Source organism: Cetorhinus maximus, chromosome 20 (assembly GCF_964194155.1).
Source record: "Cetorhinus maximus chromosome 20, sCetMax3.hap1.1, whole genome shotgun sequence".
NCBI classification, from domain to species: Eukaryota; Metazoa; Chordata; class Chondrichthyes; order Lamniformes; family Cetorhinidae; genus Cetorhinus; species Cetorhinus maximus.
Window position 1 is genome coordinate 5,289,239 of NC_135898.1, and position 288,358 is coordinate 5,577,596.

Here is a 288,358-nt window from a genome sequence, read left to right on the forward strand (position 1 = left end):
GACAAGACTTTGACTCCACAAGGACTGTCTAACAGCTATGTCCTTTAGGACTTGGCCAACTTGGTCAGTAGCGGGACTACCGAGCCACTCTTGGTGATGGACATTGAAGGAACAACTCCTGTGCTCGCTGACAATGCAACATCTTTATTTTAAAATTCTCATCCTTGTTTTCAAATATCTCTGTGGCCTTTTCCCTCCCTGTCTCTGTAATCTCCTCCAAAGGCTCCTTTGACAACATCTTTTAACCTCTGGCTGCTACCACCTAAAATGACAAGGGCAGCAAACACAAGGGAACACCATCACCTGCAAGTTCCCCTCCAAGCTACTCGCCATCCTGACTTGGAAATATATCACCTTTACTTCACTGTCACTGGGTCAAAATCCTGGAACTCCCTCCCTAACAGCACTGTGGGTGTACCTACACCACATAGACTGCAGCGGTTCAAGAAGGCAGCTCACCACCACCTTCTCAAGGGCAACTAGGGATGGCCAATAAATGCTGACCTAGCCAGCGATGCCCACATCCCATGAAAGAATGAAAAAAAGTGCTCTACCATTGCAGGCTATGTCTTCAGCTGCCTGGCCCTAAATTTGGAATTTCCTCCTTAAACCTCTCCACCTGCTGACCTCCCTCACCTCCTTTAACTCTGAAACCTAACCTCTGTTCAATCCGGTGCCCTAATACCTCCTTATATATCTGTCCTTAATTTTGCTTTCTGATTTTTTTTTTGCAAAAATATACTTTATTCAGAAAATATCTTCAAGAGCTTTACAAAACAGTTCAAAATGGTCAGTACAGAAAGTGCAATGACGTTCAAATTTTCCACATAGATAACATTGCGCTCTGAGGTGCTTCAATAAAATTGTGATATATGTAATATTCGCTGTATACATTCAATGTCGGTCATACAGCCCGAGGGGTTGTACAGTTTCCTGCCCCTCTGTGCACTATAGCTGAAAGGCCTTAGGCAGCGACCTTCCCCCATTGAGACACTGGGGCAGTGCCTCAAGCTTTACTGCGTACCTCAGCACATAGGCCTGAACCTTGGAATGTGCTGGTCTGCAACACATTTTTTTTGTTTGCAAAAATATACTTTATTCATAAAATAGCTTAAAAAAAACATTACAAAACATTTCAAAATGGTCGTTACAGAAAGTGCAATGATGTTCAAATTTTTGAGACCAGTTCTGTGCTGAGAAAAGTTGTGAACTTGAAGCTGTCACCCAGTTTCAAGCCAGAGAATACTTTGTTTTCAGAAAACAATCTGTTTCTGAACTTCCTTTGGATTTCCACAGCGGTGTGGAAGAGAGTGAGAAGTTGTCTGGTGTACTTTATAAAGCAGCAGCAGTTTTTGCCTTGGGTAATGTGACTGATTATTATGGTTAAAAATCTATGAGTTGCCAAGTAGTGTATTTTGACCAAGTGGTTTTTTTTTGGGGGGGGAATGTTTTGTAAGACTGTTTAACTGTAATTTTAATCTTGTGCGCTTGAGTTTATTTTCCCCTGTTAATAAATCTTCTAATTTTAAAATCCTATAAGTGTTGCTGGGGTTCTATGCTTCTAGGATCAGTGGTTTTCCCCTTGTTTTCAAAATACAAAGAAAAAGTTATAATCAGCAAGACAAGTGTATGCATTGCAACAGTTATACATTCCTTTCTGGGCTAACAGGACATCAAATATCAACCGGATTAGACAAAGTCAACATGGATTTATGAAAGGGAAATCACATTTGACAAACCTCCTGGAATTCTTTGAGGACATAACTAGCAGAATAGTTAAGGGAGAATCAGTGGATGTGGTGTATTTGGATTTTCAGAAAGCTTTGATAAAGTCCCACATAAGAGGTTAGTGTGTAAAATTAAAGCACATGGGATTGGGGGTTAATATATTGGCATGGATTGAGAATTGGTCAGCAGACAGGAAACAGAGTAAGAATAAATGGGTCCTTTTCGGAGTGGTATGTGATGATGAGTGGGGTACCGCAGGGATCAGTGCTTGGGCCCCAGCAATTCACAATATATATCAATGATTTGGATGGGAGAACCAAATGTAATATTTCCACTTTGCTGACGACACAAAACTAGGTGAGAATGTGAGCGGTGAGGAGGGTGTTAAGAGGCTTCAAGGTGATTTAGACAAGTTGTGTGAGTGGGGAAATACATGGCAGATGCAGTATAACATGGATAAGTGTGAAGTTATCCAATTTGGTAGGAAAATCAGAATGATAGAGTATTATTTAAATGGTGATAGATTGGGAAATGTTGATGTACAAAGGGACCTGGGTGTCCTTGTACACCAATCACTGAAACAGGCAGGTGCAGCAAGCAGTTAAGAAGGCAAATGGTATGTTGGCCTTCATTGCGAGAGGACTTGAGTGCAGGTGCAAGGATGTCTTACTGCAGCTGTACAGGGCCTTGGTGAGACCACACCTGGAGTATTGTCTGCAGTTTTGGTCTCCTTACCTAAGAAAGGATATACTTGCCATAGAGGGAGTGCAGCGGAGGTTCACCAGACTGATTCCTGGAATGGCAGGATTGTCGTATGAGGAGAGATTGGGCCGACTAGGTCTGCATTCACTGGAGTTTAGAAGAATGAGAGGGGATCTCATTGAAACATATAAAATTCTGACAGGGATGGACAGACTGGATGCAGGGATGATGTTCCCTCTGGCTGGGAGGTCAATAACAAGGGGTCACAGTCTCAGGCTAAACCATTTAGGACTGAGATGAGGAGAAACTTCTTCACTCAGAGGATGGTGAACCTGTGGAATTCTCCACCACAGAAAGCTGTGGAGGCCAAGTCACTGAATATATTTGAGAAGGAAATGGACTGTAAAGGTGTCAAGGGATATGGGGAGAGTGCGGGAGTACGGTGTTAAATTAGACATGATCATATTGAATGGTGGGAGCAGGCTGGAAGAGCTGAATGACCTACTCCTGCTCCCACGGTCTACGTTTCTACAAGTTGCCCTCTCGGATTCAACTTGCTCAGCAAATGACACCGGCCCCAGTCATAACACAGGAGATGAACCTGAATCCCTGAAGAGTCCAGGGGAATCCATGTAGGATTGGCTGAACCCAGAGGCTGCCTCTTGACAGCATCTTCCAGAGAGAGAGAGAAATAAGTTATTACCCATTAGGGAAATCACTTTTTCCTTCACACCTTTTTGCTTATTTATATTCCTGGTTGTTTGTTTTGTTAAATCTGATTGAAATTTCTTCAAGGGGGAATAATGTTTGAGAACCCTGAGCTCCTGGGAACTGGGAACTTGTAGCTGTAGCTGTAGCAGCAGCAGCACAGCCTCCCTCCCTCTCTCTCTCTCCCAGCCTGAGCTGTGTGATTTCCCCTCAGGACAGTGATTCATGGAGTAAAACTGAAGCCAGCGCCTGAGAACTCGGCCTGTTTGGCTCTTTTTTTTTTAAGCAGTTTCTGTTCCGCCCCCTTCCGTAAGGGGAGCAGCCATCTTCACTCTGGCGGAAATAAAAACAGTTTATTTCCCCCCCGCAGCAGTTGGAAAGCTTTCCTCCTTCGGCTTTTGCAGGTAGGGGGTTTATTGCAGGCGCGGCTCCTCTATCTGCTGCTGAGGAACAGCGGGCGGTGTGTGTGTGTCGCTGCTGCTGCTGACAACAGAGCTTGTCTCTCCGGCAGGTACACTGGGTACAGTGGGTACACTGGGTAGACTGGGTAGGCTGGGTACGCTGGGTGGGTGTGTGAGCGCTGAGTGTTTTACGTGGGGAAAATTGGGCGCTAACATTCCTCTTTCCACAGCTTCTTGGGGTTGGAGTTATTTTTGAACGGACGGGGAGACGCTTTGCTTTTTTTGTAACTCTGTTTCCCAACAGGTAGCGATTTGTTTGTGGGAGTTTGAAGGCAGAGGCGCGGAGTTTTGTTCAAATACTACAGGGGTCCTCTGCCCCTGTGAAAGGGACACCGACACTTTTTTAGGCAAGTTTCCCCTCCCTCCCCCATTCACCTGTGCCCCTCTCCACCCTCCCCCATTCACCTGTGCCCCTCTCCACCCTCCCCCATTCACCTGTGCCCCTCTCCACCCTCCCCCATTCACCTGTGCCCCTCTCCACCCTCCCCCATTCACCTGTGCCCCTCTCCACCCTCCCCCATTCACCTGTGCCCCTCTCCACCCTCCCCCATTCACCTGTGCCCCTCTCCACCTCCCTCCCCATTCACCTGTGCCCCTCTCTCTCTGGGAGTTTTGTGATCTGCCTTGCAGAGTGCTTTCCCCCCAATGAATGAATGATTATTTTTGCCAGTTGCCATTTCTCAATGCAGCAGCCAACAGTGCACCTGCCGCCCAGGTATAGGGCTGTCCATCCCTGGTTTGTCATGTACCTACCTACCTGCCTGGTCAGTCCTACTTCTGCAATCTCCCCAGGGGTGGGGGGATTTTAACATTGGAGCATTTTCAAGCTGGGTCCAGTTTGCAGTGAAATGAAATGTGTTGCCAGTCCCGAATCCCAACGGGGCATGGATCTGACATGTCTACTTCTCCCCCAGCCCCTTTCCCACTCTCCTTTAGGCTCTGCCATCCCTGCTCTGTGCTTTCAATGTTTACTGTTTCATTTCGACATTGCGCTTTATGAAGCCATGACTTTGTGTTGAATGAATTTGGATTTTGATCTGGGTATGGAAAGAAAGGAAGAACTTGCATTGCTATAGCACCGTTCACAACCTCTGAGCAGGCGGAGACACCTTCCAGCCAATGATGCACTTGTTGAAGTGTGGTCACTATTGCAATGTTGGAAAGGCAGAGTCAGTTTGTGCACAGCAATCTCCCCCAAAGAGCATTGTGATCAGGTGGAGGCCGGGTCATTTACTGTATTTAAGACCGAGATAGATAGGTTCTTGATTGGTAAGGGGATCAAAGATTACGGGGAGAAGGCGGGAGAATAGGGCTGAGAAACTTTATCAGCCATGATTGAATGGCGGAGCAGACTCGATGGGCTGAATGGCCTAATTTCTGCTCCTATATCTTATGGTCTTATGACTGGACTTTGCTGATGTTGGTTGAGGGATAAATATCAGCCCGGGTGATGTTTATTAAATACAGCCCCTCACTCCCATTGACACTTCAAGAGCTGTGGTATCTAAGCTGCCTCTGCTGCCCCCTGCTCAGGTGTGGCTCCTGGACAGCTGCGGCTTCATGGAAGCCAACTTTCCAGGCAGAGCGGTTGTGAGCTGGCTCTTGCTGACTGCTGCCATGATGTGAAGCTTGCTGTGGTGTGCCTGTCAGCTCCTGCTGATCGTTGTGGACTCTGCAACATGCAGAATGCAACTGCTGTTCCTGATCCCTCGTTCCAGCCCTTGTTCACTCTCTTGACCTGAACTTGTCTTTCAGCCCACTTTGCACCTGTGACTTTTCATTCTGCATCTGTATTCTCTCTCTCTGCATCACTTTGCTCCTTTTTCATATAATTGTGCAAGACAGCTGGAGGCCATTTAGCCCACCTGAGTTTGCACTGCGTCTTTGGAAGAGCTTTCCATTTCGTCCCACTCCCCTGCAACTTTTCCCTTGTCAGTATGGTACTGAGGCAGTGTTTGCGTTGTATTGCAGTCTGTGCATTGCCAATCTGCTCCATACGTTTCTAGTTCTTGTGTAATGAGGTTTACAGTTTCCTCAATCTTTACACCCTGTTTGCAGAGTTGCACCATTGCACTGGAACATAGCGGTGGGCTTGAGCGAGGGCTTTGTTGCACTCATGGATGTGATAGCCTCTTAGTTTCCATCTCACCAGTCACACAAAACTTTGACAGTTCCAGGGTCTAGGATGCCTAGCCCCGAGTGATCCTCAGCTCCCTGCTGAGAAACGTCCAAGTGAATCAGGTAATGGGGGAAAAAAGATTTTTTTTAAATGTGGAAATCCTGGTTGAAAGTAACAAATCCTGGAATCGCACAATCCTTCAGTCAGCACTTGGAAAGAAAACCGACAAAATATTTTTGGGATGGATTGTTCCATTAGCTGGAAACCAAGTGTGTCGATCTGGGGTTACATGTCCCAAAATTCATCAACTTATCTTTCTCACCTCGCTGACCTTGCGCATGTTGCCACGTTTTGCTGTTTGGAAATTTCTTGCATTCTGTCTGTCTGTCTGTCTGTTTTTTTCATTGTTTGATTGGACTTGCGAGTTGTATACCAGCTCACTAAGGAAGATATCTTCGATCTGAAGGTCTCATATGCACTTCAGTCAATTGGACTGGGAGATGCTGAGGCGACATCAGAAAGAACCTTGTCTTCTTTGGACAGAAGTGTCTTCCAAAGCTAATTGTCTGTTCTGCAGACGAGCATCTACAATTTTGGGACTGTGCAGCACCAGTTGATCTTTGAGACAATGCATTGCCTTGAAACAAAATCTGTGTCCTTTGCAGCTGACTGTTGTCAGGCTCGAGGATTCAATTGGTGCCAATTACATTCCTCAGTCAGATCATGGGGTGTGCAGAAAAGAAAAGGACAAAAGCTTCTGTGTGATACTGAGTTCATCACCTTAAAGAGCCTCCATAGAGGCCAAACGCCATCTGAATGTTGCCTCGTCTCTGTGTCATTGCAATCATTGATCACTCTATAAATGAATGACTGCTCTCTTCATGTTGAGGCTGCACATTGTGGGGAAGGAATTTACACAGGGTTTCAGCAGGATGTGCACCTGTTTGCATTGCTAGGCTGCAGTTGTAGGTTCTCCCCTTGGAGAGAGAATTGTGCCTGGGTGTGGGTATGTGTGTGTACCTGTCTCCCGGCAGTTGGTAATGTAACTGTTTACTGAGTGCAAAAAGTGTTGAGGGGGGTGCTTTTTACCCCCTAGTATTTTTAATTCTAAGTTGCCTGGGCAACAGTCAGCTCAGCCCCAAGCTTTATAATTCCCTCCCTAACTTGCTCTCCCTCTCTCCTCATTCAGGACGCTCCTTAAAACCACAGTTTTGACTAAGCTTTTGGTCACCTGTCCAAAACCTGTGAGCATAGTTCAGTTTCAAGTTTCATTTAGTAGAGCACCTGTGAAGCACATTGAGAACTGTTAGTGCTTAAAAGGTGCTATATAAAATCTAAGCTTTTTTTTAACACATTGTTTGGAGATGATTTTTTAGAAGATCAAAGCCATGTTTTGGGTCCCTGCTCCAGACTCCATTCTCCAGTCACCAGTTCTGTACATCTCACTGCCAACTGTCTTCAGGCTGAACCAAGCTGTTCACAACCTTGCTGTCATATTTCATCCTGAGATGAACGTCTGACCATATACTTGTGTCATCATCCCGACTTCCTATTTGCACCTCCTGTACCATCGCCTGATTCCACCCTGTCTCGGTTCATCTGCTGCTGAAACCCTCGCTTGTCCCTTTGACCGTTCCAACCCTTTCCCTGGTGGGTCTCCCACATATTGAAACATACAAGATGCTGAGCGGGCTTGACGGGGTAGATACTCAAAGATTGGCCAGGGGAAGATCTAAAACTAGTGGGCACAGTTTGAGAATAAGGAGTCCCCAAGTTAAGATGCAGATGAGGAGGAATTTCTTCTCTCAGAGGGTTACAAATCTTTGGAATTCTCTTTCCCCAGAGAGCAGTGGAGGCTCTCTCATGGGTATTTTGGCCATGGAAGACATGTTCATGACATATACAACGGGATAATAAACAGCCCAGATGTGTGTGTGTGCGAAGGTATACTTAAAAGGGCTGATGACCAAAAGCTTAGTCAAAGAGGTAGAATCATAGACACATTATTGATCTAACAGGCAAGAAAGTGGATTTAAGGCACAGATTAGCCATGGCCTTATTGAGTGGTGGGGCAGAATGGCCTTGTATTTCTCCATTTTGGCCTGTTCTCATATTGAGGTCATCCAAACTCTCCTCATGCCCTAATGCGCACCAAATCTTGTGCTCGCTGACCTATATTTGTTCCCAGTCAAGCAATACCTTGATTTTTAAAAAATTCTCATCCTCTTTTTCAAATCCCTCTGTGGTCTCGCCTATCCCTACCTCGGTCATCTCCTGCAGCCCCACAACCCTCAGGTTTCTGAACCCTTTCAATTCTCCTCTTGTACATTCCTGATTTTAATCACCCCATCATTGGTGGCTGTGCCTTCAGCTGCCTGAATCCCGAGCTCTGGAATTTCCTCCCTAAGCCTCTCTGCCTCTCTACCTCACTTTCCTCTGTTAAGACACTTCCTAAATTCTGCCTCTTTGACCAAGCTCTTTTTCAGCATACATTTACAAACACAATGTTAGTTTGTTTTTTTTTCCCCCTTTTGGGGGAGGTAGTGAAAGGATTCCTGGACTCATGATCAGCCCATTGTATTGTTGTGACCGTTCTTTCAGTGCCTGTACAGTCCCGACATGGGACTTGAACTCATCTGTCCTAATATTTCCTTATGTGGCTCCGTCTCAAACTGTGATTTGGGATGTTTTATTCCATTCCATTCAAGGCACTAAAATAATTGAAAGTTATTCTTGTTGTTCAAGTTTGGAGGAAATCCAAGAGCTCTCCCTCCCCAGCCGGCCTCAAACACAATCAGCTCACTGATTCTACGCACAACATCACGCTGAAAAGAGTGCCTGACTCTATCCAAGATCCTTTTTTGCTTCAGATTTGAGTCTGGCTTGACTCTGGATTTATGTTGCGAGTTTGACAGGAACTGCCTGATGCTAAGGCGAAACCTGGAGTCTAACTGTATCAGTGATTTAGCAGGGATAGACAGCAGCGACGAGAGAGGTGAACTGAATTGCAGTAGGCAAACCCTTGACTTCTGTTATCCAAACAATTGAAGCCGTGACAATCTGTTCAGGAATGTATTCTCGCGCTTGAGATTGCTACACAAGACGCTCTTGTGGCTTTGTCTGTGTTCAATTATCTCAAACCCATCATTAAGTGTACCAAGCATCCAGCTATGCTTTAATTCCCCCTCCCCCAACCCCCCAACTCTCATTCTGCCCTTTAGCTTTTCCACCCTGAATGTCTCTGATCCTTGCTCAGGGACAGTTTCACAGGGGTCCTTCACTCTGCCTAACAATAACAAAAACTTACCTTTTTATATAGCACCTTTTCATGTATTGACACGTCCCAAGCTATTTCACAGGAGCATTATTAAACAGTATTACATCAATACACATCAGGTCAGGTGGCCAAAAGCTTAGGCAAGGGGTTTACCTTTTAACAAGCTTTTTAAAAATTCTTGGTAGAGGATGTGTCTGGCTGGGCCAGTGTTTATTGCCCATCCCTAATTGCCCTTGAGAAGGTGGTGGTGAGCTGCCTTCTTGAGCCGCTGCAGTCCATATGGTGTAGGTACACCCACAGTGCTGTTAGGGAGGGATTCCAGGATTTTGACCCAGCGACAGTGAAGGAATGGCAATATATTTCCAAGTCAGCGTGGTGAGTGGCTTGGAGGGGAACTTCCAGGCCATGGTGTTCCCATGTGTCTGCTCCCCTTTTCCTTCTAGATGGTAGCAGTGTCTTAAAGGGAGGAAAGCGAGATCGAGAGGTTTAGGGAGGGAATTGCAGAACTTGGGTCCTTGATAATTGAAGGCACAGCCACCACTGGGGAAGCACAAAATGCACAAAAGGCCAGAATTGGAGGAGTGCAGATATCCCAGAGAATTGTTGGATTGAAAAGGTCCTGAGACTGACAGAGTGGACACAGGTGAGCAGACACAGGACTTGATCCCCAGTTGTCTGGAAATGAAGATGTGTATGTTCCCCTCAGAAAGGGTGGTGATTTGGAGCCTGATTTTTAACTTGCTCAAAAGCCATTTCCTTGGGCAGCGTATCATGCAGTACTGTACAAGAAGAGGGGGGCAGTTCAACTGTAGCAGGCATCACCAGACTCGCTCACTTGTGCTTGGTCTGTCTCTCTGCGTTTCAACTAACTCAGAGGCCTGGATTAATGATTCATAGGTGAGTTCAAAATTCAGCATAGGAATTTTAAAAAAGCTAGCCTCAGTAATGGTGACTGTAAAACTGTTGTAAAAACCCATCTGGTTGACTAATGTCCGTTAAGGATGGAGACATGCTGTCCTTATCTGGTCTGGTCTACACGTGACCCTAGAACACTCTAAGCGATAATGAAGCATTGGAAATTCAAGGCAATACATAGCCCAGAACAAAAAGAAGTTTAGGTTATTTTCATGGAGAAGGTCAGGTCGAGGTGAGTGTAGAGTGACACCGATTCAATACAGTGAATCGGGAAGTTGTGGTTCAGTGATGTGAATTGGGAAAAAAGATCTGACTGAGTTCCTTGTGGTGTCACACAAATGTTCAGTTTTGGTTGAAGTATGAAACAGGACCTGTATTGGTCTCATGGACCTTTGGTTCATTTTTATTTCCCTCTTATTTTTAACAAGACCAGTCTTGTACTCCGCAGTATGCAACACCCCCGCAAGCTGAGATTTATTCAGTGAAAAAAAAGTTGTTGCATTTATATATCGCCTTGCCCATCCTTAGGACCTGGCAAAGCTCTTTCCAGTCAATGCAGTACTTCTCGAAATCCCGTCACTGTCGGGAAACGTGGCAGCCAATTTAATGAGTTCTTTCAGGTGAGTCAACAACATGGCGAGGCATTGGTGGATGGGTGGGGAGGGAGGGAGAGAAACCGAGGTCTAACCACATTGGACCCTGTCCTGACCACACACACGCACACGCATACATTTGAGCAGCAATCACATGGTAATGACCAGGAGTAGCAACACTGGTCATTTTTGTTCCTGGGGTCAAGAAGAAATGAACTGAGAGAAACTGTTGGACCACAGATGCTATCAAGTGGGGATTAGCTTACTCGTGTAGCTGGTAGCTGGAGTTTTGCTGGTGATTGTGGCCTGCACCTCTTAACGTTCTGAGCTAGCCAACTCGGTCTTAACTGAAGTCCAGTGTCGCTGTCAAGTGACCACTAAGAGGAAAGACTGGCGTGGATGGGATGGGCTGAATGGCCTCCTTACGTGCTTTGTATTTGGGTGAATTCTTCTGGTGTGTAACAGGTTGAGATTGCTGACAACTATGTGGCAAGCTTGATCTGGTGTTGGGTGCAGGTACATTCCCAACCTGCTTTACTGAGCTCTGTTGTCTTACTGAGATCCATGTTGTGTGGGAATGGTTTGGCTCATTCTTGTTGTGGACTCTAATGTACTTAGACGGCACATACCAAGCTTTTTTATTTTTAAGATTTGACCCCTGACTTTGCTTTGACCTTTGTGCCTCTCGGAGTGGCTGCAGGCGGACGAGAGGTGAGGGAACTCATGAGCTCACTGTTGACTTGTACACTGAACCAGGAGAGATGACTGCCTCTCCCTTTTGGCAGCACTGTTTTAAGGTGCTTCAGCTCCTCTGGTACGGGTCTTGCGCAGGTGAAGGGACTGCCAAGGTAAAATTTGCTTGTTTAAGACTGGTCTGGATCTTCCAAGATGTCGCTGTTGTCCGGACTGCAGCAGAACTTTGGCAATAACATCCCCAGGCCTGGACTCAGGATCACCACCTGCATTGGGACCGCAGAGGACAAAATGGCAGCCGCCCACAGTACAGTAGATTTTGGGCATTCTCTAAATCCAGCCCATCGGCCAGCTCTAGCTCAGGGGGGGACACTCTCTCACTCCTCCTCTGAAGGTTGTGGGATTAAGTCTGCCTCCAACCACTCGAACAAAGTCCAGGCTGATGCTCCCAGTGCTCGCACTGTCAGAGGTGCTGTCTTTTAGATAGATGCTTAAGAAAGGTCTCTTCTCACCCCTCAAGTGGATGTTAAAAGGTCCCATCAAAATAAGATCTGGGGAGTTTTCCTGGTTGCCTCATCGATAGTTACCCCTCCACCAACCTTTATTTTCAAAAAATAAATGATCTGCTTTGGTCATACATCTCATCGTTGTTTTGTGGGAGCTTGCTCTGCAAACATTAGTGTCGCCTTTCTCTCCTGGTAACAGTGACCGTGCTTGTCTTTAATTTGGGTGTGAGGTGGGATGTTGCGCAGGGTGCTTTATGAATATAAATTCTTCCTTTCTGTGACCAGCTGTTAAGTTTTCAAAATTGCTTCACTTGTTGATGGGAGATTTAAAGGATGTCACCTGCTGGTCTCTGCTGACTTTGGAAATGTGGGAGAGTTTTGAAGTTATTGCCAAGGATGCCGACTTCCGGTGACAGTACAGGATATAATCATCCCCCAGCACCAAAGACTATGACAACCTCAATGCTGCACAGAAAGAGCACAATTTGATCCCATCGCTGTCTTTCAGAGACGTGAAACCAAGGCCCTAGATGAGTGTCAAAGGTCCCATGGCAGGTTCTCTGCGGTGTCCCAGTCAACATTTTATTCTGCAGCTCACATCAGTAATAACAGATGATCTGGTCACGACCACATTGCTGTTTAGTGGGAGCTTGCTGTGTGTAAAATGGGTGCTGTGCTTCCTCCTTTACTATACTCCATTGGCTGTAAAAGTGTTTGAAGAATTTCACTGAGGGTGGGATTCCCATGTGGGGGTTTGGGTGGGGGTGATGGTGGGGGATGCTGCAGGGGCATCACCATGGATACAAGCTTTGCAGCAACTGCAAGAACCATGCTTTTAGCATGGCAATGTTGGGTGTTGTACAAGAAACCTGTCCCTGAAGCACATTTTATTTTTTTAAAGAAGAATTGTTCTGGGCAGGGTGTGATTCTGCCATGTATTGCCCATTCCTAATTTCCCTGAGAACCTGAGGTAGAATCTCCAAGTATGGACTGGCTGAACAGTGGAGTGATACAGATAGCCCAGGATTGAAGGGAAGCTTCAGTAGGTGTTTGTTGTGTGTGGTGGCCGAGTTGGTACTATTGATAGATTGACCCACAGACCCTCCTTAGGTGGAAACTTTACGTTTATTTACAAGGTACTCAGCAGCAACTACACGTGTGCTTTCAACTCCAACTCCAACTCTATCTCTACACAACTAACTACTGAGGCAGCCTGCGCTACTCTCCTATTGGGCATGAAAGATCATGTGATCTTCCTTACCAAGCATTATCCTTAAAGGTATATTATACACTAAATAAAACCATAATTACTAGTGTTCAACATGAAGGGTTTGGCTGAGCAAATGAGAAACGGTTTCCCCTGGTCAGAGGGTAACTAACCTGTTGACCCAGATTTAAGATGATTGGCATATGAACCTGTAGTTTCCTACTGTTTTTAGGGGTTAAGTGATTGGACTGATGAATGAGCCTCAAACGTGGTCACTCTTGGGGGTGGAGCTTTCTAGTCTTGGACCTAGTTCAAGCCTGTAGATTCTAAAAGAGCTCTCTGTAATAAAGTTATCTGTTTCAAGCAAGAAACCCGTCTGGTACATCAAGTTCATTACAGAACCAGAGAAGGAGAAATGTTCTTGAGCAGCAAGTTGCACTGATCTGCCCAGTACTAATGTCATTATATGACCACCCCCAGAGTAATGCATGTGAGATATTGCAGGCCAACCAACCCTTAAATTGTGCTGTTTCTGTTGGGCCTCAATTGGTTGAGGTGACTGACACACATTGAAATATTTTCTGGGGGTGATTTGGGTGGGTATTGGTAGCCTGCTGTCCTGGTAGAGCCAGTCACTGGCTAGGGTAACCATGATAAAGGATAAGCATTGCACAAGGCAGGACAGTGAGATCTGGAATGCTCGTGGGGAAACCACAGGTGGGTACAGCAACTTGTGGTTAAAAATATTTATGTCGTGCACTTCATAACCAGGGATGTCTTGATTCCCCTGGTTGACGAGGGAGTCGGATTATGGGTGGGGGCAGGCAGGCAAGTGGAGTTGAGGCCATGATCAGATGAGTTAATATCTTATTGAATGGCAGAGCAGGCTCGAGGGGCTGAATGGCCCACTCCTGCTCCCATATCTTATGTTCCTAAAGCACAATAAAGCCCATGAAGTGCTTCTGAAGTGCAGAAAAGGAGGAAGTGCAGCACCCATTTGACGCACAGCAAGCTCCCACGAAGACCAATGTGGTAGTGACCGGATTTTTTTTTTTGTGACGTAGTTTACAGAATAAATATTGATCGGGACACCACGGAGAATTGCCGTGGGATCTTTTACAGCGACCTGGGAAAGTGGACGGAGCCTTGGTTTAGCATCTCATCCGAAAAAGTGTGACAAAGTCAATTTGTGCTCTTGCTGTGCATCATTTATGAGGTTGTCATGGTCTTTGAGAGCGTGATAATAATCCTGTATTATCACCTGAAATCAGCCTCAGCAATAACTTCACACTCTTCCACATTTATGAAGTCAGCCGTTGTTCCTATTAATATTCTCGGGCTCTGTGTAATAAACTTGACCAGCTTTTGTTGTTATATCTCTCTTATTTTTTTCTCCCCACCCCCAATCCAGGTAGATATTCACCGAGGACAAGATTCTAGTCGTTCAGTTACCATGGCAGCCGTAAGTACTCTGATGCTTGACCCCTCCAACTCTCCAGGTCCCCTGCCTGCTTCTGAATTGGAGATGAGATTTAATGGAATTGACTGAGATCAATAGGAATGTCAAAAGTTTCATTGACTTGATTCCTTCCCAGTTAAACTGTAATCACTTGTTGGACACATTTTGTAAAATGTTTTGAGTAAAAAGATCCATTGTTCAAACATAGTTACCAGTTGGTGAGCAGCTCCTGTGATACAGTTCCTGTTGACTTTACTGATGAAGCCCACTTGTGAATGTTTCAGATCAATGTCCTAGATGACGTACACTGAGTGGAGTACTGAAGCTTGTATGTGGCAAATTAAAGTTTAACCACTCTTTTGGAGCGGATTATTGTAGTGATAAACCCTTTAAGGATTTCACGTTTTTTTTTAAAAATCTTCGCTATTTCAGTGAGATCGCCTCTCGCTCTTCTAAACTCCAGGGAGAATAGGCCCAATTTACTCAGCTTCTCCTCATGGGACAACCCCCTCATCCCAGGGACCAATTGAGTGAACCTTCACTACTGTGTCCAATGCAAGTATATCCTTCGTTAAATACGTAGGCCAAAGCTGCACACTACTGTGTGTGTGTGGTCTCACTAAACCCTTGTACAATCGTAGTAAGACATATTTACTCTTGTACTCCAATCCCCTTGCAATAAGGATCAACGTACCATTTGCCTTTTTAATTGCTTGTTGGACCTGCACACTAACTACCTGTGTTCCTTGTACCAGTACAATCAAGTCTCGAGGTGTCAGCTGTGGCTCAGTTCATAGCACCCTCGCCTTTGAATCAGAAGGTTGTGGGTTCGTGTCCCACTCCCGGAAACCAAGAACTGTGAATGTACTCGAAAGAGTTACATGCGATCTGTTGATAACTCGAAAGAGTTACAATCAAGTCTCTCTGAACAGCAACATTTACAAGTTTCACAGCCTTTTAAAAAATAAATCTACTCTGCACATCATAGTCCATCTTGTCGCCCAATCAACTAACCTGTCTATATCCCTCGGCAGCCTCTTTGTGCCTTTCTCATAGCATACATTCCCAACCAGCTTTGTATCATCTGGAAACTTGGATACATTGACTCATATGAAGAGACTGAGTATTCATAAAGATTGCAAATAGCTGTGGCCCCTGCACTGATCCTTGTAGCCCTTGAGAAGTCACTGCCTGCCTGCTTGAAAATGCCCATTTATCCCTACTCTTTGTTTCCTGTCTGTTGACCAACCCTCCATCCATGTGAATATATCAACTGCCTTGCGTATTAACTTTTTTGTGAGGCACTTTCTCATGCCTTTTGGAAATTCAAGTATACCACATCTACTGGTTCCCCTTTACCTGCTTGTTACATCTTCAAAAAGCTCTCATAAGTTAGCCAGACATGACTTCCCTTTCATAAAACTACGTTAACTTAGTCCGATCATACTATGATTTTTCTAAATGCATTAAGAAGATTTACTTAGCAATAGATTCCAGCATTTTCTTGATGACTGATGTCAGGTGTTGAGTATTTCTGACTCCGCACAGATGGCAAAAAAGACCAGTAATTTCTGAAGCAAGCCAGCTAACTTCAGACCAATGTGCATTGCTAATGTGCATCACTTTCCCCCCCCCGTGCAGAGTAAATTCGGTGTGGTGTTAGATCTGATGTACAAAATACTTTGCCAGGGGGAGGGTTTTGTGTACAATGTGGAAGCTGTGCCTCAGTCATTGTTCCCAGCAAAATTTCTAGGGACTAGAAATTTTCTATTGGTTGGCTTTATGTGCCTGTTGTTGTGAATCTGGTCTGGATTGAAGTGGAGGATGACTCACTCGACATAGGGATGCAATTTGAGTGTCATTTTGTGATTCCAGTCACATCTGACTGCCCAAGCTTTTCCCAGTGTTGTCCTGTTCACTGTTCCCACCTGCACGGAGTGTGGCACCGGCTTTGTGAAGGCTGCTCATGTGGCTCCTTTTCCTCTTGCATGGCCTGCTATTTGACCCTGTGGGGCGTTCCAAAATCTGACTGACCATGCGTGCAATTCCGGGAGTGAGGCAGTCGCTGAGGGGCAGGGGAAGGTGGGTGTTGAAGGAGCGGGAACCCCCTGGCCCATTTTTTCACTTTGCCAGACCAGCTGTTCCTGTGCTCTGCCCTGGCTGTTCGCTGTACGCCTGGATCGTGCTGCGGACTATATTCTCAGCGGCTTGGCAGCGACGTCCTCGCCAGATGAAGGGGAGTTTGACGTGGGAAAGGGAGGTGAGGATTGAGAGTCCTACCAGCATTGTATCTGATACTGAAGAGAAGTGTGTGTGGAGAGGGATAGGACTGAGGTGGTGTGTTTTGTAGTTAATGACTTTATTTTTCTGTATGAGAACAGCAGTTTGATGCATGTCCATTCAGGAGGCTGATATATGATTCTTGTTAGATGATTAAGTCACACACAGTTTGTACCTGCCTCTGTATTAGAGATGAGAAGGTTGCACCCCAGCGTGTTTAATGCTTGTGTACTCTCCAAGTGCAAAGCAGTGTTAATTTCGTTGCTTTTTTTTTCTTCTTTCCGTACGCGAATAAATTATCAGCGAAATGAGAAGGTGAATGTTCCTGGCAGTGAAGCCAGCGTGTCTCGGAGCAGGATGCTGCTATCATGCCTGCAGTCGGAAAGCTTGCTTTGATGAGTGAGGCACTCTGCTGAGCTGGTCCCGATGATATGGATGGAGTTAGCTTCGATTGGCTCTTGTTCAACCTTTCCACTGAGCAAATAGGCTGACCCCTGAAGGAATAGACTCATTGGAGTTTGCAGCACGGGAGGAGGCCGTTTGGCCCATCATGTCAGTGCTGGATCTTTGCTAGAGAAAGAGGCATGACTTGCATTTATGTAGCCTCGGGGCATCCAAAAACACTTTATTTTTTTTTTGCAATCAATGAAGTAAATTTTGAAGTGTAGACATTGTTTTTGTGTAAGGAACATGACAGCCAATTTACACACAGCACAATATGATGACAACCAGGTAATCTGTCCTAGTTGTTTGGTATCAAATTTTGTGAATGCTTCTCCAATTTGGGATGTTTGACTACATGAGGGGTACTCTATAAATATAAGTCATGTAGGAGCGCACACATTAGGAGCAGGAGTAGGCTACTTGACCCTTAGAGCCTGCTCCGCCATTCAATAAGATCATAACTGATCTGATTGTGGCCTCAACTCCACATTCCTGCCGACCACCCCTCCCACCATAACCTTTAGCGTTGTTATTTCAGTTCCCCTGAACAAATTGTCTTTGAGCGAGTTGGTGTCTCACTGAGCTAGCTGCAGTGCTCCTGTGACTGAGAGCCCACGCACACCAAGTATTTGATAATGCTTGCATGGTCTGACAGAGAATCTGGTTCAGCTGATGGGCAGCTGCAATTTGCAGCCTTTCACTGAGGCTTGTTTGCATGAGGTTTGAACAAAAGCAGGGAGGCGGGTAGCAGGATTACACAGCACTAAAGACTGTCAACTGAGGCTAAGGCCAGTGACTGGAGGAACTTGATTACACTGAAGTATCGTGGGAGAAATTATATTCTTCTTCTTCACAATGAAGGGCGATGCAGTTATCAATCAGTGGAGTAATGAGGCTTTCCTTCATTTGTCCTCCCTAGGATATGATGAACCAAGCTGAAGTGCTTTATAAAATTTCATAGGGCATTACAGGTGATGGAAATGTCAGCCTTGTAGTAAACAAGGAATCGATGTGGATATAATTAGGAGCCTGTTCATGGTGGAACTCTGCGATCTGAGCAATGGCACTCAGCATTGATATCACCAAGTACAGGGAAGGTTCACTCTACTCATCCCTGGGATGAAGGGCTTATTTCATGAAGAAAGGTTGGACAGGTTGGGCTGATACCTGTTGGAGTTTAGAAGAATGAGGCGTGATTTTATTGAAACATATCAGATCCCGAGGGGACTTGACAGGGTAGACACTGGGGCGATGTTCCCACTTGCTGGGGAGGCTCGAACTAGAGGACACAGTTTAAGAATAAGGCACCCCCCCATTTAAGACCGAGTTGAGGAGAAATTGTTTCTCCTGAGGGTGGTTAGTTTAGGAATTCTCTTCCCCAGAGAGCAGTGGAGGCTGGGTCTTTGACTTTATTCAAGGCTGAGTTAGACAGATTTTTGGCTGACGAGGGAGTCAAGAGTTATGGGGGGGAAGGGGGTAGTCAGCAAAGTGGATTTGAGGCCACAATCAGATCAGCCATGATATTGAATGGCAGAGCATATTCGAGGGGCTGAATGGCCTACTCCTGCTCCTAAGTCCTATATGTTCCTGTTACCAGGCTAACATAAATTTCAAGTGCTTCACGCAGCCTCACCCACTCTTTGATTTGTTATGGGAGCCAGCCTGGCAGCCAGATGATCGAGCCACCCCGTCTATTTTTGGGAACGTTGGTTTAGAGGAATGTCAGTCAGGATACCGAGGGGAACTCCCTACTCTTCAGATATTGCTGTGAGAACGGTTGGCATTTCCCTGGGACAGTCAGGGTGGGATCTTGGCTTCATATCTTGTCCAGAAAGCTAGTTGGCCTTGAACACTGCACAGCTTGAATGCAGTGTGGACTGGGGACCTCCCGAAGTCACCAGCACTGCCAACCAAGCTCCCGTTACAAATCTTCAAGTCTCGACTTGACTCTGGGATGGGACGAAGGGTGCAGATTTTTTTTCAATTAACTGGGCAGACCAGAGAACTGGGGTTTGGTCTCTTTTTTTTTAAGAGCAAAGAAAGTTAAGGGGAGGCTTAATGGAAGTGTTCAAAATTAGAATGGGGTCGCAGCAGACAGGGAGAAACCATTCGCACTAGCAGGAGGGTCAATAACCAGAGGACATGGATTTAGAATTATCCCTAAAAAAGGTCAAAGGGGGAATGAGTTGTTTATAGCCAGTGATTTGTTGTGATCTGGAGTGCACTGCCTGAAAGGGCAGTGGAAGCAGATTCAACCATTCTTTTTATTCATTCACGTGATGTGGGCTTCGCTGGTTAGACCAGCATTTATTGCCCATCCCTAGGTGCCTTTGAGAAGGTGGCGATGAGCTGCCGCCTTGAATCGCTGCAGTCCATGTGGTGTAGGTACACCCACAGCGCTGTTTGATAAAAAGGCAGTTGGACCAAGTACTTAAGATCAATTTGCAGAGGCAGAGCATGAGTGGCACTAATTGGAGAGCTCTTCCCATTGTTTTTATTCACAGATTAATTTAGAAATCACACCTCCTGCGGAAATGTCTTGTTTGTGGCCTGGGGGAGATGTTCTTTGTTGCATTATCACTGGTAATTGACCTGTTCCTACACTGGTCCTGATGGGTTAACACGTCCTTCAGTGAAATTGTATCTGCGTCATTTCTTAACTTATCGGCAACAAAGCCAGTGATGTCTTTGTTTCTTGAACAGCCTGAATGCTAACTGTCAAACCATTTTTTTTGAAAAAAAATAAAAATAGCTGGAAAAACTCAGCAGGTCTGACAGCATCTGCGGCGAGGAACACAGTTAACGTTTCGAGTCCGTATGACTCTTCAACAGAACTAAGGAAAAATAGAAGAGAGGTGAAATGTAAGCTGGTTTAAGGTGGGGGGGGTGGGACAAGTAGAGCTAGATTTTTTTTGAGTTCATTTGTGTGAGAAATAAGTTTCTCAAGGCAATACTGCATTTCCATAGCGCCTTTCACAATCCTTAGACATCCCAAAGCACATTACCGGCAATGAAGTACTTGTGAAGGGCAGCCATTGTTGTAACGAAGGAAATGCAGCACCTAATTGGGCACAGCAAGATCCCACAAACAGCAATTTGATAATGGCCGGATAATCTGTTGTTGCAGTAAAGGTTTTTCCAAACTTGGTTGTTTGAGCTGATGATCTATTTTTAAAAGATTGGCCCACAAGCACTTGTTGGAAGTCTGAGCTTTATTGTTGACATTGAACAAGCCCAAGTTTGAAATGTAACCATTAGCAAGGTGTGAACAAGAGTAGCACAGAGACCCAAGTACGTTAAGGAGTGGTCACAGTTTGCTTAGAACAAAGAAGTGTTTTTAAACGTTGATGGGAATATTTTTCTTTTCACAGCTTGGACAACGTGGCACCATCCAAGAATTCTCTGGATTCAACCCCCAGGAAGATGCTGCCAAACTGAGAAAGGCGATGAAAGGGCTAGGTACGTGGGACACGTCCTTTTCATGTTTTTAAATGAGTGTGCACGTGAGTGTGTGTTTCTGAAGCTCCGCAGCTGCCTTTGTATCAAATACGACTTCACTGTCCATTCACTGGATTGTTCGACACCAATAGCTGATGACACCACCACTCTCGTCACCGCTTAGTCCTAAATGCTTGTCCAACAGGTATGTCGGACCAGGACGAGGTCATTCAGCGCCCCCCAAAAAAATGGTTTCACCATTCAAATAGATGATGGTTGATGCCTGTCAACTCCATTGACTCACGTCTGTTCCAAAACGCTTAATACTCTTACCCGACACCAGGCCCATCAATTTCAATTTTGAGCTTTTTAATTGTTCCCCCAGCCTCGACAGCTTTCCGGGAGAGAGAGTTGTAGATTTCCACATCCCTTCCTGTGGAAAAAGTGCTTCCTGACATCATCGCTGAATGACCTGGTTGGAATTTTATGGTCTTCTCTTTGTTCTGGGCACCATCCCCACAGCCCTTCAATCAGAGGAAATAGGGTAGCTTCTCTCTGCCAAATCCTCTGACCATCTTAAACACTTCAATTATACCCCTTTAATATTCTATTCTCGAGGGAATCCAAGCCTAGTTTATGGAGCCAGTCATTGTGAAGATCAGCCCTGATGATATTCTGTTGAATCCTGAAGTAACTGAGCAAGGTTGTTGGACAATCTGAGAGAAATCCAGTGGCGATCTTGGGACAGAGGGAGTAAGTGTGACCTTGCCAATGTCACATGTATATCAGGATCAAAAGGAGGCTGGAAGAGGGCTAACTTTAATTTTAAAAAAAATGGCAACATTAGAGAAGGCAGAATATGGCTGGAACTGTCTGAAGTTTGACTGACCAAAGTTTTTCATGTCTGGCTGTTCTCACTTTGATAATGACCTGGAACAAGGCACAATGTTACTCACTGGCTCACTTCTATAAACATAGAAACATAGACAATGGGAGCAAGAGTAGGTCATTTGGCCCTTCGAGCCTGCTCCGCCATTCATTATGATCATGGCTGATCCTCTATCTCAACGCCATACTCCCGCACTCTCCCCAAACCCCTTGGCGCCATTAGAGTCTAGAAATCTATCCTTCTTAAATATATTCAGTGGTTTGGCCTCCACAGCTTCTGTGGTAGAGAATTCCACAGGTTCACCACTCTCTGCACGAAGGTAACCTTGTGCCTGTAAATAAGATGCCCTGAATTCTAACCCACAAATTTGCCTTTTCTGTTTAAGAACGGTGAGTATTAAATAAGAGGACAGATGCCCCTACATGGCCAGTTTACAGTTTGAAATTGGAATTGAGTTTTGAATAGTAGCTGTGTAATTTCTGTGGATTTGACCTGAAGCCGTGGGAAGTTGTCTCCGACAAATCCAAGTGCTTAATGTCTGGTTGTCTGTTCCGCTGTCCTATCTTCACCGGTCTCCCGAGACACTGCCTTCGTGAGACAGGCAGCGTTGGTGTTGGAGTTGACGTTTGTCAGAGACGTGTTCTGGTAAATGGCGACGAGAGTTCAGGGAGGAGTGGAGGGCAAAGCAAGCTCCTGGCCCCAATGCTGAGGTTTGGGAGTGATAGATAAACTGGGTCCTTCCTGCCAGTCATGCTCAGGGCTCAAATACCTCAAACTGAACTGAATCGAAAAACAACAGCTTTTCGCAGACATGAGCTTCAAGTACCAAGGCTGTAATACAGGAGAATGGCCATTACCATTCAATGAAGTGCCTCTTCCAGGATGTGATTTTTGTTTTTTTCCTTCCCCCTCCCCCTCCCTCCCCTCACCACATGCTTGACTTCCCACTGAAGGTGTTCCTCTGCAGAAGGCACCAGCAACGAGAGCTCTCCAATCCCTCGCTCCAGTGACTGTTGTTGCCTGGGTGCACAGACGGAGTGACAGCAGGTAATGTCCTGGAAAATGCAGAAACTCCAAAATCCTGTCCCTTCTCACCCCCCCACATACAATGACAACGCGATTCCAGCAAATAGCTGAGAAGTGGGAACTCTGGCTGATCTGGTTTTTTTTTTCCCCCCTATCCTGGCTGACCAAGGCCTGATGTGGATAAGTTGGCGGAGCACGGGGAAGCTAGGTAAACGTGTGGGAGGAAGGAATGCAAGGACGTGCTGAGAGGGGTGGGCGGAAGCCTGTGTGGAGCAGAAACACAGGGTATGGACTAAATGGGCCGAATGGCCTATGCCTGTGCTGTAGAGTGACCATGAAACCAAGACTCTGCCATGAGCTGACATCAGGAAGCTTGCAGACTACCTCTAATCTTCCAAACCCAAACACAGGATTTAATTTTATGCTTTTTAGACCAGAAAATTGCAAGTTCCTTTTGAATTCTTTTCTTGTCGTGTAGGAACTGACGAGGATGCAATCATTGAAGTGCTGGCTCGAAGAACGATAGCCCAGAGGCAGCAGATCAAACTGGACTACAAGACTGCTTTTGGAAGGGTATGGGGTTTTCACTGCAGCTTTCAGAAGTTACTGAGAAACGTATTAATAGCTAATGCTAATTTCAAAGCTCCTCATCCACTGCAGGCCTCCAGCTAATAGCGGTTGTCGGGAATATCTTCTGCTGCGTTTATTGAATTTCAGTCTTGCCGTTCAGGATGGCAACCTGTAACTAGTGGAGTGCCACAGGGATCAGTGCTGGGGCCACAATTATTCACAATATATGTTAATGACTTAGATGAGGGAAGTGAATGTACTATCACCAAGTTTGCGGATGACACAAAAATAGATGTGTAGGCAAGTGGTGAGGGTGACAGAGTCTGCAGAGGGATATAGACAGGGTTAAGTGAGTGTGCAAAAACTTGGCATATAATGTGAGGAAAATGTGACGATATGCACTTTGGCAGGAAGAATAGAGGAGCTGAATATTATTTAAATGGAGAAAGACTGCAGAAAGCTGCAGCACAGGGATTTGGGGGTCTTCATGCATGAATCCCATAAAACTAACATACAAGTTCAGGTAATCGGTAAGGCAAATGGAATGTTGGCCTTTATTTCAAAGGGAATGGAGTATAAAGGGAAGGCTTGCTAAGACTATACAAGGCACCAGTTAGACCACACCTAGAATACTGTGAACAGTTTCGATCCACTTATCTAAGGAAAGATATACTGGCATTGGAGGCAGTACAGAGAAGGTTCACTAGGTTGACCCCAGGTATGGAGGGATTTTCTTACGAGGAGAGGCTGAGTAGGTTGGGCCTGTACTCATTGGAGTTTAGAAGAATGAAAGGCGTCCTTATTGAAACATATAAGATTCTTATGGGGGCTTGACAGGGTAGATGCTGAGAGGTTGTTTCCCCTTGTGGGAGAATCTGGGACCAGAGGGCATAATCTCAGAGTAAGGGGTCACCCATTTAAGACAGAGATGAGGAGGAATTTCTTCTCTTGAGTGTAGTTAATCTGTGGAATTCTTTACTGTACAGGCTAGGTCGTTAAGTATTTTCAAGGCTGAGATAGACAGATTTTTAATCAGTAAGGGAATCAAGGGTTATGGGGGGAAAAGGCAGGAAAGTGAAGTTGAGGATTATCAGATCAGCCATGATCTCATTGAATGGCGGAACAGACTCGATGGGCCGAATGGCCTACTTCCCCTACGTCTTATGGTCTTATGTTGTGACTGATAGGCAGCGTAAGAGGGTACCTTGATTGATACACTTGCTTCCACTGCAAGGTGTTAATTAAAACCTTTTCTCATTGTTGCCAGGAGATCCTTAATACAAAAGAAAATCAGATAGAACTGGTAGAGTGAAGATAAACTAAACTTCACGGGCCATTTGTGCTGTTCCTGTCCTCCGGCCCAGGAGTTTGTGTTGCAGCCTAATTTTTTTTTCTTTTGGCCCTCCCTCCTCCTCCTGACGATAGTGAATCTCGATTGCTGTTTTGTGTTTTCTCTCCCTCTCTGCCAGCAGTCGAATTTCCACAAACTGTTCAATCCTGGGAGAGACCAGAGCTGAGCTCAGTTCCCAGCAACTGCTCAGCTCTTGGAGAAAAGTGGCTATGATCGCCAAATGCGGTATAACTGGTAGAGGAAGCTCTTGTGTTTGTCCTGGTCTTGGCTTCCTGTTGCCTCAACTAAATGAGGTTTCAGGGAATCTCAAAGAGACTGAACTGAAACTTCAACCTGAAAACATTGCTGTAATAAGAAGTCTAATTTGGAAAAACTAAGTAGGCTAGTTTCTGGGTTCCAAATTGCAGCTGCACTCCCGGACCAAGGGAATGTGAGTCTTTGCAAAGTGCACCCAGGTAACTGGGTCATCTGAGCTACAGGGGTAGTAATGTGTTGTCAGAAATAGTGGGATCGCTCTGTGCAGTAGATAGTACAGAAGCATTTTCAACCTGCGAATTTGGACCTCTCCGGGCCCATGAGGGAATCTGGTTTCCATAATTCTTGAATGTTCGTACCTTTCCATTGGTGCACACAAGTCAACATCGAAGGCTCTGTTCCCGTTTGAGTGGTTAAAAATGGGGCTCTGGAGAGTCTGACGATATTTGCACAGAGAGTCACTGACAAAAGTTCAAAAAGCAATGTGTTAGAGAGATGATTGTCTGCCTTTCGGAGAAAACGACACGGTGAAATTAGTGGGGCCTCAGCTGACCCGAGATAGCTTAATGTTGTCACTGTTCATTGTGTGACTGACAACAAGTGTTCTTTGTACATTCAGGGTCACACCAATATCACGAACTTCCCAGTCTTGTTCTAACTATCAGATTGATGGAGCGATTAAAATAATTGGGAACAAATTGTTTTAGTTCAATGTGTAGTCCTTTCACTGATGGCCATCTCTTTTAATATCTCACCCTGTTTTTCACCTTTTCATCTTTCGACCAGGACCTGATCAGTGACTTGAAGTCTGAAATATCTGGCAACTTTGAACAGGTCGTCATTGGGCTGATGATGAATCCTGTCAAGTATGATGTGCATGAACTGAAAAAAGCCATCAAGGTATGTGAACCGTTGTGGTCTGTCAATATTTGAACATCTTGGGAGGCAAGTTGATGGAGGGATGGGTGACTGCAGACAAAGGATTTACTGTAGCAGTGACTTGTCATTCGTCCTGTTGGCAAGCTGATGTGTCCTTGTCCAGGGAATACAACTTAACAATCCGACATTATAAGGCTCCATAGTATGTTAATATTCAACTATCTGAAATGAATTAGGCGCACAGGTTCTGAAGGTGGATTCATGTCTGCCTCCTTGGATATATTTAACCCAAGTTGATGGCCCAGTACAATATTGAGGTGATGGGATATCAGGCCAAGGTTTTTATCGCCATGTACCTGCTGCATTAGGTGGGCAAAACCTAGGCGACCATTCAAAGGAGCAACCAATCCTTCCTTGAGCAATTCATAGGTTGCTCATCTCATTGAAGTTTGTGGGATCTTGCTGTGTGCAAAACATTTTCCAAATAAGAATAGCCATTTCACCTTGAATTAATTCATTGTACTTCCAGGTCTTTCAGAGTTGACTAAAATGTTATTTTAGATTTTTGACAAGTCAGATAGAGAAACTACTTTTTTGCTAGCTGCAGAGTCCAGAGTTTGGGGCTATAGGGCGGGATTTTACAGCCTTGCCGTAAAGTGCGGCGAGTGGTTCAGCAGGACTGCAGAATCCCGCCAGCAGGAGGGGCTGTAAAATTTGGCCCACAAGCCTTTAAAAATTAAAGTCAGCCAGACCTTTTTGCAAGTGAAACTAGCCAAGAGCTTCACACAAAGCGGAGGTACAGATTTGGAACTGTCTCTTCCACACATTGATGCTGGCTCAATTGTTCAGTCTAAAACTGAGACTGATGGGCAAGTGCATTACGGGACATGGGGCAAAGGTGGGTGTGTGCAGTTTGGTCACTGATCAGCCGTGATTTTTGTTGAATGACAGAACGTGCTGAAGGGGCAGGATGTCCACCTCCTGTTCCTTATGTTGGGTGTGCTTTGGTTTCAGGGCTACTGCAAGCTGCCCAAGTTCATCCTAAGCAATCTATTGTTGTCAAATGAATTTCCAAGGCCAAAATTGTTCCAATAATTGACAAGTGGCGATATTATTACTGTGATACCACGTGTGATTTTTTTTTTCCCCCCATGAAAGCTGAAAAAAGATTAATCCTGAAGGTACAAAGACGTAAAATTGCAGCAAATGCACACTTGCTAAAGGTCGTCGTACATAATGAATTTCTTTGTACCTCATCAGTACTTCTCTCCATCCCTGCACACTGAGTCAAGCTGGTAACTTGACACTGACTTGGTCCCACTCCAGATTTTGTCCCATTTGGACTGTACTCGCACAAAAGGAAATTCAAATATTGACAGTGTTGGTTGGGCTGCTGTCCCTGATGCTGCTCTGATTCAATTCTCACTGCTGTTTGTACACAATTTATCTTGTGTCATTAGGAAGCCATCTGGGTCTGAAATAAGGAATCATTGCGTAGATATGTGGATAGCTGCTGTTTTCAAACCAGAGCCCTTGACTCTTCAGTTATTTCAATTTTCCAAGTCTTACTAGGTGAATCCTTCCTGGATTCATTTCATCTCCTGGTGTTCCACTTCACTAAGGGGCGAGTGATTCATTAATGCAGAAGCGAACTGGGTCATTGCCTATCGCTACAATGGGCTATTTCGCCATCTTAAGTGCATGTGACGGAAACTACTTAACTGTACAGAAGTGAAATCCAGTTTCGCGTTGGGATATAGAGAACAATGGCATTACCAGTCGATGGATCAAAATCGTGGAATTCCCTCCCTCCCAGCACTGAGTGTGCCTACACCACATGGACTGCCGCGGTTCAAGAAGGCAGCTCACCCCTGCCTCCCCGAGGGCAACTAGGGATGGCGAACAAGTGGTTGAACACTGGCCTGAGCAGTGATGCCCACATGCCATGCAAGAATTTTTTTAAAAGTTAAGAACTGGGCAACTTGAGCCACAGTGGTTATGATCAGAAAAGAGATATGAAATGTCCAAAACTTGCCCCTCTCCAGCTCCCTTTACTGCTGGCCTGTTACACTTCATGCAATTTCCAAGAAGTAGCTACTGAAATGCTCCCAGTTAAGTCCTTGAGCAACCTATGTTCCTGCTCTGATCCACTTAGAAACTAGATAATGTTGTAATCCGTTGGTTGGCAGCAAGACAGCCTTCAAAGCTAAATTTGGACTGAATATTTCACTGCAAACCTAGTGGGGTTTTTTTTTAACCATTATTTAATCTTTCTTTCTGCCAGTCCATCAATTTGCTGTTTTGAGGTTGGAATTATTTCAGTCATCTAACTCTGGAGGCAAGTGGTGACTGGAACATGTGGCATCCCGGCTGCGTTCGTGTGCTTTCCAGTGAGATCCATGCTCCCTTACACGTTACAACCTCCAGATTAGAACCTCAATACCACCACTTCCTCAACCATGGCTGGTTCTGTCTCTTGCCTTCAGTTGTTCAGTTCCTGAATCAAACAGTTTGTTGGTTTGCTGCTGAAACATATATTTTGGAAAGAGACACCTCCGTAAATCTCTGCCTTTAATCTTGTTTCAGTTGTCTCTCTCTGTCCCGTGATGAAATCGAGCCCTGCTGTGTTATAACTCCAAACGTGCTGGCAAGTTTTCTCAAGCTACGTGTACCATCCAAGTGTGCGCAGGCCGTTTCACTGTGGTAGTTTTTTTTAAAATGCCTACATTGCTGAACTAAACCCCGCCTTGACGTGATGTGCAAGCTCCACAGTGGTGCCAGTGAGTACGAACCAGAGATGGCTGTCTTCTCTCAGGTTGTGGCTTCAAGCCTCACTGCACAGACTTGAACAAAATCTAGGCTCGCGCTTGCGTGGGAGTGCTACACTGTCAGAGGGAGTTCCGGGATTTTGATCCAGCGACTGGCAATGCCAATGTTCTCTATATCCCAACGCGAAACTGGATTTCACTTCTGTACAGTTAAGTAGTTTCCGTCACATGCACTTAGATGGCGAAATAGCCCATTGTAGGGATAGGCAATGACCCAGTTCGCTTCTGCATTAATGAACTCACCCACTGACACACTCACTGACACACATACTGACTCATTCACCCACTGACACACTTAACATCAGATGTTAAACAAAGGCCTCATCTTCCCTGTCAAGTGGATGACGCTATTTTGAAGTGCAGAGGGAATTCTCCCCAGTGTTGCGGTCAATATTTATTCCTCAACCAACATCACTAAAACCCATGTTTATTCTGGATGTTTGTGGGACTTGCTTTACAATGACAGTAAAATCTCTCTTACCCTCTAATTTCCTTTCTCGTATATGCACATCAAGCCAGCTGCTGTTTTTCAAGGTGTCAATTTGACCCTGAATTGCTCCAGTTTTTTGGGAGTTTGTTTCACGCGGTCACTGACCTGTGGACAGTTTCTTGAATGTTGTTTGCTTCTACATATCCCTTCATTATCTTTACTGGAAAGAAAAAGCCTGAAATACAGGACTTGTCAAGTCGTTGTTTCTTTGAGTCACTGTTGACTTATGTAAATGTCAACATTGGTGCCTATCTCCCTCCACACCTGCCTGGCACGAGACCCTCTAGTTAAACATTGCTGGCGTGTAAATGATGCACCGTACATTGACCTCCAGTTCAGTGACATATTCAAAAACAGTCAAATCAATATTTGAACATTTTTGTTTAACAAACATCTTTGTCATTCCTGCTAGTGTCCTGCAAGGTTATCTCCAACAGGGACAACTATTGATCAAACAGATCTCTGGGTGAGATCTCAGACTATAGGCCCATTCTTTCTTCCTGTTGGAATGGCTTCAAAAACCCGACTGTGGCGCAAGAAATGGCACATGATGATAACTCATTTTTCAACTGCCACTTCACTTCTCTTTCTTCAACAGCACAGGCTACTTAGAAAGCAATAACACGGGCGAGATACCACAGAAGTGAAACTTTTTTGACCTAATGAGTCAGTGTTGGCATTTATCATCCATATTCACAGTTAGACCTAACCATATTTCCTCATCCTGTCCGTGTCCTCTTACCTGCTTATCTCACCTAATCGTGGACGTTGCTGCAGTTTCTGCCTCCACTAACCCTGCAACCCACCTCGCCGCTCTTCCTGAACCCAGTCCTGGTCGACAGTCCTCCCTCTACTTGACCAAAAGAGAAATTGATGCATTGCATTGATCCTCTACATCACTGTTGTTCGAATGTTGTTGAATGTTCGCAAACGGCTGCCGCACTTGTCTAGGTGATGGTCACCTGTGTTCCAAGAGTGATTCATTGCACAGAGTGATTTCAAACATTACACAACGTATCTCGAATAATTTCCAGCCTAAATCTTGAGGCACCTGAGAGTCTCAGCATTTCAACGGAACATTTATTTTTTTGAAGTGCTTTATTTCTGCAGCCATGTAGAAATGCAGTGGGATGGAGAAACTTTGGGCTGGGTTAATCATTTTCATTCACTGCTGAGCTGGTTGTTATGCTTGTTAGGAATCTTTTTTTTCAAGCAGGCTCACAGTTAATTCATCGCAAATGCAATGTGTTGCTCTGAAGTCTGAAAGGATGGTATAACTAACTGTGTTTGGCCCTAGGGTGCTGGGACTGATGAAGGTTGTTTAATTGAAATTTTGGCTTCACGGGACAATGAAGAAATCCAGCAAATTGTTGCTACTTACCAGAAAGGTACTTTTCTCCATTTACCTCCCCTCCCCACAGATAAGTGCTGCCCTGATTGCAGAATTAACTCCCTTTCTGTTCAGTTAACTGGTATCTGAAGCCTTAGTGGTACAGGCTTCCTGTGATGGAGCTTCAGCACGGCTAACTTATCACCAACAACTCCATATTTATATAGACCATTCAATGCAATAAGAAGTGTCACATAGGAATGTAACCAGACCACAATTGACATTGAGCTAAAGACTTTATACAGTAGGACAGGTGATCAAAAGCTTGGTTAAAGAGATGTTTTGAAGGAGAACCATAAAGGAGGAGAGAGAGAGAGAGAAAAAGGCAGAGAGGTTCATGGAGGGAATTGCAGAGCTTGGGGTCCAGATTGGCTGCCTTGTTTTCAACACTGGTGAGTGAAGAAAGTGGAGTAAGGAGGAGAGGGCAGGTTGGAGGAGCACAGGGGCAGCAAAGGGTTGGAGGGTGACGAGGTTACAGATTTGGAGAGGGGCAAGACGATGGAAGGATTTGAACACTAGTTTGCCTATTTTTAAACTGAGGTGGTGGAATATTGGCTTTGTGTTTTTATTTGGCCATGTTTCTCAGAGACGTCAAGTACAGAAAACTGGTTGTAGTCTGTGAGGAGAGGGACTGAAAGGTTGGTGGCATGTTTCCTTCTTTACTCTCTCCGCCTAGCTCACGATGGGAGTTTTTCTTTTCCTTCTAGAGTTTGGCAAGAGTCTCGAAGATGACATCAGTGGAGACACTTCCCATATGTTCCAGAGAGTCCTGGTGTCCCTGGCAACGGTAAGGAATGGACCAACAGAACTTATCCCGCCCACCCCCACCCCAGGCAATGAGCTCTGAGTAGAGATCGGGCAACCTTTCTCTGTCTCTGACCTGCAGCTTCTGCCAACACAACTTCTCTACTGGAAGAGGGAGAGCTCCTTCTATCCTCACTACCTGGTTCAAATTGACATTCAGCAAATGTTGATAGTGATATGGCAAACGGTGCCAGTGTTTTCAGTAGGAGTGAAACCAATGCAGTGCATGGTTGATACTTGAACGCTGAGGGGAGTTTGATGGAGAGGTTAATCACACCACCTTGTTGAGCCATTAAACAGCCCCTTCACTGCTCGGTTTCACCTTCCACTGGTCTACCTGGCTGTCTTGGTTCTGTGTGAGGTAGGTCCAAAATGGTCTGTTTTACTAGTTTGGAAGCTGAGTCCCTTTGTCTGACTCAAGAGTTTTTACTTCAGCTTTTCAGATTGTTAGCGTATAATATACGATGTTTCGTGAAAATAATGTTAACCCAACTCTCTTGGCTGGAAACCTATGGGATGGGGTGGAAGGCCAGTATCTGTCTGATATTGCTGCCTACTACTGCCAATGGGAGGTCTTGTGGCTCAGTGGGTAGTGTCCCTGCCTCTGAGCCAGAAGCTCCAGGTTCAAGTCCCACTCCAGGACTTGATGGCCAAGGAAGGTGTGTTCATAATGGGGCCAAGCAGATGGATTATCAACCTGTAAATCCTTCCAATACACCTATGGCAGGTGTTAGAGTGAGAAGAGTCTCCTGGTCAATGATGCTCGATGGGGAGTGGTGCCCCTCAGGCTGTAGTCTCCCGCGACAGGCCCATGGTCCTGTCTGTGGAAAACTTAGCTGTAGGAACGGGACGAAGCACATGTTTTGTATGCCTCACGCATCGAGCCTCAATCTAAATCTACTGCCAATGGAGAGTGAAACCATGGGGAGTCCAAGACCAGCATTGCATCCGATCGCTTCAGTGTCCTGATGCACAAGTCTGATTTTAAAAACAGCCCCCCACCCCACCCCAACCCCCCACTTTTCCTTTCAAAGGGGATCATGAAGCTATGTTTTTCCAGTTTAACGCAGTAACTGATACTTTGAACAGTTGTGGATCAGTCAGGATACTTCTGGTACTGCCTGAAACACTAAGTAACAGGAATTGGACTCTGCACTCCAGCTCATTGTTCTGCAAGATATAAATACACCTCACAGCTGCATTAATGGTCAAGTCAAGGGGCCACTGCATGATCTTGTGATGAGTGCTAACCCTAACCCAGTAAACTTGGCTGTAACCTGAGTCTGGTTTTCCTGTGTGGTTAGAAGCTGTCCCTTTGGCTTCTGCTGTCACTGAGCTGAACAGCGAACATAGAGAATCACTTCCTTTCCACTGCTGGGTCCTTCCTCCTGATCATGAACCGTGTGCACTCAATATGGAAAATGTTTGCTTCTTTACAGGGAAACCGAGATGAAGGAAATTGGGTGGATGATGAGCAGGCCGAAAAGGATGCCAAGGTTGGTAGTGCTATGAGACAGCAAGGGTTTAATGCATTTGAATGGTTCAATCTTGGGCCAGTAATGAGAGTAAACCACTCCCGGTCTCCAACCCAACTCAGCTGTCCAGGGGTTTTCCTGCTGATTTTCCCCAGATCTGCAGGTGCATTCGAGTGATTCCTTGTTGTTTATCAATGTATTTATTTCTCAGTGAATTCTGCAGGGTTTGAATATTCATCAGAGTCAAACTCTCAGTTCTGCTCACACCAGATCCACTTGGCTCATTACTTTGACCCTTGTTATGTTGAGGTCAACAGAAGCATCTTTTTCTGACTATTCCCTTTATCTTTTTTTCTCTTTCCCCTCATTTCCCGCTCACTTTCACTTCCTGCCCACGCTCTGTCTCTCTCTCTCTAACCCAGTTTTGCAAGCTTTTTGTCCAAACTGTTTTGCTGAGTATAGAAGCTGGCTCATTCCAGGTTGACCACACACACTGCTGGCACCTCCCCTATTAGTCCAGTCACCTATAGACTGTCCCAGAGCCTCTTGTCTTCTGCACGTTTTCCGATGCAGCTTTTCACTCCAGTATGATCCTTCTCAGCTCCACTTGAATCATCCCACATAGTGCTTCAGACATTGACGCTCCTCTCCTGCTCCTTGGGGTCCGAGAAACAGCTGCTCAGTGTATATTTAGCAACGAAACAAGATTGAGGAGACCAATGGGGACGTGTAAAATTGATGAAGCTGGGTATTGGAGAAATGTGCTGGGGGTTGGCGGGCACCAGTTTAATCAAAGGGATTAGTGCTGCCAATCTTTGTACAGCCCTTGCTGCTTGTAAGCTTTTTAGAGACGTGCAAATGAGGGCTAAATGGGCAAACTGTATCCTTCCTTTAATGTACTGAGTGAGCACATACCGCTTCGGTATCCTTAGTTCAGTCGGGGTTTATCTAGTGGTTAATAACGGCTCAGAGTCCCGAAAAATAAACCTTCCTGTATCACTCTCTCGAGACAATGGCAATGTTCATCTGCCTCTCGCATCTTAAACTTGTGTTTCCTCTCCTCTCCCAACCTTTCTTTTTTAAAAAAAAACTGCAAAGAGGGTTTCTTTCCGGTAACAGCAGATAAGACTTGGGCTAGGACTTTACAACCCCACAGAAGCAAGTCTCTTCCCCCCCACCCCAACACCCCAAACCTACTCTCCCCACCACCAGCGGATGCAGTGAGCCATTTAAATGTCCATTCAGTTCAGCGAGGTTGTAAAATCCTGGCTACCTTTTACAATCTGCTGGCAGATTTGAGCTGATTATAGACGATTACAGCAGCTTCATGTCTGAGAATCATTTGGCTTAAGGAATCCCTGACGCTGACTATATTTGGGTCTTTAATATTGTGCTGGCTGAACATGCGTTTTACTGTTTCACTCCACAACCTTCACGTTTCTTTTTCCAAGGCATCTCTCTGGCCCTGAATCAGTACAGTGTGTCCTAACCTACAGGCTTGTATTGAGCTCCAAGTAGCCTGGGAGTATTGACAGCACAAGAGTTCCTTCACAGACTCCATTTGTTCATGTTACTTTATTTCACTGCACAGGATTCCTTCCTTAGTGCGACCCTCACACCCTCGGCCCCCAAAAGTCACAGCCGTGTGAGAAGAATACTGAACCAGTCCATGGCTGATGATTTTGTGAAGTGTTGGCAACATGGGCAAAACCAGCAGCTGAAAGTTCAGGGTTACAAAGGGGCTAGGAGCGCACACATTGTCTTTTTTTTTTTGCATGCACTCATATCACCAAGCATCCTTATTGTTTTATTGAATGATTTACAGCCATACAAGGGCCTTGTGTGTGATTTCTCTGCACCATGAGATAAAGGAAGCACTCCTTTCTTTGACACACAGACAATGCTTCTCACACCATAGGAACTTGCCCCTGGGCTCTTAAATCCTTATTGGAATTAGAATGTATTAAAAAAAAAACACCCTCTAGCCAGTTTGAGACCTGTTCAGTTTTCTGAATAAGGGGATGATGTCTCTGTATGATCGTTCTGGAGCTTGTTTCCCAATGTGTGCTTAACCGTCTTGCTTCTGAAGCCTAGTTTAAGTGACCAGATTCTGTCGTGTTCTTGCAAGGGTGTGGGGGGTGACATAGGTGCAGGAATGCCATTTCCCAGATGTGTCTCACTGCAACTTGTTCTGTCTTCCTTGTTCTATTGTAAACCAGGCACTGTACGAAGCTGGTGAGAAACAGTGGGGGACGGATGAAGTTGCATTCTTGACCATTCTCTGTACCAGGAACCCAACCCACTTGAGAAAAGGTGAGGCTTTCTGGTTTTTTTTTTTCAAGCAAACCACTTTCACTCTTCCTGAGATGTTCTGGGTCTTCTGTCAACAGCAAATTGCTTAAATGTTGAAAAATTGTTTGCCTATCTCTCAAAAAACAACACCTGCTCCCCTTGGAGAAGTTTGTGGGATTCCCCTTCCACTGCAGTATGTTGAACAGGGGCTGCCGCTCCGTGTAGTAGTGAGGGCGCTGCAATGTCTGTGGAAAAAGGTGTCAAACAAACGAGACCCTCATTTAAAGTGGGATGGGGGGAGTTCTCCTCGGTATCCTGGCCAACGTCACCAAAATAGATGATCTGATTGTTCATCCAATTGCTTGGTGTGGGATCCTGCTGTGCGCAAATTAGCTACCGCGTTTCCTATGTTGCAACAGTGACTGCATTTCAAATTTTCGTTAATGGGCTGTGACGTGCTTTGTGATGTCCTGAGGATGTGACGGGTGCTGTGGAAGTCCAATTCTTTTATCTTTACCTTTTTTACTGAGTGCCATTGTATTGCAGGCCAGTTACCTCTCAACTGGAAACACTGAGGAGATTTCCAGGATGACAGACTGGCCTCTCTCTCTCGCTCGCTCATTTCCAGTTGTTGATGTGTCCAAGCAGCTGGTTGCCTTTCAGGAACATGGTGTTGGCTTACAACCAATCGAGGCTTTCATGTTCTCTCAGCTGTCATTCACCCTCTTGTTACTTCCTGATAACTGAAGTTGACAGCCCGGCTGCACTTGTATTTTTTTTAAATGATAGGGAAATGCTAATCCACTGAGCCCTTTGAGAAACTGGCTATCTTGAGATATCTGTCTGCTTTCCAAGTGGGAAAAATTCCACCTGCGTTTGACAGAAACTGAAGACAAATGTAAAACCTGTGATACTGCCGTCTCCCTGATCCCATATAAACTTTCACCACCCCCCCCCCCCCACCATCACCCACCTCCTTCATGGCTGCTCTCTGTTCTGATCCAATGTGTGAATTTAGAAGGTTTTGCTTGGGCAAAGTTACACTTGATTTGACTTTTTTAAATTTCCTGCTTTCAGTGAAGGTGGTTTTAATTAAATGCATTTACCAATGTGTGGATTTATATATTGTACATACGCACACATATATTGTACATGAGTGTGTATATGCTGTAGATGTGTGCATGTTATACAAATATAGTGTGTATGTGTGCTTATATCCATCGGGAATAAGCATTTATATATGTAAAAGGAGAGGCTGCTTCTATTTGTTTTGTATCTTTGACAACCTCCAGCATGACCCACAACACTTGACAACCGCTGATGTATTTTGCTTGGAAGTGTAGTCATTGGTGGAGTGTTGGGAAACAGCAGTTCATTTGCATACAGCAAACTCCCACAAACAAGAATGTCATAATGATGGGGAAAATCTGTGTTTTGGCAATTTTTTGAGGGTTCATGTTGGCCAGGACACCAGGGAGAACTCGCTCTCCGTCGCTCTCCGTCGGAGGCTGATGGTATCATAACATTCGCTCTGAAAGCTGGCACCTCGGACAGTGCAGCACTCCATCAGTCCTCACCCTCTGACAGCGCTGCACTCGCTCAGTACCGCACTGGGAGTGGCAGCCTACATTTTTGTGCTCCAATCTCTTAAAGCCACAACCATCTCACCTGGAGGTGAGAGTGCTACACACTGAGGCACCCCAAAATTTTTGTCTCCAAAATGCAGTTGCTCACACTATCACTTGCACTTCAGCTGTATTGTTACTCCCACCTCTGACTCGATTGGCGGGGGGGAGAAAACATGTCACTGAAGATCTGTCCAGATCTGCCGATATATCACAGCTCTGCATGTGCACAGCTTTCCCCCTCTGATTGGAATGCCGTACAGTTCAAAACGGATACAGGAGAGATCCAAAGCTGAGCCCCGTTCCCAGAGGAAGCACTGAGCAGCCACCGGCAGAGTTCTTCTGCTAGTTGGAAGGAAAGGCTTTCTGCCAACTTGCGATCACTTAGAAATGTGGCAAGACTCTGTATCTGATGCCTTGAGGCGGCCAGAGCTTAGCCTGTAAATCATTTTTAACGTAATGATGTGTAATTGTACCAAATAAAATGCGCAGGCATTTCCTCAGGGTAGAAATGAGTCTCTTCCACAGTACAATTCAAGGTAAGTGATTGGATAATATTTGATGAAGCATAAGGTCTTCATTACTCAACAGTGCAGTCATTCAGGCTGGTGAGAAATTATACCCTCATAGATGGTAAAAAATAATTTTATCTCCCAGAGGTTGGAAGCCTCAGTCATGCAGTTGAAATCCTTTGCCTTGCGTTTCTTAAGGGTATCTGTGCAGACAGGGAAATTTACCTCTTCATACTAGTTTGATTTCAGCTGCACTTTCATGGCCAGGACACGGCACAGTTGTCTCCGTGACTGCATTCATCAAATGCTTCTGCTGCAGAGGCTTGGGGTGAAACTGCTTCCTGAGGTGGGAATGTGGAGGGGAATAAGTTCGGGACTGTCAGCGGAAGGACAATGGCCTGTTTCTATGCTGTAAATCAATTCGATCAGTGAGAATGTTTGAGCTCCACTTAAGCCTCCTTCCCACCCGACATGAGGTCCGTGATTTCTGCTGAAGGTTCTAGACTCGCTGCAGATATTTGGAAAAAGGCTGACTTCACCACAAGTCTGGTACAAGTTCAGCCGTTATCGAACATTAAATTCATGTCCCCCATCAACATTTTCCTTGGATTCCTCTTGCTCATGTACGATGGGGACTTCCACAATGAACTACTAAAGACAAATGTGGTTTTTGGAACATGTGAAGGTTTGTTACAGAATGAAATGGCAATAGCAGAAGGAATTTCTGAGAGAGAGTGCGTAAATAGTTAGGAGATAATGTGCAGAGAGGACAGGAATTGGGGGATAGCCCTCCTCCCTGATGGGCTGAATGACAGCCTCCTGTGCCATAGCATTCTATATTGTTGTTAGATAAACACAGACGATTATCAGTCGGAAATTTGTCTTTATCCAGCATTCTCACAAACGCTTTCCAAATGGAAAAGATGAGAAGTGTTCAAGAGCAAGATGCACTGCTGATCCGGTTTCCTTTAATTCCCCCCTTCTCTTCACAAAGCCCCAACATGGCATGTGGCGTATGTGACTGCTCTTCGTACCTCAACTGGCGCTGGTTGAGTCCAGATGTTAGAGAGACTTGGCATCATCCCGCTGGCTCACTTAATTTGTGCTGCTGTAGTGGCCCCTTGATCCTGGTTTTCCGATCATTCATTCATCCTGACTGCGATAATGCAGAGTTGGCGGCAGGAAGCCTAAAGGCCGTGTAAGAATTCTTTGGCAAGGCTATGAGAAAAGAGCTGGAGCTGGGGTGGGAGTGATTGGATTTCTGTTGTAAAGAACAGGCCCATTGGGTGGAATGGCCTTCTGTCTTGCATAATTCTGATTCTGCAACAACTTGCATTGACTGGCAGTTGCACTCAGTCAATCTCATTGCCAAATGTGCTATCTTTCTGAACAGTATTTGAGGACTACAAGATGATTTCCAAAAAAGACATTGAGAGCAGCGTTAAGGGAGAGATGTCTGGCAGTCTGGAAAATGCTTTACTGGCAGTTGGTGAGTTGCCTGATTTGCTTTTCTCCTCTTCCCAACTGATATTGCACTAATGCTATTGAATAATCATTTCTGAATCTCTCTCCCAGTCAAGAACATGAAGAACCAGCCTGCCTACTTTGCAGAGAGACTGTACAAGTCGATGAAGGTAAATGGACTCCAAGCTTACAGCTCACTCTGGTCATCCCTCCTGTTCAGCCTTTTGGTTAATTTATTGATGGGATGTGGGCTTCGCTGGCTGGACATTATTGCCCATTCCTAGTCGCCCGTGAGAAGGTTGTGGTAAGCTATTGCCTTGAACCGCTGCAGTCCATGTGGTGTAGGTGCACCCGCAGTGCTGTTGGGGAGGGAGTTCCAGGATTTTGGCCCAGCGACAGTGAAGGGACGGCGATATATTTCCCAGTCAGGATGGTGAGGGGCATGAATGTTTGTTTGTGGATGGGGTGCCCATCAAGTGGGCCGCTTTGTCCTGGATGGTATCAAGCTTCTTGAGTGTTGTTGTTGTTTTGCAACGTGTTCAAGTGATCACTGAACAGATGGTCTGATAACACAAGGCCCTTGCGGCTGGTGTGCGATTGTGCCCTTTCTTAAGACCTCGGTCTAGTTCCTAAGGGCAGAAGCACTTTGTGAAGTTGGAACTGCATTGGTACGAGCTGCAGAGTAGTTTATTGTACAATTTGCAGGAAATAGCTGCGTTTGAACAGAATGCAAATTGCTTGAAGATGTAGCAAACATATTTGAAAGAGAGATGCTGGTGCAGCAACTGATTTTTTATTTTTATTTTATGTCTATTCAGTGATCTGAGAAATTTATGCACTGAAGTGTTCTCCTTGGGTCCGGGGTTCTGTACAATGTGACGTGAATGTAACAGCTGACCTGGTCCACGGCAATTACAAGCTCAGCTCTGACATAGCTGGTGGTGTCGAGAGTTTTTCACTGCTGCTTGCAAAATATCTGCTGATTTCCCTTGCTCAGAAACTGTTTTACCCAGCCTCACCTGAACTGACTACTCAACCCTGGATCCATTTGCTGCACGTTGATGATCATCATCTTGTTGAAACTACTGCAGGGACTCTCCAGATGATTCATGTCTTTGTGTCCAGGCCCCTGTGCTGTGAGGTTGAGGAGTGGCTGCATTCAAATGTAGATTTTTAAAATGCCGCTTCGCATGAAATGACTCCAGTTTGAAAGAAGTTTATAACTCGGTCTTACTCGCTAGATGCAGGTCATTGGACAGTGAGTACGAGAGTGTTAATGTCCATTTCCTGTGTTGCACTGGGTGCTTCCTCACATTTAACTCAGTGGATAGCTCTCTTCAGGGTCGGAAGGTCATGTGTTCAGAACCCACTTCAGAGACTTGAGCACATAATCTCACCTGATAACCTCCGTGCAGTACCTGTTCTCGGATGTGTTCTTCTGTCTTGGGCTCTTCTGGCATGGGACTTGGGTTCCTAGACAGACTGCAGGCATATTCTGCTATCTGCTTAACACTTGTTTATGAGTACCACATCTGAATAGATTAGGCATGTTTCTCTTGGGCATGGTGTTCTAACCTCTCTCTCACGAGAGAGAGAGAGAGAGAGAGTCTAACACACCACTGACTGGTGTACCACATCTGAATAGGTTAGGCATGTTTCTCTCGGGCATGGTGTTCTAACCTCTCTCTCACGAGAGAGAGAGAGAGAGAGTGAGTCTAACACACCACTGACCAGTGTCAGTGATACATCATCATCCACGTCATATATTAGCATATCCATTCTGTTAACCCATTATGCTACAGCACTGAGGGAGTGCAGCACTGTCGGTGGTGCCATCTTTCATGATGAGCTACAGGATACTGAGCTTTATAATGATGGGGTTATTTATCAACAAAGTGTGATTAGAAAAAAGGTTTGCATTTTTATGGCACCTGTCACAATCTCGGGACTTCGTGAAGCATATTCACTATTGAACTGACAGAAATCCCAGAAACAGCAATGAGATAAGGACCAGATAAGGTATTTGAAAGGCTCACTGAAGGACAGATATTGGCCAAGATACTAAGGAGAACTCGCCTGCTCTTCTTTGAGAGAGTATGCTAGGATCTTTCACATCCGCCAGAGAAGGTGGACAGGGCCTTGGTTGAATATCTCATGTGAAAGTCAACGCCTCTGATAGTGCAGCACTCCCTCAGTCCTGCAGTGGAAATGTCAGCCTCGTTAATGGGCTGGAAATTATTGGGTGGGGTTTGAACACCTAGACGAGACAGCTGAGCCGTGGCTGATAGCTGCGGACCTCCATGTGGCTGAGATCCCAAGAGGATTGCTCGAGGATTTTGATGAGCTTTCCCCCAGTCGCCTGAGATTGACTCACTTAGTGCTCTCTTGATTTTTAGGGTGCTGGCACAGATGACAACACCTTGATCAGGGTCATGATCTCGCGCTGTGAAGTGGATATGCTGGACATTAAACAGGAGTTTCAGAGGATGTATGGGAAGTCATTGTATTCCTTTATCAAGGTAAGAGTGTGATCGCGAGTGCAGAGTGTTGCCGTGAGGATAGGTTATTACCTATTGCTGATTTATTTGCAATTGTACTCCAGATCTCGTGGATGAATCATGTGTCAACTTGCATCTACGTGTGGAACAGGGACAACTTTAAAAAAAACTGAGCACATTAACACACTGTTCAAGTAATAGCGGGTTCATTGAATCTGCCCATTTTCACCCTTAGCATAGTCAAAGGTCTTGCTTTTTTAAAAGGACTATATTGCTCCCCTAAGAACATAATGGGAGCAGGAGTAGGCCATTCAGCCCCTCAAGCCTGCTCCACCATTGAATACGATCATAGCTGATCCTGGCCTTCAATTCCATTTTTCTATCCACTTCCCTTAATTCCCTGAGAGACCAAAAATCTGTCCATCCTTACCTTAAATATGCTCAGTGATGGAGCATTCACAGCCCTCTTGTGCTGGAGAGTTCCAAAGATTCACAACCCTTTTTGAGTCAACAAATTCTCCTCCTCTCAGCCTGAAATGATTGGCCCCCTATCCTACGACTCTGCCCCCTGTGTTTCCACTGGCCGGGCAATCTAAAACAATCTTTTTGCCCATCCTGTCAAAGCCCCTTCAGAACCTTGTATGTTTCAATGAGATCACCTCTCATTCTTGTAAACCCCAGAGAATATGGACCCAGTTTACTCCAGCCTCTCATCAGAGACCAACCACCCCCCACATCCCAGGGACCAATCTAGTGAACCTTCGCTGTCCCACCTCCAATGCAAGTGTGTACTCATTAAAACAACGAGAGCAAAACTGAACACCATATTGCCGATGAACTGAAACATGACTTCAAACACACGATATCTTGTCACGTGCACTTTTGAAGAGAGGCCTCTTGGGTTTTTGGTTTAGAATAATGCGGAATGAAATGGTATCGGATTATGCAATTTCAACAAAGAAGTGGAAATCTCCAAGTTCATTAGAAAAGTATCTGTACCAAAAAAAACGGTGCAGCCATTGAGTTACTGAACTCCTTCCTTCCTTGACTTTTTTTGTATAAAAACACACCTCGCCCATCTCTTAATACTAAACCGAGACTAACAGTTACAACTTGTGCAGCACCTTTTCTGAGGGCGAGGCTTTGCAGGTCTGGGAGTAATTTGTGTGTGGTTTTTTTTTTATTTTGGGGTGGGGTGGTGGTGGTGGGTAGAAAGGGAGAGTAGGATTCCAGGTTTGAATTCGAGCAGCAAAACCAGCCAGATTGTTGTTGATCTTTCACGGCAGTGAGTTGACAGGGCTGTGTGCGCGCTGCTGCAGAGCGAGACAGAGAAATTTGCAGCACAGTGGGTCTGATCGCAACTTCTCCCCAAGCATGTCATGGCTATGTGATTGACAGGCTGGCTCTCCCGGGCTTCCAATTCCCAGGGGGAAACTGCAAGAACCTGTGGTGTGGCCACTGGCACTGCCTCCCTATTGGGTTTGCAGAGAGCAATCAGTCAATGTCCCTTCAGACGGGAACCAGAGGTATTACTCCTGCGAAAGATTTGGAGATGAGTGCTTGAAGGAACGAGGCACCTGGACTGTGTTTGAAACTGTGTGTGGGGAAGAGAATCATGATGGCTCATCATTACAAATCGGCCAGACGCACACGTGAAGCAGGAATAGTTTCATGCAGAGTCCTTTCCAAAGTGAAATTTGCAAGTAATTGAATGATAAAGCTGTTGCTGTCTTCAGTTCATTTTTACTTAGAGTTCTGTCAGAGTTCTGCAGTTTTTACCATCAACCTGTTTGGAGCTTTTGTTATGTCTGCTGACCATTTGGGGATATTTGCACCATTTGGGGATATTTGCACCATTTGGGGATATTTGCACCATTTGTTGGTTAGTATTTGTTACGCTCCTTCTGCCAGGTTGCTTTGCTCTCGAACATGGTTGCACTCCTATCTACCGTTGGGTGAGTGGGAATCAGTGCTGATTGCGATGTACACCGAAGCTGCTGTAATAGCGGGTGCACCAATGAGACTGAAGCCTGTACAGTATAACACCCAGCACCACTTGGACCTCACGGGGTTTAACAGGACTCACTGTCTGCTCACCTCCTGGGGGATCAGTCACTATCGTCTGTGATCACTGACCTAAATTTGGCTCCTGTTCTGGCAACGCCTCACGAAAAATTCTTCTCAAATTCCTCGTCTCCGCTTCCCCTCTCCCACCCCTGCCAACCACCACCCAGAGACTCTAACTTTGGCCAGCCTGACAACACTTGGAAATCTCAGCACTCCAGCAGAGACAGGGATGAAGTTGAATTTGTTCATCACCTCTCCCTCAGTTGAAGGATGACATCTACTCTGGTTCACAGTATCTGCCATTACTCTTCAAGTGACTGAGCAGGCTCTTGGATTGTTTTTTTATTTGGCTTCCCCCTCCCCATTTATTGGAAGCAAGCTTCTTTTTAACCAAATATCATCCCTCTGAGATGTGGTTCCGAAAGGGACCATTCCCCTCCCCCAATACAAAATATAAGCCTTTTCCCCTCACAAGTACTTGGGCGATCACAACCCCGAGAGTGGTGAGAATGTGCAACTTAGCACCACAGGGAGATGATAATATAGATGCATTTCGGGGAAAGCCAAATAAACGTAAGGGTGAGGAGAATGGAAGGATATGTGTCAGGTGGAGCGAGGCTCGTGTGGACCATAAATGCTGGCATCAACTGGATGGGCTGAATGGCCTGCTGGTGCTGTAAACCACAACATTTTGTGATTTACATTAATTGTATTATATGCTTTGTTACTCTGTTGGTGGCTAAGGCAGTTGATGTTTTTCAGCCACACCGATGAGTAATATCTCCGCTTCCATTCTTCGGTCCTGTGCCCCATTGGCAGCTGCAGGGCCTGCTCCAACTGCGCTGGGGGTGGGAAACAGGCCAGGCTTCCCCAATCCTGCTCGGTCCCAGAGGCCCGGCTGTCGGGAGAAAAGCGGGCGAGGGCGATGCCCCACGCGGGCGACCATCAGGCCGAGGGTTTAACACCGAAGGGGAACCCCACTGGTCTTGCATTGTCATTCAATCTCGGCCTTGTGGTCTGGCTCCAACATAAGGGATGGTTAGTTGGGAACAAAGCAGGAGGGTGATTGGCAGCAGATGAACCTATGGCCCAGGAAGGGGAAGTAAAAGAAGCTAAAAGATGAACAGTATAAGCGGAGAGGAATCAGTTAATACTTCACCAGCTTTTTGGTGGATGGCTGCAGTTGGGATTGTTAGCACAGTTGTGGTGACATGGTTGTAAATGGTGATGCTGTTTTTGGTTTGACTTGCTGTGATGTTTGATGACTTGAACAGATATCATTTCCAAGATGGAATGAGAATTTTTATTTAATTTTGTTTGGCTTCAAGGGGGATTGTTCTGGAGATTACAAGAAGATTCTGCTCCAGCTGTGCGGTGGCGAATAATGAAAACAGCAGCCTGGTGTCATTTCCAAGTGGGGGGAAAAAAACTGGAATCGTGTCAAATATTTACAACTGGATGTGCCCCTCTATTGTTGCTTGGTATTAACCATTCACAGCCTTACGGTTATGATTCTTGTTTCAGTTACCTTGAAGAACACTCGTTTGTTTGTGATCAATGTCTGTCTCTTTGTACTTCAGCTATTTTTTCTTTCTTTCAAAGAGAGGCAGGAGCAAGATGCTTGAATCAGCTGCAGATCCTTGGGGTAGTGCTCGACCCTCACAGTCGAGAACGCTGATAGGTTCTTGCTCTACAAAGCTGGTGCCGATTCGAAATTTGATACCAGGGACATCATGTCACTTGCGTTTTAAATGGTCTTCAATTGAGAGAGTGGACCCCAGGAGCCAGCATTTCAATTAATTCATGCACTCTGCAACATTAAGAATAAGAGCGAGAGGTTTAACGAAAAAGACATTGGTGATTTGAAATTGACCAGTCCGTTCTCACTGGTGGTGGGTCAGGGGTGAGTTAATCCTAGTCCCAGGGTCTGAGCATATACTGCTACTGCTTTGATGCTACCAATTTGATGTCACGTTCAATGTTTCTTTTCCCCCCCCACCCCCAGCCCTGCTTTTTATACCCATAATGATTTGGATATTTGAGTTTAGTCCTGATGCTGTTTAATGATTGCAGTCCTGTGCCCCCAGTTAACGGTCACAATTGTGGTTCGTTTGTGCTTTGACTGTCTGCGTGGGGTCTGTGTTTATTCTGCAGCACTAACACTCGGCGGACTAAGGGTCTCCCATTTTCCCAGGATCATGTATTTCTGCTTAACCAGTCTGAAGTTGGAAATTCCTTCAACTGTTAACATCGAGCTGAAGATTATTGAAGCAGGGGATGTAAACAGATCATTGTGTGAATGTGCGATTGAATAATGGAAGCATACAGTGCATGTGTAACAAGATTGTGGTTTGTTCTGAGCAGATGGTTAGGAGACAAATCACTGGTATTGTCTTGAATGAGTAGCTATGCTTGTATAATTCATCAGGGGCGTGCTCCACCTGTAAATATTTAAACTTTGCATGGTAGATTGGGTTCCACTTTGAAGATGGAGCCTGTTGCCAGCCTTTGCAGTAAGCTACCTGTTGTGATTCGGAGCTCTGTTCAATTTAAGTGACACATTCCATTAAAAATAACTAGTGTGCGAAGGCCCAGATGCTGTGTAATCCAATTTCAATATAAACATTTCTATTAATGCAACAGTCAAGGCTTTTGTTTTCAATCATTTTAAGTGAAATGTACTTGTGTTTGAGTGTGAGACGGTCTCGCCAGCTGCTGAGACCAGATGTGCAGTGTCGGGGAATGATTTTGACTGATGGGAGCTTGCAAGAAGCAAAAGAGCAGCTCCTCTCCACTCCCACCTCTGCGATGAGGGTCAATTCCACCCAGGCCAGTCTCCGAGTATGTTGTTCACTGTTAGGAACAAACTATATTATCACCCAGTGTTAAGCTATTGAGGGGACCAAGGCCAGCCAAACACAAGTAGACAGTGGAATTAAAAATGACTCCTTGGACACAATAGACCACTTGACCCAACCATGTACACTTGATGTTTTGTCTTCACACACAGTATTCGAACCCCATGTGCCTCTGCTTTTGCCATAATCCCTTTAATTTATTCTTATCCTCTGATTTAAGATAAACTTTAATATTTATTAACAGTATACACAGGGCAGACAACAGGCAGTAATGGAGTGGGCAGTAACACTAGCCTCTTCTCACCCCCCTTGCATCTCATTTACCCTTCTATTCCTTTCTCCCTCATGTGTTTATCCAGCTTCCCCTTAAAGGTATCCATACTATCCACCGCGACCACTCCCTGTGATAGTGACGTCCACATTCTCACCACTCTCTGGATAAAGAAGTTTCTCCTGAATTCCCAATTGGATTTATTGGTGGTTGAATTATATTGATTTGGCCCCTTGTTCTGTCTCATGGGTTTTTAGTCTGGCCTGTTAAGTGGAAACATCTCTATGTCAACCTCAGCAAACCCTTCAATTATCTGTAAGACCACTTGGTCTCCTCTGAACAGACTACAGCTTTTTCCTTGAGCTTTGCTGAAAGTTGCATTGAAATGGCCTTTGCAGAATGCACTTCTAATGATTGCAGCCTCCCAAATATTCTATCTAAAAGGGAGGTTCTCTTACTGTCTGTCCAAAAGGACCTTAATCCTTGATTAAACGACCTGAGTAACAATGGCAGCAGCTTGTGTAAGCTACATTCCTCTTGTGCTTGGAGCAACTGTGTTTCATGAAGTTGAAGTTCATAATGGCCCTTTGGGAATGTCTCGTCTGTTCGTTGACCTGGTAAGATGCCATTGCAACACACAGGCATTGTTTCAAATATTACTGTGCCTGACTGCAGCAGAGTGGTGGGTCAGCTGTATAATTAAACCTCCATGACCAGCTATCTCTCTCCCTCCAGTCCTCCAAACTGAGTGGGTATCACCTCCTACCATGTGCTTCTGGTACTCTGAGTGCTTTGTCTGCCTGGGCATAATGTTGAAGGACAGCAGGGGAGTTCTCCCTTACTCCTGGCCCAATATTTACCCATCAACCAACATCACTGAACAAATGCACGACTTGGTCACAAGATCACATTGCTGCTTGTGAGATCTTGCTGTGCACAAATTGACAGCTGCGTTTACAACACTGACTACACTTCCAAAAGTACTTCGGCAGCAAGATGTTACGGGATATCCAGAGGTCATAAAAAAAAATTGTCTAAATTTCAGTGACAGTGGAGAAAGAAGTGGGAAGTCATGCTGGGTCTAGTCCAGCCAGCATGGACAGAGAAATGGTTAATAACAGGAAGCAGAGAGTAGGAATAAATAGGTCTTGGGTTGGCAAGGTGTAACGAGCGGTGTTACACAGGTGGTGTTGGGCCCCAACCATTTACAATTTAACCAAATACATTCGTCCTTTATCCAAATCATTGTATGGTTGCTAAATTTGCTGATGACACAAAGATAGGTCGTCAACTAAGTTATGAAGAGGACAAAAGGAGTTTGCAAAGGGATGTTGTGAGTTTAGTGGGAAAATGTGAACTTGCCCACTTTGGCAGGAATAATAAAAAAAAGCAGTATAATTACTTAAATGGAGAGAGATTGCAGAACTCTGTGGCACAGAGGGATCTGGGTGTACTGGCACATGAATCAGGAAAAGTTAGCATGCAGGTACGGCAAATGATTAGGAAGGCAATCCTGGCCTTTATTGCAAGGGTAATGGAAGTTTAAAAGTAGGGATATTTTACTACAGCTGTACAGGGTGTAGGTGAGGCCACATCTAGAGCACTGTGTACAATTTTTACTTGAAGGATGTAATTGCATTGCAAGCAGTTCAGAGAAAGTTCACTTGATTGATTCCTGGGATGAAAGTTTGATCTTATGAGGAAAGTTTGGACAGGTTGGGTACCCATAACTGTTAAGAGGTGATTATATTGAAATCTATAAGATCCTGCGTGGGCTTGAAAGGGTGGATGCTGAGAATATATTTCCCCCTCATGGGAGAGACGAGAACTAGGACACAGTTTAAAAATAAGGGGTCTCCTGTTTAAGACTGAGATGAGGAGAAATCTTTTCTCTCAGAGGGTCGTGAATCTGTGGTATTCTCTTGTCGAGAGAGCAGTGGAGGTTGGATAGATTGTCTCCCTCGTCAGTCAGGAATCTAAGGATACAGGTGATGGGCAGGAACGTAGAGTTGAGGCCACATCAGATCAGCTATGAGGGGCTGAATGGCCTACTCCTGCTCCTATGTTCGTATTAGCTATACGTGCTTGCACTGTTGAGAGTGCAGCTGGTCCACCTGGCCTCAGGGTCTGTTCATAGGCGATGCAAAGCTGGGGCAGATATTTGGCAGAGTGAATTTCTGGTCGCTTTACCCAGCTTTCTCTCCCAGAGTCAAGCAGAGGAAAATCGGCTCCAGTTCGTACAGGGATGCTCGCTTGTCATTCTCGCTTGTCCCAGAGGGGGTGCTGCAATCTCAGCTTGTTCCAGATATCAGTTGGAAAACAATTGTTCTGCTGAACTGTGAACAAAGATTTAAAACAAGGTTGTTTGCATATTAATTTTATTAAAACAATATTTCAATGTGTCTTTTAACCTACTTCCTGGGTCATAGTTAATCATTAAAAAAATTTGCATTGAATAAATTTTCTTCAGCTCTAGTTTATCCCTGTGTGCTTCTAAAGACAAGCAGAGAAATCTGCAAACAGAATATTTAACTTTTTAATATCCCTGCTGTTGGTTGCCAAATTCCTACACACGCCCAACCCATGTTAACTACCCTGCATACCTCTTCAATTATTTAACGCCATTACGAACTGCAGCCATGACCACCTCCATGATCTCTCTGCTGCTGCACTTGTGCCCTCTTTCACGTCTGTAATGTCGATCATTCCATCGTTAGCGGCTGTGCCTGGAGCTGTAGAAGATGTAAGCACTGGAATTCCCACCCTGAACCTCTCTGTCCTCCAAGAGCCGCTTTAAACCCGGCCTGGGACCTGACTGAATAACTCATGTGACTCAACGTCAAATGTTGCTTGATAAAACTCCTGTGACCTGCCCTGGGATGTTTAACTATGTCCGAGATCCTATATAAATACAACTAGTCTCTCTGTCGAAAGGAACTTCAGCTCCGACCCAGCAGACAGTGGAAATGTCAGCTGCAGAAATATACTTTTTTCTGTATTCATCTGTGAGGTGTGGGCGAGTCTGCATTTATTGCCCAGTCCTAATTGCCCTCGGATTTATTATCTGTGCTTTGGCATCTGGTGCTGTCCTGTTGTGCAGTGAACTGGTGGAGTGAAAGGAGCCCCCGCCACTGCGAGGGTGCATTATCGCAAACCAGCTGTTCTACAAGGAAAGGCAGCACACACACACACACACACACAGACACATCCATGTTGACATTTTCAAGAACATAAACTGAAACAAGGACAAATAATATCAAAATAAAATAATAGCAAAATACAGTGATTTCAGAGGGCATTTAAAAGTCTATCACATTGCAGTGGGTCTGGGGTCACATGTAGGCCAGACCAGGTAAGGAGGGCAGATTTCCTTCCCTAAGGGACATTAGTGAACCAGATGGGTTTTTGCAACAATCAGCAATGGTTTCATGGTCATCATTCGACCTTTTGCTTCCAGGTTTTTATTGAATTCCATGGTGGGATTCGAACCTGGGTTTTTCCAGCATTTTCTGTTCATATTTCAGACCTCCAGCACCCACAGCATTTTGTGTTTATTTTGATATTGTTTGTCCTTGTTTCAGTTTATGTCCATGAAAATGTCAACATGCATTTGTGTGTGTGGGGGTGTGCTGGCTTTCCTTGGAGAAGAGCTGGTTTGCAATGATGCATCCTCACACTGGTGAGGACTCCCTCCAGCCCACCACACAATAGGATGGCATCAGATGTCAAAGCACAGATGATATATCTGCAAAGTGCATTCTAAATCATTTACAGGAAATGAATGAAACATTTATATTTCAAATGCTGTAATGAAAAATGCATCACTGATGCTGCTCTACAATATTAGATGACCCAGATTGTCTGAACTGATTTGCAGGAGTTTCTGATCTTTCAGATGTTTTAGCAAGGTGATGGAAGGTTATTGCAATGCACCATTCTAGATTGCATGAAAGTGATTGTTTTTTTTGGAAAATTATACTTTTACCTAAAATATCTGAGAGAACATTACAAAACATTTCTAAATGGCCATCACAAAAAGTGCAATCAGATTTAACTTTTACACATGGATCAGGAGGTGCTTCAATATAATCAATGAATATTACAGTCATTACAATATGGTCATTACAGACAGTGCAATGGGATTGGAGTTATTGACATACATCATGTTGCACTCTGAGGTGCTTCAATACAGTTATGGTACATTTAGTGTTCACCACATACAATCTTTATGAGTCGTACAGCCCGAGGGGGTCTATACCTTTCCCAGCCCCTCGGTGCACTATGCCAGAAAGGTCTTAGACAGCGACCTTTCCCCATTGGGCCTTTGCGCCCCTGCCCCAAGCTTTAGTCTGTCCCTCAGCACATAGCCCTGGACCTTGGAATGTGCCAGTCTGCAACACTCGGTCAGGAACAACTCTTTGCGCTGGAAGACCAACAAGTTTCGGGCAGACCAAAGAGCGTCTTTCACCGAGTTGATGATCCTCCAGCTGCAGTTGATGTTTGTCTCGGTGTGTGTCCCTGGGAACAGCCCGTAGAGCACAGAGTCCTGTGTCACAGAATTGCTCGGGATGAACCTCGACAGAAACCACTGCATCTCTCTCCAGACCTTCTTTGCAAAGGCACAATCCACAAGGAGGTGAACAACGGTCTCGTCCCCACCACAGCTACCTCGAGGGCAACGTGCAGAGGGGGGGTGAGACTCCTGGCGTGTTAGAAGGATCTGACGGGGAGGGCCTTTCTCACCGTTAAAGAGATTGTTTTGAAACAATGAAAATAAGGCTGCTGAGGCTGCAGCTATTAACTGCTACAACAATAACAGGAATGCCATGTTTTCGCAGTTCCTCACTGTTGTCTTTACTGCACAAGATATTGAACTCTGTTTTGTAGGTAAATTTGCAGCATACCAGGCAACACAGAACTCTCTGCAGTGTTTTAGGAATATAGGAACTAGGAGTAGACCATTCAACCCCTCGAGACTGTTCCTCTATTCAATTAGATCATGGTTGATCCATTTCTTGACTCCATCTACCTGCCTTGGTTTTCAATAATCCTGACTCCCCTCAGCTGACTAACAACCATCAATCTCAAGTTGTGAACTTTTCAACTGACCCACAGCCTGACCAGCTTTTTGGGAGACACTTCCAGCTTGCGTGAAGAAGTGCTTTCTGACATCCCCCCTTAATTGTTCTGAACACCTCGATTAGATCGCCCGTCACCCTTCTCCACTCAAAGGGGAACGCAAGCTCCATCTGTGAAACCTGTCCTCTGAATTTAAGCCGTTTATTTCTGCTATAGCTTTGATCATGCTGTCTCTAGCTTCTGCTTTAACAGTTTGTTGCTGATTGAACCTATTACCAACCGATCTGCGATTGGAATCACCATTTCCCGACATCCACCCTCTATTTCTTTACCCCGATTTTGCAAATGTTGTTTGCCTTTCAGTTTAAGACGGGCTCTGCTCAAAACCCGGTCTGATCTTTTCTGTCGAGACTTGAAGACGGATAAAATATAAAGACTCTGACACTCCTGTTCGGTATCTTTTTCAGCACGTCTCTTTGTTTTTTGCTCTGATCCTATTTGTATATTTGCCTATCTCCTTTTTTCAGCTCTGATGAAAGATGTCCACTCCGTGAACATGAAATTATTTACCCAGGGCCACTTCTGTTATTCGTCGAATCAGATTGATCCCATGGCTGTTTAAAAACTCAATCGCAGTTGACTGAACAAAGTGTAACTTGTTATGGGGTTTCTCACAGCGAGGCGAAAGCAGGAACAGGGACGTTCTCACCGATTTCAAAGATTGCTGGCTCCAGTGGGGTGTATTGGGGTGGGTCACGATGTTGGAGCCCTGAATGACAGACCACAACTCCAGCATTCCCACAGGACCTCTAGAAAATAACACTGAGCTGTCACTGAACACATAGACACTGCTTTCAGAGCTGATTGGCATTGACCAGCCTGGCTGCCTTTCTATGCTCCCGCCCCATGTGTCGCCCACATTTGGTTCAGGTGATATAGACACTGGAGGAGTTGTGAATGGCAATGGTAGAATCACTGGTGCGAGCTGTGGTTCACTGCCTCGCACACTCACTGCCTGAGAAGGTTGTTGGTTCAAATTGGACTCCAGCACTTGGACATGAAAATCTAGGCTGACATTCTCTCCAGTAGTGAGGGAGTTAAACTGAGGCCCTATCTGCTTTGTCAGGAGGGTGTAAAAGATCCCACAACCACCACTGAAGCTGTTGAACTGGGCCCTGATAGAATGGTTACAGCGCAGAGGGGGAGCATTCTCTCTGCTCGAGTAACTCAGCTGGTCCCGCTCTCCTGCTGTTTTCCCCCATATTCTGGCAAATCCTTTCCCTTCAGATACTTATCCAATTTGCTGCTGAAGGTCTCGATTGAACCTGCCTCCACCACACTCTCAGGCACTGCATAACACATCCCAACCACACGATGTGCAAAGAACATAAGGAATAGGAGCAGGAGTAGGCCATTCGGCCCCTCAAGCCTGCCCCGCCATTCAGTAAGATCATGGCTGATCTGCCCCAGGCCTCAGCTCCTCATAGCCCTCAACTCCCTGATATTTTAAAAATCTAACTCCCCGATATTTTAAAAGTCTATCTACCTCTTTAAATACTTTCAGTGATCTAGCCTCCACAACTCTCTGTGGTAGAGAATTCCAGACATTCACTACCCTCTGAGGGAAGAAATTCCTCTGCATCTCAGTTTTAAATGAGTGTCCTCTTATTCTGTAACCTAGTCCCCTAATTCGAGATTCCTCAATAGTGGAAACATCTCAACATCTACCCTGACCAGCCCCCTCAGAATCTTGTACGTTTCAATAAGATCACCCCTCATTCATCTAAACTCTAATGAATAAAGGCCTAACCTGTTTAGCTGTTCTTGATAAGTCAACCCCTTCATCCCAGGAATGAGCCTAGCCAATGCCTTTTGAACTGCATCCAATGCCAGTAAATCCTTTCTTAAATACGGGGACCAAAACTGTACACAGTACTCCAGGTGCGGCCTCACCAACACCCTGTATAGTTGTAACAAGACTTCCCTATTTTTAAACTACAACCCCCTGGCAATACAGGCCAAAATTCCATTTGCCTTCTTAATTACTTGCTGCGCCTGCATGCTAACTTTTTGTGTTTCATGCACAAGAACACCCAGATCCCTCTGTGCTGCACTTTTTTGGAGCCTCTCTCCATTTGAATAATAGTCTGCCTTTTGATTCTTCCTACCAAAGTGCATGACCTCACACTTTCCTACATTAAACTCCAACCGCAAAGTTTTTGCCCTCTCATTCAACCTATCAATTACCCCTGGAAAACTCAGCAGGTCTGGCAGCATCTGCGGAGAGGAACACAGTTAACATTTCGAGTCCGTATGACTCTTCAACAGAACTAAGGAAAAGTAGAAAAGAGGTGAAATATAAGCTGGTTTAAGGGACGGTGGGACAAGTAGAGCTGGATAGAGGGCCAGTGATAGGTGGAGATAAGAAAAAGATGTCATAGACAAAAGGACAAAGAGGTGTTGAAGGTGGTGATATTATCTAAGGAATGTGCTAATTAAGGGTAGAAAGCAGGACAAGCAAGGTACAGATAGCCCTAGTGGGGGTGGGGTGGGGTGAAGGAATCGAAAAAGGCTAAAAGGTAGAGATAAAACAATGGATGGAAATACATTTAAAAATAATGGAAATAGGTGGGAAAAGAAAAATCTATATAAATTATTGGGGAAAAAAAGGGGGGGATCGGAAAGGGGGTGGGGATGGAGGAGAGAGTTCATGATCTGAAATTGTTGAACTCAATATTCAGTCCGGAAGACTGTAAAGTGCCTAGTCGGAAGATGAGGTGCTGTTCCTCCAGTTTGCGTTGAGCTTCACTGGAACAATGCAGCAAGCCAAGGACGGACACGTGGGCATGAGAGCAGGGTGGAGTGTTGAAATGGCAAGCGACAGGGAGGTCTGGGTAATGCTTGCAGACAGACCAAAGGTGTTCTGCAAAGCGGTCACCCAGTCTGCGTTTGGTCTCTCCAATGTAGGGGAAACCGCATTGGGAGCAACGAATGCAGTAGACGAAGTTGAGGGAAGTTCAAGTGCTGCTTCACTTGAAAGGAATGTTTGGGCCCTTGGACGGTGAGGAGAGGGGAAGTAAAGGGGCAAGTGTTGCACCTTCTGCGGTTGCGTGGGAAGGTGCCGTGGGAAGGGGTTGAAGCGTAGGGGGTGATGGAGGAGTGGACCGGGAGGGAACGATCCCTGCGGAATGCCGCCGGGGTGAAGGGAAGATGTGTTTGGTGGTGGCATCATGCTGGAGTTGGCGGAGGATGATCCTTTGAATGCAGAGGCTGGTGGGGTGATAAGTGAGGACAAGGGGGACCCTATCATGGTTCTGGGAGGGAGAGGAAGGTGTGAGGGCGGGTGCGCGGGAGATGGGCCGGACACGGTTGAGGGCCCTGTCAACCACCGTGGGTGGAAAACCTCAGTTAAGGAAGAAGGAAGACATGTCAGAGGAACTGTTTTTGAAAGTGGCATCATCAGAACAGATGCGACGGAGGCGAAGGAACTGAGAGAATGGGATGGAGTCCTTACAGAAAGCGGGGTGTGAGGAGCTGTAGTCGAGGTAGCTGTGGGAGTCGGTAGGCTTGTAATGCATATTGGTGGACAGTCTATCACCAGAAATTGAGACAGAGAGGTCAAGGAAGGGAAGGGAAGTGTCAGAGATGGAACATGTGAAAATGATGGAGGGGTGGAAATTGGAGGCAAAATTAATACATTTTTCCAGGTCCAGACGAGGGCATGAAGCAGCATCGAAGAAATCATCGATGTACTGGAGAAAGAGTTGTAGAAGAGGGCCGGAGTAGGACTGGAACAAGGAATGTTCCACATACCCCATAAAGAGACAGGCATAACTAGGGCCCATGCGGGTACCCACAGCCACACCTTTTATTTGGAGGAAGTGAGAGGAGTTTAAGGAGAAATTGTTCAAGTGTGAGAACAAGTTCAGCCAGATGGAGGAGAGTAGTGTTGGATGGGGATTGTTCGGGCCTCTGTTCGAGGAAGAAGTGGAGAGCCATGGCGGTTGGGGCCAGGGAACTGGAAATTGTTGATATGATGTAGATATGTTGCTGCACCTGCATGCTAACCTTTTATGTTTCATGCACAAGAACACCCAGATCCCTGTGCTGCACTTTTTTGGAGTCTCTCTCCATTTAAATAATAGTCTGCCTTTTTATTCTTCCTACCAAAGTGCATCATATCAGCAATTTCCAGTTCCCTGGCCCCAACCGCCTCCTCTTCACCATGGACGTCCAATCCCTCTACACCTCCATCCCCCACCAGGATGGTCTGATGGCTCTCCGCTTCTTCCTCGAACAGAGGCCCGAACAATCCCCATCCACCACTACTCTCCTCCGTCTAGCTGAACTTGTTCTCACACTGAACAATTTCTCCTTAAACTCCTCTCACTTCCTCCAAATAAAAGGTGTGGCTATGGGTACCCGCATGGGTCGCAGTTATGCCTGTCTCTTAATGGGGTATGTAGAACATTCCTTGTTCCAGTCCTACTCCGGCCCCCTCCCACAACTCTTTCTCCGGTACATCAATGACTGCTTCGGTGCTGCTTCATGCTCTCGTCTGGACCTGCAAAAATGTATTAATTTTGCTTCCAATTTCCACCCCTCCATCATTTTCACATGGTCCATCTCTGACACTTCCCTTCCCCTCCTTGACCTCTCTGTCTCAATTTCTGGTGATAGACTGTCCACCAATATTCATTACAACCCCACCGACTCCCACAGCTACCTCGACTACAGCTCCTCACACCCCGCTTCCTGTAAGGACTCCATCCCATTCTCTCAGTTCCTTCGCCTCCGTCGCATCTGTTCTGATGATGCCACTTTCAAAAACAGTTCCTCTGACATGTCCTCCTTCTTCTTTAACTGAGGTTTTCCACACACGGCGGTTGATAGGGCCCTCAACCATGTCCGGCCCATCTCCCGCGCATCCGCCCTCACGCCTTCTCCTCCCTCCCAGAAACATGATAGGGTCCCCCTTGTCCTCACTTATCACCCCACCAGTCTCCGCATTCAAAGGATCATCCTCCGCCATTTCCGCCAACTCCAGCATGATGCCACCACCAAACACATCTTCCCTTCACCCCCCCGGCAGCATTCCGCAGAGATCGTTCCCTCCGGGACACCCTGGTCCACTCCTCCATCACCCCCTACACCTCAACCCCCTCCCACAGCACCTTCCCATGCAACCACAGAAGGTGCAACATCTGCCCCTTTAATTCCCCTCTCCTCACCATCCAAGGGCCCAAACACTCCTTTCAAGTGAAGCAGCATTTCACTTGCACTTCCCTCAATTTAGTCTACTGCATTCGTTGCTCCCAATGCGGTTTCCTCTACATTGGAGAGACCAAACGCAGACTGGGTGACCACTTTGCAGAACACCTGCGGTCTGTCCGCAAGAAAGACCCAAACCTCCCTGTCGCTTGCCATTTCAACACTCCACCCTGCTCTCATGCCCACATGTCCGTCCTTGCCCGCTACATTGTTCCAGTGAAGCTCAATGCAAACTGGAGGAACAGCACCTCATCTTCCGACTAGGCACTTTACAGTCTTCCGGACTGAATATTGAGTTCAACAATTTTAGATCATGAACTCTCTCCTCCATCCCCACCCCCTTTCTGATCCCCCCCTTTTTCCCCAATAATTTATATAGATTTTTCTTTTCCCACCTATTTCCATTATTTTTAAATGTATTTCCATCCATTGTTTTATCCCTACCTTTTAGCCTATTTCGATCCCTTCCCCCCACCCCACCCCCACTAGGGCTATCTGTACCTTGCTTGTCCTGCTTTCTACCCTTAATTAGCACATTCCTTAGATAATATCACCACCTTCAACACCTCTTTGTCCTTTTGTCTGTGACATCTTTTGACAATCTCCACCTATCACTGGCCCTTTATCCAGCTCTACACCCCCCCTTAAGCCAGCCTATATTTCACCTCTTTTCTATTTTTACTTAGTTCTGTTGAAGAGTCATACAGACTCAAAACATTAACTGTGCTCTTCTCCGCAGATGTTGCCAGACCTGCTGAGTTTTTCCAGGTATTTTTATTTTGGATTTCCAGCATCCGTAGTTTTTTGCTTTTATCAATTGCCCCTTGCAGATTCCTTCTGTCCTCATCACAACATGCCCTCCCACCTATTTTGTATCGTCAGCAAATTTGGATACATTACACTCTGCCCCCTCCTCCAAGTCATTAATATAGACAGTAAATAATTGAGGCCCAAGGACTGTTCCTGCTGGCACTCCACTAGTTACACCTTTCTAACCTGAAAAAGACCCATTAATCGCAACTCTCTGCCTTCTGCGTGTTAACCAATCCTCAATCCATGCTAATACATTACCCCCAATACCGTGAGCTCCAATACTGTGAGCTCCTATCTTGTGCAATAACCTTTTATGTGGCCCCTTATCGAATGCCTTCTGGAAATGGAGTTTCACATCTTGCCTCTGGTGCCTTTGCCAGCCACCTTCAACTGGTTAAACCTAGTTCTCGCTCCTTCCAGCAACGGGAACAATTTCTCCCTATCTACTCTGCCCAGATGCCTCGTGATTTTGAACATCCCCCATCAAATCGCCTGTCGACTTTCTCTTCTGGCAGGAGAAACAGCCCCAGCTTCTCCAAGCTATTGCTTGAACAAACATGACACAAAAAAAAAGAATTGGTCATTATAAACGTTGCTGTTTGTGGGATCTTGCTGTGCGTGGTTCGAGTGTGTGAAGGGGGTAGAGGGGAGAGGCGGAGCAGCTGACTCAGAATTACGGAACAGTTACAGCTGGGAAGGGAGAGGCCTTTCGACCCGTCGTGTCCGGGCCAGCTCCGTGACGTTAAGCTGGCCACTCCCCACACCTGGCCTTCTCCCTGTAACCCACTCCCAGAAAGAAAAGGCTTGTCCGACCTGGTCTTATATTGCTTAAAATGGAACTCCAGTATGACTGATTCTTTTTTAACTGGGATTTGAACATTGTGAACTGTTTTTTCATCTCCCCACCCCACATCTCCCCTCCCCAACCATCTCCCCTCCCCTTCCCTCCCCACCCCTCTCCACACACCTCCCCACATCAGACCCTGTCAAGGCGGGAATTTGGGTTGCACAACCGGAATTCAGCTGGGCGCCTCCTCGCTTTAATTGGGGGTGGGGTTCTGATTGGTGGGGAAGGCGGAGGCCCCGCCCTCCCTCCCTCCAGGCGAGCGGCGCTGACAAGATGGCGGGCGGCCGGAGCGGGAGGCGGTAGCGGTGAAAGGGAAATGGGCGCTCTGGGCAGCAGGCTGGTGGGCGGCCCGGGGCCCAGGGAGTGCGAGTGCGAGCGGAGGAAGCGCAAGCGGCAGCGGCGGGACTACGACGACGACGAGGAGGAGGAGGAGGAGAGGCTGGAGAGCGAGGCCCGGGAGGCGGGCGGGCCGCGGAGGTCAGCCAATCAGCGGAGAGGAGGGGGGCACGTGACCCGGGGTAGGCACGCATGCGCGCTGGGGGAGGTCACGTGGCTCCAGGGTGTTGCACATTGTCAATGAGGTTGGGACATTGCTCTGGGCTGAACCTTGAGGCTGCACCACATCCACAAACCCCTGACTCCCCTTCTCCAATAAATACCCTACAGTTTGGAGGAGGCAGTGGTGTCGGAGTGAAACCACTGGGCCAGTAACCCAGGGGACTCAGGCTCTTGCTCTGTAGGACAGGGGTTCAGATCCCACCATGGCCGCTCTAGACCGGGACCCCCCGTTACTGTCCAGCGACATGACCACCACATCACCAGCTCCCCTCCCTTCATCCGCCAGTCCTGGTGGAGTGGAACGGCCTGACTGGCTGGGCTGGGTTATAGCCACTGGACTCATAACCCAGAGACCCAGCGTGATGCTCTGGGGACTTGGCTTAGAATCGCACCACAGCAGATGGTGAAAATTGAACCTGATTGGAAAATTGTCAATAACTCCCCCCCCCCCCCCCCCCCCCCCGCCACTTTAGGGAAGGAAATCAGCAATGGCTCTTAAATGGCCTCGTAAGCCACTCAGAACGCTTGGGTAAGAACTATAGCGTCGAGGAGTGCTTGGAAAGAACTTGACCGACACTCATGTTGCAAAAGCCAACGTATTTCAGAGGAGGCTGAGCAGCGATTTATAAATGATGGACCGCCGGCTAATATGGCCATTTGAGACCTCGGCAGCTACTGTCATAGTTGCCCTTTTGGCAGTCAGCCCCGGGCCCCAGAGTCACAAGACACGGCCAACGGTGTTGAACTGGCGCATTTTCAGTGGTGATGCTGGAAGCCTGAGCGACAATGGCTGCCTTACAGTTGGAGGATCCTTCAGGAAGAGGACTGGTGTTTTCTTTTAAACACGCGTGAGGAAGGTACCGGAAATCCACCTCATGGTATTCTTTTCCCTGGCTACCGCTGCTCATTGAAATTGAAAATGGGATGTTCTTAGAAAGAACTGAAGAGGAAATAGCAAGGTTTGGAGGAATGGGCAGGCGGAGCTGCCCTTTGGGGTCAAAGAATGAGAAGGGTGATGAAGGAACCATTTTTCACCCAGAGGATGGTCATGACCTGGACGTCACCATCTGAAACATTGCTTGAGGCAGAAACTCTCACCACATTTAAAAAGGACTTGGAAGAGCCACAACATGCAAGCTGTGGGATTATGATGGGTAACTCGTGGTAAACCAGTGCAGACACAACAGGCTGAATGGCCTCTTTCTGTGTTGGATACTTTCTATGACAGCTCTTTTAAGGAGAAGGTGTGATGGGCTGAATGGCCTCCTCCTTTGCTGTGAGATTCCACAAAAGGATAGATGTGGGGACACTGTTTCCACTTGTGAGTCAGCCCAAAACAGGGCAGCATAAATACCAATGAGATGGATCAGACTACATCACGAATAGATCCACTGTCAAACTTTTTGGGGAATTGCTTCAAGCAGAGACATGGAATCCACTACCAAACAGATGAGTTTAAGTCAAGAGGGTTTATGCATTTACTTAGAATTTACAGTTAAGAGATGAATTAGGAGCAGGATTAGGCCACTTGGCCTTTCAAGCCTGCTCGGCCATTCGATAAGATGATGCTGATCTGATTGTTGCCTCCCGCCCACCCCGATAACCTATCACCCCCTTGCTTACCAAGAATCTATCTACCTCTACCTTGAACATTCAACAACTCTGCTTCCACTGCTTTTTGAGGAAGAGAGTTCCAAAGGCTCACTGCCCTCTGAGTGAAAGAAATTCTCTTCATCTCTGTCTTAAATGAGCGACCCCTTGTTTTTAAACAATGACCCCCCCAGTTCTAGATTCTCCCACAAGAGGAAACATCCTCTCCACATCCACCCTGTCAAGACCCCTCAGGATCTTTTTTATATTCATTCACGGGATGTGGGCTTCGCTGGCTGGGCCAGCATTTATTACCCATCCCTCGTTGCGCTTGAGATGCTGGTGGTGAGCTGCCTTCTTGGACTGCTGTAGTCCGTGTGGTGTTTTGTACACCCATGGTGCTGTTAGGGAGGGAGTTCCAGGATTTTGACCCAGTGACAGTGAAGGAACAGCGATATATTTCTAAGTCAGTGTAGTGAGTGACTTGGAGGGGAACTTCTAGGTGGTGGTGTTCCCATCTATCTGCTTCCCTTGTCCTTCTAGATGGTAGTGGTCGTGGGTTTGGAAGGTGCTGTCTAATGAGCCTTGGTGAATTCCTGCAGTGCATCTTGTAGATGGTACACACTGCTGCTACTGTGTGTCGGTGGTGGAGGGAGTGAATGTATGTTGACCTGGTGCCAATCAAGTGGGCTGCTTTGCCTTTTATGGTGTTGAGCTTCTTGAGTGTTGTGGGAGCTGCACTCATCCAGGCAATTGGAGAGTATTCAATCACACGCCTGATTTGAGCCTTGTAGATAGTGGACAAGCTTTGGGGGGTCAGGAGGTGAGTTACTCGTTGCAGGATTCCTAGCCTCTGACCTGCTCTTGTAGCCACAGTATTTATATGGCTGGTGCAGTTCAGTTTCTGGTCAATGGTAACCCCCAGGATGTTGATAGTGGGGGATTCAGTGATGGTAATGCCATTGAATGTCATGGGGTGATGGTTAGATTTTCTCTTGTTGGAGATGGTCATTGCCTGGCACTTGTGTGGCACGAATGTTACTTATCAGCCTAAGCCTGGATATTGTTCAGGTCTTGCTGCACTTAGACATGGACTTCAGTATCTGAGTTTGAAATCTATTCCATTTAGCATGGTGGTAGTGCCACACAACACGATGGATGGTATTATCATTGTGAAGATGGAAATTCGTCTCCTCAACGACTGTGTGGTGGTCACTCCTACCGATACTGTCATGGACAGATGCATATGCGGCAGGCAGGTTGGTGAGGATGAGGTCAAGTATGTTTTTCCCTCTTGTTGGTTCCCTCACCACCTGCTGCAGACCCAGTCTAGTAGCTATGTCCTTTAGGACTCGGCCAGCTCGGTCAGTAGTGGTGCTACCGAGCCACACTTGGTGATGGGCATTTAAGTCCCCCACCCAGAATTCATTCTGCGCCCTTGTCACCCTCAGTGCTTCCACCAAGTGGTGTTCGACATGGAGGAATGTATCAATCAAGTTGCTTCTTATTCTTCTGAGCTCCAGTGGATATAAGCCTAGCCTGTTCAACCTTTCCTCATAAGACAACTAGACCATTCCAGGCATTAGTTTAGTAAATCTTCTCTGAACTGCTTTCAACGCATTTACTTCCTTCCTTAAATAAGGAGACCAACACTGCACACAGTACTCCAGATGTGGTCTCACCAATGTCCTGTATAACTGAAGCATAACCTCCTACTTTTGTATTCAATTCCCCTCACAATAAATGATAACATTCTGTTAGCTTTCCTAATTACTTGCTGTGCCTGCAGTGATGTCTTGGAGCTGAGATGACTGACCTCCAACAACCACAACCATCTTCCTTTGTACTAGGTATGACTCCAACCAGCAGAGAGTTTCCCCCCTGATTCCCATTGACTCCAGTTTTGCTAGGGCTTCTTGATGCCACACTCAGTCAAGTGCTGCCTTGATGTCAAGGGCAGTCACTCTCACCTCAGGAGTTCAGCTCTTTTGTCCATGTTTGAACCAAGGCTGTAAATGAGGTCAGGAGCTGAGTGATCCTGGTGGAACCCAAACTGGGCATCAGTGAGCAGGTTGTTATTGAGCAAGTGCCGCTTGATAGCACTGTTGATGACCCCTACCAACACTTTACTGATGATGGAGAGTAGACTGATGGAGCGATAATTGGCTGGGTTGGATTTGTCCTGCTTTTTATGTACAGGACATACCTGGGCAATTTTCTACACAGCCGGGTAGATGCCAGTGTTGTCGCATCCAAATCTTATGTCCTTATGAGATTGCATTAGAATGGCTGCTTTAGACTTTTCAAAGTGCAAATATCAACATATTCCTGGGGCTGCCTGAAGAAGCCCCGTAAATATAGTGGGAGAAGCCTAGCTAAGTACTGTCACTGACCAAAGAACCTCTACAAAGTAATAACCACTCAGGATTCCACCTTCCAAATGAAAGTGGAAGCTACCGACCTACCACTGTGACTGCAGGAGTACAGCAACTGAAACTTCACACTGTGAATCAACAAATGCTGAAAAGAAATGGATCGAGACTTCTCCTGGGAGTGTCCCCTTGCTTCACACTTGAGGAAACCCCTCTATTGTATACACCTACATTAAAACACTTACCTCCTCCTCAAATAGCTCACATACTTTGTCAGTTTGGAAGAGTTGTGACAACAGACCCGAGTATTGGCTCATTACAAAATCGTGGAATGCAGCGGTTCGAGAAGGCAGCTCACCACCACCTTCTCAAGACTGCCACGCACCAGGAGCCACCTAAATTGTATCTTTGGCTGTGCTGTCAGCCAGTATTTGAGTAAGAATCACTGGGTGTGGAAAACCTCAAAAAGGAATTTTTAAAAACTGACAGCTACTTGTTCATTGAGTGAATCCGTTCTGGAAATAATTCCACTTTGGCCCTCAGTACAGACATGGGAAAGACAGATTTTATGAACGAGCTGTATCAGGAATTGGTGGCGCACTGCTTTACCAACTTCCTAACGTGCAGCCTTTGCAGGACCAATCATTCAGCAACCACCATGCAGCAGTGTGCCTGCACGTGCAGAAGCTCACCCTCTCGCCAGAGATTTGCTCGTACCTCCTTGCAGGCATGCTGTGGCTCCGTTCGATGGGATGGGGCTTGTAGAACGGTGCAGAGGAAAACTGCCCTAACAGAGACCTCCTGCAGCAACACCCAGCAGCAAGCAGAGTGACTGTAGGATTCATTTCTTTTCAACCTGACTGGCCACTTCAGAATCTTCATGTTCCCTTTGACCATGTCATTGGTTGTTGCCGATGGGTCGAGGTGTCTTTTGCTGAAGCCTGGTAAATTTTTGTTCCCTGCTCCATCTGACCCTCCCCTTTTTGTAGTCCCCATCCCTTCCATTCAGTTTTCAGCCAGTTGCGATGTGATTCCTAGAACCAGTCAAGTTTGTATCTTGAATTCAGAAGCAATACGCCAGTAAGGTTTGGACATGAAAATACAGTTCTATTAACACGTGGGCTTCTGGCAGGTCTTAAAGCATCGCAAACTAGAATCAAATGATTTCACACTGCTTCCCTACCCCCCCTCCCCGCCTTGGTGAGTTCAAGTCCCAGGATGGGACGTTGGGAAATGGAACACTGCTGGAATGCTGTGAAAATGTCAAGTGTCCTGTGGGGAAGGGAATTTGAAACCCCTGTCCGGTCTGTGTTGCAAGAAGTGGTTCGCCCTCATGGCAACAAGGGCTAGCCAGAGTGATAAATACTGTCTTGTGAGTTCCACATCTCAAGAAGAACTTTTTGGAGAAGCTTCTCCTCTTAGCTTTGTTCACAGTTAAAACAATGGCAGAAATGCTCTTGCCTGTGAGGCACAGCCAAGGCTCCCAGACGAGGAATGACCACTTGTATGTGACTCCAGCGGAGTCTGGGATTCGGGGGTGGGGTGGGGGGTGAGGGGGGTGGGGGGGGGGGGGGCGGGTAGGGGGTGAGAGGGGGGCATGCATGGCGCATAATCTGAAGCCAGACCTTACAGGCATCAAATTTGGAAACACTTGCACACACGAAGTATGATAGAAGTTTGGACCTCACTTACACACACACACACACACACATAAGTTGGTAATAGATCAGTTGCCAATTTTAAATCTCAGATTGATAGATTTTTGTTAACCAAAGCTCATCAGGAATATGTGGCAAAGGCAAGTAAACAGAGTTCGGTCACAGATTGGCAGTGATCTCATTGAATGGCTCATGGGCTAAATGGCTTCCTACTGCCATTGATGTTTCTCCTGGTGCCTCTGACCTTCAGGAGAAATTCACGAAGGGGTGGCAGTGAGATCTTACATGATTGCACGTTCTGATTGAAGAAAGTACAGATCAGACCATGTGCAAACAGTGCTGTTAAGCCAGGCACTCTGTGGTCTAAGCCTTTTTCAGCAAGTTTATATTTTCACAAGAGCACTGGAGGCAAATAAAGTTCTAAATTTAAAGCAAAGCAAAGATCTGGCAATGTTTGACACAGCAGCAGGTCACGCTTCGGGGAATTCCTCTGTTCCTCTTGGAGCTTCACTCTCCTGGTTTTTGATGGTAAGTAGATGACAGGCAGAGCTGCTCCGTGCAAATTACAACCTTCAAGCTAGGGGTTTAGAAGAATTTACTTGAAGCCAGCGGATTTACTGCAGGATTAATGACTTATACATTTAGTTTTGTTCTTCAGTTCAGAGCTAGCTCCAGCTTGGCAAGCCAACCCATTAAAAGCTGCACAAAGCACTTAAACTGTCTGATGGGCTAATACAATGTTTTTGTTTCTGTTTTTTTTTGCCATTAACACCAGGCTCCACTCTTCATTTTACAGGAAAAAGCTGAAAAGCACTTCCAAGTACATTTATCAGACTCTCTTCCTCGCTGGAGAAAATAGTGATATCACAATCTGTGCACTGGGACAGGAATGGTACCTCCATAAAATCTACCTGTGTCAGGTAGGAGATGAAACTCTCACTGTCTGGGTTGTGATAAGATCAGCCATGATCCGATTAAATGGCGGAACAGGTTTGAGGGGCCGAATGGCCTACTCCTGCTCCTAGTTCTTAACTGAGTTGAAGTGCATTAAGTATTGATGCGAACACTTGAGCCGAAACTGTGACAAAGCCTCCTGTTTGAGCTGAACCTTTACTAGTTGCTGCTAAAGTGAGAGAATTGGATGTATGTGTGAAGCTCTGTGTCAGTTTCTGTTCTGATCAAGAATTGAGTGAGTGTCGTTTTTGAGCTACCTGACTTATCACTCTTAGCAAATTCATTCCTCGATGTCAAGTAAGTACTTTTTCAATCCCAGATCCATTTCTCAAACATACTGCCACTGTTAATAGCACCAACTGGTGTGAGAGAACAGCAACGAGAGAGCAGTTTAAGAGAAAGAGCAAGGAGAGAGATAGCAGAAACATGGAGAGCAGGGAGAGAACAGGAAGGAGGAACAGTAGCAACAGAAAATTGTGAGAGAGAAGAGGAAGGAGAAACTATGATGGAGAGAACGGAGCAGAGAGAGAAACAAAAAGAAGACAACAGTGAGAGAGAGGGAGACCCAGCAACAAGAGGAAGATTGCAGCGATAGAGCAATGAAGGACAGCAGCAACAGGAAGATTCACAAAGGAAACGGTGAGCATGGTGAGAAAGGCTGTGACAGAGGGGGATTAGTGGGAGAAATAAGAGAACGCAGGGTGAGAGAGAAACAGCAACAACTGCACAGTAAGGGGTGCACAGAAGTAACTCAGAGGCCAGTAGCCTGAAAAGGAGGGACCAGCCATCCAGCAGCACTGCCATAGAGCCCTCGTTCAGGGGTTTGGAAGAGGGCTTGCAGGTTGCATGTAATTATTTATTATTGGTTCATTTGCTTTCAGAGACTTGACATGAAAAAAAAATACAATCACTCACCTCATAACTTAGTACTCTGACACGTACCCAGTGAAGGCACCTGATTCCACTTTGAAGTTATGTAACCTTTACAGTTATTACGTGACAGGCCTGAAGAACAACAATGGAGCATTCGAGAATGTATCTAACTTAAAATACACATCTTATAAGTTTTAAGAGGTTTTAGCTTTCTCTTTTATAACACACACTAATTTAAAGGTGTTGCAATCCACAGAGAGACCAATAACTTGAAATATTCAAACTTCCAGTGACTACTGAAAGGATCACATGACAAGATTTCACGTTTTAAGACTTTTACTATAACAAACAAAGCAGCATTGACCAAACATTTAAAGCGACTAAAAATTGACCTCCGCTGTTATATTTTACCCTGTACCCTGAAGTAGACACTTTATTCTTCAGGAATCAGTCCAACGCTATTCTCGGATCCTTCTTCCTTTTCCAGCTGGATAACTTCTACTCCCAGAACTTTAATGGTGTGGCACGAATTGGAGATCCTTCCCTCTAGTTAAAGTTAGGCGAATCTTCCAGCCTCGTTTAAGCCCTCACGAAGGTGGCCTTTTCAGTCTGACACAAGCTCTGACCTGCATTCCTGCATGGTGCCCAATAGAGACTTGCTGCCTCTATTTCTCTGCTCTCTCTTCCTCTTGGATGCTTGCAGACTGACCCTGACTGTGAAGTTCAGTGATATTTTTCGGAAAACATGTAACCCGATCCGACAGTGGCTTCCTATGGGCTCTTCTCTCTCAGAGCCCAGGCCCATTGTGATGTGAATCACAGGGGCCTTATATCCTGGTAGAAACGCTAATTAGCTAACCTCGAGACTCACCACTCCATTCAACCTTGGAATTGAATAGTCGGTTTAAAGTATAACTGATTTCAAAACCCGACATCACTAACATGTCAAAAATAAAAATACCTGGAAAAACTCAGCGGGTCTGACAGCATCTGCGGAGAGGAACACAGTTAACGTTTCGAGTCCGTATGACTCTTCAACAGAACTAGGGAAAAATAGAAAAGAGGTGAAATATAAGCTGGTTTAAGGGGGGGTGGGACAAGTAGAGCTGGATAGAGGGCCAGTGATAGGTGGAGATAACCAAAAGATGTCAGAGACAAAAGGACAAAGAGGTGTTGAAGGTGGTGATATTATCTAAGGAATGTGTTAAGGGTAGAAAGGACAAACAAGGTACAGATAGCCCTAGTGGGGGTGGGGTGAAGGAATCGAAAAAGGCTAAAAGAGAGAGGTAAACAATGGATGGAAATACAATTAAAAATAATGGAAATAGGTGGGAAAAGAAAAATCTATATAAATTATTGGAAAAAAGGGGGGATTGGAAAGGGGGTGGGGATGGAGGAGAGAGTTCATGATCTAAAATTGTTGAACTCGATATTCAGTCCGGAAGGCTGTAAAGTGACACTTCCCTTCCCTTCCTTGACCTCTCTGTCTCAATTTCTGGTGATAGACTGTCCACCAATATTCATTACAAGCCTACCGACTCCCACAGCTACCTCGACTACAGCTCCTCACGCCCCGCTTCCTGTAAGGACTCCATCCCATTCCCTCAGCTTCCTCGCCTCCATCGCATCTGTTCTGATGATGCCACTTTCAAAAACAGTTCCACTGACATGTCCTCCTTCTTCCTTAACCGAGGTTTGCCACCCACAGTGGTTGACAGGGCCCTCAACCATGTCCGGTCTATCTCCCGCGCATCCGCCCTCACACCTTCTCCTCCCTCCCAGAAACATGATAGGGTCCCCCTTGTCCTAACTTATCACCCCACCAGCCTCTGCATTCAAAGGATCATCCTCTGCCATTTCCGCCAACTCCAGCATGATGCCACCACCAAACACATCTTCCCTTCACCCCCCCGGCGGCATTCCGTAGGGATCGTTCCCTCCGGGACACCCTGGTCCACTCCTCCATCACCCCCTACACCTCAACCCCCTCCCACGGCACCTTCCCATCCAACCGCAGAAGGTGCAACACCTGCCCCTTCACTTCCTCTCTCCTCACCGTCCAAGGACCCAAACACTCCTTGCAAGTGAAGCAGCATTTCACTTGCACTTCCCTCAATTTAGTCAACTGCATTCACTGCTCCCAATGCGGTTTCCTGTACATTGGAGAGACCAAACGCAGACTGGGTGACCGCTTTGCAGAACACCTTCGGTCTGTCTGCAAGCATGACCCAGACCTCCCTGTCGCTTGCCATTTCAACACTCCACCCTGCTCTCATGCCCTCATGTCCGTCCTTGGCCTGCTGCAATGTTCCAGTGAAGCTCAACGCAAACTGGAGGAACAGCACCTCATCTTCCAACTAGGCACTTTACAGCCTTCCGGACTGAATATTGAGTTCAACAATTTTAGATCATGAACTCTCTCCTCCATCCCCACCCCCTTTCCGATCCCCCCTTTTTTCCAATAATTTATATATAGATTTTTCTTTTCCCACCTATTTCCATTATTTTTAAATGTATTTCCATCCATTGTTTTATCTCTACCTTTTAGCCTATTTCGATCCCTTCCCCCCACCCCACCCCCACTAGGGCTATCTGTACCTTGCTCGTCCTGCTTTCTACCCTTAATTTCCCCTTTAGCACATTCCTTAGATAATATCACCACCTTCAACACCTCTTTGTCCTTTTGTCTATGACATCTTTTGGTTATCTCCACCTATCACTGGCCCTCTATCCAGCTCCACCTGTCCCACCCCCCTTTAAACCAGTTTATATTTCACCTCTTTTCTATTTTCCCTTAGTTCTGTTGAAGAGTCATATGGACTCGAAACGATAACTGTGTTCCTCTCCGCAGATGCTGCCAGACCTGCTGAGTTTTTCCAGGTATTTTTATCTTTGTTTTGGATTTCCAGCATCCGCAGTTTTTTGCTTTTATCCCTAACATGTTCCTCTCCCCCCCCCTCAAGGTTTAACAACCAAGTCACCCAGTCTTTTTGTCGGGCAGAATTCAGAGCTGGTCACATGACCCCCTTCATTCCTCCATTTCACTCTAAATTAAAGAGACAGTCCTGAAACACAATCTTATAAACCTTGTATTTGTGAACAAAGCTCATTGGAAATTGAGCTTGGACAGTTTCTACCTGGTTCCTTGAAGGCACGGCCAATAGCACGAAGTTGGAATTCTATGACCATAAGACGTAGGAGCAGAAGTAGGCCATTCGGCCCATCAAGTCTGCTCCGCCATTCAGTGAGATCATGGCTGACCTGATAATCCTCAACTCCACTTTCCTGCCTTCTCCCCATAACCCTTGTTTCCCTTACTGATTAAAAATCTGCCTATCTCCGTCTTGAATATACTTAATGACCCAGCCCTCTGCAGCCCTCTGCGGTAAAGAATTCCACAGATTCACTTCCCTCTGAGAGGAGAAATTCCTCCTCATCTCTATTTTAAATGGGCGACCCCTTACTCTGAGATTTTGCCCCCTGGTCCTAGACTCTCCCACAAGATGAAACAACCTCTCATCAACCACCCTGTCAAGCCCTTTAAGAATCTTATATGTTTCAATAAGGTCGCCTCTCATTCTTCTAAACTCCAATGAGCATAGGCCCAACCTACTTAACCTCTCTTCATAAGAAAATTCTTCCATACCCGGGATCAACCTTGTGAACCTTCTCTGGACTGCCTCCAATGCCAATATATCCTTCCTTAGATAAGGGGATCAAAACTCTTCACAGTATTCTAGGTGTGGTCTAACTGGTGCCTTGTATAGTTTTAGCAAGGCTTCCCTATTTTTATACTCCATTCCCTTTGAAATAAAGGCCAACATTACATTTGCCTTCCCAAATGGAATGTTGGCTGTTATTTCAAAGGGAATGGAATACATGGAAAAGCTTCAGAACAGTTACCCTGGGCAGACAGAAGGCGTGTACACAGTGCGTTCAGTGAGGTTAAGGCTGCGGTACATTGTTGCTGGATCCAAACATACTCAACTTGGGCTGGGAATGTGTATGTCTGAAGGGGAAAGTTAGTTAATTCCCCAGCACAAGTACCTTTCAATTGACTGAACGCAGAGGCCACAAGTTCCTTTGGACCGTTCTACTGCTGTAACCTTGGGTAGGAGATTCGTGGAGAACTCCCGAGAAACCATGTTAATGACTGTTTGTAGCTGTTTCTTCAGCATAGGGTCTGAGTTAGATCGCATCTGGAGTACTGTGGTCAGATTTGGCCTCTTTACTTAAGAAAGGACACAATTACATTCGAAGCAGTTCAGAGAAGGTTCTCTCGCCTGATTCCTGGGATGAAGGTGTTACCTTATGAGGAAAGGTTGGACAAGCTGGGCCTGTATCCATTGGAGTTTTGAAGAATGAGAGGTGATCTTACTGAAACATATAAGGTCCTGAGGGGACTTCACTTGGAGGCTGTTTCCCCTTGTAGGAGAGCCTAAGACGTCTCCCATTTCAGAGCGAGATGACAAGAATTTTTTTCCGAGGTTTGTTAGTCTGTGGAGTAGAGAGCAGTGGAGGCTGGGTCATTGAATACATTCAAGGCTGAGTTAGACAAATTTTTGATTGTCAAGGGAGTCGAGGGTGATAAGCGGCAGACAGGAAATCAGATCAGCCAGGGCTTGACTGAATGGTGGAGCAGGCTCGAGGCGCTGAATGACCTACTCGTGCCCCTAATCCTTGTGTTCTCCACATAAGCCACAGAGGTTTAATTCCCAAACTGTCGCTGGTCCCTCTTTTGTCTTGAGGTGATTCATATTTGCTATTCAATCAGAGAGATTGTTTTGCTCCTATGTCAGACATGATGGTATCAATGCTTCTTCGCCCAGTGCTGCCTCACCCAGCTGATCAGTCCAGCTTTCCCTGTCTTTAATCAGACTCTCCTCCAAACCTTTCTAAATCGATCTATTTTGGATCAGCGTGAACTTTTGTCACCGGTCGGATTGAACAGTGAATCATCGCTGTCAGTGAGCTGCTGACTGGTCTTTCCGACAAAGTTTCTAGCCTGCCTGTAATTTCTGAAGGTTGCTTTCAGTGCGGGAGAGAAAAACCACTGCCTTGTAAATTCACATGAAGTTCAAGCCTCAGTAAAGGGGTATGCCTTGAAAAAAGGAATTAGGATGAGTGTGTGTTACTATTTTAAGAATTGCTGTTGTTTCAAATCCTGCAGTATTTCACGGAATTAGATTTCTAATTATAAGGACTGAGCATTTTCAGAGAAAAGGGAACAATTAAATGGAGACCATCCCTGCGAAGGAGCTAATTACTGGAAGAGTGCTGTATAATTTTGCACACCAGTTAAATTCCTGGGTAACTGAGCTGAGTATTTTTTCAAGTGAAAGGGATGTCCTTTCAGTGTACTGTGTATGTTTTTAAAGATATACAAACCCATTTGCTGGTGATTTGCCTTCAACACCCTTGCCTGTAAAGCAATCCGTCGTATGGTACTTGGCCAATGACTTGTTGTAAATCTAGGTTCACTGCATCCTGCCACTTGTCCTCCATTCACCTGGCATGTTGGAGAAAGCCAATGAGATCGGTCCCACCTCTTCGAAACACAGATCAGCTGCTCGGTATCAGATTCTTCTCATTTATGTTGATTCCTTTGGTCTTCTGATTGTTGAGATTCGGCGTGCAAGCCTTTACCTGTCAGATTTGACTTTCTTCATGAACCTGGAGTTGCCAGATTGTTCCCAGCAGTAATGGTAATCCTGTAGCCATCAGGAAATCACCTTGGTGTTTTGTAGGTGAGTGCAGGAGTAGAAATCTGTTGACTGTCTATTGTACATCCTGACCATTGATTGAATATTACTTCAGTGTATGACAGGCAGTCAATACAAAATCTCTTTGCACTGTGGCAAATGTTCCGCTGTGCACCACCCTCCCCCTGATCCCCACATGAATTCTTTCCCCCCCCCCTCAATTCCTCAGATGAATCCACCCCTGATTCCCATATGAATCTTCCCCCATCCACCCCCCATGCGATGCTGTATCCTGGACCGTTGCAAATTTAAAAGCCCCAGTGCTGACAATTTCCACTTTGGAGTGACAAAGAAGATGACGCCTCCACCACTCATAGTGTTGCATCATGCAGGAGCACTAAAAAAAATAGTTCACTGATTTCCACAGCTTCCTTAACCATACTGCCTCACACCCTGTTTCTTGGAAGGACTCCATTCCATTTTTCCCAGTTTCTCCATCTCCGTCTCATCTGTTCAAATGATACAACCTTCCACGCTAGTGCTTCCTTTTTCCTCAACTGAAGATTCCCCTCATCGTGGTTGTAGAATGGAATATGATCATAGAATGGTTACAGCGTTCTACTTTCCACATACCTGCTCACACCCCTTCCCCTTCCTCCCAGAACAACATCAGGTTTCCCCTTGTCTTCACTTTCCACCCCACGAGCCTCAGTATTGAACAGATTATCCTCCGCCATTCCTGCCAACTCCACCGCCAAACACATATTCCCCTGCCCTCCACTGTCAGCATCCCGAAGGAACGGTTCACCCCGTAACACCCTGGCCCACACCTCAGTCATGCCCAACACCTCCACCCTATGCCAGACTTCCTCTTTTCTTGCCTCCCCTCTCTCCTGTCTCTGTATTTGTACAGCACAACACCGCAACATCTCTGTTTTTTTACCCGCCCTGATAAAAGGTTATCGACCTGAAACGTTAGCTCTCTTTGTATCTCCGCAGATGCTGCCTGACCTGCTGAGTATTTGCAGCATATTCTGTTTTTTTATTTCGGTCACAGTGTGATTGAATTTTGACTGCTTAAGGGCTGCTAAAGCTTTGCATGAACCGGAAAAGCTGTCTAAGCTGTGGATGTTTTGTTTGTTTTCTGTTTTGCAGTCTGGCTACTTTTCAAGTATGTTCAGTGGATCATGGAAGGAATCAAACATGAGCTATATCGCACTGGAGATCCCGGATCAGAACATCGACACTGAGGGTATGTTTACATTGCCATTCTCATTGTGATTTAACAAGGGGTGGGAAGGTTGTTGTGTCACGCTTGCCATGTCAGGTTTTTTGAGCTTGCTGTCAGAGTTTAGAAAGCGTGTGGAACAGGAAGACAGGATGCACAAGGGCCAGCATCGTCACAGTGAAGCAGCTCCTCAAACATGGAGCAGAAAGCAGGGATGAAGCTACGGTGAGGAAGGAGAATAAGGATGGAGCTCTTCCTGAGCACACCTGGTTAGGCTGCACACATCCACTTCAGAGTGCAGCCGTTGGAAGGATGCAGCAGGGGAAACAGCCTAGGTGCAGGTCATGCTCTTAACTGAAGGTGATGCACGGCCTGGGATGGGTGGAAAGATTTTATTTTCAATGCATCAACAGTGAAGTGCAGCAATTAGGAAATGCATCTTTTTCTCCATGTGACGTGTCGAATTTTCAATTGTTTGCGAATTTCATTGCGTCTGTGACCTGCGTCCTGGCCAGGATGGGCAGAAAGCTGGATCTGTTGACCTCTCCCATTGCCAGTGCTGACTTGGCACATGATCAGAATGACTTCCGAGCTGCAGGCTACTCCTTACACACCGAGCTGTGCTTACCCTGTGAGGACTGACTAACCTGAGTCCAAAAAACTGAGAGGCTTGTTTATAAAGTGTCTTTCACAACCATCAGACAGCTCAAAGCTTCACAGTCAACCAGGTACTTGTGCAGTGTACTTACTGTTGTAACGTAGGAAATGCAGCAGCTAGTTTGTGCACAGTAAGATCCCACAAAAAGCATTATGATAATTACCAGATAATCTCTTTTGGTGATGTTGGTTGAGGGATAAATATTGGCCAGGACACAAGGGGAAAGCTCCCATACTTATCCTGAAAATAGTGCCATGGGATCTTTTACTGAGGCGGGGCAGACAGACCCCCGGTTTAAAGGCTCGTCCAGAAGATGGCACCTCTGGCAGTGCAGCACCCTGTCCTCTCTGCTCTTGAGAAATTCAGTCCAGATTTTTGCTCTCAACTCCCTGGTGTGCAACTTGAACACACAACCTTCTGACTCTGAGGCTCAGGTGCAACTCACAGAACTTCAAAGAGATGAAGTTGGCACTTTCTAATATTTGACTTCTTGAAGTTGAGCGCTTCAAGGCATTGTGAATAATTGAAGGGGGCTGTCTGGCCAACTGGTGTTTTTCAAAGGCGCAGATATTGTGAAGCTGAAAGAGTGCGAGCTTTAAATGATACTTGTTGCTGTTCCCTCTCGCCATTGCATTTGCAAAATTGTACTCGGAATACGAACAGAATGCATTCCCTGGAGCCCGTTGATGGTGCAGGGTGTACAAGCACAAATACGCAGGCAATGCAGTCATTTTAATGGAACTATTTATGGAGCCACTTGATCGGATCTAACTGTAATGAAACCTGTGGGGATGATTCATAAAAGGAATAAAAGCTTTATTTTGGTGCCTGCGCTTCAGAGATTATCTTTCAAAATTACTTTATTTTTTTCCCCTTTAATTTCCATCCTTTTCGGTAAATATTGATTCATTCCCACGCGTCAGGCTGTAGCAGATGTGTGGAGCCCCAGCAGCTCCATCTGCCAAGGCTTTAACCTGCTGGCTTCTGGTTCTGACTCCAAATGATGTTTCTTGAGTCAGTTGTAGATCAGTAATATTAAGCTGGCATCAATAGCGGCTGTTTCCTATGTCTGACTGATCTCTCTGCTGCAGGGTGCACACCAGCTTGTCATCGTAAATCGTGAAAGTACACAAGCCTTCATTAACTCTGCATGCTCCCTGCCAGGAGAGCAGATCATTGTGAGCCCATAAACCCAGCCACTGGGGCATCACCACGCCCATCGCCGCCCCCACCACTCCCGCATCGTCATCTGACAGGAGGGAAAACAAATAGTAAACGGAGCATCTATATTGAGTCGAACACTCAGTGGTGACACTGGCTCCGTTTTAGTGGCGAGACCAGCACCAAGCTGTTGGATTAGCTTGGTTTCCGCACTTCGTGAAGATTTCTCTATCCTGCTTGCCTTCGAGGTTCACGAACTTGCGTTTATATGGCGTCTTTCAAGCCCTTGGGGGCATCCCAAAACATTTCGCAACCATTTAAGCCTTTTTGAAAATCAGTGGCTGTTTTATTATGCGGAGAATCATGGGCAGTCAGTCTGCGCACAGCAAGAACCCACAAGCAACAATGAGATACACTGGCCAGTTAAAACTATTTTGGTGCTATTGGTTGAGGTATAAATGTTGGCCAGGACTCCTATTTCAACTTGGCGGGAGGGGGAGGGGGGGGCATCCTGCTTTTTTTCCGAAGCACCATGTCTGAAATGCTTGAGAAACAATTTCAAACCAAAAGAGATAAATCCCCATCAGTCTTGGAGTGATGTTAGAAATGAATCCAGCCTTAGCAGTGACAGTGGGTGAAGGCCTAGGTCAGCTTCTATTTTATCACAGCCTGTCATTTGAAATTGGGTTGATAAAATGAAGACACTCACAACAAAATCATATTGAACTAGTAACTCTTTCGAGTTATCAACAGTCACAGATTGTAACTCTTTCGAGTACATTCACAGTTCTTGGTTTCCAGGAGTGGGACATGAACCCACAACCTTCTGATTCAAAGGCGAGGGTGCTATGAACTGAGCTGCTCTGAGGTTGCATGTTCCCTGATTGCATTGCTATGAGGTCTTTGTTCAACTTAACTGACCTTGTTTGATATCGTGTAATCATTGGAATGTTAATTATATTGTTAAGATTCACAGGCATTTTTAAGAAAGGAAATAATTGCTTTAGAAGCAGTTCAGAGAAGCTTCACTCAACTGATTTTTGGAATGTGAGGGTTATTTTACGAGGAAAGGTTGGACAGGCTGGGCCTGTATCCATGGAGTTTAGATGAATGAGAGGTGATCTTATTGAAACATATAAAATTCTGAGGGGACTTGACAGGATGGATGCTGAAAAGATGTTTCCCCCCCCACTTCTTGGGAGAGACCAACCACCAAGGGGACACAGTTTAAAAATCAGAGGCCTCCCATTTAAGACAAGAGATGAGAATTTTTTTTCTCTCAGGGGGTCGTGAGTCTGTGGAACTCTTTCTCCCCGAGGTGACTCCAATATTTTTAAGGCAGAGGTAGATAGATTCTTGACCAACAAGGAAATCGAAGGGTCTCGAGGGCAGGCGCAAGATAGTGGCATTGAGGCCACAATCAGATCAGCCATGATCTTATTGAATGGTGGAACAGGCTCCCGATTCGTCTGTGGTATGCATTTGAGGTGAGGAGCATTGTTTAATTAAGTACCCAGAGCACTTATAAGGAGGGAATGCTTGGGCACTGGATGAGTAGGTAGGAAGCACACTAAGTTTATGCTGCGTTCTGTGACTAAACCTATTATCAAGAAAAGTATTAATGCCTCATTTTATACTTCACCATCAGGCTTGCAGTCGATATGACACCATGACCAATGGAATTTTGCTTGTTTGTTACCTGCTCCTGTGCCATTTGCTGCCAGACCTTTTTTTTTTCACCCTGACCCTTGTTGAAATTAATTGCCCCATTCTCCTTTAAACAGTCATGTGTACAAGCTGTGCTCAGGGCTGTCCTGTGATGCACGTTGCTGTGACCATGCCCACCTCTGATTTCTAAATAACCTCTCAGTCTGTTTACCCACTGCTCACGTTTCCACGATTGAGTGGTTGCCAAAGCATTTAAGCTGCCAGAGTGTAAATTGTAATTTAAGAAGAATGCCTGGAATTTAGTAAGCTAAGAGTGTTCGAGCTTTGTTGTTTTAATTGGTTGTTTAGATGTGTAGCACGGGACTTGGGGGATTTCAGCTCGTTCAGGAACAGGAGAAAGCCCTTTTGGCTCTTGAATATTGGTCCAATATTCAGTTAGATCAGAGCTGATCTGCAGCTCATCTCTGTTTATGCTCATCTTAGCTCACATCCCTCGACAGCCACACACAACATAAACCTGTCAGTCTCGCAGCGGAGAATTTTAATTGCCCCAGTATCTGCAATCAATTTTGGAGAATGTTACCCATTTGCAGTACCCTTTTCACAGAAAAACCTGCTTCTTACTTTCACTCTGAAGCCGTTCTAACTTTAACATGGTGCCCCCCCTGGGTTCTGGATTTCCCCCACCAGAGGAAGTAATGGGGTCGATTAGCTCAGTTGGCTACAGTATGCTGCAGAATGACAGCAGCAGCATGGGTTCAATCCCTCTACTGGCTGTGGTAGTTACTGGATGACCACCTCCCCACCATATCCCATGCTTGATACAAAGTGGTGCATCTCAAGCTGGATGACCACTTCTCTCGCTCTCGTGCTCTCTCTCTCATGCTCTCTCTCTATCTATCTCTCTGATAATCCATTGTGGATTGTGACTTGCCACCAGCTGAAAATAGATTTTCTGTATCTCCCCTCGCAAATCCCTTTCTAATTTTAAATGCCTCCTTCAGACCACCCCTCGCCCCGAGGGAATAAAAAAAACCAAGTTCACGCAACTTGTCGTCATTATTTGACGCCTTCAAGTCCCAATACCACTCCGACGAAGGTGCACTGAATCTACGCCATTGGATTGCCGAATGAGGTTCAAGAGCTCAAAACATGAACCTGGACTCTGACCAAGACTCTCCAGCTGACTTCTGTGTTTAGAGTTTTATTTTGGAAAAGGCCTCCTGCTGTCGTGTCTCTCTCTCTGAAGGATAGAGGTGGTATTTTTAACCCAGCTTTGCCACATGAGAAAAAGCGTGGAGAGTGGGTGTTCCACTGATTTTTACAACCCGCCTGATTTAATTTACATTGAAGCCGGTGGTGAACTATATTGCGTGGGTGTTAAACAGCAGTTTTCCCCCACATCTCGCGGGTATGTCACTCAGAGTTAGGTTACAACGATTTTCCCTCACAATGACGGAAGTATGTGTGTGTAGGGGCAAGATGGCGGCACACTGGTAAGGTTGCTGGGCTAGTAATCCAGAGGCTTAGGCTAATTCTCTGGGGACGTGGGTTCAAATCCCGCCAAGGCAGATGATGGAATTTAAAATACTTTTAAAAATCTGGAATATTTAGTTAAACTAGTCTAGTCTAAACTATCATCAATTGATGTAAAAACCCATCTGGTTCGCTAATCCCCTTTAAGGTAGGAAATCGGTCATCCTAACCTGGTCTGGCCTACGTGTGACTCCAGACCCACAGCAATGTGGTTGACTCTTAACTGCCCTCTGAAATGGCCGAGCAAGCCACTCAGTTCGAGGGCAATTAGGGATGGGCAACAAATGCTGGCCATGCCAGTGACACCCACCATCCCATGAAAGAATAAAGAAAAAGATGTGTGAATTATTGAGGTTAATCACGACCAAAAGGTACATTCTGCTGACTTGCTTATTTTAACTGATCAGAGTCACAAGAACGTAATTATGCAGAGTTTTTGCAACGTCAGGTATAAAAACCAATGAAGATTTAAATTTAGTAAGAACACTTCATGCTAAAGGCAGTGTGTTCCACAGTTCTGCATACCAATAGCCCACTGGGTTTTGATTTTTATTTCTGTAGGGTAAATCATTACAATCCATACAAATGAATATGCCAAGAGAATTAAAAAATATGAGCAGGGCTTGCTTTAAAAGGGAACATAACATTTATATTTTATTCATCCCATAACTTTGTCTCCTGTAAATTATTGTATTTAATAATAAAATGCAAGTTCAGTTTACTCCCTGAAGTAATATTTCACAAATGGCAGTGAGCTCTCTGGCTGAAAATGTTTTCTCTGCTTCATCATTGGAATAGAACTGGTGGACTTGGGAGTGATTTCTGCCAACAGGAGAACATAAGAATATAGAGCAGGGGTAGACCATCTGACGTCGGAATCGTCCCTCACTGAGGCAATAAACGAAAAACAGCCTTTTGAAATTCCTGGGCTTACACCTCTAGTTGAACCAAACAGAATTATTAAAGTGTGTCATGAACCCGAATGCACTGTGACAGTCAATGGGACTCTACGTCAGGTCTCTCACCTCACGTAGGATGCATAGGATTAGATCATTCTGGAGTCCACCTGGTCAGGCTCAGTGTCTGGAGAGTATCACATCCTACAACATCTCCCAACCCACCAACTCACTTCCAGAGAGAAAACTATCTCAGGCAGAATGGTCGTCATATAAACCAAGAGGGTGTGGAGCAGCGCGTAACAGCTGTGAGCTCTACTCACGAGCACATGGTAAAATATTGCTGTGTTATGGATTCACGATGATGATCCCACAAGCAAAAAGGTATACCGAATCAGGAAAGACTGAATATGCTGAGGTCCAGGCACAGCCGGCAATGGTGGAGCAATTAAAACAGGGGACGCTTAAGAAGCCAGAATTAGAGGAAAGCAGAGATTTCCCAGGTGGGTGCGGTGGAGTTTGTAGAGACTGGAGGAGGTTACAGAGATAGGGTTGTAGAGACTGGAGGAGGTTACAGAGATAGGGAGGGTTGTAGAGGCTGGAGGAGGTTACAGAGATAGGGAGGGTTGTAGGGACTTTAGGAGGTTACAGAGATAGGGAGGGTTGTAGAGGCTGGAGGAGGTTACAGAGATAGGGAGGGATGTAGGGTCAGGAGGAGGTTACAGAGATATGGAGGAGGTTAGATGAGGATTGTAAGGACTGGAGGAGGTTACAGAGATAGGGTTGTAGGGGCTGGAGGAGGTTACAGAGATAGGGAGGATTGTAGGGGCTGGAGGAGGTTACAGAGATAGGGAGGGTTGTAGGGACTTTAGGAGGTTACAGAGATAGGGAGGGTTGTAGAGGCTGGAGGAGGTTACAGAGATAGGGAGGGATGTAGGGTCAGGAGGAGGTTACAGAGATATGGAGGAGGTTAGATGAGGATTGTAAGGACTGGAGGAGGTTACAGAGATAGGGTTGTAGGGGCTGGAGGAGGTTACAGAGATAGGGAGGATTGTAGGGGCTGGAGGAGGTTACAGATATAGGGAGGGGTGGAGGAGGTTACAGAGATAGGATTGTAAGGACTGGAGAAGGTTACAGAGATAGGGAGGATTGTAGGGGCTGAAGGAGGTTACAGAGATAGGGAGGATTGTAGGTGCTGGAGGAGGTTACAGAGATAGGGAGGGTTGTCGGTGTTGGAGGAGGTTACAGAGATAGAGAGGGTTGGAGGGGCTGTAGGAGGTTACAGAGATCAGGAGGTTTGTAGGGGTCTGAGGGGATTACAGAGTTATGGAAGATTGAAACCATGGAGGGATTTGTTGCAAGTAGGTGAATTTAAAAATTGACGGATGGGGAGCCAGTGTATCTCAGTGAGCACGACAGCTTAGGTGTGACTAGATCTGCTGAGATAGGCTCCAGGGTGAGCTGAAGTTTACGGAAACGAGAGAAGGAGCCCTGACGGACCATGTCGTGTACTTGCTGAGCTGCCCATCTCTCCGCCATGGGAGAGTGCAGTAGGAGCTCGACAATGGGAGAGAGGCATGAACACACACCGGTGACCAGATCCGAGCGCAGTGATGGCCGAAACAGAATATCCTCTGACTTGGTAAGAACGTCGCAGCAGATCAGCTCCTAGTTTGCAAGCAGTTGAGCTGTGCCAGGGCAGCAAGGATGGAGAAGAGTGCTGAGTTCTGGTTAACTCCAGTGTTGACTATCAATCTTAGGGTAAAAGTCCTCTGGGCACTATACCAATGGTGCATCTTGCACCCTTTATACTCCCATCCATTCTTCACAGCAACCAGTGTCTCGAATGGGCCGTGACAGCTGAATTAGGGGCTGGAGGAGGTTACAGAGATAGGGAATTACCATCAGTATTGTATTGAACTCCATTTCCCTCCAAGGCATATGCAGCAACCTATTGCACGTTTCGGCTCTTCCAGAGAAATGAGGTTTTCACAGCGTCGTTCCAGGCTGGATCCTGCTCCAGATCCCCGAAGATGAAAGGAATGGTGTTCGTACTGCTTAAAAAAAAAGATACCATTTCACACCCCAGGGCAGGTTTTCTCACTGTCTGGGAGACAACATATGATCCATCTTACTGTAGACACAGCAACACATTCATGCAATTTTAAGCACTGCTGTTAAGATCAGACAAGCTTTAAAATTCTGCACAAGGTTTCTGTAAGTCTACCAGTGATTATCCCTGCAAGATAATCATGCTCCTTTGAACTGAGAGGAGTTCCCTTAGCAGCAGTATTAATTTTTCTTTTTCAAATTCACAATTTACAATGTTACAGACAGGAGGGGATTTAATTTCAAACAGCCCTGATTTCTCCTCCCACTGTCCGTAAGCAGGAAGGTGTTTTCGATTTTTGATTTCCCCTTTTAAATGTAGTGGCATATTTTCCCCAACCCTCCAGTTTTGGAGTGGTACAATCCTCTGTTAATAACCCCACGGCAAACTCGAGATAGGGTAAAATCAGAAAGTTAGTTTATTTTATGCACGTTCAAAACATCGGAAGAGGCGTCGCCACATTCCCTCACCCACTTTTTTTGCATCCGTGCAATAAATGAGGGATAAGGGAAAGAAAGAGGTAGAGGAGCAAGATCACAGAGAAAGTAAGAATTATTGTTTCGCATGAGCCCTGAGCCCAGAATCACAAGTCCAGTGGTATCCCTTCAGAGGTTAGCAGGCTGAAGCTGATGCAGGGTGATCCACTCTTCCAGTAGCGCTGACTCCCCACAGTGGGAGAAACATGTAGAGATATATTAGTCTTGTCGTAGGCACTCGGACAGAAGTTCAGAGGTTCCGGTAGATGAGGGCCAGGTAATTTAAACACAGACAGAGCTCTGGTTCTGCTGCTGTTCTGTTGATGGAAGATGGCAGATTGCCTTTGTTTAGCTCCACATGGCAATATTACAGGTTCTAGCAGCTTGGGGTGGGGTGGGGTGGTCATGTGATAAAACTCCCACTTCTTCACCATGGCTTGATGTATATTCCTCGTCTGGATTGTTGAGATGCTTAATGTTTTATCCATTAATAAGTTTAACATATTTCATGGCCCCTTTGCCCTTGCAGACGTATGTCTCCATTAGCCAGAGCTCTGTCTTAGAAATGTGAAGGGGTCTTGGTGCATTTCCTTGGAATTTGATTTCTGCAGTCACAGGGGGCATTAACACTTCTTCAGAGATAACAAGGTGCCTGCTGTTTTCCGAAGTCTAGAAATTCCTTTTGTGTGAGTCACAGCTAACCAGACCTCAGTCAGTGTAAAGCCTTTGTTCAATTTTTAAAAATAATTATTTTCTAAAGTAGCCAGGATGATATATAGATATGCATTATGTATCCCTTCTAGGCATGACAATAATCTTAATAACCCAAATTTTTTCAGTGTCAGATTTCTCCCCAGTGCGCGAGGATCTCATTACTCAACGTTCTCAACCCCTCCCCTTCACACCGCACAAGAAATTATACAGTTCTTGTATCTTTTCCCTTTCTTCTTCTTTTGGAAACCGCTAAAAACTAATTGAAACTAGTACAAAAGCAAAATACTGCAGGTGCTCACCATCATCTTAGCAAGGACAATTAGGGATGAGCAACAAATGCTGGCTTTGCCAGCGACACTCACCACCCATGGAAGAATTTTTTAAAAAATGCTGGAAATCTGAAATAAAAACGGAAAATGCTGGGAACACGCAGCAGGTCACACAGTATTTGTGGAGAGAGAAACACTCTGTTCACATTTTTTGTTCCTCTACCTGTCCCATTACCAATGCCTTTAACCTTGTACTCTGGAACCTTTTGTCATTTAGCCTCTCCTCTTCTCCATGCTATCACAGACCTTCCCTTTTGTTCAACCTCCTACCTCCACACTTTTCGCTTGCTCAAAACCTGACATCTATCACTTTCTCTGTTACGATGAAAGGTCATCGACCTGAAACATTAACTCCCGTTTCTCTCCACAGGTACTGCATGACCTGCTGAGCATTTCCAGCATTTTCTGTTGTTGTTATTATATTTAGAACTAATTGAACATGTGTAGGAAAAGATGATGTGATCGGAATCAACACACAAAGTGCATCCAAGTGAATTCCTCATGACCGGAATATCCTGTAACACTTCAAGAGTTCTTTGTTGGTGCTAAAGCGCTTTGGAACTTCCTGAGGTTGTGAAAGGCGTGATAGAAATATAACCTGAGAACATGAACTGGATAAAGTTGAAATCAGGTGCTTATGACAGGGATGTCCAAACTGTAAGATAAAAGCAAAATACTGCGGATGCTGGAAATCTGAAACAAAAACAAAAATTGTGGGAAAAACTCAGCAGGTCTGACCGCGTCTGTGGAGAGAAAGACAGAGTTAACGTTTCGAGTCCTTATGAGTCCTCATCAGAACTAAAGAGAAGTAAAAATGTGGTGAAATATATACTGTTTAAGGGGGGGTGGGACAGGTGAAGCTGGATAGAGGGCCAGTGATAGGCGGAGGCAAAGGAGAGATTGTGAAATATGTCATAAACAAAAGGTCGAAGGGGGGTTGATGTTGGTGATACTGGCTAAAGGAGGTGCTAATGGAGACATTAAGAGTAGAAAGCAGAATAGGCAAGTGCCAGATGGCCCTAGTGGGGGTGGGGTGGGGGGAGGGGACGGTGGTGGGGGAAAAAGATCGAAATAGACTAAAAAGTGGGGATAAAACAATAAATGGAAGTAAATTTTAAAAATAATTTTTAAAAAATAGGTGGGGAAAAAAGATATACATATATAAAAATTAAAAAATAAATATTTGAAAAAGGGGTGAGGATGGAGGAGAGAGTTAATGATCTGAAGTTGTTGAACTCAATATTCAGTCCAGAAGGCTGTAAAGTGCCTAGTCGGAAGATGAGGTGCTGTTCCTCCAGTTTGTGTTGAGCTTCACTGGAACAATGCAGCAAGCCAAGGACGGACATGTGGGCATGAGAGCAGGGTGGAGTGTTGAAATGGCAAGCGACAGGGAGGTTTGGGTCATGCTTGCAGACAGACCGAAGATGTTCCGTAAAGCGGTCACCCAGTCTGCGTTTGGTCTTTCCAATGTAGAGGAGACTGCATTGGGAGCAGCGCATGTATTGGACTAAATTGAGGGAAGTACAAGTGAAATGCTGCTTCACTTGAAAGGAGTGTTTGGGCCCTTGGATGGTGAGGAGAGGGGAAGTAAAGGGGCAGGTGTTGCACCTTCTGCGGTTGCATGGGAAGGTGCCGTGGGAGGGGGTTGAGGAGTAGAGGGTGATGGAGGAGTGGACCAGGGTGTCCCGGAGGGAACGATCCCTGCGGAATGCCGCCAGGGGGATGAAGAGAAGATGTGTTTGGTGGTGGCATCATGCTGGAGTTGGCGGAAATGGCGGAGGATGATCCTTTGAATGCAGAGGCTGGTGGGGTGAAAAGTGAGGACAAGGGGGACCCTACCATGTTTCTGGGAGGGAGAGGAAGGTGCGAGGGCGGATGCGCGGGAGATGGGTCAGATACGGCTGAGGGCCCTGTCAACCACCTCGGTGTAACCAAACTGTAGCCGTGGGCCACACCCAGCCTGCAAGTTCTGGCAACATGGCCCCACTTGAGTTGGTGTCTCTTCACTGGTTAAATGTTGTGGATCTGGGGGGTTTCAGAGTGTGTTTGCCTCAATAAATCACAACACACAGATCCATTCACACCTGCAGCTTGGGGAACATTGATTTCACCTGCATCTGTGGCCCTCATGGATTGCAGGCCACCAAGTCACAGAGAGTGGGTTCGCTTGGATTAACAACTTGCGTCTGCTGCCAGTTTGAAGGAATTGCGATTGGTTATTGTTGACTTGCCTTTTCTTTCACTTGGCCTAATACCTTCACCAGGTCCACCTTCTGCTCCTCATCATTCCACCCCCATTCAGGACGCGACCATACGTCTTTGTTTCAAATTTTGGCCTTTTCGCAGCACCTCCTTTATTGGGTGTTCAGAGAGCAGTGAGAAATTTGACAGCTGGACAAATGTTCTTTGTTCACTCACGAGGGAACACGAGCATTTGCTCCAAACCACACTCCAATACTCCTGTTGATCGTCACAGAGTGACCGTCACAGCGTGACCGTCACAACGTGACCGTCACAGAGTGACCGTACAGAGTGGCCGTCACAGAGTGGCCGTCGCAGAGTGGCCGTCACAGAGTGACCAATACAGAGTGATCGTCACAGAGTGATCGTCACAGAGGGATCGTACAGAGTGACCGTCACAGAGTGATCGTACAGAGTGACCGTCACAGAGTGATCGTCACAGAGTGACCGTCACAGCGTGACCGTACAGAGTGATCGTCACAGAGTGATCGTCACAGAGTGGCCGTCGCAGAGTGGCCGTCGCAGAGTGGCCGTCGCAGAGTGGCCGTCGCAGAGTGGCCGTCACAGAGTGACTAATACAGAGTGATCGTCACAGAGTGATCGTCACAGAGTGATCGTACAGAGTGACCGTCACAGAGTGATCGTACAGAGTTACCGTCACATTGACCGTCACAGAGTGATCGTACAGAGTGTAAAAGTCGGCAGCTTGGTGTGAGTGGGAATTGGGTCCGGAGGGGGGAAAGGGAGTGCTGCTGCTTTTTACCTCCAATGTTTGTACTGGTTCATGTTACAGGTAAATATTTAATATGCCTTTCACTTAAAACTAAAGCTTAAAATCAAAACTTAAAACGATAAGACTAAAGACTGTAAACTAATTAACGAAATGAGTAAAATGAGCTTAGATGGGAATGGCAGGACAGTTGGTGTTCTGTAACTGCTGAATGAGGCAGCTTGTGGAGAACATTGTGATCCCAGGCAACCACATCTGCGGCAGCTGTCTACATTTTGAACAACTTCAGTTCAGAGCTGTGGAGCTGAAGTCTGAGAAGCAGACACTGTGATGACATCAGGGAGGGAGAGAGTTATGGGGACGCTTTGATCCAGGAATCAGTCACACATCTTAGGTTAGGTAGCTGTACAGGTCTGATTATGAGCGGTAAGGACAAGGCTGAGAGTCAGGCAGGTAAGAGAGCCCCAGGTGCAGTGCTGGAGGAGCATCAGCTTTTGCCCTTACCCAACTGTTAGGTGGTTCTTGCTAGCTGTGTGCATGAGGGCATAGCCTGCAGGATGGATGAGAAAACTGATGGTGGTAAGGGAGGCCACTAGAGCGGGAAGTGAAAGGAACGTGGTCTTTGCAGACAGAAAGAACATGTACATACATTGCGCCTGTTTCAGCTAAACAAAATGAGGGGCAGCCATTCGCTGGTTCATTCCTCAGGATGATGCCTTGACCAATCAGAGTCAAGCTGCATGGTTTAACTTTCAAACAGTGCTTGGCAGTTAACTGTCAGTCACAATCAACTGGTGTATTCTCCATGACAATCAGCACACTCTTTTCATATAGTATAAAGTGTTGTTTCCTTTATATTTGGGATTCTTGTGAATTGTCCTGATGGGTGAAAAGCTTCAACAAAAAATGCCTCATTTTTCAGCAGTACCCAAGAATGTGGTCATGTTAGTGGACAGTCAGGGGGAGTATACAGCCATGAAGGTTGTGTTGCCGTTCCGGTGCTAGGGTTAAAGACATCTCCTTGTGGCCAGAGAAGAACTTGAGTCGGAATTTTTAGCTCCGCGTGCGGGTGTGAGCCCGAGTCGATCGGATGCGAAATCGCAAGCGATATTTGCGGGCTTGCGCAAAAGTCGGAAGCGTGCCTGCCAACAATTAAGAGGCTGGTTAAGGTAGTTAATGGTGCAATTGTCTCCGATTTTTCGTGGTCCATCCAACCTTACAGTTGGCGGACGGGTGAATCGGCCAGGGGGACATTGCATTTTTCATGAAACCTCACCCAAGGGCGGGATGAGGTTTCTGTCATTGAATTGAAAGAAAAATAAAAACCTACGGACAGCAGTTTTATCATGTGTATGTTCAGGTGACTGATTGTGACACTTGCACATTTTTTTCCCTGATTTTAAAGACTTTATTTCATGCTTTTCATGCCTGCAGCTCCCTGAGGCAGCTCCCTGCCTTCAGGGAGCTTTCTGTCAGCCTGCACCCGCGCTGACGTTAGCGTCTGCCCTCTTCCCGCTCCCACTCAGGTAGCGCTGAGCTTCTCACTGCGCGTTTCATGCTGGCTGGCCATTAATTGGCTGAAATCGTGGTCGGCGGTCCATTCCCTAGCCGATCCCAGGCCCTCCGATCGCGCCTGCCCGCCAACCTAAAAATTCTGCACTTAGAGTGGGAAGGGAAGGGCCCAGTTGTCATAATCCACATCGGCACAGATTTAAATTAGACACTTATAGCCACCAAATTCAAAAAGCTAATAATCTGCAGATTACTACCTGAGCCTTGCATGACCTCTGTTAGGCTGAACAGATCCAAGAGTTGAACACAGATTGGTGTGGCAGACAGGGGCTTTAATTCATGGAGCACTGGCATCAAGACTGGGGAAAGATGTAGCTGTTCCACTGTGACAGCCCTCTCTTAAATAGGGCTGGAATCACTGCGCTAGTGAATAGCGCACCTTGGGCCACAGAAAAGACTTCAAACAAAAAATGATTGGGGGGGTGCAGACGGTTGGGAATCAAGTAAAGGGGAAATTTCTAGAGATAAAAGTCAAGGCCACAGAGCAGTGCAGCGTTTTGGGGAATTTAGATTAAATAGAACGACTCTAGATGAATAAATGAGGAACATTGAAAGAAATATTTCATGATTGTCAATAAATCTGCAAACCATTGAGAAGTAAAAGCTCCACTGGAAACGTGATCAATGCATGTCTAATTGAAGAGGTTAAGGATAGCATTAGGTTAAACAAAGAGGTAAATAATATTACCAAGGAAAGTTGATGAGTATATTCAAGACTGAGATCGATAGGTTTTAAGACTCCAAGGGAATCGAGGGATATGGGGATTGGGTTGGAAAGTGGAGTTGATGTCAAAGATCAGCCAAGATCTTATCAAATAGTGGCACAGACTTGAGGGGCCGAATGGCCTACTCCTGTTTCTTCTATGTGAAAGCTGACCAAATTGGGAGATGTTGTGTTGGTAACCACTGGAAAATATGCCTCCTGGCCCTATATTGTCACAGCTCAATACCTGGAGTGAGTGGGTTGTCTCATGAGGAAAGGTTGGATAGGCTAGGCTTGTATACGCTGGAGTTTAGAAGAGTAAGAGGCGATTTAATTGAAACATTAAAGATCCTGAGGGCCTTGACAGGGCGGACATAGAAAGGATTCCTCTTAAGGAGAATCTTGATCTATGGGTCACTGTTTAAAAATAAGGAGTTGTGCACTTAAGACAGAGATGAGAATTTTTTTTTATCTCAGAGGGTCGTGAGTCTTTGGAATTCTCTTCCTCAAAAGGTGGTGGAAGCAGAGCCTTTGAGTATTTTTAAGGCAGAGTTAGGTAGATTCTTGATAGTCAAGGGGGTGAAAGGTTAATGGGGGTAGGCGGGAACGTGGAATTGAGGTTACAGTCAGATCAGCCATCATCTTATTGTCTGGCAGAGCAAGTTCGAGGGGCCGAGTGGCCTACTCCTGCTCCTAATTCATATGTTTGTATGCTCGATAACTTCCCCACTGAGAGCAATCCGGCCACCATGAGTAAAATCCCGAAGGCCTTTGAGAGGTGATCAAGCTGCAGGGATTTAGTGATTTGAGAGGATCTGACTACTTTCTAATGAGTACGTTTGTGGCATTCGAGCTCTTATTCCGCTCTTCTCTCTGGCAGCACTGCAAGTGGCGTTTGGCTCGTTGTATCGAGACGATGTCTTAATCCATCCCAGTCGGGTGGTGACAATTCTGGCAGCAGCCTGCATGCTTCAACTGGTAAGCCTCGAAACAGAACAGGAAACACTTGGTGATAAGCTATCACTCGAACCCCTTCCCCATAACACACCCCATCATGTGTGCTTGGAAAGAGCTGTCAAAATTCCTGCAACTTGCAGTTGGTCTTCAGCAGAAAATGACTCGCATTTTCCTCACTTGATTGATAAGCCCTTGCCTTACTGTTTGAAAGGATAGACTGTTGCAATTGTCTCGCCTCCCTATCTCTCTGTAACCTCCTCCATCCCCGCAACCCCCTGAGATCTCTGTACTCCTGATTCTAACCTCTTGAGCATCACCGTTTTAACCGCTCTGCCGTTGCTGGCCATGCCTTCAGTTGCCTGGGCCTCGAGCTCTGAAATTTCCTCCCGAAACCTCTCTTCCTCTTTACCTCGCTTTCCTCCTTTAATCATCATCATCATGATGTGTGCCTTGCCTGAAGGCAGGCCCTTGGCTCCGATGAGTCTTTCCATGCGTCTCTCTATCCTGTGCCAGTCTTTTCATTTCCCAGTAGCTTCCTTCAGCTTTTGAGACATCCAACATTGATATTCTCTTCCTCCCTCCTGTTCCTTGAAATCTTCCCTCCATAACATCTCTTACAAGTCTGTTTCTCCTTAAGCTATGCCCTACCCAGACTCTCCGTTCCTCATTACGTTCAGCACGTTCATTCACTCTCCTCAGCACTTCACCATTCATTACGTTTTCTGTCCAGCTGAACCTTTCCATTCTCCTCCGGACCCATGTTTCAAAGCTATTTCGCAAGTTGGCCTGCTCTTTCTGTAAGGTCCAAGTCTCACCTCCATGGAACACTCCAAATCAATCTCTTTACAAGTTGCTTCTTGAGTTGTTTCTTCAGCTTTCCGGTTAGCAACAGTCTCTTGTTACCAAACGTAGCCTTTCCCATTGCTCTCCTTGTTCTTGTTTTGTTGTTGTATCTTCCATCTGCAGATGTGATGTTTCCTAAAGTACCTGAATTCTACCTGTTCTAGTTCTCTTCCTTCGATGAATAGATGAATATTTCTAGGTTATTTTGAGATATGCATCACTTTGGGTTTTCCAATGCTCACTCCCATTCCAAAGAAATATTCATACCGGCCGGATTGCTACGTGACTGGGGAAGCTATTGAGCATACGAACACATGAATTAGGAGCAGGAGCAGGCCACTCGGTCCCTCGAACCTGCTCTGCCATGCTAATCTGATTGTAACCTCACCTCCACATTCCTGCCTACTGCAATTGTAACAAGCACAGAAGGAGGGTCACAGGAACGAGGAGAAAGACGCGAAACAGCAGGCATGAACTTCGGAATGAAAGTGAACATTGGCAAAACCAAAGTGACGCATATCTCAAAATCTCCCTTGGAGAGACTCCTTAAAGCCTACCTCTTTTAACAAAGCTTTTGGTCATCTGACCTAATATCTCCTTATGTGGCTCCATGTCCTAATTAGTTTCAAAATGCTCATGTGAAGCACTTTCACATATTCTATTACTTTGAAGGTGCTATATAAATACAAGTTATTGTTGCTCCATTAGGAAGGATTGATGGTAACTATACATTTAAATGTAGTTAGTTTAGTCCTCAGATCTGGTTAATGTTTTGAGCGCTGGTCTTGCGGGTTAGTGGGCTGTGTTGCTGAAGCTTGCACGCAAAGAACAGAAAACGCTGGGAATATTCAGCAGGTCAGGCTGCACTGGGGGAGAGTGAAAAGGAGACGAGGTTTCAGGTCACTGCCCCTTTGATGAGAGCTCTCCACATGTACACTGACATTCTGCATACTGGAGTGTTACATTTTGCGAGTTTGCTTTGGGCTTTTCCTGATGTTGATGGCACAATCTCAGCAGTCCCACTGGGGGGATACGCTGCAAGCAGAGGTTAGACACATTCCGAGTGCCACAGCTAGCCCGATTGAGTCTTCCTCACTGGTGGCCCATGTGGGCAATCCTGACCAGGTACAGAGTCACTCCGGCAAAAGTTTGGGATCACGTTTCATACTGAACACAGCAAAACGTCCCAAGCTGCTAAACCAGAGCCCTATCGAGCAAAATATTTCTGATACTCAGACACATAAGGAGAGATTAGGAAAAGTGAACAAAAGTGTGGTCACAGAGGTAGGTTTTCAAGAGCATCTTGAAGGAGGAGAGAGAGAGAGAGGGGTAGGGAGGGAATTCCAGAGCTTGGGGCTGAGGCAGGTGAAAGCCAGGCAGCCAATGGTGGAGCGATTAAAATCAGGGATGCACAAAGAGACCAGAATTGGAGGAGCGCAGGAATTTTGGAAAATTGTGAGACTGCAGGAGGTTACAGTGAAAGGGAGAGGGGAGGCCGCGGAGGGATTTAAAAACACCAATGGGATTTTCGCACTGAGGTGCTGTCTGACCAGGAGCTGGTGTAGGTTAGTGAGTGAGGTGCTGTCGGACCAGGAGCTGGTGTAGGTTAGTGAGTGAGGTGCTGTCTGACCAGGAGCTGGTGTAGGTTAGTGAGTGAGGTGCTGTCGGACCAGGAGCTGGTGTAGGTTAGTGAGTGAGGTGCTGTCGGACCAGGAGCTGGTGTAGGTAAGTGAGTGAGGTGCTGTCAGACCAGGAGCTGGTGTAGGTAAGTGAGTGAGGTGCTGTCAGACCAGGAGCTGGTGTAGGTTAGTGAGTGAGGTGCTGTCGGACCAGGAGCTGGTGTAGGTTAGTGAGTGAGGTGCTGTCAGACCAGGAGCTGGTGTAGGTTAGTGAGTGAGGTGCTGTCGGACCAGGAGCTGGTGTAGGTTAGTGAGTGAGGTGCTGTCGGACCAGGAGCTGGTGTAGGTAAGCGAGTGCACCCACTGCTGCCGGTGCTGAGCCCAGGTTGCGTCCGTGAGCTTTGGAAGTCCCTTGCCTTTTTCTTCTCCTGTTTGGTAGGAAAGCTTTTATATTTCACTTTTTCCTGATACCACCCTTTGGCCCCCACCTCGCTCGAGGATGCAGTTGGTTGCTAGGTTGCCCCCCCCCCACAGGCCCCCAGTGCATCACCAGTAAGAACTGATTTTATGTGAGAATCTAAGCAGGTATGTGCAGTCAGTGGCATATTCAGCCAGTATAACAGAATAGTTTGACAGTGTGAAGATCAAGTTCAGGTCAGAGGTCCACCTGGAATTTTTTTTTGTTGATCAACGGCAGGTAACGGTTAAGACCAGAACAAGAGATTCTTCAAGTAACGGCTGGACATGCCGCTGAAGAAGGTCAAACACAACATTCACTGCTCCCTATCCAAATTCACCTTTATCAGGAAAGATTGAACAGGTGGAGGTTTTCTTCTCTGGAGAAGACAATGGAGATCTTTAAATTTATGAAGTATTGCGATGGGATAGATGTTTCCCAAAGTGGGAAATATCATCAATGTAAGATAATCGCTAATAAATCCAATCGGGAATTCAGGAGACATTTCTTTGCCCAGAGAGTGGTGAGGTGGATAGCATAGATGCATTTCAGGAGAAGTTTGCAAAGTATATGTGGGAGGAAGGAAGAGAGGCTAATGATGGCAGGGTTAGCTGAGTTAAGATGAGAAGAGGCTCATGTGGAGCATACATACCTTGATAGACCAGTTGAGCTGAATGGCATGTGGCAGGAGGTTGCATCCCAAGGGGATGGTCCCCACAGTTGGGGATGGGGTGGGGGGGGTGAGTGGAAGCTCAGTGATTGGAGTTCTTTGTGAGGGTGAAGGGGATTGACCGCAATTGACTGGAGGGAGAGAGGCCTGTGATGGCAGCACAGCAACGAGAGATCCCGCAGCTGCCAGGGCTAGATTTCCAATCACAGAGGGCAGGGTGGAGAGGGGAGGGGAGGGGAGCATTCCTGCTCCTCTTGGCGCACAAGGAGCGTTGCAAGAGGCACTTAGCATGTGGAGCTGGTCTACAATTTCACAGCGGGAGCCCGATTCAGGAATTGGAAGTGTCCTGCCTTTCCAAAGCAGGAGGTTAGGACATCCCTGAAACTGGTAACAGGTATATACGCAGCAGATTCAGACCACGCTTCCTGTTTTAATGATTGACCCTACATTCTGCCCATGGTCGTGGGGCATGTGTGCCTGCATGTGTTTCCCAGCAGGAGGAACCACACGAGCCGCTGTGAAGGGGAATCCCTGCTGAGTTCAGAACTTCCCACAGGCCCTGAATGAAGTCAGCTGGCACCCGAGTGGGTTCCTCTCGGTATCAGCATCGTCGGTGCTGATGCTTGGCTTGGGTAGCTGCCCTTTCGTCTGCGTGATGCAGCACTGGGCACAGCGCATTCGCAGATCGATTTCAAATTTTCAGCAAGAAAAATGAGTTTGCCTGAGCTGCATTAACCAGTGTCAGCTTGATTCACTGTGAGTCAGTGTAACAGGGAAAGAAAAATTGTAGAGGAGTGTTTTGTGTGGGTGGATGTGCAGCGTGTTATAAATTTACAGCTGCTCTTGGAGCATCAGTTTGATTTTCTGGAAGTCATGACAAATCGGGGCGAGCACAGCATCACAAGTGCAGGCATTCGTGAGTAGCGTGTGACCTGGCATGAATTCCTGATGACTTTTCGGTGTGCTTGGAGGCTAATGCAGACATACCTGTTCCAGGCGAGGACTCTCCTCTGCCAGGTCAGGGTGGCAATGAGGTGTTGCAGGGGCAAAGAAGAGAGTCAGCAGTGGCCTCCACGTGCTTCACATCACAAATTGCATCCAATCATAAGCTACGCGAAAGACAGACAAAGAACGATAGCACACAAGGGAATCCATTCAGCCCATTGTACCTATGCTGGCTCTTTGGAAGAGCTATCAAATTAGTCCCAATCTTGTGCTCTTCCCCCTAAATCCCTGCACATTTTTCCCCATCAGCGATTGATCCAATTTCCTTTGAAAAGTTATGAGTGAGCCTGATTCCACTGCCCTTTCCGGTGACAGAAGACAAATTCGCAACATCACGGAAGGCAAGGTTTTTAAGTTATGTAAAGGTTGCATCAGTGCTAAAAGCTTTGAAAGCAAATTTGTGTATGCATTCTGGCGAGGAGAATCCTTTCAGTTCGGGCCCTCCAGTCATGTTCTGCCTGCAGGCACCCAAGAGTACCTTTCCTCACCACCCCTTTCTCCTGTTTGATTCCTGAAGGACGCTTTGATCCAGCAATGCGGAGAGATCATGAAGGAGACAATCAGTTCCAAATCTGTCTGCAACTTCTATACAGCAGCTGGAAGTTATGGACTGGACTCAGTCAAGCAAAAGTAAGTTCTGGAATAGATTCTGATTTTTGTCCTGCTCTTTGCTCACACTGCTTCCATTCTTTTATTCACTATTGCCCCACTGTCCCTGTTGCACAGAGCATTGGCAACCTGACTAATTGTCCTTTCCTTGTTATTGCCTGCCAAGACAGAAATATTAAGCTGCGGCAGTTGAAAGTCTAATGTTTATTGAAAATTGCTTATTGATTTTCTTTTTAATTCCAGGTGTCTTGAGTGGCTTTTAAACAACCTGATGACGCATCAGAGCGTGGAGCTGCTGAAAGATCTGAGGTAATTCATCATCGCTTCAACTGTTCAAACTTTATTTTGCTTGCTCTTTCGCCTCTTGGGACATGTGAGTGAAATGTTGTTTGTTAGGGGAGAATTCAACATGTAAAGTGGTGACGTAATTATTCAAATGCGTTCACAAAGATCAGACCATTGAGGGAAGTTATTTATTCAGCTCACTGTTCCAAAGAAACCTGCAGTATCGCACAGTCTGCTGAATGACTCCAGAGTTTTAGCTGCCATTATTTTTAACCCTTTAGCCATTCCAGGTAACAATCACCCATTGAGCGAAAACACTGTTCCTAGCATCACTCCCGAGCTTGCTCTGTGCCAACTCAGAGAAAGCAAAAAAAGGACTCACCTCTGTGTGTAGCATCTTTCACAGCCTCAGGAAGTCCCAAGCCCTTTAAGCCAACAAAGTACTTTTTGAAGTGTTGTCGCTGCTGTGATGGTGGAAACGCAACAGTTACACTTGAGGAAGGAGGTCAAGGCTGGAGAAGGCTTAGAGAAGATTGACTAGCATGGTCCCAGGGTATGAGGGATCTCAGTCAATGTGGAGGGACTGGAGAAGCTGGGGTTGTTCTCCTTAGAGCGGAGAAGGTTAAGGGGAGATTTAATAGAGAGGTTCAAAGCCATGAAGGTTTTTGATAGAGTAGATGGGAGAGGCTGTTTCCACTGTCAGCAGGGTTGGTAACTATTAGATAGGAGTTTAAGGTAAAGGGCCATAAATCCAAAGGGAGAGATGAGTTGAATTTCCTTTACTCTGAGAGGAGTTGTGATTTGGAATGTGCTTCTTTAAAGGGGCGGTGGATTCAAGAGGAACTTTTTCAAAAACGGATAAACCCGTTGATGGAGAATAATTTGGGGAAAGAGCAGTTAGAACCATAGAACCATAGAACACTACAGCACAGAAAACAGGCCATTCGGCCCTTCTAGTCTGTGTCGAAATATTATTCCGCTAAGCCCATTGACCTGCACCTAGTCCATAACCCTCCAGACCTCTCCCATCCATGTATCTATCTAGTTTATTCTTAAAACTTAAGAATGAGCCCGCATTTACCACGTCAGATGGTAGCTCGTTCCACACTCTCACCACTCTCTGAGTGAAGAAGTTCCCCCTAATGTTCCCCCTAAACCTTTCCCCTTTCACCCTAAAGCCATGTCCTCTCGTGTTTATTTCCCCTAATCTAAGTGGAAAGAGCCTACTCGCATTTACTCTGTCTATACCCCTCACAATTTTGTAAACTTCTATCAAATCTCTCCTCATTCTTCTACGCTCCAAGGAATAAAGTCCTAACCTGTTTAATCTTTCCCTGTAACTCAACTCTTTAAGACCCGGCAACATACTAGTAAATCTTCTCTGCACTCTCTCAATCTTACTGATATCCTTCCTGTAGTTAGGTGACCAGAACTGCACGCAATACTCCAAAGTTGGCCTCACCAATGTCTTATACAACCTCATCATAACATCCCAACTCCTATACTCAATACTTTGATTTATGAAGGCCAGTATGCCAAAAGCTTTCTTTACAACCCTGTCTACCTGTGACGCCACTTTCAGGGAATTATGTATCTGAACTCCCAGATCCCTTTGTTCCTCCGCACTCCTCAATGCCCTACCATTTACTGTGTATGTCCTACCTTGGTTTGACCTTCCAAAATGTAACACCTCACACTTTTCCGCATTAAATTCCATCTGCCATTTTCTGGCCTATTTTTCCAGTTGGTCCAGATCCCTCTGCAAGCTTTGAAAGCCTTCCTCGCTGTCCACAACGCCTCCAATCTTAGTGTCTTCAGCACAGTTGATGCTGCTGTTGGTGTGTCGTTCAGCTCAGACACTGATATCTTTTTTTTCTTTCACCTGTCCAGCATAGGTCTGATGGAGAAGTTGATCAGCTCTCCAGACTTGTTTGTGATGCAGGTGGAGATGGACGTGTACACTGCACTAAAAAAGGTACAACAAGTTGCATTTATATAGCACCTTTACTTTGGTGAAGGTGCCTCAAGGCGCATTCAACAGGAGCGTGATCAAAAGTAACGTGACACCAGGCCACATCGCAAGATATTAGGGCAGACGACCAAAAAGCTCGGTCAGGTAGGTTTGAAGAAGGTGTTAAAGAAGGAGAGATAAGTTGCGAGATTTAAGGAGGAGATTCCAGAGCTCAGGGCCCAGGCAGCCGAAGGTACGGCCGCCCGTGCTGGACGAATAGGGACATAGGAGCAGGAGGAGGCCATTCAGCACATTGAGACCGCTCCACCATTCAATAAGATCACGGCTGATCGCCAAATCAACATCACTTTCCCGCACTATCCCCATATCCCTTGATGTCATCAGTATCCAGAAATCTATCAGTGTTCCTCAAGCTTTTCTGTGTGCGAGACCCTTTCCCACACCAAATGTTGATACACTGCAGAAATATTAATTCTGGAAACTTATCGGAAAATATTAACAGGCTGCCAATGCTCCAGCTTGGTCTCATCTACACCAGGATAGGGCATTGAATAAGCAAAGGTGGATACTTGTCATGTTTCACCTGTTTATTCTCTTGTCTTTCATTTCATTGACACTTCCAGGTTTCAAACCAGTGCAACACTGTGAGAACCAACTTCTACTTTGCTGTCTACTGCTTTCAAGTTGCATTAGCTGAAGCGTAAACCATTTTAAACGTTCAGTACTCCACAGTGCATCTTTTACCATTGTAATTACAGAGTCTGGCTGGCAGAGTGAGGGTACAGTCAGTGTGTGGAGAGAACCTGCTGGATCAGTTCCCCTGTGTCCCAGACAGCGTTTGAGTTGAATGCTTTCCTTTTGCAGTGGATGTTCCTTCAACTAGTGCCCTCCTGGAACGGCCCTTTGAAGCAGTTGTTAACTGATGCAGATGCCTGGTTCTCCAAACGTAGGAAAGGTGAGTGCTGTCTCCTCTCTGCTGGGCTTGCTTCTCTAGATGTGCGGCTGATGGCGATTGCGAGGTGAGTACACAGTGACATGACGGAGCGCTCGCGAGGGTCGCCTGCTGGACTTCAAGGTTGAGGCATGTTGGGTGGGGGAGGGGGGCAAAGGCTGCTGGCGTGCTCATGCACCTTGCTGGTGCAATGTAAAATTGCGCACTGACCCCCAGAATGGATTTGTTTCTCGTGTCTCACCCCCAGATTGTCTTCAGTCTGTCGGTGGTTATCCTCATGTCTCTTTCATCCTGAACCAGCGCACTGTCGAGTTTCTGGGGGCCTGCAGGAAGCCTGTGAATCTGCCATTGCCTCAGGGCAGCTCCTTGAGGGTTTAGCAACTCTGAACACACCATCTGCTTTTACTGTGCGGGATACACTTGTGTAAACCTGACTTCCTGATGGCTGAAACAATTACTTGTCCATTGTGTAATGAATAATGTGTAAAAGCTGTCAGAGTCAGTACATTGCAGTCAATTCACTTTGCCCGTTTTCATACGCATCTAAATTTGTAATATCTGTGCACCTTAGTCCTCCATTCATTAGACTGTTTCCCATTACGTCTCAACTCACTAGGTTTGATTAACAATCTTCTTCACTTTACCTCACCTCCCAGTAAAGGAACAGAGGGATGTACCAGAATCTTCCCAAGGGCAGATGTTAAGGAAGGTTCACCTCGGTCAGAAAAAAACAATGAATTTTGTCTTTTCTGAAATAGCGTCACACGGCACCATGAAACAACAACTATTTGATCAGTGGCAGACTCTCCTTGGGCTGAATGGTCTGTGCCCGCTGGCGTCGGGCGTGCTCGGCGGAGTGCTTGGGACAATGTGGCGAGAAGGCCAGGAATCAGTTTCACGATATTATGAAACCAGTTTGCGATCGTCTGCTCAGCCCGTTGATGGTGGGTCACGTTCCCCACCATCAGACGTCGGGAACTTCATTGTAATACGTCAGCATGTTATTATAAGACTAGCCCGCCGGAGTCATTACTCCCCCCGCCTCATTGCTAGATCGACTGCCCACATCACGACGGCGTGTTTCACAACAGTATATAAAAGGCGTGCACTTGGCGGGCTGCACTTAGAGGCGAACTCGGAGGTGAGTACACAGTGATGTTGCGGAGCGCTCGCGAGGGACGCCTGTTGGACTTCAAGGTTGAGATGCGTTGGGTGGGGGAGGGGGCAAGGGCTGCCCTGCGGTTGAAGATAGGACACATGCACGTGGGGAGTGGGTGGGCAAGGGAAGTGGCCACACATTAGGGACACCTTGTATAATAACCTGAGACAGTTCAGGTGCAGCCACATTGATTGGAGTTAGGTCTCTAGATTATCTGCCCACTCAAGCAATGCAGAGACATCAAGGTGCCACCAAGTATTCCAGAACTTTTCACCCCTCGGGCACAGGCTACAGATTAACGAGCATTTTATTGGACTGCAGAACAGTTGGGACGACTGAGCACGTTGTACAATCTCCTTGCTAAAGCTGACTATGGAGCAGTCTCTGGTGGAGGCGCTCACAGCACCTGGCAATGTCAGCCCCTTGGTTCCAGCTAACAGTGCAGCTTTGCAGTGTGGGTTAGGAGAAGCCTGAGCTGGGAGCACAGCATGCAGCCCAATGGGCAAAGCTGCCGCTAATGGGTTGGGTGGAGTGGGGCGGAGGAAGGTAGGGTTTTGGCAGCCATGCAGCGCACTAATCTCTGGCCATCCGAGTGGTGGCCAGCACTCTCCGGGATGTGTTAAGGGGCCTTCAGACTTAACCAAGAGAGTTTCTTAGTATACCCATGCTAACCCACATATCTCTCTTTCATCCTGCAGGAGGAGTACATCAGGATCATGGAGCCTGGTGAACTAGCTGTATGCCTCATGACATTAAGAGAGTGAAGACGACAGAGAAGAGAGTGACTGGGGCATCCGGCTGCGCAGAGGGAGGAGCAGCACCCTCTGGAAGAAGTGGCGTCCGGGGCTCTCCCACACGCTGAAGAGCCACAGCGAGCTGTTGCTGGTTGGTGCCTAGCTAGACCCAGGGTATATAGATACCGCCTTTCATTCCTGCAGGTGACCAAGAACCAGTGTCGCTGAAGACTGCGCATGTCTAGGGAACTGGCTGGTCACATCTGCCAGCTACTGCAGGATTTGGTGCCACATGGACATGGAGGACATACACTGCCAGTGGCTGTGAAATTGACAGCGGCACTCAATTTCTACGCCCGTGGCTCCTTTCAGGGCTCCACAGGCGACCTCTGTGGGATATCACAAGCCTCCACCCACAAATGCACCCATGAGGTCATGGATGCCATCTTCGTGAGGGCACACAACTTTGTGCATTTTTCCCAGGACCAGGAGAGCCAGGATGCAAGAGCGATTAGATTTGCCCAGATCTTGGGTTTCTCACAGGTTCAGGGTGCCATCGACTGCACTCACATGGCACTCAGATCTCCGTCGCAATATGTGGTCAACTATGTCAACTGTTATGGCACAACCAGTGGTAAATATTGAGTTGTTCAAATCCCAAAGAGAAAGTTGAAACAACTGGCACAACTTGTTTTGCAATTTGTATAAATTTCAAGATGCCTGCCTTGAATTCAGTAGTAAAAAGACCACCAAGCCTTATAGGTTTTTACAAAACTAGATTGAACAATTATTAATAAGAGAAATGATTTTAATCACATACATAGATCTACAAATTACTACTATGATAACTCCTAAATCCCCAACTTAATCTGATCCCTAGTTACACTTTCATTAAGGCAACAGTAAGACACATGGATTTTAAAAGAGTCAGGCAGGGTGACACACAATACCCTGAACCAGTCTAATTCAAAGTGAGTTTTCTTAACTTCAGTCCTTTGAAAACAGCAGCTTGAAGCATAGATGCTGAAGGCTTTTCACACTTGTTAGACCTTAAAAACGCCCATCCTTACAGTCTTCTCTCCTTTATACATATTTTCCCCTTTGGATGCAAATTCCCATTGTTTCACTATGTCTTTTGGACTTATCTTTCTGATAAAAATCTCTCATAGCACTAAGTTTTACCAGTAATCTTTGGGAAAAATAAACACACTGTTTCTAAACTTCATCTGGCTAGGTAACACATTTCACCCCTCCTTTGAAAACAATCAAGTCTGGTTTATTTCAAATTGCAAATGTCCTTTTACACCTTAAATTCTAAACTTCCCCCATGTTTACATCAAAGCCTTCAGAGCAGCTGCCTTTAATCCAAGTAAGTCTCACACAGATACAGACGCACACAGACTTATACAGACACACACACACACGCACGCATACATACATACATACAGACACAGATACCACTATTTTACAATAAATTCTGACATCATTATGACAATTATTATATCTTCCTGACATAACCGCAAGGGATTCCATTTGCTGAATGTGCAGCTGGTGTGAGACCACCACAAATGCATCCTGCAGGTCTGTGCATGGTTTCCAGGGAGTGTGCACAACTCTTACATTCTCAGACAGTCACAGATCCCTGACGTCTTCCAGGGTCCACAGAGGCTGCAGGGATGGCTCCTCAGGGACAAGGGCTACCCACAGAGGCCGTGGCTGCTGACACCTGTGCGATGGCCTCAGGCTGCAGCAGAGCGACGCCATAATGAGGCTCATGCTGCAACTCACAACTTGGTGGAGCAAACCATCGGGATGCTGAAGATGAGTTTCCAGTGCCTGGGCCGGTCTGGTGGAGCCCTGCAGTATCGTTCACACAGGGTGTCACACATCGTCGTCGCCTACTGTGCCCTTTACAACCTGGCGCTGCAACGGGGAGAGGAGCTGGCTGAGGAGGAGCTGCATGTCTCCTCAGATGAAGAGGACGTTAAGGGGGATGAGGAGATCCTCGTAAGCGACAGTGACTGGGATGTGGCCCTCGCACTGGCCAGACGAGGCAGGCATGCTCAGGAGGCCCTCATAGCTGGTAGATTTGACATGCAGCGAGAAGACACCATAAGATCCTCACATTGCACCTATATACGCTTGACTCCAGTCTGGCGTACGGCAGCGCACATACCCTCAGTGCTCAGGCTCCTGTCATGGCGATGCATTGGAGGCCCTAATAGTGGCTTGATTGCAGGAGGATGATGACGGCATGCAGTGAGGACACTCCATGGATCTTCACATAGCCTCTGAGCATGCCTGACTCCTGTCTGGCCGAGGGCAGCTCACTTACACTCTATGATCAAGGCCATATTGTAGAGACGCAACCATGAAACCTTAAAAGCATCTGATCCTTTGTCTGCCTTCAGCACCTGACCCCTTCAGGAGCACAGATGCTGAAGAGATGGGGGGTCCAGCCCCACCTTAAAGGTGCTGAGAGCCACACAGAGAGAATGACGGAACTCTGTGATGCCTGCTCATGATATTCTGGCAGCAATGACCAGCACCTTCATGGTGCAGGCATCAGGAATGTGTCCAGGGACTGTGAGGCTGGACCATCACTCTGGTCTGAAGGTTACACACTGAACAGGGAAGGGGCCCTGGACTGAGACACCTGCCCTTGTGCAAAAAGGTTTCACATCTGAGTGAGAAGAACACTGCTCATCAGAACAAGGAGCCATAGGCAGGAAGACATTCTTGGGAGTTTGTTGACAATAGTGAACAGTATGTACAAGTGATTAACACCCGTGCCCAGGCTGTGCAACTAGATCTTCTTAACCTTCCTAATGCTGTCACTATGTCTTGGTGCTCCCCAGCCATCCACAGCGGAGTGAAGGCAGCCTGCTGATTGCTGCACCCTGTCTGTGATGACTTTGGTGGGCGTCCTCTGGACGGCCGAGACTTGGAGGGTCCCGGGCTGCTTTTGGGGTCCTGCTGTGTGGCAGTGGCACCCTCCTCGGCCTGTGGAGCTGGAGCTGCCGAGGTCACGGGAAGAGGGGATTCGGATGGGAGCCGGACAATCCCGGAGTCACCCGGATGGATGGCCCTGGGGGTTGCACCCGCTGATCATTTATAAAAATTGTAAACAGTTGAGGTCCCAGCACTGATCCCTGTGGCACACCACTCGTTACATCTTGCCAACCTGAAAAAGACCCATTTATGCTTCCTGTTAGCCAGCCCATCTTCTATCCATGACAGAACAGAACAGCAAAACCATATCACTGGCTCCCTCCACGTACATTATCTGATCAAGACAAAGGCAGAGACAGGCAGAGTGCTAGTCAAAGAGCGGAAAATAGCAGAAATCTGATCGAATAAAAATCGCAGATAAAGTAACAGCCTCTGAACAGATAGTGATTCAATAAAATCTGTGACACTGTGCCACTAAATGATTTCACCTCGTTTTATTTTACCGCAGCCTCTGCTGCTTTTCTGTATGTAATAAATCATTTTGTAGCTGAAAAGGCTGTTTTATCTCTTCTGACCATCCCTCCAGTTGATAAGCTAGCTTTCTACAAAGGTGAACTACCACACATAGATTGCATTCATATTTACCCTGGAATTTTTTATGTTCATGTGTTCTCATGACATGGAACAGCTTCATGAATTCATCTGAAAACGCTTTTGTCTTTAACATTGCACAGAGGAATCTCTCTCTTTAGGTTCTTGGAAGAAGCAGTGGCGATATGAGGAGTGGTTAGGGTCTGGAATGTGCTGCCCGAGAGTGTGGGTGGGGGCAGGTTCAGTCAAGGCATTCAAGAGGGAATTGGATTATTATCTGAAGAAGCAGGATGTGCAGGGTTACGGGGAGACGGCGGAGGAGTGGCACTATGTGAATTGGTCCTACACGGAGCTGTCACAGACAAGATGGGCCAAATGGCCTCCTCCTGTGCTGTAACCATCCTGCGGTCTGTGTGATGCTCTAACAGCTCCAGATTAGAAAGGCATTGGTTTAATCGGGATGGACAAACTTGATGATACATTTGTTTGTTCTTTCAAACAGAGAGCTGCAACTGCAGTAGTTTCCTGGACACAGAGCAAGGACAGAAGTTTGCCAGTGTCTTTCGTCACATTCGCCTACAGTACGTCATCAATGACCTGATATCTGCTAAAATTATTGAGCGGGACATGATTATTCCTTCAGGTGAGTGAGTTCTTCATTCCTCAGGATGATATAGCACCTTCACTCAGAATCCCTTTAGTGGCTGTATTCAGTGACACCGGGAGTGCCAGGCGAATTCTCCTCTCAGTCACGCCTGGAATCCACACTGCAGTACATGTCTGGGATTGATTTTACACACACACTTTAGATTATGCAACTATCCTCCACTTACTGTATTTTGCTGAAGAAATAATCCTGGCTTTTATTGGGAGATTTTACTGTAGTTTCAATCAAGAGTCTGTTTACTGTAGTTCAGAGTGACCCTTTAAATTGACGCTTCTGATAAATAGGCCCTGTTGTTGTAAATCCCGCCCTCCTTCCAACAAACTCAGTGATATCAACACTCACGCTGTAAATTATTACTCATTAAGACTCAGTTGTTTAGCCTTACAGGCCAGGAGTGTCCTGCATCCTGATCCCCAGCATGTGCTCCGTCAGGGCAGTCATATTTGGTGGCAGCACTCTTGTGCTTGGAAATGGGGAATTGTCTCCAAATCCCTACATCCCATGGGTTTCCAGAGAACCCTGTTGGAATTGTATGACCGTTGGGCTGCAGTCAATAGCCAGCCTTTATGTCGGAAGGATGGAAATTCGTCCAGCCTCAGGGGGCTGATGGATCGCAATGGAGCTTGTTACGATCCTTGGCTAGACCCCAGGACGTGGGGGGAGATCTGTTTAGGGACCAGTTTTGTTTCAAGCAGATCAAGGTTGAGATTCAAGACACCTGTTTTCGGAATAAAGCCACAAGAATCCACTGGTTTTGGACAAACAAAAGCAAAATTTAATGTACAAGGTCAGAAAGATGAAACAATTTACAATATGTAACTTATGCTCTCATCCAGGCTAACTATGAGGTACATGTGAATTAACAGACCAACTGTGGCCAAATACTCCACAGCATACGAAATGTCAGATGCAGTCAAGACAGAGCCCACCCAGACATCAGGGACACTGACTCACCAAATCTCATTAAACTCTGTCTCCTTCGCAAGGGATTCCAATTCTGTACCTTCCAAAGAGCTTGCCTCAGAACTCCCTCAAAGCTGCTCCGACTTGGACTCCCTCAACGGCTGACGACTTCCCAGGGTTTTAGCCTCATCTCCCGAGACGACGTTCCCCTGGATTCTCGAGTCGGCGCTCCAGCCTTTAATTATTGGTGTAATTTTAGCTCTCCACGGCTTCTCCCACACCCTCTCTACCTGGAGCTTGCCGGCTCAGCTCCTCAGAGCTAACAACAGCACTCCAGCTGTGTGGAGCTAGCCGCCACCTTTTTCGACTGCCCCTGACTAACTTACCAACACACTCTCCCCAGGAGCCAATGTAACAGCATTGGAATGTGCTGTACCTGAAATGTCAGAATCTCACCCAGGTCAATGGATTTCATAACAAACTACAGCCCATGGAGATAATTGTTGACGTGTGCCAGACCATTTTTTAGTGTAACTTCACACACAGTTTTTTTCTGGGCACCCCCCCACTTTGGGGAGTAGTGTGGAAGGATTCCCAGGATAATTATCAGCCTGTTGAACCACATCATGAACGCTCCTTCCGTGGTAAACACGTCCTGATGTGGGACTTGAACCCGGAGCTAGCCCAGGGGTAGGGTTGCTAGCACTGTGCCACAAGACTTCCCACGTGCCAGAGTATGAGGGGTATCCAACACGTACCGGCCAAGAATATTTCACTGTGGTGAAAGATCCCTGGGACAGGGAGAACCACTGGCCCCTCAACCTCCCACTGATTGATTCAGAGTCCGTGTAGGAGGAAAGCCTCATGGTACCTATTGGAGAAAGAAATGCATGTTGCCACTGAGTCAGGGGCAATGAAAGTGATTCTCTTGGGCAGTGATCGTTTTCCTTCACTATGGATTGGCATAACAGCTTAGAGAGTCCAGCGTTACTCAGCATTCTATTGGGTGACTCATGAATAGCAGACAGGATTTTTAACATTTCAGCTTGGGAGGATCACCTGGTCCAGGGATTTCTGGCCCTGGTTTGTTGATCTGACCATCTTTAGATGGTCAGCATGCTAACTGTACATGAGAAACTTTCAGCGAAATTTGCCTCTCTCTAATGAAGGCATTTATCTATTTAAAATGCGCAAGGGGACATCTTTTATTACCTATAAAATCATCGAGTGGTTACAGCACAGACGGAGGCCATTCAGCCCATTCAGCTCTCCAAAGGAGCAATTTACTGAGTGCCAATCCCTCACCTTCTCCCTGTGACTCTGCACATTCTTCCTTTTCAGATAATGATACACTTCCCTCTTGAATGCCTCGATTGAACTTGCCTCCACCACACTCTCAGGCACTTGCATTCCAGATCCTAACCACGGTGAAAAAATTTTTCCTGATGCCGTCATTGCTTCTTTTTCCACGTACCTTAAATCTGTGCCCTCTGGTTCTTGATCCTTTCACCAGTGGGAACAATTTCTCTCAGTCCTGTCCTGCCCACTCCTACTCTGTCCAGACCCCTCATGATTTTGAATACCTTCATCAAATCTCCTCTCAACTTTCTCTACACCAAAGAAAACAGTTCCAACTTCTCCAATCTATCTGTGTAACTGAAGTATCCAGCATAAATTGTTGTTTGTGGAAGAGGCCCAAATTTCTCCATGCTGCTTGATTTCAGCCCTCTAGTGATTTATTTTACCTGTTAGATTCTCAGTCGTACCTTGTGTGCATTTTTTAGTTAAGCCCTGAACAGCAACATATTGTCACGTCAAATCGCATTTACTTAGCGCCTTTACATTAAAAAAAAGACCCTGAGAGCTATTAGATAAAAAAACTGAACGCTGAGCCCCAGAGAGAACTATGAGTGGGAGGGTAACCAAGAGGCAGCTTTTAAGGAATGTCTTAAATGAAGAGGGTGAGTTGAGGGAACAAGAGAAGGAGTTCTACAGCTTGGAGCTCGGCACTGAATGGTAAGGCTTCCAATCATTGGGCTATGGAAAGACGGAGGCTCAAGGAGGCTGTAGGGTTAGGGAGAGGTGAGGCCATGGAGAGGTTTCAAGATGAATAAAGAACTTCACCTTTCTCTCACACCTTTATGAACTCAGGGTGTCCTCCAGAGCTTCACAGACCATGTCTTTGACTGGTATCTAAATGATATTTCGCAGTTCAGTAAACTAAACGTGTGTTAACTTGCTTGGCAGGCTGTGACTAAGGGTTTTTTTGAATGCTGTTTCTTGTAGCATGTGAGCTCCTTGTTAGTAGATGTTCACAAACACTATTGCAAAAACACTTGAGGTGCGTTGGGGAGGTACCAATTGCAGCTGGGTTTGGTTTAGCTGATGGAATTACACACAGACGCAGCAGAAAATTAAACTTGGAAGATATCTTTGAGCATTTTGAACAATTCAGTCTTGCTGCTGTGTGCAGACTGCACGCTAAATTTCAAACTTTTTTTTAAAAAGTCATGACTTTGCAATTAAAACTTTCATTGAGATTATTTTAAGGTTAAATTGCTAGGTAATTTTATGTGGTGTTCAACTATTAGAGAGTATGGTGCGAGCAAACTTCGCTGATGAGCTGTTAAGTCATGCCACATGTTGGCTGCCTTTGGCAGCATTGCTTCAGCACAAGTCAGCAGTAGTCAGAGCAGTGGCACCACGGCTGTCTCTGTTGTTCAGCAGTGGGGGGTCAAAGCACAGAAGAGCAATTGTCATAGGGGACTCTATAGTCAGGGGCTCAGATAGGCGCTTCTATGGTCGTGAAAGAGACACCAGGATGGTATGTTCCCTCCCTGGTGCCAGGGTCCAGGATGGCTCTGATCGGGTACGGGACATTCTGAAGGGGGAGGGAGAACAGCCAGAGGTCGTGGTACACATTGGCACTAACGACATAGGCAGGAAGAGTGACGAGGTCCTGCAGCGGGAGTTCAGGGAGTTAGGCAGAAAGTTAAAAAACAGGACCTCTAGGGTTGTAATCTCAGGATTACTCCCTGTGCCACGTGCCAGTGAGGCTAGAAATAGGAAGATAGTGCAGCTGAACACGTGGCTGGACAGATGGTGTAGGAGGGAGGCTTTCCGATATCTGGATCAGTGGGATCTCTTCCGGGGCAGGTGGGACCTGTACAAGAAGGACGGGTTGCATCTAAACTGGAGGGGCATCAATATCCTGGCTGCGAGGTTTGCTAGTGTCATTCGGGAGGGTTTAAACTAGTATGGCAGGGGGGTGGGAACCAGAGCAATAGGTCAGCAGGTGAAATAAATGACTGGGAAGCAGTGAATATGGCCAGTAGGACTAAGAGGAAGGGCAGGCAGGGAGAAATTACTGAACACAGTGAGACTGGGGGTCTGAAATGCATTTGTTTCAATGCGAGAAGTATAACAGGCAAGGCAGATGAGTTTAGAGCTTGGATTAGGACTTGGGACTATGATGTTATTGCTATTACAGAGACTTGGTTGAAGGATGGACAGGATTGGCAGATACGTTCCAGGATTTAGATGTTTCAGGCAGGATAGAGAGGGATATAGAAGAGGTGGGGGAGTTACACTGCTGGTTAAGGGGGATATCACAGCTGTATGACAGAAGGACACCTCGGTGGTCTCATGCAGCGAGGCAATATGGGTAGAGCTCCGGAATAGGAAGGGTGCAGTCACAATGTTGGCGATTTACTCTAGGCCGCCCAATTGCCGGCAGGAGATTGAGGAACAGTTATGTAGTCAGATTTTGGAAAGACGTAAGAGCAATAGAGTTGTTGTGGTGGGTGATTTTAACTTTCCCTTTGTAAGGTGCATCCAGGAGGGCTTCCTGAGACAATATGTAGATAGTCCAGCTAGGGAAGGGGCAATACTGGACCTGGTATTAGGGAATGAACCCGGCCAGGTGGTCAAAGTTTCAGTAGGGGAGCATTTCAGGAAAAGTGACCATAATTCAGTAAGTTTCAAGGTACTGGTGGATAAGGATAACAGGAGTCCTCGGGTTAAGGTGCTTATTTGGGGGATGGCTAATTATAACAATATTAGGCAGGAACTGAGGAATCTAGACTGGAGGCGAATGTTTGAGGGCAAATCAACAACTGACATGTGGGGGGCTTTCAAACGTCAGTTGATAAGAATTCAGGACCGGCATGTTCCTGCTAGGATGAAGGATAAGCATGGCAAGTTTCAGGAACCTTGGATAACGAAGGATATTGCGAGATTAGTTAAAGAGAAAAGGGAAGCATTCGTAAGGGCTAGAAGGCTGGGAACAGATGAAGCCCGTGGAGAATATAAAGAAAGTAGGAAGAGACTTAAGCCAGGAGTCAGGAGGGCTAAAAGGGGTCATGAAAAGTCACTGGCAACCAGGATTAAGGAAAATCCCAAGGCCTTTTATACATATGTAAAAAGCAAGAGGGTAGCCAGGGAAAGGGTAGGCCCACTCAGGGACAGAGGTGGGAATCTGTGTGTGGAGCCGGAAGAAATGGGAGAGATACTAAATGAATACTTCTCATCAGTATTCACCAAAGAGAAGGACTTAGCGGTCGATTTGTCTAGGGAAGCGTGTGTAGATAGTCTGGATCATGTTGAGATCAAAAAAGAGGTGTTAGGCGTCTTGAAGAATATTATGGTGGATAAGTCCCCTGGGCCAGATGGGATCTACCCCAGAGTACTGAGGGAAGCAAGGGAGGAGATTGCTGGGGCCTTGACAGAAATCTTTGCATCCTCACTGGCTACGGGTGAGGTCCCAGAGGACTGGAGAATGGCCAATGTTGTTCCATTGTTTAAGAAGGGTAGCAGGGATAATCCAGGAAATTACAGGCCGGTGAGCCTTACGTCAGTGGTAGGGAAATTATTGGAGAAGATTCATCGTGACAAGATTTACTACCATTTGGAAGCAAATGGGCCTATTAGTGAGAGGCAGCATGGTTTTGTGAAGGGGAGGTCGTGTCTCACTAACTTGATCGAGTTTTTCGAGGAAGTGACAAAGATGATCGACGATGGAGGGGCAGTGGCTGTTATATACATGGATTTCAGTAAGGCCTTTGACAAGGTCCCTCATGGCAGACTGGTATAGAAGGTAAAGTCGCACGGGATCAGAGGTGAGCTGGCAGGATGGATACAGAATTGGCTTGGTCATAGAAGACAGAGGGTAGCAGTGGAAGGGTGCTTTACTGAATGGAGAGCTGTGACTAATGGAGTTCCACAGGGATCAGTGCTGGGACCTTTGCTGTTTGTAGTATACATAAATGATTTGGAGGAAAATGTAACTGGGTTAATTAGTAAGTTTGCAGCCGACACTAAGGTTGGAAGAGTTGCAGATAGTGAAGAGGATTGTCAAAGGATACAACGGGATATAGATCGGTTGGAGACTTGGGCGGAGAAATGGCAGATGGAGTTTAATCTGGACAAATGCGAGGTAATGCATTTTGGAAGGTCTAATACAGGCAGGAATTATACAGTAAATGGCAGAACCCTTAAGTGCATTGACGGGCAGAGGGATCTGGGTGTACAGGTCCACAGGTCACTGAAAGTGGCAACGCAGGTGGATAAGGTAGTCAGGAAGGCATATGGCATGCTTGCCTTCATTGGCAGGGGTATTGAGTATAAAAGCTAGGAAGTCATGCTGCAGCTGTATAGAACCTTGGTTAGGCCACACTTGGAATATTGCGTGCAATTCTGGTCGCCACATTACCAGAAGGATATGGAGGCGTTGGAGAGGGTGCAGAGGAGGTTTACCAGGATGCTGCCTGGTCTGGAGGTTATTAGCTATGAGGAGAGGTTGGAGAAACTCGGATTGTTCTCACTAGAGCGACGGAGATTGAGGGGCGACTTGATAGAAGTTTACAAAATTATAAGTGGCATGGACAGAGTAGATAGTCAGAAGCTTTTTCCCAGGATGGAAGAGTCAATTACTAGGGGACATAGATTTAAGGTGAGAGGAGAAAACCATAGAGGAGATGTGCAGGGCAAGTTTTTTACGCAGAGGGTAGTGAGTGTCTGGAATTCGCTGCCAGAGGAGGTGGTGGAAGCAGGTACGATAGTGGTGTTTAAGAGGCAGCTTGACAAATACATGAATAGGATGGGAATAGAGGGATACGGACCCCGGAAGTGCAAAATGTTTTAGTTGACGGGCAATATGATCGGCGCAGGCTTGGAGGGCCGAAGGGCCTGTTCCTGTGCTGTACTTTTCTTTGTTCTTTGAGTCGAATTGCGAGTCTGCTGAAGCTGTGTGGTGGACTTATGTGTGATATTGCTTGCTCCACAATCTCGCCCATCTTTCTGTGTGATTGTGGATCTAATGGTGACCTCTGTTTCTCAGGCTGGCTTTCTGCAGTGTACAAGCAACAGTGGTTTGCCATGCTTAGAACTGAACAGGACAATGATTTGGGGTAGGTGATCTCACTTCATTTCTTTCTATTTTTTTGAAAGCACAACCTCCTTAATAAGGCGAGAATGGTGTGGATTGTCACTGGCTTTAACAGGGCAATAACCAGTATTCATGGGGTCACTAGCCCTCACTGGTTAAACCCTTCCGTCCTCCCCCCACCCCTCTGGGAGCCTGTCAGGATCAGGAGCTTGGTCTGTTTGAAGTTTGGAAATGATCATCCTTCAATGTAAACAGAACCAGAATGGCCACAGGAGTTTGGAACTGATCAGCGCCACAGGCAGTGGTGCTGAAGAGAGCCACCCAAGGTCAGTCTGGAGGAGCTGTAATAACCTGAGGCTTCCGTAAGAATAATATGGGAACCGCAATCGCGGCACCCCAACCCCTCCCTCACAACATCCCCAACCTTGTCGTTCTCGGAGCCAGGACAGCCTGCTTGTGCTACCTGACTGATAGCTCACTCAAACACCCAGCCTTCAGCAAGAAGCCTGGAGACTGGAAGTGTCAGGAAGGGATTGGACTGCACAGAGCAGTGACAACCAAAAGACATGTAGATGGCAGACACGCACCAATAAAAAGATACGCATCACCTGTACATCTACACCTGCATAGTCTATACACACACACGCACACACACACACACCCCCACACACATATCACACACACCCCCACACACACACACCCCCACACACTTATCACACACACACCCACACACACACCCCCCCACACACATATCACACACACCCACACACACACACACCCACACACACACACACACACCCACACACACACAACCCCACCACACACACACAACCCCACACACGCACCCCCACACACACACACCGCACGCACACACACCCACATACACACACACCCACACACACACAACCCCACCACACACACACAACCCCCCACACACACACCCACACACACACACACCCGCACACACCCCCACACACACACCACACACACATCCCCACCACACACACACACCCACACACACACACCCACACACACACACCACACACACATCCCCACCACACACACACACCCACACACACCCCCACACACACACCACACACACACAACCCCACCACACACACACAATCCCACACACCACACACCCACACCCACACACACCCCCACACACACACCACACACACACAACCCCACCACACACACACCCACACACACCCCTGCACACACACCACACACACACAACCCCACCACACACACACCCACACACACCCCTGCACACACACCACACACACACAACCCCACCACACACACACAACCCCACACACACGCACCACACACACACAACCCCACACACACACACCACACACACACACCCACACACACCCACACCCACACACACACCCCCACACACACACCACACGCACACACACCCACACACACACCCAAACACAACCCCACCACACACACACACCCCCACCACACACACACACACACACCCACACAACCCCACCACACACACCCACCCACACACACACACCACACACACACACCCCCACACACACCCACACACACACACCCACACACACACACACACACATACGCACACACACCCACCCCCACACACACACACACACACACACACCCCACCACACACACACACCCACACCACACACACATATCACACACACCCCCACACACACCACATGCACACACACCCCACCACACGCACACCCCATACGCGCACACACACATAACCCCCACACACACCCCACACACACACACCCCCCCACACACACCACACACACACACCACACACACACACCACACACACACACCACACACACACACACACACACACCCACACACAAACACACCCCCACCACACACACACACACACCCACACACACACACACACACATACACACACACCACACACACACCCCCACACACATACACACAAACACACCCCCACCACACACACACACCACACACACACACACCATACACACACACCACACACACACACCACACACACACACACCACACACACACACCCACACACACACCATACACACAGACCACACACGCACACCCCCACCACACACACATACCCCCACCACACACACACCCCACATACACCCCTGCACACACACACCCCCATACGCACACCTCCCCACACACAAACACCCCTCACACACACACCCCCACACACCCTGCCCATACACAAATGGAACATTCCTTGCAAACACACACAGCCAAACCACACAGGGTCCCTGGAGAACGGAAACATGACGGAATTTTTCCCTTAAGGCCAATGTGATTTGTAACAACCCTTGATGAGCTGCTTTCATCAGCAGTGACCTTGAGTGATTCAGATGCCACACCTTGTGGAAGTGCTGAACTTTCAGGAAAGGAAGAAGCCCAAACCAGTCATAGGTTTGTTCACAAAACCCAGTTGAACATTCGTGCAGACAGGTAGAAACTGGTTTTTATATCTGTGTCCTAACCTTTCTCCAGTTAGTATCAGCTGCAATCAGGAGAGCTTAACAAGACTTGCATTTCTATAGCACCTTTCACAACCTTCGGATGCCCCAAAGCCCTTTACAGCCAATGAATTAATTTTGGAGTGTAGCCACTGTTTTAGGAAATGCTACAGCCAGTCTGTGCATAGGAAGATCTCACAAACAATACTAAGATAATGACCAGGCAAGATGTTTTTGCAATGTTGATGGTGGGACAAATATTGACAAGGATGCTGAGGAAAATTCCTCTGCTCTTCTTCAAAATGGTGCCACGATATCTTTTACAAGGCAGTCTGGGGCCTCAGTTTAACTGAAAGACAGCATTGCCGACAGTGCAGTGCTCCCTCAGTACTGACCCTCCGACAGTGCAGCACTCCCTCAGTACTGACCCTCCGACAGTGCAGTGCTCCCTCAGTACTGACCCTCTGACAGTGCAGTGCTCCCTCAGTACTGACCCTCTGACAGTGCAGTACTCCCTCAGTACTGACCCTCCGACAGTGCAGTGCTCCCTCAGTACTGACCCTCCGACAGTGCAGTGCTCCCTCAGTACTGACCCTCCAACAGTGCGGGGCTCCCTCAGTACTGACCCTCCAAGAGTGCGGGGCTCCCTCAGTACTGACCCTCCAACAGTGCAGGGCTCCCTCAGTACTGACCCTCCAACTGTGCAGGGCTCCCTCAGTACTGACCCTCCGACAGTGCAGTGCTCCCTCAGTACTGACCCTCCGACAGTGCAGTGCTCCCTCAGTACTGACCCTCCGACAGTGCAGTGCTCCCTCAGTACTGACCCTCCGACAGTGCAGTGCTCCCTCAGTACTGACCCTCCGACAGTGCAGTGCTCCCTCAGTACTGACCCTCCAACAGTGCGGGGCTCCCTCAGTACTGACCCTCCAAGAGTGCGGGGCTCCCTCAGTACTGACCCTCCAACAGTGCAGGGCTCCCTCAGTACTGACCCTCCAACAGTGCAGGGCTCCCTCAGTACTGACCCTCCAACAGTGCAGGGCTCCCGCAGTACGGACCCTCCAACAGTGCAGGGCTCCCTCAGTACTGACCCTCCGACAGTGCAAAGCCTTCTCAGTACTGCACAGGAGTGTCAGTACTGAGGGAGTGCTTCAGCGTCTCGAATAATGTTTAGTACATTGAACTAGCTTTAAATGGATTGTAATTCGATCTTTCCAGGCCAAAGGAAATCAACAAGGAAGAGTTTGAGCTACACAGCATGCGATGTGGAAGAAAACTGGCAAAAGATGGCGATGTAAGTACCGTGAGAGAAGGAGGAGATAGCTAATCAGACTTTCAGACAAGCAGAGTACATCCTCTGCTGTTACCAACAATTTATTAAGTATATTTATTAAGAAATAGGCTGTTCTGCCTAGCAGTGGAAGCTACACTCCAGCCTCCTCTTTCTGTTCCTCATCTCCCCTCATCGACATATCCTTCTATTCCTTTCTCCCTCATGCATTTATCCAGCTTCCCTTTAAGCACATCAAAACTATGCATCTCAGCCAAAAGCAAAATACTGTGGACGCTGGAAATCTGAAACAAAAACAGAAAGTGCTGGAGGAAACTCATCAGGTCTGACAGCATCTGTGTTTCGAGTCCGTATGAATCTTCTTCAGAGCTCAGAAGGGTCACATGGACTCGAAGCGTTAACTCTGTTTCTCTCTCCACAGATGTTGTCAGACCTACTGAATTTCTGCAGCATTTTCTGTTTTTATTCATCTTAGCCACTCGCTGTGACAGTGAGTTCCACATTCCCACCATTCTCTGAGTGAAGAAGTTTCCTCTGATTTCTCATTTCGAAATATTGGTGACGATCTTAAATTGATGGGCCCTAGTTTTGTTCAAGACTGAAATCTTTTGCATTGACAGCAGGAATGGTCTGCAGAGAGTTCCTTTTTCTCTGCACTGTTAAAATATGAAAAGCTGCGTTCCTATCATGAAAGAATCCCACAGCCTTGAGCTCACCAAATTCCTCCTGTGGCAAAGCCTGGTACAGGTTTCAGTGCCTCGGAACCAGCAAGCTCGGGGAGCCAGGCCGTGCTGGATTTCACATCCTGCTGGGATTTGGGGTCGGGTGGTTCAGGTCAAGCCGGGTCGGGTGGGGCCAAGAGACGTTCGTGAAAGTGGCAAAGGCAGTGCCACACTGCACCAAGGGAGATAACGTCCCAGCGCCACACTGCACCAAGGGAGATAACGTCCCAGCGCCACACTGCACCAAAGGAGATAACCCAGTCCCAGCGCCACACTGCACCAAAGGAGATAACCAATCCCAGTGCCACACTGCACCAAAGGAGATAACTAGCCCCAGTGCCACACTGCACCAAAGGAGATAACGAGTCCCAGTGCCACACTGCACCAAAGGAGATGACCAGTCCCAGTGCCACACTGCACCAAAGGAGATAACGAGTCCCAGTGCCACACTGCACCAAAGGAGATAACGAGTCCCAGTGCCACACTGCACCAAAGGAGATCACCAGTCCCAGTGCCACACTGCATCAAAGGAGATAACCAGTCCCAGTGCCACACTGCACCAAAGGAGATAACCCAGTCCCAGCGCCACACTGCACCAAAGAAGATAACGAGCCCCAGTGCCACACTGCACCAAAGGAGATCACCAGTCCCAGTGCCACACTGCACCAAAGGAGATAACCAGTCCCAGTGCCACACTGCACCAAAGGAAATCACCAGTCCCAGTGCCACACTGCACCAAAGGAGATAACCAGTCCCAGTGCCACACTGCACCAAAGGAAATCACCAGTCCCAGCGCCACACTGCACCAAAGGAGATAACGAGTTCCAGTGCCACACTGCACCAAAGGAGATAACGAGTCCCAGTGCCACACTGCACCAAAGGAGATCACCAGTCCCAGTGCCACACTGCATCAAAGGAGATAACCAGTCCCAGTGCCACACTGCACCAAAGGAGATAACCCAGTCCCAGCGCCACACTGCACCAAAGAAGATAACGAGCCCCAGTGCCACACTGCACCAAAGGAGATCACCAGTCCCAGTGCCACACTGCACCAAAGGAGATAACCAGTCCCAGTGCCACACTGCACCAAAGGAAATCACCAGTCCCAGTGCCACACTGCACCAAAGGAGATAACCAGTCCCAGTGCCACACTGCACCAAAGGAGATAACGAGCCCCAGTGCCACACTGCACCAAAGGAGATAACCAGTCCCAGCGCCACACTGCACCAAAGGAAATCACCAGTCCCAGCGCCACACTGCACCAAAGGAGATCACCAGTCCCAGCGCCACACTGCACCAAAGGAAATCACCAGTCCCAGCGCCACACTGCACCAAAGCTGCGCAGCGCCGAATTAGCCAAGTCAGTTTTTATTTTTTTACTTTACTCAAAATTGACGCATGGCACATTCTAAAAATGTCCAATTTTCAGGCAACTCAGGGTTTTGTATGGCCGGATTTGGGCCACTGTACTGTACTGCGTCTGATAGATTGGTCAGGTTCTTTTTAAATGATCTGATTAACCCAACATGAGAAGCTGATTAAGTAGATCCATACTTGAGCTTAACCCATCTGATGTAAGAAAGATAACATTTACCCAAATAATTTTCACAGCTGATGAATTAATAAGTGACAGCCAGCACAGGTTTATTTAAAGCAAATTACGTTTGACTGAGTTCATCGTGCTCTTTGATGAAGCAACACCGAGGGCTGATAGGGGTAGTGCGGCTGATGTTGTGCATGTGGACTTGAAGATGTTCGATAAAGTACTACATCCTAGATGTGTTAGCAAAATTAAAACCTAAGGGAATTGAAACCAGTGGGCAGTGACTGCACGGAGATGTTTTTAGCTGAAGGACAGAAAGCAGTGGTAGTGATGAATGGGTGTTTTTTTTTTTAGACTGTTGGCAAGTGTTCAGTGGTGTTTCCCAGGGATCGATGTGGGGACCACCTGCTCTTTTTGGTTTACGTTAAAAACTTGGGCTGAGATACATTGGACATAATTTCAAAGTTTCCTAATGACACAAATCGTAGAGAGGAAATTTACTCGAATTCACTCGGTCAGCAAGCGTGACCACCACCTTCCTGTTGCTCGCCATTTCGGTTCACCCTTTTGCTCTCACGTTCACATGTCCATCCTTGGCCTGCTGCACTGTTCCAGTGAAGCCAACGCAATCTGGAGGAACAGCACCTCATCTTCCGATTAGGCATTTCACAGCCTTCTGGACTAAACGTTGACTTCCCAACTTCAGACCATGAACTCTCTCCTCCATGTTTGGTCTTTTTTCCCCAGTCTGTATCTTGTTCTCTTGTTTTGAGACAGCGCTGACTCTTTTTCCTGTTTGAACAGATGCTGCTATTTTGCTTTCAGACAGTTCTGACCTTTATTCTGCTATTAACACCTACTCTGGACCAAAGCTTTAGACTTGAATACTACAATTACCATTCCCCTTGTCTTGTGTTCCATGACATCTTCGTCATTTAATCTCTCCTGCCCCCTAACCTATCCCTGACCTTCAATTTTATTCCACCTGCTTCTTCCCCCCCGCCCCCCCCACTTTATCAACAAAATAAAACCCATCACATTTCTACCTCTCACTAGTTCCAAGGAAAAGTCATGTTGGACTCGAAACGTTAACTCTGTTTCCCTCTCCACAAACGCTGCCAGACCTGCTGAGTTTTTCCAGCATTTTCTAGTTTTATTTCAGAGTTCCAGCATCTGCAGTGTTTTGCTTTTATTTACCAGAATGGTACCCGGGATGAAAGACATCAGCTACACGCAGCGACTAGAGAAACTGAGGTTGTTCCCCTTGGAGCAAAGAGGGTTAGGGAAGCTTTGACAGAAGTGCTCAATATCATGAAGGGTTTTGATCGAGTAAATAAGGAGTACCTGTTTCCAGTAGCAGAAGGGTTGGTAGTCACAGGTCACCGATTTAAGATGATTGGCAGCAGAACCAACCAGGTATGACACAAGGAGACATTTTTTTTCTCTGCAGCAAGTTGTCTTGACCTGGAATGCATTGCCTGTAAGTGCGCTGAAAGCTGATTCAGTGGAAGCTTTCAAAAGGAAATTGGATAAATACTTAAAAGTGTTACAGACAAGGGAGAGATATCATGCAGGTCTCCCCTTTGCCTTCACCCTTCCACTGACCTAAGACAGCACGTTTAAACAAAATAAAGTGCTTTAACTCCTGAATGCTCAATCTTTGGGAACAGAACGTTGACAGGTTTTTGTAAGTTTTTCAAAAAGATAAATGTTTATTGATCAACACCCAAATATATTCAACTGCACCCACACTTGGACAGATATACACGCACTCACTCACTAATTCAGACAGATAGACACACACGCACGCACACACTCAGACAGATACAGACACACACTCAGACAGATACACACACACACACCCACACTCGGACAGATATACACGCACTCACTCACACAGACAGATAGACACACACGCACACACACACTCAGACAGATACAAACACACACTCAGACAGATACAGACACACACTCAGACAGATACAGACACACACTCGGACAGATATACACGCACTCACTCACTCAGACAGATAGGCACACACGCACGCACACACTCAGACAGATACAGACGCACACTCAGACAGATACAGACACACACTCAGACAGATACACACACACACACTCAGACAGATATACACCCGCACAATCAGACAGATATACACACACATGCATACTCAGACAGATATACACCCACACACTCAGACAGATATACAGACACACCTCGGCTGGACATACACATGCACACTCAAACAGATATACACACACACTCAGACAGGTTATACACACACACTCTCAGACAGATATATATACACACATACACAGACAGATATACGCACACACGCACACATTCAGACAGATACAGACACACACTCTGACAGATATATACACCCACACACTCAGACAGATATGCACACACATAAACAGATATACGCACACCACACTCAGATATATACACACACTCACAGATATATATACACACAATCTCAGATAGATGTACACACACACACTCAGGCAGATACCTACACACTCAGACAGATACACACGCACTCTCAGACAGATATATATATATATGCACACACAGACAGATATACGCACATCCACACTCAGATATGCACACACACACACACTCAGACAGATACAGGCACACACTCAGACAGATACACACACTCAGACAGATATGCACCCGCACAGTCAGACAGATATACATGCACACACACATACTCAGATATATACACAGACTCAAACAGATATACACACACTCAGAAAGATATACACACACATGCATACTCAGACAGATATACACCCACACACTCAGACAGATACACACACACACCTCAGCCGGACATACACACGCACACTCAAACAGATATGCACACACACTCAGACAGATTACACACACACACTCTCAGACAGATATATATACACACACACAGACAGATATACGCACACACGCACACATTCAGACAGATACAGACACACGCTCTGACAGATATACACACACACACACACACTCAGACAGATATACACCCGCACACTCAGACAGATATATACACCCACACACTCAGACAGATATGCATATGCGCGCACACAAACAGATATACGCACACCACACTCAGATATATACACACACTCACAGATATATATACACACACTCTCAGACAGATGTACACACACACACTCAGACAGATACCTACGCACTCAGACAGATACACACACACACTCAGACAGATATATATATATGCACACACAGACAGATATACGCACATCCACACTCAGATATGCACACACACACTCAGACAGATACACACACACACCTCAGACAGATATATACACGCACACTCAAACAGATATACACACACACTCAGACAGATTACACACGCACACTCTCAGACAGATATATATATATATACATACACAGACAGATATACGCATATCCACACTCAGATATGCACAAACACACTCAGACAGATACACACACAATCAGACAGATACACACACACCTCAGACAGACATATACACGCACACTCAAACAGATATACACACACACTCAGACAGATTACACACACACACTCTCAGACAGACATATATATATATATATGTACACAGACAGATATACACACATCCACACTCAGATATGCGCACACACAGTCAGACAGATGCACACACACCTCAGACAGACATATACACGCACACTTAAACAGATATACACACACACTCTCAGACAGACATATATACATATATGTACACAGATAGATATACACACATCCACACTCAGATATGCACACACCTCAGCCAGAAATACACACACACACTCAGACAGATATATATACACACACACACAGACAGATATACACACATTCACACTCAGACAGATATGCACACACACACAGTCAGACAAATATATATATATATATATATACATGCACACTCAAACATACACATGCACACTCAGACAGATATACACACACACACAGTCAGACAAATATATATATATATATACATGCACACTCAAACATACACATGCACACTCAGACAGATATACACACACTCAGACAGATATACACACACACATTCAGACAGATACACACACATCTGCACTCAGATATATACACGCACACTCAGACAGATATGTATACACACGTACATCTAGATATACACACACCCACACTGAGACAGATATATATACACACACACACACAAGAAGACATTGCGATTCTGCAAGTAGCGTGCATTTAGGTTTTATGATTTCAAGAGTTCTTTGTTACATTTTTAAGCCTGTAAATTAGATAGATTATTGATTGACAATGGAGTCAAAGGTTATAGGGGGCAGACAGGAAAGTAGAGTTGAAAGTAGAGGCCACAATTAGATTAGCCATGATCTTATCAAATCGCAGAGCAGGCTCAAGGGGCTGATTGGCCTACCCCTGCTCTTATTTTGTATGTTAGTATGTTTTGTTCTTTTTGCCTCATTGGTGTAGATGTTTTTTTCCTGCCTGACAAGACTATACTTATTAAAACCCTTACCAGAAACCTAGCCTCTGTCATGTGATCGGACCTCCTCTTCCCTTTGTCCCTATAGGTAGTTTCTGATGGTTAGCCCATTGTCGGACAGTAGAGTCTGGATGTCACTCATTCACATATCAGCTCAATAAGATAGAGCTTTTCACACCCATTAGCTGGATTTCTAGTTTGGAGTCAAAGAGGCTGCGGCAGGATTGTGAACCCAGACTTTTTCAAGAGTTGTAGAAACGCATTATCACAGGAAGGGTCGTTTAAATGACTTTTCCAAGACTTGTCCAGCCATGAAAATTAGCTCAGTGTTCATTCAGTTCCATGTGCATTGGCAAGTAACAAAGTCACCTGACCCCTCAACCCCATTTTGTGTTACGCCAAAGTGTCCATTTTGGGTTGAGACTTCATAAGCTCATATTTATGTGCATGCGTGTGGCACTGGTGGCGAGTGTTAGCAAGTGGTTCACCTGATCGCTGTAACAGCAGAGGATGGTTTGACAGCTGAAGGGGTGAGCTTCATGACCTGAAGAGTGCGATTGTAGCGAGGTACACCATGGATTCAGGAAATGGAGGGAGCAGTGCACCGAGATTCTTTATCAGCTGCTGATGCTTTTATTTTATCTTTAAGCCTTACCAAAACTGGAAAGTGAATTCGCTCTCCAGCTGAAATTTTCCAGCCCCGATCCCAATTGGAAAGTGGAGTTTGAATGCTCAGCCTGCATGTCACTCATTCACGCGTTTAACCTGTGTGCTGATTTTTAACGCAGTAACAAGTTCAGAAAGAGCTGTTTTATCACACACACCACAGCCCCCTTGGTCAGTGACGGCCTTAACCTTTGGATCTCATCATCATATCAAAGGGGGAATGTTGTCCCAAGCTGACAGCTCTTGGTTTTAGTTACTTCATATCCACTTTCACATGTCCCGGGCATTATTTGTATCAATGGGGTCTTCTGTATTGCTACTTTTGAAGTCTCCTTGGCTATAGATGCCTCAGAATGTTAATTTCTTACAGTAATGAGAACTCGTCTAACCAGAGAGCCTTGAGCACCACTGACAGGACGTTGATTTCCTGAGACACTAAGCCATGTTTTGTGATGGGTATTTGTGGAGGGAGGATCTCTCTCGAGTCAGCATCAGCGAAAGGGTATCCTTCTATCTGACCGAGCCCCCCATAATCTTCGGTTCCCTGTTATAAAGATTCTGGACATTCCTGATGCGTTTTAACCAGTTTATGTAGCGTATCACTTGAACTGTTGGAAGGTTGTGGCCTTTTTCATTTCTCTGTGGTTTTAGATTCCAATATAATTGAGTGTGCCCTCAGAGGGGTGAACCTTCAGCGGTGACGGGAATGGGTTGGGTATTTCGTATTCCCTAGTGAGCGATTTACCACAATATCAGGTTAATTATCAAACCGGGACTCCCCTAACTCGTACTCTGAAAATAAAGATTGAGCTTCCTAATTGAAAGACACCCTACTTGAGGAAACTGTGGTCTCGCCACAAGTGTGACCGAGTGTTCCAAACTTTCTGAATACAAACGGATGAAATTGGAAAGGAGAACACAAACTGCCATTTATTCCGATGGCGAGAACGTCATGATGGTGTTACCTTCCCATCCCTGCACTGTATTGCAGAGACTCACTATCCTGTGAGTAAAAAAACGATTCCCCCAACGTCCAGTCAGTTCATCCTCTTACGCAGTTTAAATTCCAATCCCCTCGTCCTCCCCAAACTGTGTTAACCTGAGAGGCATCAAAACTGGGCACAGTGCTCCATGTAGCATTTGACAAGAAACTTGTGTGGTGTCCTTTGACTTATACTGAATAGTTCCACAAGTACATTAAAACCCTGTTCGCTTCAGAGAGAACTCCTCTCCTTGCATCCACATCCCTATGAAGATATCGGCCCCTTGCAAGTGTTTATTTGTCCTTTTTCACCGGTCATTATGTTAATGAAATTCTTGGCTGTGGTAATGAATCGAACCACTTCATGCTTTTTGTCCTCTCCTCCCAGTACTGTTGGCGATGGACTGGCTTCAGCTATGGCTTTGACCTGCTGGTTACATACTCGAATCGATTTATCATATTCAAAAGGAACAGCCTGAGCCAGCCATGCAATGGGGCCATCAGCCTGCTTCCTCGTAGGAACATTGCCTTCAGGTAAGAGCTGGCTTTCTATCTTCACCATGCACGCTGAGAGATTTGGCTTTTCCGTTTCACGGTTAACCTCCAAGGCTGTTATCGAAGGAAGCACAATATATATATATGTGCCCTTCACCTGAGTTAGTCAATGCTGGAAGTGCTTTAGAAGGAATATTAAGTCATGTTGGGCTTGGGGGAGGAAGAGAAGAATGAACTCTGTGTGAGAGCAGTTTGTATAATGCCGCAGCAACTGAGTGAAATCTTCATTCTGGTTGGAAAGTGAAGTGGCTTTTGTTTGACTGGAACCTATCAGTGAGGGCCACGGAAGACTGAGGGAGAGAAAGTGACCATGAGCATAAACGCTGGTGGACTGGCAGCATGAGGGAGCATCTAGAGGATGACTACTAAACACAAGATCATTTGTATCACAAAGTTACCTAAACCAAGAATGCATTGCAATGCTAAATATGAAACCTCTTGAAACATCTTAATGTAGGCGATAGAGAAATGCTGGAAAGGATCAGTTCTTGAGTCCGTGTGGGAAGATATTCAGCAACTCGAACCTGTTTATTATGACCTCGCTTTCTTCCTTGCTCCATAAGGAAGGTGCAGCAACGTTTCAGCTTGGTGTTTCCCACTGACAGTGGCTGATTTACAGTGGGAAAATTCAGACCTCCAGTTTGAACAATGTTGCAGACCCCCAACGGGGGAGCTGAATTACTGATGCCAGAGCTCATGGGCCCGCGTGCACTCACTTTCTCTCTCACCACTTTGTCCAACTGCCCCCTGATCCGTCCACACACACACACACACACAACCCACCTTTCTCCAGTCCCTCTGAAAGCTGGTTTCCTGACATTCACTTTCACGTTCCACTTGGGAGATGCCTTGAGGTGTGATTATTTGTGGGGTGTGGAGACAGGGGTTGGAGTCTCATTTCTCGCAGATCCCATTCTGTTGTTCTGTACATCACGATACCAGGGCTGGACCCTAGGAGGGAGCAGTTCCCATACCTATAAACTAGGGGCTGAACGACTTGCCGAACTGGCAGCTGAATTTTGCTGCAGCGGACATGCATTCTCAGGTGTGATCAAGTCGCCGGCAATCAGTCGGGGATCTCCAAGTGAAATTCTCCGTCCTCCCTGACCAAGTACTGCCAGTCCAAATGTTAGTTCCGTGTAACATAATGGCCACCTGACACGTCAGGTCCAGTCTCTCTTTGACCCTTGTTTTGATAAATTCTCCCAGTTGTGGAGACAATAAATGATTCAGACCATCTTAGCTGGTGTGAAAGAACATTGCACAGCGGCTGTAATTAAAAAAGCCTGATTAAGCGTCTGAATGAGAAAGCTGAAAGATGACGATGCACTTTCGTTGTGCGGTAAGGATTTGAAGTCTAAGGCATGTACAGATGTAGCTGCAGTAGCAGATAAGGCTCGTGATTCTTCAGAAAGTTTATGAATCTAAACGTAAAGCTTCATTTTCCTGCAATTTGCAGTTAAGCTAGGATAGGGGAGCCCATTATGAACAATACACTGTACCAAATACTCTCAGACCGTTACTTCGCAAGTAGTGATCTCCACAAGGAAAATTCACAACTCTCCACAGCTGGATACACCACTGCCAAGTGCGGACAGCCGCCGCTGACTCTCCTTGTCAGCTACACAGTTTTGTTTCCATTTCCGTTCTTTCACAGGATGTCAGCATCACTGCCAGCCCAGCAGCATTTATTCCTCACCTCTAACCGCTCTTGAGAAGGTCGGTGGTGAGCCCCCATGAACCACTTGAGTTTTTTTTTGTACCTGTTTGTTAAGACAGAGTCACATGTAGGCCAGGCCAGCTAAGAGTTTCCTTCCCTAAAGGGCAGGAGTGAACCAGATGGGTTTTTTTTTTTACAAGAACCCAGTCGTTTCATGGTCACCATTAGCTGATTTTGATTCTCGATTTAATGGATCAACTGGATTTAAAATCGCCAACTGCTCTGGGGGGACAGTTGAACTCGTGTCTCTGCGTCAGAAACCCAGGCCTTTGGATTACAAATTATAACCGCCGTGCTACACGGATCCGGGGCTGTGAAGGAGAGGAGAAACGAGCGGGGTGACTAAAACCCAGCGAAGGAGTTCTCCAAGACCTGTAGCTTGGACCAATCAAATCCAGCCTCCGCTTGTCGCCTCTGTCTCTCCCGGGGCATTACGAAGCAACGGCCTGAGAGTATTTGGCGCAGTGCATTGTTCATAATGGGCTCAGCCTAGTCAAATCTTTCCAGAGGATCCTTATGAGAACCTGCTTTCAGTAAACTCACCAAAGTGCACAGCCTCGAAAAGAATAATCAGTACCAAAAAAACACCTTGAAGAATACGTCTGTCGCTCAGTGGCTCACTGCTTGTTGCTCAGAGCCACACTTGGTTTCATGGATCATCGTGCCTCTTTTGACTGGGCGGCAGAGCAAAGGGATTTACAAAACAGCCAGCGTGGATTTCTGTACTTGTGGTTGTAATGCACTGCAGGACGTGGCCCCCACCCCTCCTCCCTCCGCAACTGCCTGTGTGGGGTTCACGTCAAATTGACAGCACCAAAGCCACGATTTTCTACTCCCTCAATACCACATTCCCATTGAGGACCTAAACACTGCTGCTGCTGAACTTGGAAATATAACCATTTTCTTTTTTTGGAAAAAAAAAAGCAAATAGAAGCTTAAAACCGCATCCTTGTTTTCAAATCCCGATATTGCCTCATCCCTCCCCATCTCTGTGACCCCCCTTTCGGATCCTACAACCCTCTGAAATTCTCTGAGCCCCTCTAATTCTGGCCTTTTGGACGCCGCCACCCCCCTCGCCCCCCCCAACTTTAATTTCTCCAGCACAGGCGGCCGTGCCTTCAGCTGCCGGGACCCTAAGCACTGGAATCCCCTCCCTAAACCTCACAGAATTGTTACAGTGCCGAAGGAGGCCATTCGGCCCATCGTGTCTGCACCGGCTCTCCAGAGGAACGTTATGACTCACCCTCTCTATCTCTCTCTCCACCCTGTTCAAACCTACCTCTTTGAACTTTGTGATCTTTTTTTGAAGGTGGCTCGGTGTCAGTCATGCTCCAGTGAAGTGCCTCGGGGAAGGTCTTGTTGCGCAATGGGTAGTATCCCTACCTGTGGGCCAGAGGCTTCGGGTTCAAGTCCCACTCCAGGATTTGGTGGCTACGGAAGGTGCATTCACAACATGGCCAAACGGGTTGATTATCAGCCTGTAAATCCTTCCAATACGCCTGGTGGCAGGCAGTTAAGAGCAGGAGAGTTTCCTGGTCAGCCATACTGCGGAAGGCAATGGTAAAGGACTGCAGCATTTGGCCAAGCATAACGATGGACCAGACCAATGGAAGTCCATGGCTGCCAACGCCCTCTGAGGGTGTGGTACCTGGAGGAGGAGTCAGTGCCTTGGGCTGCTTCAGCATGTAAAAGATGCTGAAATGCAGGTGGCTCATGTTGAGCTGTAGTGAGAAAACAATGCCCTGATTACATCACTGTGTGATTGTCATAGCGTTAACATTGCAAGACGTGGATCGGCAAGGTGCTTCTGGAGCAGAGGAACAGGAGCAGGCCATTCAACCCCTCAATCCTGTTCCGTTTTTTCAGGAAGATCATGGCTGCTCGCAATCCGCCTTGGCTCCAGTTCCTTGGTTAGCAAAACCCTGTTGAGCTCAGATTTGAAATGAGTGGACTGAATGGTTTGCTGGCTTCATCCCACATGAGAATTGTGGGAATGGTTATTAATCAAGAGCCTCCCTTACCTGGTGCAATAACTTTTTGTAATAACGAAAGTGACGTCTGCCCAGGAACTGCTGAGATGATTTATCACCATGTCCTTTCCTCGCAGCGCAAGAAAGGATCCATTGGACAGAAAACGGCAAATCCACCCCCAAGCAGTGGGTGTCTGTTTTCTTGATTGCAGCCTTCATCATAAATGTCACAAGGCGATGATTGAATTTGCAGCTTCTTGATGTGAGCGATGAAGCAGGAGGTTTGAATATGTTAGCAACTGACATTTAGTGGGACTGCTGAGAGTACGTAGCTGCTTTGTATTTTATTTAATGCTGCCTCATTTTGTTCGGACATTACAGTTCCACCAGGTTGCTGACACTGGAGTGACATTCAGTTTTGTGTTACTAAAATTGCCGTTAAGCCCGTCTAATTTTGTCTCTTGAGAGATTTTATTTTAGCGAGGGAAGGAGGGAATTGAGGGAAGATTAGTGATCAGGAGTGGCGATAGTCCATTGATGCCGGCATTGTGATTATGAAACTTGAGAAGTTTCCTGGTGTTTGATGACACTTGGACCAAATATGTTTTTGTAATGTGTTCATATCAGATTCCCCAGGTAAGCTATTTTAATCGTTGCATTAACTACTTTACTTCAAATGGGATAAAGGCCATTAAAATAGTGACCAAGAGAAGAGAAATTATGGCACAGAAGGAGGCCATTCAGCCCTTTGTCCCAATGCAAGCCCTTCAAACAGAGTGTCTTCCTGTCATCCTATTTTCCTGCACCTTTTCATATTCTTCCTTTTCAAACAGCGTTCTAGTCCCCGCCTCAGTAGCCACTTCTGTTAAAGCATTCCATGTACCCACCGCCCACCCCCCGCCGGTGAAAACATTATTTCTATCCCGTCTTTCATTCAGATAATGTTCAGCCTGTATCTCCCTTGCTGCCAAGTAAGGGAGACAACAGTCTTTCACAGTTTTCTCTCTCAAGACCTTTAGTAGTTAGAAAAAGCGGATAGGTTCGCCCACTTAACCAACCCTCCCCCAGTGAAAATTGTCCCAATTTTCCAAGCCTTTCTCATGATGCTGTCTGCCACTGATATTGTGGTCTGTCCTGAAGTGTATGCAGTATTCTAAATATAGCCAAACCAATGTCATTCTCAAACTCAACATCATTTCCTTGCTTTTATTTCAAAGTTAAGTGTTCACATGATGATAATTGCTATGTTATTTGAGGCATTGTGCCATTAATTTTTGGTGTTGAACAATGGGTAAACAAGCTACCTCTTGCCAGGCTGCCTTGCACCTTCAGTGGACACTGCAGCAGAGAAGGAAGCCACTTGGCCCATCGAGTCTGTGCTTCCTGCCATTTTTACTCATTCAAGTGTTCATCCGATTCCCTTTTGGAAGCTACCATTGAATCTGTATGCACCAAGCTATCAGGCAGTGTATTCTAAACCCTAGCCCCTGGCTGTGTAAAAAGCTTTTCTCCCTGTCACCTCCACTCCTTTCGCCAACCCTCTTGTTGTTGGCCCTTCAGCCATTGGGAACATTTAGCTGTGTGGTTTCTTCACAAGTGCAGAGAGTGACAGTGCAAAACTGTTCACAATGTTGTGGGTGCCCTTTGTACAAAGTGAGGCAAAGGAATTGTCTCCTGAGTGAGTGCTGAGATTCTCAGTGGGGGCCAGCACTTGACCAGTTTTACCATGCAGATGGACAAGGGACCTGTGCGTGGTTTTGCACGTGGTCTCATGTCAAGGCAGGACATTTGGAGAACTCTGCAAGGAGGAAGATACCTGGGGGCAAGGACATGACAGTGGATTTCATCTTGCACCACCTTCAAGGGTATCCAAGTGCTGAGCTGAAGGAGTAGAATAGTAAACCGATGCCCCATCCTCTCCCTCCCTTCCCCCCCCCCGCCCCCACCGCCTGCTTTTCTGACAGGATAATGGCAATGAGGGAATGAATGTTGAACACAGCTTCCAGAATGGAGGCAAGCTCAACTGGACAAGAGAGATGGACTTCTGTTTCCCTTGGTTTCCTGGCTGTCCAATGTTGACACACAGGAAGATTATGGAGGAGCTTTGATTGGAGCAGAAAGTTGAAAATGACTGAGCGCCTGTCGTCTTCTTGAACAAAAGAATAGCTGACAGCTTCTGCTTGTTGTTGGCTCTTTTCGCTGGTCCTCATGGTGACTGCCGGTGCGATGTGCAATTCCTGAAAGAGGTTTTCAGTGGTGCAGAGATGCAGGGGCTCCTCGGCAGAACAACCCTATAAGCATCTGGTCATCAGGGACCAGTAGTCAGAGGATTGCCTGTGAAATGGAGCAGGGACTCGGGAACTAGGTGAGAAAATGCCAGTCCTTGAGTGTTCCAAACTAGGTTGAGGTTGAGGAAGAAAGTGCTTCTTGGATTGATGTTGATCTGATCTTGCTTTCTATTGATACTCTCTATTCCAGATTAAGACTGGCATCCTTTGACAGCAGTGGAAAAGTGATTTGTAATCGAGCAGTGGGATACCAGGTTCTATCTCTGGAAAAAGACCAGGTATGTCCATGAAAGCTAACCGGTATCTGGTGAAGGGAAATGTGAACTCCGCACTGCTGTTATTGAAAACACTCTGTTGTATACAAATTTATGGAATAGAAGCAGGAGTAGACCATTAGGCTGCTCGAACCTGCTCCGCCATTCAATAAGGCCATGGCTGATCTGTTTGTGTTTTGAGTTATACATTCTACCCCCTCATAACCATTGATTCCCTTGCCTAACAAGAATCTAACTACCTCCACCTTAAAAATATTCACTGATCCTCACCTCCACCGCCTTCTGAGGCAGAGAGTTCCAAAGTTGCACAACCCTCTGAGAGAAAAAATTTCTCCTCATCTCTGTCCTAAAAGGGTGACCCCTAATTTTAAAACAGTGCCCCCTAGTTCTGGACTCACTCGCAAGAGGAAACATCCTTTCCACGTCCACCTTGTCAAGGCCGTTCAGGATCTTATAAATCACCCCCCACTCTTCTAAACTCCAGTGGAAACAAGCCCAGTCTGTCCAACCTTTCCTCATAAGACAACCCACCCATTCCAGGTATCAATCCAGAAAACCTCCTCTGAACCGTCTCTGAAACGCATTCGCATCCTTCCTTAAATAAGGAGACCAAAACTGCCCACAGTAATATGAAGCACAGGTTAGGTTAACACTGGAATTATGAACAGTAACTTGTCTGAACAACCTGCCAAACGAAAGCTGCCCAGTGTGACAAACTCCAAACTCTTGAGAAGCTGTGAAACCCACTGGACCCTAATGAATTGCTGCTTTGAGACATGCATACCCACAGGGTTAGAGGAAGCATAATTCCAGTCATTTGTATTCAGAACAACTTTGGGCCGTTTTGGTGTCCAGGTAGCCTGCAGTCAGTTTTGAACAGCAGTGAAACTATGAAACACATGGAGGTGTCAGGATTAGTGTCTTTGTTAACCTGCCTGGAATTCTTAGCAGTAAATTTGCACAAGTGCTCACTGACAGTGCTTTCCCCAGCTACTCACTGAGAAGTGCTCACTGACAGAGCTTTCCCCAGCTACTCACTGAGAAGTACTCACTGACAGAGCTTTCCCCAGCTGCTCACTGAGAAGTGCTCACTGACAGAGCTTTCCCCAGCTACTCACTGAGAAGTGCTCACTGACAGAGCTTTCACAGGCTACTCACTGAGAAGTGCTCACTGACAGAGCTTTCCCCAGCTACTCACTGAGAAGTGCTCACTGACAGAGCTTTCACAGGCTACTCACTGAGAAGTGCTCACTGACAGAGCTTTCCCCAGCTACTCACTGAGAAGTGCTCACTGACAGAGCTTTCCCCAGCTACTCACTGAGAAGTGCTCACTGACAGAGCTTTCACAGGCTACTCACTGAGAAGTGCTCACTGACAGAGCTTTCTCCAGCTACTCACTGAGAAGTGCTCACTGACAGAGCTTTCCCGAGCTACCCACTGAGAAGTGCTCACTGACAGAGCTTTCACAGGCTACTCACTGAGAAGTGCTCACTGACAGAGCTTTCTCCAGCTACTCACTGAGAAGTGCTCACTGACAGAGCTTTCCCGAGCTACCCACTGAGAAGTGCTCACTGACAGAGCTTTCACAGGCTACTCACTGAGAAGTGCTCACTGACAGAGCTTTCTCCAGCTACTCACTGAGAAGTGCTCACTGACAGAGCTTTCCCCAGCTACTCACTGAGAAGTGCTCACTGACAGAGCTTTCACAGGCTACTCACTGAGAAGTGCTCACTGACAGAGCTTTCCCCAGCTACTCACTGAGAAGTGCTCACTGACAGAGATTTCCCCAGCTACTCACTGAGAAGTGCTCACTGACAGAGCTTTCCCCAGCTACTCACTGAGAAGTGCTCACTGACAGAGCTTTCACAGGCTACTCACTGAGAAGTGCTCACTGACAGAGCTTTCCCCAGCTACTCACTGAGAAGTGCTCACTGACAGAGCTTTCCCCAGCTACTCACTGAGAAGTGCTCACTGACAGAGCTTTCCCCAGCTACTCACTGAGAAGTGCTCACTGACAGAGCTTTCACAGGCTACTCATTGAGAAGTGCTCACTGACAGAGCTTTCCCCAGCTACTCACTGAGAAGTTTCCCCGGAAATGTTGTTTTGAGCCTCACTGCAACAAATTACGTTTTAGTTCATAAACATTGGACAGTGCCGTCACACTTTGTCCCAGTTGAAGCTGAGGGTCCTCCTGTATCTCTGCTTGGGTAACCAAGTAACAAACTGGCCGTTTGAAATGGGATCATTGGATTTCCAAAAACGGTTTGGCTCTTGATCGTTTACAAGATCATTTGCTGGATGAGATTTAAAACGTTTGGAAGAGAGGGAATTTGACAGATGTTTCACCTTTGGATTGCAGTAAGTGGTTAGCAAAAGGTAGGTTACACTCACAACCATTTCATTCCTAACTCACGCACAGAGACTAAATCACTCTTGAGTATCATGTCTGGAGGAATGAGAGATTGAAGGACAGACTCCCTTCCCCCCTCCTCTTATCATCTGTTTCATTCTAATCCATGGAGAATGTATTCCATGATGTGCTAGGATGCACTTCTCTTCCAATTGTGTCATGGGATCTTAGATGTCCACTTGAGAGGACACATGGGGTCCTCAGTTAAATGTTTCATTTGAAAGACAGCACTGACACCAATGCAGCACTCCCTCAGGGTGACACTGGTGTTTCAGCCTGGATCCTGTGCTTGATTCCCTGGAGTGGAACTTGAACCCAGGTGAGCGGATGCCACCGACTGAGTCACAGCTGACACTTTGATGTGGAACTGTGTGAGATGCCCCCTGTCTGTCTCAGTAAATGTGCTTGTGAACACTCAGGGCAACTGCTTTAAACCCTGGAGTCGACTGCAAACGATGGAGTAAAAAGCCATCCCACTGAGCTGAGCTCCCAATTGATTCCAGATTCAGTCCAGATTTAGAACATCCCAAACTCCTGACTCTTCCCAAAATTCGCAACGTAAGATTTCCGATTTCCTGGGGTCGGGGGCCACAGATGCCTAAATAGGCAGTCAACTAGTCATAAGTAATTATAAGATGGTTTATTAAGAAACAACAGTTCAGGTATGATACACTAACTCATTAGACAGAAAAAGTATACGACCCGTAACAGTTAAAAGTGGTTTACTGGTCCCAGACGGCAGACAAATGGTTGGCACAGAGTGTGTTGATCTCATCATCCTCCTCCTCATTGTCCATTCTGAGGAAGGCAGCTGCTGACGGGCACTGCAACCTCACCACGACATCTCACCAGGCCCTGTACCCTGCAACCTCACCACGACATCTCACCAGGCCCCGGCCCCTGCACCCTCACCACGACATCTCACCAGACCCTGTACCCTGCAACCTCACCACGACATCTCACCAGGCCCCGGCCCCTGCACCCTCACCACGACATCTCACCAGGCCCTGTACCCTGCAACCTCACCACGACATCTCACCAGGCCCCGGCCCCTGCACCCTCACCACGACATCTCACCAGGCCTTGTACCCTGCAACCTCACCACGACATCTCACCAGGCCCTGTACCCTGCAACCTCACCACGACATCTCACCAGGCCCTGTACCCTGCACCCTCACCACGACATCTCACCAGGCCCCGGCCCCTGCACCCTCACCGTGACATCTCACCAGGCCCCGGCCCCTGCAACCTCACCACGACATCTCACCAGGCCTCAGCCCCTGCAACCTCACCGTGACATCTCACCAGGCCCTGTACCCTGCAACCTCACCACGACATCTCACCAGGCCCTGACCCCTGCAACCTCACCACGACATCTCACCAGGCCCCGACCCCTGCAACCTCACCACGACATCTCACCAGGCCCCAGCCCCTGCAACCTCACCACGTCATCTCACCAGGCCCTGGCCCCTGTGCCTGAGCACATGTTAATGTATCCCTTTTTTCTGGGGGCTGGTAGCTTACCCGATGTTAATCACTATCCAAGACGTTCTGACCAATGGGTACAGGACGTGTAACCAAACTGTCAGGGTGGTTACCATCCCCCCTCCCCGTACCATTCGTCACCCTGCTCAAGGTCAGCTTTTCATTTACATCACACTGAGGGCCATATCCTGGTCCTTTCTAAACAATGACACAGATAAGGGGGTGCACAAGATGCCATCCTGACAGCTTAGGAATGTCGAAACAGTAGCCTGAACTAAGGCTGTTTAGAGGTCAAAGTGTTTCGAAATCCTCTTCCCGGAGAGAGAGAGAATGCTGCTTAGCTAATCTTATAAAAAGCAGAAAATATCCGTTTTTAAAGACCCCAATTTCTTAGAGCGACTCATCCCAAAATCTCCCGACTCATCCCAAATCCCCTGACTCGTCCAAACCCCACGATTCATCCCAAAACCCCGACTCATCCCAAACCCCCCCGACACATCCCAAACCCCCGACTCATCCCAAACCCCCGACTCATCCCAAAACCCCCGACTCATCCCAAACCCCCGACTCATCCCAAACCCCCGACACATCCCAAAACCCCCGACTCATCCCAAACCCCCGATTCATCCCAAACCCCCGACTCAACCCAAACCCCCCGACTCAACCCAAAATCTCCGACTCATCCCAAACCCCCCGACTCATCCCAAAATCCCCGACTCAACCCAAACCCCCCCGACTCAACCCAAAATCCCCGACTCATCCCAAACCCCCGACTCATCCCAAACCCCCGACTCATCCCAAAATCCCCGACTCATCCCAAACCCCCCGACTCAACCCAAACCCCCCGACTCATCCCAAAACCCTGTTTCACCCCAATACCCCGACTCATCCCAAAACCCCCGACTCATCCCAAACCCCCGACTCATCCCAAAATCCCCGACTCATCCCAAACCCCCCGACTCAACCCAAACCCCCCCGACTCATCCCAAAAACCCTGTTTCACCCCAATACCCCGACTCATCCCAAACCGCCCGACTCAACCCAAACCCCCCGACTCAACCCAAAATCTCCGACTCATCCCAAACCCCCCGACTCATCCCAAAATCCCCGACTCATCCCAAAATCCCCGACTCATCCCAAACCCCCCGACTCAACCCAAAATCTCCGACTCATCCCAAACCCCCCGACTCATCCCAAAATCCCCGACTCAACCCAAACCCCCCCGACTCAACCCAAAATCCCCGACTCATCCCAAACCCCCGACTCATCCCAAACCCCCGACTCATCCCAAAATCCCCGACTCATCCCAAACCCCCCGACTCAACCCAAACCCCCCGACTCATCCCAAAACCCTGTTTCACCCCAATACCCCGACTCATCCCAAAACCCCCGACTCATCCCAAACCCCCGACTCATCCCAAAATCCCCGACTCATCCCAAACCCCCCGACTCAACCCAAACCCCCCCGACTCATCCCAAAAACCCTGTTTCACCCCAATACCCCGACTCATCCCAAACCGCCCGACTCAACCCAAACCCCCCGACTCAACCCAAAATCTCCGACTCATCCCAAACCCCCCGACTCATCCCAAAATCCCCGACTCATCCCAAAATCCCCGACTCATCCCAAACCCCCCGACTCAACCCAAAATCCCCGACTCATCCCAAACCCCCGACTCATCCCAAACCCCCCGACTCAACCCAAACCCCCCGACTCATCCCAAAAACCCTGTTTCACCCCAATACCCCGACTCATCCCAAAACCCCCGACTCATCCCAAACCCCCGACTCATCCCAAAATCCCCGACTCATCCCAAACCCCCCCGACTCATCCCAAACTCTCCGACTCATCCCAAACCCCCGTCTCAACCCAAACCCCCCGACTCATCCCAAAACCCCCGACACATCCCAAACCCCCGACTCATCCCAAAATCCCCGACTCAATCCAAATCCCCGACTCAACCCAAACCCCCGACTCATCCCAAACCCCCCGACTCATCCCGAAACCCCCGTCTCATCCCAAACTCCCCGACTCATCCCAAACCCCCGTCTCAACCCAAACCCCCCGACTCATCCCAAACTCCCCGACTCATCCCAAACCCCCGTCTCAACCCAAACCCCCCGACTCATCCCAAAACCCCCGACTCATCCCAAACTCCCCGACTCATCCCAAAACCCCCGTCTCATCCCAAACCCCCCGACTCATCCCAAAATCCCCGACTCATCCCAAAATCCTCATCTCATCCTAACCACTGACCCCCCGACCCATCCCAAATCCCCGATTCACCCCAAACCCCAGCTCGCCCCAAATTCTAACTCTTGCCAATCCCAGTCCCCCCGGCTTATATTATGGTTTGTGCTCTGGGCAAGGCTGAGCAGTTTGTATTTTCAAACAGATGGGCTCAAAAGCTTTGTAATGATATTGAGCTCGAGCACTAGTCAGCCCTTAATCAGCTTGCTTATGTTACCTTGCTCCCCGTTCTGTTGCTTACACTGGTTTCTGTTTGAACACAGGAACAGGTTGTGCTGAATCTCGACAGCAGGCTCCTGATGTTCCCGCTCTACATCTGCTGCAACTTCCTTTACACATCGGCAGAGACCAAGCCTGAGCTGGATGAGCAGCCGGGACACAGCGAGAACTGAGAGCGGCAGCCCCCTCAGGTATCCCTGTCTGAGAGGAGAGCTGCCCAGCGTGGAGACCCTGCACTTCTCCAGGAGCAGGCTCACACTGGTTTGAAGTAGTGTTGGGGAGCACTGTCCTGCCAACTCAGTCCCATCTGCTTGTGGTGGGGGGAAAATACCATCGAGAATGATCAGCTGCGTCTCCCGCTTTGCGCTTTGTACTGTCGACTGCAACACTTATTCAACAACTGCCACCTGGCGTGATCAAGGCTGGATTGGAGACTTGCAGTGAAGTGTATGGAAACTGGCAGAATCGGCCATGCATCCAAATGAACCTGTCCTCGCCTCGCTGTCTCCAGACTGCTGGGTCGAATGACTATGGAAAGAGCAGTGAAACCTGCCATCAGGCGAATGTTTGCTCACCTTCAGATACTGCCCCGTGCGGACCTCAATCACCAACAGGAATGAGAACCTGAACTGTTATTTCTCCCTCCCTCCCCCCCCAAGGTTTTTCCCACCTGGCCTCAGAACCATTGCCGACGCCTCCTCACTCCGGGACTGGTGCACGGGCAGCCCCTCCAACCAACCCCCTGGCTCAAATGTCCCAAAGCGAGTGTGGGAGAGGTTGGCAGCAGAGACTGCAGATCGCAATATGTGAGGGTGGGGGGACCTGAAATCAGCAGGCGCTTCCAGTTTACGTGCAAGCGCTGGAGACAGCTGATTTCTTTTATCTGTCTCCCTGTCCCCACACCACTCCCCCACCCCTGCGCAGGGGCATCGAGAGGGAGGGTGTGACCCCAGGACAGCTGTGAGTAGCTTGGATAGGTCGAAGGGGTGCGGGGAAACTCTCTCATCTTCCGTTTCGAAACTGGGGCCAGGGAGGCAGCATCGGACAACACCTTGATGCCCGCCCTCCCCTGTCCCAAAGAATATGGGTTAGAAAGAGCAGCTTTGTCCAGCTGAAAACCCTCCGTGCACCATTTTTAACGCAGCACTTTGTCCCCGGGACAGCTACAGCACCCTCAACAGGTAGCGGATTGTAAATACAAGTGTTATTTTTTAGATCCCGACACTGCCCAGTCCGACCTGGTGAATAAATATAAATCCTACTCAATGAATCTGACTGTGTTTGAAAGTCGGATGATATTAGAATGTGTATTTTGGATGGGACGCGGCGGAGTGAGCAGAAAATGAATGAGATGTCTCATTCTGCACCCTGATGCTATTTATTTTGCTTTGCAGTGTTGAATTGCGAGACTTGCTTTGTGTGTGAGCGACACACCGTATTCAGCAAGTCTTAAACAGCCGACATTGTTCACCGTTTGCTATTTTTTTTTAAGGAGCCCAGGAGAAAGGGATTTATTTGTCATGTGCTCCTGAGTTCCAGAGAGCACAGCGTCAGCTCCAGGATGATGTAAGTTTGGTCCTTGCAATCACCTCTCCTCCCAGCCCCTACCGCCATTACTTGGAGGAATGAAAGGTTTGGCTGCAGTGTGAAGTAAGACTGATGGTGCTCATGGGTCCTGTAAGTCTCCTGAGAACTGCAGCCCTGAAAGCATCAATACTCCTCACTCACTTCTCCTTAAGTCTTAATCTCAAGATTCGTGATTTACTGACCCAGCTTTTAACTGCCTTCTCAGAGGCAGAAGAATGGCTCTGATTTGACAGCAGTTTGCATTCAGATCGTGCCACTGATGTGGTTAAATGTCCCAAGATGCTCCACGGATGTGTTAACGATGCAAATTTGATGCAAGATCCACATGAGGAGGTAGCGGGACAGGTAACCCAAATGGAGGTGGGATTTCAGGAGGAGACAAAGGGAGAGAGGCCAAGGGAGGGAATTCCAAAGCTTGGGGCCCAGGCAGCTGAAGGTATGATTTCCAATGGTGGGAGCGATGAAATTGGGGATTCTCAAGGGGCCAGAGTTGGAGGGATGCAAGGGTTCCATTGTTAACTCAGTAAGCTTCAGATCAATTGGAGTGAAATGATTTCTTGATAAACCAACTTGCAAGGGAGTCTGAGATGAACAGCCTTGAAGTCAGGCTCAAGATCGACACATCCCTGCTCCACAGTGTGGGAAAGTAAATTCCAACCTCCGCAGCTATTCCGAAATCTCCATCCCATTGTGTTCCTTCGCTGCAGAGAGACATGTAATGCTTGTTAAAAATCTGCTTGCTTATTTAATCCATGTGACAGGGAGGAAGGAGGCCATTCAGCCCATCAGATCTGTGTTAACTCATTGCCTTAGAGAAGGTGCAGCTGAGATCCACGAGATTGCTTCTTGGGATGAGAAGAGAGATTGAGTAGACTGGACCTGTATTCCCTGGGGCCTAAAAGACTTAGAGGTGATCCGATTGCAATGTGTAATGTATTTGACGGGTGTGCATCCAAATGAACCTGTCCTTGCCTCTCTCTCTCGCTCTCTCTCTCCAAACTGCTGGATCGAATGTCTATTGAAACAAAAACGAAATTTGCAATCAGGCTAACATTGGCCAGTCCTCGGAGACTGCCTTGTGCATGCACCAGTCACCAAGAGGAATGAGAACTAGAACTGTTATTCCCTCCCTCCCCCTGTTTATCCTGGTCAGAGCGAGGAATCAGTCTCGGATTGACGGAACAACCATTTGGGACTGAGGTGAGGAGAAATTTCAGCAGGTTGTGAGTCTTTGGGATTCTCGGTTGTTCTGTGTACTCAAGGCTGAGATTGAAAGGTATTTGGACTCAGAGGGGATTGAAGGATAGGGGGAGTGGGTGGAAAAGCGAAGCTGAGGTCGAGGATCAAATTAGAATGGCAGAGCAGGCTTGGGGAGGCCGGAATTGTCTCCTCCTGTCGCTATTCCTCCCCTAATACAGGAGTGATGCACAATGACCCCATTGCCATGCTGTCCCCTGAACAGCCCCGTTTGTTTTCCCCGACAATCCTCAGGCCCCACCCAGCCTCCTGAAAGAGACCCGGGTGGTACCTGCTTGCAGACGCAGTGAGAGAGCTGTCGCTGACCCCTCTTACTGACACCCCCAGCCCCACAAGCGTTGCACTGAAGAGGCTGGGCAAAGAATTCAATCTTTCTGCTTTGAACTAAATTCACTCATTCCAGTTTAGGAAATGAAACGCTTTCTGCAAAACAAGCAAATGATCTGTGTGTAACAAATTCAGCACGATGGCAGTAAATCCATTCATTCCTCAGAATTAATGAATTATAAACAGGAGTGGGATCGATTTTGTTTATTCCCTGACAAGATTTCAGCAGCTCACTTTCATTGCACTTTTAACCGTTTGTTAACCTGCCGAAGAAGGGGAACAGAGGACTTATTGTCCGAGCTGTTCAGCACGGCGAGTGGTATGACAAGTGTTGTTCATGGGACAGTGTTGGTCCTTGGGATGGCCCTGGTTCCACTGCGAACCTGTTGGTGCAGAGACTGAACAGCGACCCGTTTGTGTCTCTGCTCGGTCGGTGTGACCACATGGAAGACCAAAGTCTTCCTGAAGGTGGCAGTGTTGAGCTTTCCAGCCGAGGTCATTGAAACACCAGCAGAGGAACCTGACAGCGATGAAATAAATACCATATATTGTGAATGTCACATAAACATGATATGAAAGATCAGTGCAGTTCCTCAGAATAGGCCAGGCACAGGTTGTAAGGTCACATATAAAGCCGACATACAGGCTCCCGTACATTTCTACATCTCGTGAATTTAAGTCGTCAGTCGTGTCGCAGAGGCTGACACTGAGAGAGTGCTGCACTGTCAGACGGTCAGTACTGAGGGAGTGCTGCACTGTCAGACAGTCAGTACTGAGGGAGTGCTGCACTGTCAGACGGTCAGTACTGAGGGAGTGCTGCACTGTCAGACGGTCAGTACTGAGGGAGTGCTGCACTGTCAGAGGGTCAGTACTGAGGGAGTGCTGCACTGTCAGACGGTCAGTACTGAGGGAGTGCTGCACTGTCAGAGGGTCAGTACTGAGGGAGTGCTGCACTGTCAGAGGGTCAGTACTGAGGGAGTGCTGCACTGTCAGAGGGTCAGTACTGAGGGAGTGCTGCACTGTCAGAGGGTCAGTACTGAGGGAGTGCTGCACTGTCAGAGGGTCAGTACTGAGGGAGTGCTGCACTGTCAGAGGGTCAGTACTGAGGGAGCGCTGCACTGTCATAGTCAGTACTGAGGGAGTGCTGCACTGTCAGAGGGTCAGTATTGAGGGGGTGCTGCACTGTCAGAGGGTCAGTACTGAGGGGGTGCTGCACTATCATAGTACTGAGGGAGCGCTGCACTGTCATAGTCAGTACTGAGGGAGCGCTACACTGTCAGAGGGTCAGTACTCAGGGAGCGCTGCACTGTCAGAGGGTCAGTACTGAGGGAGTGCTGCACTGTCAGAGGGTCAGTACTGAGGGAGTGCAGCACTGTCAGAGGGTCAGTACTGAGGGAGTGCTGCACTGTCAGAGGGTCAGTACTGAGGGAGTGCTGCACTGTCAGAGGGCCAGTACTGAGGGAGTGCTGCACTGTCATAGTCAGTACTGAGGGAGCGCTACACTGTCAGAGGGTCAGTACTGAGGGAGCGCTGCACTGTCAGAGGGTCAGTATTGAGGGGGTGCTGCACTGTCAGAGGGTCAGTACTGAGGGGGTGCTGCACTATCATAGTACCGAGGGAGCACTGCACTGTCAGAGGGTCAGTACTGAGGGAGTGCTGCACTGTCAGAGGGTCTGTACTGAGGGAGTGCTGCACTGTCAGAGGGTCTGTACTGAGGGAGTGCTGCACTGTCAGAGGGTCTGTACTGAGGGAGTGCTGCACTGTCAGAGGGTCTGTACTGAGGGAATGCTGCACTGTCAGAGGGTCAGTACTGAGGGAGTGCTGCACTGTCAGAGGGTCTGTACTGAGGGAGTGCTGCACTGTCAGAGGGTCGGTACTGAGGGAGTGCTGCACTGTCAGAGGGTCTGTACTGAGGGAATGCTGCACTGTCAGAGGGTCAGTACTGAGGGAGTGCTGCACTGTCAGAGGGCCAGTACTGAGGGAGTGCTGCACTGTCAGAGGGTCAGTACTGAAGGAGTGCTGCACTGTCAGAGGGTCTGTACTGAGGGAGTGCTGCACTGTCAGAGGGTCTGTACTGAGGGAGTGCTGCACTGTCAGAGGGTCTGTACTGAGGGAGTGCTGCACTGTCAGAGGGTCTGTACTGAGGGAGTGCTGCACTGTCAGAGGGTCTGTACTGAGGGAATGCTGCACTGTCAGAGGGTCAGTACTGAGGGAGTGCTGCACTGTCAGAGGGTCAGTACTGAGGGATCGCTGCTCTGTCAGAGGGCCAGTACTGAGGGAGTGCTGCACTGTCAGAGGGTCAGTACTGAGGGAGTGCTGCACTGTCAGAGGGTCTGTACTGAGGGAGTGCTGCACTGTCAGAGGGTCAGTACTGAGGGAGTGCTGCACTGTCAGAGGGTCAGTACTGAGGGAGCGCTGCACTGTCAGAGGGTCTGTACTGAGGGAGCGCTGCACTGTCAGAGGGTCTGTACTGAGGGAGTGCTGCACTGTCAGAGGGTCAGTACTGAGGGAGTGCTGCACTGTCAGAGGATCAGTAATGAAGGAGTGCTGCACTGTCAGAAGGTCAGTGCTGAGGGAGTGCTGCACTGTCAGAGGGTCAGTACTGAGGGAGTGCTGCACTGTCAGAGGGTCAGTACTGAGGGAGTGCTGCACTGTCAGAGGGTCAGTACTGAGGGAGTGCTGCACTGTTAGAGGGTCAGTACTGAGGGAGTGCTGCACTGTCAGAGGGTCAGTAATGAAGGAGTGCTGCACTGTCAGAGGGTCAGTGCTGAGGGAGTGCTGCACTGTCAGAGGGTCAGTACTGAGGGAGTGCTGCACTGTCAGAGGGTCAGTGCTGAGGGAGTGCTGCACTGTCAGAGGGTCAGTACTGAGGGAGCGCTGCACTGTCAGAGGGTCTGTACTGAGGGAGTGCTGCACTGTCAGAGGGTCAGTACTGAGGGAGTGCTGCACTGTCAGAGGATCAGTAATGAAGGAGTGCTGCACTGTCAGAGGGTCAGTGCTGAGGGAGTGCTGCACTGTCAGAGGGTCAGTACTGAGGGAGTGCTGCACTGTCAGAGGGTCAGTACTGAGGGAGTGCTGCACTGTCAGAGGGTCAGTACTGAGGGAGTGCTGCACTGTTAGAGGGTCAGTACTGAGGGAGTGCTGCACTGTCAGAGGGTCAGTAATGAAGGAGTGCTGCACTGTCAGAGGGTCAGTGCTGAGGGAGTGCTGCACTGTCAGAGGGTCAGTACTGAGGGAGTGCTGCACTGTCAGAGGGTCAGTGCTGAGGGAGTGCTGCACTGTCAGAGGGTCAGTACTGAGGGAGTGCTGCACTGTCAGAGGGTCGTGCAAATTGGCTTCTCCGTTTCCTAGACGACAGCAGTGACACGCCTTTAGAAAGTACTCCAAGGGCTGTAAAGTGCTGTCACGTCCTGTGGTCCTGAGAGGTATTGTCGAAATGCCGGATAGCCTTTTCACTTTTACCCTCAGCTTTAGGAAGGAGCAGGGGGTAGGGTCTCTGCTTTTGACCCAAAAGCCCTGTGATTGAGTCTCAGCGCAGGAGTTGTTGGCCAAGGAAGGTGTGTTCCTAATGTGGTCGGACAGATTGAGAATCAACTTACAAATCCTCCAATACACATGTGATGCCAAGAACCTTGGAGTCTCGACCATCACTGTCCATAGCTCCAGGCGACAGCATGGGCAATGTGGATGTTGCTGCAGCGACCTGGACTCCCTGCCTGAAGTGTAACACACCAATCGGATTTCCGATTGACCCTCCAATCAGACAGCACTGTTAGAAACTGTCCTTTGCAAAACTCGAGGGCCACAAAGTACAAACAGAATAACAGATAACAAAACAGAAACAGAAATACCTGGAAAAACTCAGCAGGTCTGGCAGCATCGGCGGAGGAGAGCATGACTCGAAATGTCAACTGTGCCGATGCTGCCGGACCTGCTGAGTTTTTCCAGGTATTTCTGTTTCAGTGTCTGTTTTGGATTTCCAGCATCCGCAGTTCTTGGCTTTTAACAGATAACAAATGTCAGTTGAAGTCGTCTTTGAGCTGATGGGATTTTGGAGAGCACAGGGTCACAGCCCAGCAGCTTGAACCTCAGGCTCGCTGCCTGTCCCCCAATCACAGAGTATCCGGAATTCTCTCCCTCTGGCATCCCCCTGTGCCCGCTGACCTGCCCTGAAACTCATACTCACTTTCAAATCCCTCCATGGCCTCTCCCCTCCCGATGGCTGTAATCTCCTCCAGCCCCACAACCCTCTGCACTCCTCCAATTCCAGCCTCTTGCATTTCCCCAACTTCAGTGGCTCCAGCATTAGTGGCTGTGCCTGGAATTCCTTAACCCTCTTCCCGCCCTCTCCAGCTTTAAGACTCTCCTTAATACCCACCTCTTGGACCAAACCTTAGGCTCCCTGTCCAGATAGCTCATGGGGTTTGATAACGTCCGTGAGAAGCTGCTGACATTTTACGACGTTAATAAAATATATAAATGAAAGTTGCTCCACTGGATGAAGGTGGACACCAAAGGCTATCTCAGGTGGGCCAGTAATTGGGATCAATTCCTCCACACCCCACCCACCTCTCCTCTCCTCTCCCTCCCACCTTCTCACTGTGACACATGCACCAGCCAAGAGAGCAAAAACATTTGCTCAGATGTTAAGAGGTCACCGGAAACAAGTCACCTCGCTACCCTGTCAGTCCTAGTCCTGTCTTAACTATAGAAACATTTGTCATGTATGAATAAAACAATATCCTGTTACAAGGTCCAGCAACTGAGGGATCCAGTTGCACACATGCTCCTGCGGAGACGCAGTTTATCCTCATCATTCATGTTTGCGAGGTCAGGACCAAAAGATAAACGGCTGAAGACAATCGCGATGAAAAGGATGATGGAAAGGCCAGTTTCTCGGCTCTCTGCTCGTTGACAGGAGATGGAAGCTGTTTTAAATCATCTTTCTCAGCCAAGCTAACGCCCCAGAGCCAGTCGGGTGGAATGTGCAATTTGTCCCCTGCCTGTTGCTGCTGCAGCATCAGTGTATTTGCACAGTGTGTGGCTAACTTGTCTGTTTCAGCACCAGTTCTTCCCTTGTTGCAGGTGGCGATGCAGCACACAGAACGAGGGGGGTGGGGGGGCTCCCTGTCCCAGTCGAGCAGTCACCCGCACAGTTTTCCTGCTGATCCTTTGCAGACGGTGCAACTTAGTCAGGAAACCTGCCCTTGGGAGTCTGATGGGCAGCTGCTTATAGAACTTGTGCACAGTGGAAGATTGAGGACAGGAAAATGGTTTTCTTCACACCACCATAGCAAACCTGGAGAATCTTCAGCACCGTCACCCTGTCCCAACCACTTCACTCCCCCCCACCCTGTGTTATTCTGCTGCTTGGCTGGCAATCCAGTCTTAGAGGAGCCGCACGTTACCTCCCAGTCAAGCACTGGACAAACCCTCTCTGGCCCACACATCCGTCTCAAAGGATTCCAAGAACCCTCGTCCATGCTCCCTTCACCTCCAGGTTATTCCAGCACTCGCCCCGCCTTTCATCCTCTAACCTCCACGAACCTAAGCTCGCCCCAAAGTCCCTGACCTTTCACCAAGTCCCGCGCAGCCATCACTCCTCTCTCAACACCTCCCATGGGAAAAACCCCAGCATTGAGCCTGATTCACTTCATGGCTTTGCCCCCCTTTCCATCTGCAGCCCAGAAACTGCCTCCAAAACTCTCCAGCCCTCCGACCCTGGCCTTTTGTACATCCCCTTCCAGCCCTTCCCTGTACTCCCAAACTCTGAAATCTACCCCCTTACCCCAGAAACCCATCAGCCTCACCACCAGTGTATCCTCCTTTTAAGACACTGCTTTAAAAATTCTTTTATGCTCACTCTTGTTTCCTTCTCTCTCCTCCTCTGGGGTTGGGGGGTGTCCATTTCTGAATTGCACCCTGGCTCATTGCCCTGTAGGAAAGACACTTGTGATCTAATTTTGACCTTGGGATGAAAGCAGCAGTAGATGGTGGTCCACGTGTCAAATACGAGGTGTGAGTACACTGCCCAGTACCATTGCAGACACTGCCACCTCACAATCGGTATCGTACATTGCAATGCCTGACATTTAGAGAGTCCGAGAAGTCAACCCAGCACAAGAGCAAATCACCTGGCCATCGAACCAGACCAGCTCTACAATTTAGAGTTCAGGTGCAGAATTATCGTTGCGTTAGGTTGCTGGATGCCTGCTGTGTAACATGACATGTTTCTGTGTTTACATGTGAACCTTCGTCTTGCCTTTTGGTGCCAGACTGTGAAAAGCTTTTTTTTTGTTGTCCGTCATTTTCTTTCTAAACAGATGAAGTCTCATTGCAAACCGGTCACCCCTTCACTGCAGCGGGCCAACTTCAGCAATAACAGATTATCTGGCTGTGACCGCGCTGCCGCTTGTGGGACCTTGCTGTGCACAAATTGGATGCCCCATTTCCCTTCAGTACAACGGGGACCACACTTCAAAGCCTGCCTCGTTAGCTGTAAAAATGCTTTTGGGACATCCTGAGGTTGGGTAAGGTGCTATAGAAATGCAAGTCCCAGATCTCTTCCGTCGTGCATTAAATGGGTTTAATAGTGGGTATAGTGGCGATTCCATAGATCAACTTAGTGAACTCAGCAACAGAATCGATGAGGAATGATTTTCTGGAGCTGGGAATAATCTGGACAATTCAGTGCTTGTTTGTCGGATCGGAGTGGAAACTTCCATGATTTACTTGTGTCTCATTGCAAAGACAGACGTCTCCTGACTCTCCCCCACCCACCATGAGTCAACCAGCCTCGTAAATTTGCACATTCAAAAGGGCAGAGAGATGTTTCTGTCCCAGTGACAACAACACAGTCATGAAAGTGATTACCTTCACTTCTCCTTCGTTACTGATGAAGTACAACAGAATCAATTGAATGGAAATGCACAGCAGACCCTTTGGCAGCAGCAAAGAGAAAAAACATCAGTATTTTGTGCAATAATGATTTCCTCTCTCACATCTCGTGAGCATGAGGAAGGTCATTCAGCCCCTTGAGCCCATTCCGCTATTAGATCATGGCTGAATTGTACCACATCTCCATCTGCCCATTGATTCAGAAACTTTGGGGTGGGGAGGGGGGCTGGTGTTCCAGGTTTCCACTCGACTTGATGTGGGGAAGAGCTTTCTGACTTCACCCCTGAATACCCCGGTTTTAATTTATCAATTAATAGACAAATCAATTGATAAATATTCTTATAAGTGATGTCTTATAAATTATATCATTCCTGGGGCTTATTTACTGTACAAGACACACGGGACCAATCGCTCAGAAGGAACTGGGTAAACACGTTGTGGGATCACCTATTAAGACTAGGGACATGAGAACAGTTATACATAGGAATAAAGCTTGAAGGCACCAGAGCTGTGCGCGTGTGCTGTGCTCAAAGCAAAAATGAAACTAGTGGCGATTGGATCACATGACACATTTCCCTTCCAGTGATGTCATGCTGGTATCCCTTAAAGGCACGTGACAACATCAATCAATACCATTAATTTCTGACCTGCTTCTAAACGGCTCTGCTCCCTAGTTCAGGGTTGGTCCCCCACCACCACCCTCTCCACCAGAGGAAATAGTTTCTCCCCATCAAATCGTTTGACCATCTGAAACACCTGAATGAGATCACCCCTTACCCTTCGATAGTTAAGAGAACCCAAGCCTGGCCTTTGCAACTTGCTTTTGTCATTTAACCGGGTAACAACTTGGTGAATCTGTGTTGCACGCCCTTCCTTCCTGAGATGTGGCGCCTGGAACTGAATGTGGTTCCTCCAGATCGGGCCTCCCCAGGGCTCCGGAGAGCTGAAGTTCTGGGTTCCTTGAAAAGGCAGGCTTTGGGCCACAGGTTTGTGGAAGGTGTGAGCAGATGAGCTGATGAGGCTCCCTCACCTGTGCTGATCTTGTTTCTCTGATAGGCTTGTCCATCTGCAGCAATCCCTGCATTAAATCCCAGGGAGTCTATCATTTCTTTGACTCCTCCACCCCCCCTCAGTGAAGGTGGGTGTGGGGGATGTAAGAAGTGTTCACTGGCTCAGGGTTCAGAGGAAAAGGTCACAAAAACACTCTCACTAAAGCGACTCGATCTTTTCCGGACTGCCGGAGGATCATCGTTGATTTGAGGAGTTTTGTGTTTATCCCAGCAGAAGGCTCAGGAACTATCGGGCTCAGATTTAAGATAATTAGCAAAAGAGTTAAAGGTGACCCTTTTTTTTAACACAGCAAGTTGTTGTGATCTGGAACACGCTGCCTGAAAGGACAGTGGAAGCAGATTCTTTTGGAACTTTCAAAAGGGAATGAGACGAGATGAATACTTGAAAAGGAACAATTGGGTTATGAGGAAAAATCAAGGAGAGTGGGATTAATTGGGTACTTCTCTCAGGCAGGCTTGGACTGTGTGCTAAGTGATTCAATTTAGGAGCTTGGAGATGAAGTATTAAAGCTCTCCCTGACAATATTTACTTTGAAATGCAAGTTCAAAGGAATGATCCCCAAAGGGACAGGGGCTCAATAGTCATTCTTCATCACGATGAAGTGTGTCCCAGTTTTCGAAGGAAAGGTCAGCAGATGACAGAACTCCCAGGTCAGTGTTGAAGCTCTGCTAACTGGCTCCAGACCCACAGCAATGTGGTTTACTCTTAACTACCCTCTGAAATGGCCACTCAGTTCAAGGGCGATTTAGGGATGAGCAACAAATGCTGGCCTTGCCAGCGATGACCACATCCCATGAAAGAATAAATAAAGGTGAAGTATGACTTTGCAGGAAGAGCAAAACAGGAGAAAGCGAATTGACCTTAAACTCTGAATAATTTTCCACCTGAGAGAGCAAAGACAGGATCTACACTGGTGCTCGAGTGTTGTCCGGTCACAGTGCTCCAGTTGGGTCATTACAGAGGGAGTGCTGCAGTGCAAGAGGGTCAGTACTGAGGGAACACTGGATGGTCAGAGGGTCAGTATTGAGGGAGTGCTGCACTGTCGGTGGGTCAGTACTGAGGGAGTGCTGCACTGTCAGAGGGTCAGTACTGAGGGAGTGCTGTCCTGTCAGAGGGTCAGTACTGAGGGAGTGCTGCACTGTCAGGGGGTCAGTACTGAGGGAGTGCTGCACTGTCAGAGGGCCAGTACTGAGAGTGCTACTCTGTCAGAGGGTCAATACTGAGAGAGTGCTGCACTGTCAGAGGGTCAGTACTGAGAGAGTGCTGCACTGTCAGAGGGTCAGTACTGAGGGAGTGCTGCACTGTCAGAGGGTCAGTACTGAGGGAGTGCTACCCTGTCAGAGGGTCAGTACTGAGGGAGTGCTGCACTGTCAGAGGGTCAGTACTGAGGGAGTGCTGCATTGTCAGAGGGTCAGTACTGAGGGAGTGCTGCTCTATCAGAAGTGCCACGTTTTGGATAAGACGTTAAACCAAGGCCTCATCTGCCCTGTCAGGTGGGGGTAAAGGATCCCACGGCACTCTTTGTGGAAGAGCAGGGGAGTTATCCCCGGTGTCCTGGCAGCAATATTTATCCCTGAATCAGCATCACGATAAACAGATTACCAGGTCATTATCACGTTGTTGTTTGCGGGATCTTGCTGTGTGCAATTTGGCTGCCATGATTCTACATGAGAGCAGTGACTATTCTTCAGAAAGGTAACTTGGGATACCCTGAGGTCATGAAAAACGCAACCGAGATGCAACGATGTCTGTTTTATCCAAAATGAGTTGCGTTTCTTGGAAATTAAGCACCCAATGGAAACATGTTAGGCTCGAAATTACAGCTCAGGACTGGTGTAAAGAAATGTCCACCTCTTTGAGTGACATTTCTCCTGCTTTGTGCGCCATTAAAACACACGTCTTTAAGGTGTCAGTTTGAAATGGGTTCATCAACCAGCAGACATTCCTCAACCCTCAAACACTGAGTTAGCCCCATCGTCATAAATATCCCACAGGGAACCAGCGATGTGATGTTTTTGAGCCACGTGCTACCTCTGTGAGTGTCTGGTTAAGAAGCAAAGATGCCATTTGCCTTTTTTTGTGACCTCCAGCCCTGTTGCTAACATTCCACCAGAGGGGGCCAGCGAGTCACATGCAACCCATGCAAAACTCGACAGGTGGATTGAAACAAATTTGTTCAGAAGCAAAAATGGGATAACGCGACAGGATCGAGGTGAGAGTAGGCTCCCAAACATTTGCCTTCGTTTCTCAAACGTGCCTCAATTCTCGGAGGCGTTGGTACCCTTTGGAGCCGGCACAGCAAGTTGGAAAGAAAGACTTGCATTGATGTGGCGCCATCCACCACCATCGGTCTCAAAGGGCATTCCGGCCAGTGAAGTTATTTTGAATCGCTATCAAATAGGAGGATGTTAAGAAAAGCCATTTTTCTTTTATTCGTTGGATGTGGGCATTGCTGGCCAGGACCAGCATTTGTTGCCCACCTCTGATTGCCCTTGTTCAGGGGGTATTTAAGATTCAACCACCTTGCTGTGGGTCTGGAGTCACATGTAGGCCAGACCAGGTAAGGACAGCAGATTTCCTTCCCTAAAGAACATCAGTGAACCAGATGGGTTTTTACACCAATCTACGATGGTTTCATTAGTCATCGTTAGACTTTTAACACCAGATTTTTATTGAATTTAGACCCCACTATCTGCCGTGGTAGGGATTTGAACCTGGGTTCCCTGAGTATTGCCCTAGTCTCTGGATTGGTGGTCCAGTGACAATACAACTATGTCATCACCTCCCCGTGTGGGAGCGTTGTAGATAGAATAGAATTGTAGAATGGTTGCAGGACAGAAGGCGACCATTCCGCCCGTCGTGTCCATGCTGCCTCTCTACACGAGCGTCTCAGCACGTCCCACTCTCCCCCTTTTCCCTGTTGCTCTAGGAACGTTTTCATTCCGGTCTTACCCAGTTCCCTTTCGAAAACCACCATTGAAACTGCGCCCACTGCTGACTGCCCAGGCTGATGGTGGCGCGGCGGTAATGTCACTGAGCTCATAATCCTAGAGGCTCATGCCTGAGGGTCATGGGTTCAGATCCTGGCACAGCCATTGGTGGAGTTTAAACCCAATTAATAAAGCTGGAATGCAAAGCGAGCCTCAGTCATGGTGACCATGACAGCTATCATCAATTGTTATAAAAACCCATCTGGTTCACTTATGTCCCTTAGGGGAGGAAATCTGCTGTCCTTACCCGGTCTGGCCTACATGTGACTCCAGACCCACAGCCTTATGCTTGACTCTGGACTGCCCTCTGAAATGGCTGAGCAAGCCACTCAGCCCAGTTCAAGGGCAATTAGGGATGGGCAACAAATGCTGGCCTTGCCAGTGATGCCCACATCCAATAAAAAAATAAATCTCCAGATCCTAACCATTTGCTCCATAGAAGAAGTTTCTCCTTGTGTCGCCATTGCTTCTTTTGCCAATTGCCTTATACCTGTGCCCCCTGGTTCTCGATCCTTCCACCATTGGGAACAGGTACCCCCTATCAGCTCTGCCCAGACCCGTCGTGATGTTGAAAATCTCTATCAAATCTTCTCTTAATCTTCTCTTCCCCGAGGGGAACGACCCTTATACAATCGAGGCCTTGCAATCAGAAAAACAACGAAACCTTGTAAAACCTTTACAAACCTCTGGTTAGGCCTCAGCTGGAATTTGGGGTCCACGCTTTGCGGAGAATGGGAAGCCTTCCAAGAGGGCACAGAGGAGATTAACTGGGATGGTCCCAGGGATGAGGGACTTCAGTCAATGTGGAGAGACTGGAGCAGCTGGGTTTGTTGTCCTTCAAGCAGAGAAGGTGAAGGCGGCGGAGTGGGGGGGGCTGGTTTAATAGAGGTGTTCGAAGTCATGAGGGTATTTCATCAAGCAAGCAGGGAGAAACTGTCTCCTTTGGCAAGCGGTCAGGAACCAGAGGCTGTAAACTGCTGATGGAATGCGAGAAGAATGTGAGGGGACATTGAGGAGAAATGTCTTTGCACAGAGGGTTCCACTGATCTGAAGTGCACTACCTGAGACGGAGATAGAATCAGATTCTGCAGGGACACTCCAGGCAATCGCGCCTGTATTTGAGGAGGACTCATTTCCAGGGTGCTGGGGTAAATACTGGGGAGTGGGATCAATTGGATAGCTCTTTGAAAGGTCTAACATAGACATGATGGCTCGAATGGCCTCCTTCTGTGCTGTATGATCCCGTGTCATTCTGGCTGTGCCCCCACCCCCATGGCTCCGAAACATTGTGCGCGGAAAATGAATTTATCCCAAAACAACTCGGAATCAATGATATGGAAGCTGTATCTCTCGGTGCCCTGCTCCTTAACAACCATTCCTTTGTGAAGGTGAGAGGAAATCCGGAACTCTGTGGATCCTGGGAGTTGAGTTGAAATCTCCAAGGCCGAGATCGCTGGATGTTAGAGAGGTACAGAGCAAAGGTGGCAAGACTGAGTTGAGATACAGAGCAACCGTGATCAAATGAATAATGGAACAGGCTTGAGGGGCTGAATGACTTCCTTCTGTCCCGAGGTTCCTGAATCCAGTTGCTTAATTTTTTTGTGTGTGTTTGTATGTGTTCATATCCATCTTTCATCAACTCCAGTCACTTCCATGACAGGAAGATGCTGAATAAATATCACTTGGCCACATCTTTAGAATGTTCCAAACGCTTCCGATCCAACGAGTTACTTTCAGAGTGTTGACATATAGAGAAATGTGGCAGCCACAAACTGTAATTACTGACATTGGTTGGCAATGATTATTGGCAAAGGCACTCACAATCCTTATCAAAAAAGGGCCTAAGTTTGATGTCTCATCTGAAAGACGGCACCTCCGACAGTGCAGTACTCCCTCAGTAGAGACCCTCCGACAATGCAGCACTCCCTCAGTAGTGACCCTCCGACAGTGCAGCACTCCCTCAGTACTTACCCTCCAACAATGCAGCACTCCCTCAGTACTGAACCTCTGAGAGTGCAGCACTCCCTCAGCACTGAGCCTCTGAGAGTGCAGCACTCCCTCAGCACTGACCCTCTGAAAGTGCAGCACTCCCTCAGTACTGACCCTCCGACAGTGCAGCACTCCCTCAGCACTGACCCTCTGACAGTGCAGCACTCCCTCAGCACTGAACCTCTGAGAGTGCAGCACTCCCTCAGCACTGAACCTCTGAAAGTGCAGCACTCCCTCAGCACTGAACCTCTGACAGTGCAGCACTCCCTTAGCACTGAACCTCTGAAAGTGCAGCACTCCCTCAGCACTGAACCTCTGACAGTGCAGCACTCCCTCAGTACTGAACCTCTGAGAGTGCAGCACCCCCTCAGTACTGACCCTCTGACAGTGCAGCACTCCCTCAGTACTATATCGAGCAGTTGGTAAAGCTGAGTTATTTTATTTTAAATCCCAGAGGGAAACTTTAAACAACTGTCAAAACCTATAATTTTAAGTGTTATGTTTGAGATGTAACTCTAAATTCAGGAATCAGACCATCAGTTCTCGAGAGGTTTATATTAAACTAAATGAAACATTTTATTAATTTGCACAAGTTAAATACATACACATGGTTTCAAATTACTACTGTCATAGCTTTTAACAAATTCCCAAACTAATCTCCATTAAGACAACAGCAACCCATAGACTAAACCAAATACCAGACAAAGCATTTTCACCTTATGAATTCAAAGTGAGGTTCTTTTCACTTTGGTTCCTGTGGAGACAGTTGGAGGCTTATAGCTGCCTTTTAATCTCACATTGCCTCTGCCCTACACACCCGAAAACTGAAGTTATACCTACCACCGCCCACTGAATGTAAATTCTCATTGTATCACCAACCTCTTCTAACAATAAAACCCCTTTCATAGCATCAATTTTATTAGCAATATAAACATATTGCTTGGTCTCTGCTCGCTAGATGCCAAAATTCACCCCACTTCTTGAATGCTCTGTTCAAAAAATGCAAATGCACTCTACCTCACTTACATGTCAAAACTAGTACACACCAAAGCACCCAGACTAGCTGGCTTTAATCCAATGAAGACACGCCCACAGACTAAACCTCTATTTTAAAAGAAAAATATTTTCCAATAATATTATACACATTAATAGCTTCATGACACTCAGTAGTGACCCTCCAACAGTGCAGTGCTCCCTCAGGACTGACCCTTTGATAGCGTGGCACTCCCTCAGTGCTGACCCTCTGACATTGCAGCACTCCCTCAGTACTGACCCTCTGACAGTGCAGCACTCCCTCAGCAGTGACCCTCCGACAATATAGCACTCCCTCAGTACTGACCTAACAACAGTGCGGCACTCCCTCAGTACTGACCCTCCAACAGTGCAGCACTCCCTCAGCAGTGACCCTCCGACAATATAGCACTCCCTCAGTACTGACCTAACAACAGTGCGGCACTCCCTCAGTGCTGACCCTCTGACAGTGCAGCACTCCCTCAGTACTGACCCTCCAACAGTGCAGCACTCCCTCAGTATTGCCCCTCCGACAGTGCAGCACTCCCTCAGTATTGCCCCTCCGACAGTGCAGCACTCCCTCAGTAGGGCACGGTTGAGGGTCAAATCACTGCCACATCATTCCACAGCATTAACATCCCCAATCCTGAGGGGCACCGCCATGGGCCAATGGGCAGCACTCTCCTCAGAGTCAGGAGATTTTGGCTTCAAGTCCCCACTCCAGAAACCTGAGAAGAAAATCCAGGCTGACTCTCCCAGTGGGGTACTCAGGAAGTGCTGCACTGTCCGAGGTGCTGTCTGGCAGCTGAGACATTAAACTGAGGTGCCATTTGCCATCTCAGGTGGACGGACAAGATCCCAGGGCCACTATTCAGGAGAAGAGCTGAGGAGTTGTCCCCGGTGTCCTGGTCAATATTTACCCCTCAGTCAACATCACAAAAACACATTATCTGGTCAACATCACATTATTGTTTGTTGGAGCTTGCTGTGCACAAATTGGTTGCCACACTTCCTTCATTACAACAGTGACTACACTTCAGAAAGTATTTCATTGGTTGTAGAACACTTTGGGATACCTTGGGTCCTGAAAGACACTAAAGAAATGAAATATTTTCCCTTCTGTCACATAAAGCTGACTAACGCGAACATTGCAGACATAATGAATATCAAATATATATCAATCACCCTTTGAATGAATGGGATATGCTGCAACTAAGGAATAAAATTTGTCAGTATTTTATACATGTTAATGAGCTTGGGTTGATCACCATTAAATAGAAAACTGGGACAAACCAACAGTCTTAAAGACACAGCATCAACATGTGAAGATTTGATCCAATTGCAGACGGGCAGACTGTCATCAATTGGTAGTTTTCCATTTGCCTCATCAAGGACACGATCGCTTTAAGAGCCAGTTGAAAGGTTTCTCCTTTCTGCTTGGCAGGTCACACACATCCTCCTTGTCTTTCTGACTACAGCCCAACCCACACCCACCAACATCACAATCCACAGTGTGTATAGGGAACCAAGTGAAGGACAATGTTCAGTTCCTGTGTGGAAGTTATTCTAATCCTTTCAGGTAAGGAACCACCACTTTTTTTTTTACCCCCTACCCCCCACCTTCTAATTGAACAAGTCGAGAAATATTTCATTTTGTCTGTTGCGGTTTCTCTGAGGGCTGGAAATCTCGATCGTGTTGCAAGTGTTTGTTATTTCAATTGAGGTTTAAGAAGTCTTCCAAAGAGAAGAGTGTACCTGTGTGTTTTCTCTCCGTACACTCGGAATGGCTTGTTTTATTTGGGAAAGGCGGAATTCTAGTCCTCCCTCTTGTCCTAGCCACAGTCTAGTGATCATTTCGTCATTTCGGAAGCTAAAACAATCTCAATGAGCCAGTGAATTGAATGAAGTCTCTCCACGGCACGGCAAAGCGGGAGTTCTGTGTTTTTAAAATAGGATTTAAACCATTAGATCATTCGAATGAAGCAGCTGGAAATGGAATATCGGGTCGAAATTCCAGCGCTGGAAGTACAAACCACAATGTAGATTCTCCTGTTCCCCAAGCGAGCGAGCAAATTGTCTCTGGGATTTTGTCAAGAGTCTTTGGCTGAAGGAGCGATTAAAGTTCATTGTTTCTGACAAAGCTCTCTGCTCGTGGCTTTGAACCAGTGAAACATCTCTCACTGTCAGAAAACGTACATTCTCAAAAGAGATTGGGGCATTGGGAGAGCGTTAATTAATGTTCATTGTTTGCTGACTTTATTGGGGGGTGGGGGGGTGGATAAAAAAACCCTGTTATTGTTGGGGGGGTAAAAAGCCCACATTCTCACCCCAATTTGACAAAGTCACTGACCGATTGTTGCTGTGTTAAATCTCCATATCAGTTTCCTCAGTCAGGACAGTGAGTGATGGTGAAGCCAGTGGTCTTTCGGCGATGGTCCTGTTTTGATAGATAAAAAGCCCTGGAGCAGTAAATGGTGCGAGGGCAAACCTTCTCCCCCAACTTGAAAAGGATCAAACCCTGTTTGACCCCCATGCGGGTGAATCATGAACGTGCAAAAGGAAACATTAGCATTAGCCCGAGGGCACCTTGAATTACTTTACAGCCACTGAAGTGCAGTCACTGTTGCAATGTAGGAAACGCAACCGCCAATTTATGCACAGCAAGCTCCCACAAACAGCAAACGTCTGGATAATCTGTCCTCTAGCGATGTGGATTGAGGGGTAAATGGGAGAACTCCCCCGCTCCCCTTCAAATAGTGGTCACGGGATGTTTTACGTCCACCCGAGAGGGCAGACAGGGCCTCGGTTAAAAGTCTCAGAAGGCAGTGCAGCACTCCCTCCGTTCTGCACTGGGTGTTTGTGATCAGCTGTCTGGAGTGGGGACTGGAACCCACTAACTATTGGAATTTTTTTTAGGGAAACTGTCAAAGTCGTTGAAACTAAAACTTGTGGTGCTGTAGCAACACCTGTCCACTGGATGTTCTTGCTGTACATATTTCTGCTTATTGCTGGGGGCCTGGGTGGGTGGGGGGGTGGTGAAAGCAGCCAATCAGTGGGTCGCTGGCAGTTGTTCCATTTACAGGGGTAACTCTTCTCAATTCTGACTTCCCTGTTTGTTTAACAGAGTGCCATTATTAACAAGAGTGCTGATGAATCAGACTAATTCAGAGGCTGATTCACCCGACAAGTGGTGACTTGCATTTATATAGCACCTATGCTGGACTGCGCTGTCCCAAGGGGTTTCACAGTAATGTTATGAAACAAAACGTGACCCCCGAGCCACATGATGAGGTATGCAGACAGGTGACCAAAGGCTTGGTCAAAGAGGTAGGTTTTAAGGAAGTGAGAGAGGTGGAGGGAATTCTAAAGCTTAGGATTCAGGCAGCTGAAGGCAGGGCTGCCAATGGTGGAGCGATGGGAATCGGGACTACTGAAGCGGGCAGAATCAGAGGAGTGCAGAGGTCTTTAAGGACTAGAGGACTGGAGGAGATGATAAGAGATATGGAAGGATTGGAAAACAAGGGTGTGAGTTTGAAAAAGGGCTTTGTTCAGTCAGATGGGGCACTGTCCTTTTCACTGATCTGGACTGATTTCATTCAACTGAGGGGGTCAGAGGTAAATATTCCATTGGCTTTCTCTCCCTCATTGGCCTTGGGTTTTTCTCTGGTGAATTCTCTCCCTCTCTGAGGATATCAGTTGGCTGCAGGACTGGGTCAGAAATGTCTCTTGATTTTCCAGCACTGTGTCTTAACATGTCCCTCATTTCCTCCATCGGCCTCACCGGACTCCAGTACCTCAGCCAGAAGGTCCTGAGCCAAGTGAGATCTGGGCACTGTTTGCTGATGGGCCATTGTGGGGTTGGGGGAGTCTTTCCAACCTGATTTCTCTCCACAGCTACTGACCACAGGGATGCAGTGTCTGAGCAGGGCATTCACTGGATAATGGTCGGGAGCAGGAACCTTGGCCAATCTTCTTCCTTTATCTCACTGTGACCCCTGGCTGACAGCAGGAGCTTCCTGAGGACTTTTCCTGACTTGCGAAACATGTTGAATCAGAACTGGAGCCGGCCAAGCTTTCCAGACACTCAGTTAGTCATCAGCCCAGAGCTGAGGGAGTCCATCTAAAACTGTATTTTAGCAACAGGCCAATGACACCCCCTCGAAATGAGCTTCAGACACGGTGATGCATATCCCCTCCTCTGCCATGTAATAAGATCATGATCTCAGTTCCACGAAGCAACTCCGGGCCTTGGTGAGACCACACCCTGGAGTAGGCTTTGGACCCCCTTCCCTACGGAAGAAGAGACCTGCCTCGGAGGAGGTGAGAGGAGGACGCAGCAGGCTGATTGGTGGGGCGAGGGGGTAGTCCCGATGATGAAGAGACTGAGTAAATTTAGGTCTGATTTCTCTGGAGTTTGGAAGAATGAGAGGCGACCTCATCAAAACGTAGAAGATTCAGAGGGGGCCTCGCTCGACAGGGTGGAGGTTGAGAGGTTGTCTCCCCTGGCTGGGGAAATCTAGGAAACGAGAGCACATTCTCAGAATCAGGAACCGGACATATAGGACTGGGATGGGGAGAAATGCCTTCACTCTGGAGGTTATGAATCTTTGGAATTCCCCATCCCAGAGAGCTGTGGATGCTTAGACATTGAATATATTCAAGACTGAGATTGAGATTTTTCTACACTCAGGAAAGCAAGTGATAGGGCAATAGCGCAGGAAAGTTCCATTCTAAGATCTTAGTGAATGGCTGAGCAAGATCAAGGGGCTGAATGGCCTCCTTCTGTCCCTATGAATCCTTTAGGACAGGCTTGATGGACCCATAGGTCTTTTTGTATTTCTGTAATGATCCCCAGCTGAGGTTACCCCTGGAGAAGCCTGATCCCAGGGTGGAACCCAGCTTGAAAAATCCGAACTTTTATTTTGTTTAGTTATGTGGAGATTGGCTACTGAACAGTCAGGAGTCAGCTGATAAACTTTTAACAAAAGAATAAAACATTTATTCAACAAGAAAAGATGAATTATATTACAATACTCCTTCACCCACAACTATACCTATACAGATTTGTAAGGATAACACAAGTTACAAAAGATATCTTATACTTTAATGTCCACAGTAAGTACACAGTCCATGTATCAATAGGCAACCTGTGGTCAGACACATCACACTCTGAAACCAAGTGACAGATGCCACCTCAACCAGATGCCATGGATCTCTCCTCAACTCCCCCCAGACACTTGTCACGCCGTGAGCCAACCAGTCTCACTGAATCCCGTCCTTCACTTGAGGGTTTCCAATCTCCACTCTCCAAGAACTCACCTTGGAATCTTCTCCCACACCGACTCTTTCTCTCAGGCGCCTTCTGCAAGGGTTCACTTCCAGGGTTTCAAACTCTCCTTCCAATGTTCCTCTACCCTGGTTCGCCACATGTTTTCAAGCTGTCTTCCATGCACTCTCTCTCACCGACTCAGCCACCAACAATACTACTGCTTCACATGCCTGTAGCAAAGAGTTACAGACCCTCAGTTGTCTCCTTGGACCTTCTTGCCCCTTGTAAGCTGTTCTCGCTTTAAATCTGCTTTCTGCAGCTTTTGTCTCTTTAAATCTGAAGCTCATTCCTAACACCCACAAATACCAATAGAATTTACTTAAACTGTCTCTATTTCTGAACAAGTTGATTTCTTCACAGACGTCGCTGGCTGGGCCAGCATTTATTGCCCATCCCTAATTGCCCTTGAGAAGGTGGTGTTGAGGCTGGCTTCTCGAACCGCTGCAGTCCATGTGGTGTAGGTACACCCACAGTGCTGTTAGGGAGGGAGTTCCAGGACTTTGACCCAGTGACAGTGAAGGAACGGCGATATATTTCCATTTTAGAATGGCGTTAAACATTTTTAACGAACTCAGCAAAGCAATGGAAAGAGGCCAGATGATTTGGTGCTCGAACGAAAGTGGTTCCAGAACATCCTATTCCTGTTCCAATCGTGTCTCTTCCTGCACCTTGGAAGTCAGTGGTGGCCTCTCTGTGGGTCAAGTTAAAAATGAACCCCTGGCTGCGCTATCGTTCCATCAGAGCTTATCCAGATCCTGCCGTCCTCTTCCACTGAATTCATCCCCACGTCTCCGCATCACTGTGATGTGACCTGACCAGCACTGAGTGCTGCTGTCACCTATTTCATTTCCACAGCTTTACAGCGAAGGGAACTGAAATTGTTCAAACGGAATATTCATGATCATTTTCCCCAGCTACAGTGAGATGGCTGGGATTTTATTTAAACGTAGGTACGGGCTTCAAGGGCAGAATTGTGCAGTGATTCAGGATGGTATCTTGAAACAGCGTGAGGGCTGTGATCCCTTGTGCTTTTGTGCCTTTCATTTAATGAAATGAGAGAGAAGCTCAGTTTGTTCAGATTGAAGGATCAGTGCTGTAATGTGTTCTGATTGTATTTCCTGTCACAATGAGTTATGTTTCTTTCTCCCCACCCCCACAACTCCACCCACTCGCTGTCAACACAGGATTATACACAGGCTTCACTTTTAACGCTGAGATTGATGTTCCCTCACATCTTTAAAAAAATACCTTCCCTGTGAAAATAACAGCAATGTCCTGATAAGCTGATGTTACTCAGACGGTGAATACAGACTTGGGCCCAACGGGGAGAATGCCACCAAAGCACTCAGCCCACCCTCCTCTTCTTTCACGACTGGCTGAGGGCTCTTTCACACCCTTCCCAGAGATCACGTGGGGCCTCAGTTTAATGTCTCACCTGAAAGACGGCACCTCTGACAGTGCAGCACTCCCTCAGTACTGACCCTCTGACTGTGCAGCACTCCCTCAGTCCTGACCCTCTGACTGTGCAGCACTCCCTCAGTCCTGACCCTCTGACAGTGCAGCACTCCCTCAGTACTGACCCTCCGACAGTGCAGCACTCCCTCAGTACTGACCCGCTGGCAGTGCAGCACTCCCTCAGTACTGACCCTCCGACAGTGCAGCACTCCCTCAGTACTGACCCTCTGACAGTGCAGCACTCCCTCAGTACTGACCCTCTGACAGTGCAGCACTCCCTCAGTACTGACCCTCTGACAGTGCAGCACTCCCTCAGTACTGACCCTCTGACAGTGCAGCACTCCCTCAGTACTGACCCTCTGACAGTGCAGCACTCCCTCAGTACTGACCCGCTGGCAGTGCAGCACTCCCTCAGTACTGACCCTCTGACAGTGAAACATACTCTCAATATTCACTGATAAGTGTCAGCCTGGATTATGTGCTCAAGTCTCTGGAGTGGGACTTGAACCCAGAAACCTCAGCCTCAGAAGTGAGTGCCTGCGACACGATTGAGTTGGGTCTCTGATGGCACCTTGAGGATTTGCTTCTGCGACAACCCTTGTTGGTTCTTTCTTTTTGTTACCTGTTGAATTTCTGCCCAGTTTTTCTCTGCTGTCAGAGTTAGTGTAGAAAGTGCTGTAGGCCTCTATTTGAGCTGTAGTGACCCAATATAATACAAGCTGCTTCAAGTTCTGACTGACCCTCCAGCTCCTTCAGGTTCTGACTGACGCTACACCTCCTTCAGGTTCTGACTGACACTACACCTCCTTCAGGTTCTGACTGACGCTACACCTCCTTCAGGTTCTGACTGACGCTACACCTCCTTCAGGTTCTGACCAACACTGCACCTCCTTCAGGTTCTGACTGACGCTACACCTCCTTCAGGTTCTGACTGACGCTACACCTCCTTCAGGTTCTGACTGACGCTACACCTTCTTCAGATTCTGACTGACACTGCACCTCCTTCAGGTTCTGACTGACGCTACACCTCCTTCGGGTTCTGACTGACACTGCACCTCCTTCAGGTTCTGACTGACGCTACACCTCTTTCAGGTTCTGACTGACACTGCACCTCCTTCAGGTTCTGACTGACGCTACACCTCCTTCAAGTTCTGACTGACACTGCACCTCCTTCAGGTTCTGACTGACGCTACACCTCCTTCAGATTCTGACTGACACTGCACCTCCTTCGGGTTCTGACTGACACTACACCTCCTTCGGGTTCTGACTGACACTGCACCTCCTTCAGGTTCTGACTGACGCTACACCTCCTTCAGGTTCTGACTGACACTGCACCTCCTTCGGGTTCTGACTGACGCTGCACCTCCTTCGGGTTCTGACTGACGCTACACCTCCTTCAGGTTCTGACTGACACTGCACCTCCTTCAGGTTCTGACTGACACTACACCTCCTTCAGATTCTGACTGACACTGCACCTCCTTCAGATTCTGACTGACACTGCACCTCCTTCAGGTTCTGACTGACACTGCACTTCCTTCAGGTTCTGACTGACGCTACACCTCCTTCAGGTTCTGACTGACGCTACACCTCCTTCAGGTTGAAAAGTCATGGTCTGATGCTGAAGGAATTTTAAGCCCCCTGTGGGGAGTTGGCGAGGGGTGACCCACGGTGCCTGTTGCCATGGCAGCTGTGGCAGTAATATGAATTCAGTCGGCCAGAAGAGGCCAAGGTAGGGGTTTGTGTTTTTTTTTAAAAGATCCCTCTCTTTGCACTCCTTGTGAGCCAGGGGAGGAAGGAGTGCTTCACCCACAACGCAGGTCCCGCCAGGAGACCTTTGCCTGATCACCATTGGTGGCCGTGCCTTCAACAGCCAAGTCCTCACGCTCTGGAATTCCCTCCCTCCACCTCTCCACCTCACTTCCTCACGTTCCCCCTTCAAGACACTCCTTAAAAACTACCTCTCTGACCAAGCTTTTGGTGACCTGGTCCAAATATCTCCTGATGTGACTCAGTGTCATACTTTGTTTTATAATGCTCCTGTGAAGCACCTTGGGCTGTCTGAATACATTAAAGGTGTAACATAAATTGTTGTTGATCTTGATGGGGGCCAGGTGAGCTAGGTTTGGGCATAGGCTCCTCCCTGGGGAGCATGAACTAGATGGGCTGAATGGCCTGATTCTGTTCCGTAAGCTCAATATAATCCTCGCCCACCAAGGAATCCCCAACAGCACCCCCACCCACCCCCACGCAGAACCTCCCCTCCACCACACACACCCCCCACCACCCCAAGTCCTCCTGCCTCTCCAGCCACTGACCAAATGGTCTCCATTGTTGGCCAACTTGCCACTCGCACATGGTGAGTTCATTGCCCGCAATCCGACCCTTCCTGCCCGCCACACCCTCCTCCCCCTCCTCCTCCTCCTCCCTTGGAAGTCTACTAGGCTGGGTCAATCATTGTGACACCAGTAAGGCTGGAAGCTCAGTAACTTACTTGAGCTTCATCCTTTCTCCCCCCCACCCACCCCCCACCGCATCTCCACATCACAGAGAAAGCAATTTTTCTATTCTTTCATGCGATATGGGCGAATTGCCCTTGAGAAGGGGGCGGTGTGTAGACCCCCTGGCATCAGCCCGTCACCTCCTGGTGCCCTTCGGGGATTGGGTGTGGGGCAAAACAAGACCAACAGAGGCAAGAGAAATGGAGCCTTGGTGGCCCTGATTCCTCAATCGCCTCCCAGAATAGGCTACAGATTCATTCAGCCTTTGGGGGAAAAAAAAAACACTCATTCAGACACCGTGTTCAGCGTTAATTAAATCGCAAGTATCCGGCTTCCCTTCCCACTCATTAAAAAATAACTATTCGAGGAAGCAGGTTTAATTCTGGTTCAGAAATCAGTAGCTTAGCTCCCCTGCTAATCTCTCTTAATCCCCAGCACCAATGATACGACAGCGGATCCTGGGGAAATGGGACAAGATTGCCTTCAAACTGAGAGACACAAATTCAAAATTGTCTTTCTGGCTTCCTCTGCACCCCCCCCCATCTCTGTTAGTCACTCCACATTGTTTTGTGGGAGGTCCTCTCCGCACCAACCTTGCTTTGAAAGTGGCAGCAAGACTTCACTGCAGAGATTTGCTAACATTGTCAGGAACAACATTATTGCTGCACGCTGGCTCTCACTGACGATATAGCGGTCACAATGAAGTCCAGTGCACGGTGTTGACCTGTGACCTGTTGGTTCACCCCCTGGAGTTACCAATCCCCTGTGTCATCAGGCGCAGTCGCTGCTCAATCCAGGTGTTTCCTGGGTTTGGATTTTACTCTGTGGGGATGTAAAGGTTCATTCCAACGTTTTCACATCCCTTTAGGTGTCGACAGCGGCTTGATGCGTAGCATTCTCACCCCTGAGGCAGGCAGTCCTGTCGCTAAATTCCACTCCAGAGGCATGAGCCCCTGTTAAGTCTCCGTCTGCCCTCTCGGGTAGATGTAAACGATTCCGTGGTTAGTCTTCGAGAAGGATCAGGGAAGTTGTCCCCGGTATACTGGTCAGTGTTGATCCTTCAACCCACATCACTCAAATAGCCTCTCTGCTCAGTTATTGCACTGGCAGGCATCTTGCTGTGTGCAAATTGGCTGTCACATTACAACAGTGAGTGACTGCACTTGGAAGTGAAGCGCTTCGGGATGTTGTGAAAGGCGCTATGGAAATGCAGGGTCTCCCTACTATTTATGGGCAGCCGGTGCTCTGGGGAAGATGAAAAATGTGGTTGTGGCCTCAGGCTGGGGGGAGGGGGGTGGGAGGGGTGTGTGGTGCAGTAGCTGCTGGGCTGGGGTTACTTGTTTTCAGTGGGATTTGGAAACATGGCCCTCTGAGCCAAGAGAGAGCAGCTGGGCAGACAAGGAGAACTGGGCAGCGGCGCGCAGCCTCCTCCTTACAAACACCTCTCTGCCAGCTGCTGCCCAGCAATCCCGCCTGCCCAGCTGCTCCGTGGCCTCAAAAGGGCCATGTTTCCGAATTCCAAACCCTCAGCAGGTCAGGCAACGTGTGCGGAGAGAGAAACCGAGTTAACCTTCCATCAGAACGATCATTACCTGTGACGTATTTTGCGTTTGTACCTGTTGTCGTGATGCTGGGTGAATGTGAGCCAGGACATCGGGGTGGGTGGGGGGTGTTGTCAAGCTGTGTTGATTTTTTTTAAAAAGTCCTGTGGGATCCTTAGTTTTATTGAGCAGAGAACAAAAGGAAGGAAGTTCTGCCAAAGCGTGATAAACCAGCGGTTAGGTCCCAGCCGGAGTGTCGTGTTGAATAATGGGCACGGCACTTTAGGGAGCGATTGGAGGAATTGGACAGGGTTTGGAGGAGCTTCCTTCTGATGACTGTGGGGATTTGGGACCCCAGTTATCTCAGGATCGGAGAAAAGGAGCCTCTCCAGCTCAGTGCGTGAAAGATTAGGAGGAGGACTTAATCTAGGTGTTCAGCTTTAGGGAGGGATTACAAGACAGTAAATTTAATTTAAAACAATGGTTTCCTCCTGGTGGGAAGATGAATAACGCAGAGGAACCCAGAATTCAGATGCAAAGGAAACCAGGCTAGACTGGGGAAAGATTGGAAGCAGTGAGTTGCTCTGAGCTGGAAGAGTGCTGGAAACAGGATCAACAGCAGCCTGCAAAAGGGGGAATTGGTTCAATATTTGAGAAGGAGCAGGTTATGGGGAAAGGAGCAGGAGTCGGGGTGGGGGGGTGGGGGGTGGTGACATATAACTAGATAGTTCTTTCCAAGAGCTGCTACAGGCTGAATGATGGGCTGAATAGCTGGATTCTGCAAACTCTGACAGAAAAACATTCCTGTGTGTCTTGTCATTATTAAACTGGGCTCGTTTAAAGTGATTTTGAAATCTTAACTTTGTTCAATGAAAGTAGCTCTCAGTGACGAACGGTATAAAAGGAATGTGTCAAATCAGGATGTTCTTTACCATTGCTCACACTGATGGCTGTCATTTATTCCTGTCTGCTCCTTTCACAGGTCTTGTTTTCACTGTCTGTAACTCCCTGGAAAACACAAGCTCCATACCGACTGGTGAGTGAGTGAGTGAGTGGATTCCACACTCAACTTCGCATTTTATGTTTAATTTAATCCTCCACAGTAACTTTGCAAAGGGCAATCTTCTCAATCGCATCCAAGCAGGGGGTTGCGGCCATTCAGCCCATCGAGCCTGTTCGATCACAGCCGGTCTTTTATCTTTAGCCCAGTTATTTGCCTTCGCTTGATATCCTTTTGATGACCTGACCAAACGCCAAAAGTTTCAGCCTCAACCTTGAAAGTTCTGATTGACTCCAGTACCATCCACAGCTTTTTTATGAGGGGCTGGGGTGGGGAGGGGACCCTGAGGTTCCTGTGACCCTTGATATGAAAGAAAAGCTTCCTGACATCGACCCTGAGGTGTTCCCTTGTCCTGCAGTCAACTCACCAGGAGCAAATTGTTTCTCTGTATCTGCCGAATCCTTCGAATATTGTAAACATGATCAGCCACAACTTTCTGAATTCAAGGGCTCGATAAAGCAACAATGTTCATTGCAAATATTACAAAAATGAGACAAAATGTTCATGTCTTGAAGACATCAGCCCAACGCCTCAGTGATCCTGTTTGCCGGGCCAGTCCCCGAATTCAGGAAACACACAAAACCATCTGGAGGCAACTGCTTTGCTCAGTTTGGTTCTGTGGGATTCCCCAGCTCAGCTCTTTCTACAGTTAAACAGGGCCATGTCCCGCTGGTGAACAGAGGGTGGATAGGAGGTTTCTCCTGAAGCGCTGAGTCTACAACCGGGGAACTAGTCTCAGAAGAAGGGGCAGGCCACTGAGATGAGGAGGAATTTCTTCACTCAGAGGGCGATGAATCTTTGGAATTCTCTACCCCAGAGGCCTTTGAAAGCTCAATCACTGATTGACCTTGTTCAAGACAGAAATCGCCAGATTTCTGGGTGCTAATGACATCAAAGGATATGGAGATAGTTTGGGAAAGTGGCGTTGAGGTAGATAATCGGCCATGCTTGAATTGAATGGTGAAGCAGGCTCGATGGACCGAATGGCCTACTCCTGCTCCTTTGTTCCTATGGGTTGTCATACTGAAAGCATCAAACATTTGATACTTCACAGTGGGATGCTTTGTGGTTACTTGTTGCAATAGTGGATCGCTCCCTTCGACTTCCAGAGCACAAGAGGTGTTCAACAGACAGTCACGCTGGTCTCTCTGATTTACCCTCTTGCTTGACCTCACAATTACTCCAACCCCTCCGTGTCATTTCAAGACTAGAACTTGCATCTCTCTAGCACCTTTCACATCCTTAGGAAGTCCCAAAGGGATTTACAGCCAATCAAGTACTTTTTGAAGTGTAAACACTATTGTGATGTAGGAAATGTGGCACCCACTTTGTGCACAGCAAGCTCCCACAAACAACCATGTGCTGATGCCTGGATAATCAGTTTTCGTGATGTTGATTGAGGAATGAGTATTGGCCAGGGCAGTGGGGAGAACTCTCCTGCTCTACTTTCAATTGTGCTGTGGGGTCTTTTATGTCCAGAACAGATGGGACCAATGGTTTAACACCTCCGACAGTGCAGCACTCCCTCGGTACTTCGGTGTGCTTCCACTCTCTGGAGCGACTTGCCTTCTGACTCCACAATGAGAGTGCTACTCCCTGCACTGTGGCCTACGCCTATGATGTTACCGACAGTGGGATCACTCATTCATGAGGCTTAATTAGCTGATAAACAATTGCCTTTGAATAGTGAATGAGAATGTCTGTATGTTCTCTATCTGTTTCAGTTTCTGCATAACATGTCAAATCTGTTGTGTTGAGCAGAAACTTGATGAGAGAGAGAGAGAGAGAGAGAGATTTTGTATAACACAGCCTCAGGCCATGCAAAACATTTCCCAGGACTTTCCAAATGCAGCACAGTGTTCCTTCTGCTTTTCACACTTCCAATTCATGCAGGGGCCTCATTTTGCTGTTGACTGACAGACAGGTGTTAGTTTTATTATTCATTCATGGGGTGTGGGCCTCGCTGGCTGGGCCAGTATTTATGGCCCATCCCTAGTTGCCCTTGAGAAGGTGGTGGTGAGCTGCCTTCTTGAACCGCTGCAGTCCATGTGGTGTAGGCACACCCACAGTGCTGTTAGTGCGGGAGTTCCAGGATTTTGACCCAGCGACAGTGAAGGAACGGCCGATATATTTCCAAGTCAGGATGGTGAGTGATTTGGAGGGGAACTTCCAGGTGGTGGTGTTCCCATCTATCTGCTGCCCTTGTCCTTCTAGATGGTAGTGGCCGTGGGTTTGGAAGGTGCTGTCTAAGGAGCCTTGGTGAGTTGCTGCAGGTAGTGAGGACAGCAGAACGCCCTCACCTTCTTTCAGTAGTGCTGAGGCCTTCAGAGCTTTTCCAGCTATCCACTAGGCACCTCTGACAGTGCAGCACTCCTTCAGCACTGCAGTATCAGCACACATGACTTCAGAGAGGGCCTCAAACTTACTGAATCGAGGGAAGACAAAAGACAAAAGCATTCATGTAGCGCCTTTCACATCCTCATGCTATTCCAAAATGCCTCACAACCAATGGAGGACTTGTTGAAGTGGTCTCACCGTTGTAATGTAGGAAATTGAGTGGCCAACTTGTGCACAGGAGGATCCCACAAACAGCCATGTGCTAATGACATAATCTGTTCTTTTTTTTTGCGAGAGATAAACATCGACCAGGACACCAGGGAGAGTGCCCCTGCTCTTCTCCAAATCAGTGGCCACTGGATCTCTAATGTGGACCCGAGACATCTCATCTGAAAGAGGTCAGCTGTGAGTCAGACAGTGCAGCACTCCCTCAGTACTGCACTGAGACGTGGACTTTTGTGCTCGTCTCTGGAGTGAGACTCGAACCGACAACTCTCTGACTCAGCGGTGAGAATGCTCCCCACTGAGACATGGCACCAAATAATTAGCTGAGGCGTCATGTTAAGAGAATGGCTCAGAAGCTGCCCAATTCTAGCTACAGCACGAAAACAAACTGAAATTCTGTAAACTGTGCTGTAAATGATTGTATAATCATGGAATGGAGGCCATTCACCCCATCCAGTCTGTGCTGGCTCTTTGAAAGATCTAATTAATCCCACGGCTCTATTCTTCCCCCGTAGCCATGGAGATTGAACAACAATAAGCGAAGGTTTGAAATGGAGCTCCACCACTAGCTGGTAGTCTAATAGCTGTCGCAACAGTTCTACACAAGACACAGATTCAGCCCCAACTTGAGGGTGAAATTCAACAGGGATTTGTAAAATTTGACAATCTGTACAGGGGCACCTTCAGTGGATCTATCCGTGTTTACATTATTCTGTTTATCAAGGGCTCGGAATGGAATGCACTCTGAAAGATCTCAGGTTTCACCGCACCTGGACGGAGGCTCTGATATGAAACATGATTCGTGTTTCTCAGTCCGGAAGAAATGATCAGTGTATGTTCTTGGAATTTTTCTTTCCAGAACTTCTGAGTCCATTTCAGTGCCTTGTACCCTGGGGCAACGCACAGGGTATCACAGTGAGGTAGAAAAGCACCTGGCTGGTAGAACTCTTCAAGACGATGATCAAATCAGATCGGGTAGAGAGAAGCAAACTTTCACCAAGACTTCAAATTCTCATTCTTGTTTTCAGTCTACTGTTCGACCTCACCCACTCGCTATCTCAGCTCATCAGTTGCTGAAACCTCATTCATGCCTTTGTTACCTCTACACACAACTGTTTCAACGCATTCTGGGCTGGCCTCCCACATTTTTACCTTCCATAAACGTGAGGTCATCCAAAACTCTGCTGCCTCTGTCTTAACTCGCAAAGTCCCGTTTCCCGATCACCCTCGTGCTCACTGACCTACACCCCACCCCTGACCAAGCAACATCCTGAATTTAAAATTCTCATCCTTGTTTTCAAATCCCTCCATGGTTTGCCCCACCCTATCCTTGTAATTTTCTCCAACCACACAACGCTCCGAGATCTCTGCATTCCTCTAACTCTGGCCTCTTGCACATCCCAGTTTTAATCACCCCACCATTGGCGGCCGTGCCTTCAGTTGCCTAGTCCCCAGACCCTGGAATTCCCTCCCTACACCTCTCCACTTCTCTACCTCGCTTTCCTCCTTTAAGACACTTCTTTAAAACCCACCTCTTTGTCCAAGTTTTAATCATCTGGGCCTAATAATTCTTTCTGTGGCTTGGTGTCAGACTTAGTTTAATAATGGTCCTGTTGAAACACCTTAGGACGTTTGATTATATTACTGGTGCTATACAGATAAAAGCTGTTGTTGTAGGGAGGGGTGAGGCTCTGGAGGGTTTTAAAGGATGAGAATTTTCAAGTCAAGCTGTTGCGAGCAGACAGCAATGTGATAATGAGCATATGATCCACGTCAATGAAGTTGATCAAGGGACAAATATTGGACAGGAAACGGAGGAGAACTCCCCTTCCCTTATTTCAATAGTGCTGCTGGACAGATCAGTGGATTAGATAGTGTGGTGATGGAGAAAACCTTCAGTTAGAATGGCTGTGACATTCCAGAGCCAAGGATCAGCTTTTTTGAGCTGCAGCTGTGAAATATTTCCCAGTCTCCGGTCACATAGATAGAAAGTTGCTCCATCCAGGAAACCACTGCCCAGTCAACTGCTTTTATTTCTGCAAACAAGCTGATTGCTGCATCTGAGCTGAGTGTATTCTGGGCAGCAGGTTTCAGTCTCATGTTAACAGGGTGATGTAAAGCAGAAGCCTCTGGCTGGAGGTAACAGGATGTTGATTGCACAAAGTCAGTGGGAGAATTTGGAACGCCTGTGTTGCTGCCTGATAATGATCATCATGATACTTCCTGTTTTTCCCACCTCCAGAATCGATTAACCAATACTCTCCTCTGTAACCTAAAGACTTGCATTCCTATAGTGCCTTTCACATCCTCGGGGATGCAGCATTGTGGCTCTGACGGCTCATGGAAGCAAGTCGCCAGTTAGTTCCCATCCCGCTCTTCCTCCACAGTGGTACAGCAGTTTGATTTTTCCAATATTTGTCCAGTTTCCTTTTGAGTGTAATGGGATCTGCTTCCACCACCCTTTCAGGCAGCGAATTCCAGATCGCATCAACTCACTGTGTAAAAAATAAAAGTCATCTCTCCTTCACTGCTGATTTCAAATCATTAAACTCATCCTTGCCCACACGAGGGGGTGAAGCCGTAACAGGGGAGCGTGACCTCAACGTGAGGCAATGCTGTAAGTGAGAGGCGTGTGTTACACTGTCATGCACTCCATCTGGTTGCCAGAGGATGCTCAGTGATGACCCTCTGATTTACAACTTGGAAATCTTTGCAAAGGTGTCCATTCGAGATCCATCTTGGTCAGGGCTCTGGAAAGTATGTCAAGGGTGGAATTTTACGAGAGCGGGATTTTACAGTCCTGCCGAAGTCAATGGAGTTTAAAGTGGCTCGCTGTGATGGGGCTGTAAAATTCCCGCCCGAGAGTTGACGTCAACTGATTGCCACTCCGACTGGAATCAGGTATCCCTCATCCCTGGGAAACCCCTCAGGAATGGTAACTGCTGCAGTATTCAGTCTATAACCCAATGGGGAGCAACACTGAATGTTGTCAGATTTAAATTAAACAAGATGACCCACAACCACTACCAACCAGAAGGACAAGGGCAGCAGACACTTGGGAACACCACCAACTGCAAGTTCCCCTCCAAGCCACACACCACCCTGACTTGGAAATATATCGGCGTTCCTTCACTGTTGCTGGGTCAAAATCCCTCCCTAACAGCACTGTGGGTGTACCTACACCACATGGGCTGCAGCGGTTCAAGAAGGCAGCTCACCACCACCTTCTCAAGGGCAACTAGGGATGGGTAGCAAATGCTGACCCTGCCAATGCCCCAAGAACGAACTAAAATAAAATTCAGCCTTGCTGATTCTTGCCTTCGCTAAACCAAAGGCACTGAGGTCAGTAGTCACCTCCCAATTAATAGCTGGCCTTAAATTAGCAGAGTCATTGTGAAGCAGTAATTGAAGCCAGAATCTTTTAGAGCTGTTGTGCTGTGGAATTTTCTAATCTGTTCATTCCTCTGCATTCCTGCACCAAAAATAAAATAGTGTAAGTTATCAAATACCAGGAAGGAGTTTCAAGGTAGTAATTATACTGCAGAGTTCTGGTGTCACTGGGGGAACGAGCTATTTTGCCTGACTGCTATCTGCTGAGGGAACCTTGACTCTGAATTTGAAAGTAGAAATTTACACAGTAAGATCTGAGATTACTATCACACCTCTCACAGCCCCAGAACAACTCAAAGCATTTTACAGCCAATGACATACTTTTAAGGTGCCGTCGCTGTAGGAAATGAGGAGGTTAATTTGTACACAGCAAGATCCCACGTGCAGCAATACCATGATGACCAGATAACCTGTTTATTTATCCGTGATGTTGATTGACGGATAAATATTGGCCAGGACAGCAGGGAGAACTCCCCTGCCCTTCTTCCAAGTAGAATTCCAAATATTTGCATGCCAATTTTCCGATTTGTGGAGTTGTGACTTTATTTCCCTGGGGTAGGGATCAGCAGAGCGGTAACCGGATGTGAAAGACCATGAATGCTGGAGAGAAGAAATAAAAACAGAAAATGTTGGGAAATTCTCAGCTAGTCAGGCAGCACCTCTGGAGAGAGAAACGGAGTGAAGGTTTCAGTTAAGGAGATAGTCCAGTGAAGGACGATCATAGCTCCAGCAGAATAACAGAGGTGAAGGGATTCTGGATTGATCTGATAGAGAAGACAAGGCTCTCCATGGATCAGGACAGAGAAAGGTGGGGAGCTCCCGCGGACGCAGACTGAGAGGGAATCCTCAACCCACACCTTCTCCAATCCCTGTGTCTCTGCTTCAGTTATCCCCTTGTCCAGGAGGAAATGGACAAACTGGCTCGATCGAAATACAGGAACAGAAGGAGGCCATTCAGCCCCTCCCCGGCTCTGTGAGATTGCGGCTGATCTGTGCCTGAACTCTGAGCTTCCATATCCTTTGACCCCCGGTCCAACAAAGACCTAACCATCTGACTTTTGAAATTGAGAATTGATTCCTGCAGCCTCAGCAGTCTATTGAGTGTTCCCCGACCTCACCGCTGAGTGGCCTGACTCGAATGTGAAGGTTACGTCCCTTTGTTCCCCACGTTCTGGACTCTCCCACACACACCCCCCCTCCCATCCCCACATTAGAGGAAATCGTTTTTCTCTATCAACCCTGTCTAAGCGTTGAATCATCTTAAACACCCCAATTAGATTACCTCATAATCTTCTATACTTGAGCAAATACCAGCCTGGTCTATGCAACCTGACCTTAGAAGCCTGTTAGCCCTGGTTAACAAGCATGCTTGAAAGCTCTGAGCTACAATCACATTCTCCAGTTGTGCCTGAGATCACCCAGACCACCACCACACCCGTGGTCTAGAAAAACTAAAGGAAGACTTTGAATTCCTGTAGCGCCTTTCACAACTCCAGGACATTGCAAAGCACTTTACAGCCAATCAGATATTTTTGAAGTGTAGTCGGTGTTATAATGTAGGAAACTGAGCAGCCAATTCCAGCACAGCAAGCTCCCACAAACAGCAATATGATAAGGACCAGATAATCTGTTTTTGTGATGTTTGTCGGGGGATGAATATTGGCCAGAACACTGGGGAGAACACACCTCTTCCCCCCACCCCACCCCCCGGCTCTTCTTCAAAATAATGGCTGTGGGATCTTTTTCATCCACCTGACGGGGCAGACAGGACCCCAGTTAAACGCATCATCTGAAAGATGGCACCTCAGACAGTGCAGCACTCCCTCGGCACTGCACCTCCATCTAGATTTGTAACCTGCTCAGGTGGCTGAAGTTGCTCGGGAAGAGGGAGACACACATCAGTGCCTAACCTAAGCTGTGGACAACTTTACTCAGGGATCGCAGACCTCAGTAAGAACAGATCAATGAAAGGCACTCATTCAGAAAGCCTTGACATAAATTTGAGGATTCTCCCTCCCAAATTTACTTTGCTCAAGAAACTGGGTAAAATCCACAAGGAGGGGAGGAGGGATCCACAAGGGCACTTCCAGTTAAACACCAGGGAATGTATCAACCATCAGTCTTTATAGTTCAGAGTGAATACCAGTGAGTCCCAGTCAAATTACCATGGATCTGAGCTCAGTCTTGTATCGGGGTGATTGGAAGAAGAGTCATGCGGACTCGAAACCTTAACCCTGTTTCTCTCCATGCAGATGTTGCCAGACCTGCTGAGCATTTCCAGCACTTTCTGTTTTTTATTTCGGGGGAGATTCTTGTCTGTTTGTCGTGGAAGCTCGGATTGCACCTGGTGCAAGTGTGACGACCGAAAGAACTTACATTCCTCTCGAGCCCTACAAATTGCTTTGCGGCCAATGCGCACAGCAAGCTCCCACCAGCAGCGATGCGATCAACGAGCAGATAATCTTGTCTTTATTTCTGCTAGGTGAGGGATAAAATGGGCCCAGGACACTGGGGAGAACTCCCCCCTGCTCCTCTTGGAAGTAAGTAACTACAGGATCTCTCAGTCCGCTTAAGTGAGCGGACGGGTGTCAGGACACCTGCTGTCCTGACCTGGTCTGGAGATGTAGAGGCCAAATGATGACGTCCTATGCCTTAATGATTCTGTGACTCGATACATGACTCCAATCCCATGACCAATGTGATGGACTCTTAACTGTCCGTGGCCAAGCAAGGCACTCTGTTCGATGAAGCTGCTTCACGGGAACTCAGGATGCCCACGTTCTGGGAATGAATATTGAAGCTAAGAAACCAGGCCTAGGACCTTAAGTTTCGTTGCTTCTGATCCATGCTGGGGGTCATCAATCAAGAGATTATGCCATACCAGGCCATGATCTCCTGACCGTTGATAACCACAGCCTTCTCTGTCACTGCTGATCACCTGGTTTCACTCGGTCCCCAAACTGCGATCATCTAACCTCCAGGCCCAGCTCACAGAATCACTCCAGTCAGGCTGCTATTGTCACAGGGTGTATCCAGCTCCTGGAGGGACATGTTTTTGGAGGGATCACATGACCTCCTGCCTTTAGCCACCGCACCCCCACACACCCGTCAACATGTGTACCCTCGCTGTGCCCCCGCCTTCCATAAACCTCATTGGAAAAGGATCGGTTGCCTGCTTGGATCATCTGGCGGCCAGATAACCTTCCCTGCCATTCCCGACACTTTTATTACTGACGGACTGAAACGTTCAAAGAAATGTTGGCTCACGCTGACTATGATTTCTTTTCGCTGCGTCTTTGCTGGGAGCTGCGTTCCTGAGCAATCACCATGATTCCTGAAATCCTGGCGGCTTGGCAACCCAAGGCAGTCTTGTGAGACATTCACCTCAATCGGCTCGAAGGCAATTTGAAGGCCCTGCTTCAAAGGCAGCCCTAACATGATCCGAATGATTTAACCTGCCAATCCTTAACTCACGGAATCTTTCTGCATCTGACAGATTGGGGATTTGCGCAGCTATTGAGGATTAAAAGGCATGTTTCTACATCCTCCTATCCTCGACTCTTTTCCAATTATCCCAGGAATTAAGAGGCACTTCACGATTCTGAGCATTCTCCATCTGTATCGCTTGACTATTCAGCAGGACACACTGACAGAAAGTCATTGACACAGATGCTATGCATCTTAATGAAGTATGAAAGAAGCTAGGCGCCACTCGGCTCTGCTGGCCACACACCAGCCAGGCAGGCTGGCTACATTCTCATTGACTGGCCAATAATAACGGAGAGTTTGCATTGGGAAGCTTTTTTTTTTAAAAAAAAATCTTATTTTTCTGGCCAAATGCTCCTGCAGTTCCTGTAAGACGAAAAGTGAAGAAATGCCATGAATTGAAGCTCCAAGTGTGACAATTACACAGACTGCCAAATAGTTTGCCTGGGATGCTGTGTTCCCTCAGCAGCCGCTTGCCCAATTGGCATGAACGTTGGTCAGAATCTTAGTGCCAGAAGCAAACAACAGTGGGTCGACAGGGACCTTTTCTGTCACCACGTCCTGAACGGACCCCTGCCAGACACATCACCCCTGAGTGACCTGCCAGTTCCTAGCCAACCCGACCCGCTCTAAAACCGAGTCCCCCGGACGTTCCCCGTTTCTGTATTTGGTGGACCCGCAGCAGTTCCAAGGAATGGCTCCTGCCACACAGCCCGAGCGGAATGCTCAGACCCGATGAGGTCGGGAACGGAGGTGGAGGGAGCGCGACTGGTGTGCTGATTTCCCAACCCCACTCCCAGTATCAGGTTTGGGGCCAGCAGAGTGCCCAGTTAGGCTAGATAAGAGCCCCCTTGTTCATCAGGGGGTGGGGGAAGGAGGGATTTTCCAGTTTTCTCACATGATGTGGGATGGGGGTGGGGGGGAACATTTTAACTGCCTGGAGGTGTACACCCAGCGGCAGGGCAGGGGATTGAGGGTGGGGGACAGTGCGCCAGGCAGGCCTAACGAGGACTACAATAAAGGTTGCCATGGAGAGGGGTTCCCCAATATCCCCCCACCATGGTGGCCTGGCTGCTTTCTCTATTTTTAATAACATTTTTCAAATTGTTGCTGAGAGAGTGCCTTCACGTGGAAACGCCCTCTCAGTGACTGACCCTCTCAGTGACTGACCCTCTCAGTGACTGACCCTCTCAGTGACTGACCCTCTCAGTGACTGACCCTCTCAGTGACTGACCCTCTCAGTGACTGACCCTCTCAGTGACTGACCCTCTCAGTGACTGACCCTGTTCCTCTGAAGCTGGCTGACCTCTGATTGGCTGTCTAGCTACAAGAGTCCACAGCCATTAATTGAACAGGAAGCCTGTCACCGTGCTAATTAAGGGGGGAGGCGATGATGTAGTGGTATTGTCGCTGGACTAGTATTCCAGAGACCCAGGGTAAATGCTCTGGGGACCTGGGTTCAAATCCTGCCATGGCAGATGGTGGAATTTGAATTTAATAAAAATCTGGAATTAAAAGTCTAATGGTGACCATGAAACCATTGTCGCTTGTCGTAAAAACCCATCTGGTTCACTAATGTCCTTCAGGGAGGGAAATCTGCTGTTCTTACCTGGTCTGCCCTACATGTGACTCCAGACCCACAGCAACGTGGTTGACTCTTAACTGCCCCCTGAAATGGCCTAGCAAGCTACTCAGTTGTAACAAAAAAGTAATGAAACCAGACGGACCACCCGGCATTGACCTAGGCACCGGAAACAACAACGGCAATCGCAGCTCTGTGACCTAGCAAAGTCCTCCTCACTAACATCTGGGGGCTAGTGCTAAAATTGGGAGAGCTATGTTCCAGACTCCACCGTCACCATCCCTGGGTATGTCCTGTCCCACTGTCAGACCCAGCAGAAGTGGCGGCACAGTGGTATACAGTCAGGAGGGAGTTGCCTTGGGAGTCCTCAACATCAACTCAGGACCCCATGAAGTCTCATGGCATCAGGTGAAGGTCAGGTCAAACATGGGCAAGGTCAAACCTCCTGCTGATTACCACATACCGCCCTCCCTCAGCTGATGGATCAGTGCTCTTCCATGTTGAACATCATTTGAAGCAAGTACTGAGGGTGGCAAGGACACAGAATGTACTCTGGGGACTTCAATGCCCATCTCCAAGAGTGGCTCGATAGCACTACTACTGACCAAACTTGCCATGTCCTAAAGGACATAGCTGCTAGACTGGGTCTGCGGCAGGTGGTGAGGGAAAAACATACTTGACCTCATCCTCACCAATCTGCCTGACGCAGATGCATCTGTCCATGACAGTATCGGTAGGAGTGACCACTGTATAGTCACTGTGGAGATGAAGTCCCGCATTCACATTGACGGTACACTCCATCGTGTTGTGTGGCACTACCAATGTGCTAAATGGGATAGACTTCAAACAAATCGAGCAACTCAAGACTGGGCATCCATGAGGCGCTGTGGGCCATCAGCAGCAGCAGAATTGTACTCCAACACAATCTGTAACTTCATGGCCCGGCATATCCTCCACTCTACCATTAGCATCAAGACAGGGGATCAACCCTGGCTCAATGAAGAGTGCAGGAGGGCATGCCAGGAGCAGCACCAGGCACACCTAAAAGTGAGGTGTCAACCTGGTGAAGCTATAACACAGGACTACTTGTGTGCCAAACAGTATAAGCAGTAAGTGATAGACAGAGCTAAGCGATCCCACAACCAACGGATCAGATCTAAGCTGTGCAGTCCTGTCACATCCAGTCGTGAATGGTGGTGGACAATTAAACAATTCACTGGAGGTGGAGGTTCCACAAATATCCCCATCCTCAATGATAGAGGAGCCCAGCACATCAGTGCAAAAGACAAGGCTGAAGCATTTGCTACAATTTTCAGCCAGAAGTGCTGAGTGGGTGATCCATCTCAGCCTCCTCCGGAGGTCCCCAGCATCACAGATGCCAGTCTTCAACCAATTCAATTCACTCCATGTGATATCAAGAAATGGCTGAAGGCACTGGATACTGCAAAGGCTATGGGCCCTGACAATATTCCGGCAATAGTACTGAAGACTTGTGCTCCAGAACTTGCTGCGCCCCTAGCCAAGCTGTTCCAGTACAGCTACAACACTGGCATCTACCCGGCTATGTGGAAAATTGCCCAGGTATGTCCTGTACACAAAAAGCAGGACAAATCCAACCTGGCCAATTACCACCCCATCAGTCTACTCTCGATCATCAGTAAAATAATGGAAGGGGTCATCAACAGTGCTATCAAGCGGCACTTGCTTAGCAATAACCTGCTCACTGATGCCCAGCTTGTGTTCCGCTGGGGCCACTCAGCTCCTGACCTCATTACAGCCTCGGTTCAAACATGGACAAAAGAGCTGAACTCCCGAGGTGAGGTGAGAGTGACTGCCCTTGACATCAAGGCAGCATTTGACCGAGTGTGGCATCAAGAAGCCCTAGCAAAACTGGAGTCAATGGGAATCAGGGAAAACTCTCCACTGGTTGGAGTCATACCTAGCACAAAGGAAGATGGTTGTGGTTGTTGGAGGTCAGTTATCTCAGCTCCAGGGCATCACTGCAGGAGTTCCTCAGGGTAGTGTCCTCAGCCCAACCATCTTCAGCTGCTTCATCAATGACCTTCTTCCCATCAGAAGTGGGGATGTTCACTGGAGATTGCACAATGTTCAGCACCATTCTCAACTCCTCAGATACTGAAGCAGTCCATGTCCAAATGCAGCAAGACCTGGACAATATCCAGGCTTGGGCTGACAATTGGCAAGTAACATTCGTGCCACACAAGTATCAGGCAATGACCATCTCCAACAAGATAGAATCCAACCATCGCTTCTTGATGTTCAATGGCATTACCATCACTGAATCCCCCACTATCAACATCCTGGGGGTTACCATTGACCAGAAACTGAACTGGACCAGCCATATAAATACTGTGGTTACAAGAGCAGGTCAGAGACTAGGAATCCTGGACGAGTAACTCACCTCCTGACTCTTCAAAGCCTGTCCACCATGTACAAGGCATGAGTCAGGTGTGTGATGGAATACTCCCCACTTGCCTGGAAGAGTGCAGTTCCTACAACGCTGAAGAAGCTGGACACCGTCCAGGACAAAGCAGCCCGCTTGATCGGCACCACATTCACAAACGTTCACTCCCTCCACCACCGATGCACAGTAGCAGCAGTGTGTACCATCTACAAGGTGCACTGCAGAAACTCACCAAGGCTCCTTAGACAATACCTTCCAAACCCATGACCACTACCATCTGGAAGGACAAGGGCAGTAGATAAATGGGAACACCACCACCTGGAAGTTCCCCTCCAAGTCACTCACCATCCTGACTTGGAAATATATCGCCGTTCCTTCACTGTTGCTGGGTCAAAATCCTGGAACTCCCTTCCTAACAGCACTGTGGATGTACCTACACCATATGGACTGCAGCGGTTCAAGAAGGCAGCTCACCACCACCTTCTCAAGGGCAACTAGGGATGGGCAATAAATGCTGGCCCAGCCAGTGAAGCCCACATCCCGTGAATGAATTTTTTTAAAAAGGGACCCCTCATGAAAATCCCAGATGTTGACTGTTTTTCCCGGGATGGAAGGATTGGTGGTGGGAGGGGAGGGTCAGGATCCGGAAACCATCCCAACTCCTGTTCCCCACCACCTGTGAAAATTGAGCCCCAAGTTGCGGAGTGAGAGGTTGGGGAGAGCAAGTGTTGGAGGAAGAGTCTCCTGTCTACTCTACTCAGTGGATGAGTGAAAGGGAATCCCTTTCAAAGCAGAATTTCTCTGAGATCCCAAAAGTTCATGTAACTATGGGCAGCCTCTCAGTGCAACTCCATCCTGTCCTGCAGCTTAAGAGCCCAACATTGCTGCGATTCTCTTGACCAAGAATTACATAGAGTTATACAACTGGCCATTCAGCCCATCATTTCCATGCTGGTGTTTATGCTCCAAACATGCCCACTCTTCATCTCACCCTAACAGCGTATCCTTCTGCTCCCTTATCCCTCATGTGTTTATCCAGCTTCTCCTTCAAAGCATCTATACCATTCACCTCCACTCCCTGTGACAGCGAGTTCCACATTCTCACCACTCTCTCAAAGTGAAGAAGTTTCTCCTGAATTCCCCATTGACTCTCTTATATTGAGGGAGTATTGTTGAGTCCTTTTGGCTGGTTACCATTTGAGCGAGATCTACATCCACAGTTCCTCGCCCTTTTGGAACGGACTGCTGGACTTACGCTCATCAATGGCGATGGTCGGAAGCCATTTGATGGATGAACATCAGTAAGGGAATACTGTGACAGCTGGCGAGCAGAGCAGCTGCAGCGTTCAGCCTTTCTGTAGCAACGTCAGGCTGAGTAATTGTGGCCGGTAATTCTAGAATTCTGAACCATCACCTTTGGGAATCAAGAGTTTTGTTGTGGAGTTTTTCAGGTATTCACATCCCTCCTGAAATGAAGCAAGGTGAGAGGGGAAGCCCGTCGCTTGTCCCATGGTTGAATGAAGCAGTGTTGGTGACTCGAACAGCCTGTTCGTCTGTCCCGCTCTCCTGTGCTCCACTTAACCTCACTTCTCAATCCAGCTGCGAGCTGGTCGACCCAGGGCAGCCACTTGCTCCTCACAGCTGTCAGGTATTCGACCGCCTCGTCCCCCCACCCTTAAAAGGATTGGTGAGCAGTCAGGGATGAGAGAGGGACACCATCCTGGATTTCTGATTGATGCACTGCTACCTGCCACAGAGTCCCGGGGAACCAGCCCTAGCAAAGTCAAGAAAATAGCTTCCCAGAGAAAGAGGGGTTTCCCAAAACACTTGGCAGCAGAGAGAAGAAGCTGGGGTTAATGACGCTAACTTTGTCAGGAAAGGAGTTTTGCCGAAAAAGGAATCATGCCGATGCTTTTCCTCTACACTCATCAGGACATAGCAAGAAGTCTGAAGAGCTGGAGCACATGGAATACAAGGGACAGCAGTAATATAGATCTGAAATTGGCTGAGTAACAGGAAACAGAGTAGTGGTGAATAGGTGTTTTTCAGACTGGAGGAAGGTTTATTGAGGGATTTCCCCAGGGCTGGCGTTGGGACCTCTGCTGCCCTTGATATATATTAATGACCTAGACCTTGGTGCACAGGAGACAATTTCAAAATTTGCGGACGATACAAAACTTGGAGGCATTGTGAGCTGTGAGGAGGATAGTGTAGAACTTCAGGAGGACCGTAGACAGGTTGGTAGAACGGGCAGATAGGTTACAGATGGAATTTAACGCAGAGAAATGTGAAGTGATTCATTTTGGCAGGAAGAACACGGAGAGACAATATAAAACGGAAAGTGCAATTCTAAAGGGGGTGCAGGAGCAGAGGGACCTGTGTGTATATGTGCATAAATCATCGAGGGTGGCTGGACAGGCTGAGAGAACGGTTAATAAGATAGAACAATAACGCCTCCACAGCACACACAGCTGTGCAGAGTAGGGATGTCGTGTGGACAGAGAGATGGAGAGGTGGACATATACATACAGAAGACAGGAGGTGTTATTGTTCTGTTTTTGCACCTTTCCCTTTGACCAGGAGATCTCAAGTTGTTACTCAATCCATCTGAACTGTGCTATTTGGATTCAGTGTAATGGCTTGAAGTTGCTCCCATTCTTGTAGTTCAGACAATACCAGTCACTTCTGGCATGTTTCTGCAAGTAGATATAAATCCTAATATCGATCAGTTTTTATCTGGCCAATAAGACCGAATCCTCATGGGCAGAATCTTTGTATCTCTCTCTCTAGTGAGCATTTAGTAATAGCGTTCCATCCTACGAGTCTGAAAGTTCAGGGCTCGATTCCCGCTCCGGACAGCCTTGGCCAATGGAGACCAGAATGCAGAGCGGTTCAGAATTCTGGGGTGGCATCCATTGGCATTCACGTATCTCAGATTCATGCGCTGTAGGAACAACCCCCAACCGACTGGCCTAAAGATGGTTAGGGCCATGAATGGAATGTTCAGATTCTAAATCCGCCCGCAATCCTCCCACAACTTCCTGCTCCAAGAGAGGAGAACAACAACATCCTTCACCTGTCTGTACCAAAGAGCTGGCGACACACCCTCCCTGAGTGTGAACGGCTTCAGACTGCTCTCCTCGTTAGAAAAGGCTGCAGAGGTACTCGGGAAGGTGTAAGAGAGCTTTACAAGGATGTTGCCACAGAGAGTCCAACCACCAGGAGAGATTCAACTGCCTGGGACTCTGGTAACTAGAGAAGGGAAGGCTGAGAGGAGATTAATGGAGTTCTTAAAAACCATGAAGATTATAGATGTTCCCATGTGTAGAGGATTCCAAAGCAAAGGCTCATAAATATAGAGTAGTCACTGAATTGAGAATTGAGGAGAAACTCCTTTACCCGGAGAGCGGTGAGAATGGGGAACTCGCTCCCACAGTGAGTGGTTGAGGTGAATAATCTACATACATTTCAGGGGAAGCTGGATAAACACATGAGGGAGAAAGGAATAGAGGGATTTGTGGATGGGGTGAGACGAAGATGGGGTGGGAGGAGGCTCGTGTGGAGCATAAACACTAGCATGTAGCAGATGGGCTGAATGGCCTGTTTCTGCGTTTGTAAACTCGATGTCATCCTTTGGCTGAAACTCAGCTGTTATCCATTGCTCGTAGAGCTATGTAATTTCTCCAGTTAAGCTGGATTCCGTATAACAGACACCAAATCTTAAACAAATTCAACTGTCCAGAAAACTCCCAAAAAAAACCACAGGCACCAAGTGAGCGATTGGAATTTGTTGACAATAGGGAAATGCTTTAGATTCGTAGTCTGAGTTGTTCCGCAATATGAAAAAGTAACCTGTTGATTGGAAAGGTCGGTATGAAATTTGTGAAAACGTGATCCTTTCAGTCACTGGACATGATACCCTTCAGCACCCTAACAGTAGTATTGTTCCTGCATATTCCTTCTTATTGTCTTCCTTTTCCCATTATTCAAGGCTTTCCTGAGGCACATTGGAAGAGAAAGCAGTTTATCTGATTGATGCAATCTCCGATTTGGAAAGGCTCCAGCCCACATTGTCTTTTGTTTGTTTGCTTTCTTCAACCAGATGGCTAAACATTTCTCAATTTTTTTTTACAATTGCATTTCCCCAAAGCCCTCGTTATGAATAACAGCATTGGCTAAAAGCAAAAACAGAGGGGCTGAAACCCTAAACCCCCGTGAGAATCTCCAACCAGAAACCTCGGAGGGGAGGTGGCAGGTGGGGGTGGGAGTCCTCCAATCAAGGTGTTTCAAACAAGAGAAGGATTCGATCGAGCAGCGATGGAGAAGCCACAGAAAGTGGGGTGGAAATGCAGAATCATTTTCCAACTTTGATGTGGATTCTGCAAGTCAAACTGAGCCTTCAAGACTGAGATTGATGAATATTGAACGAGGGTATTTAGAATGGGGTTAAGATGCACATCAATCATGGTCTGACTGGTAGCCGCCTTGATGGGCTGAGTGGCCTCACCCTTTTCTTAATGTTGCTAGGTCCCTGGAAAATAATTGGGGTGGGGGAATAAGAAGCGGAGGCACTTCAGCAACCAAATCTGGGTCAAAACTTAACAATGGGGCTGGGTGGTGGGGCGGAGGGGGTGGGTGGGGGGATAACCAAAACCAGGGTTCAAGCAATCTGGTTTGATGCCCCCTGAACAAGGGAAGTTGTGGATGGGCAATAGATGCTGGCCTAGCCAGCAATGCCCACATCCCGTGAACAAATAATAAAAAAAACTGCATCAGTTTGTGGTTGGGTGGCAGTTAATATCAGATCTTTGACTCCTGGAGTCTAACCCCAGCCTCGACTCACCTCATTTGTGCATTCTAGTAAAATCTAACTCCCCTGTGCTGAAGATGCTTATCCTTTCCAAGCGCCACCCTGTCAGAGATGATGTCTTCTCAATGAGGCGTGAAACTGAGATCCCACTTAGATTCTTTGGCCACCATTAGGAAAAGAGCAACAGAGTTCTCCCTGGTGCCTCGGGACTTGGTATCTCTCAACCGCCATCACTAAAACTGATGATCAGCTCACCGTCACATTGCTGCTTGTGGGATCTTGCTGTGCACAAATTGGTTGCGGAATTTCCTACATTACAGCAGTCCTAACGCTTCAAAAAGTATTTCACTGGCTGTAAAACACTTCTGGGACATCCTGAACTGCGGCAAGGTGCTTGAGAAATGCACCTCTTACTTCGTATTCTGGTAGCAAGGGGTTCAGTGGAAATCTGAGACACCCACACCCCTGCCTGTTGGAGGACAGTTGCTCACTGCACTGAGTACCAGGTGTGGTGGCTGAGCTCGAGCTGAAGCTGGGCGAAGGATGAATGGTTCTTCCCCCCTCCCCAGTGAACAAGCTCCTTCAATAAGACTTCAATGCAGACAGTGGAAACCCTGTGTAACTCGAAAGGTCTGTGGCTTTTGGGAATCAGCAGTTCTGATTGTACTTAAGCCAGCCATCGGCACATCAAAGAGACCAGCATCAAAGCTCAGTACAGACACCGAGCTGACAACAGCTGCTGAGATAGGATGTCTCCATTCTGAGGGAAAAGAAAGCTCTGGTATTCTTGAATGGAAAGAACAGCGATGTAGACTGGCTGCACAATAGCATCTTTACACAGTTCTGAAGGTGTCAGGTGTCCTTGTACATTTTCAACACATTGACATGTGATGTCTTTTTAAACTGTTAACACTTCACTGCACCAAGGGCTCCTGTACATCAGGAGCAAGATACATGTGAGGCAAAGTACGAGAAAGATTTAAATTGGAAAGGAACAAGAGAGATCCACCATCTTGGCCCAGGCAGCATCTGGCTTAAGACAACCCGTCATCTCAAAGTATCCCAGAATGACGGATTGGGATTCCCTTCTCTGGAGGAAAGCAAATGGCAGCAAACAACCTGATAACACAAACTCAAAGAACAGGGGAGCTCTCCCTAATGTTCCAGCTCAAGATTCATCCCTTAACCTACACCTAAAATAGGTTATCTGGTCATTATCACACAGCTGTTTGTGGGATCCTCCTGTGTGCAAATTGGCTGCTATGTTTCCCACATTACAACCATGATGATACTTCCAAAATTACCTCATTGGCTGTGAGGTGTCCTGGGGTGTCCTGAGGTTGTTAAAAGCAAAAATAGAAATCCAGACACATTTATAATTTCTTTGGAAGACCAGCCACTATTGTGATCTAGACAAACGTGCTCGCCAATTTGTGCACAGCAAGATTCCACGAGTTCAACAAATGACTAAACACTCTGAAGACTTTCTGGCCTTTGAATCATGCCTTAGGGTATTTAGTGCCCATTTGAACAGACCCACAGGAACCCTGTTTTCATGTCTTATCCACAGAATGACACCTACAGCAACCAATTCTCCCTCAGCATTACATCCAAGAGCTCACCTGGGCTCTGTGCTTAGGTTCTCGAGTGGGTTTGAACCTTCTGCCTCAGAGGTGAGAGTGGCACCGACTGAGGTACGCTGATGCCTCTCAAACCTGATCAAACAGAGAGGCTGAGGAAGAACCCACGTGAAACTGAAGAGTAGAACACAAATGAAGTCTTACCGCAGTGACTGAGAAGATTGGTTTGGCTATGAAAATGATCCTTGTTCTTTTTCTCTCTCTCTCTCTAGGTCCACCGGTAGCAGCTGCTGTGCGCGCACACTTTGAGGATTGTCCTGTCAGTCACCAAAACTTCTGTTTGAATGGAAAGTGTCGGTTTTTGGTGCAAGAGTCTTCTGCAGCATGCATGTAAGTGGCTTTGTTCAGAAAACCCTTGAATAAATGAAGCATCTTTGAGGAGCAGCTGGAACATAACAAATAGGAGCTGGAGTAGGCCAATCAGCCCCTCGAACCTGCCCAGCTCTGCCATTCCATCAGATCCTGGCTGATCTTCTGCATCAATTCTGCTTTCCCCGCCTAATCCTTCTGCTCCTCAATTTCTTTAGGGTGCAATCATCTATCTATCTATTTCAGTCTTGAATATACTGGCGACTCAGCACCCACAACCCTCTGGGATAGAGAATTCCAAAGATTCACAACCCTCGGAGTGAATAAATCTCTCCTCATTTAAGTCTTAAATGGCCAACCCCTTATCCAGAGACTGTGCCCCCATGTTCTGCATTCTCCAGGCTGGGGGAAACAGCTTCTCAGTGTCTACATTGTCAAGCTCTCTAAGAATGTTGTATCCTTCAATAAGATCAGCGCTCATTCTTCAAAACTCCAAAGAATATAGGCCCAGTCTCTCCTGTTAGGACTCTCATACTCAGAATCAATCTCGTGATTCTTCATCGTACCTCTTCCAACAAAAACTGCACAGTATTCCAGGTGTGGTCTCAATAAATCCCTGTGCAACTGTAGCAAGACTTCTTTATTCCTGTACTCCAATCTCCTCGCAAGAAAGACCAATATGCCATTTGCCTTCCTGATTGCTTGCTGTGTGTCACAAGGACAGCCAGATCCCTCTGTACACCAACATTTACCCCTCTTTCTCCCATTTTTTCTCCGTAGCTCTGCAAATTCATCCTCCTCCACTTCCCTTTTGAAAACCACAATTGAACCTGCCTCCCCCACACCCCAGGCAGAGCATTCCAGATCTGAACCACTCGTTGCCTGAAAGAGGTTTTCCCTCATGTCACCATTGCTTCTTTTTGCCAATGACCTTCAAATGTGTGTCCTCTGGTTCTTGATCTTTCCACCAGTGGGACCAGTTTCTCCCGATCGACTCTGTCCAGACCACAGGTGTGAAAATTGCCTCCTTGTGTCTGGCTCACATTGGGTGGGTTACTCACTGAAGCAACTTTGGGAGGCGTAAGCCTTCTGCTCAGGTGACTTCACTGTGGTTCTGTTGAGATGCTCCAGTGGGAAATGAAGAAGCCACAACTGTTGGTCAACCAATTCCACCCCCACCCACCCGTCCCCCACCCCACCCCACCCCACCATTACAGTGAGTGACTCAGCAAGCAAATCTAAACCAAACAGAAATGAAATGTAGAGAGACTAGAAAAGCTGGAAGGTTGTCTACAATTCTCAGAGCCAGATTTTTTTGGAAGGATTTGAAGACCTTGGATGGAGTATACAAGAGATCTGGCAGAGTGGTTCCAGGAATGAGGGCCCTGAGTTGTTACTTGGAGAGGCTGGGATTGTTCTCCTTAGAGTAGAGAAGGTTAAGGGGAGATTTAACAGAGGTGTTCAAAATCACAAAGGGCTTTGATAGGTAGACAGGGAGAAACAGGAGTTAAGATAATTTGCAGAGGAATCGGAGGGAGTTGAGATTGTTTTTTGATCTGTTCTGCACTTGTCGAGAAGGTAGAAGCAGATTTGGTCGTAACTCTGAAAGGGAATTGGAAAAGGGAAGACTTGCTGGGCTCTGGGGAATCGGCAAGGTGGAGTGGCAGGCTGGATTAATTGTATGGCTGTTTTCAAGATCCAGACAGGCCAGATGGGCTGAATGGCCTCCTGCTGTGCTATGTAATTGTATCATCTGGCGAGTGTCTTTTACAAATCAAACATTTGTTTTGCAGCTGTCGCTCTGGCTACATAGGCATCCGATGTGAACATGCTGACCTGCTTGCTGTGGTGGCCATCAGGCAGAAACAACAAGCCATCGCTACCTTAGTGGTGGTGTCGGTCATTGTATCAGTCCTCCTGATCGCAGCTTGTGTCTTACTACAGTAAGTTCTGTCTGCAGAATGGGGTTGTGGCGGTGGTCAGATTCCTCCAGGGACTTGTCAGAACTGAAGAGCTGATCTGAAAACAAGATGGTTTCACTAAACCCCTCCAGAGGTTTTATTGGTTTCCTCACTCTCTCAGATCTAGCACGGAAATGGGTAGAAAGAGAGGAAGTCAGTGGTGCAGCAGAACGATGCTTGAAGCAAGCAAATCTCTGCTCTTGAGGCCACGCACTCTGGCTTTCAGTGTATGAAAACTCAATCAGTGAATCGGATGGCTAGAACTCCCCAAGATGCACCTCTTCCGGGTGCGCTCATGACAAGCAAGCCCCCAGAGCGCAGAATCACCCCAAATTGTCCCTGGGTATGATACAGCTCATAAGCTGGTGAAGAGGTCACTCCTTGACAATAACAATACCCACTCAATAACAGTAAATGATATTTATATAGCACCCATAACATAGTGAAAACAGCCCACGGTCCTTCATAGGACCTTAATCAGGCAAAAATTGACCCCAGGCCATATACTGGAAGGAGACCTAAGGACAGCTTGGTGAAAGAGGTTGGCTTTAAGGAGCGACTCAAAGGAGGAGAGAGAGAGGCCAAGAGGTTTTAGGGAGGGAATTCCAGAGTTTGAGATCTAGACAGCTGAAGACATGGATGTTGCACAACATCATGCACGAAGACATGCACGAACAATTCAAGGAGGAGAGAATGACTTTGAGCACCACTCTAAGTCCAGTTAAAGAGGATGGCTTCAACAATAAAACATTGAAACATGTGGCCCCCAGCAGTCCCATGTGAATGTTTCCCCTCCACAAGAGCAGCAATCCTCAACATCTGGATCTGTAAAAAAAAGCTCTGTCACCCGGAGTTTGGATTCAATCTGAAATGTAATGTTGCATTGTGCCTGTTACTGAACAAACCTGCTTCATTGAAGGATGCAGCCAAGAAGGAGACCATGAGCCTGTTCATACCAGCTCTGTGAAAGAGCTATCTAATTATCCTCACTCCTCACTGCTCCTTCCCCAATGCCCCACTTAAGGTATTTATCCAATTCCCTTTTCAAGTTCCCGGTTGAATCTGCTCCCGCTGTCCTTTCATGCACAGCATTCCAGGTCAGCAGAGCAACTCCCAGTGAGAAGGGAAATTCATCCCCCCCTCCCCGCTTCTATTCTCCAGTATGCTCCTGTTGACCCTCCACAGAAGTGACATCTCTTGATATCATTGTGAGTCCAATGATACTGAGTAAGATGAGGAGCATCCAGGCGGAAGTGAGTTTGGAATTAAAGGAAAGCCAGTCACACCAAAATATATCACAGGAACAAGGAGGAGGCCATTCAGCCCCTCAAACCCATTTGGCCATTCAATAAATGCATGAGTGCTCTGGATCTGAACACCAGCTCTTGCCTTGCTTTCCATATCCTTTATCCTTGCCTTGAAAATATCCATTGATCTCAGACTTGGTGATTCATGGGTTAAAAGCCACTTATTTTTGTGGGAGAGAAGTGAAGAGGTGTTTCCTAACTTGGCTCCAGATTGGTCTGGCTCTGTCTTTCAGATGTTGCCTCCTTTACCCCAGACTCACTTCACCATTGGGAAAAGATTCCTCTTTATCTACACGATCAACTCCTTTAGAGAATCCTCCAAAAAGCTCAATCAAATCACTCCTGAACCTTCTATGCCCCCATATTATACAAGCCTCTTGGTGACAGTCAGCTGGGGAATTTAAATTCAGTTCATTAACTAAATCTGGATTATAAAAATAATCACAGTAATGGTGACCACAAAACCACCAGTTTGTTGTAAAAACGCATCTGGTTCACTAATGTCCTTTAGAGAAGGAAATCTACAATCCTCATCTGGTCTGGCCTGCATGTGACTCCAGACGCACAGTAATGTGGTTGACTCTTAACTGCCCTCTGAAATGGCCAAATGAGTCACTCAGTGGTTCAAGAAGGCGGCTCACCACCACCTTCTCGAGAGCAATTAGGGATGGGAAATAAACTCTAGCCTTGTCAGCAGCACCCACCATCCTATGATTGAATAAGCCACATCCGCCTGGTTTTACTGACCAAACTCTTTGTTTTCTCTCTCTGGCAGTTGTTGTCGGAAGCAAAGGAAGTGTGAACTGTGCCGAAGGATATTTACTAAACCGGAAGCCAGCCTGCTAAAGAGTGGATCCACCGGCAATCAGGGAGACACAGGCAAGGGGAACACTTCCGCAATGACAGTGCATACTTACTGGGTTCCTGCGTTTATTCATAGCCCTGGCCCAGTGGGCAGCACTCTCTCCCCTCTGAATCAGGAAGCTGGAACCCCCGAGACCCGAGCAAAGCCCTGGCTGAGTCTCTGAGTGTAGCACTGAGAGAGTGCTGCACCAGCAGAGGTGACGTTTTTTTAGGATGAGATGTTAAACTGAGACCCCGGTCTGCACCCTCCTACAAGATCACATGCCCTGGGGCTGATATTCACCCCTCAGTCATCAGATTATCAGCTGATGGTCACCTTTCTGTTTGTGGGATCTTGCTGTGCACAAACTGGCGGCCGCATTTCCTACTTGACGACAGTGGCTGCACCTCAAAGAGTCCGTCATTGGCTGTCAAGCGCTTTGGGACATCCTGAGGCCCCGAGAAGCGTCGTGGAAATGAGGGTCTTTCTCTTTTGATGTAGTGGCCTTGTACCTGCTTGATGTCGTGTTCCCGGTGGCAGTGTCTGTTTTACCAACTCTTGGCTTTCTGTTTCGGACAGGGGTGTGAGGAACACTGCGATCTGCCAAGTGCTGGCCACTTCTGACCTCTATCCATGCATCTATCTCTGCACTGCCACAGCACTGGAACAGGCACCTGACCTCGACATTCCTGCCTTACCTGAGGGGACCTCACCTCCAGGTAGAGGGACAACATCTACTGAGGAGCACAAAGGAAAACATTTTGTATTATGTGGGACTTTTCTTTCTTTTTTTTTGCTGTTTCTTTTTGTCGATTAATTTATAGAAATATTGATATTCATGCAGTGAAGCAAACTACTTCCTCTTGAAGAGTTACAGAATGTAAGTTAAAAGTGTTGAAAAATACCTGTGGGATTGTTTAATTATTTAACGAGCAGAAAAGAACTCAAAATATATGTTAAACTATTTAAGCTTCTGACACATGAAATAAAACGTTTTTTTTTAATATGTATGTACCTGTCGCATGATCTGAAGTCAGGATATGGAGTTGGTTCAAAAGGGAATTGGATGAACGCTTATCAGACAACACATGAAACTAATTTGGCAGGGGTATAGGATACAGAGTGGAGGTACAGTCGGGGGTGATGCACAGGAATATAAAGAGAAACTGAGTCAGTCTGGAACGCAGGGCAAATATAGACCTGTTAAGGCACAAGAGAATAATGCGAGGCTGGATTACATCTACTTTAACACAAGGAGTCTTACAAGTAAGACAGATGAATTGAGGGTGGTGATTACCACATGGGAATGACATTGTTGCTATCACAGAGACATGGTTGAGGGAAGGGCAGGACTGGCAGCTCAATATTCCAGGGTATAGGATCAGGCATGATGTGGGGGGGGTGGAACATAAAAGAGGAGGTGGCATTGCACTATCGATCAAGGAGCCAATTACTGAATTACTGCAGTAAGAGGGATGGCATCTTAGAAGGTTCCTCAAATGAGGCCATATGGATAGAATTTAAAAACAAAAAGGGGACAATCACTTTGCTGGGTGTGTACTATAGGCCTCCAAACTGTCAGCGGGAGACAGAGGAGCAGATATGTAGGCAAATCTCAGAGAAGTGTAAAAATAATAGGGTAATAATAGTAGGGGATTTCAACTTCCCCAGTATTAACTGGGATAGTCTTAGTGTGAAAGGTTTAGAGGTGATGGAATTCTTAAAGTGCATCCAGGAGAGCTTTTTGAGCCAACACGTAGAAGGTCCCACAGGAGAAGGGGCGATACTGGACCTCATCTTAGGGAATGAAGTCGGGCAAGTGGTAGAAGTGTCAGTGGAGGAGCATTTCGGGGATAGTGACCATAACTCTGTAAAATTTAAAGTAGTTAAGGGAAAGGACAAAGGTGGACCTGAAATAAAGGTCCTGATTTGGGGGAAGGCCGATTTCAATGTGATAAGACAGGACCTGGCCAAAGTGGACTGGGAGCAGCTACTTGTAGGAAAGACTCCATCAGACCAGTGGGAGTCATTCAAAAAGGAAATAGTGAGAGTCCAGGGCCAACATTCCCATAAAGGTGAAGGGTAAGTCCAACAAGTCCAGGGAACCCTGGATGTCAAGGGTAGAGGATTGGATAAGGGAAAGAAAGGAGGCTTATGGCAGATACAGAGGGCTGAAAACAGCAGAAGCCCTAGAGGAGTATAAAAAGTATAGGGGGTACTGAAAAAAAGTAATTAGGAGAGCAAAGAGGGGGCATGAAAAACACTGGCGAAAAAACCCAAGATAATGGAAAATTCCAAGGCATTTTACAAAGATATTTAGGGCAAGAGGATAACCAGGGAAAGAGTAGGGCCCATTAGGGACCAAAGTGGCAATCTGTGTGTGGAGCCAGAGGACATAGGTGAGGTTTTAAATAATTACTTTTCATCTGTGTTCACTATGGAGAAGGACGATGTAGGTGTAGAAATCTGGGAGGGGGGCTGTGATATACTTGAACAAATTAGCACTGAAAGGGAGGAGGTATTAGCAGTTTTAGCAGGCTTAAAAGTGGAGAAATCCCCAGGCCCAGATGAGATATATCCCAGGCTGCTATGTGAGGCAAAGGAGCAGATTTCAGGGACTCTGACACTAATTTTCAAATCCTCTCTGGCTATAGGAGAGGTGCCAGAGGACTGGAGGACTGCGAATGTGGTACCATTATTCAAGATGGGTAGTAGGGATAGACCAGGTAATTACAGGCCAGTGAGTCTAACATCAGTGGTAGGGAAACTATTGGAAAAAATTCTGAGGGACAGAATTAATCTCCATTTGGAGAGGCAGGGATTAATCAGGGATAGTCAGCATGGCTTTGTCAGGGGGAGATCATGTCTAACAAATTTGACTGAATTTTTCGGGGAAGTGACTAGTTGTGTAGATGAAGGTAATGCTGTTGACGTAGTCTACTTGGACTTCAGTGAGGCTTTTGATAAGGTCCCGCATGGGAGAACGGTCAAGGTGGTAAGAGCCCATGGGATCCAGGGCATTTGACAAATTGGATCCAAAATTGGCTTCGTGGCAGAAGGCAGAGGGTGATGGTTGAAGATTGTTTTTGCGATTGGAAGCCTGTGATGAGTGCTGTACTGCAGGGATCGGAGCTGGGACCCTTGCTGTATGTAGTGTACATTAATGATTTAGATGTAAATATAGGAGGTATGATCAGTAAGTTCGCTGATGACACAAAAATTGCTGGTGTCATAAATAATGAAGCGGAAAGCCTTAGATTACAGGACGATATAGATGGGCTGGTAAGATGGGCAGAGCAGTGGCAAATGCAATTTAATCCTGAGACGTGTTCGGTGATGCATTTTGGGAGGACTAGCACAGCAAGAGAATACGCAATGAATGGTAGGACCTTTGGAAGTACAGAGGATCAGAGGAACTTTGGTGTACATGCCCATCGATCCCTGAAGGCAGCAGCACAGGTAGATAAGGTGGTTAAGAAAGCATATGAGATACTTGCCTTTATTAGCCGAGGCATACAATACAAGAGCAGGGAGGTTATGTTGGAGTTGTATAAAATGTGAGTTAAGCCACAGCTGGAGTACTGTGTGCAGTTCTGGTCGCCACACTATAGGAAGGATGTGATTACACTGGAGAGGGTGCAGAGGAGATTCACCAGGATGTTACCTGGGCTGGAGCGTTTCAGCTATGAAGAGAGACTGGATAGGCTAGGGTTGTTTTCCTTGGAGCAGAGAAGGCTGAGGGAGGACCTGATAGAGGTATACAAAATTATGAGAGGCATAGATAGGGTAGATCGGAAGAAATTTTTTCCCCTTAGTGGAGGTGACAATAACCAGGGGGCATAGATTTAAGGTAAGGCGAGGAGGTTTAGAGGGGATTTGAGGAAAAATGTTTTCATTCAGAGGGTGGTTGGAATCTGGAACACACTGTCTGAGAGGGTGGTAGAGGCAGGAACCCTCACAACATTTAAGAAGTATTTATATGAGCACTCAGCAAGCCGCTCAGTTGTATCAAACTGCTACAAAGCCTCAAAAAGGAATGAAACTGGACAGACCACCCGGCATCGACCTAGGCTCCGAAAAGGACAACAGCAATTTCAGCCCTGTCGACCCTGCAAAGTCCTCCTTACTAACATCTGGGGACTAGTGCCAAAATTGGGAGAGCTGTCTCACAGACAAGTCAAGCAACAGCCTGACATAGTCATCCTCACAGAATCATACCTTACAGATAATGTCCCAGACACCACCATCACCATCCCTGGGTATGTCCGGTCCCACCGGCAGGACAGACCCAGCAGAGGTGGCGTAGTGGTGTACACTCAGGAGGGGGTTTCCCTGGGAGTCCTCAACATCAACATTGGACCCCATTAAGTTTCAGGGCATCAGGTCAAACATGGGCAAGGAACCCTCCTGCTGATTACCACGTACCGCCCTCCCTCAGCTGATGAATCAGTGCTCCTCCATGTTGAACACCACCTAGAGGAAGCACTGAGGGGGAAAATGACACAGAATGTGCTCTGGGTGGGGAACTTCAATGTCCATCACCAAGAGTGGCTCGGTAGCACCACTACTGACTGAGCTGGCTGAGCCCTAAATGACATAGCTGCTAGACTGGGTCTGTGGCAGGTGGTGAGTGTGCCAACAAGAGGGAAAAACATACTTGACCTCATCCTCATCAACCTGCCTGCCGCAGATGCATCTGTTCATGACAGTATTGGTAGGAGTGACCACATGCACAGTCCTTGTGGAGACAAAGTCCCGTCTTCACATTGAGGATACCCTCCATTGTGTTGTGTGGCACTACCACTGTGCTAAATGGGATAGATTTCGAACAGATCTAGCAACTCAAGACTGGGCATCCATGAGGCGATGTGGGCCATCAGCAGCAGCAGAATTGTACTCCAACACAATCTGTAACCTCATGGCCCAGCATATCCCCCACTCTACCATTACCATCAAGCCAGGGGATCAACCCTGGTTCAATGAAGAGTGCAGGAGAACATGCCAGGAGCAGCACCAAGCATACCTAAAAATGAGGTGTCAACCTGGTGAAGATACAGCGCAGGACTACTTGCGTGCCAAACAGCATAAGCAGCAGATGATAGAGATAAGCAATCCCACAACCAAAGGATCAGATCTAAGCTCTGCAGTGCTGCCACATCCAGCCATGAATGGCGATGGAAAATTAAATAACTCACTGGAGGAGGTGGCTCCACAAATATCCCCATCCTCAATGATGGGGGAGCCCAGCACAGCAGTGCAAAAGATAAGGCTGAAGCATTTGCTATAAACTTCAGCCAGAAGTGCTAAGTGGATGATCCATCTTGGCCTCCTCCGGAGGTTCCCAGCATCACAGATCCCAGTCATCAGCAAATTTGATTCACTCCACGTGATATCAAGAAATGGCTGAAGGCACTGGATACTGCAAAGGGTATGGGTCCTGACAATATTCCAGCAATAATACTGAAGACTTATGCTCCAGAACTTGCTGTGCCCCTGGCTAAGCTGTTCCAGGACAGCTACAACATTGGCATCTACCCGGCTATGTGGAAAATTGCCCAGTTGCCAATTGACAAATTTAACCCAGCCAATTACCATCCCATCAGTCTACTCTCGGTCATCAGTAAAGTAATGGAAGGGGTCATCAACAATGCTATCAAGCGGCAATTGTTTAGCAATAACCTGCTCACTGATGCCCAGTTTGGGTTCTGCCAGGGCCACTCAGCTCCTGACCTCATTACAGCCTTGGTTGAAACATGGACAAAAGAGCTGAACTCCCGAGGTGAGGTGAGAGTGACTGCCCTTGACATCAAGTCAACATTTGACCGAGTGTGGCATCAAGGAGCCCTAGCAAAACTGGAGTCAATAAGAATCAGGGGGAAAACTCTCCGCTGGTTGGAGTCATACCCAGCACAAAGGAAGATGGTTGTGATTGTTGTAGGTCAGTCATCTCAGCTCCAGGACATCACTGCAGAAGTTCCTCAGGATAGTGTCCTCAGCCCAACCATCTTCAGCTGCTTCATCAATGACCTTTCTTCCATCATAAGGTCAGAAGTTGGGATGTTCGTTGATGATTGCACAATGTTCAGCACCATTTGCGACTCCTCAGACACTGAAGCAGCCCATGTCCAAATGCAGCAAGAGGTGGACAACATCCAGGCTTGGGCTGACAAGTGGCAAATAACATTCATGCCACACAAGTGTCAGGCAATGACCATCTCCAACAAGAGATTATCCAACCATCACCCCTTGACATTCAATGACATTACCATCACTGAATCCCCCACTATCAACATCCTGGAGGGTTACCATTGACCAGAAACTGAACTGGACTAGCCATATAAATACTGTGGCTACAAGAGCAGGTCAGAGGCTAGGAATCGTGCGATGAGTAACTCACCTCCTGACTTCCCAAAGCCTGTCCACCATCTACAAGGCACAAGTCAGAGTGTGATGGAATACTCTCCACTTGCCTGGATGAGTGCAGTTCCCACAACACTCAAGAAACTTGACACCATCCAGGACAAAGCAGCCCGCTTGATTGGCACACATCCCCAAACATTCACTCCCTTCACCACCGACGCACAGTAGCAGCAGTGTGTACCATCTACAAGTTGCACTGCAGGAATTCGCCAAAGCTCCTTAGACAGCACCTTCCAAACCCCCGACCACTATCATCTAGAAGGACAAGGGCAGCAGATAGATGGGAACACCACCACCTGGAAGTTCCCCTCCAAGTCACTCACCATCCTGACTTGAAAATATATCACCGTTCCTTCACTGTTGCTTGGTCAAAATCCTGGAACTCCCTTCCTAACAGCACCATGGGTGTGCCTACACCATATGGACTGCAGCAGTTCAAGAAGGCAGCTCACCACCACCTTCTCAAGGGCAACTCGGGATACCGTGATATATTTCTAAGTCAAGATGGTGAGTGACTTGGAGGGGAACTTCCGGGTGTTGGTGTTCCAATTTATCTAATGCCCTTGTCCTTCTGAATGGTAGTGGTCATGGGTTTGGAAGGTGTTGTCTAAGGAGCCTTGGTGAATTCCTGCAGTGCATCTTGTAGATGGTACACACTGCTGCTAATGTGCGTCAGCACTGGAGGGGTGAATGTTTGTGGATGAGGTGCCAATCAAGCGGGCTGCTTTGTCCTGGACGGTGTCAAGCTTGTTGAGTGTTGTTGGAGCTGCACTTATCCAGGCAGTCTCTCTCCATTTAAATAATATTCTGCTTTTTTATTCTTCCTCCAAAGTGGACAACCTCCCATTTTCCCAGATTATTTTCCATCTCCCAAATTTTTGCCCACTCACTCATATCTCATTGTGTCCTCCTCACAGCTGACTTTCCTGCCTATTTTGTATCGTCAGCAGATTTGGCTGCATATATGGTTGAGGCCCCAACAGTGATCCTTTCGACACTCCACAAGTTACAGTTTGCAACCTGAAATTGTCCCATTTATCCCCACTCTCTGTTTCCTATTGGTTAGCCAATCCACCTTCCATGCTAACAAAGCAATCCAACACTATGAGCTCTTATGTTGAACATTAACGTTTTATTTGGCACCTTATCGAATGCCTTTTGGAAATCCAAATACACTACATCTACTGGTTTCCCCTTTATCCACCCAGCTTGTTCCACCCTCAAAGAACTCCAAGAAGCTTGTTAAACACGATTTACCTTTCACAAAACCATATTGACTCAGCTTGATTGTACTTTGTCAATGTTCTGCATCCTGCCTCATTCATAATGAATTCCAGCATTTTCTCCATGACAGGTGTTAGACTAACTGGACTGTAGTTTTCTATTTTCCGTCTCCCTCACTTCTTGAATTGAGGTGTTACATTTGTGATTTTCCAATCCACTGGGACCTTTCCAAGATCTATTTGAATTTTGAAAGATTATAACCAATGCATCCACTACCTCTGCAGCCATTTTCTTAAGACCCAAGGATTCAGGCCATCAGTCCCAGAGCCCTTGTCAGCCTTAGATTCCCCTAGTTTTCCTGGTACTTTTTCTCTCCTGACCGTGATTGTAGTCAGTTCCTCCCTCCCTTTTGCCCCGTGATTTTCTACTATCCTTGGGATTGTTTTGTGTCTTCCACTGTGAAGACAGGTACAAAATATCTGTGGAAAGTCACTGCCATTTCCTTGTTTCCTATTATTAAACCTCCAGTCTCACCCTCCAAGAAACCAATGCTCATTTTAGCTGCTCTCTTCCTTTTTTATTTACTTGATGAAGCTTTTACTGTCTGTTATTATGTTTCGAGCTAGTTTTCTTTCATACTCCAATTGTTTCCTTTTTTTTTAAGTCATCCTTTGCTGGTACCTGAAGGTTCCCAAACTCCAGGCCGACCACTAATTTTTCCAGCATGAAGGAACATCTTGAAGGAAGAGAGAGGGGCAGAGAGGTTTGGGGGCAGGAATTTCAGAGCTTGGGCCCCAGGCAGCTGAAGGCGCAGCCACCAGTGGTGGAATGGTGGAAATGGGGCTGTGCAAGAGCCAAAATTGTCAAGAGGTGGATTCTAGGGCTGTAAGCGACTCAATTATACATTACAAGCAGTTGTCAATGATGTTTATTCCCATATAATTTTGATTTATCTTTACCTGATACTAAAAGAACACAATGTCCTCATCTTTAAAAAGGTTCTCAGTTTAAAACCAGTCCAAAAACAGAAATTGTTCTCGTTGACTTCAATGTTTATCTACTCAATCCGTTGAATTATTCATTATATTTGATTAAAATGAGGCACAAAGAGGCAAGATTAAAGCTATCTGGTGCTCGATAATGTGATTTAATCTGAAGAGCTCTGATTCAACCAAATCCAGAATCACGGTGGATGAATGAGAATGCCAGTTCTCTTTAGTTAAACCCTGTTTTGGAATAATTCATTTTGTGGGTAAATTTGCAAAGGGATAACTTTCCACATTGGAAGACTGACTAACTGGGGAAATGTATTGCTACCTGTCAATTTTATACTGGAGAGGAAATGTGTGTTATACTTCAGCCCCAATTACTTATATTCCAGCCTTTGTAAATCAGAATTGAGTGGATCTTAGGAACTATTAGATGTTGTAACAATTAACATCTGCTGCAAACCTTGATGTCCTTGCTGTCTGATAGCACTCTGTCCTAAACAGTGTCTTTTCACAATTTGGGGATGAACGACAGCTCATGGCTTGGCCATCTGTGTTTTTTTTTGAATTCTCAGGATGTGGGCATGATCCGCACTTATTTTCCATCCTCGGTTGCGCTGAGTTCCGTGGCCTTGGACCGCCTCCCCTGAGAATAGTGGTCATGGGTTTGAGACAAAGCTACTTCAGAGGGCTGGTTAGAGACAAGCACTTTCGGTGTGGGACTGGTGCCAGATGTAACCACAGGTCAGGTTTAGGATGGCAGATTTCCTCCCCTCAAGGACATCAGTGAATCGGCCGGTTTTTTTTCTGATAAACCGGCAGCTTTGTGGTCACTTTTGCAGAAATCGCACAACCGCTCTCTGAGCAGACCACATCGCGGGGGGTGTGATGGGTGGTGGGTGCTTGTGGTAGCTCAGAGTGAATCAACAGCAAGCAAGGAGCAGGAGACTCATGATTTTCCAGCTGGACACTGTAAACTTGAGCACGGCCCTGGCCCCCATCAAACTTTAACAGCTGGAACCTTCTAACCACTGGGGCTGAACCCTGATCACACAAACTCATTGGGAATTCTTTATCCATTATCATCGCTGGACAGCAACTTACTGCCAAACCCGAGGTCCCTCTGCCAACTTGCGGCCGGCAATGTCGAACAGCGTCAGGGGAAGAATGTACTTGACCTTATTTGTCCATCCTGCCTTGGGAACATCTCCCAGCCATTGTACGCGCCTGGAACATAGCGAGATCCCATAAATTAAACTGGGTTTCGATGCAGTGAAGGAGACATGTTGACCAGGAGACTCAAAGAGAACCACAGGATGATTGATGCCCATCTGGTGGCAAGACAGCTCCAAATGGAATGCCCCTTCAAGAAAGCAGCATCCCTTCAGGAATAACCAGGCAGTTTAGAAAACAGACTGGATTCTTGGTTTGATGAAACAAAAAAAGGACACAAAACAAGGAAGTTGTTCGAATTGTTTTTATGAAACACTGGTTCAGCCTCAGTGGGAGTATTGCATTCAATTCTAGGCACCACACTTTAGACAGGATGTCACAGCCTTGGAGTGGGTGCCTTGTAGATGGTGGAGAGGCTTTGGGGAGTCAGGAGGTAGTTACTCACTGCAGTATACCCATCTCCTGACCTGCTCTGTTGAGCATCTGGTGAGTGATGACCGACTGACTGACCTGCCCCTGCGCAGGATGTTGGCCGTGGAGGGATTCAGTGATGGGACTGGCGTTGAGAAATCATTGGCTGCTCAGTAGGATTCCATTTCTGACACTCTCCCTTCACTCAGCAAGAGCTGAATTTGAATGCCTGGGGAAATGTGGGCTGGGGGCACCCAAACTTCCGTTAAGGTCGTGCTCCATCTTGGGAGAACAACTTCTGCAGCCAAAGGCTTCGATCCAAATGTAAGGCAAACCAACGTGATGACTTGACTGTAATTTGAGCTTGTACCCCATCCAGGAATCAATGCCGAGATTTTCAATGGTGGCACAGAAAGAAGGGAAGAGGAGATTTCATAAAAACGCTTCAAAAATTCCGAAAGGTTTTCATCGGGCAAATAGACAATGGATCAAGAATGACTTGGATTTATAGAACTCCTTTCATGTCTGTAACTTAAAAATGCAGCATTGCTCTCAGTCTGTGCATGCGCAAGTGCTTCGAGACCTGTAGGGAGGTAAAGTTCTGCTCTCAACACCAAGCTAAGTCCAATTTTCAGAACATGTTACATAAGATTTCCAAGAAGCTTCACAGGGATGTAATCAAACACAATTTAACACTGGGCCACATAATCCTGAGGCACAGAGGGATCTAGGTGTACTAGTACATGAGTCACAAACAGTTAGTATGCAGGTACAGCAAGGAATAAAGAAGGCTAATGGAATGCTATCCTTTATTGCGAGAGAGATTGAACATAAAAATAAGGATGTTATGCTTCAGCTATACAGGGCATTGGTGAGACAGCACCTCGAATACTGTGTGCAGCTTTGGTCTCCTTATTTCAGGAAGGGTGTAAATGCATTGGAGGCGGTTCAGAGGAGGTTTACTAGATTGATACCTGGAATGAGTGGGTTGTCTTATGAGGAAAGGTTGGACAGACTGGGCTTGTTTCTACTGGAGTTTAGAAGACTGAGGGGTGATTTGATTGAAGTATACAAGATCCTGAATGGCCTTGACAAAGTGGACATTGAAAGGATGTTTCCCCTTGTGGGTGAGTCCAGAACTATTAAAGTTTTAAAATTAGTGGTCGCCCTTTTAGGACAGAGATGAAGAGAAATTTTTTCTCAGAGGGTTTTGCGACTTTGGAACTCTCTGCCTCAGAAGTTGCTGGAGGCGGGGTCAGTGAATATTTTTAAGGCAGAGGTAGATAGATTCTTGTTTGGCAAGGGAATCAAAGGTTATCGGGGTTAGATGGGAACGTGGAAATCCAAACACAAGAAGATCAGCTACGATCTTAATAAATGGCGGAGCAGGCCCGAGGGGCCGAATGGCCTACTCCTGTTCCTATTTCTCATGTTCTTACTTTCTTATGAGCAGATATTAGGATGGGTGACCAAAAGCTTAGTCAAAGAGGTAGGTTTTAAAGAGTCTTAAAGACAGAGGGATAGGTAGAGAGGCAGAGATGTTTAGGGGAGCAATTCCAGAGCTGAGGGCCCAGGCAGATAAAGCCACAGATGCCAATGGGGGAAGAAATGAAATCGGGCTGTTCAACAGGCTGCTATTGGAAGATCGGAGAGATCGGAGAGGGTTGCAGGGCTGCAGGAGATGACAGAGACAGGAAGGGGGCAAAAACCAGGAGGGACTTGGAAACAAGGAGGAGAATTTTAAACTGAGGTGTTGGTGGTCTGGAGCCAATGTAGATAACCGAGTACAGGGTCTGAGAGGAGAAAGGAACTTAGTGCAAGTGAGGATACGAAGAGCAGCGTTTTGGCTGAGCCAAGTTAAGAGAGGACAGTTAGAGGAAAATGTAAGTCTACAGATAACAAAGGCATGGATAAGGACTGGGAGAAGGTGTATTCCAGGGATACACAGCACAATGAACCACCGCCTGTGCTGTAAGGCTCAGTGTGTCACTCTCCAGAATGCTGAAAGGGGTGACAGGATCTGACTTGTTGATATGTGGAAATGGAAACCAGCTCCATCACAAACCCATCCACGAGGCGATGAACCCAACTTACTCAACAGCCAAATATCCTACAATACAGTCTCCACCATTATCATGTGCTCCCCTCCACGAGCTCCATCCCTCAGCCTCCACTCACAACAAGAGACACACTCACAGCCGCCTCTCTGCTCACTCCCACACGTACACCATTCACACCCAGAGACACACTCAGAGCCCCATCTCTGCTCACTCCCACACGTACACCATTCACACCCAGACACACTCACAGCCTCCTCTCTGCTCACTCCCACACGTACACCATTCACACCCAGAGACACTCACAGCCTCCACTCTGCTCACTCCCACACGTACACCATTCACACCCAGAGACACACTCACATCCTCCTCTCTGCTCACTCCCACACTTACACCATTCACACCCAGAGACTCACTCACAGCCTCCTCTCCGCTCACTCCCACACGTACACCATTCACACCGAGAGACACACTCACAGCCTCCTCTCTGCTCACTCCCACACGTGCACCATTCACACCCAGAGACTCACTCACAGCCTCCTCTCTGCTCACTCCCACAAGTACACCATTCACACCCAGACACAATCACAGCCGCCTCTCTGCTCACTCCCAAAAGTACACCATTCATACCCAGAGACACACTCACAGCCTCCTCTCTGCTCACTCCAACACGTACAACATTCACACCCAGAGACACACTCAAAGCCTCCTCTCTGCTCACTCCCACACGTAAACCATTCACACCCAGAGATACACTCATAGCCCACTCTCTGCTCACTCCCACACGTACACCATTCACACCCAGAGACACACTCACAGCCCCCTCTCTGCTCACTCCCACACATACAACATTCACACTCAGACAAACTCACAGCCGCCTCTCTGCTCACTCCCACACGTGCACCATTCACACCCAGAGACACACTCACAGCCCCCTCTCTGCTCACTCCCACACGTACACCATTCACACCCAGACACACTCACAGCCCCCTCTCTGCTCACTCCCACACGTACACCATTCACACCCAGAGACACACTAACAGCCTCCTCTCTGCTCACTCCCACACGTGCACCATTCACACCCAGAGACACACTCACAGCCCCCTCTCTGCTCACTCCCACACGTACACCATTCACAGCGAGTGACACACTCACAGCCCCCTCTCTGCTCACTCCCACATGTAGACCATTCACACCCAGACACACTCACAGCCTCCTCTCTGCTCACTCCCACATGTACACCATTCACACCCAGACACACTCAAAGCCTCCTTTCTGCTCACTCCCACACGGAAACCATTCACTCCGAGATACACACTCACAGCCACATCTCTGCTCACTCCCACACGTACACCATTCACACCCAGTAACACACTCACAGCCTCCTCTCTGCTCACTCCCACACGTACACCATTCACACCCAGAGACACACTCACAGCCCCCTCTCTGCTCACTCCCACACGTACACCATTCACACCCAGAGACACACTCACATCCTCCTCTCTGCTCACTCCCACACTTACACCATTCACGCCCAGAGACACACTCACAGCCTACTCTCTGCTCACTCCCACACATACACCATTCACACCGAGAGACACACTCACAGCCTCCTCTCTGCTCACTCCCACACGTACACCATTCACACCCAGAGACTCACTCACAGCCTCCTCTCTGCTCACTCCCACACGTACACCATTGACACCCAGACACAATCACAGCCGCCTCTCTGCTCACTCCCACACGTACACCATTCACACCCAGAGACACACTCACAGCCTCCTCTCTGCTCACTCCCACACGTACACCATTCACACCCATAGACACAATCACAGCCTCCTCTCTGCTCACTCCCACACGTACACCATTCACACCCAGAGACACACTCACAGCCCCCTCTCTGTTCACTCCCACACGTACACCATTCACACCTAGAGAAACACTCACAGTCCCCTCTCTGCTCACTCCCACACGTACAACATTCACACCCAGAGACACTCACAGCCTCCTCTCTGCTCACACCCACACGTACACCATTCACACCCAGACACACTCACAGCCTCCTCTCTGCTCACTCCCACACGTACACCATTCACACCCAGACACAGTCACAGCCTCCTCTCTGCTCCCACCCACACGTACACCATTCACACCCAGAGACTCACTCACAGCCTCCTCTCTGCTCCCTCCCACACGTACACCATTCACACCCAGAGACACACTCACAGCCCCCTCTCTGCTAACTCCCACACGTACACCATTCACACCCAGAGACTCACTCACAGCCTCCTATCTGCTCACTCCCACACATACACCATTCACACCCAGAGACACACACACAGCCCCCTCTCTGCTCACTCCCACACGCACACCATTCACACCGAGTGACACACTCACAGCCGCCTCTCTGCTCACTCCCACACGTACGCCATTCACACCCAGACACACTCACAGCCTCCTCTCTGCTCACTCCCACATGTACACCATTCACACCCAGACACACTCACAGCCTCCTTTCTGCTCACTCCCACACGTACACCATTCACTCCGAGATACACACTCACAGCCACCTCTCTGCTCACTCCCACACGTACACCATTCACACCCAGTAACACACTCACAGCCTCCTCTCTGCTCACTCCCACACGTACACCATTCACACCCAGAGACACACTCACAGCCCCCTCTCTGCTCAATCCCACACGTACACCATTCACACCCAGAGACACACTCACATCCTGCTCTCTGCTCACTCCCACACTAACACCATTCACACCCAGAGACTCACTCAGAGCCTCCTCTCTGCTCACTCCCACACGTACACCATTCACACCCAGAGACACACTCACAGCCACCTCTCTGCTCACTCCCACACTTACACCATTCACACCCACAGACACAATCACAGACTCCTCTCTGCTCACTCCCACACGTACACCATTCACACCCAGACACACTCACTGCCGCCTCTCTGCTCACTCCCACACGTACACCATTCACACCCAGACACACTCACAGCCTCCTCTCTGCTCACTCCCACACTTACACCATTCACACCCAGAGACACACTCACAGCCGCCTCTATGCTCACTCCTACACGTACACCATTCACACCCAGACACACTCACAGCCTCCTCTCTGCTCACACCTACACGTACACCATTCACACCCAGAGACTCACTCACAGCCTCCTCTCTGCTCACACCTTCACGTACACCATTCACACCGAGAGACACACTCACAGCCTCCTCTCTGCTCACTCCCACACGTACACCTTTCACACCCAGACACACTCACAGCCGCCTCTCTGATCACTCCCACACGTACACCATTCACACCCAGAGACACACTCACAGCCTCCTCTCTGCTCACTCCCACACATACACCATTCACACCCAGAGACACACTCACAGCCTACTCTCTGCTCACTCCCACACGTACACCATTAACACCCAGAGACACACTCACAGCCTCCTCTCTGCTCACTCCCACACGTACATCATTCACACCCAGAGAAACACTCACAGCCTCCTCTCTGCTCACTCCCACACGTACACCATTCACACCCAGACACACCCACAGCCGCCTATCTGCTCACTCCCACACGTACACCATTCACACCCAGAGACACACTCACAGCACCCTCTAAGCTCACTCCCATACGTACACCATTCACACCGAGTGACACACTCACAGCCCACTCTCTTCTCACTCCCACACGTACACCATTCACACCCAGACACACTCACAGCACCCTCTCTGCTCACTCCCACACGTACACCATTCGCACCCAGAGACACACTCACAGCCTCCTCTCTGCTCACTCCCACACATACACCATTCACACACCGAGTCACACTCACAGTCTCCTCTCTGCTCACTCCCACACGTAAACCATTCACACCCAGAGACACACTCACAGCCTCCTCTCTGCTCACCCCCACGCATACACCATTCACACCCAGACACACTCACAGCCCCCTCTCTGCTCACTCCCACACGTACACCACTCACACCCAGAGACACACTCACAGCCCACTCTCTGCTCACTCCCACACGTACACCATTCACACCCAGAGACACACTCACAGCCTCCTCTCTGCTCACTCTCACACGTACACCATTCACACCCAGAGACACACTCACAGCCTCCTCTCTGCTCACTCCACACGTAACACATTCACACCGAGAGACACTCACAGCCTCCTCTCTGCTCACTCCACACGTACACGATTCACACCCAGAGACAATCACAGCTGCCTCTCTGCTCACTCCCACACGTACACCATTCACACCCAGGGACAACTCACAGCCTCCTCTCTGCTCACTCCACACGTACACCATTCACACTCAGAGACACTCACAGCCACCTCTCTGCTCGCTCCACACGTACACCATTCACAACCAGAGACACACTCACAGCCTCCTCTCTGCTCAGTCCACACGTACACCATTCACACCCAGACACACTCACAGCCTCCTCTCTGCTCACTCCACACGTACACCATTCACACCAAGAGACACACTCACAGTCTCCTCTCTGCTCACTCCCACACGTACACCATTCACACCCAGAGACACACTCACAGACACCTCTCTGCTCACTCCCACACTTACACCATTCACACCCAGAGACACAATCACAGACTCCTCTCTGCTCACTCCCACACGTACACCATTCACACCCAGACACACTCACTGCCGCCTCTCTGCTCACTCCCACACGTACACCATTCACACCCAGACACACTCACAGCCTCCTCTCTGCTCACTCCCACACTTACACCATTCAGACCCAGAGACACACTCACAGCCGCCTCTATGCTCACTCCTACACGTACACCATTCACACCCAGACACACTCACAGCCTCCTCTCTGCTCACACCCACACGTACACCATTCACACCCAGAGACTCACTCACAGCCTCCTCTCTGCTCACTCCCTCACGTACACCATTCACACCGAGAGACACTCACAGCCGCCTCTCTGATCACTACCACACGTACACCATTCACACCCAGAGACACACTCACAGCCTCCTCTCTGCTCACTCTCACACGTACACCATTCACACCCAGAGACACACTCACAGCCTCCTCTCTGCTCACTCCACACGTAACACATTCACACCCAGAGACACTCACAGCCTCCTCTCTGCTCACTCCACACATACACCATTCACACCCAGAGACACTCACAGCCGCCTCTCTGCTCACTCCCACACGTACACCATTCACACCCAGGGACAACTCACAGCCTCCTCTCTGCTCACTCCACACGTACACCATTCACACTCAGAGACACTCACAGCCTCCTCTCTGCTCACTCCACACTTACACCATTCACACCCAGAGACACACTCACAGCCTCCTCTCTGCTCACTCCACACGTACACCATTCACACCCAGAGACACTCACAGCCTCCTATCTGCTCACTCCCACACGTACAACATTCACACCCAGACACACTCACAGCCTCCTCTCTGCTCACTCCACACGTACACCATTCACACTAAGAGACACACTCACAGTCTCCTCTCTGCTCACTCCCACACGTACACCATTCACACCCAGAGACACACTCACAGACACCGCTCTGCTCACTCCCACACTTACACCATTCACACCCAGAGACACAATCACAGACTCCTCTCTGCTCACTCCCACACGTACACCATTCACACCCAGACACACTCACTGCCGCCTCTCTGCTCACTCCCACACGTACACGATTCACACCCAGACACACTCACAGCCTCCTCTCAGCTCACTCCCACACATACACCATTCAGACCCAGAGACACACTCACAGCCGCCTCTATGCTCACTCCTACACGTACACCATTCACACCCAGGCACACTCACAGCCTCCTCTCTGCTCACACCCACACGTACACCATTCACACCCAGAGACACACTCACAGCCTCCTCTCTGCTCACTCTCACACGTACACCATTCACACCCAGAGACACACTCACAGCCTCCTCTCTGCTCACTCCACACGTAACACATTCACACCCAGAGACACTCACAGCCTCCTCTCTGCTCACTCCACACGTACACCATTCAAACCCAGAGACACTCACAGCCGCCTCTCTGCTCACTCCCACACGTACACCATTCACACCCAGGGACAACTCACAACCTCCTCTCTGCTCACTCCACACGTACACCATTCACACTCAGAGACACTCACAGCCTCCTCTCTGCTCGCTCCACACGTACACCATTCACACCCAGAGACACACTCACAGCCTCCTCTCTGCTCACTCCACACGTACACCATTCACACCTAGACACACTCACAGCCTCCTATCTGCTCACTCCCACACGTACAACATTCACACCCAGACACACTCACAGCACCCTCTCTGCTCACTCCCACACGTACACCATTCGCACCCAGAGACACACTCACAGCCTCCTCTCTGCTCACTCCCACACATACACCATTCACACACCGAGTCACACTCACAGTCTCCTCTCTGCTCACTCCCACACGTAAACCATTCACACCCAGAGACACACTCACAGCCTCCTCTCTGCTCACCCCCACGCATACACCATTCACACCCAGACACACTCACAGCCCCCTCTCTGCTCACTCCCACACGTACACCACTCACACCCAGAGACACACTCACAGCCCACTCTCTGCTCACTCCCACACGTACACCATTCACACCCAGAGACACACTCACAGCCTCCTCTCTGCTCACTCTCACACGTACACCATTCACACCCAGAGACACACTCACAGCCTCCTCTCTGCTCACTCCACACGTAACACATTCACACCGAGAGACACTCACAGCCTCCTCTCTGCTCACTCCACACGTACACGATTCACACCCAGAGACAATCACAGCTGCCTCTCTGCTCACTCCCACACGTACACCATTCACACCCAGGGACAACTCACAGCCTCCTCTCTGCTCACTCCACACGTACACCATTCACACTCAGAGACACTCACAGCCACCTCTCTGCTCGCTCCACACGTACACCATTCACAACCAGAGACACACTCACAGCCTCCTCTCTGCTCAGTCCACACGTACACCATTCACACCCAGACACACTCACAGCCTCCTCTCTGCTCACTCCACACGTACACCATTCACACCAAGAGACACACTCACAGTCTCCTCTCTGCTCACTCCCACACGTACACCATTCACACCCAGAGACACACTCACAGACACCTCTCTGCTCACTCCCACACTTACACCATTCACACCCAGAGACACAATCACAGACTCCTCTCTGCTCACTCCCACACGTACACCATTCACACCCAGACACACTCACTGCCGCCTCTCTGCTCACTCCCACACGTACACCATTCACACCCAGACACACTCACAGCCTCCTCTCTGCTCACTCCCACACTTACACCATTCAGACCCAGAGACACACTCACAGCCGCCTCTATGCTCACTCCTACACGTACACCATTCACACCCAGACACACTCACAGCCTCCTCTCTGCTCACACCCACACGTACACCATTCACACCCAGAGACTCACTCACAGCCTCCTCTCTGCTCACTCCCTCACGTACACCATTCACACCGAGAGACACTCACAGCCGCCTCTCTGATCACTACCACACGTACACCATTCACACCCAGAGACACACTCACAGCCTCCTCTCTGCTCACTCTCACACGTACACCATTCACACCCAGAGACACACTCACAGCCTCCTCTCTGCTCACTCCACACGTAACACATTCACACCCAGAGACACTCACAGCCTCCTCTCTGCTCACTCCACACATACACCATTCACACCCAGAGACACTCACAGCCGCCTCTCTGCTCACTCCCACACGTACACCATTCACACCCAGGGACAACTCACAGCCTCCTCTCTGCTCACTCCACACGTACACCATTCACACTCAGAGACACTCACAGCCTCCTCTCTGCTCACTCCACACTTACACCATTCACACCCAGAGACACACTCACAGCCTCCTCTCTGCTCACTCCACACGTACACCATTCACACCCAGAGACACTCACAGCCTCCTATCTGCTCACTCCCACACGTACAACATTCACACCCAGACACACTCACAGCCTCCTCTCTGCTCACTCCACACGTACACCATTCACACTAAGAGACACACTCACAGTCTCCTCTCTGCTCACTCCCACACGTACACCATTCACACCCAGAGACACACTCACAGACACCGCTCTGCTCACTCCCACACTTACACCATTCACACCCAGAGACACAATCACAGACTCCTCTCTGCTCACTCCCACACGTACACCATTCACACCCAGACACACTCACTGCCGCCTCTCTGCTCACTCCCACACGTACACGATTCACACCCAGACACACTCACAGCCTCCTCTCAGCTCACTCCCACACATACACCATTCAGACCCAGAGACACACTCACAGCCGCCTCTATGCTCACTCCTACACGTACACCATTCACACCCAGGCACACTCACAGCCTCCTCTCTGCTCACACCCACACGTACACCATTCACACCCAGAGACACACTCACAGCCTCCTCTCTGCTCACTCTCACACGTACACCATTCACACCCAGAGACACACTCACAGCCTCCTCTCTGCTCACTCCACACGTAACACATTCACACCCAGAGACACTCACAGCCTCCTCTCTGCTCACTCCACACGTACACCATTCAAACCCAGAGACACTCACAGCCGCCTCTCTGCTCACTCCCACACGTACACCATTCACACCCAGGGACAACTCACAACCTCCTCTCTGCTCACTCCACACGTACACCATTCACACTCAGAGACACTCACAGCCTCCTCTCTGCTCGCTCCACACGTACACCATTCACACCCAGAGACACACTCACAGCCTCCTCTCTGCTCACTCCACACGTACACCATTCACACCTAGACACACTCACAGCCTCCTATCTGCTCACTCCCACACGTACAACATTCACACCCAGACACACTCACAGCACCCTCTCTGCTCACTCCCACACGTACACCATTCGCACCCAGAGACACACTCACAGCCTCCTCTCTGCTCACTCCCACACATACACCATTCACACACCGAGTCACACTCACAGTCTCCTCTCTGCTCACTCCCACACGTAAACCATTCACACCCAGAGACACACTCACAGCCTCCTCTCTGCTCACCCCCACGCATACACCATTCACACCCAGACACACTCACAGCCCCCTCTCTGCTCACTCCCACACGTACACCACTCACACCCAGAGACACACTCACAGCCCACTCTCTGCTCACTCCCACACGTACACCATTCACACCCAGAGACACACTCACAGCCTCCTCTCTGCTCACTCTCACACGTACACCATTCACACCCAGAGACACACTCACAGCCTCCTCTCTGCTCACTCCACACGTAACACATTCACACCGAGAGACACTCACAGCCTCCTCTCTGCTCACTCCACACGTACACGATTCACACCCAGAGACAATCACAGCTGCCTCTCTGCTCACTCCCACACGTACACCATTCACACCCAGGGACAACTCACAGCCTCCTCTCTGCTCACTCCACACGTACACCATTCACACTCAGAGACACTCACAGCCACCTCTCTGCTCGCTCCACACGTACACCATTCACAACCAGAGACACACTCACAGCCTCCTCTCTGCTCAGTCCACACGTACACCATTCACACCCAGACACACTCACAGCCTCCTCTCTGCTCACTCCACACGTACACCATTCACACCAAGAGACACACTCACAGTCTCCTCTCTGCTCACTCCCACACGTACACCATTCACACCCAGAGACACACTCACAGACACCTCTCTGCTCACTCCCACACTTACACCATTCACACCCAGAGACACAATCACAGACTCCTCTCTGCTCACTCCCACACGTACACCATTCACACCCAGACACACTCACTGCCGCCTCTCTGCTCACTCCCACACGTACACCATTCACACCCAGACACACTCACAGCCTCCTCTCTGCTCACTCCCACACTTACACCATTCAGACCCAGAGACACACTCACAGCCGCCTCTATGCTCACTCCTACACGTACACCATTCACACCCAGACACACTCACAGCCTCCTCTCTGCTCACACCCACACGTACACCATTCACACCCAGAGACTCACTCACAGCCTCCTCTCTGCTCACTCCCTCACGTACACCATTCACACCGAGAGACACTCACAGCCGCCTCTCTGATCACTACCACACGTACACCATTCACACCCAGAGACACACTCACAGCCTCCTCTCTGCTCACTCTCACACGTACACCATTCACACCCAGAGACACACTCACAGCCTCCTCTCTGCTCACTCCACACGTAACACATTCACACCCAGAGACACTCACAGCCTCCTCTCTGCTCACTCCACACATACACCATTCACACCCAGAGACACTCACAGCCGCCTCTCTGCTCACTCCCACACGTACACCATTCACACCCAGGGACAACTCACAGCCTCCTCTCTGCTCACTCCACACGTACACCATTCACACTCAGAGACACTCACAGCCTCCTCTCTGCTCACTCCACACTTACACCATTCACACCCAGAGACACACTCACAGCCTCCTCTCTGCTCACTCCACACGTACACCATTCACACCCAGAGACACTCACAGCCTCCTATCTGCTCACTCCCACACGTACAACATTCACACCCAGACACACTCACAGCCTCCTCTCTGCTCACTCCACACGTACACCATTCACACTAAGAGACACACTCACAGTCTCCTCTCTGCTCACTCCCACACGTACACCATTCACACCCAGAGACACACTCACAGACACCGCTCTGCTCACTCCCACACTTACACCATTCACACCCAGAGACACAATCACAGACTCCTCTCTGCTCACTCCCACACGTACACCATTCACACCCAGACACACTCACTGCCGCCTCTCTGCTCACTCCCACACGTACACGATTCACACCCAGACACACTCACAGCCTCCTCTCAGCTCACTCCCACACATACACCATTCAGACCCAGAGACACACTCACAGCCGCCTCTATGCTCACTCCTACACGTACACCATTCACACCCAGGCACACTCACAGCCTCCTCTCTGCTCACACCCACACGTACACCATTCACACCCAGAGACACACTCACAGCCTCCTCTCTGCTCACTCTCACACGTACACCATTCACACCCAGAGACACACTCACAGCCTCCTCTCTGCTCACTCCACACGTAACACATTCACACCCAGAGACACTCACAGCCTCCTCTCTGCTCACTCCACACGTACACCATTCAAACCCAGAGACACTCACAGCCGCCTCTCTGCTCACTCCCACACGTACACCATTCACACCCAGGGACAACTCACAACCTCCTCTCTGCTCACTCCACACGTACACCATTCACACTCAGAGACACTCACAGCCTCCTCTCTGCTCGCTCCACACGTACACCATTCACACCCAGAGACACACTCACAGCCTCCTCTCTGCTCACTCCACACGTACACCATTCACACCTAGACACACTCACAGCCTCCTATCTGCTCACTCCCACACGTACAACATTCACACCCAGACACACTCACAGCCTCCTCTCTGCTCACTCCACACGTACACCATTCACACCAAGAGACACACTCACAATCTCCTCTCTGCTCACTCCCACACGTACACCATTCACACCCAGAGACACACTCACAGACACCTCTCTGCTCACTCCCACACTTACACCATTCACACCCAGAGACACAATCACAGACTCCTCTCTGCTCACTCCCACACGTACACCATTCACACCCAGACACACTCACTGCCGCCTCTCTGCTCACTCCCACACGTACACCATTCAAACCCAGACACACTCACAGCCTCCTCTCTGCTCACTCCCACACTTACACCATTCAGACCCAGAGACACACTCACAGCCGCCTCTATGCTCACTCCTACACGTACACCATTCACACCCAGACACACTCACAGCCTCCTCTCTGCTCACACACACACGTACACCATTCACACCCAGAGACTCACTCACAGCCTCCTCTCTGCTCACTCCCTCACTTACACCATTCACACACAGACACACTCACAGCCGCCTCTCTGATCACTCCCACACGTACACCATTCACACCCAGAGACACACTCACAGCCTCCTCTCTGCTCACTCCCACACGTACACCATTCACACCCAGAGACACACTCACAGCCTACTCTCTGCTCACTCCCACACGCACACCATTCACACCCAGAGAAACACTCAAAGTCCCCTCTCTGCTCACTCCCACACATAGACCATTCACACCCAGACACACTCACAGCCTCCTCTCTGCTCACTACCACACGTACGTCATTCATACCCAGACACACTCACAGCCTCCTCTCTGCTCTCTCCCACACGTACACCATTCACAAACAGACACACTCACAACCTCCTCTCTGCTCACTCCCACACGTACACCATTCACACCCAGAGACACACTCACAGCCCGCTCTCTGCTCACTCCCACACGTACACCATTCACACCCAGAGAATCACTCACAGCCTCCTCTCTGCTCACTCCCACACGTACACCTTTCACACCCAGACACACTCACAGCCGCCTATCTGCTCACTCCTACACGTACACCATTCACACCCAGAGACACACTCACAGCCCCCTCTCTGCTCACTTCCACACGTACACCATTCACACCGAGTGACACACTCACAGCCCCCTCTCTGCTCACTCCCACACGTACACCATTCACACCCAGACACACTCACAGCACCCTCTCTGCTCACTCCCACACGTACACCATTCGCACCCAGAGACACACTCACAGCCTCCTCTCTGCTCACTCCCACACGTACACCATTCACACACCGAGTCATGCTCACAGTCTCCTCTCTGCTCACTCCCACACGTACACTATTCACACCCAGAGACACACTCACAGCCTCCTCTCTGCTCACTCACACACATACACCATTCACACCCAGACACACTCACAGCGCCCTCTCTGCTCACTCCCACACGTACACCATTCACACCCAGAGACAGACTCACAGCCTCCTCTCTGCTCACTCTCACACGTACACCATTCACACCCAGAGACACACTCACAGCCTCCTCTCTGCTCACTCCACACGTAACACATTCAGACCCAGAGACACTCACAGCCTCCTCTCTGCTCATTCCACACGTACACCATTCACACCCAGAGACACTCACAGCCGCCTCTCTGCTCACTCCCACACGTACACCATTCACACCCAGGGACAACTCACAGCCTCCTCTCTGCTCTCTCCCACACGTACACCATTGACACACAGACACACTCACAGCCTCCTCTCTGCTCACTCCCACACGTACACCATTCACACCCAGAGACACACTCACAGTCCGCTCTCTGCTCACTCCCACACGTACACCATTCACACCCAGAGAATCACTCACAGCCTCCTCTCTGCTCACTCCCACACGTACACCTTTCACACCCAGAGACACACTCACAGCCCCCTCTCTGCTCAATCCCATACGTACACCATTCACACCGAGTGACACACTCACAGCCCCCTCTCTGCTCACTCCCACACGTACACCATTCACACCCAGACACACTCACAGCACCCTCTCTGCTCACTCGTACACGTACACCATTCGCACCCAGAGACACACTCACAGCCTCCTCTCTGCTCACTCCCACACGTACACCATTCACACACCGAGTCACGCTCACAGTCTCCTCTCTGCTCACTCCCACACGTACACCATTCACACCCAGAGACACACTCACAGCCTCCTCTCTGCTCACTCCTACACATACACCATTCACACCCAGACACACTCACAGCGCCCTCTCTGCTCACTCCCACACGTACACCACTCACACCCAGAGACACTGTCACAGCCTCCTCTCTGCTCACTCCCACACGTACACCATTCACACCCAGAGACACACTCACAGCCCACTCTCTGCTCACTCCCACACGTACACCATTCACACCCAGAGACAGACTCACAGCCTCCTCTCTGCTCACTCTCACACGTACACCATTCACACCCAGAGACACACTCACAGCCTCCTCTCTGCTCACTCCACACGTAACACATTCAGACCCAGAGACACTCACAGCCTCCTCTCTGCTCATACCACACGTACACCATTCACACCCAGAGACACTCACAGCCTCCTCTCTGCTCACTCCCACACGTACACCATTCACACCCAGGGACAACTCACAGCCTCCTCTCTGCTCTCTCCCACACGTACACCATTGACACACAGACACACTCACAGCCTCATCTCTGCTCACTCCCACACGTACACCATTCACACCCAGAGACACACTCACAGTCCGCTCTCTGCTCACTCCCACACGTACACCATTCACACCCAGAGAATCACTCACAGCCTCCTCTCTGCTCACTCCCACACGTACACCTTTCACACCCAGAGACACACTCACAGCCCCCTCTCTGCTCACTCCAACACGTACACCATTCACACCGAGTGACACACTAACAGCCCCCTCTCTGCTCACTCCCACACGTACACCATTCACACCCAGACACACTCACAGCACCCTCTCTGCTCACTCGTACACGTACACCATTCGCACCCAGAGACACACTCACAGCCTCCTCTCTGCTCACTCCCACACGTACACCATTCACACACCGAGTCACACTCAGAGTCTCCTCTCTGCTCACCCCCACACGTACACCATTCACACCCATAGACACACTCACAGCCTCCTCTCTGCTCACTCCCACACATACACCATTCACACCCAGACACACTCACAGCCCCCTCTCTGCTGACTCCCACACGTACACCACTCACACCCAGAGACACAATCACAGCCCACTCTCTGCTCACTCCCACACGTACACCATTCACACCCAGAGACAGACTCACAGCCTCCTCTCTGCTCACTCTCACACGTACACCATTCACACCCAGAGACACACTCACAGCCTCCTCTCTGCTCACTCCACACTTAACACATTCACACCCAGAGACACTCACAGCCTCCTCTCTGCTCACTCCACACGTACACCATTCACACCCAGAGACACTCAAAGCCGCCTCTCTGCTCACTCCCACACGTACACCATTCACACCCAGAGACTCACGCACAGCCTCCTCTTTGCTCACTCCCACACGTACACCATTCACATCCAGAGACACACTCACAGCCCCCTCTCTGCTCACTCCCACACGTACACCATTCACACCCAGAGAAACACTCAAAGTCCCCTCTCTGCTCATTCCCACACAAACACCATTCACACCCAGACACACTCACAGCCTCCTCTCTGCTCACTACCACACGTACGCCATTCACACCCAGACACACTCACAGCCTCCTCTCTGCTCTCTCCCACACGTACACCATTCACACACAGACACACTCACAGCCTCCTCTCTGCTCACTCCCACACGTACACCATTCACACCCAGAGACACACTCACAGCCCGCTCTCTGCTCACTCCCACACGTACACCATTCACACCCAGAGAATCACTCACAGCCTCCTCTCTGCTCACTCCCACACGTACACCTTTCACACCCAGACACACTCACAGCCGCCTATCTGCTCACTCCCACACGTACACCATTCACACCCAGAGACACACTCACAGCCCCCTCTCTGCTCACTCCCACACGTACACCATTCACACCGAGTGACACACTCACAGCCCCCTCTCTGCTCACTCCCACACGTACACCATTCACACCCAGAGACACACTCACAGCCGCCTCTATGCTCACTCCTACACGTACACCATTCACACCCAGACACACTCACAGCCTCCTCTCTGCTCACACCCACACGTACACCATTCACACCCAGAGACTCACTCACAGCCTCCTCTCTGCTCACTCCCTCACGTACACCATTCACACCCAGACACACTCACAGCCGCCTCTCTGATCACTCCCACACGTACACCATTCACACCCAGAGACACACTCACAGCCTCCTCTCTGCTCACTCCCACACGTACACCATTCACACCCAGAAACACACTCACAGCCTACTCTCTGCTCACTCCCACACGTACACCATTCACACCCAGAGACACACTCACAGCCTACTCTCTGCTCACTCCCACACGTACACCATTCACATCCAGAGACACTCTCACAGCCCCCTCTCTGCTCACTCCCACACGTACACCATTCACACCCAGAGAAACACTCAAAGTCCCCTCTCTGCTCACTCCCACACATACACCATTCACACCCAGACACACTCACAGCCTCCTCTCTGCTCACTACCACACGTACGCCATTCACACCCAGACACACTCACAGCCTCCTCTCTGCTCTCTCCCACACGTACACCATTCACACACAGACACACTCACAACCTCCTCTCTGCTCACTCCCACACGTACACCATTCACACCCAGAGACACACTCACAACACGCTCTCTGCTCACTCCCACACGTACACCATTCACACCCAGAGAATCACTCACAGCCTCCTCTCTGCTCACTCCCACACATACACCTTTCACACCCAGACACACTCACAGCCGCCTATCTGCTCACTCCTACACGTACACCATTCACACCCAGAGACACACACACAGCCCCCTCTCTGCTCACTTCCACACGTACACCATTCACACCGAGTGACACACTCACAGCCCCCTTTCTGCTCACTCCCACACGTACACCATTCACACCCAGACACACTCACAGCACCCTCTCTGCTCACTCCCACACGTACACCATTCGCACCCAGAGACACACTCACAGCCTCCTCTCTGCTCACTCCCACACGTACACCATTCACACACCGAGTCACGCTCACAGTCTCCTCTCTGCTCACTCCCACACGTACACCATTCACACCCAGAGACACACTAACAGCCTCCTCTCTGCTCACTCCCACACATACACCATTCACACCCAGACACACTCACAGCCCCCTCTCTGCTCACTCCCACACGTACACCACTCACACCCAGAGACACAGTCACAGCCTCCTCTCTGCTCCCTCCCACACGTACACCATTCACACCGAGAGACACACTCACAGCCCACTCTCTGCTCACTCCCACACGTACACCATTCACACCCAGAGACAGACTCACAGCCTCCTCTCTGCTCACTCTCACACGTACACCATTCACACCCAGAGACACACTCACAGCCTCCTCTCTGCTCACTCCACACGTAACACATTCACACCAAGAGACACTCACAGCCGCCTCTCTGCTCATTCCACACGTACACCATTCACACCCAGAGACATTCACAGCGCCTCTCTGCTCACTCCCACACGTACACCATTCACACCCAGGGACAACTCACAGTCTCCTCTCTGCTCTCTCCCACACGTACACCATTGACACACAGACACACTCACAGCCTCCTCTCTGCTCACTCCCACACGTACACCATTTACACCCAAAATCACACTCACAGTCCGCTCTCTGCTCACTCCCACACGTACACCAATCACACCCAGAGAATCACTCACAGCCTCCTCTCTGCTCACTCCCACACGTACACCTTTCACACCCAGAGACACACTCACAGCCCCCTCTCTGCTCACTCCCACACGTACACCATTCACACCGAGTGACACACTCACAGCCCCCTCTCTGCTCACTCCCACACGTACACCATTCACACCCAGACACACTCACAGCACCCTCTCTGCTCACTCGTACACGTGCACCATTCGCACCCAGAGACACACTCACAGCCTCCTCTCTGCTCACTCCCACACGTACACCATTCACACACCGAGTCACACTCAGAGTCTCCTCTCTGCTCACTCCCACACGTACACCATTCACACCCAGAGACACACTCACAGCCTCCTCTCAGCTCACTCCCACACATACACCATTCACACCCAGACACACTCACAGCCCCCTCTCTGCTCACTCCCACACGTACACCACTCACACCCAGAGACACACTCACAGCCCACTCTCTGCTCACTCCCACACGTACACCATTCACACCCAGAGACACACTCACAGCCTCCTCTCTGCTCACTCTCACACGTACACCATTTACACCCAGGGACACACTCACAGCCTCCTCTCTGCTCACTCCACACGTAACACATTCACACCCAGAGACACTCACAGCCTCCTCTCTGCTCACTCCACACGTACACCATTCACACCCAGAGACACTCACAGCCGCCTCTCTGCTCACTCCCACACGTACACCATTCACACCCAGGGACAACTCACAGCCTCCTCTCTGCTCACTCCACACGTACACCATTCACACTCAGAGACACTCACAGCCTCCTCTCTGCTCACTCCACACGTACACCATTCACACCCAGAGACACACTCACAGCCTCCTCTCTGCTCACTCCACACGTACACCATTCACACCCAGAGACACTCACAGCCTCCTATCTGCTCACTCCCACACGTACAACATTCACACCCAGACACACTCACAGCCTCCTCTCTGCTCATTCCACACGTACACCATTCACACCAAGAGACACACTCACAGTCTCCTCTCTGCTCACTCCCACACGTACACCATTCACACCCAGAGACACACTCACAGACACCTCTCTGCTCACTCCCACACTTACACCATTCACACCCAGAGACACAATCACAGACTCCTCTCTGCTCACTCCCACACGTACACCATTCACACCCAGACACACTCACTGCCGCCTCTCTGCTCACTCCCACACGTACACCATTCACACCCAGACACACTCACAGCCTCCTCTCTGCTCACTCCCACACTTACACCATTCAGACCCAGAGACACACTCACAGCCGCCTCTATGCTCACTCCTACACGTACACCATTCACACCCCGACACACTCACAGCCTCCTCTCTGCTCACACCCACACGTACACCATTCACACCCAGAGACTAACTCACAGCCTCCTCTCTGCTCACTCCCTCACGTACACCATTCACACCGAGAGACACACTCACAGCCTCCTCTCTGCTCACTGCCACACGTACACCATTCACACCCAGACACACTCACAGCCGCCTCTCTGATCACTCCCACACGTACACCATTCACACCCAAAGACACACTCACAGCCTCCTCTCTGCTCACTCCCACATGTACACCATTCACACCCAGAGACACACTCACAGCCTACTCTCTGCTCACTCCCACACATACACCATTCACACCCAGAGACACACTCACAGCCCCCTCTCTGCACACTCCCACACGTACACCTTTCACACCCAGAGAAACACTCAAAGTCCCCTCTCTGCTCACTACCACACAAACACCATTCACACCCAGACACACTCACAGCCTCCTCTCTGCTCACTACCACACGGATGCCATTCACACCCAGACGCACTCACAGCCGCCTCTCTGCTCACTCCCACACGTACACCATTCACACCCAGGGACAACTCACAGCCTCCTCTCTGCTCACTCCACACGTACACCATTCACACTCAGAGACACTCACAGCCCCCTCTCTGCTCACTCCACACGTACACCATTCACACCCAGAGACACACTCACAGCCTCCTCTCTGCTCACTCCACACGTACACCATTCACACCCAGAGACACTCACAGCCTCCTATCTGCTCACTCCCACACGTACAACATTCACACCAAGAGACACACTCACAGACACCTCTCTGCTCACTCCCACACGTACACCATTCACACCCAGAGACACACTCACAGACACCTCTCTGCTCACTCCCACACTTACACCATTCACACCCAGAGACACAATCACAGACTCCTCTCTGCTCACTCCCACACGTACACCATTCACACCCAGACACACTCACTGCCGCCTCTCTGCTCACTCCCACACGTACACCATTCACACCCAGACACACTCACAGCCTCCTCTCTGCTCACTCCCACACTTACACCATTCAGACCCAGAGACACACTCACAGCCGCCTCTATGCTCACTCCTACACGTACACCATTCACACCCCGACACACTCAAAGCCTCCTCTCTGCTCACACCCACACGTACACCATTCACACCCAGAGACTCACTCACAGCCTCCTCTCTGCTCACTCCCTCACGTACACCATTCACACCGAGAGACACACTCACAGCCTCCTCTCTGCTCACTGCCACACGTACACCATTCACACCCAGACACACTCACAGCCGCCTCTCTGATCACTCCCACACGTACACCATTCACACCCAGAGACACACTCACAGCCTCCTCTCTGCTCACTCCCACATGTACACCATTCACACCCAGAGACACACTCACAGCCTACTCTCTGCTCACTCCCACACATACACCATTCACACCCAGAGACACACTCACAGCCCCCTCTCTGCACACTCCCACACGTACACCTTTCACACCCAGAGAAACACTCAAAGTCCCCTCTCTGCTCACTCCCACACAAACACCATTCACACCCAGACACACTCACAGCCTCCTCTCTGCTCACTCCACACGTAACACATTCAGACCCAGAGACACTCACAGCCTCCTCTCTGCTCATACCACACGTACACCATTCACACCCAGAGACACTCACAGCCTCCTCTCTGCTCACTCCCACACGTACACCATTCACACCCAGGGACAACTCACAGCCTCCTCTCTGCTCTCTCCCACACGTACACCATTGACACACAGACACACTCACAGCCTCATCTCTGCTCACTCCCACACGTACACCATTCACACCCAGAGACACACTCACAGTCCGCTCTCTGCTCACTCCCACACGTACACCATTCACACCCAGAGAATCACTCACAGCCTCCTCTCTGCTCACTCCCACACGTACACCTTTCACACCCAGAGACACACTCACAGCCCCCTCTCTGCTAACTCCAACACGTACACCATTCACACCGAGTGACACACTAACAGCCCCCTCTCTGCTCACTCCCACACGTACACCATTCACACCCAGACACACTCACAGCACCCTCTCTGCTCACTCGTACACGTACACCATTCGCACCCAGAGACACACTCACAGCCTCCTCTCTGCTCACTCCCACACGTACACCATTCACACACCGAGTCACACTCAGAGTCTCCTCTCTGCTCACCCCCACACGTACACCATTCACACCCATTGACACACTCACAGCCCCCTCTCTGCTGACTCCCACACGTACACCACTCACACCCAGAGACACAATCACAGCCCACTCTCTGCTCACTCCCACACGTACACCATTCACACCCAGAGACAGACTCACAGCCTCCTCTCTGCTCACTCTCACACGTACACCATTCACACCCAGAGACACACTCACAGCCTCCTCTCTGCTCACTCCACACTTAACACATTCACACCCAGAGACACTCACAGCCTCCTCTCTGCTCACTCCACACGTACACCATTCACACCCAGAGACACTCAAAGCCGCCTCTCTGCTCACTCCCACACGTACACCATTCACACCCAGAGACTCACGCACAGCCTCCTCTTTGCTCACTCCCACACGTACACCATTCACATCCAGAGACACACTCACAGCCCCCTCTCTGCTCACTCCCACACGTACACCATTCACACCCAGAGAAACACTCAAAGTCCCCTCTCTGCTCATTCCCACACAAACACCATTCACACCCAGACACACTCACAGCCTCCTCTCTGCTCACTACCACACGTACGCCATTCACACCCAGACACACTCACAGCCTCCTCTCTGCTCTCTCCCACACGTACACCATTCACACACAGACACACTCACAGCCTCCTCTCTGCTCACTCCCACACGTACACCATTCACACCCAGAGACACACTCACAGCCCGCTCTCTGCTCACTCCCACACGTACACCATTCACACCCAGAGAATCACTCACAGCCTCCTCTCTGCTCACTCCCACACGTACACCTTTCACACCCAGACACACTCACAGCCGCCTATCTGCTCACTCCCACACGTACACCATTCACACCCAGAGACACACTCACAGCCCCCTCTCTGCTCACTCCCACACGTACACCATTCACACCGAGTGACACACTCACAGCCCCCTCTCTGCTCACTCCCACACGTACACCATTCACACCCAGAGACACACTCACAGCCGCCTCTATGCTCACTCCTACACGTACACCATTCACACCCAGACACACTCACAGCCTCCTCTCTGCTCACACCCACACGTACACCATTCACACCCAGAGACTCACTCACAGCCTCCTCTCTGCTCACTCCCTCACGTACACCATTCACACCCAGACACACTCACAGCCGCCTCTCTGATCACTCCCACACGTACACCATTCACACCCAGAGACACACTCACAGCCTCCTCTCTGCTCACTCCCACACGTACACCATTCACACCCAGAAACACACTCACAGCCTACTCTCTGCTCACTCCCACACGTACACCATTCACACCCAGAGACACACTCACAGCCTCCTCTCTGCTCACTCCCACACGTACACCATTCACATCCAGAGACACTCTCACAGCCCCCTCTCTGCTCACTCCCACACGTACACCATTCACACCCAGAGAAACACTCAAAGTCCCCTCTCTGCTCACTCCCACACATACACCATTCACACCCAGACACACTCACAGCCTCCTCTCTGCTCACTACCACACGTACGCCATTCACACCCAGACACACTCACAGCCTCCTCTCTGCTCTCTCCCACACGTACACCATTCACACACAGACACACTCACAACCTCCTCTCTGCTCACTCCCACACGTACACCATTCACACCCAGAGACACACTCACAACACGCTCTCTGCTCACTCCCACACGTACACCATTCACACCCAGAGAATCACTCACAGCCTCCTCTCTGCTCACTCCCACACATACACCTTTCACACCCAGACACACTCACAGCCGCCTATCTGCTCACTCCTACACGTACACCATTCACACCCAGAGACACACACACAGCCCCCTCTCTGCTCACTTCCACACGTACACCATTCACACCGAGTGACACACTCACAGCCCCCTCTCTGCTCACTCCCACACGTACACCATTCACACCCAGACACACTCACAGCACCCTCTCTGCTCACTCCCACACGTACACCATTCGCACCCAGAGACACACTCACAGCCTCCTCTCTGCTCACTCCCACACGTACACCATTCACACACCGAGTCACGCTCACAGTCTCCTCTCTGCTCACTCCCACACGTACACCATTCACACCCAGAGACACACTAACAGCCTCCTCTCTGCTCACTCCCACACATACACCATTCACACCCAGACACACTCACAGCCCCCTCTCTGCTCACTCCCACACGTACACCACTCACACCCAGAGACACAGTCACAGCCTCCTCTCTGCTCCCTCCCACACGTACACCATTCACACCGAGAGACACACTCACAGCCCACTCTCTGCTCACTCCCACACGTACACCATTCACACCCAGAGACAGACTCACAGCCTCCTCTCTGCTCACTCTCACACGTACACCATTCACACCCAGAGACACACTCACAGCCTCCTCTCTGCTCACTCCACACGTAACACATTCACACCCAGAGACACTCACAGCCGCCTCTCTGCTCATTCCACACGTACACCATTCACACCCAGAGACATTCACAGCGCCTCTCTGCTCACTCCCACACGTACACCATTCACACCCAGGGACAACTCACAGTCTCCTCTCTGCTCTCTCCCACACGTACACCATTGACACACAGACACACTCACAGCCTCCTCTCTGCTCACTCCCACACGTACACCATTTACACCCAAAATCACACTCACAGTCCGCTCTCTGCTCACTCCCACACGTACACCAATCACACCCAGAGAATCACTCACAGCCTCCTCTCTGCTCACTCCCACACGTACACCTTTCACACCCAGAGACACACTCACAGCCCCCTCTCTGCTCACTCCCACACGTACACCATTCACACCGAGTGACACACTCACAGCCCCCTCTCTGCTCACTCCCACACGTACACCATTCACACCCAGACACACTCACAGCACCCTCTCTGCTCACTCGTACACGTGCACCATTCGCACCCAGAGACACACTCACAGCCTCCTCTCTGCTCACTCCCACACGTACACCATTCACACACCGAGTCACACTCAGAGTCTCCTCTCTGCTCACTCCCACACGTACACCATTCACACCCAGAGACACACTCACAGCCTCCTCTCAGCTCACTCCCACACATACACCATTCACACCCAGACACACTCACAGCCCCCTCTCTGCTCACTCCCACACGTACACCACTCACACCCAGAGACACACTCACAGCCCACTCTCTGCTCACTCCCACACGTACACCATTCACACCCAGAGACACACTCACAGCCTCCTCTCTGCTCACTCTCACACGTACACCATTTACACCCAGAGACACACTCACAGCCTCCTCTCTGCTCACTCCACACGTAACACATTCACACCCAGAGACACTCACAGCCTCCTCTCTGCTCACTCCACACGTACACCATTCACACCCAGAGACACTCACAGCCGCCTCTCTGCTCACTCCCACACGTACACCATTCACACCCAGGGACAACTCACAGCCTCCTCTCTGCTCACTCCACACGTACACCATTCACACTCAGAGACACTCACAGCCTCCTCTCTGCTCACTCCACACGTACACCATTCACACCCAGAGACACACTCACAGCCTCCTCTCTGCTCACTCCACACGTACACCATTCACACCCAGAGACACTCACAGCCTCCTATCTGCTCACTCCCACACGTACAACATTCACACCCAGACACACTCACAGCCTCCTCTCTGCTCATTCCACACGTACACCATTCACACCAAGAGACACACTCACAGTCTCCTCTCTGCTCACTCCCACACGTACACCATTCACACCCAGAGACACACTCACAGACACCTCTCTGCTCACTCCCACACTTACACCATTCACACCCAGAGACACAATCACAGACTCCTCTCTGCTCACTCCCACACGTACACCATTCACACCCAGACACACTCACTGCCGCCTCTCTGCTCACTCCCACACGTACACCATTCACACCCAGACACACTCACAGCCTCCTCTCTGCTCACTCCCACACTTACACCATTCAGACCCAGAGACACACTCACAGCCGCCTCTATGCTCACTCCTACACGTACACCATTCACACCCCGACACACTCACAGCCTCCTCTCTGCTCACACCCACACGTACACCATTCACACCCAGAGACTAACTCACAGCCTCCTCTCTGCTCACTCCCTCACGTACACCATTCACACCGAGAGACACACTCACAGCCTCCTCTCTGCTCACTGCCACACGTACACCATTCACACCCAGACACACTCACAGCCGCCTCTCTGATCACTCCCACACGTACACCATTCACACCCAGAGACACACTCACAGCCTCCTCTCTGCTCACTCCCACAGGTACACCATTCACACCCAGAGACACACTCACAGCCTACTCTCTGCTCACTCCCACACATACACCATTCACACCCAGAGACACACTCACAGCCCCCTCTCTGCACACTCCCACACGTACACCTTTCACACCCAGAGAAACACTCAAAGTCCCCTCTCTGCTCACTACCACACAAACACCATTCACACCCAGACACACTCACAGCCTCCTCTCTGCTCACTACCACACGTACGCCATTCACACCCAGACACACTCACAGCCGCCTCTCTGCTCACTCCCACACGTACACCATTCACACCCAGGGACAACTCACAGCCTCCTCTCTGCTCACTCCACACGTACACCATTCACACTCAGAGACACTCACAGCCCCCTCTCTGCTCACTCCACACGTACACCATTCACACCCAGAGACACACTCACAGCCTCCTCTCTGCTCACTCCACACGTACACCATTCACACCCAGAGACACTCACAGCCTCCTATCTGCTCACTCCCACACGTACAACATTCACACCCAGACACACTCACAGCCTCCTCTCTGCTCATTCCACACGTACACCATTCACACCAAGAGACACACTCACAGTCTCCTCTCTGCTCACTCCCACACGTACACCATTCACACCCAGAGACACACTCACAGACACCTCTCTGCTCACTCCCACACTTACACCATTCACACCCAGAGACACAATCACAGACTCCTCTCTGCTCACTCCCACACGTACACCATTCACACCCAGACACACTCACTGCCGCCTCTCTGCTCACTCCCACACGTACACCATTCACACCCAGACACACTCACAGCCTCCTCTCTGCTCACTCCCACACTTACACCATTCAGACCCAGAGACACACTCACAGCCGCCTCTATGCTCACTCCTGCACGTACACCATTCACACCCCGACACACTCACAGCCTCCTCTCTGCTCACACCCACACGTACACCATTCACACCCAGAGACTCACTCACAGCCTCCTCTCTGCTCACTCCCTCACGTACACCATTCACACCGAGAGACACACTCACAGCCTCCTCTCTGCTCACTGCCACACGTACACCATTCACACCCAGACACACTCACAGCCGCCTCTCTGATCACTCCCACACGTACACCATTCACACCCAGAGACACACTCACAGCCTCCTCTCTGCTCACTCCCACATGTACACCATTCACACCCAGAGACACACTCACAGCCTACTCTCTGCTCACTCCCACACATACACCATTCACACCCAGAGACACACTCACAGCCCCCTCTCTGCACACTCCCACACGTACACCTTTCACACCCAGAGAAACACTCAAAGTCCCCTCTCTGCTCACTCCCACACAAACACCATTCACACCCAGACACACTCACAGCCTCCTCTCTGCTCACTACCACACGTACGCCATTCACACCCAGACACACTCACAGCCTCCTCTCTGCTCTCTCCCACACGTACACCATTCACACACAGACACACTCACAGCCTCCTCTCTGCTCACTCCCACACGTACACCATTCACACCCAGAGTCACACTCACAACCCGCTCTCTGCTCACTCCCACACGTACACCATTCACACCCAGAGAATCACTCACAGCCTCCTCTCTGCTCACTCCCACACGTACACCTTTCACACCCAGACACACTCACAGCCGCCTATCTGCTCACTCCCACACGTACACCATTCACACCCAGAGACACACTCACAGCCCCCTCTCTGCTCACTCCCACACGTACACCATTCACACCGAGTGACACACTCACAGCCCCCTCTCTGCTCACTCCCACACGTACACCATTCACACCCAGACACACTCACACATCCTCTCTGCTCACTCCCACACGTACACCATTCGCACCCAGAGACACACTCACAGCCTCCTCTCTGCTCACTCCCACACGTACACCATTCACACACCGAGTCACACTCACAGTCTCCTCTCTGCTCACTCCCACACGTACACCATTCACACCCAGAGACACATTCACAGCCTCCTCTCTGCTCACTCCCACACATACACCATTCACACCCAGACACACTCACAGCCCCCTCTCTGCTCACTCCCACACGTACACCACTCACACCCAGAGACACAGTCACAGCCTCCTCTCTGCTCACTCCCACACGTACACCATTCACACCCAGAGACATACTCACAGCCCACTCTCTGCTCACTCCCACACGTACACCATTCACACCCAGAGACAGACTCACAGCCTCCTCTCTGCTCACTCTCACACGTACACCATTCACACCCAGAGACACACTCACAGCCTCCTCTCTGCTCACTCCACACGTAACACATTCACACCCAGAGACACTCACAGCCTCCTCTGCGCTCATTCCACACGTACACCATTCACACCCAGAGACACTCACAGCCGCCTCTCTGCTCACTCCCACACGTACACCATTCACACCCAGGGACAACTCACAGCCTCCTCTCTGCTCTCTCCCACACGTACACCATTGACACACAGACACACTCACAGCCTCCTCTCTGCTCACTCCCACACGTACACCATTCACACCCAGAGAAACACTCACAGCCCGCTCTCTGCTCACTCCCACACGTACACCATTCACACCCAGAGAATCACTCACAGCCTCCTCTCTACTCACTCCCACACGTACACCTTTCACACCCAGACACACTCACAGCCGCCTATCTGCTCCCTCCCACACGTACACCATTCACACCCAGAGACACACTCACAGCCCCCTCTCTGCTCACTCCCACACGTACACCATTCACACCGAGTGACACACTCACAGCCCCCTCTCTGCTCACTCCCACACGTACACCATTCACACCCAGACACACTCACAGCACCCTCTCTGCTCACTCCCACACGTACACCATTCGCACCCAGAGACACACTCACAGCCTCCTCTCTGCTCACTCCCACACGTACACCATTCACACACCGAGTCACACTCACAGTCTCCTCTCTGCTCACTCCCACACGTACACCATTCACACCCAGAGACACACTCACAGCCTCCTCTCTGCTCACTCCCACACATACACCATTCACACCCAGACACACTCACAGCCCCCTCTCTGCTCACTCCCACACGTACACCACTCACACCCAGAGACACAGTCACAGCCTCCTCTCTGCTCACTCCCACACGTACACCATTCACACCCAGAGACACACTCACAGCCCACTCTCTGCTCACTCCACACGTACACCATTCACACCCAGAGACAGACTCACAGCCTCCTCTCTGCTCACTCTCACACGTACACCATTCACACCCAGAGACACACTCACAGCCTCCTCTCTGCTCACTCCACACGTAACACATTCACACAAAGAGACACTCACAGCCTCCTCTCTGCTCATTCCACACGTACACCATTCACACCCAGAGACACTCACAGCCGCCTCTCTGCTCACTCCCACACGTACACCATTCACACCCAGGGAAAACTCACATCCTCCTCTCTGCTCACTCCACACGTACACCATTCACACTCAGAGACACTCACAGCCTCCTCTCTGCTCACTCCACACGTACACCATTCACACCCAGAGACACATTCACAGCCTCCTCTCTGCTCACTCCACACGTACACCATTCACACCCAGAGACACTCACAGCCTCCTATCTGCTCACTCTCACATGTACAACATTCACACCCAGACACACTCACAGCCTCCTCTCTGCTCACTCCACACGTACACCATTAACACCCAGACACACTCACAGCCTCCTCTCTGCTCACTCCACACGTACAGCATTCACACCCAGACACACTCACAGCCTCCTCTCTGCTCACTCCACACGTACACCATTCAGACCCAGAGACACACTCACAGCCGCCTCTCTGCTCACTGCCACACGTACACCATTCACACCCAGAGACACACTCACAGCACCCTCTCTGCTCACTCCCACACTTACACCATTCACAACCAGACACACTCACATCCTCCTCTCTGCTCACTCCCACACGTACACCATTCACACCTAGACACACTCACAGCCTCCTCTCTGCTCACTCCCACACGTGCACCATTCACACCCAGATACACTCACAGCCTCCTCTCTGCTCACTCCCACACGTACACCATTCACACCCGGAGACACACACACAGCATCCTCTCTGCTCACTCCCACACGTACACCATTCTCACCCAGAGACACACTCACAGCCGCCTCTCTGCTCACTCCCACACGTAAACCATTCACACCCAGACACACTCACAGCCCCCTCTCTGCTCACTCCCACACGTACACCATTCACTCCCAGAGACACACTCACAGCCACCTCTCTGCTCACTCCCACACGTACACCATTCACACCCAGAGACACTCACAGCCTCCTCTCTGCTCACTCCCACACGTACACCATTCACACCAAGACACACTCACAGCCCCCTCTCTGCTCACTCCCACACGTACACCATTCACACCCAGAGACACATTCACAGCCTCCTCTCTGCTCACTCCACACGTACACCATTCACACCCAAAGACATACTCACAGCCTCCTCTCTGCTTACTCCCACGCGTACATCATTCACACCCAGACACATTCCCAGCCTCCTCTCTGCTCACTCCCACATGTACACCATTCACATTCTGAGACACACTCACAGCCCCCTCTCTGCTCACTCCCACACGTACACCATTCACACACCGACACGCTCACAGCCCACTCTCTGCTCACTCCCACACGTACACCATTCACACCCAGAGACAGACTCACAGCCTCCTCTCTGCTCACTCTCACACGTACACCATTCACACCCAGAGACACACTCACAGCCTCCTCTCTGCTCACTCCACACGTAACACATTCACACAAAGTGACACTCACAGCCTCCTCTCTGCTCATTCCACACGTACACCATTCACACCCAGAGAGACTCACAGCCGCCTCTCTGCTCACTCCCACACGTACACCATTCACACCCAGGGAAAACTCACAGCCTCCTCTCTGCTCACTCCACACGTACTCCATTCACACTCAGAGACACTCACAGCCTCCTCTCTGCTCACTCCACACGTACACCATTCACACCCAGAGACACATTCACAGCCTCCTCTCTGCTCACTCCACACGTACACCATTCACACCCAGAGACACTCACAGCCTCCTATCTGCTCACTCCCACACGTACAACATTCACACCCAGACACACTCACAGCCTCCTCTCTGCTCACTCCACACGTACACCATTAACACCCAGACACACTCACAGCCTCCGCTCTGCTCACTCCACACGTACAGCATTCACACCCAGACACACTCACAGCCTCCTCTCTGCTCACTCCACACGTACACCATTCAGACCCAGAGACACACTCACAGCCGCCTCTCTGCTCACTGCCACACGTACACCATTCACACCCAGAGACACACTCACAGCACCCTCTCTGCTCACTCCCACACGTACACCATTCACAACCAGACACACTCACATCCTCCTCTCTGCTCACTCCCACACGTACACCATTCACACCTAGACACACTCACAGCCTCCTCTCTGCTCACTCCCACACGTGCACCACTCACACCCAGATACACTGACAGCCTCCTCTCTGCTCACTCCCACACGTACACCATTCTCACCCAGAGACACACTCACAGCCGCCTCTCTGCTCACGCCCACACGTAAACCATTCACACCCAGACACACTCACAGCCCCCTCTCTGCTCACTCCCACACGTACACCATTCACTCCCAGAGACACACTCAAAGCCACCTCTCTGCTCACTCCCACACGTACACCATTCACACCCAGAGACACTCACAGCCTCCTCTCTGCTCACTCCCACACGTACACCATTCACACCAAGACACACTCACAGCCCCCTCTCTGCTCACTCCCACACGTACACCATTCACACCCAGAGACACACTCACAGCCTCCTCTCTGCTCACTCCACACGTACACCATTCACACCCAAAGACATACTCACAGCCTCCTCTCTGCTCACTCCCACGCGTACATCATTCACACCCAGACACACTCACAGCCTCCTCTCTGCTCACTCCACACGTACACCATTAACACCCAGACACACTCACAGCCTCCTCTCTGCTCACTCCACACGTACAGCATTCACACCCAGACACACTCACAGCCTCCTCTCTGCTCACTCCACACGTACACCATTCAGACCCAGAGACACACTCACAGCCGCCTCTCTGCTCACTGCCACACGTACACCATTCACACCCAGAGACACACTCACAGCACCCTCTCTGCTCACTCCCACACTTACACCATTCACAACCAGACACACTCACATCCTCCTCTCTGCTCACTCCCACACGTACACCATTCACACCTAGACACACTCACAGCCTCCTCTCTGCTCACTCCCACACGTGCACCATTCACACCCAGATACACTCACAGCCTCCTCTCTGCTCACTCCCACACGTACACCATTCACACCCGGAGACACACACACAGCATCCTCTCTGCTCACTCCCACACGTACACCATTCTCACCCAGAGACACACTCACAGCCGCCTCTCTGCTCACTCCCACACGTAAACCATTCACACCCAGACACACTCACAGCCCCCTCTCTTCTCACTCCCACACGTACACCATTCACTCCCAGAGACACACTCACAGCCACCTCTCTGCTCACTCCCACACGTACACCATTCACACCCAGAGACACTCACAGCCTCCTCTCTGCTCACTCCCACACGTACACCATTCACACCAAGACACACTCACAGCCCCCTCTCTGCTCACTCCCACACGTACACCATTCACACCCAGAGACACACTCACAGCCTCCTCTCTGCTCACTCCACACGTACACCATTCACACCCAAAGACATACTCACAGCCTCCTCTCTGCTTACTCCCACGCGTACATCATTCACACCCAGACACATTCCCAGCCTCCTCTCTGCTCACTCCCACATGTACACCATTCACATTCTGAGACACACTCACAGCCCCCTCTCTGCTCACTCCCACACGTACACCATTCACACACCGACACGCTCACAGCCCACTCTCTGCTCACTCCCACACGTACACCATTCAAACCCAGAGACAGACTCACAGCCTCCTCTCTGCTCACTCTCACACGTACACCATTCACACCCAGAGACACACTCACAGCCTCCTCTCTGCTCACTCCACACGTAACACATTCACACAAAGTGACACTCACAGCCTCCTCTCTGCTCATTCCACACGTACACCATTCACACCCAGAGAGACTCACAGCCGCCTCTCTGCTCACTCCCACACGTACACCATTCACACCCAGGGAAAACTCACAGCCTCCTCTCTGCTCACTCCACACGTACTCCATTCACACTCAGAGACACTCACAGCCTCCTCTCTGCTCACTCCACACGTACACCATTCACACCCAGAGACACATTCACAGCCTCCTCTCTGCTCACTCCACACGTACACCATTCACACCCAGAGACACTCACAGCCTCCTATCTGCTCACTCCCACACGTACAACATTCACACCGAGACACACTCACAGCCTCCTCTCTGCTCACTCCACACGTACACCATTAACACCCAGACACTCTCACAGCCTCCTCTCTGCTCACTCCACACGTACAGCATTCACACCCAGACACACTCACAGCCTCCTCTCTGCTCACTCCACACGTACACCATTCAGACCCAGAGACACACTCACAGCCGCCTCTCTGCTCACTGCCACACGTACACCATTCACACCCAGAGACACACTCACAGCACCCTCTCTGCTCACTCCCACACGTACACCATTCACAACCAGACACACTCACATCCTCCTCTCTGCTCACTCCCACACGTACACCATTCACACCTAGACACACTCACAGCCTCCTCTCTGCTCACTCCCACACGTGCACCACTCACACCCAGATACACTGACAGCCTCCTCTCTGCTCACTCCCACACGTACACCATTCTCACCCAGAGACACACTCACAGCCGCCTCTCTGCTCACTCCCACACGTAAACCATTCACACCCAGACACACTCACAGCCCCCTCTCTGCTCACTCCCACACGTACACCATTCACTCCCAGAGACACACTCAAAGCCACCTCTCTGCTCACTCCCACACGTACACCATTCACACCCAGAGACACTCACAGCCTCCTCTCTGCTCACTCCCACACGTACACCATTCACACCAAGACACACTCACAGCCCCCTCTCTGCTCACTCCCACACGTACACCATTCACACCCAGAGACACACTCACAGCCTCCTCTCTGCTCACTCCACACGTACACCATTCACACCCAAAGACATACTCACAGCCTCCTCTCTGCTCACTCCCACGCGTACATCATTCACACCCAGACACACTCCCAGCCTCCTCTCTGCTCACTCCCACATGTACACCATTCACATTCTGAGACACACTCACAGCCCCCTCTCTGCTCACTCCCACACGTACACCATTCACACACCGACACGCTCACAGCCTCCTCTCTGCTCACTCCCACACGTACACCATTCACACCCAGACACACATTCACTGCTCCCTCTCTGCTCACTCCCACACGTACACCATTCACACCCAGGGAAAACTCACAGCCTCCTCTCTGCTCACTCCACACGTACTCCATTCACACTCAGAGACACTCACAGCCTCCTCTCTGCTCACTCCACACGTACACCATTCACACCCAGAGACACATTCACAGCCTCCTCTCTGCTCACTCCACACGTACACCATTCACACCCAGAGACACTCACAGCCTCCTATCTGCTCACTCCCACACGTACAACATTCACACCGAGACACACTCACAGCCTCCTCTCTGCTCACTCCACACGTACACCATTAACACCCAGACACTCTCACAGCCTCCTCTCTGCTCACTCCACACGTACAGCATTCACACCCAGACACACTCACAGCCTCCTCTCTGCTCACTCCACACGTACACCATTCAGACCCAGAGACACACTCACAGCCGCCTCTCTGCTCACTGCCACACGTACACCATTCACACCCAGAGACACACTCACAGCACCCTCTCTGCTCACTCCCACACGTACACCATTCACAACCAGACACACTCACATCCTCCTCTCTGCTCACTCCCACACGTACACCATTCACACCTAGACACACTCACAGCCTCCTCTCTGCTCACTCCCACACGTGCACCACTCACACCCAGATACACTGACAGCCTCCTCTCTGCTCACTCCCACACGTACACCATTCTCACCCAGAGACACACTCACAGCCGCCTCTCTGCTCACTCCCACACGTAAACCATTCACACCCAGACAGACTCACAGCCTCCTCTCTGTTCACTCCCACACGTACACCATTCACACCCAGACACACTCACAGCCTCCTCGCTGCTCACTCCCACAGGTACACTATTCACACACCGAGTCACACTCACAGTCTCCTCTCTGCTCACTCCCACACGTAAACCATTCACACCCAGAGACACACTCACAGCCACCTCTCTGCTCACTCCCACACATACACCATTCACACCCAGACACACTCACAGCCCCCTCTCTGCTCACTCCCACACGTACACCACTCAAACCCAGAGACACAGTCACAGCCCACTCTCTGCACACTCCCACACGTACACCATTCACACCCAGAGACAGACTCACAGCCTCCTCTCTGCTCACTCTCACACGTACACCATTCACAACCAGAGACACACTCACAGCCTCCTCTCTGCTCACTCCACACGTAACACATTCACACCCAGAGACACTCACAGCCTCCTGTCTGCTCACTCCACACGTACACCATTCACACCCAGAGACACTCACAGCCGCCTCTCTGCTCACTCCCACACGTACACCATTCACACCTAGGGACAACTCACAGCCTCCTCTCTGCTCACTCCACACGTACACCATTCACACTCAGAGACTTTCACAGCCTCCTCTCTGCTCACTCCACACGTACACCATTCACACCCAAAGACATACTCACAGCCTCCTCTCTGCTTACTCCCACGCGTACATCATTCACACCCAGACACATTCCCAGCCTCCTCTCTGCTCACTCCCACATGTACACCATTCACATTCTGAGACACACTCACAGCCCCCTCTCTGCTCACTCCCACACGTACACCATTCACACACCGACACGCTCACAGCCCACTCTCTGCTCACTCCCACACGTACACCATTCACACCCAGAGACAGACTCACAGCCTCCTCTCTGCTCACTCTCACACGTACACCATTCACACCCAGAGACACACTCACAGCCTCCTCTCTGCTCACTCCACACGTAACACATTCACACAAAGTGACACTCACAGCCTCCTCTCTGCTCATTCCACACGTACACCATTCACACCCAGAGAGACTCACAGCCGCCTCTCTGCTCACTCCCACACGTACACCATTCACACCCAGGGAAAACTCACAGCCTCCTCTCTGCTCACTCCACACGTACTCCATTCACACTCAGAGACACTCACAGCCTCCTCTCTGCTCACTCCACACGTACACCATTCACACCCAGAGACACATTCACAGCCTCCTCTCTGCTCACTCCACACGTACACCATTCACACCCAGAGACACTCACAGCCTCCTATCTGCTCACTCCCACACGTACAACATTCACACCGAGACACACTCACAGCCTCCTCTCTGCTCACTCCACACGTACACCATTAACACCCAGACACTCTCACAGCCTCCTCTCTGCTCACTCCACACGTACAGCATTCACACCCAGACACACTCACAGCCTCCTCTCTGCTCACTCCACACGTACACCATTCAGACCCAGAGACACACTCACAGCCGCCTCTCTGCTCACTGCCACACGTACACCATTCACACCCAGAGACACACTCACAGCACCCTCTCTGCTCACTCCCACACGTACACCATTCACAACCAGACACACTCACATCCTCCTCTCTGCTCACTCCCACACGTACACCATTCACACCTAGACACACTCACAGCCTCCTCTCTGCTCACTCCCACACGTGCACCACTCACACCCAGATACACTGACAGCCTCCTCTCTGCTCACTCCCACACGTACACCATTCTCACCCAGAGACACACTCACAGCCGCCTCTCTGCTCACTCCCACACGTAAACCATTCACACCCAGACACACTCACAGCCCCCTTTCTGCTCACTCCCACACGTACACCATTCACTCCCAGAGACACACTCAAAGCCACCTCTCTGCTCACTCCCACACGTACACCATTCACACCCAGAGACACTCACAGCCTCCTCTCTGCTCACTCCCACACGTACACCATTCACACCAAGACACACTCACAGCCCCCTCTCTGCTCACTCCCACACGTACACCATTCACACCCAGAGACACACTCACAGCCTCCTCTCTGCTCACTCCACACGTACACCATTCACACCCAAAGACATACTCACAGCCTCCTCTCTGCTCACTCCCACGCGTACATCATTCACACCCAGACACACTCCCAGCCTCCTCTCTGCTCACTCCCACATGTACACCATTCACATTCTGAGACACACTCACAGCCCCCTCTCTGCTCACTCCCACACGTACACCATTCACACAACGACACGCTCACAGCCTCCTCTCTGCTCACTCCCACACGTACACCATTCACACCCAGACACACATTCACTGCTCCCTCTCTGCTCACTCCCACACGTACACCATTCACACCCAGACAGACTCACAGCCTCCTCTCTGTTCACTCCCACACGTACACCATTCACACCCAGACACACTCACAGCCTCCTCGCTGCTCACTCCCACAGGTACACTATTCACACACCGAGTCACACTCACAGTCTCCTCTCTGCTCACTCCCACACGTAAACCATTCACACCCAGAGACACACTCACAGCCACCTCTCTGCTCACTCCCACACATACACCATTCACACCCAGACACACTCACAGCCCCCTCTCTGCTCACTCCCACACGTACACCACTCAAACCCAGAGACACAGTCACAGCCCACTCTCTGCACACTCCCACACGTACACCATTCACACCCAGAGACAGACTCACAGCCTCCTCTCTGCTCACTCTCACACGTACACCATTCACAACCAGAGACACACTCACAGCCTCCTCTCTGCTCACTCCACACGTAACACATTCACACCCAGAGACACTCACAGCCTCCTGTCTGCTCACTCCACGCGTACACCATTCACACCCAGAGACACTCACAGCCGCCTCTCTGCTCACTCCCACACGTACACCATTCACACCTAGGGACAACTCACAGCCTCCTCTCTGCTCACTCCACACGTACACCATTCACACTCAGAGACTTTCACAGCCTCCTCTCTGCTCACTCCACACGTACACCATTCACACCCAGAGACACACTCATAGCCTCCTCTCTGCTCACTCCACACGTACACCATTCACAGCCAGAGACACTCACAGCCTCCTATCTGCTCACTCCAACACGTACATCATTCACACCCAGACACACTCACAGCCTCCTCTCTGCTCACTCCCACACGTACACCATTCACACCCAGACACACTCACAGCCTCCTCTCTGCTCACTCCCACACTTACACCATTCAGACCCAGAGACACTCTCACAGCCGCCTCTATGCTCACTCCTACACGTACACCATTCACACCCAGACACACTCACAGCCTCCTCTCTGCTCACACCCACACGTACACCATTCACACCCAGAGACTCACGCACAGCCTCCTCTCTGCTCACTCCCTCACGTACACCATTCACACCGAGAGACACACTCACAGCCTCCTCTCTGCTCACTGCCACGCGTACACCATTCACACACAGACACACTCACAGCCGTCTCTCTGATCACTCCCACACGTACAGCATTCACACCCAGAGACACACTCACAGCCTCCTCTCTGCTCACTCCCACACGTACACCATTCGCACCCAGAGACACACTCACAGCCTACCCTCTGCTCACTCCCACACGTACACCATTCACACCCAGAGACACACTCACAGCCTCCTCTCTGCTCACTCCCACACGAACACCATTCACATCCAGAGACACACTCACAGCCCCCTCTCTGCTCACTCCCACACGTACACCATTCACACCCAGAGAAACACTCAAAGTCCCCTCTCTGCTCACTCCCACACGTACACCATTCACACCCATAGAATCACTCACAGCCTCCTCTCTGCTCATTCCCACACGTACACCTTTCACACCCAGACACACTCACAGCCGCCTATCTGCTCACTCCCACACGTACACGATTCACACCCAGAGACACACTCACAGCCCCCACTCTGCTCACTCCCACACGTACACCATTCACACCGAGTGACACACTCACAGCCCCCTCTCTGCTCACTCCCACACGTACACCATTCACACCCAGACACACTCACAGCACCCTCTCTGCTCACTCCCACACGTAGACCATTCGCACCCAGAGACACACTCACAGCCTCCTCTCTGCTCACTCCCACACGTACACCATTCACACACCGAGTCACACTCACAGTCTCCTCTCTGCTCACTCCCACACGTACACCATTCACACCAAGAGACACACTCACAGCCTCCTCTCTGCTCACTCCCACACATACACCATTCACACCCAGACACAATCACAGCCCCCTCTCTGCTCACGCCCACACGTACACCACTCACACCCAGAGACACAGTCACAGCCTCCTCTCTGCTCACTCCCACACGTACACCATTCACACCCAGAGACACACTCACAGCCCACTCTCTGCTCACTCCCACACGTACACCATTCACACCCAGAGACAGACTCACAGCCTCCTCTCTGCTCACTCTCACACGTACACCATTCACACCCAGAGACACACTCACAGCCTCCTCTCTGCTCACTCCACAAGTAACACATTCACACCCAAAGACACTCACAGCCTCCTCTCTGCTCATTCCACACGTACACCATTCACACCCAGAGACACTCACAGCCGCCTCTCTGCTCACTCCCACACGTACACCATTCACACCCAGGGACAACTCACAGCCTCATCTCTGCTCACTCCACACGTACACCATTCACACTCAGAGACACTCACAGCCTCCTCTCTGCTCACTCCACACGTACACCATTCACACCCAGAGACACACTCACAGCCTCCTCTCTGCTCACTCCACACGTACACCATTCACACCCAGAGACACTCACAGCCTCCTATCTGCTCACTCCCACACGTACAACATTCACACCCAGACACTCTCACAGCCTCCTCTCTGCTCACTCCACACGTACACCATTCACACCCAGACACACTCACAGCCTCCTCTCTGCTCACTCCACACGTACACCATTCACACCCAGACACACTCACAGCCTCCTCTCTGCTCACTCCACACGTACACCATTCAGACCCAGAGACACACTCACAGCCGCCTCTCTGCTCACTGCCACACGTACACCATTCACACCAAGAGACACACTCACAGCACCCTCTCTGCTCACTCCCACACGTACACCATTCACAACCAGACACACTCACATTCTCCTCTCTGCTCACTCCCACACGTACACCATTCACACCGAGAGACACACTCACAGCCTCCTCTCTGCTCACTGCCACACGTACACCATTCACACACAGACACACTCACAGCCGTCTCTCTGACCACTCCCACACGTACACCATTCACACCCAGAGACACACTCACAGCCTCCTCTCTGCTCACTCCCACACGTACACCATTCGCACCCAGAGACACACTCACAGCCTACCCTCTGCTCACTCCCACACGTACACCATTCACACCCAGAGACACACTCACAGCCTCCTCTCTGCTCACTCCCACACGTACACCATTCACATCCAGAGACACACTCACAGCCCCCTCTCTGCTCACTCCCACACGTACACCATTCACACCCAGAGAAACACTCAAAGTCCCCTCTCTGCTCACTCCCACACGTACACCATTCACACCCAGACACACTCACAGCCTCCTCTCTGCTCACTACCACACGTACGCCATTCGCACCCAGAGACACTCACAGCCTCCTCTGTGCTCTCTCCCACACGTACACCATTCACACACAGACACACTCACAGCCTCCTCTCTGCTCACTCCCACACGTACACCATTCACACCCAGAGACACACTCACAACACGCTCTCTGCTCACTCCCACACGTACACCATTCACACCCATAGAATCACTCACAGCCTCCTCTCTGCTCACTCCCACACGTACACCTTTCACACCCAGACACACTCACAGCCGCCTATCTGCTCACTCCCACACGTACACCATTCACACCCAGAGACACACTCACAGCCCCCACTCTGCTCACTCCCACAAGTACACCATTCAGACCGAGTGACACACTCACAGCCCCCTCTCTGCTCACTCCCACACGTACACCATTCACACCCAGACACACTCACAGCACCCTCTCTGCTCACTCCCACACGTACACCATTCGCACCCAGAGACACACTCACAGCCTCCTCTCTGCTCACTCCCACACGTACACCATTCACACACCGAGTCACACTCACAGTCTCCTCTCTGCTCACTCCCACACGTACACCATTCACACCAAGAGACACACTCACAGCCTGCTCTCTGCTCACTCCCACACATACACCATTCACACCCAGACACACTCACAGCCCCCTCTCTGCTCACGCCCACACGTACACCACTCACACCCAGAGACACAGTCACAGCCTCCTCTCTGCTCACTCCCACACGTACACCATTCACACCCAGAGACACACTCACAGCCCACTCTCTGCTCACTCCCACACGTACACCATTCACACCCAGAGACAGACTCACAGCCTCCTCTCTGCTCACTCTCACACGTACACCATTCACACCCAGAGACACACTCACAGCCTCCTCTCTGCTCACTCCACACGTAACACATTCACACCCAGAGACACTCACAGCCTCCTCTCTGCTCATTCCACACGTACACCATTCACACCCAGAGACACTCACAGCTGCCTCTCTGCTCACTCCCACACGTACACCATTCACACCCAGGGACAACTCACAGCCTCATCTCTGCTCACTCCACACGTACACCATTCACACTCAGAGACACTCACAGCCTCCTCTCTGCTCACTCCACATGTACACCATTCACACCCAGAGACACACTCACAGCCTCCTCTCTGCTCACTCCACACGTACACCATTCACACCCAGAGACACTCACAGCCTCCTATCTGCTCACTCCCACACGTACAACATTCACACCCAGACACACTCACAGCCTCCTCTCTGCTCACTCCACACGTACACCATTCACACCCAGACACACTCACAGCCTACTCTCTGCTCACTCCACACGTACACCATTCACACCCAGACACACTCTCAGCCTCCTCTCTGCTCACTCCACACGTACACCATTCAGACCCAGAGACACACTCACAGCCGCCTCTCTGCTCACTGCCACACGTACACCATTCACACCCAGAGACACACTCACAGCACCCTCTCTGCTCACTCCCACACATACACCATTCACAACCAGACACATTCACATCCTCCTCTCTGCTCACTCCCACACGTACACCATTCACACCTAGACACACACACAGCCTCCTCTCTACTCACTCCCACACGTGCACCATTCACACCCAGACACACTCACAACCTCCTCTCTGCTCACTCCCACACGTACACCATTCACACCCGGAGACACACACACAGCCTCCTCTCTGCTCACTCCCACACGTACACCATTCACACCCAGAGACACACTCACAGCCGCCTCTCTGCTCACTCCCACACGTAAACCATTCACACCCAGACACACTAACAGCCCCCTCTCTGCTCACTCCCACACGTACACCATTCACACCCAGAGACACACTCACAGCCTCCTCTCTGCTCACTCCCACACGTACACCATTCACACCCAGAGACACTCACAGCCTCCTCTCTGCTCAATCCCACACGTACACCATTCACAGCCAGACACACTCACAGCCCCCTCTCTGCTCACTCCCACACGTACACCATTCACACCCAGAGACACACTCACAGCCTCCTCTGTGCTCACTCCACACGTACACCATTCACACCCAAAGACATACTCACAGCCTCCTCTCTGCTCACTCCCACGCGTACATCATTCACACCCAGACACATTCCCAGCCTCCTCTCTGCTCACTCCCACATGTACACCATTCACATTCTGAGACACACTCACAGCCCCCTCTCTGCTCACTCACACACGTACACCATTCACACACCGAAACGCTCACAGCCTCCTCTCTGCTCACTCCCACACGTACACCATTCACACCCAGACACACATTCACAGCCCCCTCTCTGCTCACTCCCACACGTACACCATTCACACCCAGACACACTCACAGCCTCCTCTCTGCTCACTCCCACACGTACACCATTCACACCCAGACACACTCACAGCCTCCTCGCTGCTCACTCCCACACGTACGCCATTCACACCCAGAAACACAGTCACAGCCTCCTCTCTGCTCACTCCCACACGTACACCATTCACACCCAGAGACACACTCACAGCATCCTCTCTGCTCACTCCACACGTACACCATTCACACCCAGAGACACACTCGCAGCCTCCTCTCTGCTCACTCCCACACGTACACCATTCACACCCAGACACACTCACAGCCGCCTCTCTGCTCACTCCCACACGTACACCATTCACACCCAGATACACACTCACAGCCTCCTCTCTGCTCGCACCCACACGTATACCATTCACACCCAGAGACAAACTCACAGCCTCCTCTCTGCTCACTCCCACACTTACACCATTCACACCCAGAGACACACTCACAGCCTCCTCTCTGCTCACTCCCACACGTACACCATTCACACCCAGACACACTCACAGCCCCCTCTCTGCTCACTCCCACACGTACACCATTCACACCCAGAGAAACACTCACAGCCTCCTCTCTGCTCACTCCCACACGTACACCATTCACACCCAGAGATACTCACAACCGCCTCTCTGCTCACTCCCACACGTACACCATTCACACCCAGGGACACACTCACAGCCTCCTCTCTGCTCACTCCACACGTACACCATTCACACTCAGAGACAATCAAAGCCTCCTCTCTGCTCACTCCACACGTACACCATTCACACCCAGAGACACACTCACAGCCTCCTCTCTGCTCACTCCACACGTTCACCATTCACACCCAGAAACACTCACAGCCTCCTATCTGCTCACTCCCACACGTACACCATTCACACCCAGACACACTCACAGCCTCCTCTCTGCTCACTCCACACATACACCATTCACACCCAGACACACTCACAGCCTCCTCTCTGCTCACTCCACACGTACACCATTCACACCCAGACACACTCACAGCCTCCTCTCTGCTCACTCCACACGTAAACCATTCACACCCAGAGACACTCTCACAGCCGCCTCTCTGCTCACTCCCACACGTACACCATTCACACCCAGAGACACACTCACAGCCCCCTCTCTGCTCACTCCCACACGTACACCATTCGCACCCAGACAGACTCACATCCTCTTCTCTGCTCACTCCCACACGTACACCATTCACAACTAGACACACTCACAGCCTCCTCTCTGCTCACTCCCTCACGTGCACCATTCACACCCAGACACACTCACAGCCTCCTCTCTGCTCACTCCCACACCTACACCATTCACACCCGTAGACAAACTCACAGCCTCCTCTCTGCTTACTCCCACACGTACACCATTCACACCCAGAGACACACTCACAGCCGCCTCTCTGCTCACTCCCACACGTACACCATTCACACCGAGACACACTCACAGCCCCCTCTCTGCTCAATCCCAAACGAACACCATTCACACCCAGAGACACACTCACAGCCAACTCTCTGCTCACTCCCACACGTACACCATTCACGACTAGACACACTCACAGCCGCCTCTCTGCTCACTCCCACACGTACACCGTTCACACCCAGAGACACACTCACAGCATCCTCTCTGCTCACTCCACACGTACACCATTCACACCCAGAGACACACTCACAGCCTCCTCTCTGCTCACTCCCACACGTACACCATTCACATCCAGAGACACACTCACAGCCCCCTCTCTGCTCACTCCCACACGTACACCATTCACACCCAGAGAAACACTCAAAGTCCCCTCTCTGCTCACTCCCACACGTACACCATTCACACCCAGACACACTCACAGCCTCCTCTCTGCTCACTACCACACGTACGCCATTCGCACCCAGAGACACTCACAGCCTCCTCTGTGCTCTCTCCCACACGTACACCATTCACACACAGACACACTCACAGCCTCCTCTCTGCTCACTCCCACACGTACACCATTCACACCCAGAGACACACTCACAACACGCTCTCTGCTCACTCCCACACGTACACCATTCACACCCATAGAATCACTCACAGCCTCCTCTCTGCTCACTCCCACACGTACACCTTTCACACCCAGACACACTCACAGCCGCCTATCTGCTCACTCCCACACGTACACCATTCACACCCAGAGACACACTCACAGCCCCCACTCTGCTCACTCCCACAAGTACACCATTCAGACCGAGTGACACACTCACAGCCCCCTCTCTGCTCACTCCCACACGTACACCATTCACACCCAGACACACTCACAGCACCCTCTCTGCTCACTCCCACACGTACACCATTCGCACCCAGAGACACACTCACAGCCTCCTCTCTGCTCACTCCCACACGTACACCATTCACACACCGAGTCACACTCACAGTCTCCTCTCTGCTCACTCCCACACGTACACCATTCACACCAAGAGACACACTCACAGCCTGCTCTCTGCTCACTCCCACACATACACCATTCACACCCAGACACACTCACAGCCCCCTCTCTGCTCACGCCCACACGTACACCACTCACACCCAGAGACACAGTCACAGCCTCCTCTCTGCTCACTCCCACACGTACACCATTCACACCCAGAGACACACTCACAGCCCACTCTCTGCTCACTCCCACACGTACACCATTCACACCCAGAGACAGACTCACAGCCTCCTCTCTGCTCACTCTCACACGTACACCATTCACACCCAGAGACACACTCACAGCCTCCTCTCTGCTCACTCCACACGTAACACATTCACACCCAGAGACACTCACAGCCTCCTCTCTGCTCATTCCACACGTACACCATTCAGACCCAGAGACACACTCACAGCCGCCTCTCTGCTCACTGCCACACGTACACCATTCACACCCAGAGACACACTCACAGCACCCTCTCTGCTCACTCCCACACATACACCATTCACAACCAGACACATTCACATCCTCCTCTCTGCTCACTCCCACACGTACACCATTCACACCTAGACACACACACAGCCTCCTCTCTACTCACTCCCACACGTGCACCATTCACACCCAGACACACTCACAACCTCCTCTCTGCTCACTCCCACACGTACACCATTCACACCCGGAGACACACACACAGCCTCCTCTCTGCTCACTCCCACACGTACACCATTCACACCCAGAGACACACTCACAGCCGCCTCTCTGCTCACTCCCACACGTAAACCATTCACACCCAGACACACTAACAGCCCCCTCTCTGCTCACTCCCACACGTACACCATTCACACCCAGAGACACACTCACAGCCTCCTCTCTGCTCACTCCCACACGTACACCATTCACACCCAGAGACACTCACAGCCTCCTCTCTGCTCAATCCCACACGTACACCATTCACAGCCAGACACACTCACAGCCCCCTCTCTGCTCACTCCCACACGTACACCATTCACACCCAGAGACACACTCACAGCCTCCTCTGTGCTCACTCCACACGTACACCATTCACACCCAAAGACATACTCACAGCCTCCTCTCTGCTCACTCCCACGCGTACATCATTCACACCCAGACACATTCCCAGCCTCCTCTCTGCTCACTCCCACATGTACACCATTCACATTCTGAGACACACTCACAGCCCCCTCTCTGCTCACTCACACACGTACACCATTCACACACCGAAACGCTCACAGCCTCCTCTCTGCTCACTCCCACACGTACACCATTCACACCCAGACACACATTCACAGCCCCCTCTCTGCTCACTCCCACACGTACACCATTCACACCCAGACACACTCACAGCCTCCTCTCTGCTCACTCCCACACGTACACCATTCACACCCAGACACACTCACAGCCTCCTCGCTGCTCACTCCCACACGTACGCCATTCACACCCAGAAACACAGTCACAGCCTCCTCTCTGCTCACTCCCACACGTACACCATTCACACCCAGAGACACACTCACAGCATCCTCTCTGCTCACTCCACACGTACACCATTCACACCCAGAGACACACTCGCAGCCTCCTCTCTGCTCACTCCCACACGTACACCATTCACACCCAGACACACTCACAGCCGCCTCTCTGCTCACTCCCACACGTACACCATTCACACCCAGATACACACTCACAGCCTCCTCTCTGCTCGCACCCACACGTATACCATTCACACCCAGAGACAAACTCACAGCCTCCTCTCTGCTCACTCCCACACTTACACCATTCACACCCAGAGACACACTCACAGCCTCCTCTCTGCTCACTCCCACACGTACACCATTCACACCCAGACACACTCACAGCCCCCTCTCTGCTCACTCCCACACGTACACCATTCACACCCAGAGAAACACTCACAGCCTCCTCTCTGCTCACTCCCACACGTACACCATTCACACCCAGAGATACTCACAACCGCCTCTCTGCTCACTCCCACACGTACACCATTCACACCCAGGGACACACTCACAGCCTCCTCTCTGCTCACTCCACACGTACACCATTCACACTCAGAGACAATCAAAGCCTCCTCTCTGCTCACTCCACACGTACACCATTCACACCCAGAGACACACTCACAGCCTCCTCTCTGCTCACTCCACACGTTCACCATTCACACCCAGAAACACTCACAGCCTCCTATCTGCTCACTCCCACACGTACACCATTCACACCCAGACACACTCACAGCCTCCTCTCTGCTCACTCCACACATACACCATTCACACCCAGACACACTCACAGCCTCCTCTCTGCTCACTCCACACGTACACCATTCACACCCAGACACACTCACAGCCTCCTCTCTGCTCACTCCACACGTAAACCATTCACACCCAGAGACACTCTCACAGCCGCCTCTCTGCTCACTCCCACACGTACACCATTCACACCCAGAGACACACTCACAGCCCCCTCTCTGCTCACTCCCACACGTACACCATTCGCACCCAGACAGACTCACATCCTCTTCTCTGCTCACTCCCACACGTACACCATTCACAACTAGACACACTCACAGCCTCCTCTCTGCTCACTCCCTCACGTGCACCATTCACACCCAGACACACTCACAGCCTCCTCTCTGCTCACTCCCACACCTACACCATTCACACCCGTAGACAAACTCACAGCCTCCTCTCTGCTTACTCCCACACGTACACCATTCACACCCAGAGACACACTCACAGCCGCCTCTCTGCTCACTCCCACACGTACACCATTCACACCGAGACACACTCACAGCCCCCTCTCTGCTCAATCCCAAACGAACACCATTCACACCCAGAGACACACTCACAGCCAACTCTCTGCTCACTCCCACACGTACACCATTCACGACTAGACACACTCACAGCCGCCTCTCTGCTCACTCCCACACGTACACCGTTCACACCCAGAGACACACTCACAGCATCCTCTCTGCTCACTCCACACGTACACCATTCACACCCAGAGACACACTCACAGCCTCCTCTCTGCTCACTCCCACACGTACATCATTCCCACCCAGACACACTCACAGCCTCCTCTCTGCTCACTCCCACACGCTCACCTTTCACATTCAGAGACACACTCACAGCCCCCTCTCTGCTCACTCCCACACGTACACCATTCACACCCAGACACACATTCACCGCCCCCTCTCTGCTCACTCCCACACGTACACCATTCACACCCAGACACACTCACAGCCTCCTCTCTGCTCACTCCCACACGTACACCATTCACACCCAGACACACTCACAGCCTCCTCTCTGCTCACTCCCACACGTACGCCATTCACACCCAGAGACACACTCACAGCCTCCTCTCTGCTCACTCCCACACGTACACCATTCACACCCAGAGACACACTCAGAGCCTCCTCTCTGCTCACTCCACACGTACACCATTCACACCCAGGGACAGACTCACAGCCTCCTCTCTGCTCACTCCCACACGTACACCATTCACACCCAGTCACACTCATAGCCGCCTCTCTACTCACTCCCACACGTACACCATTCACACCGAGAGACACACTCACAGCCTCCTCTCTGCTCGCTCCCACACGTACACCATTCACACCCAGAGACACACTCACAGCCTCCTCTCTGCTCACTCCCACACTTACACCATTCACACCCAGAGACACACTCACAGCCTCCTCTCTGCTCACACCCACACGTACACCATTCACACCCAGACACACTCACAGCCCCCTCTCTGCTCACTCCCACACGTACACCATTCACACCTAGAGACACACTCACAGCCTCCTCTCTGCTCACTCCCACACGTACACCATTCACAACCCAGAGACACGCTCACAGCCTCCTCTCTGCTCACTCCCACACGTACACCATTCACACCCAGAGACACACTCACAGCCCCCTCTCTGCTCACTCCCACACGTACACCATTCGCACCCAGACAGACTCACATCCTCTTCTCTGCTCACTCCCACACGTACACCATTCACAACTAGACACACTCACAGCCTCCTCTCTGCTCACTCCCTCACGTGCACCATTCACACCCAGACACACTCACAGCCTCGTCTCTGCTCACTCCCACACGTACACCATTCACACCCGTAGACAAACTCACAGCCTCCTCTCTGCTTACTCCCACACGTACACCATTCACACCCAGAGACACACTCACAGCCGCCTCTCTGCTCACTCCCACACGTACACCATTCACACCGAGACACACTCACAGCCCCCTCTCTGCTCAATCCCAAACGAACACCATTCACACCCAGAGACACACTCACAGCCAACTCTCTGCTCACTCCCACACGTACACCATTCACACCAAGAGACACTCACAGCCTCCGCTCTGCTCACTCCCACACGTACACCATTCACGACTAGACACACTCACAGCCGCCTCTCTGCTCACTCCCACACGTACACCGTTCACACCCAGAGACACACTCACAGCCTCCTCTCTGCTCACTCCACACGTACACCATTCACACCCAGAGACACACTCACAGCCTCCTCTCTGCTCACTCCCACACGTACATCATTCCCACCCAGACACAATCACAGCCTCCTCTCTGCTCACTCCCACACGCACACCTTTCACATTCAGAGACACACTCACAGCCCCCTCTCTGCTCACTCCCACACGTACACCATTCACACCCAGACACACATTCACCGCCCCCTCTCTGCTCACTCCCACACGTACACCATTCACACCCAGACACACTCACAGCCTCCTCTCTGCTCACTCCCACACGTACACCATTCACACCCAGACACACTCACAGCCTCCTCTCTGCTCACTCCCACACGTACGCCATTCACACCCAGAGACACACTCACAGCCTCCTCTCTGCTCACTCCCACACGTACACCATTCACACCCAGAGACACACTCAGAGCCTCCTCTCTGCTCACTCCACACGTACACCATTCACACCCAGAGACACACTCACAGCCTCCTCTCTGCTCACTCCCACACGTACACCATTCACACCCAGACACACTCATAGCCGCCTCTCTGCTCACTCCCACACGTACACCATTCACACCGAGAGACACACTCACAGCCTCCTCTCTGCTCGCTCCCACACGTACACCATTCACACCCAGAGACACACTCACAGCCTCCTCTCTGCTCACTCCCACACTTACACCATTCACACCCAGAGACACACTCACAGCCTCCTCTCTGCTCACACCCACACGTACACCATTCACACCCAGACACACTCACAGCCCCCTCTCTGCTCACTCCCACACGTACACCATTCACACCTAGAGACACACTCACAGCCTCCTCTCTGCTCACTCCCACACGTACACCATTCACACCCAGAGACACACTCACAGCTTCCTCTCTGCTCACTCCCACACGTACACCATTCACACCCAGAGAAACACTCATAGCCCCCTCTCTGCTCACTCCCACACGTACACCATTCACACCCAGACACACCAACAGCCGCCTCTCTGCTCAGTCCCACACGTACACCATTCACACCCAGACACACTCACAGCCCACTCTCTGCTCACTCCCACACGTACACCATTCACATCCAGAGACACACTCACAGCCCCCTCTCTGCTCAATCCAACACGTACACCATTCACACCCAGAGACACACTCACAGCCCCCTCTTTGCTCACTCCCACACGTACACCATTCACACCCAGACGCATTCACAGCCTCCTCTCTGCTCACTCCCACACGTACACCATTCAAACCCAGACTCACTCACAGCCTCCTCTCTGCTCACTCCCACACGTACACCATTCACACCCAGTCACTCTCACAGCCTCCTCTCTGCTCACTCCCACACGCATGCCATTCACACCCAGAGACACTCACAGCCTCCTCTCTGCTCACTCCCACACGTACACCATTCACACCCAGACACACTCACAGCCGCCTCTCTGTTCACTCCCACACGTACACCATTCACACCCAGACACACTCACAGCCCCCTCTCTGCTCACTCCCACACGTACACCATTCACACCCAGACACACTCACAGTCCCCTCTCTGCTCACTCCCACACGTACGCCATTCACACCCGGACACACTCACAGCCTCCTCTCTGCTCACTCCCACACGTACACCATTCACACCCAGACACACTCACAGCCTCCTCTCTGATCACTCCCACACGTACACCATTCACACCCAGAGACACACTTAGAGCCTCCTCTCTGCTCACTCCCACACGTACACCATTAACACCCAGAGACACACTCACAGCCCCCTCTCTGCTCACTCCCACACGTACACCATTCACACCCAGAGACTCACTCACAGCCTCCTCTCTGCTCACTCCCACACGTACACCATTCACACCCAGACACACTCACAGCCGCCTATCTGCTCACTCCCACACGTACACCATTCACACCCGGAGACACACTCACAGCCCCCTCTCTGCTCACTCCCACATGTACACCATTCACACCGAGTGACACACTCACAGCCCACTCTCTGCTCACTCCCACACGTACACCATTCACACCCAGAGACAGACTCACAGCCTCCTCTCTGCTCACTCCCACACGTACACCATTCACACCCAGACTCACTCACAGCCTCCTCTCTGCTCACTCCCACACGTACACCATTCACACCCAGTCACTCTCACAGCCTCCTCTCTGCTCACTCCCACACGCATGCCATTCACACCCAGAGACACTCACAGCCTCCTCTCTGCTCACTCCCACACGTACACCATTCACACCCAGACACACTCACAGCCGCCTCTCTGTTCACTCCCACACGTACACCATTCACACCCAGACACACTCACAGCCCCCTCTCTGCTCACTCCCACACGTACACCATTCACACCCAGACACACTCCCAGCCCCCTCTCTGCTCACTCCCACACGTACGCCATTCACACCCAGACACACTCACAGCCTCCTCTCTGCTCACTCCCACACGTACACCATTCACACCCAGACACACTCACAGCCTCCTCTCTGCTCACTCCCACACGTACACCATTCACACCCAGACACACTCACAGCCTCCTCTCTGATCACTCCCACACGTACACCATTCACACCCAGAGACACACTTAGAGCCTCCGCTCTGCTGACTCCCACACGTACACCATTAACACCCAGAGACACACTCACTGCCCCCTCTCTGCTCACTCCCACACGTACACCATTCACACCCAGAGACTCACTCACAGCCTCCTCTCTGCTCACTCCCACACGTACACCATTCACACCCAGACACACTCACAGCCGCCTATCTGCTCACTCCCACACGTACACCATTCACACCCGGAGACACACTCACAGCCCCCTCTCTGCTCACTCCCACACGTACACCATTCACACCGAGTGACACACTCACAGCCCCCTCTCTGCTCACTCCCACACGTACACCATTCACACCCAGACACACTCACAGCCTCCTCTCTGCTCACTCCCACACGTACACCATTCACACCCAGAGACACACTCACAGCCCCCTCTCTGCTCACTCCCCCACGTGCACCATTCACACCCAGACACACTCACAGCCTCCTCTCTGCTCACTCCCACACATACACCATTCACACCCAGACACACACTCACAGCCCCCTCTCTGCTCACTCCCACACGTACACCATTCACACCCAGACACACTCACAGCCTCCTCTCTGCTCACTCCCACACGTACACCATTCACACCCAGACACACTCACAGCCTCTTCTCTGCTCACTCCCACACATACGCCATTCACACCCAGAGACACACTCACAGCCTCCTCTCCGCTCACTCCCACACGTACACCATTCACACCCAGACACACTCACAGCCGCCTCTCTGCTCACTCCCACACGTACACCATTCACACCCAGAGACACACTCACAGTCTCCTCTCTGCTCACTCCCACACGTACACCATTCACACCCAGACACACTCACAGCCCCCTCTCTGCTGACTCCCACACGTACACCATTCACACCCTGAGACACACTCACAGCCTCCTCTCTGCTCACTCCCACACGTATACCATTCACACCCAGAGACACACTCACAGCCTCCTCTCTGCTCACTCCCACACGTACACCACTCACACCCAGACACACTCACAGCCTCCTCTCTGCTCACTCCCACACGTACACCATTCACACCCAGACACACTCACAGCCCCCTCTCTGCTCACTCCCACACGTACACCATTCACACCCAGAGACACACTCACAGGCTCCTCTCTGCTCACTCCCACACGTACACCATTCACACCCAGACACACTCACAGCCGCCTCTCTGCTCACTCCCACACGTACACCATTCACACCCAGACACACTCACAGCCCACTCTCTGCTCACTCCCACACGTACACCATTCACACCCAGAGACACACTCACAGCCCCCTCTCTGCTCACTCCCACATGTACACCATTCACACCCAGAGACACACTCACAGCCCCCTCTTTGCTCACTCCCTCACGTACACCATTCACACCCAGACGCACTCACAGCCTCCTCTCTGCTCACTCCCACACGTACACCATTCACACCCAGACACACTCACAGCCTCCTCTCTGCTCACTCCCACACGTACACCATTCACACCCAGACACACTCACAGCCTCCTTTCTGCTCACTCCCACACGTACGCCATTCACACCCAGAGACACACTCACAGCCCCCTCTCTGCTCACTCCCACACGTACACCATTCACACCCAGATACACTCACAGCCCCCTCTCTGCTCACTCCCACACGTACACCATTCACACCCAGACACACTCACAGCCCCCTCTCTGCTCACTCCCACACGTACACCATTCACACCCAGACACACTCACAGCCTCCTCTCTGCTCACTCCCACACGTACACCATTCACACCCAGAGACACACTCACAGCCTCCTCTCTGCTCACTCCCACACGTACACCATTCACACCGAGAGACACACTCACAGCCCCCTCTCTGCTCACTCCCACACATACACCATTCACACCTTGACACACTCACAGCCGCCTCTCTGCTCACTCCCACACGTACACCATTCACACCCAGAGACACACTCACAGCCTCCTCTCTGCTCACTCCCACACGTACACCATTCACACCCAGACACACTCACAGCCTCCTCTCTGCTCACTCCCACACCTACGCCATTCACACCCAGAGACACACTCACAGCCCCCTCTCTGCTCACTCCCACACGTACGCCATTCACACCCAGACACACTCACAGCCCCCTCTCTGCTCACTCCCACACGTACACCATTCAGACCCAGACACACTCACAGCCGCCTCTCTGCTCACTTCCACACGTACACCATTCACACCCAGACACACTCACAGCCTCCTCTCTGCTCACTCCCACACGTACACCATTCACACCCAGAGACACACTTACAGCCTCCTCTCTGCTCACTCCCACACGTACACCATTCACACCGAGAGACACACTCACAGCCCCCTCTCTGCTCACTCCCACACATACACCATTCACACCCTGACACACTCACAGCCTCCTCTCTGCTCACTCCCACATGTACACCATTCACACCCAGAGACACACTCACAGCCTCCTCTCTGCTCACTCCCACACGTACACCATTCACACCCAGACACACTCACAGCCGCCTCTCTGCTCACTCCCACACGTACACCATTCACACCCAGACACACTCACAGCCGCCTCTCTGCTCACTCCCACACGTACACCATTCACACCCAGAGACACACTCACAGCCTCCTCTCTGCTCACTCCCACACGTCTGCCGTGACCTCTGACATCCCCCAACAATCTATCCTCATCCACATTTCTCATCTCCATGCTGCCCTTTGGTGACATCATCCAGCAGCAACATGTGGGCAGTGAGGTGCCCGATCAGATTGTAGCTGTGTCCGGTGAATTCCTTCACCTTTCTGTAACACACTCTTTGCATTCCACAAACAGTAGCAACTCTGCATTCATCAGTCTGCAGGTACTGAGTAAGGAATTCAGTGGCAGCCTGGCATGGAGAAGCAATGAGTTCATTCATTCCAGAATGTCTAGATCATGCCATCCAGTTGATTTAGCCCTGAGGCTTTTACATTCCCATTTTGTAACACAACCAAGGGTGGGTCTTTCCAAGACTGTTTAATCTCTCTCTCTCCAATAGTGGAAGCTTTTTTGTTATTTATTTCAGGGGATGGTGGGTGTCACTGGCAAGGCCAGCATTTTTTTGCCCATCCCTAATTGCCCTTGAATTGAGTGTCTTGCTGGGCCATTTCAGAGGGCAGTTCAGAGTCAACCACGTTGCTGCGGGTCTCGAGTCACATGTAGGCCAGACCGGGTAAGGACGGCAGATTTCCTTCCCTAAAGAGACATTAGTGGGCCAGGTGGGTCGAATCCTGAGATTCAGGGGCAGAAGCGGACCTCAGAGTGGTAAAGGTCTGCACTCAGGCTGTGCTGCCCGGTTACTGAAGTTTTAAATTCAAATTGTGTTGAAAGTGGAAAGGAAGTTCATATCATGGGTCTGGTGTTGGGAAAGAATTGCATTTTGCTGTTCAAACTTCGCCGGATGTCTCAAAGTGCTCGACAGGCAGTGAACTTCTTTCTGAAGTGTGGCCGCTTGTTGGAAGGCAGGAAAGGTGGCTGCCAATTTGTGCACAGCAAGATCCCACCAACAGGAATGTGACAATGATGAGATAATCTGTGCCATTGCGAACTGGCCAACATGGACAGGGTTAAATATGAGTCACCCTCAACGTGATATCATCCAGAAGCACCCCCGGGGGCACAGTGTGACGGGCTGATTTTGACTGAGCCTCTCAGTTTGTGGATTGGGAAAGTGTGTTGTCATTGGCTCTGCAGTTGATGAAAGTGATGCTGTGGTTGAGCTGACAGGATGTGGGCTGGAATGACAAACCTAGGCTCAGGGGGAATACCAAAGCCAGCCTGAAAAGCCAGACAGCATTTTCTGCAAAACATTAATTCGGGAAGCTTTGGATATGGAATGAAAGAAGCCAAGTACAAAGGATGGGAACAGATACATCGAAAAGCATTCATGTTGCACCTTTTCACACAACGCAACATCTCACAGGCTGCATAGTGCAGTCTTATCAAATGATCTTTGACACTGAGTCGCATAGGAAATATCAGGAGAGGTGACCAGATGCTTTGTCAAAGAGGGAGGTTTTAAGGAGCACCTTAAAAGAGGAGAAGGGGGTAGAGAGGCGGCGTGGTTTAGAGAGGAAATTCCAGAGCTGGAGAGAGAGGGATAGAGAGGCGGAGTGGTTTAGAGAGGAAATTCCAGAGCTGGAGAGAGAGGGATAGAGAGGTGGAGTGGTTTAGAGAGGAAATTCCAGAGCTGGAGAGAGAGGGATAGAGAGGCGGAGTGGTTTAGAGAGGAAATTCCAGAGCTGGAGAGAGAGGGATAGAGAGGTGGAGTGGTTTAGAGAGGAAATTCCAGAGCTGGAGAGAGAGGGGTAGAGAGGCGCAATGGTTTAGACAGGAAATTCCAGAGCTGGGGAGAGAGGGATCGAGAGGCGGAGTGGTGTGGAGAGGAAATTCCAGAGCTGTGGGCCTCAGCTGAAGGCGTGGACACCACTGGGGGAGTAAAGGGAATTGGCGGATGCTCAAGAGGCCAGAATTGGAGGAGCACATTGATCTCAGAGGGTCGCGGGGTTACAGGAGATACCAGAGATAGGGAGGCAAGGCCATGGAGGGACTTGGAAACAAAGATGAGAATTTTAAAATAAAGAATCATTTGAAAATAAATAAAATTAACATCAAAGCCAGATGAGACGTCAAGCTGTTGTTTGGTTTTCCCTTGTGTTTCAGCCATTGGTCAGTGAGTTACACTCTCACCTTCCAATTGAGAGGCTGTGTGTTTGAGTCCCACCCAATGACTTGGGTACAGAAGTACTGAGGAAGTACAGCACTGCCTGAGGTGCTGCCTTTTGGATGAAACATAAAACTAAGGCCTTATCTGCCTGTTGGGGTGGATGTCAAAGATTCCCTGGCATTCCTTCCAAGAAGAGCTGGGGAGTTCTCCCCGGTGTCCTGGACAATATTTACCCTTCAGCCAACTTCACAGGAAACAGATCCTTTGGTCATCTCCGCGTTGTTGCTTGTGGGATGTTGCTGTGCACCAGAGTGCCTGCTGCACTTGCCTGCAAAACAACGGTGAGTGCGGTTTGAAAGTCATTCGGGTTGTGAAATATTGTGGGTTTTACCTTGGCCGACGTGGGAGAAGAAGCTCTTGGAATGGGCGGGTTTCCTATTTCCATTTGAACCTTCCTAATAAGGACATCCCATCTGGGGGAAACAAACATGTGGCTTTGAAGGCATGATAAATTGTACAAGCTCGCGATGAATCTGCTCCTGGCTGGATGATCCCACAGTGGCAATGAGTAAAGCAGATCTCCAATGTGCCAGAGTTCAGCTGGAAAGTGGACAGGAATCAGCCCTGACAGACAGGGAGAGAGAGAGAGATAGAGAGAGATAGTCAGTGACAATCCCACAACAAACCGTCCAAACCACCACAGCCTTTAAAAGTCATTGCAGCATCAATCCTCCCCCTGACCTTTCAACAACTCGCCGCCTGTCTTTAGAGAAATGATCAATCGGCTTTCAGGCAGGAAATAAAGAGAGAGGCAGAAGGAGAGGAAATGATCAAGCTGATTTCTGGAAAGCGATGAGCGGATGGTGCCTATGACTTGGAATGCTGAACCCATCTCAAGCTCGATTGAGGTCACTCCCGGGGCAGGTAGCTGAGGTAACAGTCGGTGGCCCCACTTAAAGAGCTGATCTGATGGGCTGAATGAACCCCTTTTATCAATCAGGGGTAGCGCCCCCCAGCCTCTCAGTAGATTCAAGCCGCACTCCAGAGACTCGAGCACAAACGCCTGGGCTGACACTCCCAGGGCAGTACTGAGTGAGGGCCGCACTGTCAGTGGTACCGTCGTTTGGATGTGATGTTAAACCTGGCCTTCAGGCTGGGGCAGGGCAGGGGAGTTCTCCCCCAGTGTCCGGGACACTCGGTACCCCTCAACCAACCTCACCAAAACAGACCATCTCTTTGCTCTGTGTGTACACATTTCGGCTGCCATGTTTCCCACATTACAACACTGGCTATGCTCCAAACAAAGCTGCAAAGCGTTTTGACAGCTCCAGAAGGTGCTACGGAAGCACAAGTCTTTCTGTCTTTGGCTGGCCGGCTTTGGAGATTTAGTCTTTGAGCCTCAGTCCAGTCTGTGGTCGTCAGTGGAGAGCGGAGGGTTCCGGGTCAGAATCCCGGAATGACACCCAGCAGGAGGATGGTCTCCTCAGCTAAGGAAGGATACACAGGCCATAGGGCCATAAGGTGAGTGCAAGACAGCAGCTTCACCAAGCTGATTCCTGGGATGGTGGGACAGTGCAACGAGGGAGAGGTTGAGGAAACTGGGTCTGTGTTCTCTCGCCTTTAGAAGAACGTGAGGTGATCTCGTTGGAACTTGCAAAATTCCTCTGGGAATTCAACAGGGTCAATGCAGCAGGATGTTCCCCCTGGATGGGTGGGATGGGGGTGGTGGGCTGGGGGTGGGGGGTGGCGGTGGGGGGGTGGTGGGTGGGGGGGGGTGGGATGGGGGGGGTGGTCTTGAGCCAGGGGACACAGGCTCAGAATAAAGGGGCAGGCCACTTGGATTGAGATGAGGAGGAATTTCTTCACTCAGAGGGTGGTGAATCTTTGGAATTCTCTACTCCAGAGGCCTGTGGAGGCTCAATGAATGAGCATGTTCAAGACAGAAATCGATAGACTTCCGGATGCGGACAAAGTGATAGGGAGACAGTGGGGAAATAAATAATAGGGGAGAGGCAGATGGTCAGTCATGACCTTGTTGAATGGCACAGCAGGGCTCGAGGGGCTGAAAGGCCTAATCCTGCTCCTATTACTTATGTTCCTGCTCCCATCCAGTGGGTGAGGATGGACATCGCCCCCACCCCCCTCCCCCAACCTTGTAGGGTGGGCTGTGGGAAACCACAAAACAGGGTAGATGAAAGCCTGCCCAGCAAGCAGGATGGGCCATGGGAGAAGCATTCAGGGTCCGGTCTGTCAAACTGTTAATCCACCTGCTCTCCTGAAGGACAGTGCAACGAGGGAAAGACAGGAAGATTAACTCTCCACCTAGCAGCACAAACAAGATTTCGACAAACGCTTTGTCAATCTATGGAACGAGCTGCCGAGGGAGATGGTGAAATCAATCATCAATCAATGGTCACGCGAGGGCACAGAGGCTGTGTTCACACTCCGGCCTCTCGCAACGGCCGAGAGTATTTCTCAGCACTTCATATCGTTGTCAAAGGGAGGAGTGTACAAGCATTACAACAATGGGCCAAATGGCCTCCTTCTGCTCTGTCAACCTGCCTGATTTCTTTCAGTGCAGCGTATTCCTGTATCTTTACCATTTATTGAATGAAGGCCAAACTGATTTGACAAATGTCTTGGGCGTTCTGCTCCAGCGCTGAGAGTGTCAACCCTGAATGTCCTCATCACTTCAGGCATTTCACTGCCCGCAGTTTCAAACAACAGTATTCAAACAACCCCGACAATGCGTTCATTGACAATGATGACAATTTGCTGCAGAAGGTGTGGCCCTCTGTCTGAAGTGTACGCGGGTCACTCAAAACACACTCCCAGCTAAGATGTTACTGAGAGTGAGAGGCATTGAGAGTGTGAGAAGAACACTGACTGTTGTGATGGTGTGATTGCAGATGTGCAAAGTATCTTCATTTAAATATACGATGATGTAAATGGTAATGTCATCACAGGAAGTGATGTGGCATGCGATACAGTAGCCATCTGCACAGTCGATTCAAGCACCACGCCCACTGCAGGGATGAGGGAGTGCTGCACTGTCAGAGGTGCTGTCTTTCAGATGCGATGTTGAACTCAGGCCTTGTCTGACGCCCCCTCTGGTGGATGTAAAAGATATAGAAGCAGCACGAAGTCTCCAGAATAGACCTGTGTTAACCTTCACACTCTGTTATCATCCTTGTGGATCTTAGTGAAGGTTGTCCTGAGACACTGCTGGAGGCAAGGCTGTTGGCAAACTTTACCTTTTATTGAATACCCTACTAACTATGTAAAGTACAAAGTTTAGCTTCACAGAGAACTATCGCTCAGCAAACTCTGTTGTCATGTGAACTACTTAGATATTTGACATGAGCCCCTTACACTCCATACGCCTGATTTGAAAGTCGATTTTATTCATCTAGAACAAGACAAGGCAACAAACCCTAACCCTCAGCACCCAGTCTGGATACGTGTGGAGTTTGAGTCCGTGAACGTCATGGTCAGTTTGGACACCAGTGTAAATGTGGAGTCCTTGTGCCCCAGTTGTAAGAGTCACGGCCTGTCCCTGGCCAGAATCTCTGGGTGTAAGTCCCGTCCAGGACTGGTTGGCCAAGGGAGGAACGTTCATGACGTACATGTTCAAATAGGTTGCTGATCCTCCCAACACTTCCTCACCATTTCCCTAGAGAAAAAGAAAGTGTGCATGAAGATGCACAAGAAACAAATCAGTGCAGCATAACTGGGTGAAAGGGAGGGCTGAGGTAGGCCTGTAATTAGGCCTCAGGCTTCACCTCATGTCAGGCCCTCTCAGAGCCATTGATTTCCAGTTGAAGCCAGTTGGATTGACTGAGTGAATGTGTTAATGCACAGTTTCATACCCACGTTTGAAATGTGTTACAAAGGGCGCAATGAGATTTATCTCTTCACTTAACATATATGAATGTGCTATACAGATACAAGTTTATTACACAGATACAAGCTCAACCATATCCAGCCCATCTCCCGCGCATCCGCCCTCACACCTTCCTCTCCCTCCCAGAACCATGATAGGGTCCCCCTTGTCCTCACTAATCACCCCACCAACCTCCGCATTCAAAGGATCATCCTCCGCCATTTCCGCCAACTCCAGCAAGATGACACCACCAAACACATCTTCTCTTCAGCCCCCCCCGGCGGCATTCCGCAGGGATCGTTCCCTCCGGGACATCCTGGTCCCATCACCACCTATACCTCAACCCCCTCCCACGGCACCTTCCCATGCAACCGCAGAAGGTGCAACACCTGCCCCTTCACTTCCTCTCTCCTCACCGTCCAAGGGCCCAAACACTCCTTTCAAGTGAAGCAGCATTTCACTTGCACTTCCCTCAATTTAGTCTACTGCATTCGTTGCTCCCAATGCGGTTTCCTCTACACTGGAGAGACCAAACGCGGACTGGGTGACCGCTTTGCAGAACACCTTTGGTCTGTCCGCAAATATGACCCAGACCTCCCTGTCGCTTGCCATTTCAACACTCCACCCTGCTCTCATGCCCACATGTCCGTCCTTGGCCTGCTGCATTGTTCCAGTGAAGCTGAATGCAAACTGGAGGAACAGCACCTCATCTTCCGACTAGGCACTTTACAGCCTTCCGGACTGAATATTGAGTTCAACAATTTTAGATCATGAACTCTCTCCTCCATCCCCACCCCCTTTCCGATCCCCCCCCTTTTTTGCCAATAATTATACAGATTTTTCTTTTCCCACCTATTTCCATTATTTTTTAATGCATTTCCATCCATTGTTTTATCTCTACCTTTTAGCCTATTTCGATCCCTTCCCCCCACCCCACCCCCACTAGGGCTATCTGTACCTTACACGTCCTGCTTTCTACCCTTAATTAGCACATTCCTTAGATAATATCACCACCGTCAACACCTCTTTGTCCCTTTGTCTGTGACATCTTTTGGTTATCTCCACCTATCACTGGCCCTCTATCCAGCTCTACTTGTCCCACCCCCCCTTAAACCAGCTTATATTTCACCTCTCTTCTATTTTTACTTAGTTCTGTTGAAGGGTCATTCGGACTCGAAACGTTAACTGTGTTCCTCTCCGCAGATGCTGCCAGACCTGCTGAGTTTTTCCAGGTATTTTTGTTTTTGTTTTACAAGTTTATTAATGCTGTGCATTTAACCATTTCAAGATTTTACTGGTTTTGAGTACAACCACACACAAAGGGTCACACATAGTGGCAAAACATCAACTGGATTGCTTCAGGATAGTATAGGAAGAAAAAAAAAAATCAAAGGATTTTGTTGATCAAGAAGCATGAAAAAGGCCATTATCGGGTGAACCATTGCCATAGTAACGATCTTTAGTTACCATGATATAGTGTCAGTCATAACTCAGTGGAAGATTCCTTACACCCTCTTGAGAGTGATTAGGAAATAGCGCACACTCTCTGATCGATTCGATTTGGAATGGATAATGGCAAGAAAATCCACGGCAGACACCAGTCCAGAGCGGGAGCTGAAAAAAGGGGCGGACACAAGTGGAACAAAACCCAAATTCATGGGATGTGGGCTTCGCTGGCTAGGCCAGCATTTATTGCCCATCCCTAATTGCCCTTGAGAAGGTGGTGGTGAACTGCCTTCTTGAATCACTGCAGTCCCTGTGGTCCTCGTTTGCCTGATATGATGCCCTGAACGACTAGGTGGGTAAATCTAAAGCGTGGCCGTGTACGTTGCATCCATAGATACCCATGAACAGCTCAGACAGAAGATACAGAGCGGCTCCAAATTCAGGGCGCCCAAGATTGAGGACAGTGCTGTCGAGGGCAGCAGCAGTGGTGATGATGCCCCCTGCATGGGCAAGGACACTCCAAGATGCAAATGCAGCTGGCGTAAATACCTTCTCGGTGAATCCATTGCCGTTTGAGGAGATCTCAAGATAGTTTCAAAAATAGCTTCTTCCTGGCAGAATTAAGGAGAAATCTGCCTGAACAAAGATAGTCCGACAGCAACAATGGAAGTGAGGGTGACTGCGAGGGATGATTTGGTACATTACGTTCTGGAGTGTTCCTTCCTACCTTGGACTCCAGGTGTGGTACTTAGTTACTAGACAGACTATACTCTGGTATAGTCTTGTTTATTAATACTACATCTATACAGGTTACAGCATAGGCACGTTCCTCCTAGGCATGATTCCAACCTCTCTCTCTCTTTCTCTCTCTCAAGCCTAACACATGACTTCATACATTAGCATCTGTTAACCCTTTAGATTATGCAAGATAGCCTCGCAGTCCAAGAAGAAACAGCTGGAGACCAGGAACCACAAGTAACAGGATGGAAATGGTGGAATTGTCAAAGACAGGTGTGATACAACCGTTATTTTAGTATAAAAGCAAAAAACTGCAGATGCTGGAAATCCAGAACAAAAATAAAAATACCTGGAAAAACTCAGCAGGTCTGACAGCATCTGCGGAGAGGAACACAGTTATCGTTTCGAGTCTGTATGACTCTTCAACAGAACTAAGGAAAAATAGAAAAGAGGTGAAATATAAGCTGATTTAAGGAGGGGGGTGGGACAGGTAGAGCTGGATAGAGGGCCAGTGATAGGTGGAGATTGCCAAAAGATGTCATAGACAAAAGGACAAAGAGTTGTTGACGGTGGTGATATTAGCTAAGGAATGTGCTAATGGGGACATTAAGAGTAGAAAGCAGGATAAGCAAGGTACAGGTAGCCCTAGTGGGGGTGGGGTGGGGGGAAGGAATCGAAAAAGGCTAAAAGGTAGAGATAAAACAATGGATGGAAATACATTTAAAAGTAATGGAAATAGGTGGGAAAAGAAAAATCTATATAAATTATTGGAAAAAAGGGGGATCAGAAAGGGGATGGGGTTGGAGGAGAGAGTTCATAATCTAAAATTGTTGAACTCAATTTTCAGTCCGGAAGGCTGTAAAGTGCCTAGTCGGAAGATGAGGTCCTGTTCCTCCAGTTTGCATTGAGCTTCACTGGAACATTGCAGCAGGCCAAGGACGGACATGTGGGCATGAGAGCAGGGTGGAGTGTTGAAATGGCAAGCGACAGGGAGGTCTGGGTCATGTTTGCGGACAGACCGAAGGTGTTCTGCAAAGCGGTCACCCAGTCTGCGTTTGGTCTCTCCAATGTAGAGGAAACCGCATTGGGAGCAGCGAAAGCAGTAGACTAAATTGAGGGAAGTGCAAGTGAAATGCTGCTTCACTTGAAAGGAGTGTTTGGGCCCTTGGACGGTGAGGAGAGGGCAAGTAAAGGGGCAGGTGTTGCACCTTCTGCGGTTGCAGTTATTTTAGTGTTTAGTTTGTTAGATGTTACTGATGAAGCTCTGTCTAATTGGGAACAGCAAATTAGAGTTGTGCAAATGGCCTCCCAGCTCTGGGATAAGAATGATGCGGATTATTTTTCATCATGTTTCTTGGCGAGGTGCAGCACAGCCAGCAGAGTCAGCATGCCCCTGTGTGACAGCCAGCAGTTGTACGCTGCAACTGATGGCGAGGGGATGGTTCATTCTCAAAACATTTGATCAGCATTGTCGATTTCAGCATAAAAGGTGATGGATCATTATGGCAGCAGGGGGCAGTGTTAAACTTGGCGCCATCACCAATTAGTGGTCATTCAATGAGACTGCAATATTGAATAACCTCACGTAGAGTCTGCCGTTAATCGGAGTCTGTATTAGCTTCCACTTTTACCGGTAGGATGCTGAGTATGTCCCTGACTTCACTTAGAAATAAAACTGCCAGGTTGCATTGGAATGTGGAATAAAGCTTTCTAGCCAAAGGATGAATTCATTCTTTGTCAAGTCTTTGGCTGTTGGTATCTGGGGGTTTAGTGAACTGAAGGGAAAGCTGTTTTATATTGCAGGCAGCATAGAGGGTACAATTCCCGCAGCAGGACCTTGGCCTGGGGGCCCCTTATCACCTCGACTGGAAGCCCCCGGCGAGAATTCCCAGCTTAGCATTTTCCTCTGGCTTCACAGCATGTTTCACTCCCCACCTCCAGACTCAGCGGCTGAGTGAGGAGAAAGAGCCCAGGAAAGATGAATAATATCCTAGAAAACCGAAGGCCTCAATAAGAGACAAGAATCCAGCTAGCAGCCCAACATGTCACTGTCAATAATGCGGAATTCTGTCCCTCGGTTAACTGCAGCAAGTTCATACTTCTGCACCTTAACTGGGTCTGTTTTTGTTTGGATTGGTTCCTGTCTGCACTTCAACTATGTTGAACCGTTCATGGTTTCTGCGATTTGTGTATTTCACTGTTTTTCAGTCTAGGTGTTTAACAGCTTTTTATTTCTCTCGTTGCAGGAGTTCGCATCTTGGAGAAAATCAGGTGTTGACCCCTTCAATCCCGGCAATGTATACAGTGTTCCAGTTTTGTTAATGATAGCTGTAATGCTCCTGGTGGTTCACGTTCTATATTATGATGGGCATAATTTAAAACTTTTGCACTTTAGCTATTTTTTCTTTTTGGTTTCTGTGCTTCTTGGTTTTAGCTTCATGTGTTTTAGTTTGAAACTCACAATGCAGCCCAGTCACGTCGCTTCACTGACCCACAACACACACACACATCAGGATTTTAAAAATATTTACTCGTGGTACTTCTGCAGCGGGTCAATTCATTTTCTAGACTCTGCCTCTCACAAGTTCTGAATATGTGGCTGTGGAGTGATCGACTCTCCCACACTTTGAGGCATTGCCCTTTGCCTCTTTGCCCCATGTCCCCGAAGGGGCAAATTTTGGGCTGTGTTTTTAGGACAGCCCGTGCCAGCCTGTCCCTGGGAGTCTCCGGGGTGAATTTGAGTGATTTGAGTGGGACTGCAAATAGGTGAGTCAGCCTGCAAGGTGATGATAATGTAGTGACGAAACGAGATAAGTTGTTAAGTTGAATAGATTTTAACCCCACCCCTGCTATTATTGTTTCAAAACCTCCCTCCCTCCCCACCCCTCTTATGTTGAACCCTCACCCACAGCACCCCCACCACACCACACCTAGCAAACCCCCCACCCAGCAAACCCCACCCCACCCCAGACTCATCGTCAACAACAACCTGGCCCTACAGTCAAAGTGTTCCTTGCCTGGTCGCCCTGCATAGCTGGGTCTCGAATGGAACAAGCTCAACTGACTTGAGCACAGGAGCAAGCTGTACAGGGCCTTGGTGAGACCACACCTGTTTTGGTCTCCTTACCTAAGAAAGGATATACTTGCCATAGAGGGAGTGCAGGGAAGGTTCACCAGACTGATTCCTGGGATGGCAGGATTGTCGTATGAGGAGAGATTGGGCCGACTAGGCCTGCATTCACTGGAGTTTGGAAGAATGAGCGGGGATCTCACTGAAACATATAAAATTCTGACAGGGATGGACAGACTGGATGCAGGGATGATGTTTCCTCTGGCTGGGGGGGTCTAGAACAAGGGGTCACAGTCTCAGGATACGGGCTAGACCATTTAGGACTGAGATGAGGAGAAACTTCTTCACTCAGAGGGTGGTGAACCTGTGGAATTCTCTACCACAGAAGCTGTGGGGGCCAAGTCACTGAATATATTTAAGTAGGAAATAGATTTCTAGACTCTAATGGAATCAAGCGGTATGTGGAGAGAAAGTGGGAGTATGGCGTTGAGATAGAGGATCAGCCATGATCATATTGATTGGCGGAGCAGGCTCGAAGGATCGAATGACCTACTCCTGCTCCCATTGTCTATGTTTCTATAACTGGCCGAATGGGAGCAGCTCAACTGGGCCCATTTCCATTGCGAGCTGGTTCCCAGTTAGCAGGCTGAGAACTTGTTTGGATTCCAGCTCTGAGGTCTCTTTATTGCTCTAAATTCTCACCTCCTCAGTCTCCCCAATTTTATTCACTGCACCAGTGCCGACAAATGCTTCAGCTCCCTGGCCCCTGCGCTCTGGAATTTATTCTCTAAACCTCTCTCTGCCTCTGTCTCCGAGGACACTTCATACCCACTTCAATGCTTTTGTTTGCCTTTCCTAGTATCTTGTATTGTGTCTCGAGGTCAAACGTGTGCTTGAGAACAGTCCTGAGCTGTACTGACGGAGGTTTGACTTTGTTAAATGTAGCTCTGCCAATGCACACTGTTGACGTTGTGAAAATTTAGCTCAAGATCTGACCAGATTTAAACAGCACGATGGGATATCTGGGAGTTTTGTGGATCGGAAGTCCGTGTGTCCGGACCCTGGCGGCATCAACTGGCTGCTCTTCATAAAGGCACTATTGTCCGTGAGTCACTTCAGGCTTCCCTGAGGATGTGCAAGTTCAGGATGCCAGGGAGAATTCTCCCGCTCCTCTTTGAAATAGTGGCCGGGATCTTTCCCGCCCACCAGAGGGAGCAGACAGGGCCTCGGTTTATCATCTCATCCGAAAGACAGCGCCCCTGACAGTGCAGCACTGCCTCCGTATTGCACTGGGAGTGCCAAACCTTGACTCTGTGCTCCAGTCTCTGGAGTGAGAGAGTGTGGCCAACTGAGCCATGGACGAAGGAAGATTTGGAGGAAAATCTGAAAGGCAGCACAACATGGATCATTTCATCCTGCATCATTGAAGGAATTGTGCTGATGTAGCGCCTTTCTCATCCTCAAGGTGCTTTGCAGCCATGAACCCAATCACTTGGTAGTTAAACTCAGCAGCCAATCACTGAGGAAATCTATTCTCCACCTGTCATAACTGAGGGTGTGGCCTCTCCTGCTGTCTATCAGGGGTCACGTGATGTTCATGGAGGCTCCGACCAATGAGCTCCAAGCACGGGTAATCCAGGATCCTGATCTAGCACGTAGCATCTGAAAAGCTGTCTGTAATAAAGTTTATCTGTTTCTTGTTGAAACCTGTCCGCTCCATCAAGTCATTGCACCATCCTACTGGCAGACTACCAGGCCGTTTCCACCAAGCCCCTCTGATTGGCCCAATGGACTGAAGGGGAGATCCATCAATCCTCCAATCACAGTGGGTGTGAAGGCGATGGCAAGAGAGAGAACATGTGACCGAGATTGAGCTACAACGGACACTGATTATCACCTTTTTCTGACATCGACAGTGCTGGGAGTGCAGGAACAGTGAGTCAGCCCCTGGTTCAACAACAAGGTGCATTTATATAGCGCTTTTAATGTCATACAATGTCTCAGGGTGCTTCTCAGGACTGTTATTGAACAAAATTTGACACCAAGTCACATCAGTAGATATTAGGACAATTTCAAAAGTTAGTGTCAAAGATAAAGAAGGAGTGTATATGAAGGGAGGACAGAGAGAGGCAGAAAGGTTTAAGGCAGGAAATTCCAGAGGTGATAGTTTTGGCAGCTGGAGGCACGGTCCCCAGCGGTGGAGCGATTAAAATCAAGTGTGTACAGAAGGCCAGAAGCAGAGGTGCTGGACTGTCTTGGAGGGCCGGAGGCCTGGAGAAGGTTCAATCCTTGGACTATCCCAATTGTCTGTTTCGAGTGAGGGAAACGTGAGCAGAGCTGGGAGAAAGGATAAAGCCTTTGATCGCTAAATATCTGGCGGTGGCGGGGGGGTGGAGGAGAAAGACTCAGCTCCGTTCACCGAAAGAAGTCAGGCTCTCCTTCAGGAATTCCTGGAACAGCCTCACTCGAGGGCCAAGGGCTCCGTCTTGCCTTAATGCCTGAGCTGTTCTTAGGAATTAGCTGCCAACAAAGACTTTGAAATGTGTCACCATTCCGACGTCCCGGTAATTTCAGCTCTTTAACCCATCTTGCAACCAAGCATTCACTTCCAGCGGAAAGGAGAGTGTTCAGGTTTCGATCGAAGTGAGTGACGCCAATAGCAATCGATGAGATAGATGTCTCATGCGCCTAACTCTTCATTCCACTGTCGGTAAAGTGCATGTGATCAGAAACGTTAATCACACTCACCATTTAATCCTCAGAGTCAGGCACCTTTCGTCTGCTCAGCTCTCCCATTTTCCACCCATTGTCACAACAATGAACTTTCCTCTTCACTAGCAGAAGACCACTCCATTCCTACAAATATCAACGGAGGGAGTGATTGTCCAGTGACTCTGCGATTTGGTCAATCCCTTTCCGACTTAGTCTCCAGCAGTGATGGCCATGCCCTCAGCTGGCCCGGCCCCCTCTGCTCTGCAATTCTCCTCCTAAACCCACCTCACTCTCTCCCAGTAAGACCCTCCTCAAACCAAATAACTCCTTTGAATATTTCCTCCTTTGTCCCTGCATCGATTTCGATCTGAATGCAGCTCCGCTAGACATTTTCTCCGGGTTAATGTCGCTATATAAATGCAAATGCTTGTTGTAGTTTCCAGCCAGCTTGCAGCGCTGAGGCGATAGAAGTATCTCAGCAGAAAGGCTCTGGTTTCCTGGAGGAGTACAAGTGAGGCTGTGGCTCAGTGGGTAGCACTCTTGTCTCTAAATCAAGAGCTTGTCAGTTCAAATCCCAATGCAGACACTTGCATGCATAATTCTGGGATGGACTTGCACTGAGGTGTCACCTTTCAGGTGTGATGCTCAACTGGGACCTGCTTGCGTTGCTAGGTGTATGCTGAAGATCAGGGATGTTGTTTCCTGGACTTGTGTTTATTGACTAAAAAGAGACTATTGTCACTTTGTTTGTTATAGCAGTGACTACACTTAACAAACTCCTCCTGGGCTGTGAAGGTTGCTATTTTTCACACTATTAAACAAAAGCTTTGAAAGAGAATGCGTTTGCACCAGACTGATGGACAGAATGCAGAGTTAGAGAGGTGCAGGGTTAGGGAAGCTGACCGAGGTAGAGTGGGACTGTGGGGAAAATTCACTGAGACAGAGTTAAAAGTAATTATAAAAACCACAAGGAGTGTGGACGAGTTCAGAGATAGCGCAACGAGAGGTTACCAACCCACCAGGGTTCTCCTGGGCTCCCGTGGAACGAACGGCGAAATCTCAGAGGGATGGTGAAAAAAATTCTGCATTTGCTCTCAAAGCTTCTGTTTGATGGTGCGAAGAATATGGAAGGTGGAAAAAAGAATGTTTAATTGGCTGGGGCCTTTGGGGAATGGGAGGTCATGTGACAAAACCTCCAGGAATCTCCCCAACCAGAGACAGCAACCCCCACCCCCCAACCCGAGTGCAATCTGAGCATGTGCAGTTAGTGGAACCTCCCAGGTTGCAAGCTGTTTTTGACCTGGGGTTGAAGAGTCAAAGGGTGTCCTCTCGTAGCCTGTCAGCATTGGAGAATCTCTTTGCTTTAAAGACTTGCAAACAACTGGAGATTGAATTCCCAAAGTTTTGTTTCGGATTAACGAGATCTGAGACGACCTTTTTCCCTCCCAAAGATGGACAACCCAGGTGAAAGGACTTTTCTTACTGAGCCATTTTGTGGGTTAACAGGAGTTTCATTTTTAAACCTGAGGGAATATTCCCTAGGGTTTATAAAGGAAATACCTGTTAAACTGCTAAATATAAACAATGGGTGATTTCTGATGTGATATTTGTTCATGAAAATGGGAATCGTGCGGTGAGTAACTCACCTCCTGACTCCCCAAAGCCTGTCCACCATCTGCAAGGCACAAGTCAGGAGTGTGATGGAATACTCCCCACTTGCCTGGAAGAATGCAGCTCCTACAACACTCAAGAAGCTTGACACCATCCAGAACAAAGCAGCCCGCTTGACTGGCACCCTATCCACAAACATTCACTCCCTCCACCACCAACACACATAGGCAGCAGTGTGTACCATCTACAAGATGTAGTGCAGGAACTCACCAAGCCTCCTTAGACAGCACTTTCCAAACCAACGACCACTACCATCTAGAAGGACAAGGGCAGCAGATAGATGGGAACACCACCACCTGGAAGTTCCCCTCCAAGTCACACACCATCCTGACTTGGAAATATATCGGCCGTTCCTTCAGTGTCGCTGGGTCAAAATCCTGGAACTCCCTCCCTAACAGCACTGTGGGTGTACCTACACCACATGGACTGCAGCGGTTCAAGAAGGCAGCTCACCCCCACCTTCTCAAGGGCAACTAGGGATGGGTAATAAATGCTGGCCCAGCCAGCGAAGCCCACATCCTGTGAAAAGAATAAAAACTTGTGCGGTCTGTGGTGTTCAGTGATTTTTCAGGAAATAGCACAAGCGGCTGTAAGCTATCGGCTGAGCTGGGTGAAGGGGATCAGGAAGGAGGCCGAGAGATGGGATTTAACTATCCTGAATCCGATTTTCCGGAAGTGATTTTAATGAATTCATGTCCTTTACCACTGGCCCCAACCTGCTGAATGTTGGCAGTCTCTGCCCTCCCCCTGCACCCCAGCCAAAAACTGCAACCTTCAATTTTGCCAGACTCTATCCCCAATCCCCTACCTGTTGGCCCGCCCTCCCACAACAGCCTGGTCTCCAGGACCATCTCTCCAGTGCTTCCTCAGATCCTAGAAGCTCTTCCATGTATGCTCCCAGACCCTCTCTCCTAATCATCCTGAGACCTATCCCGATATGACGGCCTGTGGTTGCAGTTAAGGTACGGAAGTGCCGTAACATATTTAATGGTAGAACAGTTTGGAGGGGCTGAATGGTCTCCCCCTGTTGCTATCTCATAGAAATGGTGCAGCACTGAGGCAGGATGAAAGGTCGGAAATTTCTCCAGTGCCTTTTGTGACCTCAACACATCCCAAAGAGCTTCACCAGCCAGAGAGGTGCTATCAGCCACTGTTGTAATGCAGGGAACACACCAGCCAATGTACACACAGCAGGATCCCACAGAGAGTGTTGTGATAATGACTGGGTGGTCTGTTTTCAGTGATGTTGCTTGTGGGATAAGTATTGGCCGCTAAGGTACGTTTAACATCTACCCAAGAGGGCCTGAGGAACCTTGCTGAATGACGGCCCCTCTGGCAGTGCAGCACTCCCTCTGCGCAGCCCTGGCGGTGCAGCGCTCCCTCAGCGCAGCCCTGCAGTGCAGCACTCCCTCAGTGCAGCGCTCCCTCAGCGCAGCGCTGGCAGTGCAGCGCTCCCTCAGCGCAGCGCTGGCAGTGCAGCGCTCCCTCAGTGCAGCTCTCCCTCAGCGCAGCCCTGCAGTGCAGCACTCCCTCAGTGCAGCGCTCCCTCAGCGCAGCGCTGGCAGTGCAGCGCTCCCTCAGCGCAGCGCTGGCAGTGCAGCGCTCCCTCAGTGCAGCTCTCCCTCAGCGCAGCGCTGGCAGTGCAGCGCTCCCTCAGTGCAGCGCTCCCTCAGCGCAGCCCTGGCGGTGCAGCGCCCCCTCAGCGCAGCCCTGGCTGCGCAGCGCTCCCTCAGCGCAGCCCCGGCTGTGCAGCGCTCCCTCAGCGCAGCGCTCCCTCAGCGCAGCCCTGGCGGTGCAGCTCTCCCTCAGCGCAGCCCTGGCGGTGCAGCTCTCCCTCAGCGCAGCCCCGGCAGTGCAGCGCTCCCTCAGCGCAGCCCCGGCAGTGCAGCGCTCCCTCAGCGCAGCCCCGGCAGTGCAGCGCTCCCTCAGCGCAGCCCCGGCAGTGCAGCTCTCCCTCAGCGCAGCCCCGGCAGTGCAGCGCTCCCTCAGCGCAGCCCCGGCAGTGCAGCACTCCCTCAGCGCAGCCCTGGCGGTGCAGCTCTCCCTCAGTGCAGCGCCGGCAGTGCAGCACTCCCTCAGCGCAGCCCCGGCAGTGCAGCTCTCCCTCAGCGCAGCCCCGGCAGTGCAGCACTCCCTCAGTGCAGCGCCGGCAGTGCAGCTCTCCCTCAGTGCAGCGCCGGCAGTGCAGCACTCCCTCAGCGCAGCCCCGGCAGTGCAGCACTCCCTCAGCACAGCCCCGGCAGTGCAGCTCTCCCTCAGTGCAGCGCCGGCAGTGCAGCACTCCCTCAGCGCAGCCCCGGCAGTGCAGCATTCCCTCAGCGCAGCCCCGGCAGTGCAGCACTCCCTCAGCACAGCCCCGGCAGTGCAGCTCTCCCTCAGTGCAGCGCCGGCAGTGCAGCACTCCCTCAGCGCAGCCCCGGCAGTGCAGCTCTCCCTCAGCGCAGCCCCGGCAGTGCAGCTCTCCCTCAGCGCAGCCCCGGCAGTGCAGCTCTCCCTCAGTGCAGCCCTGGCAGTGCAGCACTCCCTCAGCACAGCCCCGGCAGTGCAGCACTCCCTCAGCACAGCCCCGGCAGTGCAGCATTCCCTCAGCACAGCCCCGGCAGTGCAGCGCTCCCTCAGCACAGCCCCGGCAGTGCAGCTCTCCCTCAGCGCAGCCCCGGCAGTGCAGCATTCCCTCAGCGCAGCCCCGGCAGTGCAGCTCTCCCTCAGCGCAGCCCCGGCAGTGCAGCTCTCCCTCAGCGCAGCCCCGGCAGTGCAGCTCTCCCTCAGCGCAGCCCCGGCTGTGCAGCACTCCCTCAGCGCAGCCCCGGCAGTGCAGCTCTCCCTCAGCGCAGCCCCGGCAGTGCAGCACTCCCTCTGCGCAGCCCTGGCTGTGTTAGCCTTAGGCTTCAGTACTTGGGTTTCTGGGACTCGAACACACAGGTTGAGACCGAGAGGTGAGAAAGGAACCAGTGGCTGATGCACAAAGCTGTGTATCCAGCTCTGATATCGAGAAGAGCTCTCCTGGTGTTAGGTGATGGCTTCAGCTTGTGGAAATGGAACTCGGCCATCATAAACCTGTCGTCAACTTGCAATAGGCATTGTTTGTAAATCTTGGCAGCAAGAATGGGTTAGAATGGGGTGAGACCTCTTGTTCCAGTCATGAGGTTTATAAGATTATTATACTTTGGGATTGTAGCTTTAAATCTATGGTAAATGAAGTGGGATGGGGGAGGCCACATGTCTTGTCCTGCAGTCTGCCCAGACAGTCAGCCTGGGTGGTTTGACTGGCACGGGTTAAAGGGAGGTCCAGGTCGTGTTACTGGGATGATGGTCTCAGTGTTCACGGTTTAGACACAATGGCAGCAGTCGCTGAGATCACAATGGATAGACACTGAGCCTCCCTTAATGTCGTGTTTTTATAATGATATAAAGGCACCAGTTGCTCATTAGGGACTGTGTAAACATGATGTGGGTTCATTTAATGAAACTGGGCACATGAGGGCAGAGGTACATGGGTAGAAAGCCTGAAGACATCAGCAGTAGAGCTGTGTGTGCTGTGTTCCGCTCCCAGGCCAAAGTGGAACTGAGGCTGGATCACATGACACACTTCCCTTCTTGTGACGCTTGCTGCTATCCCTTAAAGGCATATTACAACACCGAAGTCCCAGAAAGTTGTTGAAGGTATCGGGTTGTCAGCAGTTGTGCTATAAACTGTCTATTTACTTCCGAGATGAAGAGAGTTGGGGGTCAAGAATCAATAATCAGCATTTCTACCTGGATACAAGGTTATGTGTTTCATGTTGCCATGGAGAAGAGGGCAGGGGAAGCCATTTTTGAGATCAGGTTACAGGCTTCCCTACAAATCACTGAATATCACAGACAGCAGTTCTATGTGATCAGTAGAGTGAAAAGGCTTAGGGTTTTTTCCCCCCCACAGAGTTGGATAGATTTTTAACAGACAAGGGAGTCAAGGGTTATGAGGGGCAGACGGCAAGGTGGAGTTGAGACACAGCCAGGTCGGCCATGATCTTATTGAATGGTGGAGCAGACTCGAAGGGCTGAATGGCTTACTCCTGCTTCTAAGTCCCATGTTCCGCTTCGAAGAAGCACATACAGGGATCTGGGGATTCTGTGAGGTTTGTCCTGGTGTGGGTAGGGGGGAGAAAAGTCATTGGAACAGGCTTTACTGCTGGTGGTAGAGTGAATAAATTCCCAAAGCTGAGGAAAGTGCCTGGTGATGGTCACTCACAGTTACTACTCAGCGAAATAGGGAAATGCAAGCCCATTAGAAGCTGGAGCGACTGTGGTCTGCTTCTTATAAGGAAAGTAATTCTGTGGGGAGTACGATTTGTGATAAGTATAAAACGGGAACCTTTCTTTCTATTGTTTAAAGTATAAGTTGCTTTGTGGTTACTTTTTGTGTTCAGTCATTAGTGCTTGTAGTCATTTGTTACAGTAAAAGTTTTAAAATGTGAAATCCTGATAGGTTATTTGTTCAGCTATTAACCAGAAATTTGAATTTCTTTTTAAATGTTCTCAGTCTCTGTGGATATGATAACACTGTGGGGTATTAGGAGAGACACTGCATACCAACCACAGCGAGGGTCATAAAAGACATTGTCCGAAGAATGATGGGGCAGGACAGATTCCAAAGTACACACATCACTGACCGAAGCAATCTTCATTTGGCTGAGCTGAACTAATGGTCATTTCAGCCTGTCCAAAATGACCTCCTTATCGCCCATGTTTCCTTCAACCTACAAATCCCTCCATGCACCTCACCCAGCCTATCTTGAATGTCCTCGAGCACTACAACCCTCCGTGATCTCTGCCCTCGTCCAATTCTGGCCTCTTGCTCGTCCCCGATTTCCATTGCTCCGCCATTAGCGGCCGTGCCTTCAGCTGCCTGGGCCCTAAGCTCTGGAATTCCCTCCCAAAACCTCTCTCTCTCTCTCTCCCTCTCTCTCCTTCTCCCTCTCTCCCCTCCGTTCAGACACTCCTTAAACCTGTTCACGTGTCCTAATATCTTCCTACGTGGCTCAGTGTCACATTTTGTTTGACCCTGCGGCAGTAAATGACGTTGATGGTGCTGTACAAATGCAATTGGCTGTTGTTGAAGAGGGAATCTCTATTGCAGTTGTTGTGGAATCTCGATCTCTCTCTGTCTCATCTTTTTTTGTGCAGTGTTGGGCTGAGGTTTGTTCGCAACATTTGTGCATCCTGCCTTCCTGGTGTTGTAAAGCCACGGACTTTGAGACCTGACTGCATTCTCGGCATTCCTGGTCAGTCGCAGCCTCTGTTTATCAGATAATGGGTGTGTTTGTACAAACCACTGCCAGCGATACAATCCTGCAGCATTCCAATTCACTGAGGAATGGAGCTACCTCAGAGAGATTACATCCACCCCCACCCCCACCCCCGCACCCCCATCGCCTGGTCCATCCCGTGGAAGCTCTGATGGTTTCCCAGAAAACGTTGGGAGATTCCAGCCGGGAAATGACCGTCCGGAACGCAACGGGATGAGCGGAGGCAGCGAAAGTTCCGACGTGTGCCTGGATGGGGCCCACCAGCGCACGGCTCACTCCAAGCAGGTGTCGGTGGGCTGAGGGGGGGAAGGGGCCGTGAACTGTCGTTTAGTTTGGGCCTTTGGGACCACTCCCCTGGGAATCGGGGCGGGGGGGAGGGTGGGGGAAGCTGCAGGAAGGAACCATTGATGTACCGGGCCACGTGTGCCCACCAATCCCTCGACAACCACCAGGGTAATTGCAATAAAAACATTCGTTTAGTCTTGGAAGTGTTGGCGATAGGGAGGAAAGAAAGCTGTTGGGAATCATCCAGCTGGGGAAATGAAAGGGGCAAGAGGGTGTGGGGGTGAGGGCGTGGGGGTGAGGGGGTGGGGGCGGGGCCGAGAGAACATGGGGGCACAGCGGTTGTCGGTGGGAGGTGATGATATCTCCAGGAATAAGTCCAGCGACACTTGGCAACCCGGAATAAATGCAGCCTCTGCCAAACAGGCAACTCTTGGCTTAGCCTGACCCCATAAAGAAAACCCCTTTTAGGATTCCCTGGTAAGTCCCAGATTGAGTGACCGATACAGCACAGAAGGAGGCCATTCAGCCAATCATGGCTGTGCTGGCTCTTTGAAGGTCTGTCCAATAGGACACAATTCCCCTGCTCCCTGCACTCCCCCAAATTCACAACCCCCCCCTCCCCGCAGCTGGGCAACTCTTTTCCACTTGGTGTCTCTATCCAATTGGGATGTGCCGCGATGGCATTGGGCCTTGATTTGCAGATCTGGATGGTTTCTTGTCCAGAATGAGTGGGTGTGCAGTTTGCACATTGCAAGGTCTAACTGAGAGTGGCCATCTCAGGGGGGGTGGGGGTGAGCAAGGGGCAGGACTCCCTGACAGCCCGAAGCTGCCCTGCCTGTTGGGCATGACCCACAGAGGAAGCTCCTGCCCTGCCATGCTGCACTCTCAGGGTAACTCTCTGCTTTTGGAGCAACCCGTTCTTTTGTACAAACAGCAGCCATCGCTGGGGTTGCACATACGGCATTTCGGAAACTTGTTTCACTTCCGCTGGGAATTCTCTTGGAGTCTCTCCTGTTCCCAGTGCTCTAGCAGAAGCCCACTCCACAATTCGGGACCATTTCCTGGTGATGGTGGGGGCGGGGGGGGGGACAGCTGACTGTCGGTTGAGCCCGTTGAGGGACGATGGGATTTTCCCAGGAAGTTCCCGGTCAGTTGTTGACGTCGGGGCATTGGGAGTCAGGCACTCTGAGCGGGACATCTCCACCAGCTCCTGACCCACTGTGTGACCTCCGCTGTGCGTGTGACCTCAGGCAGTGCCACATTGGCAGCTCCCACAGGACTGGCAGTGGGGGTCAAACTGCGCCTGAGGTAGTCCTCGCCCTCCTTCTCGCTCGGCTCCCCAGTCTGAAGGGTCACAGGTTTGAGTCCCACCCCAGGACTTGAGTTTGGGGCCTGAAGGAACACTGCCTTGCTGAGGCCTTCACATCAGTGTTTGGCTTTGGTGATGAGAGCAGAGAATGGAGAGATTTGACTGTGGAGGGAAGGCTCATCAGGCGAGACCTCTTCATCTGGAGAAGACTGAAGGCTGACCTGATTGAGATCTTTCACATCATGAAGGGGTTCCATAGGCTCGACTTCGAGGAAACGTTTTCATTGCGGAGAAGACCTGAACGAGAGGCCAGACAGGGAAGAGAGGCACAAACTTCTTTACCCAGAGAGCGGTGAGAAGGTGCAACTCACTCCCACAGGGAGGGGTGGAGGTGAAAAGTTTGGATGTACTCGAGGGGAAGTGGGATGGACACGTGAGGGAGACAGGAATAGAAGGAGGTGCTGAGAGGGTGAGATGAGGCAGGGTGAGAGGGGGGTCTTGTGTGGAGTATAAACAGCAGCAAGGGCCTGATGGAGTCAAATGGCCTGTTTCTGTGCTGCAAACCTGATGTAACTCTTCACAGCCGGGAGTGAGCGAGTGAACCGTTCGGCCTCTGCAAGTGGCTTCTCGACAGACAACCCGAGAAGCTAAAACAAAAACAGAATTACCTGGAAAAACTCAGCAGGTTGGCAGCATCGGTGGAGAAGAAAAGAGTTGATGTTTCGAGTCCTCATGACCCTTCGGCAGAACTGAGTATAGTTAGGAGAGGGGTGAAATATAAGCTGGTTTAAGGTTGGGCGGGGGGGGTGGGATGTGGGGAGAGAAGTTTGGGGGCGGAGAAGCTGCCCAATCAGAGCCCAAGCCTCCGAAGTAAAACGGCCGCTGACAGAAGCTGCCCCATGGGCTCGATGGTGAACCGTTCCCTGGGACCGTGCGCGGGGCTGCCTTCTCTCTCTAGTCTCATGACTGAAGAATGAATTTGAATCCTCAGGGCTTTAACATTGTGACTGGGTTTCCTGTCCAGGCTGTTTAAACTTGTTCAGTTACTCAATCGGCATTCACTTGGCTGCATGCGGTTAAGTTCTCCCTCCTGCGCGGGGCTGTGGCTGTCCATTGTGAACGGGACTGTCCTCGTCAAACAGGAGTGAGAGCAGCCAGGAGGAAGAGTGGCCTCTTGTGAACTCGCTCGCCCACGTAGCCCCAGCGTCACGACTGACAGACGGAATCAGATTCTCCGCCGCTCAGCCGCGATGGTCTTCGCAACGTGGGCCAACCCGACTGGCCGCCTCGAAGCATCAGGACTGGGGAAGCTGCCGGAACGTTCTATTTCCGACACTCGCACTCTCGGAAGTGTCCTTCTGAGGCAAAGGGCAGTGTCCTGGAATTGGCTCCTCAAACTCAGTTCGTTTAGACAGTGAGGAGGGGAGAGGGGGAGCGGAGGCTCGAGGAGGAGGAGGAGGGGGCAATAAGGTTTCAAATCGAGGTGTTAACAGACAAGGAGCCAGCGCATGTCAGCGATCACAGTGGTGATAGGGGAAGAAGGGGAACTTGCTGCGAGTTAAGACATGGGCAGCAGAGTTTTAGATGAAGTCTAAAGGTGGGAAGAGCAGCCAGGAGTGCAGTTGAATAGTCGAGGCCACAGGTCCCAAAGGGTGAGGGTTTCAGCAGCTGATGAGCTGAGATAAGGACAGAGATGGGCAATATTACAGAACTGGAATTCTAGGCTGTTAGTGATGGACAGGAAATAGTGCTGGAAAGTTAGAGAGAGAGAGAGAGACATGAAGTGACAGAGAGTGAGAAATGGGTGTGGAGAACAACAGATAATAGGTAGGGCAAATAGAGTTCTTGGCTCTGAATCAGACTCTGATGGCTCATGACTGCGGTATTTCTCAGAGAGTTACATCACAGGACGCATGATGAAACCACAAGTTGACATTGCCAAAGAGGGTTTGTTCTGAAATGAGGCAATCGTTCATTGACTTTGCAGCCTGGTCTGAATAAGGAGAGTGTTCCAACCCCAGCATATGGGGCTTTCCCAGCGTCTGTCAGTCCAGTAAAGGACGTGGCGCATTGAGTGGCAAGACCAGCTGGTAAGAGTTACAGCTGTATATCGGAGCCGAAGGAATTGCCCCAGAAATAATTGGAATAACTTGGAAGTCGGTATGTCAGGGTAATGAATGAGACAGACACATGTACCAGGTTGTATTTGAGGACACCCGGAATGCCCCTTCTCTGAAAAGCAATGGAATAGCCGTGCCTCGGGGTGAAGGAGGTGGTCTCTCTCTCTCTCTCTCTCTCTCTCTTCCACAAGAGATGTCCTGATCTGCTTTTCAGTTTTTCTGCCCGTGAGATGGAGTCATTCACCACTCTGTATTCTCAAACCACTCCACTGGACAGGCTGTGCTATGATTCAGGAAAAGAGGAGCAGGAGTAGGCCATTCAGCCCTTCCAACCTGTTCCACCAGTCAATCCGCACAGCACAATCCCACCTGTCGACGCCCTCAGTCAGACAAAAACCACATCCCAATTTAATTAGGTCATCTGCCTGACTCTGACACGCCCTCCACAATGGCCTAGCAAGTCACTCACTTGTACCAAACTGCTAAAAAGTCACAAAAAAGGAATGGAACCGGACAGACCAACCTAGGCACCAGAAACGACAACGGCAATCGCAGCCCTGCAAAGTCCTCCTCATGAACATCTGGGGGCTAGTGCCAAAATTGGGAGAGCTGTCTCACAGACCAGTCAAGCAACAGCCTGACATAGTCATCCTCACGGAATCATACCTTACAGATAATGTCCCAGACACCACCATCACCATCCCTGGGTATGTCCTGTCCCAGCAGAGGTGGCGGCACAGTGGTATACAGTCGGGAGGGAGTTGCCCTGGGAGTCCTCAACATGGACTCCAGACCCCATGAAGTCTCATGGCATCAGGTCAAACATGGGCAAGGAAACCTCCTGCTGATTACCACGTACGGCCCTCCCTCAGCTGATGAATCGGTGCTCCTCCATGTTGATCACCACCTAGAGGAAGCTCTGAGGATGGCAAGGACACAGAATGTACTCTGGGTGGGGGACTTCAATGTCCATCACCAAGAGTGGCTCGGTAGCACCACTACTGACTAAGCTGGCCGAGTCCTAAAGGACATAGCTGCTAGACTGGGTCTTCGGCTGGTGGTGAGGGAAAAACATTCTTGACCTCATCCATACCAACCTGCCTGCTGCAGATACATCTGTCCATGACAGTATCGGTAGGAGTGACCACAGTCCTTGTGGAGATGAAGTCCCGTCTTCACATTGAGGATACCCTCCATCGTGTTGTGTGGCACTACCACCGTGTTAAATGGGATAGACAGATAGACAGACCTAGCAATCAAGATTGGGCATCCATGAGGCGCTGTGGGCCATCAGCAGCAGCAGAATTGTACTCCAACAAAATCTGCAACCTCATGGCCCAGCATATCCCCCACTCTACCATTACTACCAAGCCAGGGGATCAACCCCGGTTCAATGAAAGTGCAGGAGGGCATGCCAGGAGCAGCATCAGGCATACCTAAAAATGAAGTGTCAACTCGGGACTATTTGTGTGTCAAACAGCATAAGCAGCAAGTGATTCCACAACCATCGGATCAGATCTAAACTCTGCGGTCCTGCCACATCCAGTCGTGAATGGTGGTGGACAATTAAATAACTCACTGGAGGAGGAGGCTCCACAAATATCCCCACCCTCAATGATGGAGGAGCCCAGCACATCAGTGCAAAAGATAAGGCTGAAGCATCTGCGACAATCTTCAGCCAGAAGTGCTGAGTGGATGATCCATCTCGGCCTCCTCCAGAGGTCCCCAGCATCACAAGAAGATGGTTGTGGTTGTTGGAGATCAGTCATCTCAGCTCCAAGACATCACTGCAGGCACAGCAGGGAAATAGGAAAGCTAATAGGATTATCATTTATTGTGAGGAGAATTCATTACAAAAATAGGGAGGTTGTGCTTCAGTTGTACCGGGCATTGGTGAGACCACATCTGGAGTACTATGTACAACACTGGTCTCCGTATTTAAAGAAAGATGTAAATGTTATGAAGCAGTTCAGAGAAGGTTTACTAGACTAATACCAGGAATGGGTGGGTTGTCTTATGAGGAAAGGCTGGACAGGTTTGGCTTGTATCCACTGGAGTTTAGAAGAGTAAGAGGCGACTTAATTGAAACCTTTAAGATCCTGAGGGGTCTTGACAGGGTGGTTGTGGAGAGGATGTTTCCTATTGTGGGAGAATCGAGAACTAGGGGTCACTGTTTAAAAATAAGGGGTTTCTCTGTTCAGACAGAGTTGAGGAGAATTTTTCTCTGAGGGTTGTGAGTCTTTGGAACTCTCTTCCTCAAAAGGTGGTGGAAGCAGAGTCTTTGAATATTTTTAGGGCAAAGCTGGATAGATTCTTGATAAGCAAGGCAGTGAAAGGATATTGGGGGTAGGTGGGAATATGGGGCTAGGGTTACATTCAAGCCACCCAGGACAAAGCAGCCCGCTTGATTGACACCACATTCACAAACATTCACTCTCTCCACCACCAATGCACAGTAGCAGCAGTGTGTACCATCTACAAGATGCACTGCAGGAACTCACCAAGGCTCCTTAGACAGCACCTTCCAAACCCACGACCACTACCATCTAGAAGGACAAGGGCAGCAGATAGATGGGAACACCACCACCTGGAAGTTCCCCTCCAAGCCACTCACCATCCTGACTTGGAAATATATCGGCCGTTCCTTCACTGTCGCTGGGTCAAAATCCTGGAACTCCCTCCCTAACAGCACTGTGGGTATACCTACACCACATGGACTGCAGCGGTTCAAGAAGGCAGCTCACCCCCACCTTCTCAAGGGCAATTAGGGATGGGCAATAAATACTGGCCTAGGCAGCGGAGCCCACATCCTGGAAATGTATAAAATGCTCAAGCTGACTCTTAACACCATATACCTGCTTTTGTTGCATAATCATTAAGCCAGACACAAGTCTATCAATTTTAACGTGACATTGAGGAGGCAGTCAATGGAAGTACCTTGTGCAATGTGCTGGCCTTGTCAGTACTTCTGCAGTATCGCTAACACAGGAAAATGCCCAAGATGTGGTATCAGCCAAAACTGGACACTGAGCTACACAAAGGTGATAGTAGGAATGGTGACCACAAACTCGGTCAAAGTGGTAGGTTTAAAAGCAGCATCTTAAAGGATGAGAGAGAGGTGGAGAGGCAGGGAGATGTTGGGTGGGAATTCCAGACCTCAGGGCCCAGGCACCTGAAGGTACCCCACACCCCCCCATGGTCGAGTGATTGAAATCGGGGATGTGCCAGAGTCCAGGTATCCCGGAGAATTGTCCCAAGAGTAAGTGTTGGAGCTGCCCATTCTGCACACGGTTGCATTCTCAGCATATCTACCTATCCAGGTCCAGAATAATGATCCCATGACATGTCCTGATGAAGCGTATAGGACTCCTGAGTGACCCGGCCAACACTCCTGCTTCCACGGATGTCATCGGGAACACACGACCAGCTCATTCACCCCACTGCCACTTCCGAATCCTTGCTCCGCGTATAACACTGGCCACAGACTCTTGCGTGTGAGGTAACTCATTACGTCTTGACCCTTGTCTGGGATTGCATCTACGAGAGAAGCAGTAAGGCCCAATATGTCGGCAACACGGAACTCCACTTTGTTGGAGGCTATAAAAAATATGAAATGAAAGTGCACTCTGTAAAATAAAGGAAGCCCAGCTGGTTTGTATCATGGGGATTAAATTCCATCTGTTCACCCCAGTGGAATTCTGTCCCTAACCTCTTACTCTGCTTCATTTGCAAGCTGAATTTCCTGACCGGATCCCCTCACCTTTTGATGTAAGATTTGGGGAAAGACCAGGGACCCTTAGGCGGCAAAAATACATCCAGCGCCCTGTTCCATCGAAGGTCGTGGGGAGGGGGGATCACAGGCTGGCAAGGCAATGTCCAAGTTGGCTCGGCCAGCAAGCTACTCCGTTATTATCGCACTGCTGCTTCTGGCATCTTGCTGTGCCCAAATGGGCTGCCGCGATGCCTACATGACCAGCAGTGACCCCGCTTCACAAGAGCGGTTCATTGGCTGTGAAGCACGTTGGGAAGTTGTGAAAGACACATCTTCCTTCGTTAACGTGGTGGGCAAATTTCCTCTCTGCTCCCCTGGAGCCTCGGAGCGGTGCAGGGGAGCCGATCGAGGGCGTCTGTTCCTCACTCTTTGCTAAATTCCAAAGATTTCATGAGCTTCGCTGACCAGTCCTGACATGTTACTGAGTGGTGAGCACTTAGGGAAATTGACCAGCCAGAAATTCAGCTTTCCGCTCTTACTCCGCCGTCTCATACCTCAGGTGCTTTACATTTCATCGGTGACACCTTGGGATGTTCTGACTCACTCCTCCACCCTGACACTCCAGCCCAAGCAAAAGTGAGTGAGTTCCACATCCTGAGTGCTTGTCTCTCGAGTGTGTGAATGGAACATCTTTGCTGCCACCCGCTGGTTTTAGTTCCAGTCTCTCAGTGAATGTCAGGGCCCATCCTGCTGGGTTTTTTTAAAGCACTGAGGTGAGGATTTCCTGGGTTCCCAGACATATGCCCGCCCGCAGGTCATTTACTGGTGGGACCGCATCAATTCTGACAGCAGGAGATTCACACAAACACTCGCGAAAGGCTTGAACATCCAGGAGAAGAGCCCCCTTCCTGCCCACCCACCTCGCATTGGGACAAAGATTCCAGGCACCTGGAGTTGGACCTCCATGTACAAACTTACCTGAGCTTTCAATCAGCTCCCCGTTTTCACCTTCCTCCCATCCATTCAGACTTCTCTCCATTCCCTCAGGTTTCCCACCTCCCTGACAATGGACGCATTGTTTTCCAAAGGATTGGAGTATTGCTGAATAAAGAGATATCTGGCAGCTCGGACATGCCACAATTCTTTCAGCAACAGTCAAGTTCTGTACAAACAAATGACTATTTCTAAAGGATCAGCAGGTCTAACAGGTCTTCAGAGCTCTGAGGAACAGTCATACGGACTCGAAACGTTAACTCCCCAGATGCTGTCGGACCTGCTGAGTTTTTCCAGCATTTTCTGTTTTTGTTTCAGATATCCAGCATCCGCAGTGTTTTGATTTCATTTCTGAAGGATTGTTCGTTTATAACATTCATTCTTGGGGTGTGAACATCACCATCAAAGCCTACCTCCTCATTTGTCCCTTGAGAAGGTAGTGGTGAGCTGCCTTCTTGAGCCGCTGCAGTCCATGTGGTGTAGGTACACTCACAGTGCTGTTAGGGAGGGAGTTCCAGGATTTTGACCCAGTGACATTGAAGGAACGGTGATATATTTCCAAGTCAGTATGGTGAGTGACTTGGAGGGGAACTTCCAGGTGGTGGTATTCCCAGGTGTCTGCTGCCCTTGTCCTTCTAGGTGGTAGTGTCATGGGTTTGGAAGGTGCTGTCTAAGGAGCAGAGTTCCTGCAGTGCATCTTGTAGGTGGTACACACTGCTACCACTGTGCGTCGGTGGTGGAGGGAAGTGAATGTTCGTGGATGTGGTGCCAATCAAGTGGTGCTGTTTTGTCCTTTATGGTGTTGAGCTTCTTATGTGTTGTGGGAGCTACACTCATCCAGCCAAGTGGAGAGTATTCCATCACACTCCTGACTTGTGCCTTGTAGATGGTGCACAGGCTTTGGGGAGTCAGGGGGTGAGTTACTCGCTGCAGGATTCCCAGCCTCTGACCTGCTCTTGTAGCCACAGTATTTATATGGCTAGTCCAGTTCAGTTTCTGGTCAATGGTAACCCCCAGGTTGATAGTGGGGGATTCAGCGATGGTAATGCCTCTGAATGTCAAGGGGCGATGGTTGGATTCTCTCTTGTTGGAGATGGTCATTGCCTGGCACTTGTGTTGGGCGAATGTTACTTAGAAGCAAAACGAGCTGAAAGCTTTTTAGTGGGATCTTAGTCTGATAGACCTCAGGGAGTAAATGTTCTGAATCCACACCCCAAAGAGGAACCTCATCGACCTGGAGTATGTGAGAAACCCACTCATACATCCCCAGCAATGAAAATCATCAGGAACCCACAGTCACTTTGATTGCTATTGTTAGGGTTACCACCCTTCCAGGAATAGCCCGGAGGTCTTCAGGAACTAAGGATTCATCTCCCACACGCTACTGAGAGTAAAATCCGGGGAGGGGGGTGGAAGGCAGGTTTAAATAATTTTAAAAATTATTGTCTTTATTCATTTTCTATGAACACTGGAATTGGCAAAGACAGTTATTGATCATCCGATTGGCAAGTCCTTCTGATTGGCTGTGGGGAAAATGCCAAGATGGACGTGTCGGTTGACCAATGGTGGGAGGGTGTGGGCTGGGCCATTTGTGGTCATGCGGTGAAAGCTCCAGGAATCGGTCCAACTTGAGCTGGCAACTCTGTAACTATGGTTACAGCAACCTGAGTTCTTCTTGGGTCAATAAATATTTTAAAACTCAAGGAAACGAATTGGAGAAGATGAGGACAGCGCCCAAGGCTGGCTCTTCATGTTCTCCTTGAAGTGGACACTTCAGTGTGATGGCACTGAGCTGCAAACGTGCCTCACGCCACCATCCCCTGGCCAACCCTCACTTGTCCCAACTTGCCTTGCACCTTCTGATGCTGTTGACTGTGAAAGACGAGGCAAGAGAAGCCAATGCACATGTGGCCTGCATTGCCACCTTGTGGCCAGAGATCCAGCTGTCGGAAAGTGCTGGCTGAGACTGTGTGTGTTTGTCGTGGATATTCGGAGCGTAGCAGAGATCAGAAACGAAGGCAGCTTCCTGAAGATGTGCATCTGCTCTGGCCTGCTCTGTTTCTAGCAGTTGTCCTGCCTTGCCAACCCGGGTGAAGGTTTGACAATTCTTCCCCCACGAGACCACAGCGCCCAGAATCTCCTGTTTTAAATAGCTGGGGCCTTCCAGTGCTGGGAAAATAAATCTCAGGTATCAGAGCACAAATCAGCCAGTGGGTTCAGGGGATGAAGAGATTCACCAGCTGTGAATCCCAGAACCCTGCTGGTCAATTGACACCATTCAGCTATTTGTCTCCCACAATTACATCCTTCCCTTGGCCCTCCACCCCTCCATTATTTTAAAGGACTCTCTGGATTTTCACATGAAATGGTGTTAAAACTCTCCTCAGGAGGTGAACCCCGGCAATTGAAAGCATCAGGACCGGTAATTGATCCCGCGATTCCACCCAACCCCTGCAGCCCAAAGAGGGAACAATTCAAACTGTGCAGTCTCATTCCTTCAGGGAGTGAATAGTTCTTAGAGAGACTCTGTTGGCCCTGTCATTCACTGAGGTAGTCCCAGACGCTCCATTATACCCTCCCCGTGCCACCTGCAGCTCACCTTCCCAGCAAGCTCGGTCTCGGACGTGACGCAGCTGAAGAGTGCAGGGGGTAGAGTCTA

General features: G+C 49.0%; 3 protein-coding genes across 3 annotated transcripts; all 3 read left to right on the plus strand.

Annotated features, from left to right (window-relative positions):
- The first annotated feature begins 14,260 nt into the window (after window positions 1–14,260).
- LOC144694801 (annexin A4-like) lies at window positions 14,261–45,587 on the plus strand. The gene is made up of 12 exons (XM_078565403.1): window positions 14,261–14,371; window positions 20,464–20,551; window positions 22,924–23,018; window positions 25,408–25,521; window positions 30,116–30,206; window positions 30,916–30,995; window positions 32,452–32,508; window positions 34,707–34,800; window positions 38,310–38,405; window positions 38,492–38,550; window positions 40,777–40,899; window positions 44,274–45,587. Exons 1-12 carry the CDS (start codon window positions 14,363–14,365, stop codon window positions 44,328–44,330), a joined length of 963 nt encoding a protein of 320 aa, XP_078421529.1. The 5' UTR covers window positions 14,261–14,362; the 3' UTR covers window positions 44,331–45,587.
- A 12,739-nt stretch (window positions 45,588–58,326) lies between these two features.
- On the plus strand, window positions 58,327–137,189 carry gmcl1 (germ cell-less, spermatogenesis associated). The gene is made up of 14 exons (XM_078565404.1): window positions 58,327–58,561; window positions 65,059–65,182; window positions 72,947–73,043; window positions 88,694–88,791; window positions 93,882–93,994; window positions 94,217–94,282; window positions 96,149–96,233; window positions 97,095–97,185; window positions 103,121–103,261; window positions 110,526–110,595; window positions 114,269–114,344; window positions 123,134–123,279; window positions 129,469–129,556; window positions 135,964–137,189. Exons 1-14 carry the CDS (start codon window positions 58,401–58,403, stop codon window positions 136,090–136,092), a joined length of 1,485 nt encoding a protein of 494 aa, XP_078421530.1. The 5' UTR covers window positions 58,327–58,400; the 3' UTR covers window positions 136,093–137,189.
- A 17,273-nt stretch (window positions 137,190–154,462) lies between these two features.
- Window positions 154,463–190,257, plus strand: tgfa (transforming growth factor, alpha). Its single transcript, XM_078565220.1, has 5 exons — window positions 154,463–154,627; window positions 164,854–164,907; window positions 185,039–185,156; window positions 186,929–187,078; window positions 189,179–190,257. The coding sequence occupies exons 1-5, from the start codon at window positions 154,588–154,590 to the stop codon at window positions 189,429–189,431; spliced, it is 615 nt and encodes a 204-aa protein (XP_078421346.1). The 5' UTR covers window positions 154,463–154,587; the 3' UTR covers window positions 189,432–190,257.
- The last annotated feature ends 98,101 nt before the right edge of the window (window positions 190,258–288,358 follow it).

Coding starts and splice junctions, on each gene's coding strand:
- LOC144694801 (XM_078565403.1), top strand. Junction 30,996..32,451: donor TCCTGGTGTCCCTGGCAACG/GTAAGGAATGGA, acceptor GCTTCTTTACAG/GGAAACCGAGATGAAGGAAA. Junction 38,406..38,491: donor AAATGCTTTACTGGCAGTTG/GTGAGTTGCCTG, acceptor TCTCTCTCCCAG/TCAAGAACATGAAGAACCAG.
- gmcl1 (XM_078565404.1), top strand. CDS start 58,401: ATGGGCGCTCTGGGCAGCAGGCTGGTGGGCGGCCCGGGGCCCAGGGAG. Junction 103,262..110,525: donor GGACATGATTATTCCTTCAG/GTGAGTGAGTTC, acceptor TCTGTTTCTCAG/GCTGGCTTTCTGCAGTGTAC. Junction 123,280..129,468: donor CGTAGGAACATTGCCTTCAG/GTAAGAGCTGGC, acceptor TCTCTATTCCAG/ATTAAGACTGGCATCCTTTG.
- tgfa (XM_078565220.1), top strand. CDS start 154,588: ATGTTCAGTTCCTGTGTGGAAGTTATTCTAATCCTTTCAG. Junction 164,908..185,038: donor CACAAGCTCCATACCGACTG/GTGAGTGAGTGA, acceptor CTCTCTCTCTAG/GTCCACCGGTAGCAGCTGCT. Junction 187,079..189,178: donor GCAGCTTGTGTCTTACTACA/GTAAGTTCTGTC, acceptor TCTCTCTGGCAG/TTGTTGTCGGAAGCAAAGGA.